Source organism: Manis javanica, chromosome 10 (genome assembly GCF_040802235.1).
Source record: "Manis javanica isolate MJ-LG chromosome 10, MJ_LKY, whole genome shotgun sequence".
In the NCBI taxonomy this organism is placed as follows: domain Eukaryota; kingdom Metazoa; phylum Chordata; class Mammalia; order Pholidota; family Manidae; genus Manis; species Manis javanica.
Window position 1 is genome coordinate 110,109,173 of NC_133165.1, and position 283,189 is coordinate 110,392,361.

Sequence of the window (283,189 nt, forward strand, 5' to 3'; positions counted from 1 at the left end):
CAAGCACTCTTGGGCCTCAGCCAAAGAACACAATGGAGTCTTCCCCTGTTGATTACATTGCAAATCAACAGTAACAATAACAGCACAGAAAAAGTAACAGTTCCATACTGGATATGGAAGAGGTTTGTGCTGGGTGGTCTAATCTCCCTGTCCTGTTACGGTGAATAAAAGGGCAGAAAATTCTTTTCCAGGCCTACATGTTATAGGCAATCTCAGGAAAATAGTATCACTTAACACCTACCTTCAGATGGAGGAAAGGTACAAGGACTTAGGCTTTAGTCCTCCAATAACTTTCTTAAGCGCTACCTACCTTTAAAAAGCTGAGTGCAAAAGGATCCGAGGAAACTCGGCACCCAAAAGCTGTTACAAAGCACTGCAGAGAACAGAGTATCAAGAGGATGAGTTCTTAATGAACCCTTAATATTCTTTATTCAAGATAATTTGGCCAAAAGGGCTTAGTGGCAAACATTTTAATTCTAGCTCTACAGATACTGAGTTTAAAAAGAAAATTTACCCATTGAGTATACTGTTTATAATTAAAGGTGGTTTTTAGTTTTTACACTGCAGGTGAATGTATACTTCACTGATAATAAAGTAAATTTCCAGAGAGCATTTATGTTCACTCTGTTCACAGCAGCTGTCTGGTTGCAAAATTAATTTCACAGATGGTCCCTGGTTATTTGGGGAAGAAAAATGGGCAGCTTCCACCCAGATGCTGAGATGCTACATTTAACCATTGCAATAAACACGTGGAGTTTTTAATTTGAAAGATACACTAAATAAACTCAGACTCAGCAATTCCTAACCTGACACTAAAATGGTTATTTTTCAGTAACTGGGAAGGAGGAAGGCAGAGCTTAAGGGAGACAAAACCAATTGGGATTAACTGTCAAACTCACTTAAGTACTCAGCCAAAAAAACAATGGCGAAGCACTGTCTTAAGAACTCATCAGGCCCGAGAAACCCGTTCCAGCCTGAGAAACACTGAAGAAGCACTATGGAAAATGTGTTGGGAACTCCCTTCTTGGCTTCCTAACCCAGTAATGAGAGATTTATAAGCACAGATGCCATCTCTGCAGAATTCAACCCCTCTACCCTTCCCCCACCCCCCAACTCAGGACAAAAATTGGGCTCCCACCAAAGGGCCTAATACCTTACTTTTTCTTTGAAGATGAAAAATAGCTCAAATATCCTCAACATGCAACAAGTTGGGGAAAAAATTCTTCCAGTCGGCTATATATATATTTTTACAAAATCTTGTTATTACAGACTGGATCATTTTGGCGGGCAGAAGAAACCTGGCAGTGAATTCTAACTAATCTGCATAAAAGACAAATCACAATGGTTGGGGACAAAAGTAAAAAAGGAAAAGAAAGAAATGGGGAAGAAAAAAAATGGAAAGACAGCGTTCCTTTAAATGTAGTTAAGTCTGCACAAGTCACTACCACTTGAGTGGTTTCATTTACGAGAAGGGGGAGGGGGAGGCGGAGGGGGTGGGTACTGGTAGGCAGTCTGCCCCATATAGCCTATCATATTGGTAGCTCCCGGAGGCTGTGCAAACTGTTGTGACATCAGTGGCTGTGGCTGCTGCCCAGATCGGCCTATCCCACTAAACTGCTGGCTAGAGCTCTGTGAACTTCTCCCAGTTGAGGTGGTGCTACTAGCCCCATAAGTGCCAGCGCCATATTCTTGGGCTGTATAGCCACTGGTGCCATAAGCAGCTGCCCCATAGGTGCCTTGACCATAGGTGTATTGGCCTGCTTGTGCTCCAAAGGCAGAATTTGGACTTCCATAGCCACTGCCGTTAGCATAACTGGCTCGATCGGTTTCACCACGATCCCGATAGCTTGCAGAGTCTCTCCGGCCACCATCCTTAACTCCTCGAAGCCTCCGATCACACTCATCCTGATACATTAGATTGGGGTTGTTGGCTGAAGAAGTGGTCCGGTAACGAGAACGACCTCCTGATGGGAGGATACGAGGAATTTTTAATGCCAGATTAACATAATACAAACAATAACCATGCACAAAAATTCTACTGGGTACAAAAATATTCAACATTCTTTCTTGATCTTTTAAGCCAGCCTCCAAATCATTACTTTAAAAATACACCCAGAATTTGGTTCTTTAACAGGACTTACTCAAAAGAATTGTAAACATTAAAGGATATTCAACTTTTTCACCCTTTTAGGTCCCTTTATTTGAGGAACACACTTAAAAATATAAGAACAATGGTAAAGAAGTTTAGGCAACTTACCATACATACATAGGCTGAAAAAAAAGGGGGATGCAAGCAGCTAATAAATAGGTAAGTCCACACCACCGTGAGGGGATCCTCTCCTAGTGCACAGTGGTTCTCATGTGTTGGCTTTGTAGACCTAACTACATCAAAATTATCTCACAAGCTTTAGGTAAAGTTGTTCAGATTCTTAGCTCAATTCCAAACACACCTTTATTTTAAAAATTTTGGTTTTTTAGAAACCTCTCAAGGTAATTCTGATGTAGAGCTTCAACATGCAGTAAGTCGGAGAAAAAAATAATACCAAAGTGGTAGTCAGGAAACCCAGATCCTAGTATATTTTGCAACTACCCAATTTTAAAATCTAATTACTAATGTTTCTATTACCATAAAATGGTGTTAAAATTACTAATCTCTCCATATAAAGAACAGAAAACATACTGCACTAAGGTCTTTGAAGGTATTAGAAGCAACCAAATTTAGCTTAATGGTGAATATGAACCATGTACTTCAAAATACAAAGGTCAGTTTTGTATCTATAGAAAAACTGTGCTGCAAAAGCAGGATACATGACAAGTCCCCAAACATCGCACTGTCTTACTTAGAAGAGATTACACAAAACTATTAAAAACTGTACTTGTTATTAAGCAACAAGCCTTCAAAGGAATTAGAAAAACAAGGCACAAAGAACACAAAAAGATACCTTGGCAGTACCTGGAAAACTCCAGGACTTACCCTTACCCCCTCCTCCGCCGCCTCCTCTGTGGTCCACCAGCTGCATCAGTTTTGGGTTGATAGCCTGATTAGCCTCTTCTAGCACTTTGATCAACTCTCTGGCCTGCTTTAGGTTCCCTGGTGTGAAGAAGGTGTAGGCAGTGCCCTTGTTGGTGCTACGGGCTGTTCGGCCAATACGGTGCACATAATCCTCTGAGCTGTTTGGATAGTCATAGTTGATCACAAACTTGACATCTTCCACATCTTCCAAGCCAACGATGAGTCAGTGTGTAGGTTGGGGTGGCAGGGAGAAGGTAAAGGACATGCCAACAGCAGGTGGGAAGCACGAATGCAGACGACAGCAAGAGGAAAGAAGATTAAGTTAGTAAACACCCTGAAAAGGAACAAAAAGAGACTCATCCCAACAGAGTAAAAGAGGATTAATGATTCTTGGCACATGCACAGAAGTGGCATCTTTACCAACTGTAAATTCCTAGGGGAATCCCCCTTCAACCATCCAAACTCCTGCTCTTCTGTATTTTCACCAATAAGCTGACAGGAATTGTACCAAATTAAAGTTCCATCCTTTCCAAAGCTGGACTGTAGAATAAAGTGGTACCACTATTAAGTAACAAGGCCAAACCACTTCTACTCTGTTGGGAGAAGCCTGGCAAAATCTACCAGTAATGTAACAAACTTACCTTTAAACCAGTCACAGAGCAAAATGAAAAAAGAAACTTCATATACTTTATTACTACATTAAAAAAAATGTTTAGATCATAAAAAAATTTTTGCTCTTATATTTTATAAAAAACTGATCACAGCCAAAGGACACACCTATTTTCCTTTGCAGAAATATTCAAACGATCTTCCCCCATTCCATCACCACAAGAGCACATTACACTAAAATTTCACTGTGCTACCAAGCCCAGCTCTGCCAAATGAAGTTTTTTTTCTTCTCAACTCAAGGTTATTTCAACTCAGTACTTGCTTCAATTATCAAAGATTGTCTACATAACCTGGGAAATTAAATAGCCAAAGAGTGTGGGAAAAACCATGAAACCTTGAGACACAAGTTTAATGTTCTGTCCACTGCTGGGAATTGGGCTGCATAACCTCCTAATGTTTATAAAGTATGTAAATGTTAGTGTAATGCTTTCAGCTAAATGTATATTTTTACCTACTTAAACAAACAAATTTAATATAACAAAGAATCCTAATGTTTTGTGGAAAAAAATCTGCATTTTACAAAGAATATTCAGAAAATATCCTAGATAAAACACAGATTTTTGTGATATAAATAATTAAAAAACATTCTCTGTTTGTTACCAGACCGATGCACACTCCCTCCTCCTTTGGGAAACCGCTGCAGCCGATCCCGTCTCTTTGCCTTTTATTTTTGGCGGCCTCCTTTCGAAAACTCCGCCTTCTGACACGGGACCACTGGAGCGCGGGGAGCATGCATCAAGGGTCCGTGGCAGTGAGAAGTCCCCACACACGCTCGCTCTGTGAACTGGCTTAGATGCTTCTCTGTAGCCCCATTTGGTTGCCAAGCGCCGGAGAACCTGGGTTCGGGTAAAAATTTCAGGTCCTCCAACGCCTCCCCCAAGGATAATTGGGGTGATTGTAGAAAAAAATAATTAATAAAAAAAAATGTAAGTTACATCCAAAGGGTCAGACTGCATCTATTGCCCAGACTGGATTAATTTCAGGGGGGAAGGGGAGATGATAAAAAAAAAAAAAAATTCAGCTGTTGTTAAAGGGCCTGCAAAGAAAGGGGCATTATGTCTGTTTCTTATTACAATAAAGGCTCCTCAGTCGTTACTGACCCCTAAAGTCCTGAAATCACACCAGAAAGACGAGAAGGCAGTTATCACAGGGGGCAGCGTGAGTCTCCGGCTAGGGTCGTTGATGAAAAGAAAGGAAAAACAAAAATTTATAGGGCCAGGAGGGATGAGAGGTGAGGGAATGGGAAATGACACTGCATAACCACATCTTCAGAGCTAAGATAATGCTCCTTAATCAGTCCCAGTGTGTATAACCATGGGCAGCAGAGCACACTGATTACTCTATAGGTTGCACAGACATGTGCTTTCCTAGCAGAAAGAACTGGGGATTGGAGTCAACCATTCAGATACAAATACTTAGGCAGGGGGATTATTTCTGGAGGGGTTCAATAGTGGGCAGACACAGTGCAAGTTCTTCATACTATAAAGGTGCCCTGTATGTGCACAAAGAGCTGGCTGCGTGCATGTAAGAGCAAGTGCAGAATTTGGTTTTCTCTAGGCAAGCCTGCTCTGGTGTTATTTGTGCACTGCCACAATATTATCTTGTTGCCTTTAGAGAAGATGCTGTAGCAGGGTAAGAAATCAAAAAAGTTAATGTTTTGGCCAGCTGCCTAGGGTAAGAGCCTTTTTTCTGACAAGCCTATGACATGGCCTGAATCTCCAAATCACTAATTGGAAGGGACTGAGACCAGCCAATATGCTCATCTAGAGCTGCTTCGGGCCAATGTAGATTTGCGTTGGCCATGTACTGAGTGAGCTGCAGCTGATATCAAAGCTTCTGTTAAAAAACAAAACAAAATAAATTCAATACTTTTATAGTTTAACAGCGTGTAAACAAAAAAAACAAAAACAAAAAAAAATTAAAAATATTCCAGTGGGAAGGGAATAGTGGTTTCCTTAGGAGGACTAATATAATATTATGGGAATCAAAGAACTTACCTGAAGGGAACATTTAAGAGGCCATCGCTCGACAGGAAGTGAAAAAAGGCCTGGTGACTCAGCTGAAAAGCGCACCCCTGTCTGTGAGGTAGAAGCCTTCACTTTCCAGGATCTTGTAGGACCTTGGTCAGCATTCTGCCATTTTGGTGGGTTTTCCCCCTCCTTTTGATTTTTATAAGGCAGCAAACAAAGGGGCCCAAAACAAGCACTGATGTTGAGTAACAAGAAACAGACTCAAGTTCCTTCCCTCTCCCCTCACTTGGGTAAGTGGGGGTGGGATGAAGAGTCTAAGTTATTCTAATGGTAGCCAATTGATTTGGTTTAGAAATGCAGGGGAGATGGGACAAATATTTTTAAATGTCTAGGCAAGATGCACAAAGAAGCTACCAGCACATAGCAAGCCTGTTTAAAAACCATCGTCACTGAAAGCTTTTATGTAAACTGCTTTCAGGGCTCAGCCTCTTCTCCCCAACAGGCCCAAGTTCTAACCGCACAGATCCAGACATGACCTCAGAGGGCAGAGACAATTTTCAGTCATGGCTGCAGGTCACCACCTCTGAAGGAGGGAATGATGAGTGCAATGTATAAAGACTTCATTACTTTTGTACTTCAGCTTGAATTTTTGTTCTCTCTGTTAGGTATTACAAGGGAGTATGGTATTTCTTGCCTTATTGGGCAAGAAATTAAGTACCTGTCAGTAATTTAAAGATTATCTTTGTATTAGAAATAATCTCATCTTTTTTTTAATACACAAGTTTTGAGTTACACCTGTTTTAGCTCAGAATAATGGGATCAAGAACCACAAAATATTTCTATGTATCTTAAATCCTAATGGGTCAAAAACTCCAAAAGAACATCAGTTTCAACTTAAGTTCTTAAACTGGAAGACAGCACACTGATAATATGAGTGGGAGGAAGGGACAACTGAGGTCCCATGACAATTTTACTTCAGTGAATAAAATTGGGCAATGAGGATCTAACTGCTGAACAGTATCGTATTTATAGCCTTACTAAATCCCATAGTATGTTAGCACTGATGGAACTGGACACCTGCACCTATCTAGCACAGACAGACTGGTAAAAGGAAAACAACACCCAACGAAATCAGCTTCTAACAGCTAGGCTCAACCAGGCTCATTCTATTTAGTCAGAAAAATAGAATAAACCCAGGATGAAGTTGAGCTGTTCAACTGAATGTCTCCTCTCCCTCTAACTCTTTGAAGAGTCATGCCTAGGCCTTGCTGCAGACCAAAGCCTGTTTGTTAGGAGCAGGAAGAGACTTTGAAAATAAAAAACAAAATACCAAGGTTAAAAAAAAAAGTGGGGGGAAAAAATCACGCTTGGCATTTTTCTTTTAAATATTTATCTAAACACATGTTTATACAACTCTAATTTGAAATGACAAATCTTTAAACCAAAAGATACATATACCATTGACAGAGACACCTATCTATACAAACCTAGCCCTCGGGAGGCTACATCTGTGGCAATGAGGATGGGAGCCTTTCCAGAACGGAACTCTGCAAAACAAGGATGGTGCCATAAAAGGCAAGTTACACAATCAAGCCTGAGCCTAAGTGACAGGTCTTCAAAAATGACCAAATAAACATTCCTAGTTATCTGGCCTTTCACCCTACCACACTAAAATTTCAAGTAATGGTGCAGAATATGCCAAGCTCTTTTAAATCTAAGGGAAATAGTAATTCTTTTGAAAACCTTTATTACACTCACCTTTAGCTGGGGAGTTAATTAGCAAAGTTACCTCTAATAATGAAGTACCATTAATAAGGAGTGGCAATTCGTAACAAAATTAACATGAGCTAGAATTTTTCCCCCTTAAATTATGACACCAAAGTTATCTCCCAAATGAAACAAAACCAAAGTGTGGGGTGGGACAAGTTTAAAAGATGAAACTTCACAGGAGAAACTATATTTTGCCCCTGTGAAATAATAGAAAAATATATATATTGGTATCTGCCCACAGTTTCTGGCACTGAGCATCTAAACCCTTAGAAGTAGGAAGGGCTGGAAGATTCTTTTATTCAATACTTAGTCTTTGACCCTGTTTCCTGACAGGAATACTCTGGGACTTCCTGGGTACAGGAGTGTCTTTGTATTGATGAGACACCTCTTAGTGGGATCCAGGACAAGCTCCTGGATAACAAAGCCATGATCAGAAGCTTGGAAGTTTCATCCTCATCTCATCCCCCATCCTCAGAGGGGTGAGGGGCTGGATGAGATAAAGACTGAGCACATGTGACAAAACCTCCATGAAAATACTGCAGGCTAAGGGTTTGAGAGCTCATGGGCTGGTAAATCTACCTATAAATACAAGACCTTACTAAATAAAGGAAGGGTGGTAAAAATTATGACAAAGCGTAATGGGCCAGTAACTGACCTTAAAGGGAAAAATGCCCATAATGCAACTAGAGCAGAGTGACGTAAACTCTGGTCTCTGGATCCAATCTGACACAATGCCTATTTTTCAAATAAAGTTTTACTGGAACAGAGCCAGGCCATTGTTTTACATACTGTCTATGGCCATTTTTGTGCTACAACATCAGAGTTGAACAGTTGTGACACAAACCACCATATGGTCTAAAAAGCAGGAAGTATTTACTACCTGTTCCTTTATAGAAAGTCTGAAATGGAGTATGGACAATGCTTAGTTTTGAACTCACCATTAAGTACCCAATCTCTTTCTGGTTGACTCTTGTCTCCATGGATACACATAGCTGGCCAACTGTCAGAAAAATGTGACCAACATTTTAGAAATCTTTAAAAAAGAAGGAAACTAAGCTTTAAAAATAAATGCTCTCATATGGAATTGTGAAGGTTTGTTAGGCTACATTAACTGATGACTGTGCCCAAGTAAATATAAAGTGTACCATAGGCATTACTGAAATATGTAGCATTCACCATACAAATTCAGAAATTCCTCCTGAACTATGTAAAACACGCTAATACCTCAATGCTGCACTCACCCATCTCTGCGCATCCTTCGAGTGAGGTCATCACAGCGTCTTTTTGTCTCTACAAATATTATTGTCTTATTTTCCTTTTCAGCCATTATTTCCTCCATCAGTTGGATCAACCTGAAAACAAGACCAATGGCAGTCATTCAGACTTTCCTATACTTTATGTGATGTATCATGTCTGCAATATCAACCCCAAAGCTATAGTACTTTCTTTTCATATTACTTTCTATACAACCAGTAATTATCAGAGCTGGGATTCAAATCTAAAGACCCACAATCCTTGCCTTTAACCACAATGCTCTGATGAATGATACAAAGGATGGACTGTTGGAAAGCTACCAATGTTTTTAATGTTTTCAGGCCTCAAAAAATACTGGTTTTTCTTAACACTAACTCTGGAGGATTATCAGAAAGGTTTACTAGTATTATCAAATGGGAATCTCTCATACTTGTGGTCTTTTTCACTTTCCATGCAGACATCCACAATCTGGAGGATGTTGTGGTTGGCACTCAACTCCAGATTGCCTACGTTGATCTGGGTGTAATCACGAAGGAAATCCTCTGCTAGCTGCCTTACTTCTTTTGGCCAGGTTGCACTCCACATCAAGGTCTGTCTATCAGGCTATTACGAAAGGAAAGGTTTTCTTTCAGGCAAAGAGACCATGACAGGCAAAGGGCATGAAGACAGCATATGATCAGTTTTACACACCCTGATTTGGTCAACAATTTTACGGATCTGGGGTTCAAAGCCCATATCAAGCATTCTGTCAGCCTCATCCAGCACAAGGTAAGTACATCGGCGCAGATTTGTCTTTCCAGATTCTAGGAAGTCTATCAGGCGTCCAGGAGTAGCTATACAGATTTCAACACCTGTAAAACAAAACCAATGATCTAGCCAACTAATAATAATTTATGCATTATCCAAACCTCAGCAAACCAAGCAATACCAGCTCTAGTGATTGTACTCAATGCTATAGAGCACAAGTTGAATTTTTAAAAAGTACTTGGAAAAGCATAATGCAAAGAGAATTCATATATAATCACCACATCTCCACAAAGTTCAAGTCTCAAATCATGTTGAATTTTCTAAAAATAGCATTTTAATTATACCTGAGAATTTCTAAGTTGCTGAAATAATGAATCTTTTCAGGAGAACCTATTATTTCCTTCTCAATTTCATTCACAGAAACTGGTAAGATGAGATAAATAATCCTTACGTGCTAAATTAAAAAAAAAAATTACCTCTCTCCAAGTCTCGAATCTGGGGACCTTTAGGAGCACCTCCATAAATGCAAGTACTCTTCAATCTAGAACATTTGCCATAGTCATCAGCCACCTGCTGTACTTGCTGGGCAAGCTCTCTGGTAGGAGCCAGAACTAGACACTGAAACAAACACACACTTAAGACACCTATCCCAAGTTTAAAAAAAAAAAAAAAAAAAAAGCAACCACAAAAAGGTAATCTAATTTTCTCTATTGTCTTATCTAGTACTTTCAAAGTACGCGAGGGGGTAGAGGGCTAGGAAGGGAGTCCAGGACAGCACAATGAAGCATGGCTCTATACTAGTTTAGCACGTGGCATGAAGAATTGCTTTTGACGTGATTCCTCATGGCTTATGTGTGCTTTTTAAGTGAATTTAGACATTTTATTACCTAGTTTTAACTAAACAACTCTCACAAAAAGAACAAGTGACTTTAAAATATCCCTGCAACAGAACTACAGATATTAGTAAACAGATGAACAGAAAAACTGCAGAGCTGACACTTTGATGCTTTCAAGTTTAAGCTCTTAGCCAGAAAAACTGCAGAGCTGACACTTTGATGCTTTCAAGTTTAAGCTCTTAGCCACGTTCATCAGGCAAAAATGACGACTTAATATAATCTGAGAAAAATTACCCAAAACAATACAAAATCAAGACACTTTGATTTGAAATGGGTATCACATCACTGTTAACAATGAATCTTGCTCTGTGTACTGATCCATTAGATACTAGCTAATGATAAAAACCTAACTCTACTGGCCATATTTGAAGACCACTTCTCAAATCTCACAGGAAATAGCTTAAGTGAAAGTAATCAAACTAGAAAACCATATAGCCCTGTTAGCATTTACAGAAGTATTATCTACAGAGAATACACACACCAAACCTGACTTCGATCCACAGGGCAGAGACCTCATTTCATACTACTTTTGCATCCCTCACAGCATCACTGAACGATTAAGAACTGCATTTGAATTAACTGCACAGTAAATGCCTAAACATGAAGGCAGTATGCATAGTGGTTAAGAGTAAGATTAGCTCAAATTCAAGCTTGCACTGTGTCTAAAATTTATCAGTAACATAGGGATACTCTCATTTCCAAATATGGGGTGAGGTTGAGAAGGAAATCTGAAAAGGCATTTCACATGTAAAACATAATGCCTGAAATCCAGTAACCATTAAATTGTAGTCATTAGATTTATAAACAAACTGAAACACACTTACTATTGGGCCATCTCCCCTTTCCAAGTATGGCTGGTGGTTAATATGAACAATTGCAGGCAACAAATACTGGGAAGAAAAAAGAAAGTCTTACATCAAAACTAAGCCATTATTTTAACAGCACTAAATTATCAAAATTGATAATGCATAACTAGGTAACTGAAAACAGAACTCACAACTGTTACACATGTGCAATTTAATCTGAACACAAAATGCTTCCATAGTTCAAATAGCTTTAAAAAAAAGAAAAAGGCTGAACCTATACTATCTGAATCAAGAAACTGGATTAATCAGAATAGTGACATAAATTATGTTAAAATTTTTCCTTTATTGGTACATACCGCCAATGTCTTCCCAGAGCCAGTCTGAGCAATGCCCACCATATCCCGGCCACTAAGAGCCAAAGGAAATCCCTGGCACTGAATTGGAGTTGGTTCTGTAAAGTGCTGATCCATCAATACATCCATTACATATTCTGTAAGGCAACAGATGTTACTGCTCTTAAGTAAAACTAGTGACACAGCAGAAAGAATTCTAAAAAGTTAAATTCATTGAAGGCAAATTCACCCAGTTTTACATCTCTCCAAGTGGTGGTGTTTTTTTACTGTATCTCTTGACCTACTGACTACTACACTTACCCTCAAAACTTGAAAACCACTGCCCTCAAGTATCTTAACACGGTATGAGCACAGCAGTCACTATTTGCTGCAATGCAAATTACAGTTGACCTCTGAACAATGTGGGGGTTAGGGATGCTGACCCCTGCCGCTGAAAATCCATGTAGAACTTTTTGACTTTCCAAGAACTTTACTAAGAGCCTACTGTCAACTGGGAACCTTAAAACCCGTAACATAAACAATTAATTAACACATATTTTCCATTATATATATCAAATACTATATTCACATAATAAAGCAAGCTACAGAAAGTTTTTTCAAATTGTCCCAAGTCTCCAGAAATATATTTCTAATATTTTACTGCAAAAACCCACACGTAAGTGGACCCATTCAGTTCAAACCTATGCTGTTTAAGGGTCAACTATATATGCAAACTAGAAATTAAGTTCATCTACTGTTTTCTAAAAGGTAGAGGTAAAACCCCTAGGAGATGAAAAACTCTGGGAGTGGGGTGCTTCTAAATAGGAGAATAGATAAGCATTAAAAAAACTTCCTACGCAATATAGCATTTACTTCTACCTTGAGGCTTAAAATTTTTTTTTTTTTACTTATGTAAAATAAATTACTACCTTTGTGAAAGGTTCCCACTTATCTTTTCAACAAAATCCTGAGCCTGGGTCAAATAATCTATTCCCCATGTTTACTATTTGACCAAAATTAACAGTTAAAATCCTGGATTGAAAAACACTTACGTGGGAAGTTAGCATGATGGAAAGCAAACACAGGTTTAGGACAAACATCCCCTCCTCTCACTGTAATCTCTTTCTTTCGGCGTAGTTCATCAACCTCATACTATGAGAGAAAACAAGGCAAACAAGTTATTCTAAACATGCAAAACTTTATGTTCTCATCCAACTGAGCAATCACCATCATCGAATCCACAATTACAATGGAAAATGTGTATAATTCTTATTGCACTTTCATATATACATTCCAGTTCACCCAACTTTGTGAATCAACAGAACAGGTATTAATAGTTCCCTTGATACTCAGAAACATTAATTCACCATGATCAGAACTAGGAAGAGGTAGAAAATGTGGAAATTAGGACTCAGTGCTGTTTTCATTGGTTTCTTCTGAACAAGTAAGCATTTCATGGTTAAGAGTCCAAAACAATCATAGGGAGTTTAAAAAGACAAACAGGAGTACATAATGCCAGTATCTCAAATTTATTAACTTCACAGATGAAAAGACTTCATTGCATAGTTAAAATCATAACAAACTGGTAAACATAACCAACAAATGAAAACCAAATATATTAGGTATGTATTTAAACTGGTTCCTCTTAGGACTATCAGCAGTCTTATTAAAAATCTTTTGGAAGTACCACCACACCAGAATAGAACTAACAGCAACAGCAGTATAGGAATAAACTCTGGCTAACACGTCAATTTGGTTCACTATGTATGAAAATGGTATATAAGTAATATCCCAAAATAACTTACTGGGGTCAGCCTTGCCACCTCTGGATGTTCCACATAAAAGTTCTTCTCAAACTTGGGGAGCTCACTCAAATCCCACTTCTTTTTGCGTAAACGCTCCCCAGGATTACCAAATTTCTTTGGGGGAAGGCCACCACCACCTCTTGCTCCAAATCTAGAAACATAAAATTTTTAGTTTATTAGTATTTTTAAAGCAATATACCTTAGGTGTATTTTATAAAAGCATGCAAAGGAAGAGACCCTTAGGATACCATCATCTTCCAAAGTATTTTATTACTCTTATTTGAAGGTATGGAGAAGTTTGTAAAACTTCCTTTTACTATCCAACAACAGTTACAATAGGTAATGAATTAAAATTCTTGTATTTAGAGAAATGTCATGGGGATTACAACCAGACTCTATAATCAGAAAAGACTTGAATTTTGATTCTGCCCCTTACTGTATGATTTTGAGCAAATATAACTTCTCCACACCTCATATAAAGTAGAAATACTACCACCACTTATTTCAGAAGTTGCTGTGAAGATGAGTGTCAAGTGCTTACATCAGTATCTGGCATAGTAAACACAATACAATATACCAGGTACCATTTTAAGTCGTGCTAGAGATTTATTAAAATATTGTAAAACACATCTATTCTTGTGTAATATTCAGACACATAAGTAAGTGAAAACATTAAAGCTTAAAGAGCAAGAGTGTGGGCAGGTAGAGAAACACAACTTAAAGCAAGTCAACCCACAGTTTTAAAACCCATAGTTTTAAAAGCTTCTTGGACCCTTTATTCCTCTACAACAGGATGAGCACTGCTACTGTCTGTTAATCTGCTGAGAAAATGTATTAGGATCCCTTGAAGGCTGGTCGGGCAGTCTTCACCTTTATAGTTTATGATAATGAATAGCTAATACAAAGACTTCTTATTTTACCTTTTCTTCCTCTTCATCTCTCCCTTTCTGTTCCCAGGCAAATAGTACTATGAATTTACAAAGTCAAGGAAGAGGAACATTGCTATATGACAAAATAGACCTGTAAAAAATTACCCTTTCTGAGACACAAATACTATCATACAAATCTTAACATCAAAAATTTAAGAAACCATTAATAGTTTTATTTAGGGTATTAGAAACTCAGGGACTATTTAAAAACCAATCTTTTTGCTTTATCTAACTTTCACATCAGACAAGTTCAACTGAACTACAAATGGCCAACAGTGAAACTTGTGAAGTTTTACTTTTCCTAGCAGAATCCTAACACTAAGCGGTATTCATCTCCACACTACAACTTACTGTGTGGGGAACCGTTCATTACACAAATCGCATACATCATCACCCCATTTCCTTACTCCTGAAAACACTGTACTGAATTTCCCTTTACCGCTCTAACCCACTCAAAGCATCTTGCAGATGGTTTCACTTTGACCAACAATAGTTGCACTATTTTAAAGGGCCTCAATTTCCTTAAACGTTCTTAAGCATTCTTAAATTCTTCAGCTTAAAGACCCAGCTAAACATTTCTCTAAATACCAAGGTACAAAGACTGACATCAAGAAATTTTCTTGGGACCATTGAATATTTACATTCAATAGCCACAAGTCAGCTGACTCCATTTATACTACTGCTTAAGTGGTGAAATTAGACGTCAAAACATGAAAATCATATAGACTTATATATTAAAGAAAATGGCATCTTCAGCATGCCCTCTGGCCTGAAGTGCAATAATGAACAGACCAAAGACCACAATGGACCCCTCCTCATTTGTAAATGAAAGTACAAACAATTCTGAAAGAGCAGAAAAGCCAACCAAGTCTTTATAGATGTCAGCCTTGCAAAGAAAACTGGCCAAAGGCCGATTTTTAGAGAACAATTTATAGACCTAGTTTATATAAATTTATGTGGTTTCCAGAAGGTGCCATTTCAATGCTGCTGCATTCTAAAGCTTAAACTAATGATGTAGAAAATAGAACTTGTGTTAAGTTTCTTTTGAAGGTTTTTTTCAAAGTAATCCTTATTAAAACAAAAATTTATTCCTGTCTCCCTATTGCCTGGGCTATTTATCCAAGACACACTGTCCTGCACTAAAGATTATCTGAAACATGGGGTTCTTTAAAAATACGCTGCTTTCCACCTTCTTAATTAAATGCTGACTTAAATATTCTAAAGAACCTCTTACTTTTCTTGAAAAATTTTCAGCACATTCATGCCATCTTTTAAATATGCAAATTTCCTAATCCCTGGCATACTATGCTCTATGCTGCTCATTGTTTTTGTTAAAGCCAAAGTTTAATTTGGCCCAGCAATAAATGCAGCTTTTAAGACAATACATACTAACATGCAGACATGCTAGTTTAAATGTACAAGGCACACTTTTGTACTGTACATGCACATACACTGACCTCACTCATTCCCTTTTCAAAATACTAACCCATTTGGCTTAGTAAAATTCAGTTAAGAAAAAATATAAATTCAAATTATAATAGTTCATGGTAAAGGTAGAGTTGGGGCACAGACCTTATGAAAGAGTGCCATTTTGTTTGAAATGAGTAATTGTTAAAGTTAAAAAAAAATCTCAATTTGATAGTCAATATGGTATAAACTAGGGATGAATTAACTTTCTTTCCAAATAATTTTTATTAAGGCACATATACAGTGAAGTGGAATAGCAAACCAAACACCTACAGCAAGCAGAGTACTACCAGTACCTTGGTAAGCCTACATGTGCTACTTCAGAGCCCCTACCTTAGCTACTACCACGTCGAATTTTAACATTTCCCTTGCTTTTCCGTCTTGTCATATTTGTACTTACATGTTATCCTCCCACAACAGCTTGCTTTTCAGTCAACTTCTGTTGAGTCAACCATGTAAATTCCAGTTTTCTTTAGTGCTCTATTCTATTGTATAAATACCCACAATTTATTCAGACATGTGAACTATTTCCCATGCTGTGCCACAAACAATAATGATATAAACATTTTGTACGTGGATACTGGAATTCGTGTACAAGGGTTTCTCCAGGCCTTAGCAGGCAGTATGAAGCCTAAGAGAATCACTGGGTCATTCAACTTTACTAGGAAATAAGCTTTTTCCCTAAGTGGTTGTACTGAAATTCACTTCTAAATTTAGCTATACTATGAAACAACTTGGCAAACGTTCACACTTGTAGCTCTCCAAATTTAATGCTAAGGCCAAATTATTTTCCTTCCTAACAGTATAAATCAATAATTCTTTTTATTTTGTAAAGTGATAATTGAGGTGCTGTGACTAGGTAGTTCTGGCACTTGTGGATTTGAACCACAAAAGACAAAACTGGTTGGAGAAATTATTACCAAAACACCTACTACAGAGAGAACTCAAGTACCTCAATTCCTGAGGACAATACAAATAAAGACTATCCCCATCTTTAAAACAGGCTCACAAAGGTTCACGAGCTTGCCCAAGGTCACCTATATACATTAATAAGTGGCGTCACATTACTTTTATCCAGATACACAACTTTTATTACAAAAAAGTAACAGCACAAGGAACATGCATCTCTTAAAACAATTTTCGTTTACCCATCGTTAAGATTTGAATCTCGGTATCTGGGAAGATTGCAGGTTTAATCCTGTAAGCTTCCAGCCCAGTAACCGTGGCATTACTACGTCATAAACTTTCTGGCTTTGCAGAGAAGTTAATGGTCCCGGCCAATTAGGGAGGGGGGGAAAAACCCTACAAGAACGACAAACAAAAAAAACCCTCTTTCCCCAAACACGATCATTTAGACGGCAAGTCATTCCATTGCTTTACTTTCCAAGGTGCTTTCTTCGAGTTATTTTTAATAGGTAATTTAAAATGATTTAAAGGTATTTTAAAAACGAGAGGTCGGCCTCTGAGTCTCTAGTTTCAAACCAGGTTTCCAATTCCATTAAGTTATCTCTGGCGATAGATAACATAGGGAAGCCATTTCGCGTCAAGATTTTTCTAGATTGACCTCGGAGACCTCCTCCTCTTCTCTCAACAAGAACATCCGTGTTTTACAGATGAACGCTGAGGCCTAGAGAGATCAAATGACTGGACCAAATCGGCCGGGCTCGGAAGACGCGAAGCGAGGCGAAGCCCGGGCCGGGTCTGCGGCGGTCAGGCCGCGCCTCGACGGCCGTCCGAAAGAAGGGGCTGGGTGGTCGCCAGGCCGCCGCCCGCCTGCCAGGTCACCAGGGACCCGCGGGCCCAAGCCCACCGGAGGCCCGGGACCTACATCTCTTATGTGCCGGGTCACCGCGCCTCCAGGAGTCGGAAGCGCTGCTCCCAGGCCGGCAGTTCGCTCGGTCTCCGCAGAAAACGACCTCCCCCGACCCACGCACACCCGAGGCCTTTCCTCCCCTCCTCCCCCCTTACCCTCCACGGTCACGATCCCGGTCCCGGTCCCCAAAGCCGCCTCCGCGCATGGTCCCAAACGGATAGAGATCTGGGAGCGGAGCACGGATGGCCGGGCTCGGGAGGGCCTGCGGCTCCGGTCTGGTGACGACCGATGGCGGCGGCGCCTCCGCTGTTGGGGCGGCGGCAGGCGCGGCGCTCTCTCGCTCCGACGCGCTGTCTCCCGTCGCAGACGCCACCGTCGCCGCCTCTCTCGTCGGAGACGGTAGCAAAACACAGAGAATCGGGGATATAAAAACACTGGGTAGGTTTGGCTACGCGTAAACCCGGCAGTGCCGCGGTTTAAGCGTCTCCTTCCTTCCCAGCGACTGGACAAAATGGCGGCCGGCCCTGAGACTGCTCCAGCTTAACGCTACGTACGTCGGAGGCTACGTAAACAGCGTCTTGGAATAGCCCGAGGGCCTCGCGGACTACTACGGGTATTCTTGGAAGCAGTTTACGTCCGTTGCGGCAATGGGCGCATTTTGCGGTCGGTAGAAGAAAAACAAAGTACGACGCGGGCGTAGAGTTCTCGCGCCGCCTTAACTGGAACGTGGGATGGAGGGTGGGGGGAAAGCCTCCCGGGCGACGTAACATTCTTTGCGTCGTTAGCCGGCCCACTATTGCGAAGATGCGCCGTGTGCGTAACGCATTCTGTTTGGAGAATAGGATTTTGCTGGGTTTCGACCGCGGGACGGAACTCAGGCCTGTCAGTGCAAGTTTCTCTGCAGAGACAATAACTGTCGCCCATATTGTAGTCCTCAAGCATCGGTGCCTTTAGGTGTCAGAACCTCAGGAGGAACTTCAGCGGCTCTGGCTGGCTCTCCTGGATGGCCCTGCCGGCTCTCTGGCCCTTTCGCCCTCGCACTGTCGAGACTGGCCGCGCGTCCCGGTGTCATTTCCTTTCGGTTGCCCCGTTGCGATGTCGCCGGCAGCCATGATGGATGGCGCCCTGTCCGTTCCTTCGGGAGTTGATCCGGCGACGATGGCCCAGCTGGATTAAAGCACTCTCTGCTACACTTGAGTCACATCGAAGTGCATTTTCTGAACAGAGTATTTACACTACTGAGCACAGTTGGTTAACAAAGAACCAAAATGTGGGTGGAGCTCCTTTTAAAGTAGATGCCGCTGTCCCCTGCTTGCCATTAAACGGCGCTGCCGCAGGAGGCCCGAGGCAGGAGTTTGTCGCTCTCCAGGGATTAGGTGGTCTGCAGACACAGATACTCGGTGAAGACAGAAGGACACGTTTCTAACCAGGCGAGGACGCGTTCTCTCAGTTCCCTCTAAGCTGACTTAGCTCCCTACCTGCTTCCTTTTCCCTCAAACTACATTTTAAGGCCTTACAAGCTTGGCCAGATAGCATCATGGAATTTTTGAGCTGCTAGGGCCCTTGGAGAGAAGCTCACCTAACGTCTTCTGTTTATGCAGATGTATATAAAGGGGGAGATGGAGGTCCCTGAGTGGTGTCTGTTCCGTTTCCCACGTTATTACAAAAGGACCATAAGGAAAGTCACTTCATGACAAACCGTTCTCATGTCTCTTGGGCCATACTGAACAAATGAGTTCCTGCACTCACGGAGTTTACACTCTAGTGGGGGAAATAAGACAGTAAAAGTTTATGTCAGGAAGTTGCTGACTAAAATAACAGGGAAGAGAAGGCAGGGAAAAGAGAATGTATGTACATGTGGAGGGCGGGAGTGTACTGGTGACCCAGTGTTACATAGGGTGTCCTGGAAAACCCTCCCCATCAAGTGACCTTTGAGCAGAGACCTAACTTAGAATGAAAAGTTTAGTTACCTAAAATACATTTTCATGATTTTCTTAGGGGGCACTATTTGGAGACCACTAATCTAAAGAGATGAACCCAGACCGGGTAGAGTCAGAGGTAGCTGCAGAGCCATGCTCCATACAAAGCGGATGGTTCACTGTCCTGTCAGTCGTTGCCTGGCGGAAAATTTAGGCCCAGAGTTGTTCAATCATTGACTCTAATCGAATGTGGCTTCTACATTAGAGAGACATACAAGAATGGAAGCTCCACTTACTAAGTACTTTTCAGCTTTACTGTTCTGTGCAAGTCTCTTGCTTTAAACTGTTCTATGGTCCTTTCTAAGGATCCAGCTTTAGCTCCATAGTCTGACATTCAAGACCTTCCAAATTCTGGTCCTAACCTTCCATAACTCCGTGCTTCAACAAATCTCCTCTATTCTCTATTCTTCACCCACAATTTTTTTCTTTTTTTGGCCAACTTTTGTAATTTTTGTTAATCCCTCTCTGTGCATGCAAACAGAAAAACTCAAGGTCCACTCTGCCCCCTCCCTGACTTGGAACCTTCGGGAAGTGATCTGTTCTTTCAGGTAGCATTAATCACACCTGAAGACAATCTTTTTTCTGTTCTCTTTATAGATAATGGGGGCGGCTCTTCGGTTCCTCTCCTCAACACATAGTATAGAAGCAAGCTCAGGAAGAACAGAGTTCAGACTACACAGCTCACTAGAAGTGAAATAGAGACAGAGTGACTGACAAACCTAGAGATTAATAGTGTTAATGCATCTTAAATACTCTAAATGAGAAAGGGGATTGTAATTAACATGTGACAAATGCTACACTCAGGTACACAAATGCTTGGCGCTTGTCTTTTGGAATGCAAGGGATGATAACATCCATCCTGCCCTTTGCTCAGCAATTAGACCTTTCTATTTGGGTAAAAAAAGAAAAAATTTTTGGTGACAAAAAAAATTGTTCTGATTCCCTAGCAGCCATCTATGTTAAGGGATACAAATAGCTGAAGGCTCTTTGGTTTAATATAAATGAATTTAAAAACAATGCTAAATGATGGGTATGGGAGTGTAAAATCTGAGAAGATAGATGGCCAAAGATCTTTGCATGAGGGAAGTGGGGAGGAGGCAATAAGGCAATTATTTTACCTTCAGTAAAATCAGTAATTCTCACTTGTGCTTAGTAGAGGGTGTTTGTTTAATGGAGGTGCCATTAAAAGCTATGGAGTGCTCAGTTCCACTTCAAGATGGATGCCAGTTAAGAACAGAGACTGCCAGTGGGGATGCAGCCACATGTGAAATAACTGGTTCTAGGTCCGAAGAGAAAATTCAGAGATGTTCCAGTAGGTTGTAAGGCACAGGGATGGACTTTTCTTTAGATTCCTGGTTCCCCAAATTCCCTGTTACGCCTCACCCTTACCCACCCCCAGCCCCCATGCTTACTGTTGCAAAGAAGGCTGCAGCCAATCCCAGGGTTTTCAGCAGTTGAAGTCCAGATACATCTGACATTACTGGCTCTGCCTTGCTTGCTGGGGTAGAAAGTCATCACAGGCTTGGACTAACCAAAGTAAGTGACCAAGGCCATTTTAGCAGCAGCTTTTCAGTTCTGGGGAAACCATAAAACTGACCCAAGCCAACTGCTGTGGCCAAGGACTGTCTGCCATGTTACCTGCTGGGCCCTACTCTCTGAGCTCCTCTTCTGGCTCTGGCTCAAGAGATAAAGATCAGACTTGCCAGAGCTGTACTATGACTGCTGGTGCTTGGGAGGCCCTAACAGTCTCCTGAACTGCAGCAGGCCTTGTCTTTGCTGGGGAATACAAACCTGAAGAACAGGTGATTGAGGTTCTTGATTTGCTTTTGACAAACATAAAAAGGAAAAGTCAGCCTTCATAGGCTGGAGGGGAGTGAGTAAGTATATGCTAAAATCAAGACCAAATTTCTTAGTAGCTGAGCAGGAGTTAGAGGGATGGGTTTGTGTATTTTTAATAGATTCCTCTGTGTTCCCCCCAACAGATATGGGGATTTGATCAGATATGGAGCGGAGTGAAGATATGAAGCCACAGGAAATTTGGTAATGTCCTGCTATGGAATAGAACAGAAAGGAGAACTGACAACAAAGTATATAAAATTATGTTACAGTCAGTTACACTTTAGAGATACATAGACTTAATAATGTGAAGAAAAACAGGCTGGCACCAAAAATGAGAACATAAGGACAAAGAGTGAAATCATCAGTAGGTCAGTTAAACACCAACTGCTGTCTCTAAGATAATACATAATGAGAAGGAAAGCTCTGGTATTTACATAATTTTGATTACAGAGGCAAAAATATAGTAGGATACATTGGAGGAAAACCAAATAGGATTAAGGTTATTTCCAAGTAAGGACTGTGCCAAACAAGGACACCAAGCCTAAACACACACACACACACCCTGATCTGGGGTGATTCAGACTGGTAATCAGATATGGGTAAAAATGGGGTCGAGTCAAAAGGAAGGACTTTCTGCTTTTGGATACACATGTAATTCTACGCATGTATTTTGTGAATTTATTACAGTGCTACAGGTCCCTTGTTTCTCCCCAAACTGGCTCCTGCTCAGAGTAAATTAAGTCAGTGTAAACAGATTCGTGTGGCTTTACCTCCTCTACTTATTGTAGGCCAGTTATTGGATTGGGAAATGAGGGAGTTAACACCTTTGGCAATACTTAAGAGTTGGATTGGGATTGTAGGGTTCAGGACAGGCTTATTGCTCTTGCCCAAGGAGTGAAACTGCTTAGGGAAGGGGGTAGAAGAGAGGTTGGTAAAGCAGCCATCCAAGAGCTACCCAGTGTGGAGATTGCCTTGCCAAGACATGAATGTCCAGGGTGCTTGACATGCCTTAGTAGAGAGTGTTTGTTTAATGGAGGTGCCATTAAAACGCTATGGAGTGCTCAGTTCCACTTCAAGGTGGTTGCCAGTTAAGAACAGAGACTGCCAGTGGGGAAGCAGCCACATGTGAAATAACTGGCTGATTTTCCCTATAATGGCCACATCTCAGGGACTGATAGTTAATCGTTACTATATCTGTTAGTACTACATCTGTTAATTACTATATCTATAGTAACTATATCTGTTACTATATACTGACTGGTGTCTCAATATTGGCTGAATGTATGGCAGTATGCTTTATTATTTAGGGGTACATATATATGCTATGTAAGAATAAAGAAATGCATGGTAGTATTTGACAACAAATTCAATAAAGTGAATAATTCTGTGGAGGAGGAAAGAGGTTCAATCCTAGAGAATATTCAGGAGTCTTCAACTGTATTGGTAACATTTCATTTCACACATATTAATTGCATTAAATTTTATACCTTTTGTCTTAAATACTTGATAATACATTTAAAATGTACATATGTTTATAGTTCATGATGCGTGATCAAAACCGAAAGTTTCTGTGATATGACTGCCCTTGCACTGTTCACCATGTAAGAACTTACTCACCATGTAAGAACTTGTTCGTTATGCTTCAGAAGATTGGAGACTGTTGAGAGTTAGGCTTGGGGTTAATTAATGATTGTGCGTTGAGTCCCCTATACAGAATTTTATTGTTGTTAACCATTTGATCAATAAATATGAGAGATGCCCTCTCAAAAAAAAAAAAAAGGATTCATGGTAAAAAAAAAAACGTACATATGAATGAATGAATGAGGATTAATGTAATGGGCCAGCAGAGCCCATTAATAATGCAGTTTATATCCAAGCCACCTTATTTGGATTCCATGTTCATCAAGCAGCTTCAGCTTCAGCTTCACAAGAACGTGTTCACTGAGGCAATGGGTTGTTCAGGTCAATCTTTACATCTGGTCTTATTGATACTATATTATATTCTGCAATGTCACTGGCATCCTGGTATGTTCTGCTTGGCAGCATGTGTGCTTAGTCAGACTAAGGCATCTCTCTGGAAACTAATAATGGGGCACTAGACATATTTAAGGTGAAGACTTAAAGGCCTAACTCTGAGGCATGAAACACTCACCACATGTGAGACCTCTTGGGAAAAGTCTTAACTCTCCTTCCCAGGTTGAAACCTGTCTATCTGTGACTGCCTTCAGACTTAGTCTTAAAACTATTATTTACATATTTAAATCCTGTGTTGCTACTTAACTTTCCAAGAGTTTATGTCTCAGGTCCTTGACCATACTATACGCTCTTAAAGATAAATTCTCCCTGGCCCCCAAATTGCCCAACATAGCATTCTATAAAAGACTGTTACACTGATGACCTCTAAGGAAACGCCTCCTGGTATTCAAGCTCCCTGCCTAAGTCCCCTCCCACAATGACTCTGGGTCTGGTGCATGATTTGCTTCGGCCAATGGGATGTTAGCAAGGATGAGACAAGTAGATGCTTGATAAGCACTTGCCCTCTTGGAACCCAGCTGCCATGTAAAGAAACTCAGGCTAGACTACTGAATGACGACAGCGAGACGCCCTACCCTTTCAGCCATCCCTGCCAAAGACTCCAGATAGGTGCTCAAGGCCATCTTAGACCCTCCAGCCAACCCATGAGCTGAATCCAAGTGCATGAGTGAGCTGTTTCCTTACTCTGAAAAGAATGCCTTGTCTTCTTCTAGATGTCATGTTAGAATGTGTAGGTAGAACTGCTATGGCCATCTTTTGACTATGAGGGGAGCTTTTGGAGAACAAAACCAGCACTGAGGACGGGAGAATAGAGCGAAGGAAAACCTGCTCTTCATTGTCTAAATAGATACTAGGGTTCCCCAGATCTTGGCTTCCATGTTTCTGACTGTAGCTGGTATTGAGTTCAGACTGTGTGCTGTGCATCCTAATGTTTAACCCTTGACTGTACCTGCTGTTATGGGTTTAATTGTGTCCCCCCTAAAATTCATATGTTGAAGTCCTAACCCCTAATACCTCAGAATGTGACCCCAGTTGGAAATGAGGTCATTATAAATGTAATGAGTTGAGGCATAATGGAGTAGGGTGGGCCTCCAATTCAATATGACTGGTTTTCTTATTAAAAGGAGAAATTTGGACACAAAGACACACACACAGGGAGAATGCCATATTAAGATGAAGGCAGAGATGGAGTCATTCTCCTACAAACCAAAGAGCAATAAAGATTACCAGGAAACCACCAGAAGCTAGATGAGAGGCATGGAACAGATTCTCCCTCATGGCCCTCAGAAAGAACCAAGCTTGATCTGGACTGCTAGCTTCCAGAACGGTGAGACAAGACAGTTCTGCTGTTTCAGCCATCCAGTCTGAGGCATTTTGTTAGGGCAGCCCTAGCAAATTAGTATACTAACCTTCCCAAGTAATATCCCTAATCTCTACTTAACACTTCTCCATTCCTGTTCATGATACAAACAGAATGTCAGACAACTTTGTCAACCGTCACCTGTGACGCTGTCTTTTCTTCCTCTCTTTACGTTCAATCTCACATCAAATATTCACTAGCTGCTCAAATGCCTATCCATTTCACTGCTACCACCCCAGTCCCATTATCATCTCATAGTTTAATTATTATAAGCTTACTAAATTGTCTATCTGACGCCAGTGTTATTTCCTTTATCCGTTTTGCGTGTCTCTACCAGGTTAATGCCCCAGACTCCCCACACCAACAATCTCCAGCCAGAGCTCACCTAAACTAAGGCCTGTCCTTTTCTCTTCTCTAAAGCTTTGCCATTCCTCTGCCTTCCTTTGAGGGTCTAATGAAAAGCCAATGAAGGCCACTGAAATGCTGACTTCAGCGTTGGCTAATTTCCACAGAATGACTAATCTATGGAGGAAAAAGGCATGCTTTTTCTAGTGGGTTTTCTAACTTGGTGGGGTATAAACCCAGAGCTACAAGCAGGATACTTGTCTAAGAACAATAGCAGCATGGAAATAAGCAGAGCGGGAGGAGGCAGGGAGAGCAGGTTGTAATGATGCTGTTTGAGTTCTTGGCTCCATCTGGAGCTAAAGTCAGCATTTCTTCGGGACTTTCCAGTTGCATGAGCCAATGAATTCCAGGCTTGCATCTGCTAATATGAGTTTCTATGGCTTACAACCAAAAGAATTCTCAACAAAATATCTTTTTTGAGCCCCTCTCCCCTTTTGTAACAAATAGTATTTTCAGTTTTTGAATTTTCATACAAGTTAATGCAACATAAGAGATTAAATCTTTTTGGTCTATAAAGATTGCCATAGTAAATATTATTAGTATTTTAATTTTTAAGTATTTTTATTATACATACATTTTGAAAACTAGATTTTATTTTTGTTTAACAATTAGAAAAAAGTATTCTTTTACACATTTCTAAAATTAGTATTCAGAAAATTTACATTAAATTAACTTTAATAGCTTTAAAAAGATTTTGAATTCTCTATCCCAAACTTAAAATACAAAAGTCATAGTACATTTATTTCTGAAAATTGTAAAGTTTCAAAATTGTAATGTTCCTAATTTACCTTCCTTTTTTATCTTCCCAATATCTTCCCAATAAAATGTTTGTTGTCAGAAATACATTTTTAAGAGTGATTTCAGCTTGTCAAAAAGTCAAATGATGTAAAATTTAGCTTAATTTAATGTTTCTTTTCTGTAAAAGTTTCTTTACTATAAAAGTGGATGTACATTTTGATATTTTAAGTATAAAAAGCTTTTTTGTGTGTCCATAAACATTCCTTCCTTGAACTCTTCCCTCCTTTGGAAGTGTACCCCCCTCTGTAAGTGCTCAAGGGGAGACTGCAGGAAACTGGGACATTTCTGAGCTCTTAGACTTTCCATCTGTTTAGTGGCTCTCTTGGCTAAAGTGAGGGAATCAGGTATCCCTTCCCCAACTAGTTTTTAATAGGTTTATTTACACCCACCCACCCACACACACACACATTTTTTCTGAATTGACATACAATGTATATTTATTATGAACCAGGGACCTTAAAGATAAATACAAGATTTAAATCTCTTTTGCTGACTTTTCTTTAGTAACATGTTAAAAAAACAAACTCTTCAAGATCTGAAATTTGAAACTGCTTTTCCATTTCTTCAGCTCATAATAAGCACTAAGAAGCAATTTGCACCGATTCACCACCTACTCCTTGGCATCCCCAATTCCTCCAGCAGTTATTGCGAAGGTGGCTTCATTTTCAGGCATCTCAGGACTAACAGAACACAAGAGAACAGAAGTTTATAAAAAGCTCCATTTCTATGAGTCATGTCACAGACATCGTACTCTTATCAGTCTGATACTCCCGAGACATCAGACTTGGTATACCTAAATGGGGACTATAGAATTTACCTACTAGTGTTATCAACCCTCACAAACATTTAATGAACTTCTATTCATAGGGTTCTGAATGTCAAGAAAAACTACCTCACACTTAGAAATAAGCAAAAGGAGTAACTGGTGTACTATCTTTCAGTGCATATTGAGCATATGCAAGTAGAGCGAACCGTCAGGGGCTTATCTGATTCTAAAGGGATATGCACTTTTTAATTGACGAGACTAACGTAGGGGAAAACAGAGACTTTGAGATTAACTATACATTACTTCAGTGGAAAAATAGGTTACCTAGGATATCCTTCTAGGTTATCCAATTCTATGAGGATTTTGTGCCTTTCACTGTCTTTGAGCTATTTTACAGCTCTGTAAGTTGTAGAAAACTATAAGTAATACAAATTATTTTTGTCCATAGAAGTGTAAATTATAAGAATGCAGTTGGTTATTGTCCTATGGATACTGACCCCAATTTTGATCAATTTATAATTCATTTGAAGGTTTCTTATTTGACTCTGTGTGGCAATTTGATTTTTCCTTTTATCTGGTTATAAAATCTTATTGGTTCCTGCATTAATTAATGAGTTTAATAAGATTCTTCACATTTCATACTTGTATGTTGGTCATGATTATATGGTCTTTAAATTTTAACTTTAATTTATTCTACAACTCTGTAGCAGAGGTTAATTTGTAGAAAGCTGATGGCAATGCAGATAATTCTTATCCGAGAGCAATGCACATGATTCTAGCCTATAGTAATGGAAATTAATTTCATTGTGTAGTGAAACAATTAATTCCCCTCTACTAGAAAAGACAACTTCAAATATGATTTTTTGCCTGGTAGGATATCGACCAGTTTTGCATCTATTAGCAAATTTATTTTAGCATTCCTTTGATTGACTACATAAATCTCTGTTCCTCAAATTATCCTTTGAATCAGTGATTTCCTCAATTAAGTAGCTGAATAAAATCTTTGACACATGTTCAATTTATATTTATTTGCAAAAAAGTTATGTTTTTAACTTCTTGAAAACCATACTTTAGCATGTACCAGAACCTACAGATCTTATAAAAATTAGACAGTCCTTACTATCAAGTTCAACAGATGAGCTAAGACATATTGACAAATATACAAAGTAAGCTTTGTAAAGTCCGTATGTATATTATAGAAAGCTAACATTAGAAAGGAGATAGAAAGGAAACATGCTGGCTAGGTTGATTAGGAAAGGCTTCATAGAAAATATCTGAAGAGGCCTGTGAGACAGAAGTGGGGGTACTCAAGGTAGAGTTAACAGCATGAACAGAAAAATGAAAACAGAGAAGCTTGTTTTGTGTATAAGAAAGAGGAGAAGAAAAAGAAGTTAGGGATGGATGTTGTGTTTGAGGAACCCGTGGGATATTCATGTAGAGGAGTTCTGCAAGCAGTTGTAAATGAATATTTAAAACTTGAGTGAAAGGTTAGAGTAGGAATAGAAATTTGAAAACCACTGACCATGAGAGAAAGAGCCTACTGCTACTTTATGCTTTATTACATCCAGGTTATGGTGGCTGTATAGTAATAATAGCTTCCATTAATTACTTACTAATTACTGTGTGTCTGGCACCCTTATATTATTTCATTTAAACTTTATGATAACCCTGTTGGGTGTGTATTATCATTCACATTTTACAGATGAGAAGATTGAGGTTAAGAGAGAATGTGCCCAAGGTCACATTGCTGGTAAGTGAAGATGCCAGGATTAGAGACTAAGGTATTTGACTCCAAAGCTCATGTTCTTAAACCAGTAGCCTATACTGCCTTTCAAAGTTGTTTTTTGTGTTTTGATTTTTGTTTTGTTGGAAGGGTGGAGATTAGACCATATACTTTGAGCACACTATAGGAAAGGTACTTCCCTTAGGAAATAGCAGAAGGGTCTTCCCTGAGAATAGCAAATGAATTATAAGTAAAGTAGGTCTTGCTAAACTAAACCTGGAGTTGAGTAAGGCCTGAGCAGGATTAGAAAATAACCTTTTGGCCTTGATGGAAAATACTCAGCCACATACAAAAAGACAAGATGCTGAGAAAGTGGGAAGCCAAGCCAGGGATCTACAAAATTGAACCAGGGATTTTGTTATGTTTTGCTTTGGTTTGTTTTGGTTCTAGAAACAGAATCAAAAACAATTCAGAAACTCAACCATTTGTATGCCTTTTCATTTTTTGGTAATTTTTTAAAAATCTGTTTTTCCTTTGAATTACCTAGAGTTCTTGGTTTTTTATGTCCACTGATCTCAGATATGCTAAGTGGAATGAAATAAATGGGGTTTTTATGCACTCAAACATTTTTAAAGACACTTGAGGGCCAGCTATAGTTACTTTTGGGAGCAGTAACTATAGTGACATTCAGGGAAAAGCCTGGGTTCCTTTCTGTACAAGTCACTCTGTGTACCTGGCAATTCTTTTTTTATTGAAGTATAATTGACATAAAATATCCTATTAGTTTCAGTTGTGCATCATAGTGGTTCAGTATTTTTATACAAAATGATCCCCACAAAGTTTAGTTACCATCTGTTAACCATATAAAGTGATTATAATATTATTGACTATATTCTCTATGCTGCACATTACATCCCATGACTTATTTATTTCACAATTGGAAGTTTGTACCTCTTACTCCCCTTCATCTATTTCACCAGACCCCCAAGCTTTTCCCCACTCTGGTAACCAACAGTTTGTTTCCTGTATCTATGAGTCTGTTTCTGTTTTTTTTGTGTGTGTCCATTTGTTTTGCTTATTAGATTCCACATATAAGTGAAGTCATAGGGTATTTGTCTTTCTCTTTCTGACTTACTTCACTTAGCATAATACCATCTAGGTCCATCCATGTTGTCTCAAGTGGTAAGATTTCATCCTTTTTTATGCCTAATATTCCACTGTATATACCTATATCTATACATCTATATCTATCTACATATAGATAGATAGATCTTTATTGTCCATTCAACTACTGATGGACACTTAGGTTTCCATATCTTGGCTATTGTAAATAATGCTGCAATGAACATAATGGCACATGCACCTCTTTGAACTGCTGTTTTTGTTTTCTTCAGTTTAAATACCCAGAAGTGGGATTTCCAGATCATATGATAGTTCTATTTTTAATTGTTTGAGGAATCTTCATACTGTTTTCCATATTGGCTGCACCAATTTACATTCCCACTAACAGTGTATAAGAGCTCCCTTTTCTCCACATCTTCACCAACACTGTTGTTTTTTGTCCTATTGATAAGAGCCAACCTGGAAGAATTAATATTGTCAAAATGGCCATCCTGCCTAAAGCAATCTACAGATTCAATGCAATTCCTATCAAAATACCAATAGCATTCTTCAACAAAATAGAGAAAATTGTTCTAAAATTCCTATGGAACCACAAAAGACCCCAAATAGCCAGAGCAATCCTGAGAAGGAAGAATAAAGCTGGGGGGATTATGCTCCCCAACTTCAAGCTCTACTACAAAGCCACAGTGATCAAGACAATTTGGTACTGGCACAAGAACAGACCCATAGACAAATGGAATAGAGAGCCCTGATACAAACCCAACCATATGTCATCAATTAATATATAATAAAGGAGCCATGGACATACAATGGGGAAATGACAGCCTCTTCAACAGCTGGTATTGGCAAAACTGGACAGCTACATGCAAGAGAATGAAACTGGATTATTGTTTAACCCCATACACAAAATTAACTTGAAATGGATCAAAGACCTGAATGTAAGTCATGAAACCATAAAACTCTTAGAAGACAACATAGGCAAAAATCTCCTGAATATAAGCATGAGTAACTTTTTCCTGAACGCATCTCCTCAAGCAAGGTAAACAAAAGCAAAAATGAACTCATGGGACTACATCAAACTAAAAAGTTTCTGTATGGCAAAGGACACCATCAACAGAACAAAAAGGCATCCTACAGTATGGGAGAATATATTTGTAAATGACATATCTGACAAAAATATGAATATATTTACATACAAAATATATAAAGAACTCACATGCCTCAACACCCAAAAAGCAAATAACCCGATCAAAACATGGACAGAGGATATGAAGAGACAGTTCTCCAAAGAAGAAATTCAGATGGCCAACAGGCACATGAAAAGATGCTCCACATCACTAATCATCAGGGAAATATAAATTAAAACCACAATGAGATATCACCTCACACCAGTAAGGATGGCCAGCATTGAAAAGACTAAGAACAACAAATGCTGGTAAGGATGCGGAGAAAGGGGAACCCTCCTACACTGCTGGTGGGAATGTAAGCTAGTTCAACCATTGTGGAAAGCTGTATGGAGGTTCCTCCAAAAACTAAAAATAGAAATACCATTTGACCCAGGAATTCCACTTCTAGGAACTTACCCAAAGAATACAACTTCTCAGATTCAAAAAGACATATGCACCCCTATGTTTATCACAGCACTATTTACAATAGCCAAGAAATGGAAGCAACCCAAGTGTCCATTAGTAGATGAATGGATAAAGAAGATGTGGTACATATACACAATGGAATACTATTCAGCCATAAGAAACAAACAAATCCTACCATTTGCAACAACATGGATGGAGCTGGAGGATATTATGCTCAGTGAAATAAGCCAGGCGGAGAAAGACAAATGCCAAATGATTTCCCTCATTTGTGGAGTATAAGAACAAAGCAAAACTGAAGGAACAAAACAGCAGCAGACTGAGAGACTCCAAGAAAGGACTAGTGGTTACCAAAGGGGAGGCTGGGTGGGAAGGGAGGGAGAAGGGGATGGAGGGGTATTATGTTTAGTACACATGGTGTGGGGGATCACGGGGAAACAGTGTAGCACAGAGAAGGCACACAGTAAATCTGTGGCATCTTACTACACTGATGCACAGTGACTGCATTGGGGTATGGGTGGGGACTTGATAATATGGGTAAATGTAGTAACCACATTGTTTTTTCATGTGAAACCTTCATAAGAGCATATATTAATAATACCTTAATAAAAAAATTTTTTAAAAAAAGGAGCCAGTCTGACAGGAGGGAGGTGATATTCTCATTGTGGTTTTGATTTGCATTTCCCTTATGATTAGTAACGTTGAGCAAGTTGTATCTGTTGGCCAACTATATGTTTCAGAAAAATATTCAAGTCGTCTGCCCACCTTTTAATCAAGTTGTTTGTTTTTTGTGATAGTAAGCTGTGTAAATTCTTTATATATTTTGGATATTAACCTCTTATCAGATATATGATTTGCAAATACCTTCTCAATTCAGTTTGGTGCCTTCTCATTATGTTGATGGTTTCCTTTGCTGTGCAAAACCTTTTTAGTTTGACGTGATCCCATTTGTTTTAGTTTTTGTTGCCCTTGCCTGAGGAAACTGGCCTAAAAAATATTGCTAAAACTGATGACAAATAGCTTACTGCCTATTTTTCTTTTGAGAATTTTAAGGTTTCAGGTCTTACATTCAAGTCTTCAACCCACTGTGAATTTAATTTGTATATAGTGTAAGACAGTGGTCCAGTTTCATCCTTTTGCATGTAGCTGTCCAGTTTTCCCAAAACCATTTACTGAAGAGACTGCCTTTTGCTCATTGTATATTCTTGCCTCCTTTGTCATAGATTTATTGAATATATATGTATGGGTTTATTTCTGGTCTCTCTATTCTATTCTATTGATCTGTTTTGTGCCAGTATCATACTGTTTTGATTACTATAGCTTTGTAGTATAGCTCAAAATCAAGGAGCATTATACCTCTGGCTTTGTTCTATTTTGTCAAGATTGCTCAGGCTGTTTGGGGTCTTTTGCGGTTCCACACAAATTTTAGGATTCTTTGTTCTAGTTCTGTGAAAAACTCCATTAGTATTTTGATGGGGATTGCATTGAATCTGTAGATTGCTTTGGGTAATAAGGGCATTTTAACAATGTTAATTTTTCCAATCCATGGGCACAAATGTGTTTCCATTTGTTTGTATTATCTTCAATTTCTTTCATCAATGTCCTATAGTTTTTAGTGGAATTTCTTTTGAGGGCCCTTTTCTGCTCAATTCTTGAAGAATTCTGTGTTTTCTTTTAACAAGAAATGTCTTTCTTTTACATCTGTATAAGGTAGTAGTTGAAGCCATGGGAGTAGCTATAGTAGTGTAAATAGATCATCCCTAATAAACTAAGAAATAGTGTAATGATTAAAAGTGTAGGCCCTACGTTCAGACAACATAGATTCTAACCCTAGTTCCATCTTTTATTAGTTATGTGATTTGGGGCCAGTCCATTCATTTACATTAGGAAAATATTATTAAGCATCTGCTATATACCTGTTGGAGGCACTTGAGATCTGTAAGTGAAAAAAAAAAGACAAAGATCCCTGCCCTTGTGGAACTTATATTTGGGGGGAAGGAGAGACAGACAATAAATAATGAACATAGTAAGTAAATATATTATCTGATATGTTAGAAAATGGTAAGTGTTATAGAGAAAGAAAAAATAGAGCTGGGTAAGAGAGACTGGAAGTGTGGAAACTGGGAGGAGGCTAGTTGCAATTTTAAATAGGGAAATCAAGACAGGCATTGCTGAGAAGGAAACATTTGATCAAAGACTTAAAGGAGGTATGGTTGATAGCCAGAATGAGGGCTATGTGGGGAAAGATTATTCCAGGCAGTAGAACAGTAAGTGCAAAGGCCCTAAGGTAGAAATGTGCCTGGCATGTTACAGAACATCAAGGTGCCCACTGAAGTTGAAAGCACAGTGAGCAAGGGGGAGGGCAGGAGGAACAGGATAGGTATGTTCATGTGATACTCTGTAAACCACTGTAGGGACTGGAGCTTTTATTCTGAGTTAAGATGGGGAGTCATTGGAGGGTTTTAAGAGAGGATAGTTATACTTTTAGTTTTAGGAATGATCACTCTTGCTTCTGTGTATAAAACAAACTGTAAAGGACAATGGTTACCTAACTGGGGCTTTGGTTTCCTCATGTGTAAAATAGGGATAATGATCTTCATCTCTTAGGATTGTTGTTATAAACAATGACATATATATATATAGATAGATAGATAGATATAGATATAGATAGATATAGAGAGAAAGCACTTGTTGCAAGGCCTAATACATAGTAGCCACTCAACAAGTTTTAACTATCATTATTAGCATCATCATCTTCTCTACCAAAAGTTTTCTTTAAAGGAGAATTCCTTGTGAGAAATATTTAGGCGCCAGAAAAAAGAGAGTACATGCTGCTCAGCAAACTAAGTTTTACTATTTTAAACTCTGATCTAGTTTTGCTAAGTGGAAACTCAAATTGATATAAATATGATGTAACTAACCTCTATTGTAACTTTAATTATCTTTTATTGAGTCTGCAGAGCCCTAGTATTCTCTTAGGACTGTAAGAATTGCAGTTATTTGTTCCTGCAAGTTTGGAAGACTTAATGAAATATATAAATGATTGAACAGGTAGCTGGAGTTCATTCATTTGTTAATTCAACAAATAGTTATTGAGTTCCTACTATGTGCCAAGTACCATGGTAGGTGCTGGGGACACTAGTGAACCTGACTCAGTCCCTGTTGTAAGGGAGATGTACATGCAATCAGTTGATTACAATTCAGAGTGAAAAGTATTTGGGGAAGTTCTAAGTATAGTAACCTGTCCAAAAGAGTTTAGTAAAAAGATGGACTATCTTACTATCTATTTAATTCAACAATGAATATTTGTAGCAAATTTCTAGAGGTTGCTGAAGCTCTGTAAGACACAGAATTTGTGTATTAGTCTTGTACAAGGAAAAGCAATGAAAAGCAAAATGGTCTAAATAAAAAGGACAGATGGAGGAGCTGATTATTTAATATCTATTCAATGACAATACATAATAGGTACTGTGATTCATAGTAAAAACCAGATTAAGAAGTTGATATGATTTCTTCTTGGCTGATTTCCCCTCCCTAGGGTAAAGAGTTATAAATCTTCGGCTTGTTCCCAGGGTTGGCTCATCAGTAAATCACAAACATTGCACATCTATTGTGCCCCATGCACTGGGAATACAGTGGTAAGCAAAAGAATAGTGTCCATATACTCAGGGTATTTACTGTCTGGGGGGATGACAGTTGTTACATAAATCATTTACAACGGAATGTAAGCTCCATAAGGGCAAAGCCTTGTCTTTTTGTTTGTTCATTGCTCTGTTCCCAGAACCTGGAACAGCTGATAGGTAGTAAGTTTCTCTGTAGAAATTTATTTTATTTCACTGAGTACTGTGAAAGAATATAAGGTGTAATGTGGGTACAGCCTAGGTTGTAAGGGCTAGGAAAGGTTCCTGAAGAAGGAATGTTTAAACTGAAACCTAAAATGAAAACTGAAGAAATTCAGATGCCAACAGGCACATGAAAAGATGCTCATCATCGCTAATTATCAGGGAAACGCAAATTAAAACCACAATGAGATATCACCTCACACCAGTAAGGATGGCCAGCATTGAAAGGACTAAGAACAACAAATGCTGGTAAGAATGCGGAGAAAGGGGAACCCTCCTACACTGCTGGTGGGAATGTAAGCTAGTTCAACCATTGTGGAAAGCTGTATGGAGGTTCCTCCAAAAACTAAAAATAGAAATACCATTTGACCGAGGAATTCACTCCTAGGAATTTACCTTAAGAATGCAGGATCCCGGTTTCAAAAAGACAGATGCACCCCTATGTTTATCACAACACTATTTACAATAGCCAAGAAATGGAAGCAGCCTAAGTGTCCATTAGTAGATGAATGGATGAAGAAGATGTGGTACATATACACAATGGAATATTATTCAGCCATAAGAAGAAAACAAATCCTACCATTTGCAACAACATGGATGGAGCTAGAGGGTATTATGCTCAGCGAAATAAGCCAGGCGGAGAAAGACAAGTACCAAATGATTTCACTCATCTGTGGAGCATAAGAACAAAGCAAAAACTGAAGGAACAAAACAGCAGCAGATTCACAGAACCCAAGAATGGACTAACAGTTACCAAAGGGAAAGGGACTTAGAGGGGGAGGTGGGAAGGGAGGGAGAAGGGAAATGAGGGACATTATGATTAGCAGACATAATGTAGGGGGTAGCGCACAAAGAAGGCAGCATAGCACAGAGAAGACAAGTAGTGACTCTATAGCATCTTACTACACTGATGGACAGTGACTGTAATGGGGTATGTGATGGGGACTTGATAATGGGGGAATCTAGTAACTACAATGTGGCTAATATAATTGTATATTAATGATACCAAAATAAAAAATTAATTAATTAATTTTAAAAAAAGAAAGAAAACTGGCAGAAAGGAGGAGAATATATTCCTATCATATGCTGTACTTTCTCTGCACTTCCCACACTTCAACTGGAATTGATTATTTCAATATCTAGTTTCATTGTAAGTTTTGGAAAGTCAGGGACCAAGCCTATTTGTCCAGAGAATCCGTGAATCCCTAGAACCTAGCACATAGTAGGGACATCCCAATGAACTGAATAATTTTTGAGGAGGAAATTCAAACATGTATTGTCTGCCAGTGGCATAATTACAGCCTCTCAGCAGAGGCAAATTCTATTTAATGCCATATGCACAAGGATCTGGTCAAGAATAAGAAAATACTTACCTATCATAAATCTTGGCAATTCTCAGTTCTCCTCTTCCCTTTCGCAAGCTTATTCTTGTTGTTGAAGCATGAGCCAGAATGTGTCCCCCGATGGGTTTTTTTGGGTCTGCCTGAAAACTGAATTAATAAAACACCTTTTCACGTTGCAGCATATGGATATAAACAGTAATATCTGTAATTGCATTGCAAGGAGGATGGCAGGGGACGAGGTAGGTGTGTGTTGTGAGCAAGCAGAGCTTGCTTATTAACTATGGAATGGGGTAAAGTTTGGAGCTACTATGTACCCCATTGCCATCTAGTTCAGAATTCTGAGATCCTATAAATAGTTCCTGTTTTGTTTGATTTTTTAAACAAGAGAAAATGCAAATAAAACATCATTCACTGTCTTAGGAGAACTCTTGGGGTTAAGCAGTTATTCTTCTTTGCAAAATACAATGATTAAATTTATTCATTTACTCATTTATCAGTAATATTTACTAGTGGTCTACTATGTACGAAGAAGCACTATTCTACCCTAGTTACTAAGAAATACCCAACCTTCCCTCGTAATGCCATGACTTAAATGAGAGCAGATTGAGAACCTCCTTCTTGTTCATTAACTGTTTGTTTGAAGCCTTCAATATTGTACTGGTATGAATTTGCAATGAGAAAAATCTCAGAAATATCTTTGTCTTTATCACTGCTGCCTGAAGTTTATTGTTCTAAAACAGGATACAGAAAAGATAATCTTACTTATCTTACTATATCTGATCATATGGATTCAAAAAACATTACAATTGCAAGGTAGTTACAAATATTACTGATACATTACAAATACATCTCATCTTGAGATATATAGTCACTAGGGGATTAACACTTACTTTGCAAGAAGTGAAAAAAGTTCTTAATAATCCTAATAGTGAGCCCTTCAAAAAAGCTCTAGTGCTATTATTATTCACATACTATATTGCCCCCTCAATCCTTCTTCTGTTACCTGTCACTAAGCTCCTTGAGGGCAGATGACATTGTACCTAGCTCTGTAGAAACTAGCTACACAGTGGGTGCTCAGAAATATTTTTTGAACTTAAGATATAGAAGTTACAAAAATACCAAGGAGAATATTGGACTGTAGAAAGATAGGTGCTTCCACAAAAAGTTCTATCAAGAGGAGACAAGAAAGGATCGTCAGTTAAGTAAATGGGCAGAGAGAAGTTTTAACAATTACATTACTGCTTCTGACAGATGGTCTCGCCATACTGCTTAGTAATTCTCCTACATGAGCATGGTTATCTTCACATCCTCTTTTCCAAACCTTCAGTAATCTTCCTAAGCCTCCTTTTCCATTCTTGTCCCCTCATCTTGGACGACATTGCCTGCTGCTTCACAAGGAAACGTGGGCTCTCAGGAAGAAGCTCCCTTAACTTCTCCTTCTTTCTGTCTGCCGCCTACATACTCATCTACAGTTGTAATCATTCTTCTTCCCTCTCCAAAGTTCCTTTTTTTCTTATTTCAGCAAGCCCTCTTACACCTCGGTGCCTTTGCACACGATTTTTTCTCTGAAATGAAAGCCCCTTTGCAACTGTGTTCATTTAGCTCCTACTCACCTGTCAGGTGTCATCCCTTTGTGGAAACCTACCCTGATCCCCTCAAACAGTGGAGACCTTGTCCTCTCTGTGCTCTCATACCCCTGTCTATATTCCTCTATTAAAGCACACTGCATTGTAATTTTTAATTCATGGGCCTCACTCCCCTACTATACTCTAAATCCTCATTTATCTTTGTAACTCCACAGCCTGGAAAAGTGCCTATGATATGGAAGGCACTCAATAAATACTGTTGAATGAATACAGAGGACAAGACAACTTGGGTCTCCCTGGTCTAGATCCTTTTGGACAGGTTTGCAATGTATCTTTAAAGAAGCTATAATTCAAGGAACTTTTGAAGGATGCTCTGACAGAAAGGCAAATGTAAAAGGAGATGGGTTTCCCCTAACTGGAGTAATCCTCCCCCACCCCCTTACAGATGACCTAAAGAACAGCAGGAAGCTGGAGCTTCTTGATATATAGCCATATATTTTTCTTAGCAAATTATTGTTTGCTGTTACCAATATGGTGCCCGATGCACAAAAGAAAATAGACACGGCTGCTTGTCACTGATTGTTTTAGGTGAAGAGCCTGAAGGCTAAGAATATCATCTCCAAAGAGAGATAATTTTGAATTAACTAAATGGGGAAATAAATAGAATTTGCAAAAGTACTAAGAAAACATATAGGAAAATATGGAGAGAAAATAGTCCTCATAAACTAAGAGGTTGTGGTTAATCAAAAGAGACTGCTGCATAGCATAACAGCCTTAACTCTGGGAGAATACCAACCCAATTCAAATTTTACTTGCTCCACCAAGGTGTTCAGGATTCTGTATAGAATCTTGTATAGAATTTATGGCACTTAATCTTTCTTGTAGGCCACTAATACTTTGATAGTTTAATAAAACATATAGGCCCTCCCTCAGAAAAATGCACATATGTACATATTTAGAAATTTTCATACAAGTTTAGGAGATTCATAGTTTCTGCCCCCTGTGGTGTAGATGGGTATAAATAATAACCAAGATTTACTGAATCCTTCCTATATGGCAAACGCTTTCTTAACTCATCTAATTATTTCCCTTTGCTTGGATTCCTTACTTAGTAAATAATTTTGGATTAAAATGTGGATTCCTATAATGGTCTGCATACAGGGAAAGAAAGCACTGATCAAAAGAACCTCAAATTTAGTTACATTTTTCATTATCAGTAAACTAGCCCTCTATCTTTCACTGAGTCTCATGTGCTTGATTAAAGTGACTTTGCTCCCAAGAAATGGATTGGCTCTCAGGCTGAACAAATCAAATCTCTCTCTGTAAGGCTGAGTGCCCTGAACTCTGGTAAATTCAGTAGGGTAATGGATACATCCTTGCAAAGCCTCTCAAATGACAGCATACAACCTTTCCCCATGCATATGTGCTATGTGGTATATGAGCTTTGGAGTTAGACCTGGGTTCAAATTTTGGCTTAGCCAGCCAGCCAAGTGACCTCAGGAAAATTGTTAAACTATTCTGTGTCAGTGTCTTCATTTTCAATGGGGGATAATAACAATATCTAATTGGGAGGACAGTTGTGAGAATAAAATGAAATAGGTAAACATTAGCTCAGTGACTATAATTGTCTGCTTTCCCTATCCTGACTCAAGGACCTTAGGCTAGCAACTTACCTTTATGAATCTCAGTTCCTTTAACTGTAAAATGGGAATAGAAAGACCTTATCTCTTAGGGCTGTTATGAAGATTCAAGTTCTATTTAATTTAACTTGTTGGGAGCCTACTATGTGCCAGGAACTGTGTCAGATCATTTATACACATAGGCTCTACCCTTACAGTAATCATGACATGTAAAAGTTACTCAATAAATGTAACTATTACTTAACTAAACTATTGAGTTAAAACAGTCAATTTCTGTCACATGCAGACCAAGAAACTTTTCTTAAAAGTTTCTTTGAACTTCCTGAGTATTCTAGCAGTTATAACCAAGTCTTGAGGTAAAATACAAGAAGGTGTAATAGCATTCCACATTCTTTTAGAGGGCTTTAATTTACTTCTATTTCTGACCAAGAAAAAACAGCTTCAGAAAACCACCCACATCCTCCTTTAACCTTCTCTTATTTCCCCTTCTTTTATATTTTCTTCTCCTTTCTTTCCTCCCTTTCTCAAGGGATGAGAGGACATGAGGAGGAGGAAGAGATGGGGGTGGATACTAGAGATAAAGAGGGGCCAAGGAAGATTGCTCTATTTATTCCCCCCTGGTTGAACAAGATACAGCATATTATACTGTTGAGGGTAAGACCCAGAACAGTCTGACCTCCCAACTTCAAATTAAGATGCTGGGGTCATTAAGTACAGGATTATGGTGATGGTAGGGCAGGTGATACTTTTCTGGGAGTGGGATGGGAAGGATAGCACAGTGAGGCTTAAAAGAGCATCAATTCTAAAGTCAGATACCTGGGTTAAAATCCTAGCTCTCATTTTTGAGTTGTGTGATTGAGTAAGTACTCTGAGACTGTTCCCTCCTTTACAGATAAGGAATAATAATAGTATCTACCTTAAATACCAGTTGGAGTGGGGACCTTGAGGGGCCTGGGCGAGGGCAAGTTTGAGGAACAATTGGTTTTCCTAGTACTTTTGACTTGCTAAAGGGTAAAATCAAAGAATGGAATTTTTGAGAAAGGGTTTGTTGAGGAGAGAACATGCCCAAGAATGAGAGGATGCTTTGAGATTAGGGTACAATAGGGAGAGGAGAGTACTGCCAAAGGAGAAGAGTTTGGGGGAAAGAGAAGAGATGGTTTTTAAAAAGGGGTATGTTTAAAAAATTTTGCTAAGTAATCCTCCTCTCCTGTTTCCTCCCAAAATATGCAGAAAAATCTATACTTCTAAACATTTTGAAAATGGAATTCTGTTTTTTGTGGGGAGCAGGGATGGGGAGGGATGAAGAAATATACTGATGTTGGCTTCATGGAAACAATAGGGAGGTCCAAGGAGGCTGAGTTATGTAGGGATGATATAAGATGATGTATGAAAGTGTCTGGCACTTAATAAGCAATCTGTAAATGTAACTCCTCTTAATTTTGAGGGAGAGGAAAATGAAATCCAAAAGTTTAAATGACTTGCACTAGTGACCTTGGTTTAATGTTTTCTCTCTCACTGTATTGCCTCTTACTGTATGCTAATGATGCTCAATCAGTAGGTGGCATCCATAAAGAATAAACTGGCTGCACATTTGTAAGACTGCAAATGTTCTAAAATGACATTTTGTTTTAGCAAAACAAATACATAACAAAGTAGGTGGCAACATCATGGTCCTACTGTTGCTCATCTTACTATTTGCCCTAGTAGTGAGGAGCTTTACAGGCTGATACTTTGACCTTTTATCTCCAGGCCTTCATCAGCTGGATCATTCTAGTTACAAAATCTCTATCTGTAAGCCTGGTCTAGGAGTTACTCTCTGCTGCATCATGCAACAGCTCCTCGCCACTATAATTTTGTTCCTTTTTAATACGATGTGCCATCAAGTATAATGCATGGGATATAAGCCTCAATTACTGTCAGTGTACTTGGGGACTCACACCAATTATAGTGATATTTCTCTGACAGGTCCCAGGCGAGTTGCAGCTTGGATTTCCTCCACACTGAGAAACAATGATATTTTCTTTATGGGAGGTTTTCTAATAGCACTTGAAATCCTTTAGTTTAAAACTGTCCTGGTTTTTCTCATTTAGTTGTGGCAATTTATGTGCTTTATATGAAGACATGCATTTAATTTGTATTATTATAATTTAATATAGTTTAGAATATACTAATTATAGTGAACCTTGTTTCCTTACAACTCGGCTAGGTGGAGATGTTTCAAAGCTGATTCACCCAGCAAAAATACTAGCCTTTGTTACCTTCTCTCTTTACTTGGCTCACTTCATTATAAATCTCCTCCCCTCTCTGACTCTTTCAGTTATTTCTTTTCTGTCACTTCTCTATTTCTCTTTCATTTTTTTTGGAGTCAATTCAAAATGGTTTTACTTTTTGAAACTTTCTACAAATGTAAGAAAAAAGAACCCCTATCTGACCTAATTTCCACAGATTTCCTTTGCCTTCTAACTCTAGATCGACAGTTTGGGCCTTGGTAATGTTCCCTCCCCACACCTGAAGAAAGAACATTGCTCTTTAACTTGTACTGTTTTATTTGAATGCAACCCACTTCCTCCCTCTGAGCCCATGAGTCATTTTCTCTTTTTAAAGCAAGCCTTAAAATTCCTCCATTTCTCTTCAGTTTAAAATTATTCTCTTTGTAAAGTACTTCATGTCCTGTGTATGAAAGATGCCCTATAAAACCAAGCCTTAATTGCTCAAGGACTACAGGCAATGCATAACCTACCAAGACTTTAAGATTTTGAGTTAAATAGACATCATTTATTTTATTTTTTGTTAAGACAAGGCACATATTCACTTTTGTTCACTCGTGAATTCCCAGAATCTTGATACACAAATTTTCAATAAACATTTATTGAATGGGTAAATGATTAATTTCCCCCTCCTCAATCTTTTTAACTTGTTTAATATCATTCCTGTAGTTAATATTTTTCACATTGGAATATCCTATAGTTAAGTAGAAAATACTCATAAAAGGGTACTGAAAAATGAGAGATACATCAAACTGCAGAAGATACAGCAAAATACTCTGAGGGTTAGTTTAGAAAATGCCTAAAAAGAGATATATTCATTTCAGTCAATTTACAGAACTTACACTAGCATATCTCATATCTTCTAATATATATGTCAATAACTCATTTACCCACTACTAAATGATGTATTGGCTCAGTTTTAAAGTAATAAAACTGTGTATTGCACCCCTCAGAGTAATAATTGATTTGAGCAGGAGTCTTCAATAGATGCTAAAATCAATTGGCGAAAGCTTTTTGTAGAATACAATATTTACACAAGTCTCAAAGTATTACCCCACAAATTACTTAATTACAAATAGGAAAAATATCTTTTACTATGGAAAAGCTTTGTGAATACCATCTTAATCACATGATCAAACTTAATATCACTAATAAGGAACAAAGAACCATCGTGTGCATCTTCATATGGTATCTTCATATGATGGAGAAGGCCATGACACTGCTTACATAGTTTTCCTGACAAAAGTGTTTAACATTTTAAATAATGAGGAAAAAGAAATCAACTCCAAATTGAGTGCCATTCTGAAAAACAATTAGCCTGTGCTCTTCAAAATGTCAGTGTCAAGAACGTCTAACAAAGGTTGAGAATCTGGTCTGATTATAGGAGACTAAAGAAACATGACAGCTACATGCAATGCAAGATCTTCAGTTGGTCCTGAATTGAAAACAAAATAAAAAATCCCAACAACTATAAAGAACATTATTGAGACAATTGGAGACATTTGAATACAACTGTATATTATATAACACTAGCATGCCAATGTTAAATTTCCTGGCTGATAACTATATTATGGCTATGTGAGAGAATGCTATTGTTCTTAGGAGAAATATGCTGAAGTATTAAGAGATGAAGTGTCATGATGTCTGTAAATAATTCTCAAAGGTTAAGGGGAAAAAACTTCTCAAGTGCCTCAACAAAAAATATACATGTATGTATATATGAATATGGTGTGTGTATGTATGGAGAAAGATTTTACACACATGGCACATATATATATACACACACACAAACACGAGAGAGAAAAAATGTGGGAAAATGTTTACAATTGATAAACTCAGGTGAATGATATATATATATTAATTGTACTAGTCTTGCAACTTTTCCCTGGTTAGAAATCTTTGTAAATAAAAAGTTGTTGAAAAGACTTTTAAAAGCAGTATCATGGATTTAGGGTTATTTTGATTGCTTATTCAGATACACAAATTTTTTTGATGGTGGCAACTAACTTGTCTTCAGGTTTTCTGTTTTCACTATCCTCCCTGAGCTCTCCTTGCCTTAACGTTCACTGCCATCTTTTAGGCAGAGCCATAAATAGGTATGTCATATGCACAAATACTTCAACAGATTCTGAATATGCCTAGTGTGGACTGAAATTCTGTTTCTTCAAACTTCAAACTATGAGACTTCTCTCATAGGACCTGTTATATCATGCCAGGCAGAAAAAGACAAATACCATATGATTTCACTTATTTGTGGAATATAAAAACAAAGCAAAACAGAAGGAACAAAATGGCAGGAAACTCATAGACACTGAGAAGGATAGGGGAGGGGGATAAAAGGGCACAATAATTCACAATCACAGTGTAAGTTGATCATGGGAACTGTTGAACCATTGTGATGTATATCTGAAACCAACACACAATGTATATTAATGATACTTTAAAAAATGAATATAATGTAATATATATATATAATGCATATCCTGTAGAGGCCTGGTTTTTGTTTTTAGGCTAATAGCTTATCAGTGCAACAGACACCATTCATGTATATGGAATATAAGTTTTTATTTCCCTATGATCTTTTTCTTATTGTCCTCAAATATCCTTTTAGTCCTAGACAAAAGAGGAGGCCAAAGTATCTCTGAAGATGTTAAACTATTGCTTTATTCTTAAAGACCTAAAGAAAAATAGATTCTGGTAACAAATAAGTGATACTTGTGATTATAAGGTAATATGCCCCATACAATTGAAGTGATTTATGACTTTTGTGTCCACATCGACTGATAATTTTGGAATTATTTTCTGTTCTCTAACCCTTTTGATATTAACCTTTGTCAAATCCAAAAGCAGAATATTAGGGCTTACGTCATAGTTGCTCCTGGATCAGCAGTCATTTGATTGGTCACAAAAACAGCCACATTATATTCTGCATCAAGATATAAAATTAATAAATTAAAAGAATAGCAATATAATTATAAAAAGTTCATTGTTTAGATTTCAGAACTTAGGAATACTGTGCCATAAAAATTATTTTATAAACACGATTACATTCCCACTTTTTCCATTTATAACATTAATTTAAAGTTATTGTTACTGCCATTTAGGCATCTTATTGTATTAGAATCACTATTTTTGGCTTTAAAAAAACAGCTGTATTCTTATGAAAGTAATTTTATCTTTAAAAAATGTATTGTCTCCTGACATTATTCTGAGCTGCAAAACCTACTCATCAGAAAACAGTCATAGATGCTGTTCTAAAGCGTCGTTTAGTTTTAAAAATCTACCTTCTGAGATTTTTTGGAGTCTTGATAACATCTGGGCCAATTTTTGCTGCCGTTCAGCCAATTCTCCACGACCACTGAAATCCACCCGAAAAAGTGCCATTATTGAATCAATAATCTGCACAGGATTAATGTAAAAATAAATATGCATTTGGAAATGGAAGGAAGAAGTTAATTTGAATTGGAATCAATAGAAGAAAAATAATATGCTAAGTAGCTCTGTAAGAGCAATATTTAAAAGCTTGTACCAATAGCTTGAAAACGCCAGCTTCTTCATGGAACTTTGCAGCTACATAATCAAGTAGCTCCATCTGATGTTCACCTGGTGGGAAACACAGAAATGAGAAAATGTTAAGCTAGAAGCTAGAATCATGCATGTATGTTCTTGGGAGTCAGGCAAAAGAGAGTCCTTGAAGGATTTCCTTAATTATTTATGACTGTTAAATATGAGTTTATAGTTTGCCTTAGCATACATGCCAAATGCTACATTATTCAAAAAGAATGTTACTCTCCATTTCAAAGACAAAAAATAAATAATTCGAGGGCATTTTAATATCTAAGGGCTTATGAGCCAGATGATAAAATTTGTGAAATAAATTTGGAGAAAAGTAAAATAAGTAGAAAAAGAACAGTGCCAAAATGCAATATCATGAAATAATAAATGAGTATTGCCAACCTTAAAATAGCCCAAACCTCCAACTGCATGGGGCTCTTACTAGTATATGCACGTGCATAAAGTACATTGTCCAGTACTGCATCATGGTCTACATTGAAGCGATCAGCAATGTCCCGAAGGCGATCAGGGCGGCTGGAGTATGTCAAGATTAAGGATCCAATAAATCAATGCCAAAAAGTTTAGACAACAACTACAAAAAATAGTACCTTAAATAAGCAAACTGATAGGCTAAACAATATGCCTGCAAAAGTATTCTGGAGGATGCTAATAATTCAAATCTCTACCAGATTTTATTTTTCATAAGTGCTTCAATTATAAATAACTTAGTGATAACAGTGATAGAAATTACGAGGCAATAATAAATTAAATTATCTAATCTTTACAATTACCTTGGAAGCTAGTTATTACAGCCTAAATAACACTTTACAAATGAGGTCACTGACAAACAGATTAGGCAAATGACTCAGGATTATGCAGCAAATTAGTTACAAATCAGTTATTAGAAAAACTAGAAACTAAGATTTGTGAATCTCTTTTGTTCTCAGTTCTATAAACATATATCTATTCTAGGAAGATTATATCACTGAATTATAATTCAAGTCACTTCAAAGTGAATTAATTCACTCTCTTCACACTCCTCCCTTGTTCAATATGAAATAGTTTAATATAGCATTAATCATGTGTTGCCAACAAATGACAAATCTGACTACATGAGCCAAAGGGTCAAAAAAGTAACTCCAAGGATCAGAAGGGAATTCTCAAAGTACAGTTTTTGGTTTACTTAGGGTTTAAAATCCACCTTCTAAGGAGTTGTGTTAGCTTTCTGCAATTAGCAAATTCACTAAGAGTAAAATTCAGTGTACCTGTGTTGGTATTCTAGAAGGTGCTAATAATCACTATATCTATTTAAACTATGAAGGAGTAATAAACATTTCTTTAGGTCTTTGGTGATCCCAACACTATGTCTACAGCATTCTCTAAAGTGAAGAGAGGTAAAATAAAATGCACGACTGTGGTCTCATTTCACTTTTCTTTTACAGTGTTTGTATAATACAGATCATACTGTAACTAACTGTAAAGCAAGGATCATCTTATTTATGACACTTGCAACTAGTTCATTAAATGTTGACTTGAATTGTCTTTTGGATTTTCCAGTCATCTACATCCTAATGAACTATATATTTTTTTCTTCAGAGCTTCAGTGATAGACACTAAAACCTTCAATTGCTGCTGAGTATACCCAGTAGATGTTTTTGGTGGACAAGTCAAAGAAGACAAGAAACTGGAAGAGGCAGTACAAACATTTTGCACTATGTTAGTTTTTTCACTCATTACTATATGGCCAGAAGTGTAAAAGTTGGGCTATGTTGAAGGGAAGTTCAAATCAATCTACAAATGTTTTTTTAACTGATTACCACACTAACCAATTACCAATGCAAAGCATTCTGGGAGATACAAGGAACAGTAAGTGTAAAGCAATTAAGTAGGCAAAACATAAAAGTATCAAAAGAAAAATATTAATAAAGAGTTGTAAAAATGTAAAAGACACTGAAAGAATGAGAATTTCCACTGAGGCCCTTGGATGTCCTTGTTCCCCTCAGCTGTTCACTTCCTCTTGCACATGACTTGGCACCTAACTGTTCCTCTCTACCATTTTTGATAAAACCCAAATTACCCAAACAGTGACTGCTAATCTGCAAATACCATTCCTCCCTAAGAACCATTCTTAATAAACCATTTCTGAAAGTACGTGAACTCCAGCTGAGTCCCTCTTGCTATAGCCCCATTACAACATTCCACCCTCTTTTCCCAAGTTCAAAGTCTCTGAAAGATGAGTCTTCTCATGCCCAGTATTTCCAAATAGTCTTCTGAAAAGAGTTCTCTGGTTGCTTTTCTTCTACTGGAGTATTTTAGATAGTAAATTCTATAATAGATCATTAAGGACAAGGTTTTCTATGTTGGGTAATTAGAAAAGATTAGAAAAGTCACGCCTTCAAAAGACAGCCTTAAAGTTTGCATGATTCAGAAAGATTGTAGGGATAGAGGAAGCAAATACTCAACAGGATAGAAATATACCATGCAAATTTCTCTTATGACTGACCAAATTAACATTCAAGAGTGAGAGCAAAACAAAGACATCTTCAGACATGACTGGGCTCAAAGTTTACCACCTGGATTTTCTGAAAGAATAACTTGAGTAAAATAGTGAAACAAAATACAGTGAAACAAAAATACAGAAAAGAATATCTGGCATGTAAGAAACCATAATGAACAAAGAAAAAGAGAATATAGTTAAATCCAAATAATTGCTGACATACAATGTTTTCAAACTTCAATAGCAAAGCATGTTTTAGAGGCAATAAGACTGGACTAGAACAGACTGACCGCTTTGACTCTAATAGTGGCCAGTAGTGAGTAATGAGCTAGGGGAGCCTGGAGGCATCACTGTGAATGGCCTTACAAACCTGTGCAGATTTTCCCTTTTGTTAAAAAGAATTTCCTCTGAACCTGATCCCTCTTCAAGCTACTCTATTTCTTCTTCTATCCATTGGTTAATAACACACTGCCTTGATTCTTTACTGTTTATTTGCAACAAGCTTCCATCATCTTACTCTACTGCAAATACTCTCTTGGACTCTTAATTTCAAACCTCAGTTTGCACATTGAGTCAGTCTCCCCCCTCTTCGTCTTTGTGGAACATTGATGACTACTCTTATCTTCTTGAAATTTTCCTCCTGCTCAGCTTCCACAACCGGATTTCTGCCTACTACTCTGTCTCTATGAGTTCCTCTTTTAGTCCTTCTTCTTAAACTTAGGCACCCCTGAAAGTTATGTTCTCAGTTCTCCCTTTTCTCTCTAAGTTCTCTTGCCCCTGTGGCTATTCAGTCTATATTTCTGTTCCTACTCCTTACTCAGGTTGAGTCCAACATTTCCAACTGCCTTACAGCTGGTCCTCCTGTACCTCATATCCAACACCTTAGTATGAAACATCACCTTTTCTCTGAAACATGATCTTCCCAATTCTGTCATTAGCATCATTATGCTCCCAGTATCTAGACAAAAAACCTGAGTGTTTCTCAAACCTCTCTTCCTTTGTCTACCAAATAGAGTCATCAAATCCTATCAATTTCCTCCCTAGTATTTCTTGTCCTTTTTGTTTTATTCCTACCACTTCCAACCCAGATTAAGTTCTCATTACTTGCCTTGAATATTGCAAAAGTGTCTAACACCCATCATCCAGTTTTAAAGCCCTTAATGTCAAAGACCCATGTCACCTTTCTAGCCTTGCATTCTGAAATACCTTATGCTTCAGTTAAACTGCAATTCTTTTGATACCCAACAGGTTCTGCCCTTTTCCTTCTGTGCTTTTGTTCTCTTCATACCTTTAACTTTATTTTGAACCATGACAATAATTTTCTTTTTAACTATTAAGTAAAATATTTGGAGAAGAGGATTAAAAACAAAATATAGACTGACGAGAAGTAGGCTTGAGATGGATTAATGATTGTACATTGAGCGTTGACCCCCCTATACTGAATTTTATTGTTGTTAACAACCATTTGATCAATAAATATGAGAGATGCCCTCTCAAAATAAAAAAACAAAAGAAGAAAAAAAAAACAAAAAAAAACAAAATATAATTTCCTCTTATGTATTCGCTTTGCCAATTTTACCCAAACCCATTTAGAGAAGTAAAACCTTTTAAAAGTGATTTGAGAACTCAACCAGCAACTGTTTTCTCCTTGGCTTTTCTCATTATTGCTGGTTTATGGGATAATTATAAAAATGATGCATTTTAAACAAACTCTCTTTTATAGTAGTAACATTACTATATCTTATAATATCTAATACTATTATGTTAGCAACTTGTTTAAATGAAAGGATTACAAAGTATTTTCTGTATCAATGAAGATAATCTTTCCTCCTGAGTAGCCACCTGCTCCGGGAAGTTGAGCTGTCACTAGGAAGCAATTAACAAATTAATTAATATTAATAGGAGTGAATAAATTTTGTATGAATGAATATATAAATTAACATGAGATTTATTCTGGTTGCAATTCTTCAGTCAATCTAGCAAAGAATCATAGTTCTTTTTTAAACAGCATGTTTCTAACAGTTTCTAAACAGCATGTCATATTTTTATATTACCAACGATACAATTATAAATATTCTGCCAGCATAGTGTTAATTCAACAAAGAATGTCAATATCTCTCACAATGGGAGATATTAATAAAAATTCTCCTAAAGAACAGAGGTAGAATTTTAAAAATATTTTATTCCTATAAGAAGTAATTATAAATATAACATGCTATATAACTCATTTAAATAATCTTTCAATTAATGTGTGTCAAATTTTAAACTGCATTTTCTTTATATGTAGTAGTTAATACTAAGGGATTGCTTCATAGTAGGTACACTCATTATTTATTTTTTAAAACAACTCTAAACTTGGCACTATCATTATTCTTATTTTACTGATGGGGGTAATTAGAAAGGTGAAGAAATTTGCCCAAGGTCACATGGCTGTCAATGGCAGAGTCAAGACTGAAACCAGGTATTTTGATTCCAGAATCCCCTCCTTAACCACTTGGCCATGCTCCTTTTATTTAGGTCAAAGGAATGCAGAGTAAAGTCTTTGTGTAAAAGGAGGTATTTTTGCTTATTATGTTTTAGAAAAATTTGTTTTTAAGTCATTCTTAGGGCTGATTTTACTCCATGAAAGTAAGGGATTCTAGGCCTCAGATTTTTTTTTTCTGGTTTTGTGCCTGATTTTTTTTTTATTGAAGTATCATCGACATACAATCTTATATTGGTTTCAAGTATACAACACAGTGGTTCAACAGTTACCCATATTATTAAACCCTCACCCCCATCAGTGCGGTTGTCAACATAGGAAAAATATGGAATGCTTTATGAATTTGCGTGTCATCCTTGCTCAGGGGCCATGTTAATCTTCTCTGTATCGTTCCAATTTTAGTATTATGTGCTGCCAAAGTGAGCACCTCAACAGATTTTATGACGTTCTTATAGATAAGATACACAAAAGATGGAATGGAAAAAACAGACAATGAATGCTTCTCCCACCCACACACTCATAGACCCATTTACCTCCTTCCTATATCCATTCAGGTGTTCCGAGTCCAGCACATACAACATTACCTCAAGCATCACACATTCAAAGACCAGCTCTGGTATTTGTGTAACCATTGGCAGTTTCCTTAACCTCTCTGAGCTTTAGTTTCCTTGCAAATTTGTTTCAGTTACATGAGATATATAAAGTATCAGGCACAAACTAAGTTAGTAAGTCATAGCTATTACTGTTACTGTTATTCTTGTTGTAATGTATCCTTACCACACAGAGTATGAGAAAGCTGGGTTTTTCCAGTACGAAATTCTGTGAAATAAAGAAAAAAAAAGCCCCATATAGTTAATTATTACAAATTCTCATAAAGAATAAAATATGGCCTTAGAATATGTTTTTTTGCCAACTGTCAAATCTTACACATAAAGTACCACTGTGTCATGAATGGAATGTGCAAATATGAATACTTTTTAAAGGTATTTTTTCACAGAACTGTCCTTTGGATAAAAATTAATTTAAACCGATTTTTCCTTAGGAATAGTCACTGTGAGATAATAGAAAAAATACATATATTGGTCTCTGCCCCTGGTTCCTGCCACAGAGCTCCTAAAACCCTTGTAATTTCCTAAGTGATAAGAGTACTAGGGTCATCTTTTGTTTTGATGAGGCAACACTGGGTAGGCTCCTGGAAGGGGCTGGTCACCAGATATACCAAGTCATAATTAGAAGCCTGGAATTTTCAGGCCTCCCCATCTTCTTCTCCAGAGAGGCAAGGGCTGGAAATGGAGTTAACTGACCATGTTTATGTGAGGAATCCTATATAAAATCCCAACAGTATGGGGTACAGACAGCTTCCAGGTCAGTGAAAAAATGGAGGTGCTGGGAGAGTGGCAGCTTCGTGCCCCTTCCCTCATATGATGCATATGCATCTCTTCCATCTGGATGTTCATCTGTATCAATTACCATATCCTTTACTAAGCTGGTAAATGTGTTTCCCTGAGTTCTGTGAGCCGTTCTAGCAAAATTGAACCCAAGGAGGGGGGTGTTGGAACCTCTGATCTATAGTTGGTCAGAAGCACAGTGGATAACCTTGGTTTTGACTGAAGTGGGGAACAGGGGTGGCAGTCTTATGGAACCAAGCTTTTAATCTGTGAAATTTGATACTCCCTCCAGGTAGACAGTGTCAGAATGGAGATGAATTCTTGGACACTCTCGTGGTATCTGAGAATTGCTTGTTGGTGTGGGGAAAAACCTCCACACCTTTGGTGACCAGAGGTATCAGCAGTGAGTTGTTTTGTGTCAGTAGTAAAGGAGACTCACAAGAGAGAAACACACTGAAGAGAAGAACTAGGTTTTTCCTTACATAGAAAAAACCCCTGAATTTTTTCACTTTTAGCCACATAAATGAAAGTTTAGGACCCTACCACAGGAAGGAGAGCCTGGGGTTCTTCCACTGAACTGAGATCCTCAAGGAGGAGCTCAAGTAGTCTCAGACTGATGGCAGGCCCGAGCTACAACAAAAGCAAATTCGTTCTGGAGGAAAACTTTTCCACTCACTAGTTTAGGCCCAGTGAACTCCCATGGATTAAAATCAAACAGTAAGCTCACAAATATCAATACACACACAAGAAGGAAAGCCACTAAGAGTGAGAGTCAACAAAAATAAAGAAAAGAGATTTATTTTTCCACGTCAACAGAACATCAAAAACAACAACAAAACAGATTTTGTTCCCCAAGGACTGCAAACACTAGAATTGTCATCATATATAATATGGCTATGCATGAATTGTTTTGAAGAAAAATAGAGGATATGATCAGGAAAGAAAAAAATTTACTCTTTGTGTTTATGAGATGTGCATTTCCTAGAAATACGATTGATCTCATTATTCAATTACCTCTTGAAGGAATGAGAGAAAGAAAATCTATTCTCTTCTATAGGAGTTAAGAGATAAAAAGATGAAAATGCCAATAAGACCCATCTTATGGATTGGAATATATTTTAAATGCAGCCCAGAGTGATTCTGTATTATAAGAATTGATTTCATCATAACTTACTATTGCTTATTTAATATTTGCATATATATATATATTTAATATAACAAAATATTAAGGTTCTACCTACCTCCAAAAGCCTCTGTGATTGCCATGCTTTCAATTCCACCTCCCAGCAATTTACTGGAAATAGAAAGTAAGCATTGGTAATAGGAACAGAAATAGAGATAGTAAGAAAGGAGAAAGTATTAATATCATTTATATTTTTTCTATCCATCTATTTATCTTTCTATCTATCCAATATGAACAGGAATTCCTGGCTGAACAAATGGCACTCCACTTCTTTAGCGACAGATTGTACTGTGTATGGCAAGTGGATCAACAAAACAACTTACAACCCTGCTGTTCTTACTTCTATTTGAAGTACCAATTTGAAATGGGCTACATAAGCCTTATGTCTCACTATTCTTTAGAACTGAATTGGAGATTGAGTAAATGGCCTTAGTTATTAATAATGTGGGTTTTTCATATTGTGCTGAGATTATGTTTCTAAAAGTCAACAGAATATTTAATTTTGAAAAATATATTGAGAAACATATGAAAAATAGACATTAGGAGAATCAGGTGATTGTCACCATGATTGGTTTATTGCACACAAACCAAATTCTATGAAGAACATGTCAGAATAGGAAATATTCAAAGATGTTACAGGTAATGCTAGCAGTTAGAAGAATGTCAGATTTTACAGCATACATTTTACTGGTAGCCCACTGTTTTAGTGCATTTAATATTCTTGATGTGAAAAGACCTATGATTACAACATAATCTCATCCATTCATTAAATGCAATAAATACGGTGTTAACTGTGCTAAAACCTGGAAGGAACATTTTAAACAGTTTTTGTAGTTTCTATTAGCAAGACTTTTGGTACATGGTCATAGATCAGACAAAGCGTTTAGAGAGATGGGTAATCCAAAAGAGTTACATTTACACCTCCTAAGAGAGCAATTCAAATAGAAATTGAAGCAATATTAGAAGTTATCCACAAATTTAATGAGGACTATGGACTTTAATGAGGAAAAGAAAAACTTAGATACTGATCTGCATAACTTCAGTCTAAAGGACATGGGCTGAGAAACACCACCCTGTCTGGAGGGCACCAACTTGGAGATCCTATAAGCCTGCCAACGATTAAGGAGAGCTTTGCTTGTCCCTCCTCATCTTGAGAAAACTACCCTGAAAAGCTAGAGCGCTGGAAAATCTCAGGTGAAACTTCTGGTTGATATGCAATCTTAGTCAGCTGAAAAGGTAACACACAAATTTACCTGAAAAGGGTACCCCAAATTATTTGAGATAGCAGAACTGTTCCTTTTGTGAAACTCAGGAAAACTTAGAATTAAGTATAGAAATAGTGTTTTTAAATCTAGGGAGATTTAAAAATAGAGACAGAAACCAAACTCACAGATTACTATTTTAAAAATAAATTGGGAATAATCTGTGGATATTTGGTATTTGAGAACTCTTAAAGTTTAAGAGAATTTTACCATTTTATAATAACTGATTAGCCTCTAATCGATTAAACGATATAGACCTGAAGTTTCTATGTTGATAACTAAGTTTATACACAGTATTTGAACATTTAAGATTGCTTAAAACTCATTATACTTATAAGCTTAATTTATTAGACTTACAAAAGACATTTATATAAGTGGGAAGATTTTAACAGTTTCACAAAGTTCTTAAAAGAAATACATTAAATTCACAAATATAATTTAAAATGTTTAAGGGAACTTAGTTAGCCATATTATAAAAACTCTCTTAAAATTTACGAGATTTATAAATGGGCTTGCAACTTAAGAAAAAATGTATAACATTTTAATAAATCAAGTATTAATTCTAAAAATTCTAGCTTCTGAGTAGTCCTTTTTGCACCCCAAACCCAGCATCAAGGACACCAGAAAATTTATTATGACAGTCATTTTTCTAGCCCAATGTTTCTTAAACCATGATGTGGCAGAGCAACTGGAGAATATCAAGTTGTTATTTGAATCAAGTTGTTTTGATGATCAGCCTGATTTGACTAATTTGACTTGCACTACGATTTCCCAAAGACTTGCCTAGTTATTACTAGAAAAAAAAAGTTCTGTAATTTTTTTTTAAATTTGAGGGCAATGCTAGGTTAAAGAGGTGTTTGTTTCACTGCAGGATTTTAAATGTTTTGATAGGGTAGTGTGCACTGTAAATCTCCAAGAGAAATATATAGTATAAAACACTTCCCCAACTTATTTCACTATTTGTTTATTCATTCAGTCATTCATCAAATATGTATTGAGCACCTAATTTGTGGCTAGAGATTGTTCTATACACTTGGGATAAAAAAAGTGAACAAAAGACAAAAGTCTTTCACTTTGTGGAGTTTACATTCTGATGGTAGAACAGACAATAAACATAAGTATGTGGTATGTCAGGTGTTATTAAATAGTATGGATAAAAATTAGATATGGAAAGGGAATAAGAAATGCAGAAGATAAAAGTAGGAAATGTAAATTTTCAAATAAAGCAATCAGAGAAGACCTCATTGAGAAGTGGACATTTTAGTAAAAACCTGAAAGAGATGACAGCAAGCCACGTAAATATGGGAGGAAAGTGTCTCAGGCAGAGACAATGCTAAATACAAAGGCCCTGAGGCAGGACTGTATCTGGTAGATTGTAGGAATAGCAACTAAGTCAATGTGGTTGGTGCATAGGAAACTGGGAGAACCAAAGATGAGATTAGAGATTAGAAGGATTTTGGCTTTTGCTCTGAGGGGAGTCATTAGAGGGTTCTGAGCAGAGAAGTGTCATGATTTCTAATGTATGTTTTAAAAGGATCTTTCTGGCTCTGGTATGAAGAATAAATAATAGCAAGGGCAAGTTCTGAAAGAGGGAGGTTAGTTAGAAGTTGTTATAATTATCTAGAGGGAAGAGTAATAGGTGGTTTAGAACAGTGAGGCAACAGTGGAGGAGGGGGGGAGAAATAATTTCTTATTTCCTCTTTTTCCCGGTATGCACATATGCACACACATTAAAAAATATATATAAACTTTTTATTATGGAAAATTTCAAGCATAGAAGTAGACAAAATAGTATAACAATGCACCATCGTGTATCTATCATTCAGCTTCAACAATTACCAGCTGTGAACCTATGGTCAATTTTTTTCCATATAACATCCAACCACTTCCCTCCCTTTTCATATTATTTTAAGTAGATATTAAACAATACACCATTTCATCCTAAATACTTCAGCAGTTATCTCTAAAAGATGAAGATAAATTTTATATATTTTTAATATAACTTCATTACCATTATCACCTAAAACATTAGTAATTCCTTATACCAACTATCTAGTAAGTGTTCCATTTTTCAACTGTCTCATATATGTCTCATTTTTTATAGTGTGTTTGAATCAGGATCCAAATAAAATACATATTGGGATTAGGTAATGTGTCTTAAATCTCTTTTAATCTCTGGGTCTGTCTGACTCCATCTCCTTTTTTTATCCCTTATAATTTATTTTTTGGAGAAACTGGGTGGTTTGTTCTGACTAAATACACTTAAAGGTAGAGCAGACAGGATTTGTTAATGAATTAGACTTATGGTATGAGACCAAGGATGACACAAGGTTTTAAGTCCGAAGATCAGGAGAGCAACAGATCTGAGATATGGAGACTTTGGGAGAAGCCTATTTGGAGAAACTATCAGAAGTCTGGTTTTGGATATGAGAAGTCTGAGCTGCCTAGCAGACATCCACATGTAGACATATTTGACTATGAAATCTTTTTTTCTTGGGGTATCTTGTGAGGCCAGGGTTTTGAGGAATACTTTAAGGAGATACTGCTTCTGTTTAAATTGCTCTTGGCCACTGTTCTAACTTACGAAATAGTAATTCTGCTTTAGAAAGGTAGGGAAAAATCACTTGTAGTCAACTTGCACTAGGAAGACAATGATTAGGTCTCAGGAACCATAAGATAGTAAATAAAAAGAGAAGTTAAAATTGGTGATGCTGAAGAGCAAAACAATACTAGATTATTTTTTCTAAAATATTCAATCTAACAATGAATTTTAAAAAGTAAAATGGAATTTTCTTCATCAACAGATAAGAAAAGGAAATGAAAAATTAAGCTGATTTTTAAAATGGTTTGTAGAATAAGACAGGCTGATTCAGAAACTATTTATATTTTGGGTCTGATTTATTTTAAGAAATTTAATCCTGTTTCTACAAGTAGTCTAGAATTTATTGGCTTCAGCTGCCTTTTGGAAAAAAAAAGATTACTTCAAAAGAAGTTATTTCTACTACTTATGGTAGAAATAACAACCAGATAGAGGAAAAGAAATACAGTATTCCAAAGACTGTGCTTAATGGTTATGAAAATATGAGATACACACTCAAATTCCTGGCTCCCAGTGGTGATATGAAAAACCATCTTCCTCTTCTCACTATACTCAAATGCAGTCAAGAATCCTGGTTCCTAGAGAAAGAAAAAAGGAAAAGTTCAGAAAAGATCTAAGATGATAGTTTTGATTTCAAATGTTGCCAAAAACTATATACTTGATTATCAGCATCATCATTTGATATAAGCTATAGTTCATTTGTCTTTGAAGACAGCACAAGATCAAGATCATGGGTAAGAACATAGGCTCTAGGTAGGCCACCCTACCTAGGTACAAGGAATGTCTCTAATATTTATTAGTTATGATGTGGGGTAAATTACTTAATCTTGCTGTACTTCAGCTTCCTCTTTTGGGTCAAATGGGGATAATAATAATATCTCTCTCATAGGATAGCTGTAAAAATTAAATGAGCTATATTTACGGCATAAAGCAAAATGGTATTTTACTAAACGATTCGGTTGATTTCATTCAACAGCAGTTTCCCTCAGCTCTGGAAGTTGCCAAGAGCACAGAAATTCTAGTTTTCACTATTCATAAGACAATATTTTTACATGGTAGATATACTACTTGTTTGCTTTATTAATGAGATACAGCTAGTGAAAATAGGTCTTGATGTGGTCTAATGCATTTCGTTCTTTGTTGTTTTATACTAGGACAGTGGTCCTTGTTAGGCTGGAGGAAGGAAAAACAAGGACATGCAAACAGAACAGAGATGCCATAGGGGGAGAACAGACCAGACCCCAAGGTCCGTGCCTTATATGGAAAGGGGACAGCTCTTCCCGAATTCCATCCTTCTGATGTGCCAACTAAGACCCGGATATCAGCCTCCTCCCTCTTGGAAGGAAACAAAGTTTCTAGTTGTCTATTATGTCACCTTTAGCCAATCATACCTCTCCACGCCCCCTAGGATAGCTTGCCCACTCCTCCGCCTCCTAACCCCTTAGAAGCCCCCACCTCCCTGACCGGGTGTGACTTCCCCGGCCTGTGATAGCCAGACCGCAGAACATCACCCGGGAGTGGCACTCAAATAAACTACCTGGCCCTTTGTTGCCTCTCTTCGCCTGCTTATTTCGGCTAAAATTTATCTTACAGTCCTCAATCTTCAGAGAACTTGAAAGGGGAAGAAAAAGCCCAGGCCCTGTCCTACTTTAGTGAGTCTGGGCCCATGCCTATGTGTTCTTTATTTGCCATTCCATGTAATTCTGATACTATGAAATGATCTATCTTTCTTCTTTCCTTACTTCTTCCCTTCCTCCTTCCCTCCCTCCCTCCCCTCCTTCTTTCCTTCCCTCTTCTTCCAACATCTCTAACTCTCAATCTCTGTCTTCCTCTTTAAGAATAAATAACTTCAGTTTAAAAAGGGTAAGACTCTGGGTGCTGGAGAAGGACAGGGATTCTTTTCTTTGGTAATAGGATTTAGTTTGCAAGGAAAAGAAGACTAATGCCTAGGGGCTATAAAATTGCAGTTTCCCAAACCCTAGGTATTGCTCTAGGGCTTGCTTAGACATTCTGGCAGTTGTGGGAACTTTTCTGTAGGTATACTGCCTGAGTGTACTGAGAAACTAGAGCAACTGAGCTGGGCTCAGAGCAGTTCCACTGGATTCTGTCCAAATTCAGATCCACACTGCCACTGTCATCACTATCTGTCTCAACTGCCTCTAAGGAAAGACACCAAATGGCTGTCAGACTTGCTGGGAATGAGACCCTCACATATACATGTAGAAATGAGAGGCTTGCTCTTCTGCAAAGAGGGAGACTGAGTGACTATCTTTCTGAATCTTCATATTTCCAGAGTTAGGGCCTCCAGTGGCTCCCAAAAGCTCTACACAAAAGTTTGGGTCATAGGCATATGGTATTGTTTGCAGCTTCTCAGCTGTGTGGGCCTCCCATAGTTTGTGGGCCCAGCTACAAGATATAGGTTTAGCTCAGGGCTAACTGAGCATGTTCTTGGTCATATCTATTGAACTGCATACAGGTAGACCCAACCTCTCCTAGTCTTTTTCTAACCCAATGCTGTCTTATCAATTGGCTTGTCCCAGGAGAATACACGAACTTCTTTGGTGTTGAGTGCTTTGCAATAGCCAGAGATAATATTTGAGGAGACAAAAGAAAAATAAGACAAAAACAAAAATGAAAAGAAGGGAGGCAGAGAAACAGAGAGAAAAAGAAAATAAAGGGAGAAAAAAAGAAAAGTTTTGGTAATGACACTTACTTCATAGTGTTCTAGGTTTCTTAAGCCCTGCCTCAATCTTTCAGAAATTAATTGCTGTTACTTTGAAGCTGAAGTGATAAACAGCTAACATGGGGAGTCTAATATATTGTGATTTATAGGAACTCAGAGTACACACAATAGCTTCTCATGTTCATAATGAGAAAGGCTACAGAGACCGCCAGGGCCTTTCTAAGCTAAAACTACAAAGAACTGATTTTGCTTACAATAAGTTTGTTGGCTGCTTCTTTAATCTTGTCCACTTTTGCTTCTGAAAGTCCTTTGACATTGCATAGGGCTCTTTTTGTTGTCATTTGTATCCCTTTGATGGTACAGATTCCTACTGACTTCAGTTTCTTAATGTCAGCCACGTTCTGTGAATAAAAGAATGGGCACAGCAGATTGGTCAAATGCTAGCCTGAAAGGCTCCCAGACTATGTCATGTGCTTTTGTGTCCATCTCCTTCCACCATGATGCCAATTTTATACAAGCATCCAGGTGGAACCCACCCACCATGAAGCCAAATGTTCTGGAAATATCTGAGTAGAACATACCCAGCATGCTGCCAAATGTTCTGGCTGTGCCCTGATTTCTCAAGAATGTTAGTGAGACCATGGTAATATAACAAGGAATTCAAAAGAGACGTCTGTTGGTAGAAAAGCTAGCAAATTTATCACACGTTCACCCCCTCAGTTCAGCTCTTTCCTTCTACAGAACTTCATTACCAATATGTTCTTTTAAAAATTTTAGAGATTTTTTTTTCCTCTACTCTTGAAGAACGCAAATAACCACATCACCAAAGGAACAGGATTTTCTCTTGCTCCTGTTTTGTAATTTCAGCTGAAAGGGATTAAATGCTGGGCTTCACAAGATAATGTCAGGGAAGTTTTATTATCAACCTATTGCTGTTGAAATTCATCTAGTTTAATTGCTCCAAGTCTGGATTTCTGTCAACATCACTTAGGCAAATCACCTGTCTGGCACAGGACTGAATTTTCCGTTGATGAAGATTGATGTAGATAGTTCTGAACACTCCAGTTCGATCAGTGGTTCTCCAGGGGCAATTTTGCTCTTTGGGGACACTTGCCAATGTCTGGAGAAATTTCTGACTGTCACAACTGGAGGGGTGCTACTGGGTTATAGCGAGTGGTTAAGAGCCAAGGATGCTGCTACCCACCTTACAGTACATAGGACAGCCCCCCACAACAAAGAATTGCCCAATCTCAGATGTCAAAAGGGTCAAGGCTGAGAAACCCTGAATTCCACAATTTCACATAGCTACTTACAATTCCATGTTTTTGTAACAGGTCAATGTCTTGAAACAAGGATTCCTAAAGGAAATGAAACAAAAAAACACAGAGTTTTGATTCTTCATATTCAGTAGTTTCACATCTTTTGAAGAGTTAATTCAATACCATGAGTCACTGAAAAATGCCTCAAATTCCAAGTCTCTAGACAGATTGAGTTAGGATCAATAATCTCTTTCCAAACACACTGCTGCATACTTAAAAGAAGCACCAACATTGAACGGGCTGGGAAGCCCGGTATTTTTGTCATGGCCTCTCCAAATGTTTAAGACTTTAACTCAAAGGGATGGAATAACACTTAACCTATTTTTAAACATGTTTTTTCAACCTTCTTCCCCACCAGCGATTGTACTCCTTCCTCTGCTCTTCAGTACCAGTATGCACAGAATACCAGTATGACCCAACCAGTAGCTATTAAAATACTTTCATGCCAGTTGCTAAGTAGCTAATCTTAACATTCCTTGCCAAGCAAGTTGTTACATCTTTGTAATACTGCCTCTCTCTAGAGCTGTTTTATTTCTACTGTTTCTAAAAATAGTAGCTAACAGAGAAGGAACTTCATTTTTGTGGAATGACTGAATGTCTACATATCTTACAACATTCTAGCCATACCTCTTCATCTTGGAACCCTGGTTCTTCCAGCACAACTTGATCCTCCTTCATATTGGAAGGCAAGCAGCAGAAAAAGAATCAATTCTGGGAAAACAAGAAATAGTATTTAAGTAGTCATAGATCTTACAGGACAAAAGCCTTTGCCCAGAGATGCCCTGGATTTCGTTTCAAAGTCACTGAGGACCAGGACAATTACAGAAACATTTGTTTGGAGTAACTGGCTGGCCTATCTACTTTTTGCTGGGCATGTGATATTATTTCTTTTGTAGGCGTATGTATGTGGGGGTAGATGACTTAGTTTCTTGTCTTTCCTCAAAACTGGTCACTTTTTACCTTTTGATTTCCTATTGCACAGTTTGTCATTACTGTCTGATAATATCTTTCTTGTTGTCTTAGAATGCTAGAATTGCAAAGAGTTAATTAGGCTTTCATGTTTATGTTAGCAACACACTAAAAACACTGACTTATGTCATGCTTCTTGTACCTTCCCTGGCTCCTAGAACTTAGTCTACACTCAATAAATTGATCTTATTTTTCTCATATGGGATGAATGCCTCCTGTGTGCTAATTCTGAATGGGCTCTCCTTTCCTAGAACATCAGATGTATCTTGTGTTATGGTATTTAACTAGTTTCATGACTTTTTTAAAGATGTATCATGTAAGTGGATACCCAGTATTATGATAATATTAGGGCCAATAAGCAGTTGTTTTAAGCTCTCAGGAACGTACAACGGATGACTAGAATAAAATGTGGTTCAAGTAATCTGTTTTCTTGATCTATTCCATTTCCTCACTTAACACCAAAATCAGGCACTGGGGCCCCGCGGAAGGGCAGCGAGCTACTATGGGGGAGCTGTGGTCGCTACCACGCTGCCACACAGCAAAGTATTCGCGGCAAACGAGCAGCGTACATGGAATCTTCTGGAATACCCCAGACAGCGCCTCATGTAAAAGATCGCCAAAAATTCCACGTTGATGTTCCTCATCGAAGACAGAAACAATTCTTCCCTTGATAAAACGAAGAGATGGTTCTGTGTTTTTCTGAAGTAGCCACTGGCGGACTGAACCCCGCATCTCAAGGAGGGCCCCCTGACCCCTAGGCTGCCGGCGCCTGAAGCTGCCCTCGCCACCGGGGAGCGAGGTCCCGGTCACCGCGGCCGCCCCCCTGCAGGACGCCTGGTCAGCACGGGCCGCCAGACATTTTCATGACACCTGATTCCCTCATGATGGGGCCGAGGAGGCCACTTAGGGACTTGGGTTCGCACTGCTTTTAAAAAAATGTGGGGTCACCGTTATTCCCTCCCACGGGGGGGGGCGGACGCCCAAAGGCATCATCCGTCCGGGGGCCGGCGACCACCGCCAAGCGTTACCGAAGAATGGCGCCCTTGGGTTTCCCCTCAGATTCCTCACACGCTTTCCCTTTTTGCCACAAACCCCGCTTGTACCCACTGTCTCCCCGAGGTTTCCGAAGGGAATCCCTTCTGCCCCCGCCCGGGCTTTCCGGTCCTCAGGGATTCGGACTCGCCGCCGAACGCTGAGACGGGCTGCCCGCGCGCCGCAGACCAGGGGGTTTTGCGCCAACCTGCGGAGTCCCCGCGCGCGCCCTTTGTGGGCGGGGCGAGGGGCGAGGGGCGGGCCCAGGTGGGCGGGGCGGAGCCGGGCGGGGATCGAGCCTAGGAGGTGGCGCGCTGGGCCCGCCGAGGGGCGCCCAGGTGGAGGAAATCTGCTGAGCAGAGCGGCTTTGAAGTGAAGGGATGGGGCGTCCCTTGAGCTGAGGGAGATGCCGAGGTTTGGGAGAGGACTCCAGGGTGGGGGCCCTGAGGAGACGCGTCGATGTGCGGGGTGCTGAGGGGGGCGCTGGGGGGAAGACAGGCAGCTGCCTGGGAAAGAAGGCCCCGAGGTGGGGGCTGTTCCGGGAGCGAGAGGCCGCTGGCAGGGCTCTCGGGGCGGAAGGCCCCGAGGCTGGGAGGCGCGCAGAGCGGCGGCGGCCGTCGGGGCGGTGGGTCGCAGAATGCTCCCTCGGGACCGCGGGGCGGGAGGCCGAGAGCGGCGGCCTGCCGCCCGTGCCGGGGGCGTTCCTTCCCACCGCGGTGTGTCGCCCCCGGCCGCACTGACGCGCAGCACCCCTTACTTCCCTCCCCTCGCTCTGACCCCGTTACCGTTTGCCGCTCTGTCGTCTGTGAGCGAGGCACCGAAGGCCCGTTCAGGATGGAGAGTAATTTTTCATCTTAACTTCAACTTTTAAATAGACAACACGCGGGACGTTATTTTTGGTCCAGCTCTTAGCTAGGGGTTTCAGGCCCGCCTTCGTGCCAGCAGAGCCCGCTCTGGCGGCGTCCTCCTCCCCCGAGACGGAGACTGTTGCGGAGTCGTGACACATTTGAGAGAGCATCTGTTGAGGTGGAGGCTATGATGTATCTTGGATAAATATCTGTGCGAACAGTTCTGTGGGTTCAAGACCTAGTACAGGGCGACCCTCTTTCTAAAGTGTCTGAATCATTTTCCTGGAATAAATAGCAAAAAATTCCCACAATAACAGTTGGCATTTTGTAGGACTTTTTTCCCCCCCGAGTGGATGTTTAAAGAGCCAACAAATAATTGCCATAGCTCTTCAAAATCTGTTATTTTCCAGAAACATAGCCTGTCCGTCGTGTTAAATGGAAATTAATGCTAATGTGGGGGATGAACTGGATAGTGACTATAGTAGGCTTTTGCCTTGAGGCCTCACCTGAAATAACTATAGTAACTTCTGAGCAACTAGTTAGATGGGGACAGCAATCGTATAGAAGAGCTGCAAAGAGCACAGCAAGACGATTTAGGGAAATATAACATATGTAGTTTGGTGTAGTGACAGCTGGGAGAGAGAAATGTTCATAATATTTGAAAGTTGTGTGCAGTACACTTAAGGAAACTGAAATGAGCTTGGTAATGACAAATTCATGAAGTAAGCATAAAAATATTGTTTGGATATGATATTGATAATTATATACAACTTTAAAAAATTTTTTATAAAACAAACCCCTAAAAAGTACACTTGAAGACCTTTTCACTCAAACCAGGACCAAAAAAAGACTAGTTTTTCATATACAAAAGTTCTAAATATGATGAAGCTGGCATTTCAGATCAGTGGGGAAATAGTGAATTCAATGAATGGTGTTGGAACAGGGAGGTAGCCATCTGGAAGGATAATAAAATTGGAACCACACTTCACACCTTATGCCAAAATAAATTCCAGATGGATCAAGAAATTAAATCTGAACAATAAAAGTGCTAGAAGAAAACGAGACATTTTATTATCCCAGAAAAGGAAAACTCTTTAAAGTATGACACAAAAATCAGAAGCCATAGAAGACTTATAAAAACAACTACGGTTAAATAAAGAAACCTTGCATGGAAAAATGCTGGTTTCCTATCTTAGAAATAGACCATGGCAAGCCAGAGCTTTATGTGCATCAGTAACCAATTAGTAATTGCATCAATTAGCTTTCCCATTTCTCAAACCCTTCAGCAAGTCCACAAGTTCTCTTTAAAATTTAAAACACTTTGTGTCATTTTTATGATAGTCTAAGAAAGAACAAAAAAGACAGTGGGATTACAGACCGTCAAGACCTGGAATTTTAATCCCTTACACTTTACTGCCCCTTTGTGGACAACCTAATAATCAAATAGGGGCATATGATTCTACTGTGTACAGTTGGATTTCCTCAAAATTGGTGCCTATGGATATGTATTCTTTGAAGTTTTTAAGAGTTCAAATTTGAGAAATGCTTCCGTAGAGAACTAGAGAATAAAGAGTAATCATACAAAAAAGAATTTCAATGAGTACATCTGCCCTTAAACGTATTTCATTCATTCAAAAGATGTTTTTTGAATCCCTACAATTTGTCACTGTGCTAGGTGTTCAGTACTGAGGATTCAACAACAAACAAGAAACAAACCTTAGTGGAGGATATAAATACATAGGCAATTACAGTAGTATATCACACACACACACACACACACACACACACACACACACACACACACATACATACATACTTACCAGTCATTTGGGTTTTTCTTATTTATTTAGATTTATTTTCCAAATTGGAAAAACTTTCAACTTTGGCACATAGTTGCCCAGAGAGGCATGTATGTGATAGTTTATTTACCCAACATTTATTAAACACTGCTTGATCCCAGCTGTCTGCTGGATATGGAAATAATGACAAGTCTCTGCCCTCAAGGAGCCATGAATCTAGTAGGGAAGACAGATAAATAAAAAGATAATCACACACAAGGCAAGATAAGAGGGATTATATATGCAGTTTAGAACCAAGTAGACTTCTCCCTGGGGCATCCTCACAGAAGTGGTGACCCTTAGTTTGGGGCTGGGAAGGATAAGTGAGGACTTGCCAGACTGACAGGGTGGGAAAGGCATAGGGAACACATAGGTTTATTTAGGAAGCTCCAGGAAGTTCTGCTGGAGTGAAAAGTGCAAGGGAGAAAGGTGCTTCCAGAAGCAAAGGGGAGAAGACAAAAGGGTTAATCTGACAATAGCCAACGCTTAAATAGCATTTACTGCTTTCTACAGATTAATGTTTGTCACAGAGACACCAGGAGGTAGGTACTATTATTACCCCTATTTACAGATGAGGGAACTGAGTCACCACAAGGCTAAGCAACTTGAGGCTCACAGTCTGGCTCCAGTGTCTGTGTTCTTAACTGATGCTACACCAATAGATGGCAGACCCAGTATATTCATATGCAGTTTCATTTCCCATTTATAGAAGTACAGTATAAGCACACACAGGAGTGGCAGCTAAGCCAGACTTACACTGCAATTCAGCCATTTACTAGCTGTGCGATCTTGGGAGAAACTATTTAACTTCTTTATGCCTTAGATTCCTCATCTGAAAACCAAGAATAACAACAGTACTGAGTTGTTGTGAGAATTAAATGGGTTAATGCATCTGAAATGTTTGGGGAATGGATTGGAGGGAGCAAGAAAGAGGGCAAAGAGAATAACTAGGAGGAAATTGTGAAAGTCCAAGCCACGGGTAATGGCTTCAACCAAGAAACACCTCAGTTTGAAAAGGAAAACCTGTACTTCACTCACAGGGCTATACTGAGAAAACAATAAAATAATGTGTGAAACTATGCTTAAAAGTGTGTAGTCCATAGTAAATGCCTTTAAATTTTAAGTTATGGATAATTTTTCAGATGTGCAAAAGTAAAATAATATCCCTATCACCCAGTTTCAACAATTTTCAACACATAATTAATCTTGTTTCACTTAGAGCTCTATCCACTTGTGTCTAGTATGACAAGATGCTGCCTGTTCATCTCATGACTTTCCTGCCATAGGCCTGGAACCATTTCTTCAAGAATCCCTGGATCCTGTTAGTGCAAATAGTATTTCAATACCACAGTCTGTGTCATTGCTACTGGGTCAATCTTTATTTTTACATCATTTCAATGGACAGAGTTGGGAAATAGGTGTTTTTAAAAAGTATCTTTATTAAGGTATAAATGACATACAAGAAATTTTACATATTTAAAGTGTGTATATAGTGTGAACCCTTTGGTGGAATGAAGATAGTGAGCATATCCACCACCCCAAAAAGTTCATTTGGGCCTCTTTGTAATCCCTTCCATCCTCTCCTCCCTCCCCTCTCTAGTTCATCTCCCACCCTTATTCCTCAGACAGCTGTTTGCTTTTTAAACATAAAATATATCTTCAGTTTATAGTCAATTCAAAAATCAGGATTATAGGATTTTAACTTCGTCTCTTCTAGTTTAACATCTGAATTTCCCTTCTGTCATACCGAGAATACTGGTTCTCAGTGACACTGGGAATGATGGAATTGGATATCACACAGTTACTCCTTTGTCACACATTACAGTAAATGCTTTTTATAAGTTAGTTTCCTTTGATTTTCTACTCTCCTCCCCTTATAAAGAGCAAAAAATTCTTCACCATATTTTCCCTTCTAATATTTACAAAGAGCAGAGACAGGCCTTTTTATATTGAACTTCCTGAGAGGTCTATGGTTATGAGTTCTCAGTAATTTCTGGAAGGAGTTCATGCAGGGATGATCTTGGACCCAAGCTGTGCAAAGGATTATCCTGAAAGACAGCAATGCAGTTTGCCCTGGGCCCAGAAAACCAGGAGACCTTCTTTCTGGGTGGGGGCCCTGGTAGATATAGATAAACAGGCAATATTTCCTCTGTTATAACTGCTACTAATGAGGGTGCACAATAGACTATGGGAGAATATTGGAGGGTTACATGCACCGACTTTGCTAGTGGTGTATCAGGGAAAGCTTCCTGGAGAAGGGAGCATCTATGTAAGGTCCTGAAGGAGATGCAGGAATGAGTGATGTTAGGAGTTAATAGTGAAAAGGGAGAAGGGATTTTCAGGTACAAAAGGAGCAATAGGCAAAAGGCCTAGAAATAGGAGAGAATATGGTTCCTTACAGGAATTGCAAATGAAGAGGCGATTGTGGCTTAGATAGTGAAGGGAAGGTGAGAGAGCCCTGGTTATCTGAGCTGTATGGTGCCTTGTACATGGCAGGTGCTCAATATGTCCTGGTTTCAGGAGAGGAGTGTACTTTTTACAGCAATGATGACAACAACAATAATAATAGTTGATAGGTATTACTAACTGAAATACCCTGTGCTGTGACGGTTGCACAAATTATCTCATTTAACCATCACAACACTACCCTCCTAGGCAGGTGTTCCCTTTATGCATTCAAGAAAAAAGTTCAGAAAGGTCAAGCTATACAGATACTATGCTTCATAACTTTGTTATGAAGAATGGCAAGGACTCAAAGCCCAGAATTTTCTGGGGCCAAAGCTTGAGCTTCTTCTTATTTATTTATTTATTTTAATGGAAGTATAGTTCATACACAGTATTATACTGGCTTTAAGTATACAGCATAGTGATTCAATGGTTACACACATTATTAAACCCTCATTCCAACTTGTACAATTACTATCTGTTTGAACTCCTTTATTAGCCTTCCTCCATCCACTTATCTGGGTAATATTTTCCAAGGGGGTCACCGAGAGTCACACTCAGGGTTCAAGTGAAGACGCCTATCTGTGGGAGACACTATAGGTCCCAAGAATGTACTTACTTGCTTCTTGATTCAGGCAGATAGCCATTATCTGTTTTCTTTCTTTTCCCTCGGCTGTGCCAGGCAGGCTGTTCTAATACAGACCTCCTCACTTTGCGCCCTGAGGCCCAAATGATAAAGGCCAAGCCCCTCAGCTGAGCTGCAGGTCCTTCCACACACTGGTCCCTGTACCTACGAGCCTCAGAGACTCTCTTTTGACTTGGCTTTTCTTAGATTCCACATTGATCTCCAGCAAAGTGTTAATGCATTTATTGGTTATACATCCTACCTGGTCTTCCAGACTGTGCATCCCTTGAAGACAAAGACTATGTCTTTATTCATCTCTGTATTCACAGGGCCTGGTACAGGCATGGTACAAATAGACACCTAGCAAATGCTTACTCAATCTCTCCAAGCCCTAGTGTCCTCCTAGGAGAAATGGAGGTAAAAATATCCACTTCGGGAAGGGAACTGCCAGGAGGGTTAACTGAGATATACCTAAAAAAGGACTTAACAGAATATTCAGCACATAGTAAGTACTCAATAAATGATGTCTCCTATCATTACTATTACTATGTTATACAACAGTATATATTCTGTAGTGTTATTATTAATAAACAAGTGAATGAAGGAATTAGTAAGTAAATGCATGAATGAATGAGGTGACTTAACTTCAATTGAAATCCTGACTTTGGCCCAGGGTAGGAGTAAGCTTTAAAATTCTTTGTCCCATGAACTAAGAATGACTAAATGTGTTGCAATATTATTATTTTTTTGTTGTTTCTTGCTTCTATTTTAGATTAAAACAAATACATGCAAGCTTCATCTGACAAGTTCTTCCAATTCTTGGACAAGAGTTCATCCAAGTGAGCTGGAAAGTGAGAGACATATTTCCTTTTTCTTTATTGGTTTTGACTTCTTGGTAACCTCTCTGTGGATGAACCATAAACACATATAGGTTAGAAAGCCAGTGAGATACAGAGAATGAGGAAAGGAATTCCAGGATTATACAGAGCCTAGGAATCATCCAGAGTGAGGCAGGTCAGAAGGTTGGTGAGTGAGGGGGAAATAGATAGACTATGTAAAGTGTCTGAATGTACTAGGAGGAAATTAATACAACCACAGGATAATCTGGAGATAAACTGTATATGTAGATGCACTAAGGCCAGGCAAGACATTCTGGACATATGCAATTTTACCCACACTGTGAAACCACTGCTGGACACTTTCTCCAAAATGGGTCTGCCCCAAACCTCCCAGTCCAGAGTGTTCCAATGTATTCAGTTGGCAGAAAGACAGGTATGAGTGGGGTGAAAAGAGGGTGGGGCCCATCAAGAACTCAGGGAGTTAATCAGATAAAGCCAGAGAGCCAGAAATAACTCAGAGGATTAATTAAATGAAGCCACAGGGACTGAGAGTGACTTAAAGGGCACAGATGACAAAAATTCCCCAGATAAAAATGTCAGAGTGCAGCTCATGCCTTCAGTCCTCCAATCAGATCAAGCCCCCAAGCCAAAGAATGTCAATCAAGGTCTTCTCTCCCTTGCCAAAAAACCTATAAAAAGAAGCCTCACAGTAAGCAGCCTGCCTTTGTCTATCTTGACTCTGGCCCACTCCTCCCTTGGAGGGTAATCAAATAAACCTGCCTTTATCTACTTTGACTCTAGCCTGCTCCTCTGGAGTGTATTCGAATAAAACTTCATCCTGCTTCACTACTGTGTCTCTACCTTTCAATTCTTTGTTGTGGTGGGGACAAGGACCGAGGAGAATGAACTCAACCCCCAACAGTTCCTTGCACTGCTTTGGGATCAGTGAGTTTTCATGTTATAAAAGGTCTGAGAGTTTTGAGAAGCATTTAGCCCTGATCTTCTGTGTATGTGTCAGAAAGCTTCCTGGAGAGGAGACCTCATCTGCACCGCCTCTGCGGAAGCAGCAGGAGCTGGCTTGGAAGGAGGCCAGGGCTGGGATGGAGACTTGCATTTCCTCCAGGGGAAGAAGCCTGTGCCAAGCAAGGCCTAGAGGCAGGAAAGGTTTGGCCTCTTTGTGCAGCTGCAGGGGCTCAGTATGGCGTGAGAGGCAGTTAGGAGTGGAGGTGGGGAGAGAGAAGAGATGGGAGAGGTATGCAGGGGCCACCTCATGAAGGCCCCACATCTAAAAGTTTGGGTTTTATTCCCTAGGATCCCTAGGGGATGAGGGGAAACTATAGGTTTTAAGCAAAGGAGTACCATGATGTAGTATGGATTTCTGAAAGAGACCTGTGGAGAGTCTGCACCTTGACTCAAGTGAGCCTTAATTGCCTCCTTTGAAAAAGGAGAAAAATAAAATTTAGCTCACTGGACTGTTCTGAGCCTTTAATGGGGTAACTGATGGAATATGCTTATAGGGCAAAGACCTCTTCTCTCAATTTCCCTTTTAGTATTTGTAATGGGAAGAGCAAGTCTGCTCTTCCTAACATTCTCCTAACATTCTTTGGTCACCAGTCTTAACACCTCTAGAGGTGTCTAGAGGATTGTTTTTGGACCCAGGCTATGCTCTGTCTGAACGTGAAACTCTTGGGGCTTCCTGAATCAAAGAATGTGAGAAGCTTTATGGACACACTCTCATAATGCCTAGTAATTATTGACAGGTTCTGTGCCAGCCTCTTTATATGGGTTAGATCTTATACACATAACAACCATCTGCATTTTTTTATGCCAAAGAAACAGGCCGGGAGAACTTGGGTACCTTGACCTAAAGTCACAGAGGGTGCAGGGCAAAGATTCAAAACCCCATATCTTTTTAGAATCAAAGCTCTTACTACTCTTACATACTTTTACTTACATCTGTTCCTGTGGGGAAAACTAAAAGTAACTCCTTTACCTGGTTAATTTTTACCTGGGGCTTGTCCAGAGGTATCTTCCCCACTACATGATGGATCCATGATGGGGAGAAGATAACTGGAGTTTCTCCCTATTTTTTTGGAGTGTATTTTTTAAATTCAAGAACAGTTGTATACAATATTATACTGGTTTCAAGTATACAACACAGTGGTCCAACAGTTATATACATATTAAATCCTCATTCCAATTATTATCACCATAGAAAGATGTTACAGAACCACTGACTACATTCCATGCACTTTCCATCCCATGACCAACTTATATTATGATTGAGATTTTTGTGCTGCTTTATCCCCAAGGAGTTTCTTTCTATACTTTTTTAATCTCGTCCTTTTAATTTCTATTTTTCTGTGTGTTTTGTGATGTATATATTATATTAATATATAATTACATATATGATTTCTGAATAATTAATATATTATTAGGGGCTGAGTTCTCATAGATGTTTTACTGAGAGAGATACAAGATCAAGAAAGCTTAGGGACTGTTGGTCTAGAGCTATAGCCAGGGTTTCACACAGAGGTAAATATTTGTGGGAGACTTTGCAAATCTCAAACAAATACAATATACTTCCTTCATGAAGCCTACCATCTGCCATCAGGACTTTGAAAAATTGAAATATGACCATGTGGTTCCTCTTTTTAATATCTTTCATTAGCTCCCCACAACTTAGAAAATAAGGTGCTTCATGAAGTAATCCCTTCGTGATCTTCTGGCATCTTCTCCAGGCTCAGCTCTCCTGAAAGCCTTCACACACTTCCTTGGCCTCTTGCCATGCTACTTCCTGCCTCTTTTTGCCTCCATTGCTCCACCCCCTGAGAATGCTGGCCTCTTGTCTCAGCCCCCTCCTTCTGTGTGGCAAACATCTTCATATCTTTTCTAGGCTCAGGGCAAGGGACACCACCTCTGTAAAGTTTCTGCATGGCTCTTAGGCCACTGCATTCTTTGTCCCCTTTGTCTAACAGCACCTCTAGAATTTATGGCATTTTTGGTTGACATATCTGTCTTCTCTCTACCAGACTGTCAGCCCCTTGCAAACAGGGAGTGTGTGTTAGCTACTGTTATTTACCTAGTGTCTACTGCAAGGAGCTTTTGAAACCTCTCCAAACCTGGACCTGCTGTTATATAAAATGCAGAGGAATCTCTACTTCATATGGCTATTGTGAAGGGTAAAATGAGGTCTTGTTTATAACATGTTTAACTTAATGCTTGGCACAAAGCAAAGAGTTAATAAAAGGTAGCCATTATTATTGTATTATAATGAACATTGTTATAATATTTTAAGTAAAATAATGGGCAAAAGAATAAATGCATGAATAAATGTAGTGACCCAAGTAAAAACTCCCCATCCCCCTCTTGCTTTTCACTCCGCCTAGGAAAAATATAATGGAATCTTTTTTTTCTCTTACTTTTTTTAAAATTTAAGTATCATTGATATACAATCTTTTGTTGATTTCAAGTGTACAACATAGTGGTTCAACAGTTACCCATATTTTTAAATCCTCATCCCTACTAGTGCAGTTACTATCTGTCAACACAGGGAGATATTACAGAATCTCTGGCTATATTCTCCATGCTGTCCTACCATCCCTGTAACCAACTTATATTATGATTGAGCATTTTCATGCCCTTTTATCCCCCTCAACTTCCCCACCCACCCACACCAACTCCTCCTCCATGGTAACCGCCAGTCACTTCTCGGTATCTATGAGCCTATTGCTATTTTATTCACTTCGTTTTGTTTTGTTTTGTTTTTAGATTCCATAAATAAGTGAAATCATATGGTATTTGTCTTTCTCTGCCTAGCTTATTTCACTTAGCATAATACCCTCTAGGTTCACTGATATTGATACAAATGGCAGGATTTCTTTCTTTTTTATGGCTGAACAATATTCCACTGTGTCTATGTACCACATCTTCTTTCTCCATTTATCTATTGATGGGCACTTTGGTTGCTTTCATATCTTGGCTACTGTAAATGATGTGGCAATAAACATAGGGGTGCATATATCTTTTTAAATTGGGGATTTTATTTTCTTTGGGTAAATTTCTAGAAGTAGAATTACTAGGTCATATGGTATTTCTATTTTTATTGTTTTGAGGAACCTCCATACTGCTTTCCATATTGGCTGCCCCAATGGAATGTTGCTTTCCTTATCCTGGGAATAGTTATTTCTATTTCTCAGTCTTTAGTCACAATTTCCTTTTTCTTCTGTTGTTGTTCTACCCTACCTGGTAGCAGAAATATCACAGATTCTGCAGGAACTTCCTAGTTCCAGGGAAGATAATTCACCAGAGCTTGAATGTGAGAAGGGAGAGCAGTTCAACTTCTGTCTCCCTTTACTTTCCCTCTCCTTCTTTCCCTTCCTGTGTGGGAAACAAAAAAAGGCATCAACAAAAATCAGCTCAGATATTACTGTGATTCCTTCAAAGGTTTCACTGGAGTCTGAATAGGTAGTGAAAGAGTTTACGAATCAATCAATAGCACTGGCAATAGCAAATTACTGAAGCAGAGTGCTGAACACACAGCAAGGACTGAGGATCTATTGTGTGCCAGGCACTGAGTTAGGCCCTGGGAAAACAAGGTCATCTAGGGTGAGATCCTTTCCTCAAGGACAAACTTTCAATCTAGGGAAATGGACAAGCAAATCTGTGACTAGAGTAGGCTATATTCTGTGGGATGTAAACAGGAAAGCACAGGGCACATAACGGGTACCCTGAGAAGGCAAGTCAGGGAAGACTTCCTGGGGGTGATGTCTGAGTGGGGTTTTAAGGGTCAGCTAGGGGTTAGCTAGGTTAAGATGTAGTTGAAGGATAATGAAGTCTGAGGGAATAATAATAATATTGGTAAATTAGAGTTGGCTTTTTATATTTCTAAGAATAGAAGGTGGATATCAGAAAGACTGTTAATGAGTCACAACTGATCCCACAAAATTCCACGGATCATGCAGGTGGGTCCTAAGCTAAACTGTTATTATCAAAACCTTGTGGTCTTTCTCTGGTTCAAAGGAAATTTTAAATTGGAAGGTTTAAGATGGGAAGATTTCCTAGGGTAAATTTCTCAACTCATTAAGCTCTGGTTTCTTCATCTCTAAAAGGGAGAGTATAATGCCATCTATCTATCTGTAATAGAGATGGTTAGTGACCAACCCACCATCCACTCTCTTTTTCCTTAGCAATGGAGCCAGTTTTTGTTTAATATGTCAGTACAACCAGACTAAAAACAAAAAATACATTTCCTAGCCTCCTTTGAAACTAACAATACCATGTGACTAAATATCTGGCCCTATAAAATGGTACCATTTATACGGTATTTGCAGGGAGGCTATTAAAAAGGGAGGGGGTTGACTACAAATGGGCATGAGGGATCTTTCTGAGGTGACGAAAAAATTCTAAAACTGGATTGTAGTAATTGTTGCAAAACTCTAAATTTACTACAAAATCACTGAATTGAACACTTAAATTGAGCAAATTTGTGGCAAATTATGCCTCAGAATTATTATAAAGTAATAATAATATAATTATAGAAGAGCATTTAAAATGTTTTTAAAAATAATTAATTGAAAAGGAAGAAGCCATGTAGTACGAGAGCCATGTATCATATTCTAGCGATGAGATGTAAGAAAATGTTGTTTGAGACTTCTGGGAATGTTCCTTAAAAGAGAATGTGGTTATAGACTAAAGTAAATGGGTGGAGAAAAATATACTAGGCTAACAGTAATCAAAAGAAAGCAAGACTAGCTATATTAACTTCAGACAGAGCAGACTTCAGAGTGAGGATAATTATCAAGGATAAAGAAGGGCATTGTATAATGATAAAGGGGTCAGTTCTCCAAGAAGATATAATAATTTTCAATGTGTATGTACCTAACAACAGAGTATCAAACTACATGAAGCAAATAGTGATTGAACTGCAAGGAGAATAAGTAGACAGATCCAGCAGTCAGAAAATTAGTAGACATAGTTGAACTCAACAACACCATCAATCAACTGAATATACATGACATCTATAAATTACATCACCCAAAAATAGCAGAATACACATTCTCCTCAAACTCATGTGTAACATTCATCAAGATAGCCATAAAATATACCTTAACAAACTTAAAAAAAAATAGAAATCACACACAGTCGGCTCCCAGACCAAATGGAATCAAACTAGAAGTCATTAACAGAAAGATAACTGGAAAATCCCCAAATAATTGGAGATTAAACAACATATTTCTAAATAATACATGGGCCAAAGAACAAATCTCAACAGAAATTTCGAAGTATTTTAAGCTAAATGAAAGTGAAAACACAACTTATGGATGCAGTGAAAGCAGTGCTTAGATGGAAATTTATAGCATTATATGTGTATATTAGAAAAGAAGAAAACTCTAAAATCAATCATCTAAGTTTCTACCTTAGAAATCTAGATAAAATAAAGTGCAAATTAAGTCCAAAGTAAGCAAAAGAAAAGAAATAATAAAAATTAGAACAGAAATTAATTAAATTGAAAATAGAACACCAATAGAGAAAATCAAACAAAAAGCTGATTCTTTGAAAATATTAGTAAAACTGATAAGCCTCTAGTCTAGCTAACTAAAGAAAAAAAATTGAGGACACAAATTGCTAATATCAGAAATGAAAGAGGGGACTTATTACAGATTACATGGACATTAAAAAATAAAGGAAACCCAATTAAAAAATGGGCAGAGGACATAAAGAGACAGTTCTCCAAAGAAGAAATTCAGATGGCCAACAGGCGCATGAAAAGATGCTCCACCTCACTAACCATCAGGGAAATGCAAATTAAAACCACAATGAGATACCACCTCACACCAGTAAGAATGGCCAGCATCAGAAAGACTAAGAACAAGAAATGCTGGCAAGGATGGATGTGGAGAAAGGGGAACCCTCCTACACTGCTGGTGGGAATGTAAACTAATTCAACCATTGTGGAAAGCAAAATGGAGGTTCCTCAAAAAACTAAAAATAGAAATACCCTTTGGCCCAGGAATCCCACTCCTTGGAATTTACCCAAAGAATACAACTATTCAGATTCGAAAAGACATATACACCCCTATGTTTATCGCAGCACTTTTTACAATAGCCAAGATACGGAAGCAACCTAAGTGTCCATCAGTAGATGAATGGATAAAGAAGATGTGGTACATATACACAATGGAATACTATTTAGCCATAAGCAACAACATGGATGGAGCTGGAGGATTTTATGCTCAGTGAAACAAGACAGGCAGAGAAAGACAAGTGCCGAATGATTTCCCTCATTTGTGGAGTATAACAACAAAGCAAAATTGAAGGAACAAAACAGCAGCAGACTCACAGACTCCAAGAAGGGACTAGCAGTTACCAAAGGGAAGGGGGTGGGGAGGGAGGGAGGGAGAAGGGGATTTGGGGGCATTATGATTAGCACACATTATGTAGGGGGTGCACAGGGAAGGCAGTATATATAGCACGAAGAAGACAAGTAGTGACTCTACAGCAACTTATGACACTGATGGGACAGTGACTGCAATGGGGTGTGGGGTGAGGACTTGATAATATGGGGGAATATAGTCACCACAGTGTTGCTCATGTGAAACCTTCAGAAGATTGTATATCAATGATACCTTAATGAAAAAAAAAAAAGATAAGAAAATCAGAGAATAAGTCCAGGAGGTCCAAAACTGAGTATAATAGTTCTACAGAGCTAGGAAAATGAAAGGAAGGAAATTATCAAATAAATAAAAAGAAAAATTGTCAGAATTAGAGAACTCTACTTTGAAGTCTGAGAGGTTACCCAACCCTAATGAAACATATTGAGAAAAAGATTTATACCAAAGCATGTAATTGTAAAATTCAGAATACTGAAGACAGTATCTGAAAACCTTCCATGAGGGAAAAAGGTAACATACAAAGCCATATGAATCAGAATGCCATCAGACTTTTCAATAACAAAATTAGAAGGTAGGATAAAAATTTTTTTTCAAAAGTCTGTGGTAAATTGGCTCTTAATTTAGAATTTTAGTCCCAGTAAAACATTTGCTAAATATTAATCAAGAGCAAAGCCATGCTGGACTTGTAAAAACTAAAAAATCTTCTCAATACCTTTTCTTCAAGAACTAGTAGAAGATGTGCTCCAGCAAAATGAGGAAATAAAACATGAAAGACATGTGACCTGGGAACCAGAAACTCCAAAAGAGTAAAGTTCACAAAGGAAAGTCCTAGGATGATGGTGAAAAAAGCTCAGTTCTGTGCACAAACCTAGAACACCCCAGTCCAGATTGGAGGAGAACGAGGGCTTGAGAAGGAGAACTACAAGATTTTTTAAAAAGGAAAAAATTAGGACACTATATTCTCACTTGCAGGATCTTCCACCACAACTTTTTCTTAACCCTTCAGAGTCTGCATCTGTTTGCAATGAGGAGAAAAAGAACAAGCAGCAAACTGCGTTTGTCGTGTCATGATTACGTTATCTAACAGAATATATTAATGGAATATACATAGTTTACAGGATACTATGTATGAGAATATGACAAAAAACGCCACTTGGGTTTTGATAGCTCTTAACAATCTGGAAAAAAATTATCAACAGATAATGTCTAAAATGAAAAAAAATAAAGAAATATATATGTTAGCATGTTATTTAGAATAATGGTTGTAAGTTTCAGAATTCAAAATTGTAATTTCTGTAGCGTAGACTCTTGAGAGGTAGAGCAGGCAGAAACATGGGACAAACATGATGATTGATTTTTCCTGCCTATGACGAAAATGTCAAGATTTAAAGAGTATAGCAAGACTGAGGGATTCCACCTTAAGGCTAAGATTCCATTTTAAAAACCAGGGAGTTAGGAGGGAAGATTCCTAACATATTTTATGGTTTAGCCACCAACCAACCATATCTTAAGGCAGGGCAAGCAGTTCTAAATGACCTATTTCCACTGCTTGAGGATAACCACTATCTTGGAAGTGAACAGGATCAATAAATTCCATAGAATATCTAGAGGACTGACTATGGATGGTGATATAATGCTTCTCACTGAAGAAAGACATTATGAGACCACATGTCAAGCCTACGTTCCCTTGGCCCTTTACCCAGTTCTTGAAATCCTTAGAAGACATGAATCCTAAGCCTTTCACGGCACCTCCTCTTGGAGGCTGCCCACACCCCGCTTTCTTTGAGTGTGTTCTTTGCCTTAAATAAAGCCTTCTTGCTGCTCAAATTACTGTGTTTTGTCTCCATGCTCTTCCAAGCCTCTTGGGAGATTAATAAGAGACCCTTTTTCCCAGTGGTATTTTTGTTACTTCAGTATTTCATTCAGCTTTGTAAACTTAAACACAAGTCTTCACTCTGTCCTACTTCAGGCAGGTAGGGAAGGGCTACTAAGATCCCTGATTTGGGCTTGCCTGTTCCCAGTGCCCGGGTGACCCGGACAGGACTGCAGCTGTACAGTCATGCTCTTTAGGGCCTGCCCCCAAATCTCCTTCCTCTGCCTTTGGGAAGTTCTCAGAATATAATCTCACTCCATCCAGTGCTCTGCAGCTCCCCCAAATCCTGGGGTGGTAGGGACTTAGTTCCCACGCCATGCAGATTCAAGGGGACACTGGATGCAGGTGACCCTGTCGTCAGGAGCTGGCAAGGGATTTACCCTGTGCTGAGCAGGAGTTCAATGAGCTTCCCTTCCTCCCTCTGTTCTTCCTGGTCTCTGCTGCCTGCATGGCTCCTGCCATTCACTACTACTCTCACTTGAATGAATTCTTCCTTACCTACACTCATCTGACCTGTTCATGAATTGTCAATCAGAGTCAAGAATTCTCCCGTTTGGGTTGAGTTTCAGTTAGTGCCCAGGGAGAGACCTCCCCAGGTGCAGTTAACTGGCAACATTTGGATGGCTGCCTATGGGCTACAGGACAGCAGAATCCAGATGTGACATGTGAGAACCCCTCCATTCTGTCCTCAACTCTCCCAGACTTCCTGACCAGCCAGTTCCGATGGTGAGCTGGTAGCTCTGCAAACTGGCTTGAGGAGCTTTCTGACTAGAAGGTCAGCTCATTCTTCCCCTCCCCCTTGCCTGGCAAACAAGAACTGGCTGCTTCCTACTGTGTTCCCTTTTGAAGTCCTCTCTCAGGACCTGTGTAACTTGTTGCATGTTATCTATTTACATATCTTTTTCCTCCTTCTCAGCTGTGAGCCCTTGAGGACAGTATCTTTCCATTTTTTATTTCTTTGTATCCTTAGTACCTGGCATAGGAGGTCTTCAGTCAGGGTTTACTTGGCTTTTCTGTGCCTATTTTCTATTCAGTAAAATGGGAATGATGATATCAAACAGGGTTTTGATTAGATACAAATAAAGTAGGCATGTTGTCTTCATTCTACCCCATGTCATTAACTGTACCCTGCTCTCTCAGGCTGTAAGGACACTCAGGCCTAGCTAATCGTAGCCATATTGTGTTTCTTCCTGAACATGGTATTGGTCCAGACAAAAAGTGGGGTAGATGACTCAAGCAGAGCCATCAGATACTTTTATGAGGCTTGGAGATGGTGTCTCTTTCCCTTTAGGTCATATACTGTAATAAGGTCATAGACTTGGGACTGCCTGGCAGCTTGAAAAACTAGCTAATCCTCAGAGGGAAAGGGGAGAAAAGGGGAGAGAATTAGAGAAAGCCAGCAAGAGCGCACTCCTGAAAATATCACTGAACCCTTGGGTCCAGCACGCCTGCGGCTCGCTTGTGTGTGGCCTTCCTAGTTACCTACGCCTTCTGCTTCAGCTAGTTTGAGCTGGTTTCCCGGCACTTGCCACAAAAGAGCTCTGAGTTATACAATCCATAAAGTACACTGCTTAGCACAAAGGAAGTACAAAGTCATTGGAAGGTCTTACTACTACCATTAATAATAATAAATAGTAATAAAAGTAAAATGAGAAGTAACACATAAAAGCAAGTGAACTTTTAGGTGCTGTTTTCCATGTTTAAGAATTCTTACAGTATTTATATTTCTACTTCTCCATGTCCTTGTTAGAACAAACCTTGAAAGAAACACAATCTCATTCTGATGGCTTCCTCTAGACTTCTCTTCAGGGGATTCCTTAATGAGGGGTGACGGTGGGAGGAATACATGGTCTGCCTTTTTTTTATCTCTTGCTCTTTGATCTATACTCTTTACCTCCCTGCGGGGTGATCACAAAGACAAAAACGTAAAAACACTAGAGTCAGCATGATTTTTTCACTCCTATCTTCATATGTAAAGAGAGACAAATATTTACAAATTCGTTCATTACTTCTGTCAAGAGCAACGGACTGAAGCAGAGAGCTGACCACAGCAGCTCAGCCATGGAGCCCCTGCTGTGTGCCAGGGATCGTACCAGCCCTGGGACACACGGAGAGGAATAAAATGGGGTCCCTGAACTCAAGGAACACATACTCAAATCAGGAAGACAGGTGAGGAAGTCAATTATTGAGAGGAAGCTGAGCGCTAAAGGCAAGCTGAATTCAAATTGGGGCCCTGCCACTTGCTGTGTGACATTGGGCAATTTACTGAACTTCTCTATGCCAGTGTACTCATCTCAACACAGATAGAACCTAACGTTGTACTGAAGATTAACTGAGTCGCCACAGGTCAAAGGTTAGCACAGTGTCTGAGATGCAGGAAGTGCTCAGGGGGCATCTGTTGCTGGTGGTGTTATTATAGGGGGTTTTCAGTGGCATGTGTTCAGATAAGTTTGGGATACACAATAGAAATGCTGAATCAGGTAACAGACCAACTGACTTTTGAAACGTGAGTAGGTATTTACTTGATGAAGAAGCAAGTTCCAGGTAGACAAAATAGCAGTAAGTATATGCCAAGTGCGTAAGATGCTGTCATATACTTCTCTGCTGTTCTAACATCGATTTAGAAACACCGGTATTAAAAAACTAGCATTCAGCTTGGCCTAGACCGATGATTATGCCACAGTGTGGGTCTTTTCCCAAGTCAAGGAAAAAGTTTCTTATTTTCCTGTGCTGGCAAAACTTTCTTATTTTGGGGATCTGTCTACCACAACTTTTTCTTAACCTTTTGGAGCTTGCTTCTGCTTGCAAGGGAGAGACAATGAACAAGCAGCCACCTCCATTTGTCCTTGTTACGATGGCATATTCTAACAGGAAAACTTGGATGTAATTCCATGGCTATATTTTCTATATTGTCATTTCTTGAGACGTGTAAGTGTACAAATGTCTTAGGCTCCTATTTTCCACTAGTAAAAGCATCTTTAGCTTGTTTGACAGAATCATGTGGTGAAATACAACAGAGTTCTGCGAACAGTATTTTGAACTGTTTGTGCTCTGACCCTAAACAACTTTGAAGATCAAGGCTCTGGACCCACAAGAAAGCTAAATTCTTCAGCCGCACCTGACCCTGTCCCTTTGTTGTACAGCTCCATCTACGTGTACAAACTAGGCTCATCCTCCACCTAGAGCAGGGACCCCTGCAAAACATCTGCTGGCTCGCCTTTCCGAAGGGGGTTGCCTCAGACCCCTCCAGCTCTAAATTCTGCAACTCCAAGTCCTTGTTCTGCTTTGGACCGTGTGGTTTTTATGGTATGGGGTCACATGTATTAACTCTTAACAGTCATTAATTACTGAGCACTTCCTTTGAGCCAGGCCCAGAGCTAGACATCTCCTTCCACCCACAACTACTCTGTGAGTAGTGCCCTGTTTTACAGATGAGGTATCAAGCCTCACACAGGCTAAATGATGCACCTAGTTCCCACAGAATTAGCTCTGTCTTCCATGTATTAAGAATTCTTACAGTGTTCATAACTCTAACTGGAGTTTTGTCTGTCCAACTTGAATGCCAGTGCTCCTAACAGATACTCTGTTTTAGGAAAATAAGTGCTAACTAATGCCCCAAAGGAGTTCTAGCCCACCTACAAGTAATATTCTATGTGGGCATTTGTCACTTTTTGTTGTTATGCTCACCATGACACACACACACATGTGTGCGTGCACCTTATTAAAATTTAAAATATATACAAGAGACTTTATATTTAAACCATTTACCCATTATCTAGCTTCAATAGTTATCAGCATAACATTAATCTTGACTCATCTATTATTCCCCTTGCCCCCTCTCCTCACCCCAAATAGGTTATTTTAAAGCAAATCCTAAACACCATGTTATTTCATCCATAAACACTTCATTATGTCTCTTTAAGCCAATATAATATCTAAAAAGAAACAAAGGAACACACCATTAAAAAGGATTACTTAATATAATCTAAAACCCATCAGAGTTCAAATTTTTCCAATTATCTCATAAATATTTTTTGATAGTTGGTTTGTTAAAGTCAAGATCCAATAATGTTTTAACTGATAGAAATCTTCAGTGTTTTCTAAATACTAATAGCTTTTGTTTCTTCCCTTATTTTCCTTGCTTTTTCAGGGCTGAAGAAACCAGGTTACTTGTCTTACAGAATTTCCCATTCTGGATTGGTTCACGGCATTCCTGGGGTTTGACAGAGTCCTCTAAGCTCTCTATGTCCTGTAAACCAGTAGATGTAGATGACTGCCATTTTTATAAAGGTTCTTGAAGTATAACATAGATACCAAAGAGTATACACTCTAAATGTGCAGCTCAAGGAATTTTCATGTACTGACCATACCCATGTAATCAGCACCCAGATTAAGAAACAGAACATTGAGAGCCCTCAGAGGTCCCCCTGTGCCCCTGCTCAGTCATACCCTTCCTCCCCAAGGGTAACCCTGCCCTGATGTCTAACAGTACAGGTGTGTTTTAAGGCCATCTTTTTTTTTTTTTTTTTGGTGAAAAAACTTTGAGAATTGCTTTAGTAATAGAAGGTGTGCTGAGTTTCTTGATAACACCTTATCAAACAAAAAGTGAATATATTTATTTGGCAATGAACTGCTAACACATAATTACAAAGTTTCTCCTGACATTATCGTAATTCACCTGATAATGATGTCTTCATGAAACAAAGATGTCCTTATATATTTCTGAAATATATATACTGTAGACTTAATCTTGAATATTCTACATTAATTTAATATTAACCCTAAATTCATTTGCTTTGTTAGTACCACAGCTAGGTGTGGCTATGGGACTAAGTTCTGGCCAATGGAATGAAAATGGAAGGTTTATTGTGATTATTAGGGAGTTTGCATTCTGAGCACAGGAAAGCTGAATGTGCTTAGACGGTTACAGGGCTCGGCTCCCCAGAGAAAAATCACGATGGCGTGTGCTACAACAGCCAAATGCCGAAACAGTGCCACGTCCTTAATGCCCCTTAAATACCTGAGGAAGTTGTCTTGCAGCTCCTTTAGGTAATTATCAAAATAATTCCACTCACTCCCGCGAAGCTGGTTCATCTGGTGGAATTTGTCCCTCCGCTTCTTCATGTTGTTCAGGGTCAGGCTGATGATGTCAGCGTACGTCAGGCTGGACTCGGTGGCTTTCATCGTCAAGGGAAACCCCACACTGTCAGTTGGCATTGACTGAGCATTATTAGTGGGATGCACCTAGTGCATGGGGAGGAGGGAGGATAGGACAGCAAGTTGTGGGGAGAATGACCTTGTTTCTGGATGAGATCATTGAAATCTAAGCAGGAAATGACTCTTCCTGGTCTTTGACCATGGCAAGCTTTAGAAAGCAAGAGGTTATCCTCTCCATGGGTAGGCCATTCCCATTTTATAATAAGCCCCTCTTTCCTCCTGCTGGTGGAAGGGCTAGGAAATGCTTTTTTTAGACTCTCATCTAAAATTCTTACTCTATTATCATAGTGGTGAATACATGGGGATTCCAACTTCCCTTCCCTTTCAGGCCAAAGGTCTCATTCTGTATCTCATGATTTATCTGCCGAAAATTTCTCTCTGCCTTCCCCACCCTTCCCACTCCTTCTGAATCAGGCAGAATCTCGGTCACACTTATCCTGAGTTTAGGACTTCCAACAAGATATGTCATCCTCTATGTCCCCATTTCCTTATCTGTAAAATAGGGATAATAATACCTGCCTTAGTTAATGTTAATAACAATAATGATAGCTAATATTTATTTAGTGCCAGATGTAAGTCAGCCAATCCTGGTTGCAACCCTATTGGTTTGGTATAATTATCTTTATTTTAGGAAGGAGCTGAGAAAGACATTGAGCTCAGAGGTGAAGCTGTGTACATGAGATCTTAAGCCAGCGGGTTGCTGAGCTGGGACTCAAATCCAGGGCTCTGTATTCCCAACCCAGGCTCCCCCCACTACACTACAATGTCTACAAAACAGTGAGATGATATATGGGAAAAACTTCATAAATAATAAAGTACTATGAAATATGAGTTGTCATTATTCTCTGCCTATAGACATGTAAATAAGTTTATGATAAGAAGCTTTAGGGCAGGAGTTACTGAGATCATTATGAAAGCTCCTCCTCATGTGTAGCTATATGCAGATAGGTCACATTCAAGCATTTGTTACTTGCCAGGCACTGTGCTAAGCCTTTACCTCTGTGGTGCCTTACTCTGCCTAACAGCCCCATGAGGCTGGCACTGTTATCGCATTTTATAGATAAAAAAATGAGGCTCAGAGTGAAGCTGGAACTTACCTGAGGTCACTTGCTGGTAAGCAGTTGAAGTGGTTCCTGAGTTCAGGACTGAGTTCCTGGGACTCAGGACACCAACACATGTCATACCTACTTTCTTAGGACCTGAGCTTTTTACCAAATCTTTAGGATAAATGCCAGTGGGGCCAGGAATTTGCTGATGGGTCTGGAGAAGAGGTGCGTGTTAGCAGAGTGCTAGAAGAAACACACTCCTAGACACCAAAATTTCTATTCAACACATGGTCTGGTGTCAGCAAGCATCTGGAAGGCATTAATGAATTGCAAAACATGTTAGAGTACCTAGTTAGCCCGTTCATCCTGGTGGTAAGTAGGAGGAGATTTTGCACACAGGGAAATTTGACTTGCCCAGGATTCCATACAGCCAGTTCATGAGACAGATTTGGAATTAAAATGAGCAAGATTCTGACCCTTAGGCTTATATCAATAGCTACCCTCGATGGGTACCTGCTATGTGACAGACACTATGCTAAGGGCTGGATGCCTCTTCCTGCACCCTTGCTTCTGGGAGTGGAAGCAGGGGTCTGAAGTAATGTGTGCCCTGCCTGCAGAGGAAAGGATATGGGATGGCCTTGGTTTTTTCCCTCCTGGCTACCAACACATCTTTGCCATGCTGCTGCAGCCTGGAGTAGTTGTGGAGGAAGTTCACAATCAGAGGGCTCTTCCCATAAATGTTGAAGAGGTTTGAGGTCAGCTCAGGGCTTTTGCAGGCAGGATAAGACTGCATAGGAAAGACAGGAAAAAAAGATAAAGGATACTGTCATTTTTACAGCATGTATAAAGAAATGTAAAGGTGTTCATTCATATCCTTTGCCTGGTATCTCCAGTTTTAGGATGATATCCTAAGGAAATAACCTAATTAAAAAAGATTTAGGCACTAAGATGTTTGCTGCACAGATATTTACTACAGCAAAACATTAGAATGCCCTAAATGTTCAAGTAAAAGATAACAATATCTCTACCATAAAGTATAGTATGCCACTATTAAAATACTTACCAAGAGTTGGTACCAAAAAATTGTTTCAGATGTAACAGTAGATTAAAAAAACAAAGATGCAAAATTGGGTAGATAGTATTATATATTTTATGTAAAATATATATATATATATATAATACATATGAAGTAAATCAGTAAAAGAAAGAAAAATAGATATGAGACTAGAAGTATAGTTACCAAAATATTACTGATTAATTCAGCGAATATTTACTGAGTGACTACCATGCGTATACACACTGTTCTAGGTGCTGGGGATGCAGCCAAGAATATGACAAATCCCAGCCCTCCTGGAGCTTGCATTACAGTAGGAAGAAAAACAATAAATGAACCAACCAAGCACTTTGACACTTTGGGCCAGATAACTCTTTGCTGTGGGGGGCTGTCCTGCGCATAGTAGGCTGTTAAGCAGCATCCTGGTAGATGCTAGTAGAACTCCATCCTCCCCACACTCCCTATTTGGCAATTAGAAATGTCTCCAAGGGGCCAAAACTGCCCTCAGCTGAGAATCACTCCCTACAAGATCCCACTGGGATCCCAGACACTTGGGGTTCATATATGATCTATAGATCGCTTAGTATAGTGATTCCTAAACCCCCAGTTCCAAATGGGAACAGTCTCTGTTCACTGGTCTTCAGTGAAATGAGGGAAACAAGGAAAAAATAATAAATTTTTTATTGTTAAAAATAATAAAAAAGTAATAAATCTAACATAAAGTACATATATTCACTTTAAGGACTTTCTTTTATTCTGAAATTATCTTTTTTATTTTTTTATATTAATAGGGTAATGAAATTTCTTTATGAAATGAGGATAGTAGCTAGCAATCATTTTGCTTTTATGGACTTAGTAAAAAAAAAAATTTTTTTCCAAAGTCTAGAAAATTCCAAAGTGGATTTAGGATCCACTAATCTAATTCCACGTTTATCTGAGAGTCGTTCATTTGGCTGCCCAGTCTCCATTTTCCTTTCCTTACAGCCCCTGATTCTTGTGTGTTTGGGGAGTTAACCTGCCCTCTACTGCATTCAGGCTTGAAGGGATTTTAGATTAAATGAAAGACAAAAAAAAGCCCTTCACAGGCTCTGCCAGAGGTTTTTCTCTCCCAGTTAGAGGCCAGAACACATGGAATAAGCTGGGTCAATCAAAACGCCTGTTCCTTGAATTTTGAACCTTGAGTGGTGGTAAAATATAGACTGAAAACATACGGGGATTTATCCATCTAGAGATGTCACCTTGGGGAGACGATCCAAGGGTTAAAAACTGCTGTGATTCTTCTCTTAGTCCCTGGACTAATTTTCAGACTTCCCAGCTACTCAACATTCTTCCAGTTTTTGCTCAAGTTGGCCAGGGACATATTTTGTTACTTGTAAGCAAAGAATCCCAACTGATACAGTCCTTTCAATAATATTCTCAACAGGTAATTGTCCATTTTTGCTTCCCTAACTTTGGAAACAGGGAACGCACTACCTTCTGAAACATCTACTTCCATTGTTGGTAAGCATCTGATTCTCCTTCCAGGTGAGAGGCAAGGGAAGGGCTTTGGGTACAGGAACCTGGGCATAGTTTGAGGGGGTGGCTCATAGCCACAGTGCTGGGCAAAGACAGGTAAATTTGCAAGAGGAGAGAAGTTCTAGAACATCAGATCCAGGGGGCAGGGAGAAAGCAGAGTAGGTGCTGAAATGAAGGATTGGCATCAGAGATCTGGCAAGAGGAATGACGGTTTGAGAGCCAGAGCTGGAACAACCAGCAGATGTTCTGCGGCAGAGCCAGAGGGTAAAGCTGGTTTAAAATGACATCTCGGACTCTAGGAAGTTTTTTCTTGCCCTAGATGAGAATCTGATTCTCTGTAATTCCAACCCATCTTCCTCCAGAACCACGTGTTATATAATGGTTTCCAAGAACCCTCAGATGTTCTCTTAAGTCACCTCCAACCTAAACATCTTCAGCTTTCAATTAAGTCTGGGACACGATTTTCAAACTGGTGTCTCTCTCTGGACATATGTTAGGCGGGACCATCTAAGGTGGGACCATCCTCTTGTTCTGTGCCAAATATACTTCTTTTTTAAAAGTTCTTTACCTTGACATCTAGACATCATTTTTCTCTGCTATCTCTGAAAGTAAGAACCCCCCTTTTTTTTTTTGCAAAATAAATTCATGTTCATTGTGAAAAATTCGTATGATAGAGAAATGTATGAAGTAAAAGATAAAAGTCTCCCTCATTGCCACTTGCATTTCCTAGGAACAAATTCTGTTAACATTTTTCTCTGTGTATCCTTCTAAACCTTTATATATGCACATACTGACTTTATACCAAAAATATATTTCAAAAATAAGAATGGAATCATACTATACATAATATTCTATTAATTTTTCACTTATCAGTATCTAAATACATCGCCTGTAATATTCTCTTGATTTGTTAATTTTAGACATTGTTGACTGACATTCTTTCATATTAGAAGGTATAAATCTCCTTGTTTTTAATAGCAATAGAGAACTTATATCATGGACATTTCACAATTTACTTACTTATCTACCAAAAATTAAGTTTTCTTCAACTTTTCCTAGTATAGATTAATGCTGTAACAATGGCCATGTATGAACATTTCAACAGGATAGATTATCAGCAGTAGAATTGCTAGGTCATGGGTGTATGCATTTAAAATGTCAATGGGACACTCTAAGCCCATGATAAGACATCTAAAAATGCTAGATAAATATTTTTTAAATCCTTCTAAATGAACGAAGGAGCTAACAAGTAGTAAGGGAAATCCTTTGAGGCCTAGGGAGGTAAGGGACACGAGGGTGCAGAACAACTTCAAAGGGAGGTGGAAATGACCACTCTGCTTGCTCCTACTGTTACTCCAAACATCTCTGCTGTTCCAGTGTGCTCTAAGTTTCTTTATGCTAATGTCTTTATCAAGTTACTGAGGTCTCTTTCTATTCCTAATACGGTAGGACGTTAAAAAAAAAAAAACCCATCTTAGCTGGTATCAGAATTCACCAGAGGGAGGGGACAGTCCTTACTCAGGAAAACACAGCAAAGAGCCACCTGGTGAGATGTTTAGAGTCAAAGCAGCATGACAGACACATTGCTCTGCATGGGAAATGCCCAGAAGAGGCAAATCCATAGAAACAAGGTAGATCTGAGGTTTCCAGAGGCGACGGGGAGAGAGGACCGGGCAGTGAGGACCGGAGAGGGTCTCCTGATGAGTATGGGTTTCTTTTTTTGGGGTCATAAATATGTTCTGAAATTAGATCATGGTGATGATTACACAACCTCGTGAATACACCAAAAACCAATGAATTGTACATTAAAATGCTGAATTTTATGGTATCTGAATTCTATCTAAAGAAAATCTTGGCTTTAGCACTTACTAGCTATTTGACTTTGGGTGAGATACTTACTTCTGAGGCTTAGTTTCCTTGTCTATAAAGTGGGGATAATAAATAAAACCTATTTCTCTTAGGGGTGTGTGAGGATTAAAAGAATTAATATATGTGATATGTTTAAAACAATGATACGTAGTGAGCAATCAATAATGTTAGCTATTATATGTTAGATTGAAAAAGCAAAGTGTAAAACAGTGTATACAATATTCCAATTTGTGTTAAAAAAACAAAAAGGTTTATATTCCATCAAACATTTCTAGGCTACATGGGAAAATAGTGTTTGCCTCTGGAGAGGGGGCATAGGGGACACCATGGAAAAGAGATTTACTTTTTATTATATATCGTTTAATGATGTTTGATTTTACCATGGGCAAAGATTACCTTCTCAATTATGGTATTAAAAACAAAGAATGGGCAGGTGATACCAACGCTGGGCTTCTTATAGCAGTGCAGCCACATGCTGGCTCCCCAGCAGGGAGCGCCCAGCAGGCCCCGCGAACAGCTTGCCGAGCCAGCTTGCCTTTGGCCCTTCCCTTCCCGTTGTCTCCGCCAGGCCGTCCGCTCTTACCTGCTTTCCATTCCTGTCACACTCTGCCACCATCGGCTCTAACTGCTGGGCTTCCCCTACCCACCAAGACGGATCAGAGTAGGGCTGAATTGTTCATCTCCTGTCTTCTATCTCTGGAGAGATCCTATCAGCAGTAAGGACCATAAGGCTGCCAGGCTTTATTTTCCCCATTTTATAGAAGAAACTCAGAAAAGTTAAACAACTTCCTCAAGTAACACAGTTGATAAGATGCAGCAATAAGATTTGAACCCATGTCTGTTTGTCTTTTCTACCATGCTCTGCAGCTTCTCAAAAGTTTCACTGCTAAATGCTGAGAGGAAAAAGGCAGTGGTAATAAATAAGAAGAAATGAAGATTCAAGAAATCTTCTGCAATACTTGCTGAACTTGGCCCCAAATCTATGACGTGACTTCCTTGCTAGTTGGTGTCTTAGGGGAGCGCCAAAACCTCCTGCCCTGTTCAGGGTCCAAAGGGCCTCTTCCTACCACAAAAGACTGAAGATGCCATTTATCTTCTTCCTGCAAACTACCATCCACCGAGTTTGCGGGGAAGAGTTGGAGGAGGCAAGGAGAAGAGGAGAGAACACACATTAATCCAGTGCTTCTCATGTTCTGGGGACTGTGCTGGTGGCAAAGAGCTCAGGCTTAGAGTCAGACAGATCTGCTGTGAGTCTTGGTTTTATCTGTTATTTACTTTGTGAATGTGGACAAATTAATTACTGCTCTGAGCATCACTTTCCTTACGATAACTGAAGAGTAACAGGAGTAATTGTCTCAGAGGACTGTGACAATAAAATAAAATGTACTTCATGCACAAGCTTAGTGTAGTGCCTGACAGGTAGGTTAATTATCATCACTACCTCAGGGAAACCTCATAAGGACACCATGACCTAGGAATTACATCCCTATTTTATAGAGTAGGAAACAGATTCAGTGCCCTCTTTCCATCATACCAAGGCTCCTGAGCTTCAAGCAAGTAATTTAAACCCCTACAAAAATCCAGACAAAATGCTCACTCAACTTTTGCCTACCCCAGCCAGGACTTACCCTTAGCAGAGCTCCTGACTGTGTCAGCTGAGTCTACCATCAGAAATGCACCCATTCTATATCAAACTAAAAAGTTTCTGTACGGCAAAGGACACCATCAACAGAACAAAAATGCATCCTACAGTATGGGAGAATATATTTGTAAATGACATATTTGACAAGGGGTTAACATCTAAAATATATAAAGAACTTACACACCTCAACACACAAAAAGCAAATAACCTGATCAAAAAATGGGCAGAGGATATGAAGAGACAGTTCTCCAAAGAAGAAATTCAGATGGCCAACAGGCGCATGAAAAGATGCTCCACATTACTAACCATCAGGGAAATGCAGATTAAAACCACAATGAGATATCACCTCACACCAGTAAGGATGGCCAGCATCGAAAAGACTAGGAACAACAAATGCTGGCGGGGATGGATGAGGAGAGAGGGGAACCCTCCTACACTGCTGGTGGGAATGTAAACTAGTTCAACCATTGTGGAAAGCAAAATGGAGGTTCCTCAAAAAACTAAAAATAGAAATACCCTTTGACCCAGGAATCCCACTCCTTGGAATTTACCCAAAGAATACAACTATTCAGATTCGAAAAGACATATACACCCCTATGTTTATCGCAGCACTTTTTACAATAGCCAAGATATGGAAGCAACCTAAGTGTCCATCAGTAGATGAATGGATAAAGAAGAGGTGGTACATATACACAATAGAATACTATTCAGCCATAAGAAAGAAACAAATCCTACCATTTGCAGCAGCATGGATAGAGCTGGAGGACATTATGCTCAGTGAAAAAACCCAAGTGGAGAAAGACAAGTGCCAAATGATTTCCCTCATTTGTGGAGTACAACAATAAAGCAAAACTGAAGGAACAAAATAGCAGCAGACTCAGAGACTCCAAGAAGGAACTAGTGGTTACCAAAGGGGAGGGGTGTGGGAGTGTGGGTGAGGAGGGAGAGAGAAGGGGATTGAGGGGTATTATGTTTAGTACACATGTATGGGGGATCATGGGGAAAACAGTGTAGCACAGAGAAGGCAAACAGTGAATATGTGGCATCTTACTACAGTGATGGACAGTGACTTCATTGGAGTATGGGTGGGGACTTGATAATATGGGTAAATGTAGTAACCACATTGTTTTTTCATGTGAAATCTTCATAAGAGTGTATATCAATAATACCTTAATAAAAATAAAAATAAAAATAAAAAATAAACGCACCTGTTCTTACCCTGACATCTTCAGTTTTTCTGGTCCTATCTCCCAGTCCCTTTTAAATAATCTTTGCTATTAAATTTCCAATCATATGCTCACCTGCTTAGAAAGCATAATATCATGTTCTCTGGCTTCTGATAGCCTCTTGACCTGTTGTGTAGCTTTCCTCAAAACCAGAGTCTGATAATGGTGTCCTGTCAATGCAATATTAGCAAAAAGAAATGATCTTTGGAGTTTGTCAGATGTGATGAGAAAGAGTATAGGTAAATCTCAGCTTCCTATTAGTGTGAAAATGCCTGGGAATATTCAGATCATTGGGAAATACTAGAGGAAGCAGCTCGGGTAAATTCATACAACTTCACTTACGTTTTAGCCAGATATACACCTCTTGCCACTCATTTGTCCATTTACTTATCCATCTATCTACCTAACCAATAAACATTTACTGAGCATCTACTATGTGCTGGGCCCATGGTAGGTGCTAGAAGATTATCTTCAAAGAACTCACAGCTTAGTGAGAAAAAAAGACATGCAAACAATAAATGTAACACTAACTCAAATGTCATGATTGAATTCTCTACTGGCTCTACTATGTTCACATAATTAGGAAGAAGAGGCCTTTAAAAATGCTAAGCAGAATTAGGAAGGGTACTGTGATTAAATGAGAATAAAAGATCCAATTCTTGCACAAAAAGTTTGATGAATTCTCAAGGAAAAAGACAATCAGCATTGCTAACCTTGAAATGACTCCAATGTTGAAATGTTAAGAGTCATCAGAAAAGACTGTATATCAGCTATTATAACAATGCTGTAAGAAGTAAGGGTGAATACTTTTGAAACAAATGAAAAAATAGGAAGTCTCAGGAGAAAAAAGGAGCTATGACAGGACCAAATAGAAATTTTACAACTGTAAAATACAACAGAAACAAAAAATTCACTAGATGGGATCAATAGGAGAATTGCAGTGACAGAGGAAAGAGACAGTGAACTTTGAGGACAGATCAACAGAAATTATCCAATTTGTGTGGTGTTTTCTGACATTACATATGTGGCTTTTCCATATCAGTTCTCCTAATCACTGAAACGAACTGGGTGTCCAACAATTTAATTCAATTCAATTCCATATCTATCTGGATTAGTGTCAAATTCCACAAATTTAAGGACTCAGTCTGACAAGACTGTCCCCACTTTAGGCACTAGTCTCAAATGGGGTGCCCAGGCTACCCACACTTGTTTCTGGCTGATTACAAATTTGGGGGTTTCTACAACCCAATAGATAATTCACTAGGATTACCCACAGAACTCAGGAAAGTGCTATACTTATTATTACAGACTTATTATGAAAGATACAACTCAGGAACAACCAAATGGAAGAAATAGATAGAGTAAGGATACAAAGTGGATGGGGCATGGAGCTTCCATGCCCTCTTCAGGCACAACCTCCCAGCATATATTATGCTCAGCAACCCGGAAGTTCTCCAAATCACACTGCTCGATAGTTTTTACAGTCCAAGATCTGATCCCCTATTACTCCCTAGAGATTGGCTGAAAGTTTCCACCCCCTGATCATGTTTGTTTTTTCTGGTAACCAGACCCATCCTGAAGCAATCTGGGACCCCAAAACCAGTCGCCTTATTAGCATATGTGTGGTTGAAAGATGTTCATTATGAATAACAAAAGACACTCCTATCACTCAGGAAATTCCTAGGGTTTTAGGAGCACTGTGCCAGCAACTGGGGACAAAGACCAAATCTCTATTTTTATTATACCACACAATCCGAACAATGCAGATAAAAAACTGGAAACAATGCATAGAGTCTCAGGGACCTATGGGACAATATGCACAGGTCTAACATTTGTGTTCATCAAAGTCCCAGAAAGAAAGGAGAATGTGGTACAGAAAAAAATTAATTGAAAAAATGTCTGAAAACTTCCCAAATTTGGCAAAAGACATAATCTTACAGAATCAAGAAGCTCTGCAAACCCCAAACAAGTTCAAAGAAACCCCATCCCCATAACACATCATAATCAACCAGCTGAAAGACAAAGAAATTATCTTGAGGGCAGCCAGAGAAAAATACATTACACAAATTATGCATTACTCAGGGGGAACAACAATTTAAATGACTGTGGATTTCTCATCAGACAATTGAGGCCCCACAGCTGTGAAACAACACTGTAAAGTGCTAAGAGAAGAGGTTTGTCAACCTAGAATTCTAAATCCAGAAAAAATATTCTGTCAGAGAAAAGCTGAAATAAAGACATCCTCAGATGAAATTGCCAGCAGGCCTATTTTAAATGAAATATTAAAGGACATTTTTTTTTTGGTAGAAGGAAAATGATACTGGAGGGAAACTTGAAACTTCAGGAATGAAGGAAAAGTAATAGAAATTGCAACTATCTGGTTATATATATATATAGTAATATATAGTAAATATATAATAAATCTAGTTATGCATAGTAAACATAATTGACTATTTTCCTCCTTTTACAGTCTTTAAAATACGTATGGTGATCACTTTGGAACACAGTTTGGCAGTTCCTCAAAATGTTTAACATGTGACCCAGGAATTCCACTCCTAGGTACGCATATGCCCAAGAGAAATGAAAACATATATACACATAAAAATTGCACATGAATGTTCACAGCAACATTATTTGTAATAGCTATGAAGTTGAAACATCTCAAACTGAATAAAAATAAAAAGACTGTACCTAAAACACTTGTCTTGAGGAAAATCTATAGTATTAAATGTTCATATTAGAAAAAGAAGGTCTCACTTTCATTCATTTCAAAATATTTTTTAGTTCTCCTTGGTACTTCCGTCTTTGACTCATGGATCTTCATGAATATATGAATATGTGTATTCATTCGAATATATGTATATTTGGGAACTTGCAAAGTCTCCCACAAATATTTACTTCTATTTGGAACCCTGGCTATCACTCTCAAAGAGTGATCCCCATGTTTTGCTTTGTTTTGTTTTGTTAGTAACAGCTTTATTATTTACATAGTAGCTTCTCTGAGCCTCCATTTCAAAGCATAGTTTAATTTTTTGGAATAATTATTGAAGGCAAATTCTGGTGCTTAGACCCCCACCTCTTAAGATCCAATCACCACTGATCAGATGGTCGCCAACCCCTTAAGATCCAATCACCCCTTAAGAACACACCCTACCCCTGCTCCTTAAAACGTGCTTCCTCACCCACGAGCTGCTGCTCCCTCTCTCTGGGGGCAGCCGTTTTCTCTTTCAGGTAATGAAATCTCCTGCGTGGGCCCTTGTCTCCTGAGTCGTTCTGGGGTAAGGAGGGTCACGGCGAGATACCCTTTCAATGATGACATGTGTGAAGTCATCTAAAATGATACTTATCGAACACAGTTTCCTGTTGTGTTTTCTTAGGTTCTGTACTTGTCTATTTGGCGACACTGTTGGCCAAAGGTGTTCACATCTCTGTGACTCAGAGCCCCTGCTCTAAAGCACTTCCTTTATCTAACTCACACACCAAGCTGATATTTCGCCTGGCCTACACTAACTGGGGGCCAGGGGCTAACCAGGAACAGCCCCTTTACGCCAAAGCCCACCAGAATTACTCAAACCAGCCATCTTAATCAGTTCACCTTGTCATGCGTACCGTTTCCCAAGGAAATACCAGTAAAGGCTGTGGCCTGTCCCTTTCCCTTGCTCCTCCTGCCTCCTGGCTGACGCTGCTGCTTCCTGCCACGGCCCTGCGTGGTGAGCCACACCTCATGTTCCAGCAGAACCGTGAGCAACGAACTTTTCTTTCACTGACATTGACCCCTCCACGCAGTCACTCAGCCACCTTTATATATTAACACCTAGGCATGAATCAACTCCTACCTCAAATGCTGGTCTCTCATGGGGGAGAAAAGCAGTGATCATGTCTGAGATTAATTTTCTTCCATTGTCAACAACTGCTCTTCCCCATAGATATTGGCACTGTGCTAAACTCATCATCACAAAAGGAGTTTAACCTGTGCTGCTGGGCTGAAAAGACAATTGCTTCCTCTCATAAGATATTACTTGGTGCCCAGGCCCAGGCTAGAACCACAAATGTAAACCAGGGTGGCAAATTATGTTCAAATAAACCCAAGACACTAGATTTTAGAGATAATAAATAAATCAAAATCCTACATTTCCCTTTTAGGAAGTTAACATACCTTTTGCGGTATTCTGTTTTTGTGAGTTATCCAGTGAATTCTTGCCATAAGAGATTCTCTCATTGGATGAATTTACATTAAAAGGCTCCTGGAGAGGAAAAAAAAACAGAACAAATTTAGTAAAACTAGTAGTGAGAAGAACACAAAAATTGTACATGCAGTTTTCTAGATATTTTTCACTGTTCTCAGCAGAGGAACATGCAGACTTCCCAGGCCCAGGGTGAGCACTCGGCCTTCCATCCCAGGAGCACGGTGGGGAGAAGCTGCTGGCAGAAAACACATGGGCTGGGGCCTGAGGCAGCCTGGGTTCCAGTCCCAGCCCTGTCACTCACCAGCTGGTAATCTTGGGCGAGTCACTGAACTCTCGACTGCCTTGGTTTCCGCATTGGGTTTTATGAGGTCTAAGTCCGGCAATGCACGCAGAGTGAACAAGTGGTCACTCACGGCAAGTGCTCTGTGGACACTGCTGCCACTGTTTACTCAATCCTCACCACCCCTCCTTCAGTAAACATTTCATTGAGCAACTACTAATGTGTCCGGTACTGGACGACTCTGAAACCTAGTCCCTGACCAGGGAGGAAATAGTGAATAGATAATTACACTAAGGTGTAGAAAGTATCACACATTTATTAGAGAGGTAATATAAGTTAGGATTAGGTTTGTATGTGAGTGACAGAGACTCAAAATAACAATGGCTCAAACTAGGTAGAAATTTTCCTCTAACACACTGAAGGTAGGCAGGGATTTTATGGTATTTCTGCCGTAGCAAGTCCTTAGGGATTCCAACTTCTTTCGGCTCATGATACCACCTTTTCTAAGATAGGAGCTTTGTGTTTAGGGTCCAAGATGGCAGTTAGAGCTCCAGTCATCACATTCACATTCCAGGAAGCAGAATGGAGAAAAGGACAAAGAGACAAGGGATTCATATGAACTGTTTTTTAAAGGAAGGTTTCCAGAAATTGCCATGTGGCGTATCTGCATGCATCTCATTAACTGGACCCTAGTCACATGGCTGTACATAGCTGAAGGGGAGGCAAAGAAATGTCATCTTTATTCTGGCCATGTATGTGCCCAGCCAAAAGCCAGAGGTTCTCTTTCTAGAGGAAGGAAACGACAGATCTTGGGGAATAACTAATAGTCTGCTGCAACTAGTACGAGCAGAGTATCACAGGAAGCTGGGGTGGGGAATGTTTGATTCTGTCTGGGGGAGAGCTGGAGGGCTTCCAAGGAGAGAAGACACTCTCGTTCTGTCTTTAAGGATGAGTAGGAGTTTGGCAGTGTTAACAGATGGCCCACCAGGTGGCAGACAAGCAGTCCACCAGCCTCAACAAACTCCTTTGCTTTATGTAAATATACTTGAATGGGAAGGAGAAAGCGGAAAGGACTTCCCATATACCATGCAGCTGGTTGTCCAACAGCTACTGGTTTTTAGAGTGTTGAAGTGGTTACTAGGATCTGTTGGAGCCAGGGCTCAGTGAAGCATCCACTCATTGATAACAGGCCTCAGAGAGATCCGCCGCAGAGCAGACAGCAAACACAAGGAGACCGCTTGGGTTTGAGTTATTAGACCCTCCCACTTACTGGAGAGACAGCATAGTGATGCAGAAAGAACTCAGACTGACAATGTGCTGAGGTCAGCTGTGTGGACTGAGGCAAGTTATTCATCTCTTTGAGTCTATTTCTTCTTTTGTCAAATAAAGATAATAATTACCTACCCTGCAGGGATACTGTAAGGACTAGAGGGGATATATGCAAAGACAATCTGCCCATAGCCGACTCCCCAAAGTACTTTTTCACCCATTCTCTCATGTTGAGATCAGCAAGCACCACTGGGTGTGTGAAGCAAAGTGACCACCACTGGGATCGGGGTGAACTAAGACTGCTCTGGGACCACCCCCCACCGTGGCCCAGAGGGGATGGCACCGTTCTACCACATACGGTCACCTGGCTGCACTGATTCTGCCTGCTGAGGGCTTAGCTGTGATGGGACAGACCAGCAGGGGAGCCTGACTGTGAGCCAATATGAGATTCAATGGGGATGTCCGGAAATGTCTGGGAGGGGAGAGAGCTTTGCAGCCGATATTAGCAGGTATGGGCATGAGCTGGAGGAATTTGGGTCGTTACTGTTAATGATGCTTACTGTACCCATGCTCTGGAACTTGGGAAAATTCTTGTTGAAATGAGTAGACATTCTGATAGGCCATGACTAGACAAAAATCTTTAGGACATCACCTATCCCTAGACCGAATCTATAAGAATTAATACCAATTGTGATACCCATTTTGCAGATAAGAACACAGAGTCTCAGATTTGCTCAAAGCTATATAACGAGTAGCATCACCTAGATGGAAATTTAGATCTTCTGGAAGCAAGCCTAGTGTGTTTTTCTGCTTTTGCTTATGGCTCCATGGTGGCCATGCACTACTAGTTTCCATATTTTGTCACAGATATATAAAACAGGTAGAAATTGTTCTGTAACCCAATGTAAAGTATCGTTCTTTCTTTAACGCAATCTCTGAAGTCTCGTCTTGTATATATAACTACCTATGTGACATCTACATTGTACTTCTCACAGCCATCTTAAGGTTAAAAAGTGAACACTTGTTAGCTTTCCCTTACCCCAAACTCAACATGTTCTATCTCAGTAAGTGGCACCATTCCGCTGCTTAAGCCACACATCTGGGAAGCATTCTTGAATCCTTCCTTTCTTTTTCCACCTCTCCTCCCCACTCCCAAAGCCAACCCATTAGCAACTGCTGAAAGATCTATCTCCAAAACACATTTCAGGTCTGTCTACTTCTTGCTATCTATCAATGTATCCTTTTTAGACAATTACAAAAACCTCCTAACTGTCCCACTCCATGATATTCTCCATATTCAGAAGACAGTGTGATCATTTAAAAATATTAATCAGATCACGTCATCCCCTGATTTTAATGGATTCCCTGAGCACTTGCATTATGTCCATGCTCCTTACTATAGCCCTTGCAAGTCTACAGGATCCAGCTACTTCCCCAGCCCTGACTCTTGCCCCCTTTTCCGCACATGCACTAGGCTATAGTATCACTGGCCTTCTCTCTGTTCCCTGACTATCTCAACCTCTTTTTTTATTTTTGTCTCAGGGCCTTTGCACATGCTGTGCCCCCTTTTCTTGAAGGTCCTTCCACTCAATCTTCTAATGGCTGACTCAGTCCCATCCTTTGGTTCTCAGCTCAAATGGCACTTTCTGGGGGTGTTGTCACATGTGTGCCTTCCCTTCTCCATGTACATAAGACCCATGTCCCAAGGTGAAAGACTTAAGCTGCTCTGTTGGCTTCTTTTGTGGCTGGGGTGCACATTTCCTAGGCTCTACTTCGGCTGTAACGCACCTGCCTGAGACCTCAAGATGCTAAGGTGCAGCATGAGTATGCAGGTGGCATGCAGACTCAAGTTTTTGGAGAGACCGTTGACAGGAGCTGGTTTTTCAAGGGAAGCAGACCACAACTTTGAGTATCCAGTCCCCAATAACACTGGTCAGAGCACAGCCACATACCTGCATGATGGTACATCCTCCTTGGGGGCATGGCCTCTGAAACTAACACACTAACCCTCCTGGGTAGCTGTGTGCCACTAACATCCTTTAATATATTTCCTTGTGCTTAAATTAGCTGGCATAAGTTTCCGTTGTTTGCAAATAAGTACTCTAATGATGATTCCTCATAAGGGCCTTCTTTGACTAACCTCTCAAATATTTATTAAATGAATGAGTGACCCTGTCTCTAATAGGTAGGAACCCTTATTTATAGCTGAGCCTCAGCACAGAAGCCAGATATACAGTGTGATGCATTTTTTATCCCCAACACCAGGCAAGAGAAAGGCCAGACCACAAGGCCAGACTTCAAGTAACTGAACTGTGGCCTCTCAGACAGATTGTTGCCTTTGAAAAGCATATTGTGAACACAGCCAACTACTTCCTTGAACAGATGGGGAAGTGTGTCTGCTACAAACAAGACAGAGGCTCTGTCCTCACCATGGAATTCAACTACTTTCTCCATCCTGGTTTGCCCAGTAAAACTTCAGCTGCTTTCAAGGTTGGAAAGCTTTTGATTATTTCTATTTCTAGGGCAGAAAATAGAATCTTTTAGTTGAGTTTCTGAAATAACTCTCAGAAGATTTTATTTATTTCAGTAAAAAGAAAATACATGTGTTTTACACAGTGCAACAGGCAGGGCAAAAACATTAAATGATATTTTGATCTTGGTCTCTGAGTGACAGCTGTCCCTCTGCAGTGCCTGCTTTGGCTATGCTTTTGGGGGTGGACATTCACAGAGCATCACTTATGCTAAGCACAGGGCCAAGGGTTTACAGAGATGACCTCATTCGTGCAGTTAAGAGATGTTTGCTGAGTGTCTTCCTTGCGCTAGGCCTTCCAGGAGCCAGAGATTTAACAATGGTAAAGGAAGAGGGGTCCTGTTCTCACAGGGTTTACATTCTAATTGCAGGAGACAGACACCAAACAATAGCTAAATCCCACAGGAGAAAGAGCAGATCGTGGTGAGCACTACAAAGGGAATTAAGACAGCCAATGTGATGCTACAGAGTAGCTGGGGAATCAGGAACGGACCCAGGCAATGACAGTGAAACTGGGATCTGAAAGACAAGGAGCCAGCCATTCCCTCGGGAGCTCTGAGGAAAGCATCGTCCAGACGAAGGTGACAATTACTGCAAAGGCCCAACTGGGCACAGGCCTGCAGTGTCTAAGAGGGAGAAGAAAGTCCAGCAGGCTGATGTCTGGTGGAATGTAGGAAATGGATGCGCGAAGGCTGGAAAGAGAGGTGGTGGCTAGAATCTGCAGGGCAATTCAAGTCAGGCTAAGGAGTCTGGACTTTTCTTGTAGTGCACTGGAGAAGCTGTTGGAGATTTTAGGAGAAAGCCTCATCTGGTGTATGTCTATAAAAGACCACTCTGGTCACTGCATGGAGGCCGGGCTGGGCCATCTCTAAGAAAACAAGCCTTAGAGATGTTAAGTAACTTGTCTAAGGCTGCAGAGCCTGAATCTGAACTCATGAGGCCAGGCTCCTAACCAGAGACCTTCAACCCCTTTGTGACATGGAAGTTTTCCAAGGAATAGCAGGGCTGCCAGTTCCAAGGACATCAATGTCCAGATCCTCAAGTTCCCTTACAGACTGTTTTCTAAAAATGATCATCCTCAGAATGTGCAGCTGTTGACATTTTAACATAATATTTAATATTAAAAAGTTTACAAAAGAAAGGCACACCCTTCACCCATCCCAAACATTCCTTTGCAGAATGTTGCAGGGTGGACACCCCCAACTCTGCACCAAACAAACAGGGGAGGCTGTTCTAACAATGAATCAAGCCTCATATGCTACTTGTTAAGAATGAAGCATGGCATTAGAAATGGAGATGTTGGTGTAGAGCTTGAAGATTAGTTGGGGAGCCAGCCATATTACAGTAATGGCTGAAGAATTAACTCAAATGCCCAAAAAGAGAGGGATATGAGCACAGTTAACAAGACTCCAGACCAAGGTCAAGACAGCTGACCCTGAGGACAAGGGACTCAGCTAAGATGGAAGTATGAGTATGTGTCCCCTAAAGCAGGGGGAGCAAATTTCTTCTGCAAAGATCCGGAAACAGTGTGGACTTTGCAGGCCATAAAGTCTCCATTGCAATTACTCAACTCTGCCACTGCAGCGCAAAGACAGTCAAAGACAATGGTCAACCAGTGACCAAGCCTGTATGTCAGTCAGTAAAGTGTTACTTAGAAAAACAGGCAGTAAAAGGCCTCAATTGTAGTTTGCTTGAGCTTTGATTTTTTTCCGGCTCTCCAGAAAGAACAGGCCTTTATTGGTAAGTTTGGCTTGTTTCATGCTACCGATGGGAGATGGTGACAAAGATGATGCAGTGGTGGAGGGAGCGTACCGGGGACAAGAGGAATGGCAGGTAGATAGGCTTGGTGTTGGTAGGGGGTGTGGTGTCTAGGAACCGAAAGAATGCCCGTGCAGCAGGAACCCCAGGAACCCAGGAGGGTGGAGATGGGCCTGGCCAGACATGGCAGAGCCAGGCAGGTCAGTCTACTCCGGAGGCAAGGGGAAGGAAGCCTTCTGAGGTTTGGAAGTGCTTTTTATTTGGGTTGGGAGGAGGGTGTTTCAGAGTGGGAGGAGTAGGGCAGGGCCAGCAGTTTGAAAAGATTGCAGGGGTCCCGAGGTCCTGAGGGAGAGGGAGCCTCCTGCAACTGAGGGAGCTCTGGGGGAGGGAGAGGAGAGGTAGTGCTGGGAGGGACCAAGAAGGGGGCGTCAACAGGCAGAGAGCGAACGCACCCAGCTGTCAGCCAGGCCGTGTTAGTGATGAGGATCAATGGGGAGAAAAAGACGTAAAGCACCGGGCGCTGCAGTCCCCCCTTGAAGTGGTTCCTGTCCTCTCCTCCTAGACTGCTGTGGTCACCCTTGGGCACTCCACTCTTCCAGGTGCATCTGGAGGACCACCATGTCCCTCCCCGAGGTGATAGGCAGACAGTGCAGAGATGTGGAGCCGACTGGAAGTCACTGAAGCCTGTGGGGCTGCAGGGGGTCTGGGTCTGGCTGGGCCTCCCCACTCACCTGAGGGCACTGGGCTTTCCTGCTCTGGGCAGACTTCTGGAGGAAGTGTCTCTTAGAAGTCAGGAAAGAGCACTGTCTTCCTAGGGAAGAGAAAAAGTTGCTTTTCAGTTCCTCCTTGTCCTGGGGATTACACTGAAGACCAGGAGCTCTGAGGCAGCCCCTTCCCCAGAGGCAACAGAAACAGCAGGAGGAGCGGCCTCAGACAAAAACAGAGCCCTCTGTCATTCCACATGCTGCGTGACCTTGGGCAAATTACCTAACCTCTCTGATCCTGTTAAAAGGTTTGAATACCAACTACTCTGCAGCGCTGATGGCCCAATTAAAGGAGATCATGTATGCAGACCCAGTACCCAAGGCAAGCCCTCAACCAGCCTGAAAAAAAAAAGTACTATCTTCAAAGGAAAAACAAAAGATTCAGAATCCTGCAAAATTGAAATGAATAAAAGTTGGATTAAACACTTAAAAAATCAACACTCTAGTACACACTAAAAAAGTAATCATCTAAAAAAGTAAACTCATAAGGTGTTAAATTAATATTCACTGAAATATCATAAAATTTGAAGACAATTCACAGGTTAGGCTTTTTTTTCACTTTGAAATTCCCGGGTGTCCATGACGAGTGCTGTGAAGGTGAACCTATTCAGTGGGGCAGTAAATGCACATGCTTAGAAGGAGCCTGTGAGGGTGCTTGGCCCCAGCTGAGTGGTGGCTATTATAATTTCCATCCAGCAACTGCACCCATCCTCTTCTCCGAGCGCTACCTGGTATGCTCCCCCTGTGCCCTAGACCAGGCTTCTTAAACTGGAGTGTGCTTACAGATCACTGGGCCATCTTGGTAAACTGTGCTGCTGGTCTGGTGAGGTGCTGCAGATGGTGGCTGGGTAGGCAGCAGGCTAGCAGCTTGGCCAGGGCCCCTCCATGCCAGGAGGCCCACCGAGGTGTGAGAGAGCAATGTCTCTTAGGAGATGCCTCCTTCCTTCCTAGGGCCCTTACCTCCCCTAAGGGCATCAGACTGAGGGAGGGAAAGGGTTTAACTGGCCAAAGAGACCAGTCTGACAGCAGGAGGTTAGTTAGCCTGTCTAGGGAGAATCCTGGCTCCCCAGCACTGCGGGGAAGCCTTGGGCACATGAACCTCTCCGGCACCTCAGTTCCTGCTGTACGATGGGATCTCTCAGGAGGACAGGGTGGGGATAAAACAAAACGTATTTCAAACAGTGGCTGGTACAGGGAACAAATCTGTATACATTAGTGTTATTTTTACTATTAATCAAATTATAGCTATGTGCTCAGACTCATATTCTTTGATAATATGTAGTTTTCAGCATATTTAAGAAAAAAGTAATTTCTTTTCTTCTATCTCCCACCCCAGAGGGTCCTGAAAGTTGTCAAGGGATTTGAATAGCCAAATGTTGTCTGCTCTCTGGGTCCTTTTGACCATTAAAGACAAGGCTTTGCTACATTCCTGAGGTGCCCCATAAAGAGGGGCAGACACCCCCCCTAGCTGGAGAAAATACCCAGCTAATCCAAGAGTTTGTCTCCCTACCTTCGCAGTCCTGAGTTTAAATCCTTACTCAGACACCCATGATTACCCATTATAACCCTGTCACTGCTGACATGAGGACTGCCTCTCTGTTCCCTTCAGTGCCTCTGGGTCTCCTCACATGCTGTTCCCCCTGCCTGGAGCAGTAGTTCTCCCTTTCACCTGCCTAAAATACACATCCTTCAAATCTCAGCCCCTCTGCCGCTTGCGGACCCTCCCAGGGCTGGACTGCATGCCCCTCCCCATGTCGCCTGTAATCCCCATCACAGTGCCTGACCCACCATAATATCACTGTGCTGTTAAACTGCCCGCTAGACTGCATGGCAGGGGCCATGCAGGCCTGGCACACAATGCTCTGTCCTGCCTGTGGAGGGCAATAAGAAAGTTGGCCTCCGGCAACATGCTTCTCTGAATTCTAGGTTCCTTTTCTTTGAAGAGGATTTAGTGTGGACTTCAGCTGGTTGTTGTGAGGATTAAATAAAAAGGATACAGAGCCCAGCACAGTACTTGGCACTATTAGACTCCCAATAACTAGTATCTGCTATTACAATGCAAAATTCTGCTCCCACATCTCAACAATTATATTGTGCTGACTCTACCTGCGGTTCCTAAGCATCAGCATTTCAGTCATTGTGATGGCTAGGCTGGGGGTACCTGAGAGAGAACCTGGCCTCGCCGAGGGGCCTTGAGTACTAAGGCCCTTCCCTCCTCCAGCTAGATGGGGGCCAGGTGCGGCAGGCGAAGAGAGCAGGAGGCCATAAGGGTACCTCACCCTTTGTCTGTCTTCTTCCCTGAAACATTAATTCTTCTCTCTGGAATCTCTCTGGATCCAGTGCTGAATAGTCCCAACTGTTATAGCTCTGCAGGCAAGGATATACACCTAAGAGCGAGTGAACAGTGATGATGAGAACTTCCAGAAAAGAGGAGGCAGAGGCCTCTGAGACGCCCCCTGCTGGTCCTGGGGAAGCTGGCCTCCCAGCATTAGCCCCACCCACACTGGTCTTGTGGTCTCGGGTGAGTCATTCCCTCTCCAGAAGGCTTTGGTTTCTTCATCTGGAAAATGGAGACGGTGAGGCCCATTCTGCCCTTTTGACAGCACGGGTTTGAGGCTCTGTCCGCACCACAGCCATGTGAACCCGTGATGTGCTACACAGAGGTGAAGGCATTGTGGTTACTTGTTTTCCTGCCTAGGTCCTCTGCTCTTGCTGGACTGTGAGCTCCCTGAGGGCTGAGTCTTATTCATCTTTGCACCTCCACGGCTTAGTATTAGACTTAGTACATGATAAATAGGCTCTTAGTAAATGTTGGTTCAACATTTTATCACACTGAGCTAAGTGCTGGAAATGGGTTCTCCCCAATATATGAAGGTGATACTGATGGGACTAATGCTTTTCTTTTAAGGAAACTGTTTTACAGTCTTGACTTCTTGGAATCTGAACCCTAAGACATTAGAGGGACCTCACTTTCTCCCTCAGTTCTTTGGTTTCAGAAAGAAAAGACCTAGGATTACTTGAGAAATTTTCAGCCTCTAAGGAAAACTGCTGTCTCCATTGCATGAACTAAGTGGATGGGAAGTTTATTACTATAGAAAGAGGCACAGCCTTGGACAAAAAGGGGAACAGGAAGGAGGAAAACAAAAGAGTCAGAGAATGGGAGGCAGGACTGCACTATGGTCAGAGACCTAGCTTTACAGTTGGGCAGCCTGGACTTGAATGCCTGCTCCCCATTTATTTGCTGTTGGACTTCTTTGATGCTGCGTATGTTAAGAGGACTAAATGGGGGTGCAGAAGAGTTAACATAGCAAGCCCGAAATGCTATCCTTAGAAAGTACTGCTTATAAAGTTGGCCCTTGGCTGGCATCTGGAACTTGGCTGGTAAGTGTTTCCTTACAATGATTCACAACTTTCCTTAATCACCTAGAAGAAATAGATAAAGTCCTAGAAATACGCAAACTGCTGAGACTGAACCATGAAGAAAAACAAAATTGGAATAGACTAATGATGAGTTAGGTGATTGGATCAGTGATCAAAAACATCAGACTGGGACTGTGAGTGCTGCGAGTAGATGGGGGCTACAGTTGGGCCTCTTGGGGTCACATCGGGGGTGGAAGGGTGGGATTATCTAACCAGAGTACTACTTTTGGGTTCGAGAGTGCTGGGTCCATGGACCACAGAGCACAGTTAACAACCAGGGCTGGTATTTGGCTGGTAAACAATGATACACAACTCTCCTTAACTACCTAGAAGAAACAGATGCTGAAACCTGCTCCCTGCAGATACAGCTGGGCCCCAAAAGGAGACTAGGAAGGTCTCAGAACTGTTTTTGAGGAAGCAGGAAGCAGTATTCCTTGGGGCTCTGACCACACATTTTACATTCTTTAATCTCAAGGAGAGAAGAGGACAACTGCCTCAGTGAAGGATAACATACCCAGGCTCAGGGGGAAAAGTGTTTGTGGAATTGCTTTCCCCAGGAGAAAGCAGCTACCTCTCACCTGAAATCCACAGGCTCATCGTGTTACAGATGACAGACTTAAATTCGTGTGTGTTGAACCAGGATTGTGGAAAGCAGCAGCAGAAGCTGGTGTACAAGGCTTTACTCAGAAGTGACGGTAGTCTCTGGGGAGGCAAGCAGAGCTCAGGCAATATTCTAGACATTTCCATATCCAGAAAAGAGCCCCTGACTTCAGAAAGGATGTGTGATAAAACTCTACTGGCTACCATGCTGCCTGCCTGTGTATGAGGGAAGCAATTTCTGTCTGCAGCTGCCCCATATTTCGGTGGACTCCTTACCTTACCCGGGGCCACTCCTCAAACATCACACTATGCTTGGTCAGCAACCTCCTCCCTCCCCCAGCTCCTCTGCACATAGTTTGGTTCAGCCTCTTCTGCAACCTGGCCGAAGAGTAGCCCAGAAGACGACAAGGCACATTTGCCCTACCCAACTTGCTATCTCCCAGAGAAAAGAGCAAGTACTACTTACTGATTTTTCTTCCAAGCACAGGGGGTACTATAGTTGCTTCTTAACTATGGTTGAACTCAAATTATACATTTATATCTGGCTTTATTCATGTAATATTATGACATAAGCACTTCCCCAGGTTGTTATAAACTCTGGGACTTTTTTCAACAGTGACTTCATAATATTGTGCCGAGAGGGCATATCAAGATTTGCTAAAACATCCCCAGTGGGTGGATATTGTCTTGTTTCTAAGTCTTACTATTACAAATTATGCAGAACATTTATTTTTATTAGGCCATCTCTGTGTCTGGCCCATAGTCAAAAATTTGTTTTGACTATGAATATGTTTTGACTGCATGAGTGAAAGCAGCTTTTCCTGTATATTAGATTATGGCCTCCAGAAGATGGAATTGTAATAATAGTTCCAGCAGCTATGGTATGTTGAGGGCTTATCATGTGCTGGATAATATGTCAGATACCTCACAAATACCATCTCATTTAATCCTTAGGACAGCTCAGCAGGAGAGGCATTATTATCCCCACTTTATGGATAATGAAACGGAGGCACAGAAAGCCTAAGTGACTTATTAGCTAGGATAAGTGCCTTTTTGCGTAATTGTATCACATTGTCAGTGTGCCATTTCCCTGTATCCTTCACAGCACTGGGAATTATAATTTTGAACCTATGCAATTTAGCATGCACAAAGGGGTATCAAATGACTGTTTTAATTTGTATTTTTGATTATTGTTAAAGGTTACCTTTTTTTCCCATTTGTATTTCTATCTGATCCTGCTGAAGTTCTAGTTTATGAACTTTGTCCATTGGTCTAAGAATTTGTAAGAGTTCTTTATGTTGTGTGACATACATGCTACCAGTATTTTTGCATAGTTTCTCATTTGCCTTTTAACTTTGTAGTAGTATAAGTAATTTATATAGTTAATCAGTCTTTTCCTTTATGGTAATTTCTTTAGGATCATATTTAGAAAGTCTTTCCCCATCCTAAATCATGTAAACATTCACTTATATTGTTTTTAGCAATCCTTTCAGCATATATATATACATACACACATATATACAAAGTAGATATGTGTATTCATACTTTTCATTTTAAAATTACATGCTTAAATACTACAGAAATATATAAAATAGAAAAAAAAAGTCTCTTATAACTTCATTCCCCAGAGATAACCATTCTAAGAGTTTGGTATGTATTTTTTCAGATTTTTTTCTATTCATAGGCGCACACACATATAAAAAAACATATATATATTTCATTTATACAGAGTTGTATAAATTGTGCTTTACACTTACATATCTATATACACATCTTTCCCAGTGTATAAAATCTACCTTATATTTTGTAACAGCTGCATTACAAGTCAGTGTTATGGATATATCACAACTTACTAATTACTCCCTTATAGAAAGAACAGTAAGGGCATCCTGTTGGCATCAGGAGTGAGTAGATATTCAATGTGATTTTTTCCCTGAACAGTGGAAGCTCACTTTTAAGAGAGCCTCTTCATAGTGGGACCTGGACTCATGAAACAAGAGATTGGCGTAATGTTGGGATATCCGGTCGAACAGCTTCTTCTGGACCTCCTTGTTTGGCTATCAGGAATAAAAACGGAGAAGGGTCACTAGGGTCCCTTGTTGAAACAGTGGAGGGCTGCGATTCTTAAATAAGTATTTCTCTCATGTTTAGGACTCTTATTCTCAAGATAGTTAACCTGCTATTATTTACATTTTATGGGTTTTATAATGTACACAGAAGCAGAGTGTTGAGGAAAGCACCCCCACCCTGAGCCAGGAGCCCCTGACTCTGCTCGCAGCCCTGCCATTGACCAGCCACGTGACATGGCCCAGTTCTTAGAGCTCAGGGAGCCGTGTGACCTGGTGCATTGGGGCACACCCAGGGAGTGTGGGCGAGGCACGGCGGGGCACGCATGGGTGACAGACGAGGCTCTGGTGGTGGGGCTTCAATCAGAGGGGCTTAGAGCCCGTGTTAAAGAGGTTGGGATTTGTTCCATTGAGGAGTAACTTAAGCAATGGAAAAGACCAATCGGATGTGCATTTACCTGGTACTTTTCATGAAAGATCCACCAGAAGCTATCGAGCCATATGGTTCTTAGATGAGGAGAAGAGAGGAACTTCTCTAATTCTCTATCTGAACAGAAAGACTGGAAAAGAAACAAAATTCACATTATTATTGCAATTTTTTTTAAATAGCCACAGCCTCACATTTGAGGGGACGGGGCAGACAGCACACTGAGCAGCCTGTGCAGTGACCTGGACAGGAAGGCGTGGGGCCTGAACTTGACGGTGGCCGTGGGAAAGAGGAGGAGGCATAGTAAAGATGGTACTTAAATATGAATAGCCACAGTCAGATTCATAATCATCTCCACTCAAGACCTGCCTTTCCTCCTATGTTCCACAGCTGGTCGTTGTTACTAATCACACCATCTTCTGCCAGTCCTCTTTGGAGTCAACACACTTTGGAGTCCATTAAAAAAAAAACAAACTACCTTTTAGTGAGTGTGTCTTGCCAATGGATTTCAGCCCCGGGCAAATTCACTATGGATTCAGTGTGACCAAAGAAACGACAGTAGAACGTTCTCGGGGTGAAAGGGTTATACCCAACTTTATTCCCACGGTGGCAGGTCAATCACTAAAATCCCGTTCACTCAGAGCAAGCCTGCATGCAGCAAGCCAGTCTCTGCCTCTGGGCCCCTGTCTTTCACAGTGCCACTCCAGCCTCTGTGCTGCTCTCCTGCAGCCTTGCAGCTGTGCCACCGTGTCTGGCAGAGCACTGGGCAGAGCTCTTTATATACAGTCAGTAACATATTGCCCACACCTGTGTAGTGAGCGAGCCAACCAGGGCCAGGTGAGAATCCTGGCCACAGGAACTTTCATTTTATCCACAGAGTGCTTACTGTTTGCCTTACAAGGCATTTTTACATGTTTTCTTTTAACCCCTACAGTAACGATACAAGGCATGTGTTATTATCTCCATTTCACAGATAAGGAAACTGAGGACTAAAGAGTTAGAGTCATTTGACCAAAGTAATACAGCCACCAAGTGGCAGTGCGCCTCCTTCCTTAGCAAGGAACTCTGAGAGCCCTGCTCTTCACTGTCTGTTCCACCATTCCTTGGGCTTCCTTAGAAAGGAAGTGTAGTCAGAGCAGTTAAGCACAGACTTTGGTACCTGACTGCCTGGATTCAAATCCATCTCTTAACACATATAAGCTGTGTGACCTTGAGTAATGTTATTGAACCTGTGTGTGCTCAGTTTTCTCATCTGGAAAATATAGAGATGGTGGTGTTAGTCCCTACCCTGAGGATTGCTCCAAGGATTAAATGAGGTGTGATCGTTATACAAAGCGCTTAGTGCCCAGCACTTAGGAAACACTCGTTAAGGGTGTGTCAGTTCTTTATTGTTTACTTATTCATATGCCTTCATCCTTTCTAAAGGGATTTCATTTAAGCCCTTCAACAACAGATATTTATTAAGCACCTACCAGGTACTCAGGATGGAGGAAGAGCCCCTGCCCTTGAGGTGTTCACAGGTAAACAGACATTTATAATACAGTGTGGTAGGTGCCCCGAGAGAAGGACTTGAAGGGGATAGGAGCCCACAGCGGCAGCTGATCTGTGCTTGGGGTATCAGAGAAGGTTTTAAGGGTAAGAATGACTGAAGAAGGGAGGACTGAGAGCTCCTCTGAGAGGGGGAAGGCATGTGCCAAGGCTGTGAAACAGCACCACCCAGTTGGGGAACTTGAAGGGGTTTCTGCAGTGGAAACACTGGGCGTGGGTGCTAGGAGGCCAGGCCGGAGCCAGACTATGAGGTGCCTGTGGGATGGGACCGAGGGTTGCTCTGAAACTGGATGGGGGAAGGGCACAGCCAGCACTGAAGAATTTTCAACAGGGCAGGTACACTGTGAGATTGGTGTTCTGGAAAGATCCTTGGAGGCAGTGTAGAAGATGTATTTGAGGGGACAGGGCAGACAGCACACTGAGCAGCCCGTGCAGTGATCTGGACAGGAAGGCGTGGGGCCTGAACTTGACGGTGGCCGTGAGAAAGAGGAGGAAGGCATAGTAAAGATGGTACTTGACTCTACGTGACTGCTTGGATGTGGGACTGAGGAGAAGGGAGGAGACTGGTTGATGCCCTGATAGAAGGTTGTAGTTTTCAGCGAGATAAGGAACCCAAGAGGAGAAGCAGGTCTGATGAGGCTGAGAAGTCTGGAGGGCATCAGGGCAGGAGGCAGAGAGATATGGGAGTCGGGAGCACAGCAAAGAGTTTGCAGGTAGTGACAGCTCTTCAGTTGTGATTAGCTTGCTGTGGAGAGAAGATGCCCCCCAGGGGTCTGTGCAGAGGGTCAGACAGAGCAGAGGCAGGGGTCCTGAAGAGCATGGATGGTGAGGGGGCTCGGTAGGCTGAGGCGTGCTGCCTGAGTGCAGGGAGAAAGCTGCCACAGAAACCAAGGCAGGGAAGGACTTCAGAGCGCAGGGAGTCATCTTCTGGTTCAGTTCTGTGGAGCGGTCACCTCAGATAGCAACAGAAATGCATCTTTGGAACTTGACAGTCCGAGAGGTCGTGCTGGATTGACTGGTGCCGCTTTCAGTGATGGGGGAGGGTGGGAATCCAGGTTGCAGAACAGCAGTGGGAATGTGAAGCCAGCGAGTGCGGGCAGCTCCTCAGAGGAGCTGTGGGTGAGGCTCGGCGCTGGGCTGGGGCCACATTCCTGCCCGTGGCAGCCAGGGCTTTTGTCCCCATGGGGCTCCTGGTCTTGCTTTGGCCTCCAGACTCTCCGAAGCAGAGCGAGGCAGCCGCAGAGCGGGAGGCGGAGGCGGCGGGAGAGGATGTGAGGAGGCAAGGAGAAGTCTGGGGTGGCCCCTGAGCAGGATGGAAGAGGGTCCTTCTAAAGGAGGCACATATTTGCCCTAAGTTCCTAGGAAACAGCAGCAGTTATAAGACTGAAAGCATTCCAGGAGATGTACAGTTTTTCTTAAGGCCTAAGGAAAACATTCCCCAGAGCACCTAAAAAATGGAACATTAAAAAAAAAACATAGTCGTCACTGTCCTGGGCACTACCTACACAGCAAATGGGACACACATGTGGCTGTGCTGGTGTGCCTGGCAAGGGCAAGCAAGGATGTGGGCTGGAAGGTCACACAGCAACAGCAGAACCATGAAACACGACCCATTTGTTCTCAAGGCTTTCCTCCTTTCATAATTATAAAAAAAGGAAGAAAGTGATAATCTTATCACTCAGAGAACCCTGGTAATAACTATGTAGGGCTTCATCCCCAGATTTTCCTGTGTGTGTGCTTATATAACATTGCAGTGTAGTTTTATATACTGATATTTTTCCATTTAACATCATAGCAAAGCATGTTAAAATACACTTTTTATAAGCATTCATTTTAATGGCTAAGTAATGCATGATATATATAACCAAGAAGACTGTACTATTCTATTATTGGTCATTAAATTGAGAATAACAACTACCATTATTTGATAGCTTAAGACATAAAACTAAGTAAGTACTGGGCTCAGTGGTTTTATACACATTATCTTACTTAATTTTACAATAACTCCTCAAGGAGTTATTCTATAGACCCTATTTTATAGAAGAAACTAGAACCCAGAGAGCTACTTAATCACAAAGGTGTACTGCCTTCCAGTTCCTTGGGATTATAAACAACAATATGGTGAGCAGTTTTTCACACTGTCCAAGAGGGGATTTGGTGGCCTGAGTGCCTGCCGCTGATCCACCGCTTCGCTGAGGGGGGCAGGGGGGCAGGCACCTGGCCCAGACACCAGCGCTGGTGAAAGGCAGCTGTCCACTTGCGGACCACAGCCCATGCTGGTGCCTGGCTCAGGAACGCCAGCAGACACCCCTGCCATCCTGGGCAGTGGTTGCCCTGAACACCTCGTCACGCTTAGCAAGTCTGAATGCAGGACACAGAGGAATGAGACAGATGGAGCTGGTGTAGGGACACAGCCAGAGAAAGGGTGGCAGGGAGAAGAGGGAAGGAAGGACAGAAAGGGGACTGGAGGGGATAGGGAGAAAAGGAGGCAGGGTGGGAAAGAAAAAGAGAGAGGGACAGAGAAAGAGAGAAATAGAGAGAGATGGGGGTGCATGGTTCAATGCAGCTATGAGAAGTACACGTAGAAGAGACTAAGAAGCTGGGTCCCAGGAATGGTGGGGTGACCAGTTAGGAGCTGAGGGGACAATGACCAGAGTTGCTCTGGGGACACCAGAACTAATGTATAACCAGGAAGGGGGATGAAGCTCAGCTGTAGGGCTGCCAAGACCATTTCCTGGGCTTCCACCCATCTCCACACTTCCTTACAATTACCCTCACCTCCTGAGTGACCAGTGTAGCTTCACATATGCACACAGGTTCTTCCAGGCCTTAGAATGCTCCCTTCCTCCTAAGGAACCCAGTATGCTCCGGTACACTGTTCTCCAAGTGGGTAACTCACCCCAAGGTGTACGATGGCGCATGGGAAGAAATATTCTAACTAATGCCTACTTATGAAAGGAAAGAAATTAAGTTTCCTAATATACAACAGAGCAACTGACCACAGAACATGTATATCATTCATAAAGAAATGACATCAGGAGGAAGTGAACTCAAAATTTTTTGCTAATAGGACGCATGATCAGAACAGTCTGGAGACCAGCACTCTGGTAGAAAGAATCTAGGCTTTGGAGGGAACAAGGGCTCGGGTTCTAATCTCAGCTCAGACACTTACAAACTATATGGCCCTGGGAGACTTAATTGCCCCGATGTGATCCTGGGGTAAAACGCAGGGATAGCTGTGTGTGTCTGACACATGGGTCACTGTACAGTTGGGGCACAGCTGGGCCCCCAGCTGGGCGTCACTGAGCTGAGCGCCGCTCTCTTTCCTTACCTTGCCACTGAGGGGCTTTCTCTCAGCCCGGACCACATTGCCCACCAGGTCACAGAAGTCCACCCCGTTTGGAAGCTCATTTGGCCTAAAGTTGTGAAATTGTGGGTGCTGGTACAGCTCTGCCTGCGGATTTTTATCTGGTGTTTTCTGAAGCAAAAAAAGCAGAATATGAAAATGGGGTCCATCACTTTGATAGTTTAAAACATAAGGGTATCTTCCCCCCTTTTTTTTTAGTTTAATGCCAATTTAATTTTAGTAATTATCTTCCCCTTTTTATGATGAAAACCACATAACAACCTTGTAGGACCTTGAAGAAGAAGAGAGTGCTCACGATCCCAGCCCCCCTCACCAAACACCTACTGACATTATTTTCCTGAAAAGGAAAAATACACATATACATTTGTACATGTGTATATATGTAACTTCAGTCACTTTACACTACATATATACACATACATACTTTTATGTCCTGCTTTGTCCATTTAGCGTTAGATTTTTCACATTGCTACATTGTTTTCAAATTTATCATTAAAATAGTATATCCTATTGTGAAGATGTCTATGACCTAATTAACTACTCACTGATTACTTCCAATCAATGTAACTGTCATTAATAACTTGGAGCATATACTTCTGTGCCTTTTGGGTTATTTATTATGAATTTCTTAAAATAGCAATATTTGATCAAAGGATATGACTATATGGTTCTCAATATATATCATTAAATGGATTTTTTGAATAAAAAATATAATGATTATAAAACATGTAAAAATATGGAAAGTAGAAAGAGGAACCAATTACTATCACCCAAAGGCACCCATGGGAGACATTTTGAGAGACTGAGTTACCCTCTAACTGGGCTACTGCTCTGACAAACGAAGAACTCAGTGATGAATCTCTTTGACTTGGAGTCAGATAACCTGGGGCCCCATGTCAGCTTCCCTGTTTACTGGCTGTACTGCCTTGGGCAGGACATTTACACCTGCTTGGCCCCCATCACAGGTAGTGTTACAGTTTCCTCGCAGATACAGCGTTTAGGCTTTATGCTGTGTGGGAATTTCCTAGGCTAACAGGTGAAAAGAGGACAAAAATAGCAGATTTCCATATTCTTTGGCATTTAAAGGTTTGAAAACATATGATCTGGGTAGTTTAAAAAGCAAGTTTCAGAGAATCATAACTGGGTAGCTTCGAGGTGGGGGGCAGCAGAGGAAGCGGGTCGGGAGCTGAGCAGGAAGCGGGGCTCTGCCCTTAACAAGCTGCGTGATGCTGGACAGGTCAACGGCTCCTGACTGTCAGCTTCCTGGGGTCTGCATTGCCGGACTAACTAGACCAGCTGAGACAACGGGCCTTCGCAGTCACGCAGCACAGTGGTTCCACGTGAGCCGAATCTGAACTCACTGTTTCTAAGGGGGAATACCATCTAAGTTCTAAAAATAAACAGACAAACGACCTCTGGATCACTCCTCATTCTACCCTTTCGAGGGTTTTATGAAATAATCAAGCCTTAAGATACTGTAAGATCCTATAAAAAGGGACCTCTGTGCTTTTCCTGAATAATCCAGGTACCAAGGATCCCCTCCCCAGGAATAAAATCTATGTCATGCCCAGCAGAAACCAGTTAGAGACAGACCCAGCAAGAGATCCTTACCCTTCTGGTAACAGAAGGTTTGACATTCCTGAATTCCACGTCTCTCCAAGTGTACTGTGATTTTCTTTGACTCTTGTCTGCAGAAGATGGAAAGAAGACAAATAGGATGTGAGCAGCCATGGATCTGTCCACTGTTGGGAAGTAATTATAATTGTGATTTTTCATTTAACCTGAGCCACCAGATGATACTCCCACTGTTAGTTTCACTAGATCCCACCTGTGTGCCAACTTACTGAGCTTCCCTCTTTACTCAATTAGACTGCTTGAGCCAGAGAAGCAGCCCGGAGTAGAAGACAAAGCACGGGATTTGAAATCAGGCCAGGATGAATCCAAGACCTGCCACTGACAAGCTGTGTGGTTCGGCAAGTTGCTCCCTTCCACCCAAGCCTGTTCCCACATCTATAAAATGTATTCAGTGGTGCCTACCTCACAGGCAGGGGCATTACAAAGACGTGCAGGAGGAAAGCACCTGGCACAGCGTGTCACAGAGCGGGTAGTCTCTGCAGGTACTGCCCTGCCCTCCAATGTCTAAAGCCAGATTTCAGGCTCCTTCAGAAGAGGACAAAAATATCCTCATCTGAAACTCGACCATTCCTACTTAATTGCATTTTAGATACTGAAAGAACCAAACCCCACGAAGACACCATCAAGGCTACGAGAAGGGGTTTTTGCCTTTGTCTCCCAAGCTGCCGCGACTTTTCTCTGTTAAAGCCTTCTTCTCCAACTCAAATCTCTCAATTGCCTTCAAAAACCAAAAAGAAATGGGGCATTAGGGATTAACGCAAATCTTGAGGGGGAGGAGGAGGGGGAGGGGAGAGGGAGGGTCAGGACCAGGCCATTTCTTCTGTTGGTGTGCAAAAGGCCTGGAGCAAAGTCTGTGTCAGCCCCTTGCTGCCTTCCTGTAAGTGGCAGGACCTTGGTGGCTGTCAGTGGCACTGACGTCATTCCCTTGTCACCATCAATACATTCCCCCCACCCCCGCCTGCCCTCTCTCATGCTGCCAACCCCCTCCTGGCTACACTTCTGAGAACAGGATTTGCATCAGGTTCCAATCATGGCTCCACAAGTTACAAACTATTGTTTAATCTCTCTTTAAAAGGTGGAGAGTGATACCTACCCTCCAGGGTTCTTACAAGGATCAGCTATAAAGTATTTAATGCATCTTAAAACACTAGCACAGAGGCTACCAGATAAGAGCTGCTCAATAAAGGGCAACTATTATTATTAATCATCATATCCTTGACCTTTCAAGAGATTTCTCCTGATTTAGCTCCTCCTCCCCCACCCCCACCCATTCCTGAAAAGGAAAGAAATAAAAATGAATGTCAGTGACCCAACAGGTTGTATGGATTGTCCACCATGAGCCTAGCACTGTGCTCAGATAACACTTAACAAAGAATATGATTCAGTGTTTTTCCCCTCACAGAATTTACTCTCTCTTCAGTGAGTCAGAAGTCAACATGCGTGGACTAACTGAGTCCTAAACTGCTATGTTTAAGGATTCAAACAAGTGAGATTAATATAAGCTGGAGCAGCCACAGAGGAGTGCCCAGAAGAGGTGGGATATGAGTGTGGGGGGAAATGATGGGGTATTTGTCTCCTTAGCTTGATAAACTGTGATGTGCCTCCCCAGCCGTCCCCCCGTTCTCCTGAAATGGCATGTGTGTAAATGTGTGTATGTGGGGAAAGGGGTCACATCGGTAAGTCTACCAACATTCCTGTGCCAATAAAATCCACTGAGTTAGGCATGATGAATGAATTGGGTGAATGTGTGTTCATGTAGCACAGAGCGATGTCTCTAATGCCATTGTAGTCAATAGCGTCAGGGCCTTGGAAGGATGGACAAGATTTGCACACAGAGAGAGCAGAAAGGATAGTTGAACACTGGAGGAAAAGCAAGTTTTAGGGGTAAAAGGATGAGACCAGCACTGGGTTCAGTTTGCATCTGAGATGACCTCAGGGCCTTTGAGAGGGGCTGTTCCTGGGGAAGGTGCCTCTCAGAGCTACTGAGGACCAGCACTGCTGGGGGGATTCTTCAGATCTACAGATTCATCAGAGAGGCTTATTCCTTAGGTCTTCGTTGGGTCCTGAACTGTTTACTTATTATGACTCCTGAATGGTTTTCTATTTAAAGTTTAAAAACCAGCATATAACTTACATGGCACAAAATCAAATAGTACAGTAAATGCCTCCCTCCTATCCCTCACCCAATACCCTTCACTTCCTGCAGAGCCTTCCAGCGGCATTTCGCTCAAATGGGAGCATACAAGTGCAGCACCCTTTTCAGTTGTAGTTTTTAAAAAGCTCTCAGGGGAGTCTGATGATTTCTTATCACCCCTCTAGGTAGCTGGCACTAGGAGACAGAAAACAGGGAGAAGCTAAAATTCATGAACGCATCATCCGCAGGTATTTCCTGAGCACCTACTAGAGGCCGAAGGCTATGCCACACCAAGGAAGCAGCAGCGAGCAGCGTGTGCCATCCCTGCCCCTCATGGGCTCACAGACCAGCGGAGGGAAGCCAGGGATTACGAGGTGAGAGGTGCTGCCGTGGGGCGGGCCAGGAGGGCACCTACGCTAGACTTGGGGTGGAGGCGAGGGAAGGCCTGTCCAGAGGTAATGGCCTGCGGGCAGAGAGCACAGGAGCATGGCTTTGCTGGGGTAAATGGTGAGGCTGCGGTGGTGGGTGAATAATCTCTTGAGGAAGTGAGACTGGGAAGAGCTAAGCAAGGTTCATGGCCAGAGACGGGAAGGAGACCTGCATGTAGGGCATGGAAGGAATAGAATAGGACCTGGACCGTGTGGGAAGTGGGGAGGAGGACCTGGGACTTCTAAGGGGATGGCCCACTCGCCATTCACACATATGTGTCAAGCACTTCTTCTGTACCAGGCATGGTGCTGGGTGCCATCCAGTAGGGCAGTATGGAGGCTGGAGATACCAGTCTGACTGTGGGTGCCAACTCAGAAGCAACCACACAGTCAAGGCCTGGTGTATAAAAGCCGAGGCAAAGTGCAGCCAACAGAGGTTGAGCAGGGTAGCCCGGGGATGGGATCTGGGGGCAGCAGGCAGTTGGCATCTGACAGATCTGACCAGCTGCCTGGGCAGAGAAACAGAGATGATCCTCTGAGGACCCATCCTGGTCTGACTGGCAGTGAGGGATACCTGAGGAGATAGGCCAATAGTGGGGTGGGCAGGCTTGCAAAGCTACCAGACCTTGCTTTGGGGAAGATAACATCATTCTTTTTCCTAATTTAGAAATTATGACTAAAAATCACAGAAGTGGCATATAAATACATTCTTGTTGTAAAATACTCAAACATTACAGAATAATATGGGGTAAATAAAATTTTACCCACCTCCCATCTCACCCCTTTCCAGAGCTGACCCCATTAACTGTTTGGTCCGTATCCTTCCAGACCTTTTTCCTACATGCTAAAACATACACAATGTCCCTCCTGTGAGCCAGGCACTCTTCTAAGCCCTGATGAAAGGGTTTTCATGAGCTTCGACTCACCTAATTCTTGCAACAACCCTATCAGGTAGATACATTAATGTTACCAACATTTTACAGGAAATTGGGACTCATAAAGGTTAAATAATTTACCTAATGTCACACTTTGAGGAAACAGTAGAGCAGGAATTTAAGCTGTTAGTCTTACTCTAGAGCCCCGCATCTGATGCTATACCCCTCCCACATATACGTGCACAGAGTGTCTTTTAACTTATGTGGAATCATTTCAAATAGTGTGTGGGTGCATATTTTGCTTGTATTCAAAACTCCTTTCTAATCCCTGTTCAACAGTGGGGCAGGGGAGACTGAAGCTAGTGGTCTCCTCTCTGCAGCAGTAAAAAATAGCTTAACCTGTGTGGAAGGCAATTTGACTGTATTTACCAATATTTCACATTTCACTTCTAGGGCTCTATCTTGCAGAAGTACTCACAAATGAACCCAAGATACATGTACAAAAATATTTACATGTTCATTGTGATGAAAATACCTCTGAAATATTCATCAATAGGGAATAGTTAAATTAATGATGCCATATCCACCTACAGAATACTATGCAGCCATGAAAAAATGGGGCAGGTCAACAGTACTGACTTTGAAAAATTTACAAGAGGTATTTACGTTAATAAATCATATTTTTATTTATACTAATAAAAATTAATGAATGAATCAATAAGAGAAAAGGAAAAGCCAGTTGTAAAACAGTATTTATGGTATGATTCTATTTATGTTAAAACAAGAAAACAATAGTCCTAAATGTATGTGTTGTACATTTCTAATGTGTAAGAAAAAGTTCTGGAAGGATACACACCACACAATTAGCAATGGTTACTTCTAAGGAGGGAAATACAGCTGGGGAAAAAGTGACTTTTGCTGTTTACTTATATACTTATAGAGGGTTTGAATATTTAAGAATAAGTATGCATTACCTTTTTAAAATTTAAGCTATTTAAAATTTTAAATATAAGACAAGAAGATTGACTGAAGAGCTGAACTGATTCCAAAAGTCAGCAGTGAAAAATCTGGGGTGAGGGTGAGGCTAGAAACTGAAGACAAATCACTAGGTCAGGACTTGGTGGGAAGCAAACTGTCAGGCGGAAGGAGTCAGGGGATTTAGGTGGGGTGAACTGGCAGGATGTAAAGGAGGAGGGTTAAGACTGACCAGAGAAGCTAAAGAGCTGTGATGGGAGAGGAGGAGAGCTGGGGGAGCACAGTGGACTAAAGGTCAGGCCAAGTGCAATCTGGCAGAGAAGGTCTTCCCAATCTATAGAACTGCATGCCAGCAAATGACTACTTGGGTTTTCATCTGGTCTGAGTCTCTCTCATTGTTTGGAGACACAGATGGTAACATAAGCGAGTGAAGCAGGCGAAATGTAAGATCACGTGGCAACTCATACTTTGCCTCCATGTCAGGAACACTAAATGGTGCTGATCAGTCGATCACTGACATACAAAAGAAAAGAAATCAAACAGACCTTACATTGTTCACAAAAATTAACTCAAAATGGGTCATAGAACTAAGTATAAAATGCAAAACTATACAATCCTAGAAGATAACAGAAAAAAATCCTAGATAACCTTGGCTCTGGTGATGACTTTAGATACAATACTAGAGGCACCTGAGAAGAAACAACTGATAAATTAAAAACTTCTGCTCTGCAAAGGACAATGTCAAGAGAGTAAGACAACAAGCCACAGACTGGGAGAAGATATTTGCAAAAGACATATCTGATAAAGGACTATTATCCAAAATACATGAAGAACTCTTAAAACCCAACAAGAAAACAAACAACTCCATTTAAAAGCAAGGCAAGACCTTAACAGACACCTCACTAAAGAAGATATACACATGACAGGTAAGTACATGAAAAGATGTTTAATATCACATGTCATTAGGGAACTGCAAATTAAAACAAGAATGAGATAGCACAGGACACCGATTAAAGTGGCCAAAATCCAGAATACCACAACAAATGCTGGTGGGGATGTAGAGCAACGGGAACTTCAGTTGATGGCTGGTGGCAATGCAAAATGGTACACCCATTTGGGAGATAATTTGGCAGTTTCTTACAAAACTAAACATACCAGGAATCACGCTCCTTGGTATTTACCCAAATGAACTGAAATATGTCCAAACAAAACCCTGAAAACAAATGGTTTTTTTTCTTCATAACAAATTATGAAAAAACAGAAGCTTTCTTCATAATTGCCAAAACTTGGAAGCAACCAATATGTACTTCAGTAAGTGAATGGATAAACTGTGGTACACCATATAATGGAATGTTATTCAGCACTAAAAAAGAAAAGACCATGAAAAGACATGGAGAGACCTTAAATGCATACCACTAACTGAAAGGAACCAATCTGAAAAGGCGATATACTGTATTGGTTCCAACCATATGACATTCTGGAAAAGGTAAAACTATGGAGGCAGCAGGCCACGGGCTGCGGAGAGAGAGGGTTGAACAGGAGGAACACAGGGGATTTTTTGGGCAGCGAAACTATTCTGTATGATACTATGAAGGTGGATACATGTCATTACACATTTGTCCAAACTCACAGCATGTACGGCACAATGCTAGAACCCTACTGTAAGCAATGGACACTGGGTGATAATGACGTGTCAATTTAGGTTTATCAACTGCAACAAATGTGGTGATGGGGAGGTTGTGCATGTGTGGGGATAGGGGTATATAGGAACTTTGTACTTTCAGCTCAGTTTTGCTGTGAACTTAAAACTGCTCTAAACACTAAAGTTTACTAATTGAAATATTTATCTGTGAGACCTCTATTAGCAAATGTACTGTCAAATAAATAGAGGGGTCCCCAGCCCGTCCCTCCCAGAAGCCTTGCCTCACACCTATAACTCACCAGACTGTTGACCAATGCGTTGGGGCTCAGATCTATTTCAGCAATGGTTTGGTTCACCTGGTGCATGGAGCCAATGAGGCACGCTGGGAGGTGAGTCAGCTAAGGAGACTATGGGTGTGATCACGTGCAAACGGGACCCGGCCGGCCTGGCAAGGATGGCGGCTCACTTCCTTTCTGTGCTCTCTCTCCACTTAATTATTCTCTTTGTAAATATTCATACTTCTTTTCTCTTGTTTAGAAGAGATGCTTTATAAATTATAAACAAAAATTAACCACCTCCAAGACATCTTAGAAAATATATAAATTATCCACTCTGCTACTACCTTAACAACTTCTGTTAGGACTTGGGGAGATTTCTGTATTTTTTACATACTTTTTTTTTATCATTAATATACAATTACATCAGCAACATTATGGTTACTGGACTCCCCCCATTATCAAGTCCCCACCACATACATACATACTTCCTTTTTACCAAATTATAATGTCAGTGTATGCCTATTTTACTACTCTGACTTCTCTTCATTATTATGATCATTTTCAGTAGGGCTAAATAATTTTCATCATATTTTAAGTGTCATTATATGAACCAATATATGAATTGGAGGATGCACCCTGATACTTAACTGTTCCTTGGCTATTGAATATCTGAGTAAGTTGTTTATAATTTTTTGCAGTCACGAACAGTGCTGTGATGCACACAGTCACACAGAGGGCTGTTTCCATATTTTGGATTATCCATTTAAGGGAGATTTTCAGGTGAGGGAGAACTGCACCAAAGGGTATCTCTACCTTTTTATCACTGTTGAAATCTCTATTCAGTTCAGTGGTTCCTCTTGCTACCCTCTCTATAGTTGCATTTCTTTCTGTCTTAGCTTCAATTGGTCTAAGATCTATCTTTTGCAAAAGACCCATAATCCTATCACTCGTTATTGTCTTCACATAAAACAAGGTTCACTTTTATTTCCATTACCTTCAAGTATTCTTACAAATCTGAGGACACACTTGACTGACAAAGGTGCTGAGGGATATGACAAATTCAAAGGGAGTGAAAAGGGTTAGGCTGAGGTGAGTGTGAGATTAAGAAAAAAAGAGAGGACAGACCTCAGAAAAAGGCCCAGAAAAGTGAGATCCTGAAGCAGAGAAGTGAGATTCTGATGGGATCCCTCGCACTCATCCTGAGCAGGGTTTCTGAGCGGCGTGGGAGGGATGGGATGCAGAGGGACACATGCCGGTTGGCTGGCAGCAGCATGACTTGAAAGTCAAAGCTCGTGTTAGGAGAGGGAAAGCCCGGGGCTTATTTGTATCCTGACACGGTTACTTGCAGGGCAAGCTCTAAGGTCCTCCAGAGATGGCGTTCTGGGGGTCCCTGGGATGTAGTTCAGGGCTGGAAGTGAGCAGAGGATCAGCAAAGGCAGAGTTAGAGAAGCAAGATATTGATAGAGACTGGACGATGCCAGAGGGGTGAACTCTGAGCCTGGGCAGAAGGGCTGGCAGGTGAGGAGAGGTGAGGCCAACTGGAGTTAAAAAAAGAAAAACACAGCTCACTAGTCAGAGCACAAACGGCTGGACCAGGACCTCTTGGCTACCTACGATTCTTTGGATGGTATGAAGGGACAGAAGGAAACTATGGGAAATAAATGAGCTTTCCTCTTCCTTCTCATTCTTTCAACAAATACTTCCAATATGACTCCCTTTGGGGACTCTTTCTGATGATCTTAGTCAAACAATCCTTCAAGTCTCTAATTCTTTTAGAGGATTGATAGGGCTTTGATAAACGTGTAAGGAACCAGCTAGTAACGCAGGTTACAGACTCAAGCCACAACTGTAGATGGCACCCCAGAAGGATACAAGGCGGACTGTCCTCCAGGCCCCTCTCCATGGCACTCTTCCTCGCATTCTGCGCAGCGAGCGAGACGGCCAGGGCCTCGTCCACTGGTACCATGGGCAAAGCGGTGACATTGATGACTTCCATCTTCCTGAAATGAGCCATCGTCCAGGTTCTTTTAAACTGACAAACAGTTAAGTTTCTACTTTTAAGATCCTTTCATTTCCTACTCTAATCTTGTTTTCTGTTCAGCCAGCCTCCTGGAAAATCACAAATAGCACAGAAACATCTTAGAAAACACGACTGTGCTCATCTGGTAAGCAGGCCTGGTGGCGAGGCACATGCTGTATGCAACATGGGGAATAAAGGCTTTTGTCTGAGAAGCCCATTCTTAACTGAAGATTTTGAGGCATATATACCTTTTCTGTCTGCCTGCTGATGCCTGCCCACCGCCCCACTCAGCTCCCAGTCAAAATTGTTTTAGTTTTCAAAATAAGGAGACCAGAGAGCTGACGAGGTGGGGGCTCCAGCCACCAGTCTGTGAAGTCCAGGATTCTGCTTTCATCTATTACATCACTTAAAATACTGAAATTATTTACTTCTGCATCTTTCTCCCTTAGGTAAATTACTCCCTAGGGATTATATTTATTCAATATTTGATTCCATTTTAGACTAATTCACCACACTTTTCCCAGTCCAAACAGGAAAAAGTTGTCCCAAGTCAGTTGGATTGCAGGAAAGGCTGGTTCAGGCCCAGGTCAATACTATCTCCTCCCTTCTGCTCTTAGCTTTTACCCATAGAGGCATGGGGTGAGGGGAGGGTAAGAGGGAGGCAGGCGCATTTTCAAATTTCTCACTTTCATCCCACCCACTCCCCAGAATGACTGGAAAACTACAACGTGTTTTCTGAACAGCCAAGTTTAGGGTGGCCCTGTCAAGAAGACTGTTGCTTTAGCTTAACATTATTGCTCATGAGTAATGGAAGACTTTAATATTATGCTTCTTAAAATAAATGTTTAAAATACACACTCTGTTCCCTTTTGAATTTTTCATGATACCATTTTAGCATAAGTATTCTCTGAAACCTGATAAGTACTTATTGTCACCATCTGGGGAGGAAAATAGGATGGGAAGAAAACTAACCTGGTTGAATATCTACCTGTGCCCCGCACTATTGAATGTACTGGGGCAGATAAGTGGAAGAATAAAAAAAGTCTTACCCTCATGAAGCACTTCTTCTAGCAGCCAAAATTTGTGCCCTGTTTAAAGTTAACATGTTATAACTTAAACATGTTAAACAAGTTAAAACAATGCTGACCTTGGAGTCAGACAGACCTTTGTCTACCTTAACCTTCAGTCATTCAATGGATATTTACTGAGTGCCTGACCCAAGCTAACAGTTGCTCCTAACTGGGACAGGATGGTGAGCTAAACTACTCTTGAGCCCTGTCCTAATGGAGTTTATGTCTACTAGGGGAGATGTACAATAATCAAACAATTATATAAATAGCTGTGAATTATAACTGTGACCACTGCTTTGAAGGGAGGTACACAGTGCTATGTGACAACATAATAATGAATATTTACCCATTTATTATTAATCCTCATTAAGGTGGTCAAGACTTGAAGGAAAAGCAGGAGTAAATTAGATAAAGCAGGAGAGGAAAAAATACCATCCAAGCAGAAGAAAGCAAAAGTAGAAAGGTAGGAAAAGGTTAGACCTGTGCGTGACAGTAGCCATTAGCCACATGTGACAAATGAACCCTTGGAATTTGGTTAGTGTGCCTAAAGAACTAAAATTTTAATTACTTTAAATTTTAAAATGAAGCAGTATAAATTTATTGATTATATGTTGAAATGACAATATTTGGGACATATGAGTTAAATAAAATATTATTCAAACTAATATTACTTGATTTTTTTTTAAACTTAAAAAATATGGCTACTAGAAAATTCTAAATTACATAGAAGGCACACATTACTTTTCCACTGAACACTGCTGGGTTATACCAGGCAGATTTTAGTTCTAACACATGGAGTTCTCCACTTTTCAATGAAGTTGGGTGTAGCTCGAAGAAAATTGCACTTGGAGCCAGAGACTCACGGGTCCTGCCCCTTATTGGATGACTTGATGCACCCACTAGGCACCCAGTAACTATCCCTTGAATGACTCTTGAGTTTCTTCATTTATCAAATGGAACCAATAATAAACACTGTTAGGACTGCAATAGTTCTCTGTCCCTTGGTCAATGAGACCTTGAAGTGGTCCCTGGGCCTCAGTTTCCCCTGGTGTATTAGTCGATGAGAGTCGGGGCGTGGGGAGCAGGCTCGAGGAGGCGGGCAGGGCGGGTCACGGTCGGTCTGTAGGTCCTACCTGAAGGCGTCGGAAACCGAAGAACTCAGGGCCGGTTCCGCCACAGACCCCTCAGGAGACCCTGTAAAGTTTTGGATGGGACACCCGACACTCGTTGCCCCCACACCCACCAAGAAGGGATGCCCATTGCTTTGTGGTCTGGAGGAGGGACGTCGGGGAGGGGCCCATTCTGCTGCTGTGAATCCCGGCGGTCTCCAGGCAACGCCGGGCGCAGACGCCACTTCCCCCTCCCACAACAATGAACTCTCCCCAGCAGGCGCGAACCGCCCCGCGGGCTGGGAGGCCAGACCAATTGGTTTGTGGGAGGGAGAGTGCAGTTCCTCGTCCTAGTCTATAGCATGGGGCATGGAAATGCCTCTAGAAGACAATCTCTTTGTGGAATATATTTAATATATATCGAGGCAGTCCTCAAGCATTTCTGGTGCCTCGCGTAAGCTCGCTTTGGGGACCCCGTGCACCCCCACTTCCCTCAGTGGTAGAGGCCGAGGCGGTGCTGCGCGTGCGCGTGTGGTCTGAGAGCGGAGGGGCTTCAGAGTTGTGTCTGTGCGAGTGACGCCGACACCGGTGGGCGGCCGCGGGACGTGTCCGGTGCGTTTGTGCCCAGGCTGCTGGGACGCGTCAGGTAGGGGTCCGAACCCGTCGTCGCCCCAGGGTGGGACGCCCGCGCGTTCCCCAGGGGACCCGGGGCCTCCAGTAGCTGGAGCGGCCGGAGGGCGTGGGGCAGGGGGAGGAGGCCGGGTTCTCCCCAGGCCAGCCGCCGCCCTTACTGAAGGGTGTTTCGCCTACGTAAATTGGGGTAGTTATCGCGCCCGGTCCGTGAAGGTGATTAAACGAGGGCGTGCGAGTGAACGTTTGTTCCTTACCGTTAGTGGAGTCCAGTAGCCCTGGGTGGCAGAGTACCTGTGCGGCACGTACTTGGCAGGCCCTGAACTCGGGGACTCATTTTCTCAGAATCCAATGAAAGCCAAAGGCTGCCCCTTATCTTCTTGTTTGAATAAAATAAGATAATCTCTTTTATGGCCCATTGCAAACTGTAAAGCATTGCACAGAGATGAAATAATTATTATTAGCGCAGAGGAGTAGACCTTATTTGAAGCCCAATTCCACCACCTTCCCACACCAAGCTGTGATTGGGGACAAATTACTTTTCTAAGCCGCAGTTTTCTGATATGTAGAGGGGACATACTTGATCTACTTACCAGGGTTGTTTTGAGCAACAAATGCCACAGCTTTTAATAAACATTAAAGAACTGTAACAACCTGAGAGTGGATACTATTGATATCCTTGATTACAAATAAAGAAGCCTAAGGTTCAGGGAGGATAAGTTCTGGGGTCCCAGTTGGGGGGTGAGGGAGCAAAGTGATGATGAGAACCCAAATGCTCTCCCTTCACTTTTTTTGTGTTGAGCTCCTCTCTCTCCAGGGAGTTTCATGAGAAAGAAGGCTGCCTTAGGCCAAGCTGGGATCTCTAGGTCCACACTAATGCGTCAGGTCCCTAGGGTCTCAGCCAGAGTTGTTTGTGGATTATTGGATCTGATTTAAAAGACAACTAGTCCAGACCCTTCCTTTTCCTCACCTGTAATATACTGATGACAGTTATCTGCTTAAGGCTATGAGAACTAGTGAGGCCATGAGTGAAGTGCCCCTGTTAAGAATGTGCCACAACCTCACACCAGTTAGGATGGCCACCATCCAAAAGACAAACAACAACAAATGTTGGCGAGGATGTGGAGAAAGGGATCCCTCCTACACTGCTGGTGGGAATGTAATTTAGTTCAACCATTGTGGAAAACAGTATGGAGGTTCCTCAAAAAACTCAAAATAGAAATACCATTTGACCTGGGAATTCCACTGCTACGAATTTACCCTAAGAATGCAGCAGCCCACTTTGAAAAAGACATATGCACGCCTGTGTTTATCACTGCACTATTTACAATAGCCAAGAAATGGAAGCAACCTAAGTGTCCATCAGTAGATGAATGGATAAAGAAGATGTGGTGCATATACACAATGGAATATTATTCAGCCATAAAAAGAAAACAAATCCTACCATTTGCAACAACATGGATGGAGCTAGAGGGTATTATGCTCAGTGAAATAAGCCTGGCAAAGAAAGACAAGTATCAAATCATTTCACTCATCTGTGGAGTATAAGAACAAAGAAAAAACCGAAGGAACAAAACAGCCGCAGACTCACAGAACCCAAGAATGGTCTAGTGGTTACCAAAGGGAAAGGGACTGGGGAAGATGGGTGAGAAGGGAGGGATAAGGGGGAAAAGGGGGCATTATGATTAGTACACATAATGTAGCGGGGTGGGGGTGATATGGGGAAGGCAATATAATAGAGAAGTAGTGATTCTATAGCATCTTACTATGCTGATGGACATCTTACTACGCTGATGTGACTGTAATGGGGTATGTGGTGGGGACTTGATAATAGGGGGAGTCTAGTAACCATAATGTTGCTCATGTAATTGTACATTAATAATACCAAAAAAAAAAAAAGAATGTCACAATGTATTTGGCTATTCTTAGCCATTAGTAGACATTTTGGATTATTTCTTATTTTTTACTGTTAGCAGCAGAGAACCTTTGTGTGAGCATGTCAAATTCTTGCTGGAGGATATGTTTTTAGAAGTGGGTTTGTTGGCCAAAAAGTATGCACATTAAAAACTTCACTAGGTTTTGCCTAAATGAAAAATTGTAACATCTTTTGTTTCCACCAAGAGTAAATGAAAGTGTCTTTTTCTCCACACCCTCACCAACATTGGATATTGTTCATCTTTTAAAGTTTGCCAATATGATGGGTGAAAGTGCTTCTTCTTATAATGGATCCCACAAGTTATCAATACAAAGATAATCTGATATATAATTTATATGTATGACATATAATTTTATATACCTTTAGCCAACTGATCATGGCTGTGGGCCTTGAGAAAATTGTTTTCTCATCTCTGATGTGGATAGGAAAATGCCTACCTTATGGGGTTGTTGGAAGGAATAAAAGAAATACATGAAGTGTGCCCAGCATGGGGCCCAACCCAGTGCATATGCAGGAAGTTGTATAGTTTTTGTTACTGTGCCCTTTTCTTTTTTGAGTTAAAATCTTTCTTCCTGGATATTCCCATTTCATTCTTGTCCTGCCCTCTACAGACATAAGATTAATGGTCTTCCCTCTTCTGCCCTTTTTCTTTTCTCTAGCAGAAACAATGCCAGGGCCTTCTACTGTGTTTTGGATGACGTGGTAGCACAGCTTCAAACTCCCTCAGCATCTTGGTCCCCACTGTTGTCCCGTCTACCACCAAGCTGGAAGCATTCTGGTTCGTCTTAAGTCCTAAACTGTTGTGCCCAGGCCCAAATGCTATCCCTAGGTTGTGGGTCTACTGCTATTTTTAATTACAAACACACACCCCTAAATATCTTTGTTTTTATTTATAAATCATATGTATGTATACTTATGTATTGCATATTGTAAAACCTCCAGACAAGCTTCTAAACTTTTATCATTAATTTTAGTGACATTAATTTCCCCATTGCTGAAACCATACTATGAGTTATCTTTTAATCATAGTTGACATGAAACTTTGTTTCAAATAGTCTTGACAAGTTCCCTCTTTTCTTCGCCAACTTCTTGTCAGATATGATTAATTCATTACTGTTTGTCACACACTGTAGTGAAGGAAGATTTTATACGTAGGAGTAAGAAAGTGAAGGAAGATTTTATACGTAGGAGTAAGAAAAGCGAGAGCTCTGCTACTTTCTTTTTGCTCATTTTTACTTTCATTATTGTTATTTTCAATCTGCAGTTTCTAAGAAGGAATCTTTTAAAGCTACTTGTGTGTTAAAGTTAAAATTGGGTAAAAGATGGGGAGAAATGAACCTTGACTCCTGTCTCATGCCAAATATAAAAATTAATTCCAAATGAGGCATAGTCCTAAATGTGAAAGCTAAAACAACAAAATTTCCAGAAGTTAGTATATGAAAATATCATGACCTTGGAGTAGGCAAAAATTTCTTAAAATAGGATACAAAAACACTAATCATTAAAAAGAAATGGATCCATTAAAACTAAGAAACTTCCTTAATTGAAAAGAAACCAATAAGAAAGCAAAAGGGCAAGCCCAAGATTGGAAGAAGGTATTTCAGTATTCCTTATATATACAAATGACATATAAAGAATCCTTAGAGATCAACAAGAAAGTGATAGACAACCCAACAGAAAAATGGCAGAAGGCTTATACAAGCATGTCATAAAAAAGGATATCCAAATGTCCAATGAGTATATGAAAAGGTACCCAATTTAATTAGCCACTGGGGAAAAGCTATTTAAACACACAATGTAACACCACTATATACTTATTAGAATAGATAAAATAAAAATATAGGAAATTCCAAATGTTCACAAGGATCTCTTGTATGCTGTTGGTAGCAGTTCAAATTGGTACAACCACTTTGGAAAGCCATTTGGCAGTGGCTTCTAAAGCTGAATATATGAATGTATGACACAATTCCACCCCTAGGTATAGAACCAGAGAAGTTTACTTAAGTATACAGGAATACATGTCCAAGCATGTTCTTAGCAGCACTATTTTTAATACACAAAAAAACTTTTAATAGATAAAAACTGAAATGGTCCAAACCTCTACTTCATGCAGTAGAATATTTCATTGCAATGTAAATAACTACAACCAAATACAACAACATAGATAAATCTCACAAACATGATATTGAGTAAAGAGAGCCAGACACAAAAGGGAACATACTGTACAAATCTACGGATATAACGCTGTTGAATGAGGCTTGTGGAATGACGAAATGTTCCTCATCTGGAGGGCAGCTACACAGGAGTGTATGTGTGTGTGTGTGTAGTAAAAACTCTTGCAGTCATACACTCATGATTTGTGTACTTTTCTGTATTTATGTTATATTGAAATACAAAAAGACTTAATTTCTTCCTCTTCCTCCACAGCCAAAATGGGCAGTATCAGTAAATCTACCTAACTGGGCCTGTGTGAATTGCAATAGGTTGTAGTAATGCTGAAAGCAGGTATGGCTGTCAGGGTCAGCTCTTCCCTGTTGTGGCCTCTTCCTTCCACTGGACTCCTCACCTACCAAACAGGACAGGAGACCTGACATATGGACCGAGTAAGGGACATTATTAACAATCTGAAAGCGAGCTATAAATAGTTTCATTTCTTTAAAATGGAATATATGCAGAGGCTATTGCCCACATGTGATTCTCACCAGCATACGGGAACAAGTAGGATTGCATTCCTTGCTCTAAACTATAAATCTGGTGATGCCATCTTGGGTCCAAAGTTAAGACAGGCAAGGTAGGCATTTGCATGTGGTTAACATAAACACACAGACCTGCTTCAAATACTAGCTACCACTTAGGACCTTAGTCTTTCTTTAATTGAAGTGTGGTTGATACCACTTATATTGGTTTTAAGTATACAACATAGTAATTAGATAGTTACCTACATTATTAAAGCTTCATCCCAACTAGTGTAGTTACTATTTGTCAACATAGAAAGATGTTACAAAACTATTGACTATATTCTCTAAGCTGTATTTTTGTCCTCATGATTAATTTATATTATGATTGAGATTTTGTGCTTCATCCTGTTACTAATTTATGTTAAGATTGAGACTTTATGCCTGTTGATCCCCTTCACCTCTTTTACCCACCCATTCCAACCCCTCGCCCGTGGTGACCACTAGTCACTCTCAGTGTCTGTGAGTGTGTTGCTGTTCTGTTTTTAGATTCCACATATAAGTGAAATCATACTTTTGTCTTCCTCCACCTGGCCATTTCACTAGGACCTTAGTCTTTCTAAACCTCATCTGTCATGTGGTGCTAATAAAATGAGCTAATTAAGGGTGGTTGTGACAATTATGAGTTGGTGCCTGCAAAGATTTTCACATACTGCCTTGCACATAGTGAGCACTCAACACTTGGGAGCTATTACCAGGATTGCTAATAGCCACATGAAAAGATGTATGTTTTCATGATTTGAGGACAGTGGCATAAGGTCACCGATCCAACTGTTAGTACTGCTGACTTTTTCTGACCCTAGGAGAAGGGAACATTGACCTTTCTTCCATCAGGCCAGAGATGCCTCTCTTTGGGAATACGTTCAGTCCGAAGAAGACGCCCCCTCGGAAGTCTGCTTCTCTCTCCAACCTGCATAATGTGAGTGTCAGTACTGGGCTCAGTCTCTTGTGCAGCTTGACTGGAGTGCAAGCCTGGTCTCTTAAAGAAAGTGTGGTCCTCTAGAGAGGCATCCTCCTAGGAGGGCAACCTTTTCATTCATATTAATTGCAATTGCTGAAAACAGTTTTTAACTCCTAAAATTGGGAATCATTGTCAGCTTGTTCAAGAAACTGCTAAGACAGTCAATCTCATTATGATTTCTGATCCCAAATGATGTATCCAGTTTGAGTGCATTTTATTCCCAAGACTTGGCCAGGAATCAGTTTTAGTCATGTCTAAGAATCAAGCTCATTCTCAAAGGATGATGTTTTCCCACTATTAACCACATTCAAAAGGATATGTTACAGCTCCACAGGCCGTTTCCGAGCTCCTCGAGGGCAGAGCTGGTCGCACTTATCTCTGCATACCAGTAGCAGTCCTGATGGCAAGGCCGGGTGCTCAGCGAGCTGGAGAAACATTGAAAATCACACTAAAGAACAGTTACTATAGCTAATTGGGTGTTAACATTTTATGCCTTTTTCATGACATATATATCCATAGTAAGCAAATGATGACTTAGGGGCTTATTACATTTAAAAGGGTTTTTGACTACTAAATATTTTCAGTAGACTGTCTTAAATTGTTAAGTGCCTAGTAGCTGTAAAATAATTCAGTTTAAAAATATCAGCATACATAGCTTTTTTGGAAAACTTCTGTTGTATAAAGCAGTATGTTTCTTCTCTCTCAAAGTTTAAACATTTCATTGTGCCTTATTTGATTTTCTGACTTTAATAAATGTTGTTAAATGTGCTGAGTAACAATGAGAAGAAATGAGCTGTCATATAGCTAGCAGAGGAGGCATGGAGCCCTCGGCCTTCCGCCTCCCGAAGCCAGCGTGCAGTGTCTCGCCCACAGCTGGATCGGTCAACCTGGGAGGTGGAGCTGGGCCTTGACTACGGGACTCCCACCATGAACCTGACGGGGCAAAGCCTCAAGTTTGAAAATGGCCAGTGGGTAGCAGGTGGGCTAATTTCCTGCCATTTGTCCAACAAGATAGTAGAAGGGAATCCCCCTCCTAACTACTGGTTCTACCCTCCCACCAGAGATGGGGGTTAGTGGAGGTGTGGACCAGAGGGAGGCTCAGCGCCTCTGGAGGCGGAACCAGCAGCTGGAGGAAGAGAACAATCTCCTGCGGCTCAGAGTAGACATCCTGCTGGACATGGTGAGGAAGGTGACGGGAAGGGAGGACTAGGCTTGCCTACGTCAGTTGCTTTGAATCCAGAGATACAAGTCAGACCCAGTTCCTACCCTCAAGGGCCGACAGTCTGGTGGGAAGATGGACAATAAACATAATGACAGTGCGGAGTCTATACACGGCCTGGCGCCAGCACATGAAAAAAGGAACGCGATTCTGTCTGGTCAGGGACATCAAAGCGGAAGGGATATTTGAGCTGAATGTGGAAGGGTACAGGGAGGAATGGAGGTTGGGATGGAGGCATTACGGAAAGGACAGTGTGCTCGTGACTTGGAGGCGTCCCATACCAAGCAGGCAGTCAGCAGCGCCCAGGGCGAACCTCCTGTGGGGCAAACCTGCATTGGTGTTGGTTTCCTGTGGCTGTTAAAAACAGCCACCTGCTGGACCTGGAGGTGCAGGTCAAGGTCCTTGAGAGGCAGGAGAGCATACCCCATAGTAGTTACGGGCAGGCATTCTGGAGCCGAACTGCCTGGTTCTTGCCCAGCTCCACCATGGCTGTCTGACTTTAGGCAAGTTACTTAACTGCTCTGTGTGAAGAGACTTAGTTTCTTCAGCAATGAAATAGGCACAGTAGTGAGAGATACCTCACAGTGAGTTAATAATACAAGTAAAACAGTTGGGATAGTGTATCGCTCTGGAAGTGTGGCTCGCTCTTCCCAGTGAGGGAAATGTTTTGAGAGTGGATCTCTCTCTGCCCTAACTTGAGTGTCTTCCACCTGTTACTCTACAGTCCATTGAAAGAGCCTAGTGAGGAAAGTTGCATTCTTTTTCAAGCATTTCCCCTAATTACCATTGTGTTAGCTACAGCTCACAAGCAACCTAGACCCTAATCCTCTCACCCTGGATTTGGCAGTATTGGCCTTTTTCATCCCCTGAGGCCTGCAGTCCTCAACACAGTGAGTGCCATGCAACCCTAGGGAATCAAAAATGTTGACAGTGGATTAGAATGTTCTTCATGGATTAAGGCCCTGGGTCATCAGGTGGTTACGTTCTGCCCAGGTACAAAGGGTTCCCATCGTGGAAGGCAGCTGGCAGTGCTAGAGAAATGCCAGAAGGCCTTGCAGACCTGAGACATGGCTTAGAAATGTCCTTGGTAATGGTCTGCTTTTTTCCTTTCAGCTCTCTGAGACCATTGCCGAGTCCCAGTTAATGGGGAAGGAGCTGGATGAGCTGAAGAGTGTCAGCCGGAGGAGGAAATGAAGACCCCAAAGACACGTGTTAGGGAAGGAGGGAGAAACCTACTGAGCAGAAGAGTAGGATATGGCCGGGGGTGTTTTTTTAGTTAAACTAGTGGATTAGGTCCTGCGATAGGGCCTAAAGGTACTGACCCCTTGGGTTGGCAGTAGGACAGTGACAGCCCAAACCAGGATTCCAGGCCAGGGCCTTCAGTAGGAACGGCTGCATGGCACAGGGAGGCGAGTGTGTAAATCGGGCCTCAGGGAGGCCTGCGGCAGTGAGGAGTCTTCAGGTGCTGTCCAGTTACTTCACATACAAGTGCACCTGTCCCAGGTTCTCTCTTGCTGGCCTGACACTGCTGGGAGAAGCAGCAGGAATCCATCATGTCACCCCTGGCACTGGTGGTGGAGTACAGCACCAGTTCTGAAGAAGCCTGTGTTATGGCGTCTCCGGGGAGCAGCTCTCCTGGCTGGCTGCCCCTCAGGCCACACTCTCCATCCTTTAGAGAAAGAATTCTCCTTCCTCAAATCCACAGCCTCTGGCTTCATTCCTCAGCCCCAAACATCAGCCGGTACCAGCCTTCCACAGCAACACCATATTTTTGTGCTACTTTTCCATTGACACTACTTTTTTTTAATTAAATGAGGTTATATAATCGGTCTGTGGCCAGAGTGACTGGGAAAAGCAGCATTAGTTCTTGGAGAAGTGAATGGAGTCTGGAGTCTAAGCCTCTGTTGTTCCTTCCAAAGACAGAATTTTAGGGTGCGGGGAAGTGCCACCATTGCAGGAGAAGCACTCCAGCTTCCTGGGCGTTGGCAAAGGCTGACCTGCCACAGAAACAGTCCCTCTGCCCCCATTCCCGCCCCTCCTCCTCGAGGGAGTTGGGACTAGCTCAGACCTGGCAGGGGCCGAGCACCTGGAGCTGAGGGCCGCATCCCTGCAGTGGGAATCTGTGCTGAGTTGGTGTGAGCAGAGCTGCTGTGGTTGGAGGAGGGAGCCCGCCAAAGGGACCCAGCTCCGGGAGCGGGGTGGGGACAGAGAGCCTAGGGCTTTAGACCAGGATGGCTTCTCTGGTCAGCCGTTTTTGAGTGCCTGTTACTTGCCTGGCACTGGCCTTAGGCCCTCGCTTGCCCTCCCATTTCTCCTCAGTTCAGTCCTGTGAAGCAGGGATGGTCAGCATGCCTATTTGGAGGTAAGGCACCAAACTCCAGGAGGTTCAGAAACTGGTCTAGATCATACAGGGGAAGGTGGGAACCTGTTGATTCACAGCTCAAGGTGAAAGAGAGCTGCTGGGTGCAGAGTAGCCTCAAATGGAGGCTGCTAGTGGAGGCCAGGGCCAGCTCCATGGGGGATGGACAGAAGCAGCCTCTGTCTATGTTCTGATAACAGGAAAATAAAGAAAAAATTGGAGGATACAAATACAGGGTGTAAATCTTCAGGGGCAGGTAATAGGAACAATTGAGACTTTGCTTATTGCTAGACCAGTGCAGTTGGCAACCATTTATTGAAACCCTTGATGCCAACTGCCTATTAATAATTCTTGTGACAATTCAGGTTTACCCTCATACCCTGCATTTAGATGGAAAAATGAGATTACACAGCTGGAAAGAATGGAGCCAGGACTGAATCAGGAATCATGAGGGGCAGGTTTGTCACAATGATGTGGGTCCCACTCTGCATCACCACTGCCCTGTAAGGTGGGGCCCACAGTGTTGGCTGATGGATGTGGGGTATAAGCTAAGTCAAGGGTGATCCTGTTAAATGAAAGTCTGCAAGAGAAAAGGGAGAAATCATCCATGTCTCCCAGACCCAACCCCTATTGTTGTTTTTGTCAAGTACATCCTTCAGTTCTGGCTAAAGCCTTTATTAACCAAATCTAATAACAGAGTGATCTCCTTGACATTATCTCTTGTAGTCACTACAGCAGTTTTGTGAACTTCAGTGCTGAGTGTCAGATTAGGAAGAGCTGTTAGAGAAGAGGTGAGGGAGGCGGGGCGGGGGATGGGGGTGGGGGTAGGGGAGCGAGCGCAGGGTCAGGCAGACAGGAAGCTGTTCAGCTTGAAGCCTAGCAGGGGGATCCTTTTGTGCAGTGGCACAGATCCAGGCTAAGGTGTATTTTTTATGGAAGGGATTTTTCCAAGGTTCTCAGGAGAATCTATGCCCCCCACTGATGCAAATTAAGAACTCTATTACCAGCTTTAAATTCTGACAGGACAGAAACAGAAAAGGTAGAAAACATAGACTGGAGGGATGGGCAATGAGGAGCTGAGGTCAGGGTTCTAGAACACCTCTCCATCATGGCAGAGTCACCTTTGTGCCTGGCATGGGGCGTCATCACTCACTCAGTGGCACCTCTGTCCTCTTGCCTTTCAGCTGTGACCCCCTGCCAGGCAGCAGTCTTGCATGTCTTCTCTGCTGCCACTGAGCATTTCGCCTTGAAAGCCTCAGTTCTCCTTGAAAGACTTCATATGCTATGGTTCTGAATATTCAGCACTGCATGATTCCCAACATTCCTCTCTTATCCCTTTGCAATTATATAATTATTGAAATTGCTCTTTTAGCCTTAACCGTAGGTTTTTTAAAAATGATGCATTGCTCTCGTGCATATGAACAAAATTAATGGTTAAAGTTCTAAAACGTCACATTAGCATTGTGACTTTCCACTTGGAGTCACTCATGTCTGTACTTTCCACATAAGATTGGCTTCTCTACCTTCAAGAGTGTTGGTCTTCTAGCATTTCTTAAAAGATCCCATAAAAAAAAAAAGTCCGTGGCATTGGTTTCTTAAGCTGCCTTTTGCATTTATGTAGAGCTAGCCTACTTAAAAAAAAAACTTTAAACATGCAAAAAATAAAAAGCATAATTCATAAAATGAACATACACATATAAATAAGACCTAGGTCAAGAAACAGAAGTTTACCAGAAGCCACTTTTCTGCCCCAACTCAAATATTACCCCCTCTTAAAGGGAATCACCATCCTCACCAAAAATTGGTTTTGCCTGTTTTTGATGATGGAAACATACAGTAGGCACACTTTTGTGACATGAAACCCTTTTATAGTCAGAGCTGCCCTGTCCAATGATGAAAAGGACTGAAGACCATCAGCAAGTGCAAAGGTCCTCCCTACCAGAATATATAGTCTCACTGGTGTGTGTCACGTATCGGGTAAAGATGTGGATTGCCCAGTCCTGAGATGATTCAGTTTCGTGGTCAATTGGCTAAAGATGTATATCAAATTACCTTTATATAAATGACTTGTAGGAATTACAAAATACTTTCACTCATCATATAGGCAAAAGTTTTAAATATGGATAAAACTAATGCTGGGGAGGGTGTGGTGAAAAGGACACTTCCACTTGCTGTTGTTAAAGTACATGATATGGTTTTAAGGGCAATTAGCTAATACCTAGCAAAATTTTAAATGTTCCTACTTTTTGGCTAGCAAACCCACTTCTGGAAGTCTATTCTACAGAAATACTTGCAGTAACCTGGTACTGTGCCTCAGTATCCTCATGTCTGAAATGGGGATAATAGTACCTGCCTCGGTGGGTTGCGCCTGGCAGTAGAGTACTTAAGTATTGTTAACCTTGCCTTTGTTTTAATACATTGGGACTGTTTACTCGGCGTTTTCCCCAAAGACCAATGAACCTCCAAATTTCCGGCGTCTACCAAATAACACCCCTCACGGCAATGAAACTGGATTAGTGTTTATCTAAGTGTGATCCCTGGGGGCTTGTTAAAATGTAGGTTTCTGGGCCCACCCTAAACCCACCGTAAGGAATTAGGGAAGAACCCCCACTCGGCGCTTTCCCAGAGCGCTGTCCGCTAAAGCCGCCGCCGCCGCCGCCGGACTCAGCCGGAGGCCCGTGAAGACCGCCGGCCAGACGGTGGCGCGCTGCCGCAGCCCGCCGGCCTCCAATTCCCAGAAGGGCAGCTCTGTCCTCTGGGGGCGCCGCATTCTCCTCTCTTCCGCTTCCGGCGCCTCCCTGCAGCCATGGCCGCCCCCGCCGCCGGCCCTGGTGCGCCGCTGTCCCCGGACGAATTGCTTCCGAAAGGCGATGCCGAGAAGACGGAGGAGGAGCTGGAAGAGGAAGACGACGAGGAGGTACTGGGGCCGCGCAGTGCGGGGCGCAGAGCGAGCATACGGGCGGGGAGCGCCCGCGCGGGGGTGTGGGTTCCGCGTGCCTCGGGATCGGGGCTGAGGCGCGTCGCGGAGCCCGGAGAGGTCGGCGAGGAGACGTCTTCTCCCGGAGGCGGGGCTCGGGGCTCCGCCGGGCCCGGGGTGCCCTCGCTCCCGGGGTCTCGGCGTGTCCTGGCAGCAGGGGCTGGGTTGTCGCCGCTTCGGCCAAGACCCGCGCCTCCTCCACCACAGCTCGATGAGACCCTGTCGGAGAGACTATGGGGTCTGACGGAGATGTTCCCGGAGAAGGTCCGCTCCGCGGCTGGAGCCACGTTTGACCTCTCCCTCTTTGTGGCTCAGAAAATGTACAGGTAAGGAGCGAGGGGAAAGACATCGGGGTGTGCCTTGGACGACTTACGTGCTGTGAGTGAACACGGGCTTTAGAAGCTGCAGACTGGTTGGAGTCCAACCTGCCACAGAGCTCACAGTGACCTTGGACTAGTGTAATCTTTTTCTGGTCTCATTTTCTCTTCTGTAAAGAAGGGCAGGGTCTTTATGAGGATCATTTCAGATTAGATGTGTAAGTAGCTTTGTAAGAACTCAAAAGAATGTTAAGACTGCAGTCTCTAGATATACAGCCACCAGAACTGCTGCTCCTCTGGTAGGAGTGTGTTGCAAGGGTTGGATAAACACTTGTCAAAAACATTGGAGTGTATGTGAGAGATCTGTTTTTATCTTGCTGCCATGTTCACACTCCCTCTACAGGTTTTCCAGGGCAGCCTTATGGATTGGGACTACTTCCTTCATGATTCTGGTTCTTCCTGTTGTCTTTGAGACTGAGAAGTTGCAAATGGAGCAACAGCAGCAACTGCAGCAACGGCAGGTAAGCCCAAACCCTGCGCTTTTTGCCAGTGGTGGAGAGCACATGGGTAGACCTGCAGTTAATGTATGGGTAGAGACTGGGATTTGTTTTACGCTTTTATGTACTTGACTGTGCTATCAGCTGTTTTTGTCTGCCCTAACGGGTATGTTGAAAATGAAATACCTAGACTTGTACAATGCCTTATACCTCCTTTTCTTTTCCAGATACTTCTAGGTCCCAACACAGGGCTGTCAGCAGGAATACCAGGGGGTCTACCTTCACTTCCTGGAAAGATATAGTTACTTCTATAATTGACCCATCTTGGTCGGAGAAGTTTGAAAATTTGATAGTGTTTGAACTGCTGATTATTTGAATTTTTTTTTCTTTTAACTTTGGCACGTTGATCTAAGATCAGTCTTGTCCCATGGAAACTCCCAACTTGCACATGTGTCCTCCATACTATCCTGATTTGTTTCTTCTTTCCTCAGTAATAACCAGAGTATAGTGATGCAGTTATTCTAGCTCTGGCCATCCCACCCGTTTCACTAAATTACCCCTGACAGCAGGATCTCACTATCCCACTGTGGGGTAGGAACTGATGCCATTGGGAAAGATGTACCCCTGACCATTAATGACTGTTTTGTTTTTAAGAACGGAGATGTTGGGGAGGGACATGCACACAATATGAAATACAAAATGCATCACAGCTGTAGCATAAAGCAGCCACTGTGAACTCTGTGTATGTTGAAAAGGTGGGTGGGCAGGCAGCAGCTTCAACCACAGGATGGAAACTGTGGAGGACAGAGCAGGAGCTCATTTCCTCTGCACATTTTGGCTATTAGATTTGTGTGTATGTCTAAAAAGTCACTGCTTTTTATATTTAAATATTAACAATGATTCCAACTGAAAGTGTCATCCATATGCTTCTTTTACACACTTTTAAACGAGATTGCCCCTCACATTTCCTCATTAAGCCAATACTATCGTTTACCACTGACCCTGTAGGCACAAGTTAAATTTCCAAAAGTTAAAAAACTCATTTTTAGTCAAGAATCTCTTAATAGTCATCGTTGCCCTGAATTTAGTCAATTGATTTCAGATTTGCCAACAAAGGACTGGGTCTATGTTATTTATCCTAACTCGTGACATTAATACAGTTAGAAAGGATTTGTAGGGAATGACTGATTTCTAGTTCTAGGAAGGCTAAGGTTGCAAACAGACCTTTAGTTTGTTCTTTTAAAAATAATTGTTGAGCTACCAATGATGAATCCAGCTGTAGCCCCATCTTTGGACTCTGCCATTTGTCCATTTAACACAATTTTATTAGTATTGTGCTAATAAGCCTTTTATGTGGGTTTTTTACTGGAACAATACTACACAGTTTAGGAGGGAGTACTATTTCCATTTTACAGAGGAAAGTCACAGAAAGCTCTGTAATCTGTACCAAGATGCATAGACTATGGCAGATCTGAATTCAAACCTAGCAGGCCCTCTTCTACACCATCTTCCACTTGTTGATCAGGGGAAAAACACTAGTCACTTGTTAGGGCTAGTAAAGAAAACTTGTGCTTAGATTAGGGGTAGGATTCTTCAAATTGTCAATCCTAGTTTCTGTAAATTAAATCGAAAAATACTTAAGGCTGCTTTTGAACCAAATCCCAATCAGCTATCATTGTTTGGATATTTGAGGTGAGAGGTTTGACCAAAGCAGAGTCTACATCTAAAGATGACTTACGATGGTAGTGAATTCCTTCTAAAGCAGCATTATACTAAACTTTTTTCCTCTTATGTACATAATTACAAAATTCAGACACATTTGAGATTTATGTATGGAGTTCTCCATTTTTAATATTTGGTTAAACAAAATACATCTTTTGTAAACAAACCCAGCACAAGGCCAACCGAAAAAAGGAATTAAAAGCAAGAAAAACAAAGCCTAGGGTTGCCCCCTATTGGGCATCAGGGTTAGGCCTGCCCCCTTCTAAAAGAAATGGGGCTTTTTGCCCTTGGACATCAGCATGGGTCCCTGTTCCTAAGCACCAGAATTGGATATGAACAGAGAAACCAGCCCTGAAATGTTTTAAGTGTCTTTGCATATCCCATTGGCTCATGGACTCAAGTGCATGGAACTCCTCTGAAGTGCCATTTGCACAGGCCCAAGCAGATTGGTGGAGAAGAGTTTCCTCCTCTTCCCAGGAAATGGCTTACTATCACTGACCGTGCCAATGGACCCAAGGTCCTACTTGTGACAATCAGCAAGGCTGGCTGTAACTTCTGGCTGGTGATGGTTGGAATGTCGTTGTGCAGGGGTAAAGAGCTCCCTGTGGTGCCAAGCAGGTCTGGTGTAGAAAAGGATGCAGAAGAGACCGCGGCTAGTTGCTGAGGGGATATAATGCAGTAGCCACTTGGTGGCCTTGGTTACTCAGCATAAAAAACGGCCTTGTTGGATTGAAGATAACATGTGCAGAAAAAGTGCTGGTGTAAACATGCACTCCAGTCACAGTGGGGAGAAAGCCTCAGCTTTGTCCTGCTAAGCTTACTCAGGCTTGACATGTAAGCCCCAGCCTGACTGTGCTGCTGGGAGAGAAGTCTGGCCAGTGGGGCAGCTCTCTGACCTGCCAAGACCACTGCTCTGTAAGGGCAGACAGGCCATCCCTTCCTGCCCACCTGCCCTGAGGCAACCACAGCCACTTGGGTGACACAGTGTGGTGTACTTCCCCTCTTGTTTTCCCGAGTTCCAGGGGGAAAGGGGTCTACAGCTATGTAAAGAGGTAGGGGGGTGGGCCAATTCTCAGCCGATTGTGAAGGAAACTTTGAAAGAGGACAAACTCAGATCCTGTAACATAATGCACATAACCACCCAACTTGAGGCTGCTGTTTGTTACTGCAGTGACTCCGAGTCTAGGACTTCTACCGATTCTAGCTGCAATTACTCTCTGAGCAGCTTTTCCTCACAATGCTCCTCACCCAACTTTGTCTCAAACTAATGGAATTTGATGTCAAAGGCCAACTTATTTTTTCCTGATTTTCCCAGAGTGGGTCAACTGGGAAACTGCCCTTTTGCCCATCTTGTGCCCCAAAGCCTCCTAAATCAATAGAGTGAAATGGCAGGGACAACGCTGGAGTGAGGCAGATGGGCCATCCATGCCTGCCCCCATCTGGCTTGGGCCACGTCCTTAGACAGTAGTATCTAGCTATTGAGCTCACCATGTCACACTAGAAATTTGCAGGACTCAACCACCCAGCATGGAATATTAGAGAACTTTTTCATTATAAAACTCCCAAGGGTGGCCATCAGTCACCCTTAAATGTGAGGGTAATGGGGGTGGCATTAAGGTTTGGAGAGAGCATGTTGTACTGCTGCTGGGGTTTTGGAGATGGTTTCCTGAGAGGCCCCTTATGCTCTGGGTCCTACAAGCCAGTCACACGGACTTTCTGCACTTACTGCCTTCAGACCCACTGGTCACCAGGAAAGGGCTAGTGGAGGCAGCATCTCCAGCCGAGTACAGCAGCAGTGAACTCCAGAGCCTCTGTCAAGTCCTCACAGAAAGGGAAAAGCAGCTGAGACCCACCTTTCTTTCTCCTCTCATATAAAACAAGGGTCTTCGGTTGCTTGCCTTAAGCACATAGAGCTCCTATCTTCCATTCCCAGGAGCAGGTAACGCTTGCTGGTTCTTACAACCATCCACACATCTGTCCTATTGCACTGTCAAATCTGAGGGGAAAAACCCAATGAGATGTTTGGGGAAGTGGCAAGGACAGACCCACTGTATAGGCCACAGCACATCACGGAGGATTTAGGCAAGGGAAGGTTAGGTAGAACTGCATTACACATCAACCCTCCAACTCTGATGGGCCTCCACCTCTTCTGGTACCACCAGCAGGAGTTCACAGTTCTTTCCTCGCAAATGATGTTTTAGAAATTTCCTATGGGAGAAATGAAATGCTGGTAAAATTACAAATTCCAGGCTTGGGGCCACACTTCACCATTATTATTAACTTCACCTCCTTTAAGCTGTTGGCAGTCCTAAAAGCAGGAGGATCTGTTCTTGGAGGGTTCTACATTTGGTTACCCCTCTATCTGTCCAGTTTGATTTCTAATCTGATTTTTTGTTTATCCTCATGTATTAATGCCAGCGGTAGCTAGTTCTGTGAGGAACGTAGCGAGCCCAAGGCACTCCAAAGGACTTTGAACTGTAAAAGTCTCTTCTTTGGTCCCTGGGAAATTAAGCCCTCTCTGGGTTGAGTGTTTTATTCCATTCTCTGAACTGGCAGCTATACTGTCACAACTGCCTAAGTGTAGAGAATGTTACAATGCCAGTTCCCCCAGATCAGAAGGCCAGCATCCCAGGTGCTGGAATTTCTCTACCAGAGGGACTTAAAAGTCCTCAGGGGCCAACAAAAGCTTCAGGTCTTTCAAGTCTGAGACCCTATGATTCTAAGTGAAGCAAGAAGATCCATGGAGACAGGAATTTCATTTCCTTTGTCAAATAACATAAGATGGGCTCGATTTTCCCTACACACCAGGGGAAGGAGCCCAGCAATGATAGCCAGCTACAACAGGTACCTGAGCTCGCTCTCGCCTCCAATCCACTCGGGCACCTTCAGTTTGGAGTCGAGGTTGTAGTAGGCACCTCCCACCTCTCGAACACAGATCCAGTGCTGCCTTTTGAGAGGCAACTTCAATGGACCCCAGCACAGGCTAGAGGGCAGATTCATGATGAAGCCCATGACATTAGTGAGAGCAATGGCACTGACGTCCCTGTAGGGGAGAAGTGGCGTCAGGCTCTGAAGCAGCCAACTTCCCAGACCCGCCTGTAACACTACACCTGGCCGCCAGGTTCAGTTTACCTGCGCTTGTCCCACCAAACAGCTTCATAGCCTTTGGTTTGAAGTGCTGCCATAATGACATTCACGTCGTAGTTCCCATTTCCCAGCATGCTCTTCTTGTGGGGGGTCACCATGGTGTTTGGAGACAACCTACAAATGTGAAAGGAGGACAGCTTGGACCCACGGCCTAACCTCTCCTGGCCCGCACTTCCAGGGATGAAGAGCACTTGACACCACTGTCCTAGGGAGCATGCCCTGCCCCCACCCCAAGTGGTGTGCAGCCAGTTTTTACTTAAGTATTTTGTAGTGTGGGGATCCTGCTGCCTGAGGGATTACCTTTTGTTATGCAAAACAACACTTCAGAAGTGGTGGGGCCTGTCTGTCATTTAGAAAATCTAAATAGACACAAGGTTCCACGAAGACATCTCCTTTATGAAATCCTCGACCTATCTTTCCATTTCTGCATTCTTCTTGCTAATCTTCCTGTCTTAATAAAAGCCTTTTTAAACATTGGAAAGTAGTATTTAATACGTTCATTTGCATGGATAGCATGCGTTGTTACTTTTTTACAATTTAAATGCTTTCTATTTAAGGCTTGCACACTTGGTAATCATTAATCATGAAATACTCAAAAGGCCAACGGAGGCCCAGGTAGGTAACAAATCTGTGAACTGGGGCCAAATATAGGCAATATCTGATGGGACAACAAAAAGCAGTAAGGCTTATATTAAACTGGAATGCATGATCCACCCAGAGCATTCCAAATACATGCATGTGTATAAAATACCTGATTTAGAAAGTATTAAACACACATAAATCAACTGAAAAAAATGTTTGTGTCAAATAAAAATGCAATGGCAGTCTGGTTTGCCCCCCAGCTTTAAACCACTTCTCGCCCAGCCTCTTTAGCCACTCCTTCACCTCAAGGTGAGGTCAGTTCTGAAAGGCATTTCCAGTCCTATTATTTTGCTCTCAAAGGCTCATCAGCCAGGACCCGAGGACAGGCTATCTTGAAGGAAGTGGCAGCAGCAGGTGAAGGGGAGGAAGGGAAATGTGGTGAGCTCTTCAGGAATTAAAGCGGAGAGCAGGTGTCCAGGAGGTTGCTAAATGCTGCCTCCTGAAGAGAATCAACTTTAGGTCAACTCTAAAAACTTAAATCTCATAGAAAGTTTTTTTTTAAGGTTCTCAATACATAGCAACCATATTGATACTTTTCAAACATAAAACATACTCCTGCCAATGCTTAAAGCCTCCCTTACCTCCCACAGCACTTAAATACAATCTACTTTGGCCTACAAGGCCCTTGGAATCCGGCTGACCTCATCTGTACCTCTGAGCCACCCAGACCTTTTCTCTGCTACTTTGTGGGTAAAATTTTAATATTCCAGAATCTCTCGCCTGGCTTTTAGAGTATATCCATATGAACTGGCAGGTGTTCTAAGGGGTGGAAAGTAGCTAATCTCCGTATCAATGGATAATTACCTGGGCTATGGAGGGCTTATCTGAACCTGAGAGCTGGGGGGAGGTTCCGCTTGCTTCTGCAGGAGCAGGAGTTTAGAAAAGGCCCCAGACCACAGTTTGTAAGCTATACATGGGTTTTAAACTTTATTTCTCCCTTTGACTGATTTCTGTTTCAACTTGGTATTTCGCCCCGGGATTTCCTCTCCCCAGAGTTACATACTTGAACACACACAGCTTTCTCACTTGAGCGCCTTTGTGCTGTTTCTGCTTTGTGGAATTGCTCTTCCCCTAGATTTTCACTTGGTTTGCTCATTATTTGGGTCTCCAAATGTTACTGCCTTAGAGACCTTTTCTGACCACCCAACCTTAGTTTTTCCATCGCCTCCTCTTACATCCACCTGCTTTAATTATAGCTTTTGTTACTACTGGACACGTGTGCTCACTTGTCTGTTTTTCCACACTACAATGACAGCAGGAGCCTTCTCTATTCTGTTAATGCTACATCACCAAGATCTGAAGAGTCCCTGGCACATGACAGGTGCTCAAGGAATGTTTGCTGAAATGTTCTAAGTGTTTTTTTGTTACCCTATCTCTTTTCCTGTAATATTAATAGTGGATCCTGAAAAAAGAGCTTGCATTCTTGTCTCCAGGGCTAGCAAAGAAGGGGATCCAAGGACACTAAACTCCACTCTGCAACCAAACTGTATTTTACCTGTAGCAATAACCATTTATTGAAAACTGTGTCATGCCTGATAACAGATGCTTTCTTATGTATCTCATTTAATCCTCACAATAAATCTCAGAGGCTCTGAATCAGTTCCATTTTATAGGCTTAAAAAAAAACAAAGTTTGGTGATTTAAAATGACTTGCCCAGGATCACTTCACTTACCTGACAAGTGACAGAACAAGGATTCAAACTTGGGTTCATGCTTGCTGCTTATGGCAAGGACACAAGAATCAGAGTGGGTGGTGGTAGTGTACTGATTAAGAGAAAAGGCTGAGTCCCTGGGGCCTGGGCCTAAAATGTAGCTTAACAGGACAAAGCTTTTCAGTGGGTTCTAGTACTGAATGAGAAAGCACAGGGAAGAAACTTGCTCAAGATAAATGGATCTCCTTTCCCTTCAACAATTTTTCAATAGCTTCTCATTACTTTCAGTAAAGTTTCTAGCCAGTAGATGCATGAGTCTTCCCACCTCTTGCACCACCTCACTCCTTACCAGGCAAAAACCTTAGGGGATCACAGAAGGCATTTAATGCATGGCTGAATGAATCAAGTAAACAGGTTTCTTGCAGAAATTCTTGGAATCCCTAATGCTGACATTCACCTTGAGTCTGAGGAGACGGTACAATGGGCTTCGATTCCCAAACATACTCAACCACACATTTTTTTCTTGAGACGTACCCTACAGGACTTGTGTTCCAAGGGTCTCTCCCTCCCTGTCCCACATCTCCTGATTCAAATCCTCCCCTGCCTATTCCCACTCTCTCCTAACGGCACACCTGGGCTTCTGAGACAGATTCCTAAACTGATCTTCTTGCTTCCCAACTCTCCTTCCACACTCACCAAGGTATCATTTCACTCTCTTGCAAAGAAACTGCCAGTGCAGTGCAGTCAACTGCCTGGTTGGCCAACTCTCACCCTCCGAGCCCTGCTCGGCCGGCTGCTTCCTTCTCATTCGGCTTAGTGCACTTCCAGCACCACGACCTCGCAAACTCTATTCTTTCATCCTGTTTCCTGTTCCAGGCCAAATCCTAGTGCTTCTTCAAACTCAAGCTCACATTCTACCTTTTCCATGAACTCTCTCCTGGCCCCTGTGCAGCAGAAAAAGGCAGGCAATCAGGAGGACTGCACGCTGTATGAGTTTACATCCAAGCAACATCAATACTAAATCATGACACTTAATCTCCGTGCCCATTAGCTTATCAGTGAAAATGGGAATGATTCCTATCTTATAGGAACATTGAAGAATTCAGTTATTTTATACAAACAGTAAATTCCAAAGCAAAGGGAATGGTTCTTCTACTCTGCATTCCTCACAGCTAGGCACTGGGCAACTGAATAAACTGAATAAATGTGTTGGCCAAACTGATCAATATAGGAAATGCTGAAAATGGCTATTTGAACAAGTGGGGTCCAACCAGTGCGCCCATATTACTAGTACTTGTTAGTGCCTGCAATATATTAACTACTTTTATAAGCTTTATCACTTACACCTTCTAACAATCTTGAGATTAACCCGATAATGTAAATAAGGAAGCTGAGGTGCAGAGGTTAGTTACAGTGACTTGCACAGTCATATCCAGCTGGTGAGTGGTAGAGCTAGGACTTAGCCTCTACATTAAGGCTGCACTGAACAGTCTCGCGTATATTTCAACACACCAGTCCCAGTGATTTCCAGGGAGTCCTGTTCTGTTCCAATGGATTTTCTTCAGACTCTTTGGCAAACTCCTGTTCAGGACTACCTTAATGATTTTGATAGAAATTCTGGACTATAAAGCAAGCCTCTCGCTTTCAGTCGTCACAATCAGAGATTAGAGCCATGAGATTTGAAGCGATTTGCAAGTGAGGAGATGAGCTCTAGTCCAGGTCTCATATAGGTCTGTACCCTCAGCTGAGGCCCTGGTCCTCTCTCGTGGTTACCACGTGTCTGGCTACAGTGACGATTTCAGATTTTAATGACAAGGAGATGTACAGCCATTTGTCAAGATTCCTTTTCTCCCTTAATTATTATTTCCCTTTTATCAGGTATGAAGAGATGTGACATTAACAAACATGGCTCAGAACTTTCTTATGTGTCTTTATATTATTAAATTCATAAAGCACAGATCACAGGGCCAGGCACATAGACGTCGTACTCTATAGGTGTTGGCTGGGACAAGGACGATCATTTGGTGATGACTGCCTGGCCACTGGACAAGATAATTAAATCTCCAGGAAGTTAACACTCTCAATACCTTTTCTCAACTTACAACCCCCATACCTTTAAATATGGCTCCTTCTATTGGCTCAGGGACCTTTTAGTGGGGAGGGGGAAGGGCTTCCCCTCAGTCCTAGAGTGGTGATTGTTCACCAGCACCTATAATCTCTTTGCCCTTCCATCTTGCATTAGGTTTTTCCCTGGTACCAAGCTGGTTTTTGTCTTAGATTTTAATAGCCATTTTATTTGGGAAAGTAACTCATACCTAGCTTTAAGAACATTTGATCACTGAAAAACCGAGATGAGCCTAGTGAAAATGTTTGAGGCCTGAGGATGTTCATAACTACGTAGCCAAGCTGCTACTATGGATTTTACCTGTAAGTCCTTTTTCAAAGCATACATATATAAAATGTATGAGATCAAATATCCACATCTATATACATGCACACTGTTGATACCTGCCCAGTTTCTGATCTTTCCTCCAATTCCATATGTTGAAAACATTTTCTTTTCAAGTCAATGACCTCTTTTTGCTATCACCATGGATGTTACCACTGTCCTCAAATCTTGGACCAAGCCTTTCACACCAGACTCCTCTTTTCCCATCCAGTGTTGCTACCAAGTCACTTGCTTAGTTGTAAGTTCCTATTCATTTCTATTCCAAACATGAGTCATCTTATATCCACAGCTGTACTGAAACTCCACCCTGCCTTTGTATTTCTTTTTTTTTTTTAAAGGCTAAAATTCAACTACTAGGATGAATCTCCTCTCAACAGATGGCATTCAATCAAAATTTTCCTCCCATTTCTACCACTGATTAGCCACATCTTCAGAACAGCAGAAAACTTTGAGAATTTTGAATTATCTCTTTAATTCTGCCAACATTACTGTTCTTTCTGTTACAATTCAAAGAAATCATTTTTCTCATTTAGATTGCTCTGAATTCCATGGTTCTAACGTCACTTAAATCTGTTCCCAAGGCCTGGTCAATGTATAGCTCTGAGATACACTTCTCAGTGACTGAGTCCTGTCCAACCTGTTTTCTTTACAGTGCCTGGCACACTGCAGGCAGCTAGTAAATGTTTGTTTAAAAAATTCCATCTCTCCCTTGCCTTTTTTTCTGTCCCTTTGCCTTTTCTCAATTCCTTTCACAGTTCTTGTTTCTATTTATCCACACAGAACCTTTCCATACAAATACTCTATAGAGAATTCCACCTCTGGAGTGGGGACAAGTATATTTTGTGTACTGGTTTGCTATTACTTCAAAGTGTCTTTACATTGTGCTGATAGGGAACTGAGGAGTGCAGTACAACGTGCTGAAGCTTTAAAATAGAACTCTGGTTTCATGTGAGTGTTTAGCAAGTATTTAGCATTCTTTCATTCAGAGAAAACACAGCTGAGTGAGTCCTGCTATTATCCACAAACAGCTTATAATCATAGTACACATCTTCAGACCCAAGTCGAGGTTACTAGCAGGGTGAATGGCTACTGATGATACAATTGCTCTGATGTGCCTTTCTACAGGAAGCAGCAGAGCAGTTTAGGGGGGCAGGTCCTGGAGTCACAGAGCTAGTGTCCAAATCCTCCCATTAATACATTAATAGCTCGGTGGACTCTATGTCATTATTTCCTCATCTGGAAAAATGGGATGTAACAGAATCTACCTTATTAAGATTGATGTGAGAAGTGAGTTAATACAAGGAAAGCACTCAGAACAGTGCTTTGCACAGAGTGAGTGTTTATGTGTTAGTGACTGTCATCAGGTCAGAGCAGAGGTCAAATTTACAGAAGTGAAAAAAAACTTAGTAGACACACAGAATCTTCATTCTTCCATTAACTAGTGAGTGGAATTGGTCAAACTGCTTAAACGGAATCGTTGTTTCTTAAGACTACTACTGCTAAGATTGTCACAAGATTGTGACATATTATAAAGTACTAAGCACATTTACGTACTCACTGTGAATCCATTCTTTTCCCTATTCTTAGATTAGGAATTACTGCTCAAATATCCAATTAGGCATAGAAGAAATTACAAATGGCTGGCCAAAAGGAAACAGTCTAATGCACTGGTCTCCTTCCTGCTCCTTTCAGTTACAGGGCTTGGTGATCTGAGACAAATTACCTCATCTCCCAAAGTCCCATTTCCTGAAGAGAATTACTTCTACTTGCCAGAAAATGACCATGATGCACATGACACATTTGCCCTGGTAAGACATTACTATGGTTATTACCAGCATTGGAAAATAATTGCCCTCATTATAATTTTGTCAGCACACTAGGATTAACATTCTTTTAAGAGAGGGCCTACGGTTCTTTCAGGGTAAACAGTCCATTCCTATGTTTCACATATCACCCCAAACAGGTAATTTCCAGCTGTAATTTAGGGACATTAACTTCACCTCCCAGTAAAGGGAGTCAGTAAAGGGTCTTTTCCCAACTAGTAATATGCACTGTTTGAAGAACTGGTGAATTTTTCTCTGCACTGAGAACCAAGCAGGACTAACCCTTTCTAGCTGGGAAAATGAGACAAATCCTTGCCAAAGTTCCTATAGACTGCAGACATACTGCTGTGTCCATCCAGACACTACAGAACTAAATCTCAAACCCTCTGAAAAACAATTTTGGAAGATCAAAGTAGAAAGATAAATGCTGAACTTTTATCAACCTGTCACACAGCATCTCACAAAGTGGATAAGAAAGGCCATCTGGAATGAAGTAGAAAGAGTCAGCTTCAAAAACGTAGCTTTGCTACTTAGAAGCTATTTGGACAAATTACCTGACCTTTCTGCCTATTTTCTCTATCAGTAATATGGAGACAGTAGAACTGACTGTTGTGAAGGTTACACAAAACAATGTATTAGTACCAAGGCCAGCACAGGGCCTCATAGAAAAGCTGCAGTACCTTTCTTGGGGAACATAGGTGGGTGCCATTATCTGAGTGTGTACTTGTCCCCCTTCAATACTAAACTTCTTGTGGGCAGGTCCTGACAGGCACAGCACAGTGGTCAACAAACAGCACAGACACAAACCTGAATTCATGGCTCCATCTTTTATGTTACTCAACTTCTCTGAACCCTATCTTTATCCATAAAATGGAAATGACATATGTATTTACGGCACTGTTGTAGGGATCACTTGAGATGATACAATCAAGGCTCTTCTTAGCACTGTGCCTGGCCCATATAAGTGATCAATAAATGGTAGTGGTTATCTTTCCCAATCTTGTTTCCTTTATGCCTGCTAACAGCATCCAGCCAACAGTACCTGTTGGTTTGAAGGTTTATGTAGCTGAGACAATGCCCCGCCCACAGAAATTCAGAAATAGCAAAAGTAGAAAGATGCCAAGGAGAGGGGGTACCCTACCTCTGGAAAATCTCTTGCAATGTTTCTCGCGTGAAGGCATTGCTGTCTTGGAAGACGTTATTGAGGGCATGAAGAGCACAAAGCTCCCTGCGCTGTTTCTCATGGTAGATTTGTGCCGGTGCTGCCTGGGGCAGCTCCAATGATTCAGATTTGGCCTTGTCTCCTTTCCATGGCACGCAACTCATGTTTTTCGTTTTAGGTTCCAGAGAGGGCTAAAAACACCCCACCCTTCCTCCTGAGGAAGAATGTGAGCTTCTCAGTCTTTTCAGGATTCCTGAGATTCACCTTATTTTTTCGTGTCCATGAATTTATGCTTTGTCACAGGGAGAAAAGGTTGGAATCAAAAGGAAAAAAGAATCCACCTCTTCTTTCTTCTCAAAAGAAAGATAACTTTTGGATTAGTGTACTTCGCCTCCAGTATCAAAGTGCAGAATTTTTTAAAATTATATATAATCTAAGACCTTGTTGCCTTCTCCCACGCTTTCCTCCAAAAATCCCACGATTGTCTTCCTCTATTTTCCTCTCCGCAAATGCCCACCAGGCCTCAAGGCAGGGTGACCGAACGGAATCGGTCACATCGCTCCTTTTCTTCCATTTCCTTTGAACCACAACGGCACTGATTCAAGAGACAAGGCCTAGGCGGTGGATAAAACGCAGAATTCGAGCAGCTAGCGAGGGCCGGCCAGCGTGGGGTCGCGGGCCGCGCTGGGGCCCGGGGGGCGGCTCTCCATCCCCTCCAGCGAGGTGGGGCTCCGCAGGGCGCGGGCCGAGGCGTCGTGGCTACCTTGGAAAGCGCGAACTCTCACCCTGTGGCCGCGCCCCTGCGGAGAAGACAACTCCGGTCAGGTCCGGCGGTCGGGCGGGCCGCCGCGGAGGGCCACACTGGCCGGGGAAGGGGCGCAGCGGCGCCGGCAGGAACCCGGGGAGGGTCCTGGGCCGCGACGGGAAGGCCTGCCCGGAGTGGGGTCGGATAACTGTCTCGCTCTCGGGGTCCGCGGCCCACCCGGCTCACCGCCCCCACCCCAACCTCCCCGCCCGTCACGTGAGGGCAAGCCGAAGCGCCCTCCCGCCGCTCCTCCGGCCCCGGCCCCGCCCGGCCCAGACGCCGAGCGCCGGCAGCCCCTCACCGCAGCAGGCCCCCACCTGGAGCTGCGGGCCGACACCTGGGCCGCGCGCGGGCGGGCGGGCTGGCAGGTAAGCGCGCGCACCTGAGCCCAACGTCAGCGGCCCTCGCCGGCGCGTGCTCCGGAAACGCCCTCCAGCGGTCCCGCTCCCGCCCTGCGCCGGCGTCACGTCTGACGTCAGCGGCTCTGGCTTTGACGACGCTGGCGCTGCCGCGCGTCGGTTGGAACGGTTGGTGCAGTGTCGAGCGGCTTAGGGCGTGCGAGGTCCAGCGGGCCGCCTGGTGTAGGGTGGCGGAGCCCGGCGGCAGTGGCTGCTGCGGCTGGCAGAGCTGGTGCCCGCCTCTTCTGCTTTGCTCCTCCCCTGGCCGAGCCGGGCGGGGCGACCGGCGGGAGTCCCGCCTCGACGGCCACCTTTTCCCGGGTGTCGGCCGGTTCCGGGGCGGCGACCCGCCTGCGGCTGCACTTCGCGAACCTCCCTACCCCTCCCTTCTCTCTGCGCTGGGCTTCTCCAGCTGAGTGCTTTCGAGATCCTGAATTAAATATACTCCTGTGTTGACCGTTTTGTTTGTCTAGCGCACTGTTCACCGGGTGATTTCAAAGCACCTTACTGATGCGGTTGGGCGCAAATTCTCTTGGTTAGTAGGCCCGACCGCCCCTTACTTTCCTGAGCACTCTGAGGATAGGCGCCTCTCCTGGGGTACTTTGGAGAGACCTATTTCAGTTTCTGGGTGTCGGATTTCGGTCCTCTCCCTCGGACTCCACCCTGGTCTCACTGTGCCTGCCACAGAACTTTGCTCTCTGGGTTTTCTGTAAGCTCTTTGTGTTTGTCAGGAAAGTAAACTCAGTCCTGCGTGGGTTTTTTTTCCCTTATTTACCCGTAGGGCATGTGGAAGGCACCAGCAAATACTCATTATCCACCTTAGCTGCCTTTGGGTTTTTGTTAATTGGAAAAATAATAGAAGAGATCACCTAATTCAGTCATTTCTTTTAACTGCTTCAACAAGCAACACCATTACACTCAACGTAGTTACCATTTAACACATGCCTGAGTGCCTACCACATGGTTGTGAGCCCTTGCCCTAATCCAGACAGCTTTTGAAATATCTTAAGTTTTTGTAATTTATTAGCCTCCTAAGGGTTACAATTACGTTTGCAAAAGACTAGTTAATGGAGGCCTGCAAGCACTGTTCAAAGTGCTTTAGGTATATTAACTAATTTGCTAACTATCCTGTGAGGTAGGTACTGAAGCTCAACTAACTTGTTTTTGAAGTCACATAACTAGTAAGTATAGACCCAGGATTTGAACCTAGGATCTAACCTGTCTTCAGAAAGAGTGTAAAGATGAGTAGGGAATTCTCTAAAATAGGATTTTAGACTTCTCTGTTAAATTCAGGAAGTCCCTACTCTAAGGATATTTTCTCTGAGCAAAGCCCTATGGTGAGAAGGGCATGTTTTCCACTCTACCGTCAGGGGCATACTCTGTACTTGAACTCTTTCTTGGAAGAGCCAGTTGCTAAAATGCTAAATATAAATTATTCTAGAATACAATGTCTTGATACTTGGCTTTTCAGCCAACGAAGATCTGAAAATTTTAACCACCTCATAGGATAGTGGTGAACAATTTAGCTAGGATAAAAGAACAAAATGCATTTGAAGAACTATTATAAAGACTTTTGGAGTTGGATGAGCTCTTGTCCCAGTGTTCCACGTGTTTATACACAAAAGACTTGATGGTAGTTTACAGGAACAGGACGTTGCCTCTTTCAGATAGATCTCTGAAAGTAAAGGCCAGTCTGAACCCTGCCTCTTGTTCACTAAATCCTGGCCTCCAAACCCTACATCTTGGGTGTGTTACCTTCTCAAATGGCTGCTCGATCTTGCTTGCTGCTTGGGACGAATGGCCAAGACCAGCAATATTACTACTCTCAGTTTCATCAAACTTTTCAGACTTTCGAAACAGGAAAAGACACTAAAATTTGTGCTGATGGTATTTTCGATTGAGTTTTCCAAAGCTGATGACACTGTGGAAGACTCTCCATAGGAAACTACCTTAACAGACCCTAGATCTTGGCTTCACAGCTCACAAGCACTGTGGTGCTTTTGGCTTCTGTTTAGATGGTTGACCTTTTTGGGTCCTGTATTTGCTCTCTCTTCAGAGCCAGTGAATGGAGAATTCACCTTAAGGTCAGCGTTTAATTAATTACTTCACTGACTGGTATAATATTCCAGGCATCGATCCTACTATTAAAATTGCCTGGAGGTTGCCAGGTCTGACCACGATCCTCAGGGACCGCTCGGAGTTAAAGAGGGAGCCGGCTTGTGCAGTTTACTATCTGGGTGGGCGGTGGCAGTAGGCGCGGGTCCTATCCGGTGACTAGATTGGGCCTTGCCCCTGTCCATCATCAGAAGGCTACGCGCCTACTGTTTTGCTGTGTGATTTGCAAACTGAGTACAGCCCCTGGAAACCGGGGGAGTGAGAGGCGGTGAGGGAATGTGCGTGTATTTCCCTGCTATTGGACAGCTGCTATGTCAGTCATAGTGTGCGCTGCTCCCGTTGGCAGAAAGGCTCCAGGCAGCTAGCGTAGACATAGTGCTGCCCCCTCCCGAGCTGTGATCAAGACTCGTGACGTCTGAGACATTTATTGTTGGGGTTTGGGCCTCATTATTCATTAGGTACTTGAAAGGGCTGCAGCGACTGGTGGCTGAGAGGCTGGCGGATTGTTTCTTAGCTAGAGACGTTTCACCCTCTAGGCGGCTGGAGGAGTTTCGCATAAATTAACTGATAAGGGGCGGGGCGGTGCCCGGCATAGATTAGGCAAATGAGCCAAGGAGGGAGGGGAGGTCGGCTACGAATTAGCTTAAGTTATTAAAGATGGCGGCGGAGCCGAGTCGCTCCCCGATGGACCCCCCGGTCCCGGCCTCTATGTTCGCCCCCGAGCCCAGCTCTCCGGGGGCGGCCAGGGCTGCGGCGGCTGCCGCCCGGCTCCACGGCGGCTTCGACTCGGACTGCAGCGAGGACGGCGAGGCGCTCAACGGCGAGCCAGAGCTGGACCTGACCAGCAAGGTAGGCCCTGGCGCCAACACTGGCGGGACCCCGCACTGAGGGGGGACCGGGCGGCGGGCCGAGTCGTCTCTGGGGCGACAGCGACGGCTGGGGCGGGAAGGGCTCACCTGCCTGCCGGTGCGAGACGCGCGGGGGGTTCCCGGACAAGGGGCAGCCCCGCGGCACCCCGCACCTCCGTCCTTCCCCGCCGCGCGAACCCGGCCTGCCGCCGTCGGGCTCCCGCCGAGATCGCAACCCCCCGCCTCCGCCACGTGGAACGGGAGCGCCCGACGCCAGCAGCGCCCCGCGCGGTACCACCTCCCCGAGACCGAGGGTGGTCCTCTCCCTGGCCTGTCCACTGCCGCCGAGGGTCATAGGTGGTTTGGGCAGCCGGAATGGAGGTGCTGGAGGATCAGGTGGTTCCAGGGGAGCGGGAAGGCGCTGCGTCTCTTTCCTGGTGTCGGGAAAGGAAACAAAGTAGTCGCTCAGTTGAGAAAAGGATGTGTGAGAAATGTCTACTTTATGAATACAACCAAAACAAAATTGAAAGATGGGCATGACCCATAATCACGCCATGCTGGTTGTGGAACCTCGTCTTGTATGAATGGAATAATAAAGGACGTTTTAAATCGTGTCTTTTGAGCTTTTGAGAAGGTAGGCAGGAATTAAGGGCTCACCTGCTTGGCATTCATTGTGAGTGATAAAAAGATGGGACTGGTGTTTTGAAGATACTTAACATTGCAAAAGGCAAGAATGCCAACCTAGCAGTCAGACAGGCCAGGTTCCCTTTCCCGCCCTGCCACTTAAAAAGGCTCTGTGACCTTGGGAAAGTTTCTTAACCTCTCAGTTCTCCAGCTACTTATTGTTTAAGTACAGATGCGTTGTGAAAATGAGAAACGTATATGACATGTTTAAAAAAAAAAAAAAGAACGAAATAACAGGTCCAAGGTGGAATCAACTACTTGCCCCCAGGATAGTTGCCCCCAGGATAGCAAACCAAGACTTCCGGCAGTTTCAGCCATTCCAAAGTGAAATTTTAAACCACTCTAGAATATCCTGGTCAGCCCTAGTGAGGTAATCAAAGACCCTCAGCCTTTCTGTAAGGAAAGTAAAGGTATTGTCTAAATAATTCTTTCTTTTGCTAATAACCTCCTTGTCTCGCCCCATTTCTGCCTATAAAGCCCTTCATTTGTACAGCTCCTCCGAGCTCTTTTCCACTTGCCAGATGGGATACTACCCAGTTCATAAATTGTAGAATAAAGCCAACTAGATCCTTAAATTTACTTGGTGAATTTTTTTAACAGACACCTAGTATAAAGCCTGATACATGCCACTCAATAAATCAAGTGAACTGAATAACTGATAATTCCCTGTCCAGATGAAATAACAGCAGATGGGAGATAGAACACCAGTACTACTACAACCTGTTGTTGGGTAGTTACGATAGGGATGTTTATGACTTTTGTGACTTTTCAAAGACTTTGGTGGCAAAATTGCCTGAAACTTGACCTAACCTGGAGAGAACTTTCCCCTGAAACCTGAGCAACCAGTTTCCAGCTGTGCTCTCTCCCTTTGGTCTCATCTGTGTGCTTAGCACTCTAGCTTATTACAGTGGTCCTCTCTTGTGCCTTTAATGCCATAAATGAGAATGGCCAAGCTTGGAAGGAGAAATGTTTGAGGCAGTGTGACATGATGCAAAAGACCCAGGCTGTAGTACCCAGGTTACAAGTACAAGGTCTAATGAGTCAACTTGGGAAGTTGTAAAAAAAAAAAATGCTCTCCTCTCAAAGGCATATAAGCTGGGTATTAGTACATGGTCAAGGTGCTGAGGAAACCTGAAAACACAATGGGAAATTGCAAGGCAGAGTTGCAGAGGGAGTAGTACCTTCATTTCCTGACCAACTTATTTAATGTTCCGGAATAGAGAAGTGTTACTTAATCACATAGCTGGAGAAGTCCTCCTATTTTAAAGTGGACAAGCTATGTATCTGTAAATATTGGTGATATTGAAAAACTGACATTGCAGGAGAAGAAGGAATGGGTTGAATAGATTGATTCTTGAAGAAAAGATTAGAAGTTATATATGAGTTTATACATTTGCTACAATTAAATGTGGGGACCTGAGGCTCTGAGAGCTTCCAAAAGGAGAAACAATTAGTGAACCGTAGTGGATAGTTTCATGCAAGAAGGTTTTTCTGGGAATGACTGGGTGAAGAAAACTGTAATTTCCATTTACAGAGCAATGAACTAGATGTTTTACATTTCATCGCATTTGGTCCTTACAGTGGCCTTAGGATGCAGGTAGTAATATTTCCATTTTGTAGATTAAAAAACTAAGACTCAGGTTAAGCTCTTTGTCCAAGGTCACACATGAGTGGTGAGAGAATGGGATTTGGCATGCCTGTTGGTATATGGCCTCCCCAAATAAGTGGTTGGTATTTTAATGTTTTGGCAGAAATTTGCAATGTGATGGTATCAATACCCACTCTAGTGGTGATGGTGTTTGTTTGCAGCAGTTTTTACTGCGGATTCCTAAATGATCAAGAATTCTCTTGTTATTATGGAAAAAATTGGCCTTGGTGAAGGGCATGACAGGGTATGAGATCTCTGTGAGTTGTAAGCTGCAGGTGGAAAACTTTGACATGTAGGTGTGAAGCACTGCTCATCAGTTTCTGTCCACAAGGCCAGCTTCTCAGTCATTGTGGGGCTTGCCCCTCCTGTTAAGGGAGGGAAGCAGGCTGCTCACACCCTCTTTTCTGTGGGATGTGGTCCCCACATACTCGTTTTAGTACATCATGTAATTCAACTCATGTAAGGCCTTAGGTTCCAAGGCTATTTAAGGAGAGGCAGAGAGCGCATGAGAGGGCCGTGTAACTATTTTACATTAGGGTGCTGTGGGGTTCAGTCAGGGTCTTTGGTCAGGCTGTTGATCTGCTTGGGCAGTGGTGCTCTTCTAGTAAGTGTGGTCCTAAGGTGTTGGTTTCTCTTCTAGCTGGTTCTAGTGAGCCCTACATCAGAGCAGTATGACAGCCTACTTCGGCAGATGTGGGAGAGGATGGACGAGGGATGCGGAGAGACCATATATGTCATTGGGCAGGGATCAGGTGAGCATAGTTTTCCTTTCACTTTATTTTTTAAAAATCATTAGAGCACATTTTCCCTCTTCTGTCGAATTTTCCTATTCATGTGTCCCAGGTGCAGTGATTCTTTAGTGTCTGCAGAACAGTTTCAGAGGACATGAAAGTATAAAGCGATGATGTTAATTCCCACCTTGACTTTTAAGGGTTCACATTCCAAGTGATTTTACAGATGTATCTTTTCTCCCTCCGGTATCTCCACATGCATAAAGGGAAATGAAGCACAAAGCAAGAGGCTGCTTGAGTGAAATAATAAAGCAAATCACAGGTCCACAATTAAGCTTTCCCTGGGCAGTCTAGGTTCTCCCCTCCAAGCCCGGTTTATAGATGCCATCAGGACTTACTGCCTGCTTAGCGGAGAACCTCTGTGACTCTTCTTGATGTCAGCAAGAAAAGGACATCCAGAATTCCTCTCTTCAGCAGGGCTGCCTTGCCCCAGACACTGACCATTTGGTGTGCGTAGCTGTGATAACAGAGGTCTTCTCTTCTCCCTGTGAGATCTTGTCAAAGATGTAGGCTTGTTACCATCTGGCTGGGATTTGTTGTCCTCTAGCCCGCTAACTCCACTGGAATGGGGCCCACTGTTTTAGAGGAACACAGCCCCCATGACAGAATCTCAGATTATTTCTTGGGCTCTTTCCCCCTGGTTGTTCCCAGTTTATGCTCTCAATACAAGGCCTGCCTGCCTTCATCTTCTTTAGACATTATCTTTGCCAAAATGGCAGCTGGGATCGTTAATAATTATGGATTTAGCCCGCATCAGAACTTCTCTCTGTCATAGTAGCAGGAAGTCCTAAATGCCTTGATGCATCATTAAAGGAACAGTTTTCTTTGCTGAATGTAGTCTTTGTTAAGGCAGGTAATAATTCTTTTGTAGTCTGAGTTTAAGGTGGAGGATATCTCAAAATCATTTTTTATTTGATAGATGTCTACTAAGTATCCTCTAAGGGCTTGATACTGTTGCAAAGTACTTGTGGATACTTAAAGCCTAGTCTCTGTCCCAAGGAAGATGGCATAGACACAAATAACCTCAGAAAACTGTATTGGAAATGCTGCAAGAGTGACACAAGGAAGAAGGATTTGATCTCCAAACATTTCTGTGCCTTCCTTCGAAACTTCTCACATCTATCCTTTCCTTTTCATCTTTGCTGCCTCACCCCCACCCCCTCCGGCTTTGGGTCTTATCGCCTTGAAGAGGGCATGGTCTGAGAGATAGGCAAGCCAAGAGGTTGCCTGTCAGGAAAGGGAGGAAATTGGTTGGCATTGTCAGGTTCTACAGAGACAGCAAGGAGGGTTAGGTTCAGAAAAAGCCATTTCATTTGGTGACTAGGGGGTCGTTGGTAGCTGTCTGAAAGCTTTGTGTGTCAGGTGCACGGCTGGTCTGCTGTGGTGGGATGAACCATTCAAAGAGCACTTCATGCTTGTAGAATTAAAGAAACCACATCTAGATCAATTGTGACAAATTTGGGGACTGTTCTTTGAAGAACCAGCTTCTTAAGACTCCCCTGCCCCCTTTATTCTTTGATGTGTACTCTTAGTGAATTTCACTACACCTTGGCAACTGGCAACTAACAAACCCTCCTATGGCAAAGCATAAGATGATGTCAAACATTCATTAACCCGTCTACACACCCAAGCATTATTTTTGCATCGGATGCTATTAGATTCTTAGTGACTCCTTCCTGCTGGAATTCTTGAGGAGTAGAACAAGATCATCGCAGGGTAAACAAGTAGAACATCAAACAGGGTACTGAACCAGATGCGAGGCCCCCAGGGGTCAGCTTCATCACTGACTTCCTGTGTCTGCCTGGTTCTCCATCTCTGTTTACCACTATCTTCGTCTGTAAAATAGGGAAGATGCTATCTTTCTCCACCCTATCTCAGAGAAATTATGTATGGATAAATTAGACATTAAAAAATTCTAAGCAGAGCAGAGGAATGTGCTCTTGAAGTATACATTCTTAATTTAAGCTTGATCTTAAAGGGAGGCGGTTTGGCCTGGTAGTTCAAGGTCTGAAGCTTGGCAGATCTGAGTTTGCCTTCTGGCTCTTCTCCTTGTCTTAAAATGGGAATAATGATAGAATCTATCCCAAGATGTCATGGTGAAGATACATGCTTGACATACAGTAAGCATCATATAAATATTAACTAGTAACAGTAGTTGCAGTAGTAATTCTTTAAGAGTTCCAGGTTATAGATGTTTTTCCATGAGATTTCTTTCAGAATGAACCTTATTCGTTCCGCAAATATTAAGTCATTACTTTCTAAGAGCCAGGTACTATTTTAAAAGTTAAGGGAACATAAGAGGAGTGTTAAGGGGGGTCAGGAAAGTCTTCTAAAGAGGAGGGATGCCCCTCGACTTGAAACTAAAGGATAAATAGGAGTTTTCCAGATAAACGAAGGCAGTGGTGAGTGAGCGGAGAAAACCATATGCCAAAGGCACAGAGATATTGGAAGTTGTAGAGTACAGTTGACCCTTGAACACCATGGGGGTTAGGGGTGCCAGTGCTGTGCAGTTGAAAATATGTGTGTAACTTTTGACTCCCCAAAAACATAACTACTAATCTCCTACTATTGACTGGAAGCTTTAATGATAGCATAAATAGTCAATTAATACATATTTTGTATGTTACATGTATTACATACTATTTTCTTATAATAAACTAGAGAAAAGAATATGCTTTTTAAAAAAAATTTTCAAAATTTGCCAATATATTTATTGGAAACAAATCCATGGGTAAGCAGACTCACACAGTTCAAACCCATGTTGTACAGGAGTCAACTGTATTTGGTGGACCAAAAGTGATTCAGTAAAATGGGAGTGTGGAATTATGAGGTTGGGAGTGTCAGGAGGTTAGGTGGGACAGGTAGGCAGGAACCAGATCTTGGGGGTCTTTGAAGGTCATACCAAAGCATTTATACTTTCATTCTAAATGTTGGGGAGCCTTTGTGGTGCGTTGAGCAGGAGAGTGCATATAAAATAGGTAAGTTGGGGCAGGATGGAAATCTGATGGGCTCAGGCATGGCTGAATATGTGGCCTTTAGTAGTTGGACCTCTGTGGCTTTTCTTCTTGGCCTTTATCTCTTCAGAATAAGAAATGCAGTGCATGCTGAAGGAGGATAATGTGATTTCTGGGTTCCCTGGGTGAACAAAGTGACATTGGTGATTGCCCCCTGGTGTGGAAAAGAACTGAAAGCATTGCTTTTCATTGTATCAGAAGCAGGGAAGGTTGGATAGGATTTTGGGTTCTGGCAAGTGTGGCAGGCCTTCTCTTAGGAGCACTTCCAGCAAGCCCTCCTCTAACCCAATTTTCTGAGCCCAGTTGGCCGTGCCTTTAGAAATTCCTCACCCCAACTGCTCCCTCTTTTGTTCACTGGTTTTGCATTTTACAAACATCTGGGGACTTGATACAGGAAAGCCACCCCTCCTAGGGCATTCGTAGAATGTTTGAGGTCCCTGCCCTAAAGATGTGATACATATAGTGGGGGAAAGACATGCATCCAAACCGAACACTATTCCATGTGGTACTGTGCCTGGTAAATGCTGGAAGGGAGCAGAATGGCCATGATTTTGACAGGTAGAGATGCACTGATGGGCTTTCTAAGATAGGAAGTGCATAAGCAAAGGTGTTGGAGCTGGAAAAGTGCAGGGAACATGGCAGGGATGATGATGAGGCCACTTGCGCTGGGACAGAAGTGGGGGAGGCCTTTAAAAGTTGGAACTGAGTGCTGCTGGGCCCGGGGAGCCACTCCAAGGCTTTGACTCAGAAGTAACAACATCAGACTATACTTTGATGAGGCATGTGTGTACAGGATTGATGTATTAAGACCAGTTAGGGGTCTGTTACAGTGATTGAGTTAGACTAAGGTCCTGAATCTGCCTGGTGGCGTTGGATTGTCAAAAAGGGAGTAAGGGGACAAGGAAAGAGGGTAAGGTGTATACAGCTGGAATCAGCAGGACTGTGATGACTGTTAAGCATTGGTGACAAATAGGGAAATCAAGAGGAGGAGCTAGTCCAGCATTAAGAAGAAAGCTTGCTAGAGGAAAAACTCCAGGTTTGGAATCAGAAAGCCCACGCTCACATGGCCCCTCTGCTCCCTACTTGCTCTGAGACTTATCTGGGTTTTGTGTACCCCACTGTTCAATGGGACCGGTAAGGCTCACTGCATAGGATTGCAGTGAGGACTTTAATGCTTATTGTGTTGGTTTTTGTGCTGTTGTTTAGGAAGAGGGTGGGCGGTTGAGATCAGACATTGGGCTTCTAGGAGTTGTCATCCAGGCAATTAGAAATTAATTCTGGAGCTCTAGGAAGAGCCCAGCACTGGAAATGAATGTTTTTGATATTCAAGTTGACAGTTGAGGCCATAGCATGAGATGGCCAAGGGGACTGTTCAGAGGATAGAGAAGAGGGCCTCTGCCTGACTTTGGGAAAAGACTAGCGATTAGGGAACACAGCAGGAAGAGGCCGCAGAGGAGAGGAGGAGCTAGAGGGCGGGTGGGGAGAGGACAGGCATAGGCAGGGGGCCCGGGAGGGGAGTGCCGCAGGAAGCAAAGGGAGCAGCCAGTCACCTGCTGGGGGGGATGTGGGAAGGGTGCTGGGTGAGTGGTCAGTCGGCTGCCGATGACCTGAGAGCTAGTCTCTTCTGGAGCCATCAGATTCGGAGAGCAGGTGGTGAGGCAGTACAGCCCACAAATCCACTGCTCTTTTGAAATGGTTTGTTGGTAAGAGGAGGAGCAGAGGTGGTGGTGGTAGGAAAGGGGGGGTAGATTTCCTTTTCGCAGTTTAGGAATGACTTGAGCTTGTTTGTACGGGAAGTGGGTGGGTGGGAGAAGGTGAGAGAAGGTGCCCTTTGGGAGGCCTAAGAGAGAAGGCGTTGGGCATGTACTCTGCTGGGGATTAGCCAAGGGAAGGAGCAGGTGCTCCCAGACCAAGAGGCTGTAGGGAAAAAGAAAGGAGCTACTGTGGGAATTAAGTAGACACCTGTGGAAAGCCCCTGAGGGACTGTGCACAGTAGGGTCTCAGTAAGTGATTGGTTGACTGGTCTGTCCTTCTGTTTGACTCCCTTGCTCATCCCGAGCTCAGATTCATTTTTCTAGGTACTTGCTGGATATTTCACCTGAGCCACCTTGGTTAAAAATCTGGCCCTAAAATCATTCTTCAGTTCCCTCCCCATTTTCCTTTGCCTCCTGCCTCATTATATCTTGCCTGGATTATTAGAATTATTTCCTCACTGGGCTCTCTTTCTGGTCTCTGGCTTGCCAGTGCACACTTTCTACTGCTGCCCAAGAGGTCTTTCTAACCCATAGCGATCTGACCATGCTGCTCCTCCGCCTAAACCCCTAAGGCTTCCCACTGCCTGGTATATAATGTTGTCTTGCTGCTGTCTGTCATCTGTCTGCTTAACTGCTTCCACCTCACGTGGTCTCGCACTACTTGACAGCCTGTTCCCTGCACCAAGCTGCTTCCTGGTCCCTGAATGTGCTGTGATCTGCCATCTCCATGCTTTCTTGCTCTGCCTAGGATGTCTTTCCTCCTTTCTCTGCAGGCCCACTTTTCACAGTTGAAGACCCAACTTGGAGTCAGCACCCTGCAACACTAACCTTAGTGTCCCTCAGGCAGTGCTGGTTGTTCACCCTTTATATTCTCTTTGTACAGCCCTCAAGTAAAGCACTCAAGCTGTATGGCAATTGATTAATTTCCTGTCTCTCCCGCTGGGCTGTGAGCTCACTGAGGACACCTGTATTACCAGTACCCAGCATGAGGCTTGGCATAAAACCTGGGCGAGTCTCAGTGATTACTGTTCAGCGAATTAATGTATGTCCTGCTTAATAGGAAATGTGGCACTATTATTTATTAGCTCTGTGTGTGTCCCAAGTTTTTGAAGAGTATCAGGTAGAGAGAGCCTTGCTCTACAATGCCTGGAGTGGAGACTTTGTTAGAGGTGGTTGACTGGCTGGCTTGTGGGTTGGGTAGGCTGATGTCTGGGCTCTTGTCACCAGATGGGACTGAGTACGGGCTCAGTGAAGCTGACATGGAGGCCTCCTACGCCACAGTGAAGAGCATGGCAGAACAAGTAGAGGCCGATGTCATCCTCCTGCGGGAGCGTCAAGAAGCTGGGGGCCGAGTGCGTGATTACCTGGTCCGGAAACGAGTGGGAGACAATGACTTCCTGGAGGTCAGGTGAGGAGGCCTCAGAATAGTGCAGGGGTCCCCTGCAGCATGCTCTTGGGGTCTAGGGCTTCACAGAGAATGATGATTGAGTCTTTGACACGTGGCATATCAGCTTCACCTCTTGTCTTTCTGAGGCATGGAGAGAGTGACCAGAGGCATGAGAGCTCCATTCTCTATTTATGCGTTCCCCCATCCCTAAGTATGGACGACTGGCCTTTGCGTGGGCTGTTTTCTTTCCTAGTTGCCTGTGAGGCTAGAAAGCAGGGTAATGGAGGAGAGCATTTTGTGCCTCTCTTGGCTTTGGGGCTCCTGTCTGGCAGCTTTGAGGAAGCCAGTAGAAGTTAAGGGAGAAAGCTATTGTGGTGGGACTCCACTGGCTTTTGAATAACTCTTTCTGTCTAGGAACGTTTCCAAGGTGCTCATCCATGATAGGAGGAGCTGTGAGCAGGAGAGGCTCAGGGGAGAGCCTGCCTTACAGATCCAGTTATTGGGGTTCACTTCACTTACTCCCTAACTCTCACCTGGATGTATGGTTCATGTACACACAGGGTAGCAGTAGTGGGAAACGTGGATGCTGGCAAAAGCACACTTCTGGGGGTCCTGACACACGGGGAGCTGGACAATGGCCGAGGCTTTGCCCGCCAGAAACTCTTCCGCCACAAACATGAGATTGAATCTGGTCGCACCAGCAGTGTGGGCAACGACATTCTGGGCTTCGACAGTGAAGGCAATGTGGTGAACAAACCAGACAGCCATGGTGGCAGCCTGGAGTGGACCAAGATTTGTGAGAAATCCACTAAGGTGATTACCTTCATCGACTTGGCTGGCCATGAAAAATACCTGAAAACCACTGTCTTTGGCATGACAGGCCATTTGCCTGACTTCTGCATGCTCATGGTAAGTGTGAGGGGCTCCTGAGGAGGGGGCTTCAGCGGGGTTGTTTGGGGTGGGGCTATGTGCAAGTGTTGGCACGCAGTTGTCCTGAAACACAGGCCTCTTGGTTTGGGGCTTTGACATTGATAAGGATGGCAAGTTTTGCAGGAGTGCCCAGTCCTCTGAGCTCTTGGTCCTAAGTCAGGCCAGGAAGGGATCCCCTAAGGAAACGCCAGGGTGCCACTTCAGACCTCTCTTGTTTTTTGTGGAGGCATACAGGAGGGTTTCTCCTGCGGCTTGCTTAGTACCTTCAGAATTATTTTCTTTGGGGTGGCTACTTTGAGGAGGTGACACCAGGCAGCACCCTCAGAGAAGGGGAGACCTGGGGAAGAAATGGAAGAGAGGACAGACAGCAATCAAGAGGGACCTTCCAAAGCCTGGGAGGAGGACTAGCGAGTCCACAGGTATTTGTTGAGAGGCTTCTGCATGCCTGAAGCTGCAGCAGTGAACATGGCCGTCCTAGAGCTTAGAGTTTAAAGGGTGAACTTGTAAGCAGCTCATCGTGTAGATGAACTGAAAAGGCAAGAGAGCAGAGGCTTGTGGTAGGGTCCTGTTGCTAAGCTTACATTTGGGTCCCATTGATCTTCCTCCTAGGACAGAGTGGGAGTCCATGAGCCCCGTAGCCTTGCAGATGATGTGACGGCTTTCTCAGAGAGCGCGCAAGCAAGCCAGTTTTCCTCTGGCAGATCCTTCCCCAAGCCCTTCCCCATTCTCCAGTTCCTCAGCTGTCTGTATTAATAAGTATAGTAAACACAGGCATCTGTTCAGAGCAAACTTGATCAAGTTGCCCCACAAACACAGGTTCTCAGACAAATTCTCCCCAAACTGGAGAGCAGAGAGAGGCAGCATATGTACAAACACTCTTGTCGGCTCTCTGCCTGAGGTCCTCAGGATCCCCATTTCTTTGAGCATTTCAGGCAGCAATACCGACCATGACCAGGCTAAGGAAGGCTGCTCTACAAGAAGAGGTCCCAGTGGAAGAGCCTTCGGGCATACTGGGGGGACTGTGGTTGCCATTAAGAAAGACATTGTATTGTATACTTGAAACTAATATAAGATTGTATATCAGCTATACGTCAATAAGAAAAGAAAGCTATAGAGACCAGTTTAAAATGTGTTTTTCTGCGCTGCAGTGAGCAAGGCCTGTTAATGGGAATACCTTCACCCCTGGTGAAATGTATATATTATCTAACTCTTATGCCATGCTTCAAATATAAAAAAACTTCTCTAGAAAACAAATATTTCATTATTTTCATGGGGGTGGGGGGAAATCTTTAAAGTTATATATAGACAACATAGCAATAGAGCATTTTCTTATTCCAGTTGGGAAGAACAAAAGCAAAGCACATCTGGGTTGGATAGGAAAGGTGGCTGCAGGGAGTGGGGGGATCGGGCAGATGGCCGTGGAGTTGTCTTGGTGTCGACAGACGGGAACATGCGTGCAACATCTGTGCCCGTTGGGTTGGGGGCTCACCTGTGAACTGTGGTGCGCCAATGAGAGCATCGCTTAAAAACACTCTGGAATGTATGAAGCACTATATAAATACGTCATGGCAATTTTTATTTTAATTTTGTTTTAGTAAGTAATGCTTTCATATGGTGCAAAAAAATAAAATAAAATGGGCTTATAGTAAAGTCTGCCTTCCTCCTCGGTCCAGTTTCCTCCCAGAAGCAACAGTATGTCCAGTTTCTTATGTAAGTTCCAGAGATATTTTGTAATCATACGAGTGTATATATTCTCTTCCTCCAATGTCAGGCATGCAGAAAAGTTGAAAGAATAATATGAATAAAAAAAAATTACACACGCAGATTCAGTCATCATTAACATTTTGCCATTTGTATCTGTATCTGTGATGCACACATAATGTGTATAGTTTTTTGGGGTTTTTGGCTGAATCATTTGCAGGTAGCTCATGGGCATTGTGACTCTTCATCCGCAAATGCTTTAGCGCACAAGTCCTAAAAGTAAGAACTGTCTCCTGCTGTTGTTGCAATCGAAGTGAGCAAGAGTTCCCTAGTATCACCCAATATCTGGCCTATAAGTATTTACATGATCTCATATGTTCTCCAAATGTCTTAAAGCTGCTGTCAAACAATGATCCAATCAGTTCTCTTTCTGTGGTACTCTTTTGTCCCCTTAAAAACATACAGAGATGATCCCACAGTAGTAAATAAGAGTTTTCTCTTTTGTATAGTCATTTGTTACATTTTCTTGGCATACTTGTGCTCTAATTTATTTAACCAGCCTTTATAGTGATGTTCAAAACATTTATGTTAGGAGAAGGAATATTAATAGTCACAACAGGTGCCATCGCTTGAACACCTAATTCATGCTAGTTGTGTGCTGAGCCTTTGACACGTTGTGACATTTAAACCTCAAATGATCCTCTAAAGTAGATACAATTTCCACCATCCCCACCCATTTTTTTTTTTCATCCCCACCCATTTTATAGGTGGCGAAACTGGGAGCCTAGGGTGTTAAACTGAATCTACTTTGATGACTGGACAGTTTTCCCAGACTTACCTGGTTTTGACTTTTTTTAATGTTTCCGAGTCTCCTCAGATTTAGATAGCCCACATTGTAGAATCAGAGGTGAAAGTGATCTGTACCCAGGCCTACCTTTTATCTATAGCCATTTTTGTTCTCGAACCAAGGCTTCTTCCCCTGTATCCTGTTCTGATGGAAGCCTCAGAGATGGGAGTTCTCTCTTACTCCAGCCTTCTCGGAGCCCCTGTGCCCCCTAACTCTCTTGCCTTGACAGATTTTTCTGTGTTGGGGCAGGTGGGCAGCAATGCTGGCATCGTGGGGATGACCAAGGAGCACCTGGGATTGGCATTGGCACTCAATGTGCCTGTTTTTGTGGTGGTCACCAAGATTGACATGTGTCCTGCCAACATCCTGCAAGGTGAGTGAAGCCTGTGGTTGATGTCAGTCTGTGGGGCTGTCCCATCCAGTGGCTTCTTGGTCTGTGGCCAGGGCTTCAGCCCAGAGTCCTGGGCTTCCTTGTCTTATGCACAGAACTTGGCCTGAATTTCCATCAACCTATAATCTTCTGCTTCCTCCCCTATTTAGCTCTTAGTCTGAGCACAGCCTAGAATTATCCCCTGCTCTTTGTTCCTTCTGGTTCCAAATGCAGGATCCTTAATCTGGCACCTCTTTCTGGTGGGCCCAGGCAGAAGAGGTTGGGTTTTACCATCTAAACTATATATAGAGAACATTTGGGTGTTCAGGTTCTAATTATCTTTTACCACCGAAGGCTTCAAAACAGGTTTGCAGGACTAGGCCTTCATTCATTTCTCCCTCATTGCTACAGATAGTAGAAAAGAAGTGGAGAGGAGGCGTCCTTTTGGAAGGCTTCATAATGACTTCTGTAGTGGTCTGAATGTCCTAGAGATACTTCTGTCAGATAAATTTTTATCCAGGAAGCAGAGCATTTGGGGAAGAACATCATCCTTCTCATGGATCCCAAAGTTATTTGCTTACAGGATGCAGGTCTTCTGGAGAAATCTGATGGGTCTCTGATTTGTAACCTTAGCAGACAGGCCCCATCTGTGTGCTCTTTCTACTCTAGCAAGCACGTGCCCACCCAAAATTTGAATTCGCTGTTTGCTTCTCTAGGCATTGTGGCATTTAACACTAGTCCATCTGTCTCCTGCTTGCATCGGTAATGCAAGAGGGACACAGAGTGACCCTGTCTCGCCCTGGCCATAGAGAAAGCTGCGCCCCCTCGTTCTGTTCTGTTTCATCCTTTTAGAAACCCTGAAGCTGTTACAGCGCCTGTTGAAGTCACCAGGCTGCCGGAAGATCCCTGTGTTGGTGCAGAGCAAGGATGATGTGATTGTTACAGCGTCTAACTTCAGTTCTGAGAGGTAATGGGGAAGGGGGTGCTCACTTCTGTGCAGGCACAGATGTTGGATGAAATAGAAGCATCTGGTGTCAGCTGGCAGGAATACAGGAATTTGAGAGAAATAAACCTGCAGTCTCCCAGGCTGGCACAGGGGCTGTATCAGGTGACTGAGATTCTGAAGTGCTGGCGTCGCTCAGGTTGGAACCCCGAGCTGAGACTTCGGTGTCTTTATTTGTGAGATGGGAATATTATCCTCCCTGTGGGGGGCTCTTAAGCGTTGGAAATGATGTATATGGAACACTTAAGCACTGTGCTTTGCTGCTGTGTGATACACAGCCATTTTTATAACTTATTAATTTATTTATACTGTTGTTTCTCAAAAGCTCTCTAATCACACATCAGTGTTGGCGTTTACTTATTCATGTACCCTTCGATTCCATAAATATTTATTGGATGTTCTGTGCTGGGCTCTTCCTTTAGGCATTGAGGATTTGGAGTTGACTCAGGCACAGCGCTTGTCCTCAAGGTGGCCAGCTTCTTGATCAGAGATACTCTCTTGATAATAGTGAATTTCGTTAGCTTTACTACTTCTCCCAGAGTCTTGGGGCTATTGCGGGGCCTTCTGCCCCCTGGCTTGGTCTGTAGTACAGACCCAGCGCAGCCTGGCACTGTGGCCTGTGGCTGATGCCGTCTTCAGTACCATCAGTCGGCCAGCAGAGGGCGTATGTTTCACCCAGCCCCATTTCAGTTCACTTTGTTGAGCGCCTGTTGGGTGTAGGTGCTGTTCTAGGAGCTACGGAGAATATATAATTCCTGACCTTGAGGAGTTTGATTAGCCCTGAATAGGAGATGTGGAAGCCATTGACATATCTCTGATGGAAAATCACACGTGTAACAGAGACACCAGAAGTTCTCTGTGAGTTCAGAGGAGTGAGTGCCCATTGGGAAGGTTTCCTAGAAGCAGCAGCATTCTAGGAAAGTTAAGAGGGAAGGTCAACCAACATTCTAGTTGGTTAAGAGGGAATGAATTCAGGTAGGAGGATCAGAGTGAACAAATATGTGGAGCAAAAGGTACTAAGCTTTTAGCAGAAGGGAAAGTTCACTGGTCTGGCTGGAATACAGGAATTCGAGAGAAATAAACCTGCAGAGATGTTGGGAGGAAGGATGCCGGCCGTCTCCTCTGTGGTGGAAGGGCGATCAGGGATTCTAAGCAAGCGTACGTGCGCCCTAGGAAGAGGAGGCAGGCACGAGAGCCTGCTGGAGGTAGGGCGGTCGAGGACAGAGAGGAGGGGACAGATTTCAGAGAGAAAACTGAGAAAGAGAAGGCCTTGGAGCAGGTCTAGCCATGAGTTGGTAGCTGGGCGGGGGCTAGAGCCCTGGGAGTGGGTGACGGGGCAGTGGGGCCCTTAGCAGCCGGTGTTCCAGGACCCCTGCTGTCCCCACCCTGTCAGGTGGGAGCTGGCCACCTGAGCTCTTCTCTGGCTTTCTCTTCACCCTCCACTTAGGATGTGCCCGATATTCCAGATCTCCAACGTTACAGGTGAGAACCTAGACCTGCTGAAGATGTTCCTCAACCTCCTCTCCCCCCGCACCAGCTACCGGGAGGAAGAGCCTGCTGAGTTTCAGATCGACGACACCTACTCAGTCCCTGTGAGTGGTTTCTGGGGAAGCGAGGAGGGTGGGAGGCTGGGTGGGCACTTCTCACAGGGTTGCTGTGGGAGGTACATGGTGGGGAAGGCCTGAGTGGAGATGGACTTACTGGGCCAGAGTCTTCTCTGCAGGGTGTGGGGACAGTGGTGTCCGGGACAACACTGAGGGGCCTAATCAAGCTGAATGACATGCTGCTGCTGGGCCCAGATCCCTTGGGTAACTTCCTGTCCATTGCTGTCAAATCAATTCATCGGAAGCGCATGCCTGTCAAGGAGGTGCGGGGGGGCCAGACGGCCTCCTTCGCTCTCAAGAAAGTAAGTGTCAGCAATCCCACACCTTCCCTCAGGCTGTTAGGCTCGGCTCTGCGCCGTCTCCAGTCTTCCTCGCTGCTCTGCAGGGCAGGGATTGCTGGTCTCACTTTTACAGATGAGGAGTTGAGGCTTAGAGACCCTGAGTGACCTGCCTGGGAGCGCACAGCTAGTAAGTGCCAGAGCCAGGACTTGAACCCAGGCCTGCCTGCCTCCTGCGCTCTGCTCCTCCCTCCAGTGCCTAAGCAGGGTGCCCCAAGCTCATTGGTGAGGTCAGAAAGGCACCTTTCTGCTGTACAGAGGGTCCTCCATTGGGGTGAATGCTAGCTCTGGGGTCACCTACTTTCCCCGCCAGCCAAATGAACCAGCAAAGCGGGACTTTCTTTATTCCCTCCAGTAGTCATGTTGTGCTTACCCCGCTCTGTCCACCTGAGCGCTTGTGTATCCTTTGCACACTCACCACCACTTCTTACCTGCCCTCCAAGGCAGCTGAAATGCCATGTCCTGCATGAAGCCTTCCCTGACCCCCACTAGCAGTGCTTAGGCATCCACATAGCACCAAAGTTGGCCTTGTATTATGCACTCTAGAAGGCCTGTGGTCTAGTGCAGTGAGAGGACAATGTCGAGTTGGGATGGTCCCCATTCCCAGAAGGACTCCTGGCCCTCCAGGACCAGGGGTTGGAACCAAAAGGCATTATTGCCCATTGAGGTCTTGGATTCCCTCTTTCTTTCAGATCAAGCGCTCATCCATCCGGAAGGGCATGGTGATGGTTTCCCCACGCTTGAATCCCCAAGCATCCTGGGAGTTTGAGGCTGAGATCCTCGTCCTCCACCACCCCACCACGATTAGCCCACGCTACCAGGCCATGGGTAGGTGCTGGCAGCCCAGGAGACACCCCCCGCCCCCCACTCTAACTGCCTTACCAAAGTGCTCCAGCTACCCAAACCCTGACGTTTCACTTGCAGCCAGGAGTCAGGTTTCTGTCTTGTTCAGTGATGCCATCCCTCCATTCCACCCATGAGTTGCAGTGTTTTCAGTCCTGCAAACATTAACCCAATGCTGGCTCTGTACTGGGTTCTGGAAATCCAGACCTGCCTCCAAGGCCCTCATTCATTCCTTCAGAAAATGTCTGCTGAACGTTGCTGTGTGTCAGGGGCGTCACCAAGGCTTTGAGGACAAAGGCAAGATGGGCAAGGACCCTGCCATCAAGAAGCCATTAGTCCAGAGGAGGCTCACATGCAAATAGGACGCCCTACACTGGGGATCTAGGGCAGTGGGTCCAGGGACAGGTCAGGTCTAACTGAAGGAAAAGGTGGGAGAGTGTGAGCCAGGGTCAGATCCGAGAGCGGGCCTCCCTCCCTCTGCGGCCCTGAGGTCTAGCCTGCTGCAGCACAAGCCTGCTCCGTGCTTCCCCTCACTGACTTCCTCTCTCTGAGGCCACCGGGCAGCTCCAGCCTGTCCTGACCTCTCGGCTCCCATGGCAGTTCACTGTGGGAGCATCAGGCAGACGGCCACCATTCTGAGCATGGACAAGGACTGTCTGCGCACTGGGGACAAGGCCACTGTGCACTTCCGCTTCATCAAGACCCCCGAGTACCTGCACATAGACCAGCGGCTGGTGTTCCGGGAAGGCCGCACCAAGGCTGTGGGCACCATCACCAAGGTATGGCCAGGTAGACCTCCTCGCCTGGCCCCAAAAGCACCAGGGGCCGTTGCCGTTCTAAACCACGAGACCACAGGAGAAGCCCTGCAGACTCTCCCTAACTGCCATAGGCCTTGGCAGAGCTGGGACAGTGCCAAGGTGCAGCCTCCTGCCATCTTCTCAGCTCCCCCCAATAGGTGTCCGTGGGCCCCCCAGCTCCCCAGGCTTTGGTGGTGACTACAAGAGAGACAGTGGGTTTGAGGCGTGACCATCCTTAGGAAACTGGGGGGATGGAGTCCAGGCCTAGCCAGGGGGCCTCCAGTGCTGGGCACAGGCTCCAGTGACCTGACTGGAGCAGCATCTTGCAGCAGTGGACCCAACTGGAGTGACCGTTCAACAAATGGGGGACGTGTCTCGAGCTATTTGTCCTGGAGCCCACCTTGTGCCCTCTGCAAACTCTGCCCATGGCCTTGATAGAGTGGTCTGACCCGTTCCATCAGCCTGTCTGAGATCTTGGAGTCAGCCACCAGCTGGCCTTCCCTCTAGAGCAGCCTTCCGCAAGGCCATCCGTGGAGCCCCTAGGACTGCAGTGCAGGCGGGTGGGGGTCATGTCCTCAAAGATACCCTCACCTCTGGGATCGGCTGGGAGTTTGGTGGAGGCTGCCAGTGCGCTGCAGTGCCCTGGAGATGCAGCCCAGCCTCCAGAATGAACTTAGGCCCCAAGGGGAGGCTCCAGGTCTGACCTTCCTGGGTTAGAGAGCCATACTCCAAACGTTGCCAGTTGCTGAGACATCGACTGGTCTCTTTGGGAGGCCTGAAGTTAAAAATTGCCCCAGACTCTTTGTTACAGGGCAGCAGGAGATATAGTTGATGCCCTGAGGAGTTTCAGCCAGCTTAGCAATGAAGAGAGCCTCAAGTTCAGTTCACCAGGCTCCAAGCAGGCTGGACCCTGGCCTGGGAGCTGGGCTGAGTGAGACAGGGCCAAGGTTCGCAGATTGTCTGAGGAAGACCAGGGCAGGGAATAGGACGGAGCCTGGCTAGGCTGGGCTGAGGCAGGTGAGACGTCAGACCAGGCCGTGGCAGCCTTGGGCCACTGAGTGGGGATCAGGACACCTCTTCACCCCACTGCCCCTGTCATGGCCCTACCGCCATCTGCCTCTGCCAGGACCAGCCAGGCCAGGAAGAGGAAAGTTCTTGGGAGGGTGGCCGACGGCTGAGCAGAAGCCACTGCCCACAGCTCTAGCCTCACCCTTACCCCCTTGGCTCCTGCAGCTCCTCCAGACCACCAACAACTCCCCAATGAACTCCAAGCCCCAGCAGATTAAAATGCAGTCAACGAAAAAGGGCCCCCTGACGAAGCGAGAAGAGGGGGGCCCCTCTGGCGGGCCGGCAGTAGGGGCACCCCCCCCAGGAGATGAAGCTTGCTCTCTAGGGGCTGCACAGCCGGCGGCATCGAGCAGTCTCCAGCTGCAGGTGAGTGTGCTTCTGGGCTGGGCCTGGGCCTCTGGCCACCTCCAGGGAGCGGGGCCGGAGCGGGTTACTCCGGGCTGTGGAGGCAATGGGAGAGCCTTAGTCAGCCGGTACTGGCGGCCAAGTCATAGGAGGTGTTTCCCACAACTCTTGGGTGCTTCCCACAACTCTTGGCGCGTACGTACTATGTAAACGTGAGCTGTTTGTTTCATAGGGCAGTGTTCTCAGACTTCTGAGGTCTGGCCGACACAATATAATCAGGCCTGATCAGCATTTGAGGGATAGGCGGCCTTGGGTCTGGTGTCAGCGCGGCTCCTGCTCAGCGTGTCCTGCTGGCTCTGTGTCCCTGTGCTCTTGGTGGCCCCTCACATGGCTCCTTCCAGGCTCCATCGGGAGAAGGACGCTTCCGCCTGGACTTGTCCTGCTCTCTTTCCCGAGTTGAGCCTTTGGTCTGGCCCTGCCCCTGCCTTTCTCCTTCCACCATTAGTGGTGGCAGATGTTCGTTCCTGCTCCCTCCAGCGTGACCCATCCCCCTGTGAGGGAGGCTCTGTCTGACAGAGGGAGGTGTCATGCTCAGGTCACACAGACTATTGCTCAGCTAGGCTAGGACCACACAGCCTGCCCGCCCATCTCCCGCTGCCTCCCTCTCTCTGCTGTCCTCTGCTCCTGATGGACCACTGCTTCTCAAGAGCCTTCTTTCTCCTTTCAGCCCAAGCCCAGCAGCGGGGGCCGGCGGAGGGGGGGCCAGCGTCACAAGGTGAAGTCCCAGGGGGCCTGCGTGACTCCTGCCAGCGGCTGCTGAATCTCTCAGCCTACCCCCACCACCCCGCCACAGCTCCACAGGATGGGCCAGACAGCTCTGACCACCACCCGCCCTTCCCAGGCCGCCTTCGGAGCCTCATCACTTCCCCACCCCCATTTTCCAGGGGGGTTGTAATTTATAAGCTGAGAAGGTGGCCAGACTTCTGGAGGACTGACCATCTCCCACCCTCCTCCTCCCTGCCTTCTTCCTCACTCAACTTTTTTTGTACATCTGGGCCCTTAGTTTTTATTCTTTTTATTACATGTCTCTCTCTCTCGTGTGTGTGGGTGTGCTGGTGCAGGGGGGCGGCCGGTCAGGGCCCTGGCTGTCTCTCTTCTCCTCTGTGACTGGCCACCCGCCCCCAGGAGCAGGCTGCTGGGCCACCCGCCTGTGCATCTCTGGGGGAACCCCTGGGGGCCATCAGGAGCTGAAGAGCACCCTCCTTCCCTGTGCATGGAGCCGGACTGGGGCTGAGGGCTTCTTGGTGTAGGTGTCTGCTGCTGCCCGAGCAGTGAGCCCTCCTTTTGGGAATTCGGGGTTTAGCAGGGTGGAAAGTGGTAGCTTCCCCTTTTCTTCTCTCCATTTTTTCCCACAAACCCCAAGATAGGCACTGCCGAAGGCTCCTAAGTCATGACCTGTACATGTGTGGAGAGGAGAGGCATTTGGATTGTAGAATTTCCCCCAACCCTAACTCTGACCCTTGCCACTGACCCAGAGACAACTGGTGGGTTTTCTCCCCCCTTTGAGACAATCCTGTGTTTGCCTGGCTGGCTGGGGACGACCCCCGCTCTGCTGGTTCTGAGCTGGAGGCTTTTGTCTGGCTGCCCCTTGCTTGGACTTTGGCTCTGAATCTTGTTGGGCCTTGGGGCACTGACGACCTAGACTGGGGTCGGCCTGCTCAGGGTCATGCTCACTAGCACCTCTTGTTGGTGGGGATAGGAGGTGTTCCTCTGAGCCATGCCAGGACTGGACCCCCTCTTTCCCCACTGCATTTTGCCACGTCGCCTCACCATGGCTGCTACAGGAGCATAAGCGTAAAGGATCTGATCCCCAGGTTTGGAAGTCCTGACTGGGGTGTGGGTGGGGGTCAGGGGCAATGAAAACACTCTTCCAGACACAGCACAGCATCCAGTCCCCTGGAGAATCTGCCCGGGGTAGGGGTGGGTTGCCCAGGCCAGAGATGGCAGTGTTGGCCCCAACCCAGCCTGGTCTGAGCTGTGGACCGAAGCCCTCAGTTTAGGGCAGAGATGCATTCTTTCCCTAGCTGGGCAGACACCCAGCTGGCTGGGTCCTTCCTCAGCCTTGCCTCCTTCCCCACCCTTAATCCTTCTCCCTTTCTCCTGCTCTGAACTGTTGATCCTGTCCCTCTCTCCCAACTATTTCTAGTTACCAGTGACCTGTGGCCATGGACCGACCAGACCAGGACACAAAATAAAACTTGTTCTAAGTTGACAGTGTCATGTTCCCTGCCCAGCCCGTGCAGGTGGAGGGGCTGCCTTGGGGGCCCCTTGCTCTGCCTGCCCTAGAGCCCCTGGCTGTGGAGCAGGGCAGGCCCAGGAGGTGCCCAGCTTCTCTCAGGCCAGCATGGCTTCAAAACACAGGTTCCTCCACCAGCTGGGACACAGAACACGTTGCCAGCCTCCTGTGAACCTCAGTTTCCCCCTTTACAGAAAGAGGCAGATAAATGCCTGCAGCCAGGGTTGTAAGGCTTCAGTGAAAAGGTATGTGTGGCCCTAGTGTGCCCAGCACATGGGAGGTGCCCTGTGAACGGGTACCGTGCTGCCTCCCACCCACACAGGCTTCCAAGTCCATAGCAGAGGCCAAGAGCTGGGGACAGGCTCAGAGGCAGAGCTGTGGCATTGCCGCATCTCTGCTGTGTGGCCGGGGCTCTGCCAGCCGTCTCCCTGGCTGTACTTTGCTGCAGCTCCCGTCTTGGGGGGAGGTGATGTTGGTTCTTCCCTTTCTGGTAAGGAAACTGGCGGTCAGAAGAGCAGTGCCCCACCGCCCCCATCAGGGGTGTGTGTGTGTGTGCGCGCTTGCCCCAGGCCTCACCCCCAGGCACTGCTCCACGTGGCCTTTGTCTACTGGCTGTTTCCTGCTTGCTTTGTGACTCTGGTTCTGCTTACAGGGGCTGCTGCCACTGGTGCCTTCGTAATAGGAGGGCTCCGACGCTGAGTGCCCACACCCCCTGCTCTGTCCCCATGGCAGGTACTGTGGAATGTGTGTGCCCACAGGACTCGGACAAGGCAGGACCTTTCTGTGCGAACTCTTTTGCCCCTATGAGCATAACCACTTTATTTACATTTGGAATTTGTGGCCACCACCATGGCCTCTGCCCTCACTCAGGTCATTGTGGCTCTCTGGTCACTAGGCTAGCACCTGCTAGCATAGGGCTGACTGAATACAGCGTTTTACTCTTGTTAACAGGAACTACAAAGATCCCCTTTAGGTCTCAGCCCTACCAACCATTCATTTGGAACAAAACACCAGCCCTTTCGTAGATGATAAAGAATAAAGTTGTTAACCCGATCATCTTGAATGGCAAATCCTGACCCTTCTATGCATTCAGCTAGCACGAGTGGTGTTTCATTCAGTCGGGATCGCTGTTGTGGCTTATTGGCCTCTGGCACAGAATAAGGCAACGACTATGCCGGGGAAGTATACGTTTGATTGGGGCTATGGGACTTAACCCTGGAGAAGGTGGTGTGGGTCGTGCCGGGAGGGGCTGGTAGGACTTGAAGTAGTGCACGTGGGCAGGGGGTACGTGCCTGGCCCAGAGGTCAGGAGCAGCACCGAGCCCAGATAGTGTGTGATAAGTTGCAGGGACTGTACTGGAGCCACCTGGGGATTTCTCCCTTGTTGAGAAGTGCTGGATGCAGAGCAGGTGTTGAATAAAATAGGGGCCAGTAGAGCAGCAGTCCTGGGCGGTGAGCTGAGGTCCAGCTCTTTCCCAGTACATAGAGTAGGGAGGGTTGAGTTACGGGCCCAAAGCCTCAGAGCTCAATTGTGCTCCACCCAGCACCCTCCTGTGGTGGTTTGCCCCAGACCCATCCCTACTGACCTGTTCCTGCCTTTATTTTCTCAGCTGTGATAGGGATCAGCCATCCATCAGGACAAGAGACTGTGCTTGAAAGTCTGGTGGAGGAACTATCCCTGGCCCTTTGAGCAACTCATTGGAGGCACTGAATCTGGAGACATACTTGCAGGGAAGGGCCAGGGCCTGCTCCACTGAGCTGGCAGATCCTGGCTCTTTTGGGACTCACCTTGTCCCGTCCCAGTACAGGTAGAAGGGGCAAATGTCTAATTCCCACAGAGAAGGACTGTCACACAGAATGGGGATGTGGTTAGTAGGGAAGTGGGTAACTTTTTCTACCTTCTCAAATGACAGAGATGCAGGAAGAACCTGCTTCGTATTGGGGTACCAATGTCAGCTAATCAACCCACCTCACTTCTTTCTCCTGCCAGCCAAACCCTGGCCCAGAATCACTAGAATAGGGTCTGCCTCAGGCCCCGCCTCTCGTGATTGCTGGGTTTTAGCTGAAAGGCCCAGGGTTTCTAATTAGAAGTGTTTGGAGCATTGTTTTGGACAAGAATTCATTTGGAACAGATTCCTCATGCAGTGGCCAGATAAAAGCCATAACTCCATTAATCCTGGGCATAATTTATTTTTTGCATAGGCATAAATTAGAATTGAGATTAAAAAATTAAGAACGAATAGTGCAGCATTTGTGACAGGAGAACTGAAAACAAAACCTGGTGGCCTGGGGGCAGGGGCTGTGCAGCGGCCAGTGCTAGAGGACCAGGCGGCCCATGGCCTCACCTTCACTACAGCTCCTGCCCCTGGGGGCCCATCTGGGGCCCAGCCCTGTTCCTCAAGGCACCTGCCCGTCCTGCAACCCCTCCCAACCCATCCCTGTAGGCCAGAACTGACCATAAGGCTGGAACCAGTGACAGCCAGGTTACAAGGAACCAAAATCACACAGTGCCCCACAGAACGGGGCCAGGAATCAAGCCCGTAGCTTTTCAGTTAAAATCAGACCTTGAGAAATATATACATAATACAACAGCGCCTGCTGGATCCAAAAGCCCCTGCCTCAGACCCCTTCCCTACCCAGCCGTACACCGACTGTGCCTCCCGCCATAGAAAATGAGCCAGAAAGGAAATAGATCTGAGCAAGAGCTGAGAGTCCAAAGGGGTGGCTGAGGATTAGAGCCCCTTACATTGGGATGGAGGGTAGGGCGGGGCCCACAGTGCAAAGCTCCTCCCACCATAACACCCTGAACGGCACCATCCTCAACCAGAGCACCTCAAGGGCCTAGGGGTCCCCTGCTCCCCATATTTCTGACCAAAGATGGCTTATGGCCTCCAAGGATGGGTCTGGGCTCCCTGCTCCGTGGGGGAATGTGGCACAGGCAGGCCCTAGCAGGAATGGGGAGCAGAGTGGGCCTCCCAGCAGCAGGAGAGAAAATACTATCCCCCGGCAGAGGGGCACAGGGCTGGCCGCTAGGCACCTCAGAGCAACACAGACAGGAGCCAGACCCTCAAGGGCGTAAGAAGCCTCATGGCCGACTTCAACCCAGGACAAATACAGTGCATGAAGGCCAGATTCCCCTAGATTGGTGGCACTAGCCTTCTGGGAAAACCCAGCTGCCCTCTACCAGGAGCCTCCTGCCTAGCCTCAGTCCCAACCTGCATCGAGAACACCCTCTTCCCAGAGGACTGCACTTCCTTGTCTGGGGAGGAGGCAACTCACCTGCCCCAGGCCCTAGTCCATCCCACCTGCAGCTTTGGCACAGCTCCTTGGGTGCTAGCCTCTCCACCATAGGTCAGTGGCCATCAGGTCTCAACCACCTTTGCTGGAAGATGTTCACTTGTCACCTCCCTCCCTGCTTCTCAATCCCCCATGATATGCTACATATATACACCCTCCCAGGAAGGAGCAGTAGATGCCCAGTGCCTGGCACGAAAAGACGAAAATGAAAGGAGATGCTGGTGCCAGCTGCCCACTCAAGCCGTCCACAAAAAAGCCCTGCATGTTCTTTCTCATCTCGATTGGGCAGGGTTCTTGCTCCTGTAAGCCAGTGTGTTGATCAAGCATGTGGGGGACGTGGCAGAGGTGCTGTGCTCCAACTCCCAGAGAAGGGGGCATGTGCTGAAAGGAGTTGGCCTCCTGGCTGGCAGCAGTGCAGAGAAGGCCTAGTGGGCAGGCTCCCCGTGCACCCGGAAGCGGTAGATGCAGGTGTACTCGGGGTGGCCCCAGTTAGTCAGGATCCTTAGCTCCACCACCTGGTATGTAGCCATTTTAGGGTCCTGGGTAGAGAAGGAAGGGATTAAGAGTGCCAGAGCTCTCAGATCTCAGGGGAGGAATGTGTCCACAGGCCAGGTGCCCCCCTCCCCTAGGCCTCTGCAGAGAACTGGACTTCAAAGCTCCTGTCTTCAGACCCTGAAGCAGAGTTTATAGCTGATGGGCCAAGGAGCCCCGGGACTTCAGAGGGTCCTACAGGGGCCACTGACCCACTGCCACATAAATAAGGCCTCACAGCCAAGCACCAGCACGATTCTTCCCAACCTGACCTCATAAGAGCTCTTTTATCATTATAGCCAATGGTCAAAACTACCTTCACGGAGGGTTTGATAAATGCAGTGGACGAGAATTCCTTTACTATGAATTAAGAAGAATTTCTTCTGTTATTTCTCAAGTTCCCATCAGGCCTGTTTTCCATGCTCACAAAGCCACAATTGTTGAGCCAGCTTTTGGAGCAAAGCTCCCCTGGTTCGATGCCACCAACACAGTGCTCCCCAGCTCTCCCTCTCTCCCTCTGCCCTTCTCCACAGCCTCATCCTGGTCCACTACCCTCTCCTAAAGGCTCAGTCTGCACACATCCCCGAGGAGTCCCAACCACTGCCATGGCTCATTACGGCCCCAGAGCTGACAGTTCCGCCTGTCTCCTCACAGGCACCCACAGCTCTACTGGACTGTCCCACGGGTGCCTCAGACTTGGTGACCAAACACACGCCCACCTCTGTGTTAGCCCTCCTGGGCACCTGGGAGCCGTCCTCACTTCCACCTTCCCTGCTGTCCAACCCGATGCTCAGGGGCACCCCCAGCTGGGTAGCCCACGGCCTCTCCATCCTCACCCCCAGGCTACTCTCTGGCCTGCTTCCCTGCAAGCACTTCCCGCCTAGCCCTGCCTCCGGGCTTGACCGCTTAGATTCACAGCTTACATGCAGTCCCAGATTTGACTGCAACCCACGTTACATTGTCACTTGCCAGCCTGAAACACTGCAATGGCCACCCCTCCCACGCCAGTCCTGAGGGCTGAAACTTCTTAGGCTTTGTAGGCAGGCCTGCCTCTCTCCGGCCTTTCTTCCCGCCACTGTCCTCCACCTCACACCCCCAATCGCACTCAGTTTCTCACACTGGTTGTATTCTGATCCCTCACCCCTGGCGTGGCTCTCAGGAGTTCATCTGGGCTGTTTGTTAGAACACAGTCTCCTGGGTCCCGTCAACCCTAAGGAATCAGTCCCCCAGAGTGGAGGCTGAGACTGCATTTCTAAGAGGCTATGAGACCGGTGCCCACTCCCTCTGGCCCAGCCAGGCTGTACTGCCTGAGGCCCACCTGGGCCACACTCAGACACCTGACTTCCAGGCAGCCTTCCCAAGCCTTCATACCCAGGGGGCCTCACGCTGGTGTCTGCTTGGTGCCTCTCCCACACCACCTAGACAGCTGTCTGCCCCATACCTTGAGCTGTAGGAAGGCAGGGGCTGCAGTTTCTAGCTCTGAACCCCCAGTGCCAGGTACCGGGTAAGTGCTCAGAAAATGTCAGCTGAATGGATGGGAAGGGAGTATGTCACCTCTGCTAGCGTAAGTGAATCCTGTACCTGAAAATAAAAGGTCTGAATAGGCTCCCCATCCTGGTCATAGGTGAACTGGCCAAGAAGCATCCCCTCCTGCTGCAGGTCTTCATCGAGCCCCTGCAAAGAGAAGGAGGGTGGAAGGAAGACCTGCTCCCGGACTCACACCTGGCCCGGGGGGAGAACAGCCTTCCTCCCCGTTCCCGCACTGGCCCCTTCCACCCTGGCGGCCGGGCCCCAGCCTGTGTCACTGCAGGGGACCTGAGCACGGGACACGGGTGCTGTGGCGTTTGGGATGAGTCACCTTCCTCTACAGCCTAGGATAACGGACTGAAGTGCCATTTCCCACTTGCGCACCATCTCTCCCAAATCTTCCCCCCTGCCCCCAGCCAAAAAATGATCCCCACTTCATCCTCAGTAGTGATTCACAGAGTTCTACAGCCCCTCCAAACCCACCCAGGTATGATACTCACAAAGACAGCAAAGTCCTTGGGGGCGCTGGAAATGGTGCTGTTGGGCGACAAGGACTTTGGCACATGCTCTAAGGTGACAGCTGTGGGGCGGATGCGGGCAGAAAGGCGGACAACAGCAAAGCCCTGGGGCCCCTGGAAGGCCCAGCAGTTGCCTGGGTGAACGTCTGGCTGGAGAAGAAAAGTCAGCGCAGGGTTGATTTAAGACAGCTCACCCTGAGTGCAGCTCTCCCCAGCTGACACTGGACAGTCACCCAGCCAGTAGATGACTCCGCAGGCTCAGGGCCCATGCTCATGGCCTTTACTGGGTGCCTACCTGGAGAATGACTCGGGGTGACTGGGAGTGGTACCAAAGGGGGATGCCAAAGAGGCTGAGGAGGGCCGTCTTGGTCTCGTAGGTCTCGGAACATCGGGTACTGATAACACTGGCCCCTGGGATGGGAAAGAAAAACAGTGTGGGCACCAGAGGCCGCCAGCAGGAGAGGGAGACCCAGACAAACAGCACACTTGCCAGCCAAGGGAGCCCAAGGAGGGACTGCTATGGCCGGTGTCCTGAGGATGGAGGGCAGGTGCCCCAGGCCCAACCTGGACATCTAAGCCAGCACGGAGCTGCTGTAAACATCAGCCTCTCCCCGCAGGGATGGGGCTCTAATCATCCTGACTTCAGGCTGCTGCTGCTTCCCTGGCCTTCGTTGTGAGTTCTAGGTTGGGAGACTGCTGCTGCTTTCCAGCCCTGCTTGCCTAGCCCCGCAGCCTCCCTGGCATATGCCGGGAGGGTGGGGGGGGGCCAGCCGGGGTGGGAGACGAGTACACAGCCCAGGGAGGAGGACGGCACACACACCTCCGGACTCCAGAGCATAGTCCACCATCCCGACGCGGTCCTCACTGTAGCGCTTCAGGGCCTGCTTTACAATGCGGTGCACCTGCTAAAAGAGAGGCACCCAGAGCAGCTGTGACAGGAAGCAGGGCGGTCCACCCCCATCCCCAATGCCAGGGACCAGGGACCCATGAACTGATCTGTCTTTTGTGTGCACCATGCTGGTGTCCAGACAGACACACATGCCACTTCCCAGGTGTACCCCACCCTCCCACACAAGCCCCAAAGCAAACATCACCTCCCCCATGTCATTTAGGTCATGGAACATTACAGGGAGCTGGCAGTGTGGGACTGTGCAGGTCTGTGGCTCCCCAGGAGGAGAGCAGTGGGTGGGGGAAAGCACGGTCCTCACCTCCTCTGTCACCCCAATCACACCTTCCTTCTGCAGTGTCAGCTCCAGGCTGGCTGCAGCCTCCCTCGCTGACTTGCCCTGCATCTCTGCCACGTGGGCGAGGATCTTGCCCTCCAGCTCCTGCAGCTGGGCTTGCATCTCCTCTCTCTGAAGGAGTCCGCTGCGGGTTCCCCCACCTCGGAGAAGGAACTGACTGGCCCAGGTGGGGAACTGAGACTCCACCTAGGGACAGAAAAAAAGCCTCACTCAGGGCTCACAGGGTCTGCCAGAGCTGTGATGGCGGGCCCGGCCAGGGTGGGGTGGCGCCTGGCTTCGGTGGGGGGGATAGGGAAGGAAGGCGGGCCTGCAAGCGGAGGGCCAGCACGTGCCTGCTCAGGCTGCCCAGAGGGAAGGGCTATGAACAACCTTCCATGTCATTAATAAAACAGGTAGAACCCCCCTCAAAGAAAGCTAACATCTGTGCCAAGTCCAGAGCAGGGACCTGTGGGACTAACAGGCCGCAGGGGCAACAGGCTCCTTGCCATGCAGATTCCCAGAACAGATGGTGTCAGTGTTCAGCAGGGGACCTGGATGGTTCCAACTCACGTCGTCCCTCACGGCCTGAACCTGCTGCGGCAGCAGGCCCACTTGGTCTGCCACGGAGCTCTGCTTCAGGCTCAGGGCTGCCAGCTCCTGCCGCAGGCCTGCCAGCTGCCCCTCCAGCCGCCCCAGCTCCTTCATGGAGTTCTCCCGGAAGGACTCCTGGGTCATCCTACGCCCAGAGAGAGAAGAGTAAGCCTTGGATCTCTGCTGAGGGGTAAGGCCATGCTGAGGAAAACAAGATGATCCCCTGTCGGCTCCTGATACAGGCATGGGCCCATTTCCCACAGGGGACACAGGGCCTGTGAACCAGCTTGCCTGCCCCAAGGACCTGATGCCTACCCTGTTCCCTTCCCAAGCCTATGTTCATATTCACTCGCCTCAGCCTCTCTCATCCACCACAGGCGCCTGGGGCGTGGGGAGGCAGCCTGCACGAGGCTGTACAGAAAAGATGGTGTGTCTGTGAATAAACCCACAAATCCCAGTTCTCTGGCAGTGCCCACCCCCCACCTCCAGCTTCCACTGTATTTCAAGGACAGACTCTAAGCAGGTGGTCCTGGGCTAGGTTTCAGCCCAACTCTACTCAGAACACAGTCAGAACTCTGCTCCTAGACTGCTTCCTAGTCGTGCCAGGGGCTGGGGAGGTCGGGGGAAAGAACAGGCCTAGTCCAAATGGCAGCGCCCCTTACCTTTGCCACTCGGACTTCAGCTGGTGGAGTTGAGCCTCAGACTCCTGTAATCAGGGGGAAGAGACAAACACAAGAATGTCCGGCTCAGAGCAGTCAGTCTCCCAGGCAGGATCTGTCCCTCTCGGCTTGTTGGGTTACGTCGGGGTCTCCCAATTACTCCAGCAAACATCAAATTGGCCTCTTGGTCGCGGTCCTTCAAGAGTCCCACCCTGTACCCGACACACTTAGGCATTCATACATTCACTCATTCATTCAGCATGTTCCACCCAGCACGACAGGCCCCTTCAAACTAGCACTTCCTGTCCTCGGGGACGCTCCCAGTGGAGCCCTGCAAAGCACTCCCGCCCAGGTGGGTGCAGTTCCAGCAGAAGTCCCTGGACCGTACCCCAGCCCTATTCTGTGCCTAGGCAGGCCCGTCAGCAGGGAAGGTGGCTCTTGGCCCAAGAACAGATGATGAACTGGATGAGGACCCACTGCAGTCCCCAAGTGCCCCCGAGCCCACGGACCTGGGAAGCCAGGACAATCTTCTTGAACAGGTCTTCTGCGTCTTGTTGATGTTCTGCCCTCAGGGTGACCAGTTCTTCCTGTCCAGCATAGGAGAGAGATGAGGATTTTACTGCTCAGAGGGCCCCTTGCAATCAGTCAGTCAGATATAATTGGAATTCGAACCAGGCTTGTTTGACGGCCAAGTTCAGCTCCCGGCTTTTCTGCTACAGTGCTTCTCAGAAACAGGCAAGACTCCCCTTGATCTTTACTGCACACCTACGTGGTGTCGGGCATTGTGCCAGGCCCTCTACAATCTCATGTTCTCGCTGCCAGGACTGGGGCACGAGGGCAAACGGGAGAATTTCCATTTTAAAGAGGAGGAAACTAAGGCCCAGAGAAGGTGAGTGACTGCCAAGCGGCAGAGCTGCCTGACACCAAGTGACACACTGCCATCCCCCTCATGTCAGGGTGGTCAGCGCCTCGGCCCCTCTACCCCACATGCCTGCTGTGTCGCCCACACAACACTCAGCTCCCATCCGGACACCCCAGCTCCGCTCCCCCACCTGGATCCGAGCAGCGGTGTCCTTGCGGAAGTCCTCCCTCAGAGCGGCCTCACGCCGGCTCACCAGTCCCTCCAGGAGTGCCAGGGTGTCCTCGTGGCTCAGGCTGCCGCCACCTCTCTCACCAGCGGCCCCTTGCCGTAGCTCCAAGCGTTCCAGCCGCATGGCCTCCTTCTGCCAGGTGGAGGAAAATTCAGCAGCAAGAGCTTCCAGGCGCCGCTCCACAGCGTGGACTCGGGACAGAATGCGCTGCTCAGCCTGGCAGGGTGGGGAGGGGAAAGCCACAGAGATGAGGGACCCATGACCACAGTGCTTTGTGAAAAGAAAAGGGCAGACACGCCCAGTGTGATACGCTGGCTCTGAGGCTCTCAGCACCGTCTCCGCCGAGCAGGCAGGTAGGACAGCAGCAGGGAGCAGGATGCGGTGGCTGTGGTGACCGTGAAGGCCGGGGTGCCACGATAAAGGGGATGATGGGCGGGACTGTCCCGGAGGACGTGTGCCAGTGGATGGTGTGAGAGGGGCAGAGCACCCCCACAGAGGGTCCGAATGGAGGGACAGTCAGAGAAGAGCCTGGAAGGAGCCACAGGACACTGCACAGGGCCAGGTGACTGCTGGGCCGAGTGTGTCCCTCCTTCCCTCTCCTACACGCGCCTGCGGGGGGAGGCTCAGCTGCTAACTCAACAGCTCCGGCTCCTTCCAGAGATAACCGCGGCTAAAAGGCTAGTAATTTGAAAAGGCTTTCTTTTTCTTCTTTCATTGGATGCCCCACAGAGAAGACAGAACAAAGTCATTTGGGCTGGAGGGTGGCATGGGGTAGCATGCCATGAATTTTGAGAACGTTGTTGGCTTAACAACCAAAATCTTTGCCAAGAGAAATTATGAAACACTGTCAACTGTCAAAGGGCAGGGCCTACTGAGTGCAGAGGTTGCTTCTGATTTTTAAAAATTCCATTTTAAAAATAGGCAGCATACTTGCTTGACTCAAAAAGCAAAAAGTCATGCTCCTAACCTGTGCTCCCCTTCACCCAGCGCCCTCAACCCCGCCCCAAAACCAGGCAACTATTTTATTAGTGTCTTTATGGAAAAATAAAGATACATTCATTCTTTACTTCCCCCTTACAGAAAAGATGGTCCTAAAAACTGTATTTAGCATCTTCAGTGATTAAAAAAGGGCAAAAATAGTAATATCAGAATATGTCATTATTTTAGAAAACAATAAGGTCATGGTCAGTAAAGTAATATCCCCCAAAATAATTGGTTAAAATGATACCAAATTAAGTTCAAATAACCTAGTTAGGGGATAAAGAGCTCTAAGTTCGCATCGCTGACCCCAGTACTTGCAGCACACACATTCTGGTTATTTGTGCAAGCCCAGGCTAGCCTGCTGATCGATGCAAGCAGATCTAGACCAGCCAACTACAGACTGGCAAGGGGCCCACATGGTGAGGGGGCCCCACTGAGATCAGCACGTCCTTGCTTAAACCAGAAAAACCACCCCGAGGACCCACACTCATGAGCTAATCAAATGCTTACAGTTTTAAAGCACCGATTTTAGGGGTGATTTATTTGTGTTAATAGGTAACTGACCAGGGTGTTACTGTACATGTAGGAGGTGCTTAGTAAGTATTTGTGAAATTATATTAAAAAGGAACAAAGTAGACAAGATGATTTATCCAATTCCTTTTCCTTCTGTTTTCTATGCTTAAGGTGGCAATTAGCTTTGGGACACTTTTGAGTCATAGTGAAGCACAAGTAACCTGGCTCCCAACAATACCTGCACCCCAAACAGTAGAGAAAGGGGTGTCCCAGGAGACAAGGCAGGGTACCAGCGAGGACAGCACCTCTTCTCAGCTTCATATGTAAAGTGCAAAGACAGGGCAATCCACCCCAACACAGGCTGAGAGAGGGCCTGGAGCCCAGGGTACTCACCTGGAGATGTGGGGACGAGTCTCTGGACTCCCACACTTCACGCTGTCTGCTGCCCCCTGTCGCTGCCCACCAGGAAACCATAGCAGGGTGGAAGGTCTGCAGCCCATAAGGGTAGAAAAACCAAGCGCCTGTACAGAGTGGAGAGGGTGGTTACCTGGGCCAGTCGCCATAAGCAAGAAGAACACAGTGGGGAAGATGGCACCCTAACCAACACCAGTTACCAGCCGGGCTCAGAGTTGCTGCCAGAGGCTATATGACGGATGGAAGGTCCCGTGATTCTGAGGCAGCAACCTCCACCTGACAGTATGTATACTCCCACTTCCCCGAGGAATCCTCATCTTTCTGTAGAAGTTGGAGAAAATGGCTCTAATAAGCTAGGGATGACCCAGGGGTAGAACCCAGAGGCCCTGATGGTGATTCACAGCCTAGACGTACATCAGAATCACAGAGGGAGCTTTTAAAACACCCAGCGTCTGGCCCTGCTCTCCAGAGAGTGAATTCACTGGGCTGGGAAAGCTCTACATAAGTAAATTTTAAAAGCTCCCCAGGTGACTATAATGGGCTGCCATGGCAGAGAGTCCTGAAACAGAGTATACCCACTGAGAGAAGCTGCTTGCAGCCCCAGGGCACAGCACAAGGCTGCAGGACATGGTCGGAGTGAGGGCGTCTGAAAAAGCCGTGCTGGCTGAGGGGTCTCCATCCTGGTGAGACACCCGACTTGCCACTTAGCTGTCGGCAGTGAGAAGCACGTGACCTCTGGGCTTTAGGTCAGACCCTCTGGGCACACTGTCACTTCCTACACCTGCAGCAGGTCACTCCACTCCTCAGCCCTTCAGACACTCCACAAGCATCTCCTTACCAGGCCGTCCTCACAGCTCCGCCCAGCCAAGGTGATGGTGAAACTCAAACTGAGCATGTGGAACTTTTTTCCTCAACAAAATGCTAGGATTATAAGGATCATTCTTATTTTAAGGGCAACGCCCAGTTTCCACTGGATATGAACAAGCTGTTCTTGTAACAGGAAATGAGAAGGAAATCAACTCTTGGGAAAATGTTTTACATTAGTATTAACGAAATACGAGTAAATGATAAACCTATAAAACAAAACCCTCCCAAAAAATAAAGGATGGTCTTTAATTATAAATTACCACAATCATTAAAATTGAACCTGGGAGCCATGGAGGCAACTCACATGGAACCGTCAAAAGTTGAACACAACAAATATATCAACAATGATTGCTGTTGTGTGAAAGGTGTGAAGTCCAATTATGGAGATTGGAAGCATGTAAAGGACCTTTTTTTACTTACTTCTCTTTACTACTTTATCTTTGTTGTTTTGATCTTGAAGATAGCTGAAGACTGAACCTGACTTTGTAACAGTAATTCACTCACCCAGACTACATCCTGACTTGGAAATGGAAGGCAAATGACTGCTAGTGCCGCTGTGTCAGCGTCCCACTCCACCCCAGTACTTCTGCAGCAGAGCATATTCTGGCCCAGGTGGCTCCAAGGAAGCTCTAGACAAACCAGGAGGTCCAGAGCAGCTACCCAACCAAGGACAGACCAGTGGATGGGGCATCTCCCCTCCCACCCACTGGACACCCCAAGAACGTCACAGCATCAGTCAGTAGAGGACCCAGGAGAGCCAGAGAGCAGTGGCCTAGGGCTCAGGTCTCGCCGGGCCCCACCCGTTCTGGGTCCCTCCCTTTCTCATAGGCCACCACCATCCCTGTTTTTCACGCTTCTGCGCAGCTTCCACCCACACTCGGCCCCGCCCTCTGGCTCACCAGTCCCCTAGTGGCGAGGCACGCTCACCCCACGCCTCCCCTGCAAGCGGGCGAGCTCACCGTAGGTCAGGCCCGTCAGGAGCAGCAGCAGCAGGAGGAACCACAGGAACGTCCGCAGGGACGAAAAGCGCCTGGCATACGGGAGGGAGACGGAGCGGTGGTGTCAGGAGGGGCTAGGGTCTCCCCACCCCCCAGGGGCTTTCCTGAGTGCTGAACCCAGGTTGAGGGGGGGGATGCCCTTAAGTGTCTCATGTTGCCACTCAAAGCTCTTTACCTGCAGGTTTTGGAATGGGGAGAATTCTAACTCTGTGAATTTTGTTTGTATTATTAAAAAGAAATGGTGGGGCCTTTGAAAAACCTAAAATTTTCACATATAGAGGTCCTCCAAACAAGCAAATACAGAAAAAATACAGAACTCCTAAAATAAACTATTTTGAAAAGGAACCTTTCCTTGGTGACACAAATCTGTCCTGCCCCTTCTTCTCAGCACAGCTGGCCACCCACCCCAGCCAGGATTACAGCCAGGGGGTCCCTCACTGCCTGGCTCAGTCTCCTTTCCTCTGCCAAGCGGCCAGTTCCCAACTCTGCTGGGCCAGAGAATTGGGGGACAAACCCACAGCAGCCCCAGGCTGCGCCCCTTCCTAGCTTCTGAACATGCAGCAGAAATCACCAGGGGTCTAGATCGCCACAGGGCTGAGAGGGAAGCTGAACTTTCTGGAAATGCCACTTGTTGGCTAGAGCCAAGGGCCTGGCCAGCAGGAGTAAGCAGGCCTGTCTGAGACTCAGAAGTGGCTGGATGGGCTGGCATTTGGCAGGAAGTGTCCAAGAGTCAAGAACCTATGTTGCAGAATACTCCTCAATTCAGGGAGTAACACCTGACTCGGTCCCACCCCGTCAGCAGAGAGGGGCTGGGGGAGCCCACTCCACACTCACTAGTAAAAGCTGCAGGTAAACTGGGAAAAACCTGCAGAGAAATGACCAGGCTGGAGGCTTTATGGGTCCCTTCTGTCCCTGGGTTTTCTGAGGCACTCTCATCCGGTGGGAGTCTCACTCACCTGGTTAAAACGAAGACATCAAGGAGGGAGGCGGCTGTTGTCAGGCGGTACCAGGTGGTGCCAACCCACCAGTACAGGAGTCCAAAGAGCCGGCCTAGGAGAGGGACCATTAGACCTAAGTGTCACCTGGCGCTGGCGACCTGTGGGTTGTGGTTTCACAGCACCACTCCCCCCGGGGTCCTCTGCACCCCCCCCACCCCCTGCCCCCACTGACTTGCCAGGGCACCTCTGTCCTGGCCTCCAGCTACTCATTCCTCTAATCCCACCTGCCCACCCTACCATAGCCCTCTGTTCTGCCCTATACCTGCTCCTGCCCTTCCAAGCAAGGGTGTTGTTCCCATGGCTCTTGGCTCCTAGAGATTATTCTAGAACAAGCTTTCCTTGCTAGTCATGCGGTGTCTCTGTATGGGCTGGATGCTTAACTGCATAGAGAGGGCTGAGAAGTGACTCCCATGGCAAATGAGAATAACCATGCACAGAATAGCCAGCACCCACCTGGAGAGGTGACCACCATCCACAAGAAAGAGCCTGCCCGAGAAAAAGCGTTGCTTAACCGTGAACCTGGACTCCTCTGGTCTGTCTCTGAGTATCCTGCAGGAACAGGCAAGAAACCAGCTCAGTCTGTCTGCACTTCTAAGAGCCCTGGGGTATGGAGACTGCCTGCGACCTATTATCTTCTCAGCCCTTCAGACTGTGAGCTGAGACCGTGCACCACTCCCTCGCACTCCCAGAGCATCACACGGGCATAGCACCTAGGAGGCCAGGAAATGTCTGCTGAAGGAAGAACACGGTAGATTCTGTCATTTTATTTCCCTTAAGCTTCTCGTCTGCCTCCCTCTCCGCCCCAGCAACCTCTCAAACCACCATCCAGAACTAGACTAAGGGATGGAGCACCTCCCATGTGTGTAGCCCCACATTAAAATGTTTGCTGGATAAATATGAGAGATGCCCTGTCAAAAAAAAAAAAATGTTTGCTGGAAATGAGTCGAACAAGGTGGAGTTGACCACAGGCTGCCTACAGACTGGTGGCAGCGGGGTCACAGCCAGTGTGTTGAGGGCCATCCCAGGTCTGGATTCGGGATATCATGGTGGCATGAGGGGACACTCAGCCAGTGTGCAGAGGCACCCACTGGACACTGCACTCTGTCAAGCTGTCGGGGCAACTTCCCCTCACCTCCCCAGCAGCCCAAACCTGGGCAGCTCCCGAGACTGGCAAGGGAGGGCATTGCCTACCCACATAGTCATCCTCGGAAGAGTAGCCAGAGGAAGACCCGAGGAAGTCCTCAGAGATCTTGCTCTCCGGGAGCCCGTTGATCTTGCCACTCTCTCTGCCACCTGTGCCTCTCGACCTCCTCACCCGAAAGTCCTCACCTGGGGAGGGAAGAAGCGGGGTCTCCTGGGGCAGAGATGCTCCCAGGAGGGGATTCCCGAGGGTCTCATGGGGACACCCTGAGGAGCATCTTCGTGCACAGGGGGTGTCGGCCCTTCCTCGCCAAGCTCTCTAGGTCCACGGGAGGGTGAGCGGGTTGGCCACTCTGTCTCCTGGGTTTGGAGCTGCTGTGTGGCTACTGTCGCGTCTAAAGGGGCCTGGGAGTTCAGACACTCGGCTGCTCTTCCAAGGGTTTCAGAGCCCCTCCTCTGGCCCAGCAGTGGTTAGGACCCCAGGGGCCTGGACGGAGGGTGCGGGGCAGATTTTCAACCTTAAGTTTCTTAAGGAAGCAAAGCCCCAGGAGAAAGGTTTGGGACACTCACTCCAGTAGGGGTCACTTTGCAGCTGGTCGTCGAGGATGGCGCTCCTGGCGAGGGAGGCGGCCCGGGGGCTGCCAAAGTAGGACTCCCTGACCACTGACTCGCTGTAGTAGGAGGTGTGCGTGTCGGCAGAGGGGCCCAACTGAGGCACTGGGGAGAGGCGCTTCGTGTTGCTGGATTTCCTCTTCAAGGTCCTGTGGGGGGTTGGCCAGGAAGGGAGAAGCCGGCACAGGCAGGTGAGCCCAGCCAGGAAGCTGAAAGCCGCTGCTCTGCCACCTAGCTGAGGAGGGCGGCCCTGCTGCCAGGCAACTAACAGTTCCCACCTATAGGCTGCGGGGCGCAGGCTCACTCTGCTCGCATTAGCTCTAAACCTCACAGGCAGCTAGGGGAGAAGAGCAGGCTAGTGACGGAGCCGGGATTCAAATCTAGCTAACTTTGAAGCCAAATATTTTTCTCATGCTTCTTAACCAATTAGTAATTTCCACAACCCACTGGAAACGCAGACAAACCCGACCTGGTCACCTAGAGCAAGCCAAGGCCTCGGGGGCTGTTATCTGGGCCTGGTGTGTGCAAGGGAGGGGGCAGGATGAGGGCCCCCCCCCGCTTGAGCTTGTTCCTCTTCTCAGCTTCTTCGCTGGCCCTGCGGAGGCCCTACAGAGGGTGCAACGCCTAGGTATGGGTCTGGGGAGGATGGCTGGTCGGGCATGCCCGTCCATAGCAAAAAGGGCTCCTGTGAGCCCAGCTGGCAGTTTCGGGGCAGCTGGCCTGGCTTATTCTTGAAGTTGCCTCTCCCCACTTCCTGTTCTCAGAACATGGGGGCAGCAGCCTGGCTTATGACAGGGGAAGAAGAAACAGGAAACAGGGCAGGGTCCCGGATCCTCAAAGGTGTGAATGTCCCCCTGACCGGATATGGGCATCTGATCTCTGCCCACAGATATGGCAACAGGAAGGGGCTGCACCGTGAACTGCTCGAGCCCTCTGCTCTGAGATTCCCCTACCTGAGAGGGCTGTCTTTGAACAGGGTGCCCTGGCTGCCCGTCACCGAGCTCCCACCACTGCTGCTGTCGTCGTCAGCCTGGGAGTAGCGGGTGAGGCGCTGGCTTCGGCGAGACATGATGAGGCGGGATGGGGGCCCTTCCCCTCAAGAGCCTTGGGAGAGAAGCGCCACGTGAGGCATGGGGTGCTCTCAGCCCCCGCCTGAGGGAAGGAGCAGCTCCACTGCCCAGTGACCTGACACCCTGTGGGCAAGACTGGGCAATCAGAGGCACCTCCCACCCACCCTGAATCCATGCCCTGCTCAGCCTTGCTTAGTACCTCTTGCATGGTGCCTCCGACAGGTTTTTCTGATTTTCAGTTCACCTCACACTGAGCTCCACCAGAACCAGAACGAGGCCTCTGTAGCCTTTGACTGGGAGCTGAGCACGTGGGTCACGATAGGCAACACTGAACGAATGCCTTTGATCTCTGCTGCCCTGCAGACCCTGCAGTGCAGCCATCCCTAGAGCTGTATCTGCTCTTATTCTAGCTCTTTCCCTCAGATGGAACCTGCTGTCCTTTCCCCATAGCTCTACTCATTGATTCAGGGCTCCAAACTCTGACTCCAGAAAACCTTCCCCTGGTGAACCCCACCTACATCCTGATGGTGTTTGTATGCTGTGTCCCCTCAATTATTGGGCTGCAATATCAGCACATCCTGATATGATTTCAATGGTGATGATAAAATACTTCATTCAGTGCCTCCTAAGTGCCTGGTTCCTTACATACTCACTTCTGATCCTTAAGAGCACCATTACTCCCATCATACAAGGGAGGAACCTGGAACACTGAGATAATCAGTGACTTGCTCATGGCCACACAGCCTGTAAGTGACAGAGGCACGGTTTGACCTCAGAACTGACAGGTGGCAGGGCCTGGGTCTTTCCACTCTACCATAAAGTTCTCAAGTAGTTTCAGGAATGAGTTGTGTGTCCCCAGCTAAAGTTTTTTATAGCCTCAAATATGCTCAGAACAATCTGTAGACAGTTGTTACCAACTCATATCTGTTAACAAACAAACAGAACAGGGAGGTGGAACAGCAGTACTGGATTAGTCAGTCCCTGCTGGACCCATGTGAGGCCGGAAATCAAGGCTCTGGAATCAATAAAAAGGACTCAAAGGAGGCCAATGTAGAAAGACCTAGAAAAAGGTGGTGTAGACTCTAACACATCCCAACTCAGACTGTGAAAACCAGAAAGTCTGGTTAGTCCAGTTGGCTCATTCTAGAAAGTCCTCTTCTGAAAAGCAGCCTCATGTCTTGGTCTTATTGGTATCCTCCCAGGTAGGATGCCCACCTGGCATGCCTCCCTGGTTTTAGCTAGTGATGGTAAAGACACCAACTGGTAGTAGCCAAGCAGGAAGCTGGCCTGAGTCCTTGTCTATATTCCAGTCCTTATAAGGTAATGCCACCCCCACAACTGCCCTCCCACCTGAAAGCACCAGAGGCCCACACAGGCGCCTCTTGGGAACCCTGGGCCCTGCTGAAGTGGATGAAGCCTTGCCCTAGGGCAGAAAGAAGCACCGTGTTTATACAGTACTCAAGCAGCTGCTGGCAAGAATATAAATACTCAGATGGAGGTGAAGGTGTGTGTGTGTGGTGGTGTGGAGTGGGGGGCCTGAAAACTGTCAACAGTCAGCGCTGGCTTCTGTCCTCTCAGAGGTGCCACACAGTCTTTTCTGGAGCATTCACCACATGAAAAAGGTCAAGGCCCCATCCTCCAAAGCAAGAGGTAAGCCGCCAGGAGCTCAAATCTTTTACACATCAGAATACCTCCCCCCGACACACACACACTATCAGTTAAGAAACCCCCAAATAAAACCTCCCTCCCTACTTTTGAGCTGAACTCAGTCCTTTCCCAACTCTACTCTTCCCAGCCCCTTCATCACAAATTTACACGGCAGTTCCACCCGGCCTTACACTCAACCTCAGGCTACATTCCCTCCTGGGACCTGACGCTCCAGGTGCCAACTGCCTTCCGCCTTAACTTTACCTACAGGCTGAACCTGCCGGTTTGTTTGTTTTTTTTAACAACCACGCACACTCCCTGCCTCTCTGCTCAGTCACACTCCACCCCCTATTTGTTTCGTTTCTTTCTTTTTCTTTTTTAGAACTGAACAAAATGGGTCTTCCTCCTGTTCCCAGAGTTCTGACAGGCGGTGGCAGAGGCAGAGAACTGCCTGTCCCTGGAAACTGCCTGGCTGGCACGAAAACACAGGCACTGCCCTGGGCCGCTTTGGGGTAGCCCGGGATCGCTCCCCCCTCCGGGGAAGGTTCTGCGGGGGAAGTCCCGCCCGGAGAGGTCCGCCCTCCGGGCTGACCAGTGAGGTGGCCACCCGAGCGCGGGGGCCTGGCGGCGGCGATGAGTCACGGCGGCCGGCCTGGCACCGCGCTGGCCCTTCCCGACCGGCCCAGGGGCGTGCGCCGGGCGGGGCTGGAGCCTGGCCCGGCTTGGCCCGGAGAGGAAGCACCAGGCCTGGGCAGCTCAGCTCTGGTCCGAGCGGCCCATGACCCCAGGATCAGGCCGGGCCAGGAGCCCGCGGGGAGGGGCACGAGGTAGGCGCGCTACCTTCGCGCCCCGCGCGTCCGCCCGCCGGAGGCCCACGTTTGTCTGTTACCTGCTGCTGCCGCTGTTCGGTGCGGCGCTGGGGGCTTCGGAGGACCGCCGCGCCCCCCTCCCGCGTCTGACTCCCGCGAGCGACACTCTGCGCGAGGCCGGGGAGCGGCGGCGCAGGACAAGAGCCGGCGCGGCGGACAATGAGGCCCGAGCAGAACGCTGCTGCGCGAGTGGGGCCGGGCGGCGCGCGCGTGGCCGAGTGTGTTATGTGTGCGCCTGCCAGTCAACGCTGACAGGCCGCAGCCCATTGGCCAGACTCCGCTCGCGTCACCGCCCACTGCCACCACCTATTGGGCGATTTGAACACAAAGGCCCCGGCTCTCCCCGCCCGCTGCGTGGGGCCCGGGGACCGGCGCACCCAGCCAGGAGTCCGCTCGTGGGAGGCGCGGACGCAGGGCGACGCCTGGCAGCGGGGACTTGGCCGGCATGGCTCCAAACATCTGAGCCTGCTCTGAGCACTGCTTCGGGGCGTCACTCCACCCACGGCCTCCGAGAAGGTCCTAGAAAGTGGGGAACAGGGGAAGTATTAGACCCCCGCCTAAAGCCCAGCTGGACGGGTAGCACCGTAGTTCTAGCCCTTAGTGGAGTTTCCACGAACCATTATTGAAGGCTTGCTAAATGCCCAGCACATGCCTAATTGTCCTCTTAGCCAGGCATTTCAACACCCATTGTACAAAAGGAAACAGGTTCGTAGGGGTTTTAAGTGATTTGCTTAAAGTTACACAGCTAGAAAGAGGTAAAATTGAGTTTAGAAGAGTCTCACCACATCCAAGCCCATGATCGTTCCGTTTTAGGGTTGGGATGCCAGCTTGTGGCTGGGAGGCTCTGCTGCTCCTCAGTCTGCCCCCGGAACCCCCGAGTTTCATGGCAGAAGCTTTTCCTAGTTTTAAGGAGGGAGCTAGCCACAGTTGATGCTGAGAAGGCAGGGCTGGCTATCTATTCCTCTGCCTTAACATTGAGCGTGGAATGAGCGCTTGACAGGGAATGAATAAAATGCCACCTGACTGCAGGGGTCCTGTGCCCTGGCTTACCACTGGCCAGCTTACAGATGCCACAAATGCACAGCCTGGGAGGAGTCACTTCCTGTGCAAGCGTTTCTAAGAGAAGATGAAACTATGTGGTTATTTCACTTTTAAAGTGCTAATAGGAAGAGACAGGAAATGACAAAATCAGACAGCACAGGAAGGTGCTGGAGGGAGGGGACTGAGGCCGTGCACAGCCCTTGTGTTGACTCTTGCCAAAAATGAACCTCCTCCCTGGGCCTGCACTGCCCCACCTGGAAAAGAGGAACCTCACCTGCACTCTTGAAGACAAGGGTGCTGGCCAGCATTGCTTCTGGGGTTAGACTGTGAGCAATCTGAGGACAAGGGCTGGCTCTCCAGGACCCAGCACAGGGCGTGGCCAGTGTCTGCTTAATGTGGACAAGTAAAATAAGAACTCAAATTAGATTTAGGGTTAGTGTCCAGGTAAGGGAGGGGCCCCCTCTCCATACCTTCTCACCAGGTGCTTAACTCCCCTGGGCAATTCCAGTGGCCTCTCCATACCCTATCACCTGTGTTGCAGAGCCTGCCTGCCTCCTCCCTGAGGAGGTGCTGGTTTGTGCAGGCCGAGATGGTGTGCCTTCCGCTGGTCTGCAGGCTGGCTGGAGGCAGGCCCCTCTTAAACTGCAGTGCCTCTGTAGGCTGGTAGTAGGCAGTTAACGGGCCCCAAAGATATTAGGTCCTCTGAAAATTACTGCAGGAGGGAAGTCTTGGCAGATGCGATTAAATGAAGGATTTTGAGATGGGGAAATCATCCTGGATTATCTTGGTGGGCCCTAAATGTAATCACAAGTGTGCTTGTAAGAGAGGCAGAGGAGAAGAGGAGAGAGCAATGTGACCATGCAGGCAGAGACTGGAGTGGTGTGGCCGTAAGACACAGAAGGCTGGCAGCCACCGGAAGCTGGAAGATGCAAGGAACGGTCCCTGGGAGCCTCCAGAGGGTGCTCTGCCCTGCGGACACCTTGCTTTCAATTCAGTGATTTTGATTTTGGACTTTTGGCCTTTTGAACTGTGAGAGAATAAATTTCTGCTGCTTTAAGTCACCAAATGTGTGGTACTTTGTTACAGCAGGCACAGGAAAGTAATAAGGGCCCCTAGGAAATTCTTGTCCTTATTCAAGGCTTCTGTGATTGTGCCAAGCCCCTCTCTCCCTCCTACTGTCCTCACTGACACCACCCGTGAGACCTGTGAGTTCACATGTGGATCTGTCTCCCCGTCTCTCTTGCTGCTCGCCACATTGCCATCTGGTCACCTAGCCACTCTCTGTCCTTCTAACCTCTTCTCTTTCCATACAGCCACCATTCATTCAGCTAGTCTTCCCCCAGCTCCTGTCTTCTCTTTCTTTCTCTCCTGCATCGGCAGTGGTAGGGCAGGAGGTGGACGGCTTTGCCCCAGCGGGAACAGCGTCTTGGTGGTGGCCGTGCAGCCGCTGGAGTGGGGCTGCCTGGGAGCTTGCTTCGTTGCCAGGCACTTTTGCCTTGGTGGCCCTCTCCTTCAAAAAAATTTTTAATTATATTTTATATCCACACTGGTAGAAAGAGGACCATAATCTAGGCTTGATTCTTTAGTAAATGTTCATTATTGTTACACTTAATTTTTCTCTCAATTTTAAAAGGAACTAAAATGAAAACATTTCTGTGGGCCCCGGGTGCCACGCCTGCTCTGCTCAGTGGAGAAGTTGGCCCTGTGCTGGAGATGCAGCTCCGCGAGGGAAACCAAAATCGGGACCACAGCCAGCCTTCCTCTGGCATCTGGAGCAGCCGTAGGAAGTCCCGAGCCTGGGCAGGCCGTGGTCAGTCTGCAGCCCTGGTTCTCGGCCAGCTGCACCTCTTGCTTGTTCTGTGATCCTAGACAAGCTACTTCACCTCTCTGAGCCACTTCCCTCATTTGTAAAATGTGAATAATCACTGTCCTGTCTATCACACTTTGTGACCTTGGACAAATAAATGAGGCTCTCTGCCCTGTTTCTTGGTGTATGTGGTCAAGTAAGGAGAGGAACTGCTCCAATACTGAGGGTTTCTGCCTCCTGTGGTCTTTGGGAGGAGAGGGGAGATGGTTGGGCTGCTTGCCTATCCTAGACTCAATAGTCGAGTCGGGTAGCTTCTCTGTGCTTCCAGACCAAAGCTTCCCCATCACACCCTGCGTGGTGGTGGAATGAGCTATATACCCGTCTGCCTCCCCCATGACTCTGACACTCGTGCCAGGGACGGCTCTGCAGTATGTGCTCAGCCGAATGCATGAATGAGGGCAAAGCCTCCAGCTGCCTCCCTTCAGCCAAGGCAGCCTCCACCTCCTCCTCTTTGCAGTCAGCATAGGCAGGCATCGGTCAGCAGCCAGGGTGTCTGGCGTCAGTCATTTACCCCTCACAGGAGGTTGTGGGTGGGGAGCTATGACTTTACTGTTGGGCTTCCTGGCTGCAGGAACACGTTTGGCAGCTTTCAGGGGTGGTAACCTCAGAGGATCTTTGTGTCTCCCCACCCCCCAGGGGCTGTTTCTTTGCCTCCTTGTGGATCTGTGGCTCCCTATTCCACCCCACCCAGTCTGGCAGCAGAGTTCCATACTTACAGGATCTTTTATCCCAAGTGCTCAGAGCTCCATCACCAGGGACAAGCGCTGTTAAGCCTGTTTTACGGAAGGGGAACCCCAATCTAAGATGGGAAAGGCTGCTAAGATCCAGGTTACTAAACAGGCCAGCGGGAAAATGGGTCCCTGGCTGAGATGGACATTCCCAGCCAGGCTCTTATAAGCCTTAGTCATCTCTGCCCCTCATGCCTATTACAGTGTCTGGCTCCTAATAAATGCTCAATAAATATACATCAACTAACTGCCTGACTGGGGTTCCCAGTCTTCAAACACCTTGCTCCCTAGCATGACCTCAGAAGCCAGCCACCCCAAAGGCCCTGTGGGCCCCACTTACCCTGCCCAGAGTTCAGCCCTCCTCACCCTCACCCCAGGGCCCCTTCCACCCCTGCACCTTTGCTCAGGCTGGGCCCTGGCCTGGAATGTCTTTTCCCTGTTTTTCCACCTGATGAAATTCTACTCATTTTTCAAGGATTGACTCAAATATCACTTCTCCCACAAAGGTTTGCTTCCACGGCTCCCGCACCATGTCCCCATGCTCTGTGCATCTGCCTGTCTGTGCACTACTCACACTGTGTTCCGGAACAGAAGCAGCAGTCACCCACAGTATGCAGGGCTATCGTGAGGATTAGACGGGCTTTTCCCTGTCCCGCTCGCGCAGCATCTGGCTGCATGGAGGAATGGCCTGCCTGGGCTGTCTGGTCAGCAGGAAGGTCAGGGGCAGTGCTGGGGCTCTGGGGCCACTCCGTCAGAACTCATGGGCTGGCAGGGAGGGACCTGCTCAATATGCATGGGAGGTTGTCCCTGCTGGAAATGCAGCCTCTTCACACACCCACCAGCTGCATCCCTCTCATGGGGACATGGCTGGGCCAGTGGTCTGAAGTGCAGGCCTGACTCAGCCACTCCCGGCGGACAATTTGGGTAAGATATATATATATTTGGGGGTAAAACCCTACTTCAGTATTCACTTTCATTCCCCATGGGCAGCTAGAAACTCTTCCTTAATAAAAAAAATCCCAGACACACTTTGAAGTCCTAGAGTAAACCAGCAACAGATGGAAATGAGCCCCCTGAGGGGGCGCTGTAGAGCCAGCATCCTTGGGAAAGCTGCACGCCCGGCAGGGTCAGGAGGAGCCTGCCTAAAAATAAATGACAAAAAATGGGTTAGTTATTAGTGTGTCTACTTCCCAGGGGCTTAGCACAGTGCCTGGCACAGGGTTAAGTGCTCAGTGTTACCTACTTATTTACATGCATTTCTTTCTTTCCCAATACCTACTGCATGCCTGCTCTGACAGTAAGACATGCCGTGCTGGAAAAGGCCTTTTGAGTGAGCAGATGACCACACAGTGGGGTCCCAGGAGGGACACAGGGTCCCCCAGGGCCAGGGCCTCAGTATGACTCTTGTGGGTTCTTCCCTCCATAAAATTATTAATTCAATTTTACAACTGTGTTACTATGAAGACAAACATCATCCAGGCTGGATTATATCCACTTTTTTGCCTTCTGATTGAAAAAATAATTTAAAAACGTCTGTGGGTCCTAACAGTGTTATGGGCTCTGGCTGTGCCTGGTGAGTGTACAGGTCTGGCTGCGACTCTCCTCACTCAGATTCGGGGAGTCAGGAAAGCTGCTGGAGACAGTGACCTGAAGGGCACGAAGAGTAGCCAAGAGACAAAGGGCACAAGAAAGTGCTGAGCAGAGAGGAGAGTAAGGGCGCCCTCAGATGGCGGGACATTGCCAGAACTACCAGGCACACTGGGTGGGGACAGCCTATCAGCTCCGTCCCACCAGCTGGCACCTCGAAGGGCTCCCAGTCCGTGCATCTGGGCATCATATCCAGTGTGGCCTGCAGACACCAGCCCAGGGTCTCCAGTGCTCAGATACCCACGTGCCATGGCTTGGGCTGTAGGGCATGGTGGTCAGGAGCAGGGGGGTCAAAAACATTGACTTCTGGATGCTGAAGTTGTCATGAAGGCAGGACCATCGAGGAATGGCCTAGGGCTGCTGCTTCACCACACTGGTCCAAGAGGACGCACCTCAAGCAGCTGGGGCATGTGCGTGCATGTGTGTACGACGGACAGCGGACTTGGGCTCCCGCTTGCAGTGCCGCAACCTCAGGCAAGCCTCAGCATGCTCATCTGCCACAGCGTGGGTTGAACGAGCCACCTCCAGGGCCTCGCCTCAGCGCTGCCCTCTGGCAATGGCTAGAACCTGTCCAGCTCCCAAGATGTGCCAGGAGGGTCACCTGACCTCACACCCGGTCCAGTGCCGGCACACAGGGCAGCTCGGTCGGGTGTGTGGGCTGAGCTGATGGATGTCTGTTCTCACCATCCCTCCTTCCTTCCCCAGGCTGGCTGCTCCGGCAGAGGGTCTTGCAGGTCATCATCTCTTTCTCCTTTTTGTCTGCCATGCTCCGGACGCTCCTGTTTCCTCCCTCACCTCCCATCCTCCCCCTACTTGTCTTCGGTCCCTCCACCCCCTCTGTACTTGCTGTAAGCTTTGCCCTTGGGGCCGAGGTGGCTGTGCTTATTTGTAATTCAGGCAATTCTCAGTCTTCTTCTTTCCAGCCTCTCCCTGGGCACCCACCCCACCCCCACCCCCACCCTCCCTCCCTAGACACAAACAATTCCCCTTGGGACCCCTCAGTGCGGTGCCACACCCTCCTCCCTGCCACAGTCCCTCTGCTCCCTTGAAGCCTCGCATGCTGTCCCCCAACGAGCCCAGTTCCAGAATTTTTGGATCCAGATTCTGGATTTTTGCAGCTTCCTAGCTGCCCCCTCCTGTCCTCTTCCTACAAGCCTCCACAGAACTTCCAAAGAATCTTCGTCAAGCACAAAGTCTTCTCCAGGACATTGTCACCTGCCTCCAGCTCACGTCCTATGTGTGGCTCCATGGTCACTCCTGTGATCACCCCTAGAAGTGCCCCCATGACATGCCCTCTACCTGACCCCCTGCCTCATGGCCTCCCCTCCCTACCTTACATGTCCCTTATAGAAAAGAACATAGCAGGCATGAGACAAGGCCTGCTTGCAAGGTTGGACCTTGGTTGGAAACTTTGATTTGGGTAAGGTTCCCACCATTTCCTAGTAAGAGTGGCTCCCTGGGCCTGAACTGGTTGTTTGGACAATGCAGTTTATGCTGAACACCTGCTTTCCTCCTGGGAGTCCGGATTTCAGTGCACACTAATCAGAGGGTGCTTAGGTGATCAGCCCCAGGAAAAACCTTGGGCCCTGAGTCTCAGAACGGCATCCCTGGTAGACAACACCTCTAGCGTGGTGTTACAACTTGTTGCTGAAGACTTTAAGCACACTCTGTGCCTCCCCGGGAGGGGCTTCCTGGGAGCTCACACCCGGTTTCCTCCAGACTTCGCCCAGGGCGCCTCTCCCCTTTGCTGGCTGTGCTCTGTAAGCTTTTGCCATAACAAGCACAGCCATGAGTACAACTCTACGCCAGGCCAAGTCTTCCTAGTGAATCACAGACCTTGGGAGTGATCTGGGGGACCCCCAGCACACTAACGCTTCCTCACATACTCTGTGGATGTTCTTGCCTGTGCTGCTGCTGCTGCTGCGGGAACTGCCTCCCCTCTGTCTGGTGGCGGTCTTCACCTGCAAGCAGGACACAGGCCACCTCCTCTGTGCCTCCCTCCTGAGGTCCATTTGTGACCCTCACATTGTGGGCAGTGCTTGACAGGACCGACTCCACAAGCCTGTGCTTCCCAAGGGCAAGGGGGCCCACCTGTTTGTGAAGCACGGCGAGACTGAGGGTCAGGCTGACGACAGCTGGCAGGGCATCTATTTAGTTCATGTCCTAGTAACACTTGGCTGGGCAGGGACTGGAGCCGCCCCTCCTATCATGCTCTGGAGCAGATGGCAAAGACTCAGAGCTAGGCCGCAGCGGGCAAGAACTCAAGAGAGCTTTGCCTGTTAGAAATGACTCACACTTCAGTCCTTGGGACTCGGGCCCACCCGGGGACAATCACTGCTGTCCCAACCATCAGAAGGGAGGCCGGGTCACCAAGGGCCATGAGCTCTGGATAGGGCCACCCTGGCCTCAGCCCCGATAGCTCCTGTGCAGGAGGGAACTAGAAGGGGACTGTTGCTTTCAGCCCACCCAGCCATGGCCTCAAACGGGGTCAGAGTGCGGGTTGGGGTGTCCCCGATGTAACTCAGTAACCCAGGAAGGAATGGTGAGTGCTTGTGTGGTAGGCAGCAGCGAGTTCCGGAACCCTAGAAGCTGCCTCTTACTGGCCGTCGGAACTTATCAAGCCACTTCCTTTCTCTGGGGACAAAAATGATTTATAGGATCACCGTGAGGTTAAATGAAATGAGCTTTATTACAAATGAAGTTTTCAAATAATGTGAGATATTATAATTGAGTTAGTGACTCTGTGCTACACACTGTAGGATAAAGAAGGGGTGGGACCAAGTATCCCCTGGCTGTTCCCCAGGTCTAAAACTCAGTGTCTGGGTCTGTTCACTTGCTCTTGTGTATTTTTCATTTCAGTATATTCTGCACCTCTAACTGGTTCATTTTTATAATTTCTATTCCTTTTCTGACGTCCTCATCAAGTTTATCCTCTTCTCTCTTCAAGCTGATGAGTAACTTCATGACTATTACTTTGAACTCTGTATTGGTTAGACTGCTTATCTTTGTTTTGTTTAGTTCTCTTTTTGGCTTGTCGCCCTGAGCACATTCCTCTGTCCCATTTTGTGTGACTCTGTGTTTGTTTCTATGTATTAGGTACCTGAGCTACCTCGCCAGTGACCTAATTATGCAGTAGGCGTCAGGTAGTGGTGCTCAGTACTGCGGCACCCCAGAGCCAGGACTCCCAGGGGCCCCCGTGTGGGCTCCTAGTGCGGCCGCGCCGGCTTGTTGCGGGGGCGCAGGCAGGGTGGGGGCGGCTGAGGGCTGCGTGCGGGCCGGGCTCTGTCTACTGCAGCGGCCTGGATGCGGAGCTCGCTCCCCCAAAGCCAGGGGTCGCTCTGGCGGACTGCCGGTCCTGGCTGGGGCTGGTCGCCGGGTGTGGCGGCCGGACTCGCTCTGAAGGAGTCCCTGCGGGGCTACGGGCAGGGGACCACTGGGCGCAGGGGCGCAGGCGCGGTAGCTGGAGCGTGAAAGCCAGCTGGGCCGAGGGAAGGAAGGAAAACGGCTCCCCATCCCCCTGCGCCCCAGCTCCTGCGGACCCAGCCCCCGCGTCCCTCCGGCACACAACCCAAAGTTATCAATCAATCTCCTTCCTGCGAGTCTCAGGCGCTTTTCAAGCTGCTGCTTCTGCGCGGTCTCCCGGCCCGGGCACAGCACGCCCGGGCGCTCCCACGGCCGGGACTCGGCCTCCCGCCCCGCTGATGTCCCAGCCAGCGTTACGGGGGCTGGTTTACGGGGCAGTCCCCCAGGGCCGGGCGCTGGGCTTTTCCCCTCTCCCATCCACGCGCTGGGGCGCCTACTGCCCGCAGCTCTGCCCCATTACCCTCTCCAGGAGGCCCTCTCGGCGTCCTTGGCTGTGGTCCTCTTCAGAACGACTGGTATTCCAGGTAGTTCCCGCCTGGGACCGCAAGGGGAGGAAGTCCTCGGTGCACAAGGACCCCACTTCGCCATCTTCCCAGAATCCCCAGCTGGGCTGGGTCTGTAGCTCCTGGACCCTTGCTGTGGTGGTTCCCGGATGTCCGCGGAGCACGGAGCGCCGCAGCGGACAAAACAGGACAAAAACAGCCCGGGTGGCTCCGTTTAGGGACAGAGGTGACTTTCTGTTGTAGAAAAGAACATCCTAAAGTAAAACTCCAGAGAAGAGTTATTAGAGTGGAGGAGGAAGAAGAAGGAGAAAAACAGTACCTTTAGATTGTGTTTGAAATAATCAGCAATTCAAGATAGACTATTATACAGTAAAAAAGCTGGCCTTGAACCTTCGGTAACCACAAAACTAAAGCCTACAATAAATACAAACACACATAAATAAATAAGTTTTAAAAAGTGAGAGGAATCCAATTACAACACTAATGAAAACCATCAAGAGAAGAATGTAAGAAAGGAAGAAAGGAACAGAGAAGATATATAAAAGACAGCCAAGAACAGTTAATAAAATGGCAATAACTACCCATCTATCAATCACCTTAAATGTAAATGGACTGAATGCACCAATCAAAAGATACCGAGTGGCAGAATGGATAAGGAAACAAGACCCATTGAAATGCTGTCTACAGGAGACTCATTTAAGACCCAAAGAAGTACACAGACTAAAAGTGAAGGGATAGAAAAAGATAGTCCATGCAACTAATAGAAAAAAGCAGGAGTAGCAGTACTTATATCAGACAAAACTGATTTCATCCCAAAACAGAGAGTAACAAGAGACAAACACATTACATAGTGATAAAAGGGTCAGTCCAACAAGAGGATATAACCTTTATAAATATCCATGCACCCAACATAGAAGCACCTAAATATGTAAAACAAATACTAGTAGAATTAAAGGAGGAAACAGATTATAACATATTCATGTTAGATTTGAACACACTACTCACATCAATAGACAGATCGACCAGATAGAAAATAAATAAAGAAAAAGAGGCACTGAACAATACTTTAGACCAAATGGACTTAACAGATAGCTAAGAACACTCCATCCAAAAGATTCAGGATACATATTTTTCTCACATACATGGAACATTCTCCAGAATAGATCACATACTAGGCCACAAGAAGAGCCTCAATAAATTCAAAAAGGTTGTAATTGTATCAAGCAGCTTCTCAGACCACAATGGCATGAAACTAGAAATAAATTAGACAAAGAAAACAAAGAGACTTATAAACACATGGAGGCTAAACAACATGCTTTTAAATAATCAACGGCCCAATGAACAAATTAAAACAGAAATCAGGCAATATGAGACAAATGAAAACAAAAAAACAACAGCCCAAAATCTGCAGGACACGGCAAAGGCAGTTATAAGAGGAAAGTACGTAGCAATACAGGCTACCTCAAGAAACAAGAACAATCCCAAATACACTGTCTAAAATCACAAAATTAAAGAAACTAGAAAAAGAAGAACAAATGAAACCCAAAGTCAGTAGAAGGAGGGATGTAATAAAGATCAGAGCAGAAATAAATAAAATACAGAAGAATAAAACAATAGAAAAAAATCAATGAAACCAGGAGCTGGTTCTTTAAGGAAATAAACAGAATAGATAAACCCCTAGGCAGACTTATCAAGAAAAAAAAATAGAGCGTACACACATAAACAGAATCAGAAACAAAGAAGGAATAATCACAGTGGATACTGCAGAAATACAAAGAATTATTAGAGAATATTATGAAAAATATATGCCAATAAATTAGATAACTTAGAAGAAATGGACAATTTCCTAGAAAAATACAACCTTCCATGACTGAACCAGGAAGAAACAGAAAATCTGAAAAACAGACCAATTATGAGCAATAAAATCAAATTTGTAATAAAAAAAACTCCCCAAAAACAAAATTTATGGTTCAGATGGCTTGACAGACAAATTCTACCAAACATTTAAAGAAGAGCTAATTCCCATCCTTCTTGAAGCATTCCAAAAAACAGAAGAGGGAGTACTTCCAAACTTATCCTATGAGACCAGCATCACTCTAATACCAAAACCAAAGACATCAAAAAAAAAGAAAAGAAAATTAAAGACCAACGTCCCTGATGAACATAGATGTGAAAATTCTCAACAAAATATTAGCAAACCGAATCCAAAAATACAGCAAAAAGATTATCCATCATGACTAAGTGGGATTTATCCCAAGGATGCAAGGATGGTACATTCGTAAATCCATCAATATCATACACACAATAACAAAAAAAAGGATAAAAACCACACGATCATCTCAATAGATGCTGAAAAAGCATTTGACAAAATTCAACCTCCATTCATGATAAAACTCTCAACAAATGGGTATAGAGGGTACACACCTCGATATAATAAAGGCCATGTACGACAAACCCACAGCCAACATCATACTCAATGGCGAAAAGCTGAAAGTTTTTCCTCTAAGATCAGGAACAAGACAAGGAGGCTCACCCTCACCACTTTTATTCAAACATAGTACTGGAGGTCTGAGCCACAGCAATCAGAAACACAAAGAGATAAAAGGCATCCAAGTTGGTAAGGAAGAAGTTAAACTCTCACTATTTGCAGAGGACATGATATTATACATAGAAAACCCTGAAGAATCCACCAAAAAGCTATTAGAACTACTAGCTGAATTGAGCAAAGTTACAGGATGCAAAATTAGTATACAGAAATCTGTTGCATTCCTATACACTAACAACGAACGAGCAGAAAGAGAAATCAGGAAAACAATTCCATTTACAATTCCATCAAAAAGAATAAAAAACCTAGGAATAAATCTAACCAAGGAGGTGAAAGACCTATACTCTGAAAACTACAAGACACTCATGAGAGAAATTAAAGATACCAATAAATGGAAATCTATCCTGTGCTCATGGATAGGAAGAATTAATATTGTCAAAATGGCTATCCTGCCCAAAGCAATCTACAGATTCAATGCAATCCCTATCAAAATACCAACAGCATCCTTCAATGAACTAGAACAAATAGTTCTAAAATTCATATGGAACTACAAAAGACCCCAAATAGCAAAAGCAATCCTGAGAAAGAAGAACAAAGCTGGGGGGATTACACTCCCTGACTTCAAGCTCTACTACAAAGCTACAGTAATCAATTTGGTACTGGCACAAGAACAGACCCATAGATCAATGGAACATAATAGAAAGCCTAGATATAAGCCCACACATCTGTGATCAATTAATATATGATAAAGGAGCCATGAATATACAATGGGGAAAAGACAGCCTCTTCAACAACTGGTGTTGGCAAAACTGGACAGCTACCTGCAAGAGAATGAAACTGGATTATTGTCTAACTCCAGACACAAACGCAAACTCTAAATAGATCAAAGACCTGAATATAAGTCATGAAACCATAAAACTCATAGAAGAAAACATACGCAAAAATCTCTTGAATATAAACATGAGCAACTTTTTCCTGAACACATCTCCTTGGGCAAGAGAAACAAAAACTGAACAAGTGGGACTACATCAAACTAAAAAGCTTCTGTACAGCAAAGGACACCATCAGTAGAACAAAAAGGCATCCTACAGTATGGGAAAATATATTTGTAAATGACTCATCTGATAAGGGGTTAAATCCAAAATATATAAAGAACTCATATGCCTCAACACCCAAAAAACAAATAACCCAGTCAAAAAATGAGCAGAGGATCTGAACAGATACTTCTCAAGAGAAGAAATACTGATGGCCAACAGGCACACAAAAAGATGCTCCACATCACTAATCATCAGGGAAATGCAAATTAAAACCACAATGAGATATCACCTCACACCAGTTAGAATGGCCACTATCCAAAAGACAAGAAATAAATGCTGGTGACAGTGTGGAGAAATAGGAACCCTCCTTCACTGCTGGTGGAACTGCAAATCGGTGCAACCAATGTGGAAAGCATTATGGAGGTTCCTCAAAAAAAGTAAAAATAGCAATACCATTTGACCCAGTAATTCCACTCATAGGAATTTACCTGAAGAAAACAAGATCTCTGATTCAAAAAGACATATGCACCCCTATGTTTATTGCCGCACTGTTTGCAATAGTCAGGATATGGAAGCAATCTAAGTGCCCATCAATAGATGAATGGATAAAGATGTGGTACATATACACAATGTAATATTATTCAGCCATAAAAATAAAAGAAATTCTGCCATTTGCAACAACATGGATGTATCTAGAGAGTATTATGCTCAGTGAAATTAGCCAGGTGGAGAAAGACAAAGGCCATAGATTTCACTTATTTGTGAAGTATAAACACAAAGCAAAACAGAAGGAACAAAACAGCAGTAGACTCATAGACACTGAGAAGTGACTAGTGGTTACCAAGGGGGAGGGGAGTGGGCAGGGGTGGAGGGAGAGGGGAAGGGGGACTGTTGAACCACTGTGATGCACATTTGATAAAATAAAAAGTTATTTTAAAAAACAAGGAATCAACTGTGATGAATGCCCTTGTACTGTTCACCATGTAAGAACTTATTCACTATGTAAGAATTCGTTGACCATGTAAGAACTTGTTCGTTATGCTTCAGAAGATTGGAGACCTTTGAGAATTAGGCTTGAGATGGATTAATGATTGTGCATTGAGCATTGACCCCCGTATACAGAATTTTATTGTTGTTAACAACCATTTGATCAATAAATATGAGAGATGCCCTCTCAAAAAAACAAAAAAAAGGAATCAAGAACTTTCAAAATAAAATAAATGGAAGAGTTATTAGAGTTTTATTTGAGCCCGGGTTTCGGACAGCTGCCGGGGAAACAGTCCTTCTGTAGAAAAGCGCTGTACCAGGAGAACCTTACCGCAAGGTGATAGATGCTTTCTAACCAAGGATATAGGTCATGATGTTCATAGTTACATTTTACAGATTGTACATACATAATAGAAATTGATGGTACAGGGTATTTTTTTGATAATTATCTAGGCACAAGGTAAATTGCATGAAAATGTTCAGATATAAAACAGATGTACAGTGCTTGCCCTACAGACCGTGGTCAGGTCTGTGTTGCAGATGACCCAAGCGTGAAGGCCAGGCAGTTTGAAGAAGTGCATATTCTCAGCCTTTCTTCTTGACACTGTTCACCTCCAGACACTCACTGAGACACACACAGACGCCCCAACACAGACACGCACAAGAGACACACACACCTTAGAGACCCAGACACACTCAGACGCACAGAGACACATCAAGACACACACACACAAAACATGCACATGTGCTCCCTCGAGAGCCCTGCTGGCCTGGCCTCACCCCTGGCTATGGTCCGGGTATAGCAGGGCAATGTCATTGTCTAGCTTTTGGAACCTCTCCTAATGGGGCTGGTCCAAGTTCCAGGGGTGGGAGACAAGGCGGGAGGAGGGGAAGGCGTCAGTGAGGCCTTTGCCCTGGGGAAGTTCGGGTGGCCCGAGGGGAGAAGGGACTCCCTAGGACATGGAGGCAAGAGAGAGGGACTCTCGCAGCCAGTCATCCTGGAAATGCTCAGGCCATGGAAGGCCCTGTGAGGCTGTAGGGGGGAGGCCAGTGGGTTCTCAGCGATGGGGAGGCTGCGCCCATAGGCCCACCCGCTGAGCACCGGAGGACGGCTTGGAGGCGGCAGGCCTCGTTGCCAGCTAGGCTGACAGCTGCTTGGAGCTGGGAGCTCTTTGAGCCCCACTGGCCTGGACTGGATGAGGAGGTCTGCCTGGACAAGCAGTCTGCTAAGTGTTCCTTGAGATCTGCGGAGGGACTCAGGCCCTGCTTCCCCAGTCGTCCCTGTAACTAGAGCTGTTCCATACTATCTGTTCCACATACTGGGGTTCCCTGGGCAAAGTTGTCTGAACAAAGGATTCTGCTTCTGCTCCTCCCCCCACCCCACCCCACCCCAGATAAGGACAGCTGGCTTGGCCAGCTACCCAGCATACACATCTCACCCTCAGGGAAGTCCAGGGCAGCCACGGTAATGAAGTTGAGCAGGCAGGAATCCTTTGGACCCGGGTGCAGCTGTCCACGTTCGCTTCCCCCCGAGAGGGCAGCCGGGAAAGGGGGCACAGCTTGGCTCAGCAGTGCCAGGCAGCCCACGCCCACCCCAGTGATGTGGAAATGGCCATCCAGGGAGGGACAGCAGTGGCTGATAGGCTCAGCATGAAAAGGTGGGGGGGACTGTTGGCAGACCTGGCCCTGGTCCCACCTGTGCCCCAACTTGAGGCTTGGGGAAGGAGCTTGGTGCCCTCACGATTCCTTTCTGGGCCTCTACATTCTCCCAGGAAAGGACGTGGACATCGGTTAATTCGGCTAAACAGGCTCTGGGCTTCCCAGGGAGCAGGACCCACGTGGCCTGTCAGTAAGGGGCTCATCTTCTGATGGGCGGGGAGAGGCCGTGCCTGGCCGGCCCTGCCTTGCTTGCCGCCTGCATGACCTTCCGTCCCACCTGAACCTCTGCCTGGAGCTCTCCCTGGGATGGCAGTGGGGCGACTTCTCCCTTCTGCCCAGTGTGGCCTTTGGCTCTTCTCACGCGGCCCTCCCTCCAATCCCCTCCCCTGCTTGTTTCCGCCATAGGTCACCCACACCCCACGTTTCACTTATCTGTGGTTGTTTACTGTTGGTCCGTCTCCCCCTGAAAGTAAGCTCTCTGAACGCGGGCATTTTAACCTGTTTTGGTCATGTCATACCCCAGTGCCTAGCATAGAGCCAGGGACCTAGTGGGTGCCCGATAAATACTGGTTGAATGAATGAGTAACAACCATCCTTGGTAGACATCGTCTCCATTTTACAAATGAGAAAACAGGCTCAGACATGTGATTTGTCCCAATTTCTAACAAAACCAGGGCTTTCTGATGCCAAAGCATGTCTCTCTTTCCCTTTGACCAGTGACTGTCCTAGAGGTCTGAGGAGAGGCGCAGGGACCATGGCGGGCAATGAAGGGGATGCCCAGTGGACACCCCTTTCCCGTGGCCTTCACCAGAGCTGATGAGGGGTTTGCTCTAACTCAGCTGGCCTTCCTGCCTTGCTGCTGGACCATCTCCAGGGGCTGTGCAGGGCCAGTGCATGAGGCTGCATCTCATTGACTGAGTGGATGGAGTCCAGAGGGCCACAACTGGGGTCCACTCTGGACACAGGATGCCCAGGGAAGAGGACTGGAAGGCAGTGGCTGTGGGGGGACAATGTGGGGGCAGGGAAGGCCTTGGGGGTAGTTCAGGCTGAGGAGGGCTCTCAATTCCCCTGCTCCCAGGCTGGGAGCCCCAGTGAGGTGGGCCCACTCACCTATGGACATGAAAAAGGTTTGGCAGTTTTCTGTTAGTAGTGACACCCCAAGTCTCCTTGACATCATCACCCTTCAGCCCGGGGCTGGGGGCCCCCTGCACAAATTGAAGATTCTGCTCCAGAAGAGAGGGAAAGGAAAGAAACCTGTATTTATTTAGTGCCTGCTAGCCAGGCGCTAGACACTTTGTTAACACCTATTAGCTTAACTTAAATCCCTGAAACATGAGATGTAGGCTGATCATCACCTAAAGGAAGCTAGGATAGGAGAAACTAAGTGGCTTGCCGGAGGTGAGCATCTAGTGAATGGTGAGGCCAGAGGGTCTGACTCAAAGCCATGCCCTTTCTACCCTCAGTGGCCCCAGGCACTGAGCCAAGCTCCTGGGGGAAAATTTGTCCCTGGCAAGTTGGGGTGGGGAAACGGAAATCCAGGGTCAGGCTGAGCTTGAGGAAACCTGCCCACCCATTAGGATCCGGGCATAATAAAGGACCCTTATTGGTTTATTTTTATTAAGGTATCATTGATATATGATCTTATGCTCAGGTTTCACATGAACAACATTGTGATCACTATATTCCCCACTATTATCAAGTCCCCCCCACATACCCCATTACAGTCACTGTCCATCAGTGTAGTAAGATGTTATAGAGTCACTACTTGTCTTCTCTGTGCTATACGGCCTTCCCCGTGCGCCCCCTACATTATGTGTGCTCATCATAATACCCCTTAACCCCTTATCCCTCCCTTCCCACCCACCCTCCCCAACTCCTTTCCCTTTGGTAACCTCTAGTCCATCCTACGGTTGAGTCTGCTGTTGTTTTGTTCCTTCAGTTTTTGCTTTATTGTTATACTCCACAGATGAATGAAATCATTTGGAAAGGACCCTTATTTTATAAAAAGCTTCCCAATCAGATTCCATGAATTCAAACCCTTCCCTGGAGGGTAAAGTGAGAGTCAGAACTGAAATGACCTCCCAGAGGAGGCGCCCCAGCTTGGAGGGAGGTGCTGAGGTGCTGAGGCTTGGGGGACCATGTGGGGGCCCTTGTAAGAACCCCTGGAAGAAGTGGCAGCAGAGTGTGTGCGGGGTGTGGAGGGCCGTGGTCTGCCAGGTCCAGCTGTCCCCCCAGGCCGGGTCCTGAGCCCTGGCACCTCCGCCCTACGGCAGCCCTCAAGGTAGAGACTGCTGAGCAGCAGGCCTACAAGAGGGAACGTGGGGTTACAGGAGAGCGGGAAGGGGGGCTCTTGGGCCTGGCTGGGCCATGACTCAGTGAGGGTGGCAACCTGCCCTCCCTGGTAGCTTGTTGCCTCACTACCCACAGAAGCAGGGCACATAGGACGTGCTCAATAAATGAAGAGCAGAAAGAAGTTAGGACCGTCTGACTCAGAGTCGCCACACCTTTCTCACTTGGGCCTAATGAACCTGAAGAGGTGGCCTGTGGCCCACTGGGTGTCAAAGGTCAGAACCCAGCCCGCCCTCCCAGCGCCCTGGTGTGGACCCTGGCCGGCTGTCACTGGTCAGCCTTGTTATGCCCACATGTGGCCACAAGAGGTCGCCCCGAACCGCCAGCCACAGTGGAACCAGCCTTCCAGAGGGCTCCTTGCCTAAGAGAAGCCCCTCACCTTGGAGACAGGGACATAGGACAGGGAGCGAGCCGGGTTGGAGGACTACCATCTGGAGAGTTGGCTGAAAGGTGCACCACGAAAGGGTCCCTTGGGTAAAGAGGAGGTGGGCCCAGAGATGGGAGGACCAGCCTGGGGACACACAGCTGGCTGGTGGCAGAGCTGAGAGGGCCCTACCCAGGTCCCCACCTCTTGGGTTTGAAGAAGGCCTGCTATTGTTAGGGTGCATTATGGTTAGCTAAGGCTGGGTTCCCCCAGACATCCAGGCTGCAAGGTGGAGATGGGATCCGGGAGGGGAGGGTTGGATGGGAGTGTGGGGCAGGGCATGCCAGCCATACCCAAGGCCATGATGGAGGAGGGCCCAGCGGGTCATGCTGGAATCAGCTCATCCTGGTAGATGTGGAAGTGCTGCCAGGTGGGGTAGGTGCCCCAGAGGTCTGGTTTGGCAGCCCTGCCGACTTGGCTTGGTCTCCCTGGCCCTGGATGCCCAGGTAGGTGGACCCTGCTGGGAGGCAGGTGAGGCTGGGGGGGGCGGGCGGGAACCAGCTGGTGGGGGGTAAGCTGAGGGGCAGCATTGCCCCTCTGGTACTGCTGGGTGAGGGGGATGGGAGCAGGGAGCTGGGACAGGAGGCCCTGTTCTCCTGTGCCTGCAGGGCAGCTCACAGCCCAGCTCCATCCTTGACTAGCAGAGCAGGTTACCGGCTCTGGGCTGTCTCCCCTTAGCCCTCTGGGCTGAGAAAAGGCCTTGGTTCCTGGCTCTATGGCATGGCCATCCTGCCAGCAGCCCTCCGTGGCTCCCTGCTGCTGGTTGGATGACTTGTGTGCGCCCCACCCAGCCCCGGCTCCAGCTCTGCCCCTTCCCACCCACTGCTCTTCCAACTGTGATGCCCTGACCCCTCCTCCCCTCCCTGGGCCTCTGGAAATCCCTTCCAGTCCCGGTTCATGGAGCCCTCCTGAGCAGTCTGGGTGTCAAGGCCTTTCCCTGGCACCCCAGCCCCAGATCAGCATTCACACTCACTGGGCTGGAGCCGAGGGCATGATAGGTAGGGAACGCTGCTTCATGGCAGGGACTGGCCGCTCCACTCCAGGGCCCATCTGCACATGCAGCGTTCCATGAGGGGGACAGAAGAGAGAGGAGAGGAGGGAGTCTGGGAGAGAGGAACCAGCCGCATCCTGGAGTTCCTGAGCCCCTGAGCTGTGCAGGCCCCACCAGGAGGCGGAGAAGGCTCGGTCTCCAGCCAGGGGGCACAGCATCACGCAGGAGTCCAGGCTGCTGGACTCTTACCATCGGGCACTGGTTGGCAAGAAGTTCTCTTTGGGGTGACACACAAAAGCTTGTCCCTCTCCCTCGGCGTTATAAGGGGGTGGGCAGAGAGCTGGCCCATTTGGCTTTGCCCACCTGGAGTGCTGCAGCCCCCGGCCTTAGTTGGGTGGCCTCCTCCACAGAATCCTTGCCACTGTTGAAGTCCTGCAGCTCCCAAAGCCCCCAGGCTTCTGTCCAGGTGCCTCGAGGGGCTCCCGAGCTGCAGGTCACCATGGGCGGGGTGGGGGGGGGTGCCCTGTGACACGTCTGTGTAAGGAGGCCCACGAAGAGGGAGAAACCAAGGGCCACCTCTCCAGAGCCATCTCCCCTTGTCTCCGACCCCGCACTCTGCACACACCTGCTGGGCTGAGGTCCTTGGTTTTGAGACGGCAGCTTCCGTCTTCAGGGCTTGCACGCTCTCCGAGCTCTGCTTCAGTCATTTCCCCTCATGTTGAAGTCCAGGTCTAGTCCAGTTCACTTCGAGGTCCAGTTCAATGTCCTTCCTCCAGTCTCTGTGTCCTGCCGGGCGCTCCCCCGCCCCGATGGCACTTTGCACAGAGAGCTGTCCCCACTGGCTCCCGTGTGTACCGAACTGCAAGCTTGTCAAGGGTGACAAACATGTCACCCTGTCCTGCATCCCCAGTCCCAGCAGAACCCACAAAGAATGTGCCAAATGATTTGACAAATGAACCAATGGATGACAAGGACATTTACTCAATAAACACTTATTGAGCACTAAGTGTGTACGCAGCCCTGTGCTAAGTCCCATGGGTGGATACATAATGCAAGGCCCCTGGGCTCCTGTAAGTGTTCCAGACTCTAAGTGTTCAAGGGGGAGGCTCTGCCCAGCAGGGCGATCAGGGGAGGTTTCAGAGGTGGCATTGCAGGGGCTCCTGCTCAGAACACGCATCCCCTGAGCATCCACTGGCTGACTAGTGGCTCTGCATGCACAGTGGTCTACAGGAAGCCCATTCAGACTGGGTCCCTGAGGGTAGGGACCACAGTGGGACACCTCACCAGAGTTCATTTAATAGTTGCTGAGTGATGTCCTGGAAAGGTCACCAGGACAGCAGGTTAGGCTGAAAGCAGCCTTCACAGGTCCAGGGACTGAGCTGATGTCACTTGCCAATGACTGTCCTCTGGCAGAGGCTTTAACAACAGTAGCTCACCCATGACCCCTTCCAACTGCTGCTCCATACTCAATCCTCCCAATGGCCTCTGGGTAATGGAGCAACGACTTTGTCCCATTTTATATGTGAGGAGAATGGGGCTCAGGAGATAAGGGACTCACTCAAGGTCAGACTGGCAAGTGGTGGGGCCAGGGTCAGAACTCAGGTCTGGCTGCAAAGCTGACATGCCCCTCCTGCTTTGCTGCTCTTTAGCAGCGCTCTCCCACCCTCAAGAGTGCCTCCAGCTGCTCCTGGGTTTTCACCTGAGGAGCCAGGTCAAAGGGGAATAACAAACAGACCGGAGGGGCCTGGAAATTTAGCAGAGGGCATCACAAGTCAAGGGACAAGGCTCAGCTCCTGACCCACTTGTTGCTGATGTGCCTGCCTTACGGGCCCTGTTGCTCTAAGCTTCCTGGAGGCTTTTCCACTCATCCTTCACCCACTCCCCATCCATCCATAGTCATCCATCACCTATCCATCGCCCATTCATCCATCCATCCATCCATCCATCCATCCATCCATCATCCATCCATCCATCCATCCATCCATCCATCCATCATCCATCCATCCATCCATCCATCCATCCATCCATCCATCCATCCGTCATCCATCCATCCATCCATCGCCCATCTGTCATCCATCTATTACCCATCCAATTATCACCCATCCATCCATCCATCCATCCATCCATCCATCCGTCATTCACTCATTTACTTGTCATGATGAATCTTCAATACATAATCAGGCCCTGAACTACAGGGATAAGACCCAGTGCCTGACATTAAGTCAGTAAGATGTAGCAGGTGTAGATACCATAACAGAAGATATGGCACGATGGAGACACCAAGCAACTGTCTAGAAGGGGCCCAGGGGGTGCACTGGGAAGGCATCCAGGGGGAGCTGCTGTCACTCTCTTCACGTCTCTGAAGCTATTGGTGTGCAGGGGAGAAACCTAGCCCAAGGCCAGTCCTCATTGCTGGCACATCACACGTTCTCTATGAAGCCATTTCGCCACCGTTGGGGTGTAGGATCCCCATAGAACCTGCCCGGCCTACTTCACTGGGCCATTTTGAGGCTGCAAGTACAGACACAGCTTGGAGAGTTGCCTGGACTCCACAAAGTCCTCACAAGCACTTGCACTGAGATTCTTTCCTGGCTCCAGATGGAAGGATGGGTCTAGTCCCAGCAGTTTGGGGCCCTGGTGAACTGAATGTGTGAGTGCATGTGTGTGTGCCTGTGCGCACCTGTGTGGGTGTGGTCACGCTGCCATTCATGCTCTGGCCCTGCAGGGCCGATGCCCATAGAAGCCTGCAGGCCGGAGGATGGGGGACGGCTCTCCAGACTGGCCCTGACCCACACCCTTGATGAGCCCTTCCAAATCTAAAGAACTTTCATGTTCACGGCCACCATCTCCCTAGTGCCCTATAGTAACCTGGGGAAGGGGGCAGGGCAGAAGCTGTGAACCTTATTTTTTAGCCAAGAGACAGATCTGAGGAGCAAACTGGCTTGTCCCAGCTGGCAGGCAGACCACTGGAGAGGGTTAAGAGCCAGAACTCTGGTGTCACAGGCCTGTGGTGGATCCTGGTTCTGCCACTTAATTGCTGTGTGACTTAACTTAACCTCTCTGTGCCTCATGCCTCATCTGAGAAAAGGGGGCTACTGACAGCTTCTCCTCATGGCGTGGCTGTGATGATTATATGGGGTAGAGATCAGAACATGTCCAGTGTGGTGCCTGGCACGCTGGGGACACCAATGGTTTGGGCCTATTAATACTAATTCAGATCTTGCGCCTCTCAGGCTTGCTCTCATTCCAGCCCCTCCCCCTGCCCTTCAGGGATTGAAGACAGCAGCTGGCAGAGGGAGGTGGTTGCTTTAAATATGAGATGAGGAGAACAAAAGGAAAATAGAACAGGGTGGTGGCTTGGGGCTAAACTTTTAACAGTCCCCTCCCCAGTGTGGGGGCGGGCTCTGAAGGCCAGAACCGGATGCTGCCTGCCCCCTCTTCGGAAGGAGCTAGAAGCCCTGCTTCTCAGCTCAGGCCCTCTGGCTGGGGGAGGTGGGAGGCACTGGTCTGGGGTGGGAACCCACAGCCCAAGGAGACAGCCCTCCCGTTCGCCAGAGGGCCAGGAAGTAGGTGAAGCGGGATGGGCGCTTCTCGGCGTCACTTCCAAGACAACACTAAACACGCACCAGAACACTTCTCTGCAGGCCCCCAGAGAGCTTCAAAGGCGGCCCGCGTGGCAGCGCGCCCTCTGCCTCCGCGCCGCGGCCCGCCGAGTCCTCGCCCTTTGCCTTCTCCCACTGACCGCCTCCGTGCCCGAGGGGGCACCGACGTTACTGTCTCTCCCGTCTGGCCCACACTCACTGCTCTCCCCGGCAGAGGGACTGGGCCCTGCAGGTCGGGGTCTGTGACTCGGCCTCCACACAAGGCTGCAGATTTCCCCATTGACTCCAGCTGGGCCCAGCAGAGGGGACCAAGGGGTTAGTGGTTGACACACAGATGGCAGTGGGGCGACCAGGGCAGGGCGGCGGCTGCCCGCAGTCAGCCCTCTGCTCAGTGAAGGCCTCAGGCCGCTGTGGTCCAGCAGAGGGCGAGGTGGAGGCCTGAGGACAACTGGACGGAGCACCCAGGAGCTGTGCGCCCTGAGGCACCGAGGGCCCTGCGGACACCAGCTCTGTGCGGGGTGGATGGCAGCAGCAGGCCTGTGAGCACAGCCTGTGCCCCGATGAGCAAGGACCGCAAGGGCTGGCGGGTCCGGGGTCAGTTGGCCAGAGAGGCTTCCCAGCTGGGCCCTGGGCAAGAGCTCTACTTCTCCCAGCCTCGGTTTCTTCATTCGTAAATGGGGACAATGACTACCACGCAGGAGGTCTGCTGAGGACACAGGACATCGGTGTCATAAAGGAGGGAGCCCAGTATCTGCCCCATAAGGGACACCAATAGACGGAAACTGCCTCCTTCTCAGCCCCAGCTAAGCCTGCACCTTCAGCCACTCTCTTCTTCCATGAACCCCATGCCCAAGTACCCCACTTCCCTGAACTTCTCACCAGCTTCCTGGTACCACTGTTTTCTGCACATACTGTTGCTCCCTCAGCCATGGAGTCTTCTGCCTGCAACCACCCCATCTCACCGCTCCCCTGGAAAACGCCAAGGCCTAGTTCAAGGCTGCCTCCCCGTGAGACCTCCAGGGCAGGGAGAGGTGCTCCCTTCTCTGAACCCCATCTTCCCCTGAACCCCACCCTCCCTCTCCTAGCAGACTACTGCAAGGTGCCTGCTTTTCCATCCCTGGGTCTCTGCCTCTGCAGACTGCCAAGGATGATGAGTCCCTCACCACCACATCCCTCTCCTTTGCAGCCCATGTCCACAAATGCTTGGTGAGTCACTGGCCATGAGCAGCGAGGGCCCTGTGAGGAGGGTCAGGGTGACAATGGCTGGCACCAGCCTCCGGGAGTGGAGGGAAATAAAACCACTGAGGACAAGAGGAGAAATCCCTGGGAAACACAGCTGCTAAGGTCCCCGGCCACCTCACCTGGCCCAACAGGGACCACACCACTCTCTGGGAGCAGGAGCGGGGAGGCGAGTGGCGAGGGAGTCTGCGGCAGTGGGCAGAAGCAGCCCGACTGTACTGCATGCCTGCCAGGGCCGCACCTTACAAGCCCAGTCTCTCCATTTCCACCCTGTCCTGAGCGAACTGGGTGTCGGCATCCCATCTGCAGGGGGGAGAGGAGGAGCAGGCCCGAGGGGCACAGTAAGGACAGTGAACACAGCCGGCCCAAGACTCAACGACCTCAGAAGGCTGGTGCTTTTTATCCCCATTCTGCAGACAAAGCTACTCAGGCACAGCAAAATTAGAAGAGCAGGGCTGGGTCTGGGCCAGACTGGTGGACCTCAGAGCCCGCACTCCCAACTTCCTCCCACACTGTCTCGGTTGTGGGCTGCACAGCCTCGTGTTTTGGCACCTGTATGCAGCACAGCAGAGGAGGGAGCAGACACTACGCGGGCAGTTCATGAGCCGTCGCTATTCCAGGTCTCAATGCCCCCTCCTTTCACTCCCATCTGGGAGCTCACCGCTCTCTCCGGCAGCCCCAGGGTGGCACAGGGCTTGGGCCAGCGCAGGCTCCAGATCCAGGAGCTGCCCTTCTCTGCCTGTCCCCACACATCCCAGAAGGCCAGGACCACTGCCCGGTTAGAGCCAGATGGACAGCCCTGCGCTTTCCCACCTGCGCTGCTGCACTCAGCTCGGCCCCAGCACTGCCACCACTCAGCAAGTGCCTGCCTAGCCATGGGGGAGCCTGCTGCATGGGTCTCTCTGCCCAGCTGCGCTGCTCTTCAGGCCGCAGTTGCCTGATGCAATTCCGTCCAGCAGATCTGTTGACAGATCTCATTACAAGGGGATGCTCAGCCTCAGAAGGTGTGACTGGGCTGGGGGCCAAGGCCCCCATGGGGGTGGGGAAGGTAGGTCGGGGGAAAGCACAGGCTGCCCAGCTCTGTCCTGACCCAGCACTTCCAGGTTGGAGACTCAGAACCAGGGACGAGGCCCCTGAGCTGAAAGGGCTTCACGGTGCCACAGTTTGGTCCCCTTGCCCTCAAGTCTCCTCTGCCCCTGTGCATTTAGTCCCACCGTCCCTTGGCCTGGAGGATCACCCCACACTGCCCCAACCCCAGGTGAAATCCCATTCTCCCTTGAAGAGTTGGCTTTCAGGCCTCACCCACCAGAGGCCCCCCCTACTCCCTACGCTGGGCGTGAGGTCCTTCCTCCCAGAATGCCCTGTCCCATCTTTTATCACGTCACTTTTCACATCCAGTTGAAAGAATTGGGTTCAAGTATTCCTCTGCAATAGACTATGAGCTCACTGAAGGGAGGGTCTGTGTCTTTTCTATCTTTGTATCCCCATTCCTGGGACCTGGCACTCAAGAGATGTTGAATAAATATCTTTGAACTGAACTACATTATTTGAGACTGCAAACATCTTTACAGTAGCTCAGTCTTGCCACTAAGGCTGCCTCCATCGGTGTCCATGTGGCCCCGCCCACCTGCACTCACCCCTACCCAGGACAGAATGGTGAGGGGCAGAGCCAGGCCAGGAGGGCTTGGGCCTAGGCACAGGGTTCCCAGTGGCCTCGATGGTTCACCTCTCTAGGCTCCTGGGCCCCACCAGGGCCTGAGGATACTGAGCACATCTTCCCTTAACCTCAAGAAGCTGTAGATCAAGGTCAGTTTTTGGTCATTTTAATTGTAAAAACCAAGACATTTATATAAATAAGACCGCTGTGTAAAATAGGATTCACCCTTCTACTAAAACTCTTCTCCCCACACTCAAAAAGAATATAGAAAACCCAGCAGAGATAAGAAGTACAAATTAGCATGCGGTCCCTGATGATAAATAACTGGCAGGCCAGGTTTCCCTGCTGAACAGGCCTCATGGTGAGTGCGCTCCTGGCCCAGGCGTCTCACCGGAGGCTCAGTGACGCTTCAACCAACTGCTCAGCAGCAGCAGTTCCCACACCCTCAGCCACTGGGTGCCAACTGCAGGGGTGGAGGCAGTGTGAAGGGTTCAGGGGGCCTAGCGGCCAGGGAGGGAGGATGGGGCGGGGGGAGGGAGGCTGCTTGGTTCTCATGCCAAAGCAGGGGCTGCGGAGCTGTGGGTCCAGCAAGGCGCAGTGGTTTTTTGGGCTGGGGAAGGGGCTTCTGGAGGGGGGTCGCCACTTCTCCAGAAGGCAGGGGGAGAAGCTGCGAGTGTCCCTTGAGAGGTGAGGCTCCTTCTTGGGGCCATCCTCAATGGCTGGCAAAGATGAGGACAGTGGACACCTGCCAGAGGTGCTGGGGGTGGGAGGGCCGGGGCTCCGGGAATGCAAGGGGACAGCAGCCCGGGAGGGGTGGGGCTGGGGGTTCTCCATCTCCCACCCTACTCCTACCCTGTCACATCTCTCCACCCCTCTCCCGCATGAGACTGCTGCCTGCTGCCCCCTGAGAACTCTGGGACTCAGAGGGCACTGGCTGGGAGCTGGGAGAGAGATGTCAACAGATGCACACGCTTGGCGTGGCTCAGGAAGGGTTCACAAGGACAAAAGAAAAGACCCCAGGCTCTCCTTTCACAAAGCAGGACGTGCCAGGGCTGCTCCCATCCCAGATGAATGGCGGAAGAGGCCCTGCAGGGCACAGGAGCACAGGCGGGGGACGGTGTCAGGAGCACTTCCAGACACACACAGCCAGGGTGCCCCCGAAGTACAGGTACAGGAGGTTCTTCACCTCATGAGTGATCTCAAACCCAAAGCCTTCACCGATCACCACATGCCAGGAGGAGCCGAACTTCTTGTCCATCGTCTCTTTGATCATCTTGGCGGCACTCTGGAACAAAGAGATGCTCACCAGAGAGGAAGTCTGTGGGGAGGGTGCGCGAGGCGACCCCCTCTCTGGGAAGGAGTCTTGGCAAGAGAAAAGCCTGTTGTCCTATTACTGTTTCCTCCGGCTCATGGAACCTTCAGAAAGGGTCTCTACACAGGCCACCTCCTGCCAGGGGCTATTACAAGGGACAGAAAGGCAGACATTACCTCACCAGTTAGGACACCGGGGAAGGCGGACGAGCAGGCACTGGGTCTGGACACAGAGCCCCGGGTTGTGTTCTGGCTCTGCCTCTTAGCATTAGTGTCTGGGGGCCGCTCTCAGGGCTAAAAGAGGTAATTTACCTGAGAGTGCTCCGCAGGCGGTACAGGGTTATGCTGTCACTATGAGGCATCAGGTTTATCTTCAGGGAACAGAAAAACTTCTCCCTAACGGGTTTGGGGGTTTCTCAAAAAGCTGGACTGCTTCCCTCAGCTGTGGCAACAGCCCCCACTCTTTCCTATACTTGCTCTTTCAAGACGGAGTCTAGGGAAGGGCCGAGGACCCAGCCTTTGAGGGGTTAGCCCACCACGCTCAGGAACCTGCTGTGCCCCACCACACACTGGGCTCTCGCCCGCCTCAGCTCAGCCCATACATCCTCACAATGCCCAGTGGAGGATGTAGCACCCACACCCCTTAAGACTAGGAAACTGGGGCTCAGAGATGAGAGATGGCTTGTCCAAGGTTAAAGAGCTAGACGCGCTGGAGACAGGGTTTGAACTTGGGCCAGACTGGTAAATGATATCCCTGCCCATATCCCCCGCATCTAGAACAGTGCCTGGCACAGAGATGGAGTTTCACGTCTTTTGGAATGGATGAATGGATACATGAATGGATGCCTGGGCGGGCCTGTTCTCCCCTGGGATGGAGCCAAGGGGAAAGGTTCCCCATTCAGCAGCCCACCTGGGCAGGGGCATCCCAGAGACCCCTTGGGCTTTTCTTCCTCTAGGGCTGGGGGTGACCATCAGGTCTGTGCCCAGAGACAGCACCAGCCTCTTCCCTCACTGGCCTTCCCCAGCCTGTGACTAGTTCCAAGGAAAGGCCTCCCTGGAGCTGGCTGTGGGGACCGGGCTCTCAGCTCCCCCATGGGGGTCACCAGAGGCAGTACCTCGTTGTTGTTGGAGAACTTCTCACAGGCCGTGACACACAGCTCCATGGTCTCCACCCGCATCTCCTCAGGCATGTCTGAGTGCTAGAGACAGGGCGGGGGGCAAACAGAGAGAGGCTCAGCCAGCACCCTAGCCTTTGGGGCTCGCCTCTGCCCCGAGCTTAAGGCACAGACATCGGGGGCTGTCCCGGCCCAGCCCTAGGCGGCCCTCAGAATGGTGACCCATCTCCTGGCTCAGGATGTGCCGTTGGGGCAAAGGGGCTGGAACCGAGACACATGGGCCTAACTCGCAGGTGCCTCCGCAAGCGCAGGGAGCTTCATCAGTGCCGCATTCCAGCTGATGGGCATTGGGAAGAGGGTGGCCCAGGCAGGAGGGAACGCTGGCAATGGAAGTGGTTTACGAGCAGCCTCAAAGCACAGCTGGGTCTCACTCCAAGAGCCTGAAGAGTGGCTCTTGGTATTTTTTCCGGCCTCTCTGGCTGCTCTTTCGCAAGTCACTTTGCGGGACTCCCCTCCTCCTTCCAATTGCTGGAGGTCCTGGGCTTTGTCTCTACCCCTCCTCCTCTCCAGCTCTCTACTTGCTAGGGGATCCCCTACTGTTCTGTGGATTTAAACATCTACTATATGAGGCCAGTGCCCCACTGTCACCCCAGCTAGAACCTCTTTTTTGGGCTCCAGACATCTGCCTCCAATTGTCTGCTGAACAGCCTCACTCAGATGTCTGGAAGATAAATAACTCTTGATTTCCCCACAAGCTTATTCTTTCTTCATCTTCCCTCTCTTGGTAACTGACACCATTTTCGCTCCCATATTTAGGAAAAAAACCAACACTCAGAATCACCTTTGACTCTCTTTCCCTCACACCCAACAGCCAACGCACCAGTGACTTCTAGGGCCTCGACCTTCAAGATGGGTCCTGAACCTGACCATGCCCCCCTCCACTCTGTGACCCGGACTCAGCCACCCCCTCTCGGGGCCTCTGCAACAGCATCCTCACTGGCCTCCTCACTTCCCCGCTGGGAAATCCATTCTCCTTACAATACCTGCTTGGTGATCTTTGAAAATCCTAAAACAGATCACCTTATTCCTCTGCTTAAAACCTTCCACTGTCATCTGACTCAGGATAGAACCTGATTCCTCACCACAGCCGGGCAAGGGAGGTCTGGCCCTGCTCTCCCTGTGGCCCTCAGGTCTTGACAGCCCTCTCAGCCCTCTGTTCCAACTTCTTTCTTTTCCTCCAACATGCTGGTCTTATTCCTGCCTTAGGCTTTTGGGGCTTGCCACTTCCCGTGCTCAGAATGTTCTTTCCCAGACCTTTGCAAGGCTTGCTCCCTAACTTTACTCGGGTCTCTGACCAGAGCAACCTTTCCAGGAGCTGACCTCTACACTCTAGCCCCTTACACCGCATTTAAGACCTGAAGCTATGTTCCCTAAACCTGTCTTTCATGTGGGCCAGGCCTTCGTTCGTCTTGTTCACTAGTGTATCCACAGTGCCCAGAACAGTGCCGGATACACAGTAGGTGGCCTACATAGATACTTGTTGAATGAGTGAATGAATGAATGAATTACTGTAGACCCCCAGATCTCTAAATCTGAGCTAGCAGAGTCCTTCTTAACTTCTCCCCACTGTTGTCCTGCAGGGAGCAGCCATCCCACCTCTCCCCACAGCTGTGTGGGCCCTGCCAGCTTACCCTGACCAGAGGGAAGGTCTGCAGTCGTTTATAATCAGCCTCATCCTTCTTCCCTTCTGTTTCTCCCATGGTCCTTCCACTGTGACCACTGCAGGAGAGAGTGGGGCTTTCTGGGGCTGCTGGGACCAGCAATTAAGACACACCCAGGAGATTTAGGAAGCAGGCCCTGCCAACTTGGTGGGAACAGAAGATGTCTTTCCCCAAGGGGTGCTGTGGAAAACAGGAAAAACCAGGAGAAAAGAGTTGGCTTTAAAATCATATATCACAAATTAGAAATGTCTCACTAACAATTTGACACCTCCCCGTCTTTACTCCTCCGCATCCTCTTCCAAGTGGCCAGCAAGTCTGCAGACGGGAGGATGAGTCACCACGAGATGCTGGGACGCGGTGGTTAAGAACATGCTGGTAGGAAGCCGCATGCCCACACTGTCATTATCAAGACAAATACTGACTGCGGGCCAGGCCGAAGACAGGCCTTGAGCTGGCAATGGACGAATAAATGCAGCTTCTCTGCGTGCCTGCTATGTAAATGGTCTGTATTTAGAGAAGACGTGGTTAGGAAGTTAAATGCCAGGTCACGCTCAGTAATGCCAGGCTTATGGGCAAACAAGTGCTTTCTTCTGAAGTCCCCGATCTGTGGAAGGAATGGGAACAGTGGTGCCATGCCCTCCTGGGCACACAGACACCCCAGGTCTTCCTGCCCACTCCCTTTCGGCCACACTGCCTGGGCTCACTGGCTCAGGCGTTGTGAGGCCTGGGCTTTAGTGCTAGTTCTATGGCTCACCACCTCTGTGGCTGTGGGCCTCAGATTCCTCCTCAGTACCACAAGGGGTAATCACATCTCTCACTGGGCTGTTAGAAGAACCAAATGAGACCAGGTATGTAAAGCAGCTGACACAGCGCCAGGCACACGGCACTCAGTACTGTCATTCCTGCCCTGAGGCTCCAGGGACATCAGATGAGAGATACGTACAGGTATCACCGGACAGTTAGAAAGCCTCACACATATGTATGGATTGTTTTTCTTTCCAAATCTAGTTATCTAATAACAGATGGGACTTTCCCTGAAGAGATGATCCTGAAGCCTAAATTGCTGGAAATCCTGGTGTTTCTCTTTATCCTACAATTCAATTTATCCTATAATTCACAGGACTTTTTATCTCAGAAGTACTAATACAAATTAATGCAAACTAGCATGTTGTTAAACCCTTTTTAATAATCAATATTGGACAAATACAGCCAAATAATGTTATTGCAGCTTCTGTCACATTTCTAAATAAATTTACACTCATGGCACAGCCACCAAACTCTGAAGATGCCTGCATAGTAACTAACAGGCAGGTAATGCCAGGTGGTGTTTATCAGGTATCCTGGGTGTGAGCCACTGTTCTAGGGCTCCGTGTGCACTTAGTGCATTGCTGCAACAGCCCCATGAGTTAGATCTTGCTCAAACGGAGGCCTGGGGTCACTCAGCTCACAGGCAGCAGAGCTGGAGTTTGAGTCCAGACTCAGTCTCCGGCATGAACACTCCTAACACCTCCTCCGAAGGTCTCTTTGCCACACAGACACACAGTAGGCACCTATGAAACTCAGCTCCGGTGTCTGATGCTAGTTCAACTCGGAGATCCCGACTTGAACTCTTGATCCTCCCATTTGGTGACTACTATTCTACTGCTAACCTGACCCTTGTTTAGCCAAGGATTGAGCTTTCTGTATACTTTTTCTGGTCCGTGCTCTCGATGTATCCCACTCTCTGATGCTTCCGAAACCCTCAGCACCACTCAATGTGGTGGGCTCCCTTGAACAAGGCTGAAAGCCTGGCACCAACTCCACCATCCCACGACACTGGTATTTTCTGACTTCCTAGTGGACAGACAGCTCCTCTTATCTCATCAATTCTGAGCCTTTACAACACTCAGATATCAGCAGCTTTTGTTTGTCTCCACATATGGGCTGGCAAGTTCCCAGGCACAATCTCATTGTACTTCTGCTCATGTTTCTTATTTCACAAAATCCAGTGAATCATTCTGTCTTTGCTCATTGATGTGAGGCCCTTCTCCAATTCCATCGTGCCCTCCTACCTTCAGTAAAGCCACATGATTGCCTCCTCCTCCACACTATCAAGGTGCGCAGCGGTGGTGGCTGCACCGATGATCAATGGATAAGGGCTTTCAGGTGTGTTTACCTCCCAATATTTTCAAGTGGGAACAACTTAAAATGCCAAAGCAGCTGCTTAGGCATCTTGCACCTAACTATTTCAATTCTATTTGATTCATCCTCAAGGCTAAATAGTGCCAGCAAGGAGTGGCCTGGAAGGGAATTCAGAGGCAACTGTGCACATGCCTGCCCTGGGGGAGGCCAGGGTCTGGGACAGCTGCTGGGATTCCGCTTCAGCCTAGGGAATCCTGATGAAACAGGGCTTCAGAAGTATGACCAGAGGCCATTCTCCAGCAAAAAGTGGGAAAGGCCACTGGGGCAGTTTTGTGTGTGTGTCGGGGGGGCGCATCACCTTGTAGAGTAGAGAAGGTGCAGGACCGTGTGGAGGGGTACTGGGCTCGACCACCAGATCTGTAACTGAAGTGAATCCTGCTCTCTTCCTTGGAGCCTTGGGCAAATAATTTAACCTGGGCCTTGGTTTCCTCGTCTGTGAAATGGGATAACCCCTCTATGCTCAGACAGCTGTTGCAAGCACCAGTTACATGTATGTGAGATTCTGGAATTGTAAAGCTCTGTGCACTGTGGTCACCACACTGCTCTTACTACCACACTATTATTAGCCAGAACTTGGTCAACATGATTCAACCACGTTTACTAAGGACCACAAATATAAACAGCTTTTCCTCACCATTACATGTGCTTCTGGGGACCCAAGAGGGGTGATGAGACAGAATAAACAGGAATAGTTAGAGATGATGTATTTCCAAATACAGAAAGGTAGGAGAATTTTTTATGATGCTGTATCATAGTACAGCCACAGTCATTTAGTCATGATTAAAAAACCCTGCCGACAGAATGTTACCAAAAATAGAACTAGAAGTTTTAATAACCTTATCAATCCTCCATGCAAGAGAGCATGTGCCTGACAGCTCCAGGCCAGAAAGAAGTCTCATCAGGCCTGAAAGAGAGCTCTTTAATAATGTAAGTGTGTTCACGGCCAGGGTACCTGAATCTGCTGGGTATCAAAGCTCCAACTGTTCCGAGCGCGTCCTGACGTGCAAAGCCAGGTGCAGCCTTGCTCTCTCCTCTGCCCCGACCCCCCTCACCCAAGCGCCCCTCTACAGGCTCCGCACAGCCGGGCCTATGTCTGATACGCGGCCTCTCTGAGGCAACAGGGGGCACAGATGAAGCTCTTTCCCTTACCGCCTTGTCAAAGCTAGGGCCCCCTGTCTCCCTGTCTCTGCTCTTTTGTGACGCTGACCTCAGTCACCATTTATTATTTTCCTTCTGAAGCATTTAGGAAGAATCCTTAGGAGGGTGAGTGGATGTGGGAGAGATGGAGAACAATGAATGGATTCTGGGAAATAGGCCAAAAGTGTCCGCCAGCCCCTGGGGGCTCCTCCAGCCACTCAGCGATGGAACACGCTCGGCTGTGGACCATGCTTGCCACCTTTGACTGCTGCCAAGCACCCGAGAGATGGGGAGACACACTCAGAGATGGGTGGTGGTTGTGAGGGCAGTCTCCACAGGCGAGTCTGAACTCACATCTTTGACAAGTGTTTACCTCTCAATCCTCAGTTTTCTCATCTGGAAATTGGGGCAAAAAATAGATGCAACCTCACAGCAAATGGCGGCTCTTGTTCCTGGAGCAATAGGAATGGGAACAGCAACATTCTTCCTCATATACATCCAAACGTTCAGCCAAACAGCCCAATATTGACTGAGTTCCCACTCTGTGTAAAGCACCATGTTAGTACTGGAAGACGGAAAAGTCAAAGGAAAACATAGTTGGGGTCAGGCTGGGACAGGGGTGGGTGTGGTTATTCTGGGTTTTCACTGGCTCATTTCACCCCATAACCACCTGTGGAGGCAGCATCCACTCCCAGATCCAATAAGACACCTGGGGCTCAGAGAGGTTTTGGGCTGGCCCACAGGTACACAGCGAGCAACGACAAAGCCAGCATCCGAACGCACCTCTATTCTTCTAATTCTACCTTCTGTGCTCTCTCCCCTTCAGAAGCAAGTAGGAGACAAGACGGAAACACAAATAACTTCCATTGTCAGCATCCACCGGTTCAGCCGCCCGTCCAGGCACACCTCCCACTTCCAGCCACATCAGGGATACACACTCGAGCAGCTTGGTCACCCTCCTGTCTTTCCCTCATATGTTTATGCTCTGCCTTCCCAGAAACAGCAAAGCCGGCAAAGTGAGGGGCACGGAGCCTACGGGTTTGCGGGCACTCGCCCCGGGCACCAGTGGTGAGGTCAGGGGACAACATGGAAGATCCAGATTTCACAGAGCAGTTTGAAAAGGGGACAGTAAACACAGGGTTGCCGTTTTTACATTTTGCTAAGAGCATTAGAAAGCATATCACATGCTATCAGAGAAAGTTTTAATAGTAAGGGGGAGACAATTGCAGAAAAAAGGACAGTCCTCAAGAAAAGATAGTTACCTGTCATACATGTACGCAAAGCACACAAAGGAGTTTTGTTTTGTTTTTTTAACATTGTCCTTAATATTGCTCATTTTACTGAGATCCAGTGAAAACTTTTGATGTGCCTTAAGCCAGGGGTAGGCCGGGAAAGAAAGAGGGAGGGAGAGAAAGAAATCAAGAGTAAGAATGAGATCAAGACATTTTCTTTATGTATAACACGATATAATAAATAACACTGACTCACATGGATACACCCTCACTGACATATCCAAATCTGGATGAAATCCCAAACATTTTGTCAAGATACAAAGTAAAACAAAAAGTCATAACCATTGCAGCTATTAGCTCTACACGAGAACAGATGCTTACTACAGACAGTGGGTTACGCGGTCTCCCTCCCACCCCACCACCGTTCCCACTCGAGAGAACAGATCTGAACGTGAGGGACTAAAAATGCCATTATTACAGAAATAAGGTAGACTTAGGACTGAGTTCTTTGTTTTTTAAAATCATTCACTACTGCTAATTACTGGTGCCATGTCACAACCAGTCACGACCTAGCAGGCGTGGTGAATTCAGACAATCACCTGGGGCGGAAGAATCTCATCTGTTACTATCCTGTGCCTCAGAGCACCACGGCCAGTGTCAGCACGTGGCTGGAGCCCAACAAACATCTAAATTGTGATTAAATCATCTTTCATTTGCCCTCTGGGAAGGGAGAGGGCATATCAAATCCATTCAACAATATTTATTGAGCACTGACCTTGAACAAGTCAACAGGATGGGTGTTCTACATCCAGGATCTCACTGACTCCTCCCCTCGCCCCAGTACCTCTATCAGACAGGCACTATTATCTCTGCTTTCCTGATGACCATGCAGGCTGAGAAAAGTGACTTTCTACCCAGCTAATAAATGGCGCTAAGATTCAATATGGTATATATGACTTCAAGATTATGTTTTTTCAACTACTCAACTCTAAGCAAGAGACAGTCTCTGCTTTCAAGGAGCTTACATTATGATGTGGGCGACCAATACACATATGCAAGAAACTAACTATGGTTCATGGCACAAGGCAGTATGTACCACAAGACATGCCCAAGGAGAGGAGACTTCTAGAGGGGCAGGGGAGAGGACAGCAAGAATAGCTTGGTGGCAGAGGCAGCATTTGAGTCAGGCCTTAAAAGGTGAGTGGGCATCCTGACAAGGGGACAAAGTGAGGGAGACCTTTGTGGCCAAGGGATGAACAAACACAGCAACATCAAAGCAGAAAGCTCAAGATGTTTTCTGGGAAAGTCCCAGGAGAAAAGGCTAGGTGGGCTTGGGCTGTGGAAGTGTAGAATGGCCCGAAAACCAAGGCTTAAAAGGGTGGATGCTTTAAGTGGGGAATGAGAAGCCTTTGGAGGTCCCTTGGGGATGGGTGACATGTTTGTGTTTTTAGGCACAACCTGTTTTGGTGGGCTGGGTTAACAGGAGAGCCTGTTAGGAAGCTACAGCGATGGCCCACGTGATGGGCATTGAAGACTTGAACCAGGATGGTGGCTTCAGGAATGGAGAGGATGTGAGATCTGGCAGAGCCAGAATCAAAGCACACGGACATGTGCCTGAGTGGGCATGGCAGAGTGATGGATGGTGCTCGAGGAGGATGGTGATGCCATTGAGAGAGAGGAAGTCAGGTAGAATGGATGGACAGATTGAGTTTAAGTTGCTGCTGAGATATGCACGTGGACATGTCTCATCAGTAGGTAACACTGAATTACCGATTGTCAGGGAGAGAAGGGAAACCGTAACATCAATATATCAAACTCTACCCTCATCCCCACTCCCACTCCAAAGTATCCCTAAACATAGAAGCCCAGGAGGAAGAGCAGAGCTGGAGAGCTGGATTTGAGGATCAAATGGAGAAATGACAGGTGACACTAAAAGCACTGGTGACACCAACTCTCAGAGATGGAAAATGTGGGCAAGTAAGAGTCAAAGTAAGTAAAGTAACAAATATGGAATCTACGCTAGACTGGACTCTATGCTTCAGCTCACAATATCCTCAGAATTTCCCAAGAGACGCCCTGTAGTATCCCGACTTTATATATACTCAGACTGGAGATCGGGGTGGTTAGGTAACTTGTTGGGTTCCTACACTGGGAGTCCAAATTAGGTTTGCCAAGTTCTTTTCACTACATCCGACACCTCCCATGGGGAGCACCTCCTCGGGGAAGCCTACAGTTGTATCAGAGAATCATATCCTTGAATGTCAGAGTCGAAGATGCCTTAGAGATCATTCAACCCAACTTCTCGTTGATGGAGAACAGGTCTGAAGAGGGAAATGAGCAGTTTGGAGTATCAGCGCGTCACCCACTGTCCAAGGCAGGCGGTCTGGGTCGAGTCGGCTGCGACCATCGGCCCAGCCGCCAGAGGGGAATTACTTCTCAAAAGCTGAGGGGGGTCGGGTCGGGAAGAATGAGGGAGCGCGAAGAGGGACTAGGCCTCGGGGAGGTGGAAGGAGCAGCTTGCGGAGTCGCGACGGCGAATCTGTCACGACCGAGTCCGCAGGTCTCAGAAGATGTGGATGGGGGTTGGGAGGACCTGGGAACAGCAGGCGGGAGACTGAGGTGGGGCCTCCGCGGTGGGCGAGGCCCTGCCCGCCCCACGTTGCCTCCCGGCCCCGCTTCGGGCCGGCCCTCCCCGCCCGGCTGCCCGCCGCGCCCCGGGGCCTCACCTGCTCCCGCGGGGGCCGGAGCCAGGGCCGCAGCTAGCACACCCCAGCCAGGGTTGTCAAGGAGGGAAACAAGAGTGTCCTAGCAACAGCAAGGAAGTCCTGCCGCTTCACCGGACGTTGACGAGCATTTCACTTCTTATTGGTGAATAAAAATGTCAATCAATGTTGAAGGGCCCTACGAAGCAGGGGGTTTGAGGATGAAGGGGGCGTGGCCTAGAGGATTCGGAGGCGGAGCTTAGCTTATAGTCGTCTTAAGTGGGCCTGAGGAGCTGGGGACATTCACAAGCTCTCAATTTAAACAAACTTTGAAGAGCAGTATTGCCTTGGGAGTTTCTTTCAGTCATTTAAAATAACAAATGCAATTTTTTGGTGTCGTGACACTGAGATGGTACTTTATTAGGAAGCCTAATGATAACTAGCATCTATGTAGGGCTTTCCAATGAGTATATAACCTGATTCTCACCACAATTCTTTTAATACTAATCATAACCCCATCTGAACAAAGGTTCAAAGAGCTTAAGTAACTTCTTAAAAGAAAGGTAAAACTCATTTGATCAATAAATAGGAGAGATGCCCTCACAAAAAAAAAAAAAAAAAGTACACACTTCCAATTGTAAAATAAATAAGTAACCGGGATGTAATGTATAGCATAAGGAATATAGTCAAAATATTGTAACAACTTGGTATGGTGATAGCTGGTACCTAGAATTATCATGTATATAAATGTTGAATCACTGTGTTGTACACCTGAAACTAATGTAATACTGTGTGTCAACTACCCTTCAATAAAAAATTATTATCTAAAAAAAAAAAAAAAAGAAGGAACTCAGGTGTTCCTTTCCCTGCAGCACAGCCTCGCTGAGACGCCCAGTCCTAGTCCACTACAGACATGGTATCACCTACCTTAAAGACACAGTTGCCTCTTCTTCCCTACAGGAGGCAAATTAATCTGCACCTGTGAGTAAAGCTAGCGAGTAGGGAAGGGAGACCTGCAGATGCAATTATTTGATTGGTGGATTATAAGGTCAGAGAGGTACTCCATAATTTAAACACCTACTTTATCATGATGGAGGCTTCCGGTGAAACCCCACTTCACATCCACTGGCATCTACTGGGAACTCAGCCCTCACCACATGCTGGTGATTCAGAGAGGTTCCAGGTTCTTTGGTTCCAGAGGAGGCACAGTCCAGGGGGGAAAGCCATATCAACAAATAGGTAAATAATAATTCATTCTACATGTGCTCTGGTAGAGGTGTGGGCAAGGTGCTGTTTCTCTCCAAGCAGGGTGTTCCCTGTGTTCTCTTGGGTGAGAATGGGGGAACGTAGCTGTTGGAGGGTGTTGAGTAGGGCAGAAACATGGTCAGATTTGGGTTATGGAACAATTACTTGGGTGGTGACTATGGGGGACTGGACTTGGAGTGGGTATGAGGAAGCAGATCGGTGGGTTTCGTTTTGAGACTTGGCAGCTTGAGGCTCTGGCCGATTCCCAGCTTGCTTCCCTGGTACATTCTGAGTGTCCATGGAATGTCTGACTCAGCCTCCAGATTTCCCCAGTCCTCTTTGCCATGTTTCTTCAGGAGGGAAGGTGGCCTTTGAGAGGGATGAAGCTCTCGCCTCTGCCTTGAATCCAGACTTCTCCCCAAAGGGGTCCACCTTTGCTGTCTTCTCTTTCTCACCTCCCATTCACTCTTCAGCCCACTACAATCTGGCTTCCACTCCCACAACACCACTGAAATTCCCTCTTCCATGGTTACCAGTGACCCCCTGAAGAGTGGGATCCAACAGACCTAAGGTCCATCCCTTCCACTGGTGTTAAGCTGTCAAGCAGCACCCATCCTCATGTAATTCTCTACCCGGAGGTAGTGCCTGCAGAACTCTTTACAATGGAGATTCCCGGGCCCCATGGCATCAGAACGGTGAGGGGCAAGAATCTTTTTCACAAGCACTCCTGGTCCACACTCATGTACTTTAGAATTACTGCTTTATCCTAGCACTGGAGCATCTCATTCCCTGGGGTCTCCTCAAACTTCTCCCTTTCTGGTTCCTTCTTTCTTTGCTCTCTATGCCCACCTTGACCTTCTTTTCTTCTCACCAATGGTCTAAAATTTCTTCCTATCTAGGTCACTTTCTCATCAGCAAGAGTTTCCCTTGGTTACACTTCCTAGGAATTGAAGGAATTAAAGGTTGGGTATGTACTTTGGAAAAGCCCCTCTGGTGATTCCAAACACTGTCCCAGGGGTTGTGCCACGCCACACATGCTCTGCTGCCAAGTGCTGTCTTAGGCACTGTCCTTTGGGGATCTCATCCACTCCCGTGGTTCCATTGTCAATGTTCTAGATTCTGGTGGATCCCGTTTTATCTCTCCAGATTAGGCCTCTCACTGGAGCTCCACCCCGAAATATTCCACTGTCCGCTCCCCATCTCCACTAAAATGTCCCACTAACCCTTCAAACTCAATGTGTCCCAAACTGAATTGACCATCTCTCTTCAAAACCTGCTCTCTCTGCATTCCCCATCTCAGCAAATGGCACCGACCCCCTCCCAGTCGCCTCCATCAGAAAACAGGACGTCTTGTCTTTCATACTCCCCTACCATCGCCTACCTCAAGTCCGTCACAAGCCTGCCAATTCTGACTCCTAACTTACGTCCTGATCACAGCCCCTCCGGGCCATCTTCACGGCCCTCTCCACGTGCCCAGACCGCGATCCCGTCTGTATCACTGCAACGACCTCCTGACACGACTGCCTGACTGCAGCCTTGCTCTTCTCTCATCCATTGTCTGCACCACAGTTGGCGTGATGTTCCTAAAACCCAGATGTCACCACTGCATTCCTCCTCTCTTCAACAGCATCCCTCTTCACAGTTTCCTGTCACCTACCAGGAGACATCCAGAGGCCATGACCTGGCATTTTGAGCCCCCAAACATGGTGTGGCCCATGGGCTCCTCCATCTCTTCCTTGCTGCCCCTTCCCTTGCGCTTCCTGTCCCAGCCACACCAACTCTTGTGGTCTCTCCACACACTCCACGCTGTTTCTCACCTCCGTGTCTTTGCCCATGTACCCTCACTGCCCACATTCTACTTCTGCCCTTCCTTCCCTTGGCTGCATGAGCCCATACACCTTTGGTCTAAGCTTGTACGCACTGGGATTCCATCACCTGCAGCCCAAGAGTTCTTTGTGCTCCCGTCTCATCTGGTGCATGTTCCTGGCACTGCTCTTCTCCACTGTTTTGTACTTGAGTTTAATTTTTCCACTTCCCCTGTGAGGTCCTCGAGCACAAGGACATATTCCTGTTCATCTCTACATCCCTGTGTTCCACACCAGGTCTGGCAGAGAGTAAGTTTTTAGTAAATGTTTCATGAATGAATGTATGAGTGAATGAATGAGGTGGATAGGATCCTACCCTACTTCTTTAGACTCAGCTCTTGACAGTCTACAAGATTCAGCCTGCATTCCAGCTACACCCTTTTATGTACTGTTTCTGCTGTTTAAAATGGCTAATGGTCAGTTAGCAATTGGTTCAGCTGCATGTTGCAGAGATTGGGAAAACAGTGATTTAAAACAAGATAAATTTATTATTTTACAGTTCTGGAGTCTGACTGTAGTCACTGGGCTAAAATCAAGGTGTCCCCAGGGTTGTGGTCCTTCCTGAGGCTCTAGACTGTTTCCTTCCCTTTTCCAGTGTCTAGGGATCCAGAGACTTCCTGTCCCTCTGACACTGACTCTTCAGCCTCCCTCTTTTACATCTAAGAATCCTTGCGATTCTATCGGGTCCATCCAGATAAACCAGGTTAATCTCCTTGTCTCATGATCATCTGATTAGCAACCTTAATTCCATCGGCAACCTTATTTCCCTTTGGCATGTGATGCAACATTCCCAGGTTCTGGGGACCAGGATGTAGACATCTTTGGGGGGGCCATTATTCTACTTACTATTGTCAGTTTGGGGACTTTTTCATGCAAAATTGAGAAGAATGTCTGTTCTGTGGCTACTCTCTTAGGTCAACTTCATTTTTTTCAAATTTTCTTTATTCATACTGAAGTTTTTGTCTGCTAGCCTTCTAAGTTATTGAGAGAGGTGTGTTAAAATGTCCCACTGCAACTGAGGATGTTAGTTTTTCCTTTTGGTTCAATTTTTACTTTATATTTTATGAAGCTGGGTTCACACATGCATTTAAATTTGTGATTTTTATATCTTCCTGAGATACTGACTCTATCATCATGAAATGTCCCTTTCATCTCTAGCAGTGCTTCTCATCTTTAAGTCTACTTTTGACTAAGTATTGCTACGCCAACTTTCTTTGATTTAGTGTTTGCATGATACATACTTTTAATTTCAACCTTTCTGTATAATTATTTTAAAATCTGCTTGACAGTACTAATATTTTATTGGAATCTTTACCTTTTAATATATTTAATTACTGACTCATCAAATTTAGTTTTAAATCAATCGACTTACTATCCGATTTTTAATATCTCACTCTTACTACATTTCTTTTTCTTTACTTTCTTGACCTTCTTTTGAATTGTTTTTATTACTCTATTTGTTGTCCTGTAGTAACTTGTTAGTTATGTGTTCTTTACAATCCTTTTAGTGACTACCCTAGAAAAATATAATATTGATCCTAGGCTTATTGAAGTCTAGTGTAAAATTAATAAATTTACTACTTCCAGGACAATGCAAGGACATTAGAACATTTTAGTTGCATTTACCTCTTCCTACCATTTATTCTGTTGCTGTCAGGAATTTTAAACCTCATGAGACATAATTGTTATTATTTTTTAAGTCAACAGTAACTTTGATCCACATATTCACTCTTTCCGATGTTCTTCACTGGAATTTCCAAGTTTCCTTTCAAGGTTGTTTTTCCTCCCCATGAAGAATTTCCTTTAGCCTATCTTTTAGAGAAGTTCTGTTGGTAACAAAAACCGTTGGTGATGAATACTGTGCTCTCTTTGTCTGAAATCATCTTTATTTCATGCTCATTTTTGAACAGTTCTCAATGAAGACAGAATACTAGGATGACAGTTATTTCCTTTCAGCACTTTGAAGATGTCATTTTTTAATCTTCCTTTTTCCATACTTTCTATTGATAAGTCAGCTGTCATTCTGATCATTGCTCCTTGGAAGGTAATGGATCTTTTACCCCCCTGGGACTTTTAATCATTTTTTTCTCTTTGTTTTTGATTTTGCAGCTATTTCACTACCAAAATCCTAGTTGTGGTTTTCTCTGCATTTGGCATACTTGGAGTTCCCTGAAATTCTTGAATCTGTGGCTGAATGTTTTTCAACAGTTTTTGGAAAATGCTGACATTATCTATGCAAATATTATTTCTGCCCTATTTACTCTCTCCACTTCTGGGACTTCTTACAGGTTAGGCCTTTCCACTATGTCCCATATTAATCATACGCTTTTTTCCCCTTGTGCTTTCTCTTCTTTTCCCTCAATATTTATTCTGGAGAATTTTTTTGAGATCTTTAATGAGTTCACAATTCCTTCTTCAGCTGTATCTGACCTGCTGGCTAGACTTGTTTATTGAGTTGGTAAGTTCAGCTAATGTATTTTTGAGTTCTAGAATTTTCATTTAATTATTTTTTATAGTTTTTAGTTCTCTGTAGAAATTCTGTTTGTCATCTAAATTCTTAAATACATTAACCATAGTTGTTTTCAAGTCTATATCTTATAACCCCACAACATGGATCTCCTATACAGATCTTTTTAAAGTTAGACTTTTAATTCTTAGATAATTATAGATTCACATTCAGTTCTAAGAAATAATACAGAAAGGTCCTATATGTCCTTTGTCTAGTTACCTCTGGTGGTAGCATCCTAACAACCTGCACAACTTTAGTACAATATCATAACCAGATATTAACTTTGACACAATTTATTCGGGTTTCCCCAGTTTTACTTGTGTGTATGTGTGTGTCTAGTTCCATACAATTCTATCATATGTGTATATCTATTGGCTTAAATAAATTTCCCTCTTGATTTTCAGTCATTCAGTTTTGTCTGCAGATATGCCTGATAATTTCTTATGGATGCCAAACCTTGTGTAACAAAAGTATCATGTAAGTTTGGATGATGTTATCATGTTCCTCCAGAGACAATTACTTTTGCTTTTGACAAAATGTTGGTGAAGGAGCAGATATCTTAATTCAATCAATTAATGAGAGGATTGGAAGCTGGAATTCAGTCTTTGGAGAGCTAGAACATTTCCAGTTTACCCTACTCCACGAGTATTCTGTTGGAGTACTTCCTGGTACTGCTCCCTTTGGGATTCCACTGAAAGTCTGGGTCATTTACCTCGAGCCCCTTATCCTGAACTCCAGATTTTAGCTGGAATCTCTATTTCTATTTTTTCATGCATTTTATTGAACGTATCAACCAGCTGCTTAGCTATTGCTCTCTGCTCAACTGAGACATTTGTCATAGGTAGACAGGGACCTCAAGAGAAAACTGTAGTCCCAGAGTCAGGCTCACCTTTCTGAACTTCTCTAGGGGGTCTTTGTTGCCTAACTGTCCCCTGTCTTGATGCCCCTCTGATGCCCTCCGTGGACATTTTAAATGTGGTGTCTGTTTTTTATGGGTTTTCTTGGTGGGAGAGTTGGTCTTCAGCAGAAATCTCCTACATCAGCCTCAGCCTTTGTTTCTTTTTTAAATGTATTTCTTTGTTTTTTAATTGAAGTATAGTTGATATACTATCTTATATTAGTTTCTCAGCATTTGTTTCTCAAACCAGCATTTTGACATCCCCGAGGGGGCTAAGGGAAATCTGACTACATAGTGCAGCATTTCTTTGCTTGTTCTGGAGTCGAGCTGGATTAAGATCCCAGTGGTGCCACTTCCCAGCCATGTGACTTTGGACAAGTGACTTCATTTTTCTGCGCCCGATTTCTCATAGTCCTTCTTTCCAGGATTAAATAAGCTGATATATGTCAAGTGATCTGTGCAATGAATGTCTGGCACACAGTATTCGCTCACTATATATCAGTTATTAGTATTCAGCAAATATATATTATGCCCCGCTCTGTGCCAGGTTCTGGATATTATACAGTGTTGAAAAAGACAAATATGGTCCCTTCTGTCATGGAGCTGACACTGGGTGAGCCACAGATAAAAGTAAGTAAACGAGCTCATTATCAAAGAGAGGTACATGCTAGGAAAGGAGTTAGGATGGTAGAGCAGGTGCCCCTGACAGGCTTGGGTCCAGGACAGTTCTGGGGTATGGAGAGGACATGGTGGGTAGGCAGCTACTCAAGACTGGAGGGTCAGCAAAACCTTTGAGGGTGGAAAGCTGTAACTGTTTTGAGGAGAGAGGATCTGATTTTTAGCTATTTTGGTGAGCAAACGCTCACACAAGGCAAGTATTCTAAGATCTCGGCGTGGGGAGAAACACCCCTTGGAGATCTCCAGCCATGAATTTAAAGTGATAATCAACACACATCAGAGTCCTGCGCTTTTCTGCATCAGCATTCAGCTGTACAGGTGCTGGCATGAAGCAGGTGGCTGGTGAGATTTAACCAGGTCTGGACATTGCCAGCTGAATAGGACAGAGGGAAAGAAGGTGTTTGTAAGTAAATCAGTGCAAAAGAGGATAAACAAAGCATATCTGCCTGAAGCTTAATTTTGCTCAGCGGTAAGTAATTAAAAATAGGATTTTAAAACAAATGTGGATTCACTCTGGAGTAGAATGAAGACAGCACGTGGATTTTTCAGGTAACTCAGTACACTTAAATATGGTCTTCCTGTCTGAAGTGCTGCTTCCAGCTATACTCCCTGGTCTCACTGGGTGAATTCACTTCTGTTGGAAGTTTGGGAAGCTCTGGAAATATATCTGGGAAGGCTTGTCCTGATGGTGTGACACCCAAGCCCCTGACTAGTTCCCTGACATTTCATAGGGGCTGTCTGAAGACAAAGCCCAACTAAGAGCAGTGACAAAAGTGATGGAGCAGGAGGGTGGAGGCTCTGCCCTCAGGTGGTATGGACAGAGAGGGCAGGGGTCTAGATCAAGGAGGGGAGGAGACGGGGGGTCCGGAATGGGGCTAGCAGACCCTGATGCTGAGAGTCCAGCCTAGAGGCCAAATAAGTCAGACGCATCCAGGTAGACCCTGGGGAGGGAAGGGTTGGAATACAGTAGGGCCCCTCCCTTTCCCCCACACCCCCACCTCCCCACAACCCTAAATGAGGCAACACTTTGGGGGTCCAGGCAAGTGAGTCGGGCAGATTGGGTCTCAGGGAACAGGTCAGGGACCTGGTTCCCAGAACTGGGGCACGAGGTGGGGATGCGGAGTTAGGAATGAGGCCAAAGCTCAGTTACCGGAACTGGGACACTTTCCATGTGGGACTTGTGTTCTTTATGTCCTTCCCGCATAAACCCTGGGCAATGGGCGGGTCCACATCTGGGACGTGGCAGGACCTGGCAGGTTTGGGAGTGGGCACAGGTGGGGTTGGTGAGGCTTTGGGGCACCGTGGCTGCACCTAGTCCATCTTTGCCTGCTTCCCTGACCTAGGCAGCCGCCTCCCTTCCTGCCCGGCACCCCCAAGGGTAGCACCACCCTTACAAGAAGAACCTCAGAGTAAACATCGTTTATTTTGAACATTCAAATTTACAAAAACAGAAAAGTAACAAAAACTATGACATATATCACACGCGCACACACACACACATACGCACATGTTGCATCTCACGTCACTTTATGTACAAAATTGGGCAAGGAGAAGGAAGGGGGTTTGCCAGTAGGGTGCACTAATTTCACAGTGTCCGAGAGCCTGAACATGCTCACTCACTCGTCAGCCTGGGCCCATGTGAGCCCCTTCCCCACCCAGCAGGGTCAGGGGGAGCGGGGAGGGGGGGTTGGGTGGCAGGCAGCTCAGACAAAGTGGGTAATGAGAATGACCTCTCTGGGAGGGAGCGAGGGTGCTGGGAAATGTAGGAGAGGAGGGACCCAGTTCTGAGGGGAGAGGCCACTGCATCTTGGAGAGCACTGGACACAGAGTCTGAGAGCTGGGTACAGGTCGCCCGGCTGGGTGGCCCTATGGGCTGACCACCCTCCATGGCCCCGGTATCCTCATCTGTAAATCGAGGGCTTCAGCGCCCCCCAAGAGCCCTTCCTGCCCAAATCTGTGGTTCTAGGTCATCACAGTTGTGGCAGAGTGATCTGTGCCCTTGGGATGCTGACTGGAGCACAGCATGCCACAGAGGTGGGAGGACCTGGCAGGTAAGAGCTGCGACGCACCTGGAGCAGGGTTTGGCCCAAAGCAGGAGTCTGAGAAACGTCAGTGTCCCTCCCTTGTCCCTCCTGGGGCTCCCTCTCCCCTCTCTGGGAACTCCAGCCGGTTAGAGGGGCTGAGGCGGTGAGCACAGGTAAAGGGACGCGGTCCCTGAGGGGCTGAGGCCCCTCCCGCTCCCTCACCCAAGGGGACCCTGGCCCTGGGGCTGGCCTGTCCTATGCCTCTGCTTCCCCACCTCAAACCCCATGAAGGTGGTGAATGGGGTCAGGCGCATCCCTTCAAGCCCAAATCCTCCAGGAGCAAAGATGCTCAAATCGCACTCCACAGAGAGTGAGGGGCAGGCTCAGGATATAACGTGTTGATTTGAACTCTGGGCTCTGTCACTTGCTGGCTGACAGACATTGGGCAGTTTACTTAACCTCTCTGTGCTGGTTTCCTCACTTTTATAATGGGACTAAGGATTATCCTAGCTTATAACTTTGTTGTGAGGATAAACGAGATGACTGATGCTCATAAGATGCCCAGCACAGTGCCTGACACTTAAAAAGGATGAAACACACACAGGCTCCAGCATATTATCAGCAGGAGCAGCTCCCCTTCTGCTCTCACTGGCTGTGCCCGGGAGCAGCCGAGGAAGGTCAAAGCTGGAGTCCAAATGGCAGGTATTCAGCAAACATACAAGGAAGATCAATGGATGGAGGAGGGGTGGGGACTTGGGGGTTTCATCTTCCTGGAATGGAAATGGCCCAGACTCCGAGCCTACACCCCAACATCTCTAGTTTGTGCCTGTTTCCTCTGGAGGGCTGTCCAGGGTGACTCAGCACAGGAACCAGGCTGGGAGGTCAGAGGTCTCATCATTACCATGACAAAGCATAAAGGACTTGGAGTGGTGCCTGGGTGGGCTCCAGTGATCAGACAGGTTCTGTCACCTCCCTCCTGAGACACTTTCTTTTCCTCAAGGCCTCCATAAAACCTGCTTCCTTCAAAACAATAGCAGAAACCCAATTAAGCCCAGTGTCCCCGAAATCTAAGTTCCGAATTCTGCCGTCACCCCAGCAACAGCCTATGTCATTATGAGACGCTTTGACCCAGCACTTGGGCTGATGTCATTGGCTGTTACCAGGGCAACCTTGATCTCAGCAGGTTCGGGCTGAAACACGCCATCACTCCTTCTAGGGAGAGTTGAGCCTGAGGTGCTGAATGGTCTATTTGTGCTCTCGAAATGGAGACAGAGATCTGGGAGCCAGAGGCAAGTCTTGGAGACACCCCACGGCATGGGGCCCACAGACTGCAGCTCTGCGCCATGTGCAGGGTGAAGGGGCCACAGTGGGTGGGGAGAGGGAGTAAAAAGGGAGGCAAAAGGCACCAGTACCCACTCGAGTCAGGTAGCCTCAGCTGCCTGGACACCTTGTAGGTGACTGGCGGGGGGATGGGGGATGCCCGCATTCTTAGTTCTCCATCCCTGCCAGAGGGACTGGGGCTCACACTTCTCCCCCAACCCCAGGGGGTCAGGGGATGCCAAGATGTTTGCATGTTTCATAAAGGAAGATGTTCCGGTGGTCATGCTGGAAAGCACTGTGACCTCTCAAATATCCATCCTCTTAGGTATAGGTTGGACTTAAGACCTTCATGACCAGACAGTAGGGTGGGTGGGGTGGTGGGGAAGTGGGAGGAAGCTGGGGAAGAGCACTAAAGAGGAAGTCGGAAGCCCCGGGTTCTAGTCCAGACTCTGACTCATTATGCCATGTGACCCTGTGCAAGTCACTTGCCCTCTCTGAGCTCTTCCCCATCTGTGTAAGCAAGGGGTCGGACTGGGTGGCTTTTCTAGGCTCTGACATTCTTGCACTCTCTTGGGGAAGCTGGTGAGGACTCAAGAGTAGTGACCAGGAAGCTACCAGCCCTTTGAGACACCTTCAGACAGGCAAGGGTACCAGGATGAAGGGATCTAGAAGAGCTGATTTTTATAATCTGTGCATAAGGTTGATCTGCCTTGACCCTTGCCCTTGCCCTTGCCCCTTGCCCTCGCCCTTCACCTATGCCAAGACAGATCCCAACTGCTGTCCAGTCCCAGGACCCATGCCCCTTGGTCAACTGGCCGGTTCTCAGGCTTGCCCCACCCTATCCACTGGGGATCACAGACCATCTTAAGTTAGATCTGGAGAGCTCTCAGAAATGACCAAAACAAGAGCTTCCCCTCATAAATGGGGAAGGCCAGCCCAGAGAGGGCAGGGACTTACCGAAGGCCACAGAGCAGCTTAGAAGCAGGGCTGGCCAGGACCCGAGGGCTCCTCCTCCTCACCCAGTGCTCTGTACACTGCTCCACACTTCTCCCTGCCCTCTCAGTCTCTCCCTTCCTCAGAGGCTGCAGGGCCATGCACAGGGGATAGGTAATGTGCCTACCCTGGGCATGAAGGAGGAGAGGTGACCATGCCAGTGGGCACAGCTGTGGGTGGGCACAAGAGGTGACACAGCCCTTTAGCCTCCCAGGGTCTTGATTCCTAACCCTCTAAGCTGGAGCCGGGAAGGGACTGTCCTGGGAACTGAGGTGGGGTTGGGCCAGGCATGGAGCCAACATTCAAACCATTGTACACAAAGAAATGAGGAAAGAGGAGGGACAGAGAGGGTGTGGGCTGGGGGGGACAGCGTGGCGGCTGGGAGAGGCCCCAACAGGTTCCCACTGCCCTCCCCGGCAGCTGGTGGAAAGATGGAGGAGGGAGTCTGTGCCACCTCCATCTGTTACCCCCTCCCCAGCCCAGGGGCTGGCTCTACAGCCTGCTGCGGCCCGGAATGGGCAGGGGCCAGGCCTGCTACACGGCAGTGGGGCACAGGCACCACCCCTGCCACTGAGACAGTGGGCCTTTCCCCAAACACAGAACTCCGTGGGAGATGCCATTGAGATTAGTAGAATCAGACATGGTTGGTGGGACAGGGCGGGGTTGGGAAGAGAGACGGCTCCAACGTAATGCCAGCAGGGTGGTCAAAGCTGTGGGTACTGCTACCTACCCGCCACCAGACCCTGGACTCACCCCAGGCTTGACCTGTTACTTGAGCTCCTTGTCCCCTTCCAAGTGCGGTCAGAGGACAATGTTCTGGAGGTGCGGGTATAGGTGGGGGGGGTTAGCCAGGAGTGGGGCAGGAAGGAGGCCAGCATGTGGGTCGGCTGAGGAGGGAATGTGGAGCCCCTCCCGATAAGGTCCCCAGGGTGGCAGGCAAGGGAGGGGCCCTGGAGGAGAGGCTCCTCACGCCTTGGTCTTCCCCTTACAGACATCAAAGGTAGCCTTTGTCGCACCCCCAAAGGCCTCCACCAGCTTGTCTTCCCAGGGAAGGACGTTGCCCAGCAGCGGCCCAGTGCAGTTGGCAATGCTCAGGACCTGGGCAGGTGTCAGAGCGTGGTCCCACAGGTTAAACTGGGCAATGTCGCCCACGAAGGCTTGGGTGGCATCGAACCGGCCACCCAGGGTATCCTGGGCCGAGAGCAGCAGAGAAAAGAGAGAGACAAGGAGTGAGGGAGCAGAACGGACAGGCAGGTAGATCCGGTCAGGCTGTCCCCCACGCCTGCTGGAGCCCCACCCCTGTGCAGGCCTCTGCTCTCACTGGCTCTCAGTTCACTCATCTGGAATGGCTGGATTGGACTGAGCGATCGCTGCTGCGCTTTCAGGGGCCCTCTGTCCACCCCTCCTCCTCAGGTGCTTGGGTGGGGGCAGTATTCACTTGGGCCGTGGGCCCTGTACACCTGTGCCTTACCTGCTCCTGGCCCAGGATGAGGATCCCATGAGGCTTGATGGGGTGCCAGGCGGCCAGGTTTTCGCCGGAGCCCCGCAGCGTCCCATCCTGGTAGGCAGACCACAGGCCGTCCCTTGTGGTCCAAGCGATGCAGATGTGGTGCCAGGCATGGTCCTTTAGGCTCAGAGGTAGCTGGGCCACCTGGACACAGGGTCCCCAACCCCAGGTCAGAGCACCTCGAAGCCCACAGCTGGGACAGTGAGGTGGGGGACAGAGAGACCCACGTCCTTCCCTCCAGGAGCGGATCAAGGCTTGGTCCTGCCCTTCCTCCCAGCCCAGTGCCTTTCTGACCACCCTCTCCTCTTTCCCTACAGCCAGACCAGGCAGTTTCATTCAGATCACAGGACCATTCAGGGCTTGTTTACAGTAGCTTCCAAGTAGTTTATTCACTCTCTAACAGGCCTTTAAGGTCACGTGGGGTAGGAGCTGTTTCTCACAGTCCCTGAAGACCTCACATAGTGCCCGGCATACGACTGAGTTCAAGAAGTACTGGCAGTGGCGGAACAAGCCTAGGGCTCAGTGGCGAGGCCCTGGCTCTGGTTCTGCCAACTGTCCATGGGGCACTGGGGAGGCTGCTTTTTCCTCCCTGGGCTCCAGTTTCTTCATCTGTAAAGTGAGGAGGTCAGGCAAGGGATGGCAAGTACACAGCCACTTCTGCTTTCTCCATCCAAGGCAGACATGGCTAATCAATCACGAGCCTGGACTCAGCCTCAGAATCTTTCTCCTCACACTGCTCTGGGAAGCCACTGCTGATTGATTAGAGTTAGCCTGTGAGATGAAAGGTACTTGCTGTCTGTGGATTTGGGACTCTCAAAGGGCTCTTTCATCTCCTAAATTTTCTGAGATCACAATTTAATGCAACATTCTCTGAAGCCTACTTGGCGCCAGGCCTTGTTTAGGACACTGGGGATACACACCTAGTCTTGCCTTAAATTAGCTGAGTCTGCACAGGAGAGGAAGATTTTAAGGACAATATTACAAGACAAAATAACATGGGCCGTTTGGGAGGTACAGAGGCTGTGAAGGCCCAGAGAAAGAGGGGCTGTGGGGACAGTGGACGTGGTACCTAAATACATCTGGAAGGACAGTGGACTCTGACCATTTCATTGAAAGTCAAACTGAGCGGGGACACAGGAGGTGTCAAGGCTCAGTGACTGGAATGAAAGGGGACCTGAGCGTACCCTGTGAGGATGACCCTCAAAAGGACTCCTGCGGTAACTCGGTATATGGCTGCTCTTTGCCCTGTCCAGGGTGCTGAAGCCTTTCCACGCAGAACTGAGTGCTGACCACGGGCAAGGCCAAAGATGGCCGCCAGGGGATGAATGAGCGGGACAGGTAACAGGATCTAGATGTAGTCCGGCTACCCAGGACTTCGTAGGACCTTTTGTGCTACAGGAGAAACTCACTGCTTCCGGGACCTATCTCCTTTCTCCTCCTCTAGGACACCCATGAAAGACACCTCCTGCTGAGCTGGGTTTTGATGAGTGTCAACACTCCTAGCAGTTTTATGGGTCTGTGGGCTGGTCACAAATGGGTGCAAAATGTGGTGTCTGCATTTCCAGGGGGGGTCTCAAAAGACCTTCTTCCTGCAAGTCCCAAAGCAATATGGAAGGCAGGGGAGGACATCTGGCGAGGAATGAGGGTGGTAAGATGCTCCTCTTCCTCCCTGCTCAGTCGCCCGGTCCCAGCACATCACTCCCCTGAGGTCCTTGTCCCGCCCTGTAGCTAGGCCCAGCTTGGCACACAACAGGAGGCCAGGGCATGGGGAAGATGGCCCAAGGGCAGAACAGTGGAGCAGTTAAGAGATGGCTTCTGGAGCCCAAGGCCCTGAGTCATATCATCACCCTTCACCAGCTTCTGAGCCTCAGCGTCTCCGTTTGCAAAATGGTGATAATAAGGGTGCCTACCTCCCAGTGCTATTGGGATGGCCAAGAATAGTAATATGAGTAAAATGCACATTAACACAGGTTTTGGAATAATAAAGATGGGTCACATTTACTGAGGCTTATGAAATGCTATTTGCTTAAAGCACTTTACATGTGTTTAAGGTGCTTATTTCTCACCACAACCCTACAAGGTAGAGACTATTATCATTCCTGCTTTACAGATGAAGGAACTGAGGCACGGGGAGGGTAAGTGACCATCTATGGTTCTGCAGTGGGTAAGTGGCAGAATTAGGATTCAGATCCAGCATTCAGGCCCACAGCCTGACATAGTGCCATTCCATTCTCCACTGGGCGGGGTGGGGCAAAGGGGCGGGCTGCAGGGGAGAAGGTGGGGAGTCCACCAGCACTTCTCCCCAGCTAGATCCTTGGACCTTACTCGCCTTCCTCTTTGTCCGGGAGAATGAGCAGGGCCCTTCCAGCCCCACTCCTACAGCTGGGTCACTGGGGAAGTCACTTAATCTCTTCGAACCCCACATGCCTACTCTGTAAATGGGGACACCACCACTTACAGCCTCTCTTGGGCACAGCCCCTCTTCAGCCCCAGGTCTGGCTGGTCTTTGTATTCCCAGAAGCCAGCTTGGCACACAGCAGGCATTTCATGTGTGCTGAGTACGCTGAGCAGGAGAACAGAGAGGGTGCACGTGTCTGGGGCCCAGCACAGCGCTGGGGCTCCTGAAAGGGCAACCGTGGCCCTGTCCCCACGTCCTTCCCACTCTGCCCGGCCCTGCCTACCTTGTCATTGATCAGCAGCTCCATGGGGTCGTGGCCTGCCTCCAGTAGCACCATCTCATTGGCCTGCCCAGGCACAGAGTAGGAGAAGGGGGTGCCCTGGCCAGTGCTGCCCGACCGGGACCGCAGCCACAAGCAGACAGTGAAGGCGTAGAGCTCGGGCAGCGCCTTCCGTACGCGGGCATACATGTAGTTGTTGCGGATGGGGATGCTGATCTTGAAGGCATCTGGGGGGCTGTAGGCCGAGGACCCTGTGGCGGTGGGTAAGGCAGACACAGTGGGAGTCAGCGGACACTGACGAGGCGGGCGGGTAGCACATGCGCCAGAATGAGGGCAGAACAGCCGATATGTGCCGGGTGCCTTCTCGGCTTCCTCGCTCTGCGCTGGTGAGGGGCGTGGTCAAAGCGCAAGGGCTCTGGACCTGAGAGGCCTCTGCCGACTCCCAGCATGTGACCTTCAACAAGTTCGACTTGACCTCCCTGGGCCTCAGTTTCCTCCGTAAAATGGGGTGATATTATTTCCTCCCCACTAGGGTTGTGTGAGGGTTGAGATGAGCTATGTAAATGCCAGGGCCATGTAAAATGCTCAACAAATGTTAGCTATCACTATTACCATTTTTTAGAGTTCTTTGTCTATCAACAAGCACTCTACAGTGCTTTCCACATGGCAGGTGTGTTTGTTCTAAGTGCTTTTACATACATTATCTCATTCATCCTTATAACAACCCTATGAGGCAGACACTTATAATCCTTGTTTTACAAATGGGGAAACCTTGGCACAGAGAGATTAAGTATTTTTCTCAAGGCTACACAGCTAGTAAGCGGCAGAGCTAGGATTTGAGTAAGCCAATCTTGGGATTCCTCAACAACAAGGTGTCTTTTAGCTCAGAGTTTTGGGGATTCTATGTCTTGAATATCAGAGGGCTTTCTGCAGGGGATAGACTGGGGAGTCAACACCTCCAAGGGGAGGGGATAACACCCTGCCACTCCCCTTCAGGGTAGGAGTTCCCCTTCCCCAGCTGGATGCTGAGGGCTGGGGGAAATGGGCTGGGGCTGGGAACGGTGCATATAGGGTTCCCAGGGCTGGCCTGGGCTCTGAGCGAAGGTTGATGTGATGCATCCTGGTAAGAGGAAGGGCTCAGTGACTGTCTCTTTAAACCCATTTCATAGATGAGGAGGTTGAGTTCTGAGAAGGGACACAACTTGCCCACAGGCACACAGATATCCAGCCTAGTGTCCTCCCTCCTCTCTGTCCGGCAGCCTCTTGGGGGCCATTTCCTGCAGTCCCTTCAGATCCTTATCACAGTGTAAAGGGACCGGTGGTAGGACTGAGTAGGGATGAGTTTCTCTTTCTTGTCCTTGTGCTCCAGACAGGATGTGATGTTGGCCCTGGAACCCACCAGGCCATGCCTCCCATTAGCTGTGCCCCTGCTACGGCTTCTCTACTCCAAAATCTACCTCTGCTTTCAAGGATTAGCTTGAGGTCTACCTCCTCCAGGAAGCCTCCTGGATTTCTTTTCCTTGGAACTCCTGTTTCTGCACCTAAGCTAGTCCAAGCTAACTGCTCATGGTTTCCCCTGGTATCTCCAACTTGTTTATAAACCTCTTCAGAGTGGTCCTCATAGGTTTCACAGATAAAGGTCCCTGAGAGCTCATGAGCCTTAAATCCCTGCTTTTCAGATCAGGAAAATGAGGCCTGGGGAAAGGAAGTGAACTTCCAAAGTCATGAAGCAAGATAGCTGTGGAACCAGGATCCAGGTCTCCTGATACTCATACCTGGATCCTGTCCATTATGTCATGTGTCTCTGACCCCTGGCAGTGCCAGGCTGAGGTGTAAAACAAATGACAATATTCTGATTCCTTGAAGGTGCCTGTGGGGTGAATAAATGCATAGAATTTGGAGTCAGAACTGGTTTGAGGTAGAGATCCACTCCTTACTGGTTGTATGACCTTGGGAAAGTCATTTGACTTCTCCGAGCCTCAGTCTCCTCATCTATGAGGAAGATAACAGTACCAACCCCGTACAGTTTGTGAAGATTAAACCAGCTGATGTTTCAAGAACTTAGCCCAGTCCAAGAACATATGGCGAGAAGATGTTATTAATAATAACAATAATGATATCCCCTAATGATTCTCTCCCTCATGTGTTTCGCAACCTCCTCCTGACCATCCATCTAACTTCAGCTTCTGGAGAGCATGAAAATGTTTTTCAAGCAAACCTGCCTCCCTGAGGACCCGTCTGAGGACCAAGGTCTGGCCCGCTGTGCCCTCTTGAGGATCTGGGACCCACCATGCTCCAGTTCAGCTATGCGGTCCTGCAAGGCGTCCAGCTCCTTCTCCACCTCCTGCCGCTGCTGGTAGCTGCTGTGACTGAGGGCCACACGCTCCTTCTCCAGTGCCAGCACCTTGGCCAGCAGCTGCCCCTCCAGCTCGTCCATCTTGGAATGCAGGGTGGTGGGCACCGCAGGAGCAGGGGCCGGGGCAGCTGAGAAGTTCACACGGGCTGGGAGCTCCTGCTGCTCACAGGGAAGAGGAAGGGGCCTGTGAGGTCACTTGGTGGGAGGAAGGAAGGAGACTCAGGGCCCAGAAAAGCCCACCACCCAGGCCAAGTGACCCTAGGTGAGCCTCAGGTTCCCATATGCAAAATGGGGATCGCAATACCAGTTCCAGGCAACGAACGTGTACTGGGAGTCTGGCAGGTTCTGTCCAGGGCTGGTGTGTAATGTTTTGGCTGGTACTCTTAGTGTTCCCATTTCACAGCTGGAGAAACTGAGGCAGAAAGCCTTTTGAGTTTTCTACAGTGAGGGGCTGGGCAGAGCTGACACCTCTGGAGCTCTCCAGCAAAGCATCCTCCTCCCTGAGAGAGAGAGAGACCTGCCAGAAAGGAACAGGACTTCGAGTGCTATTTACACAGACGCTGTGGTGAGGAGAAACCAGGAAAAACGCGCAGGCTGAGGGGGGCGGGCGCCCAAGCTGTTCTTTTGTGAGAGCCACCAGCCCCACTGCCAAAAGGAAGGCCCCGGGGGAGGTGGGCTCACCGGATTGCGTGGGCCCCTCCCCAGCCCAGGTCTGAATCAGAAGAACAAGACACCCCCATTCCCCATCTGCTGCAGGCACAGGCTGGGCTGTGTGGGCTCCCGGCCTGAGGCCAAGTGGGCCCCTAGCCCGAGCTGGTAGGGAGAAAATGATGCCAGCACCCACACTCAGGTCCTGATGAGGCAGGAAATGGGGCTAAGAACCCATGGCCCATGGTGCTGTGCGTGCAGGGCGGGGTTTGGTATAAGTGTGTGGGGGCTGGAGTCACAGCCCGGGTTCTTGGCCCAGCTTGGTGCTAATGTGCTGGGCTCATTAGCACTCACTGAGGAGGATGCTAACAGCGGCAGCTGTCATTGTCACGCACTGAGTGCCAGGTCCTGCGCCCAGGAAGCACTGCACAAACATTTCACGACCCTTCTCAACAACCTGGGGAAGTAAGAAGGCCCACTATACACATGAGGGGACTGAGGCTTAGGTGAAGGCACCTGCCTGAGGTCACACAGCTGCGAGTCACAGAGCCAGGACCCCAGCCCAAGCCCTGTTGATTCCAGAACCTGTCCCGTTCTTTGGTCCTACCCTGACAGTGTGGGTCTCAGTTTGCTGCTCTGCCAAGTGGGCACACTGCTGGCTGTACTGCTGGCCTCGAAGGCCATCAGAAGAGGTTCTAGTGGCCAAGCAAAGGCTAGAGGGGCTGGCAGGCAGGCTCTCAGACCAAGGCGTGGGGCAGCTCACAGAGGGACCCGGATAGGAGGCCTCTGAGGTGGGAAGGCTGCAGGGGAGACCCAACCACCTCAATCCCTGGTGGGGCAGCTCCTTTCCTGTGGTGGGTAGAGAGAGGGAAGTCCTTTGGTGGACTTCAGGGTCAGGGTCCCATCCTCTGTGCCCATGCATGCACACACACAGGCAGTGCAGGGCCCCGCTCCAGGGGCAGCGGGGGAGAATGGAAAGAGAACAGGCTTGGCGGTTGTGGTGGGGGTTGGGTCCCCCCACATCCCCCCTTCTGAACATCCCCCAAGTCCTATGTGAATCTGCTGGGGCTCATAGCCTGGCTCCACGAGCCCAGTGACCTCATAGAAAGCTGTTGTGCCTCAGTTTCCCCATCAGCAAAGAGGGTACAATAATGTCTCATAGCCCTGTAGTGAAAATTAAATGAGTCACAGATAGAATGCCTTAGAGTTGGCACCCGAAGTGCTATGTAAGTGTCAGTTATTAGTAACGCTACTCAAATAGCTCTTGAAGGGGCCCACCTTTCTCCACCCCCAGCCATACATCTTTTTGTTGAATCATTATCTTGAGAAAACAAGCAAGTCACAGAAGAATAGTTAGATACCATTTACAGCAAGTGGCGAAGAATCAAAATTGGCTCGTGTATTTGTAAAAGCAAGAAGAAATGCGAGGGGAGAGAAACACAAAGCAGGACAGTGGTGGCCCTCTCCTGGGGGTGCGTGGCTGGGGCTGGAGTGGGGAGGCTCTGAGGGGCATCAGCTCGTTGCAGATGTTCTGGTTTTGAGCCTGAGTGGGGGCCTGGGTGGTATTCTTTATCCCCCTGTGTCTGTCTGAGATACTTCACAAAGATTTTCTTTAAAAAACAGGAAAAATCCAAAAGCAGAGTCTCTGGGGGTAGAATCTGACCCCTAATCTTAACTGCAGCCTGCCTCTTTGCCACCCCCACCCCACCAACGCAGTCCAGGCCACCATTACCTGGGCCCCTACTCTGGCCCTTCTCCACAGCAGCCAGGACAGACACCTGACCGCAAATTCAACCGCGCTACTTATAACCTTCACTAACCCCGTCCTCCCACAGACGAGTCCCTGCCCCTCGGATCCCTCCTCCACGGCTACACTTCATTCCCTCTGGAAGCCCCCATTTGCCCCCGACTCCCTGTTACCCTAGGGCCTCTGCATGTGCTGTTCCTTCTGCCAAGATCACTCCTCCTGCCCACCCCACCTCCTCTGGCCGACGTCTGCTCCCCTTCCAGGTGGAAGCATTCCTGATGCCTGAGCTAAGATGCTCCGAGAGAGGGAGAGGGCTTCCCTGGGGGCGCGCACAGCACCCATTCACTGTTCACTCACCCACGCACCCAGCCGTCCACACGTGCTGTGTGTGGCACCGTGATGTCCCAGGTACAGGCGTGAGACACATTATTTCCAGGCTCCCCACTCTTTAGATTTTTGACCCCGGGGAAGCTGCTCAGCTCCTCTGACCCTCAGTTTCCTCAACTGTAAAATGGGGATAATAGTATCCACTTTGGAATCTAATGACAAAATGGTAGAATATATGTAAAATCTGGCAGATAGCAAGTGGCTGATCAGTGATCATAACTGATCCTGTTATTTGCTATTGCAGAGAGGCAGGAGAGCATGGTGGGTAGTAACAGCTCCAGCCCTGGAGCCAGGTCATGTAGGTGGGCATCCCAGCCGAGTGAGCTGGGCCAGGTTCTTACCCTCTCTGAGCCTGTTTCCTCACCTGCGAGACAGGGATAGTAAGAGTCTCCTGTTTGTTGTGAGACTAAATCAAATTGTAAGGCCCTTAAAACAGGCTGGCACAGAGGGCACACAGCCCTGCTGCCTCTTACTAAGTGTCAGGCTGCAGAGGAGATTGAGGCCCGTGCCCGCCCCCTGCGTCGCTCTCAGCTGGTGGCGAGGCAGGCGGAGACAGCATGAGTCCTGGCAAGGAGCCATGGGCTCTGAGGCGGCAGAGGGTGGGGCGAGTCAGGGAGGGCCTCTCAGGGGGTCTTTTCTGCTCCCCGCCTTCCTCTCCAGAAGCCGGTCCAGCAGGCTGTTCTGTCTCCATCTAACCCTGATGTGAAGGAGCAGGAAAGGAGCAGCCAGGGCCAGATCCACCTTCTGTCTTGGCCCCCCAGTGCCCATGTGCAGCTGTAATGAAGACCAATGGACCTCCGTGCAGCAGAGGGGAGGGTGAGGAGGAAGGGAGAAGGGTGTGTTCCATCCGCCCTCCTGGGCCCTGGAGCCCAGTGTAAGTGACAGGACATCCCCCGCCCCAGGCCCCCTCACCTCTCCAAGTACTCCCCGCCAAGTTGCTCTGTTGAGGAGACCACAGAATTCCCTCTCACACCCTGCCTACCCACACACCTTCTGGGCCCTGACCAAAAATCCGCAACAAAGATGACCCCACCCTCAGCCCATTTTAATAGAAAAATTTGGCTCAGCTTCTGCTGTGCTGTGTGGCCTTGGAAGAGTTAATAAGTCTCTCTGAGCCTCAGCTTCCCCTGGAGTCAAATGAGGGGTGTGTGGGGACACATAACTGCCTATTCTTTGGGTTGGTGGCCTTAATCCCCTCAGGGACATGCGCCTGGGGAAGTCCCTTCACATTCTCACTCGGCAAGCAGTGCCAACCCCTGACCTCATTCCACTTTCCACAGGCAAGGACTTCTCAAAATGGCCAATAAACATAAGAAAAGGTGCTTAAGATCATTAGTCATCAGAGAAATACAAATTTAAACCACAATGGGTCCACCACATGCCTGCAAGAATGGGGAGTTTATTTTTAAATGACCGTCTGGGGTTGGCCAGCTTCACACACAGGTGGGCATGTGAACACCTACTGCCACTTTGGAAGAACGGGTCGGCAATACCTCCTAACACTAAATATACCCTCTCCCAGGACCCAGGCCTCCCACTCTGAGGGATACATCTGGGAGAAATGAGGGCCCGTAGCATACAAAAGATAGCACAGGAATACTCATAGCAGCTGCATTTGTAATAACCCCATACCAGAAACAACCCAAATGGCCCACTTTTGCGGAACGGGTAAATACGTGAAGGCACATACACACATGAAAACACTACACAGCACTGAAAAATAAACCGCCAACACATGCACAGTGATCGACTGTCAGACTGTTGAACAGAAACACCAGACAGAAAGGGGAACAGCTATCTGAATCCATTTGAATGAAATTCAGACACAGACAAAACTGATCTATGGTGACAGAAGCCAGCATACTTGTACCTCTGGGGAACTACTTTGGGAAACCAGTGAACTTTGGCAGGGTCACAGAGGAGCCTTCTGGGGCACTGGGAATGTTCTCATTCTTGATCTGGGTGGTGGTTTCATGGGTGTTTCCGTACATACATTTTCACTGAGCTGTACACTTAAGATTTGTGTCTTTTATAAAATATGCGAGCTCTTATGTATATTGAGCGTAAGATACACTTAAAAAAAAAGGCCCCACAGGTCCTTCCCTGTTACCCAGGCAGCTCCTGCAAGGCTTGGAACAGGTAAAAATGTCCCCTCTCTGGGGGGAAGGCCTGCCAATGCATAAGAGGCCTCAAGGGCACAGGATGATGGGGTCTCCTGGGTGTCCTGTCCCTCTTCCCTTTTGACAGACGGGGAAACCGAGGATCAGAGAGAAGGAATGTTCTGAGGTTGCAGTGAGCAGATGGCTGAGCTGGGGATTAACAAGGATTCTCACTAGAGCAAAGGGGCTACTCTGGTGGAAGCAGGGGTTAGGAGCTTCCCACTGTGGGGATGGGGGACCAGCCACAGGGAGTGGAGCCATCAGGTTCCACAGGTGGCTGAGGGCACTGAGGTTTCACATCCTCAAAAACGTCAGTGGCCAAAAGCTCTCTCACCACATTTTGCGGGCCCCCAAAGAGGCAGTCAGGGGAATCAGAAGGTTCCAGAATGGGCAGCAATGTAAGAGACAAGTAAAAGCAACCAAGAAACTTTAGAAAAGGCACCAATAGATGCTCTAAGCCACTGTATTTATCTGCAGAAGTCTCTGAGAAACTGAAGAGCAGGGGCTACACCCCAGCGACACACAATTCCTGATCAGGAAGCATCAGCTCAAGAACTCAAATATTTAGAGCTCAAAGGGCGTGGACCAAATCTAGCCCCTCCTTCCAACCATTTTTGCCGATAAGGAAACTGAGGCCCAGAGAGGGAAGTGATTAACCTAAAGTTACAAGCAAGAAGAAGTCAATTTTATGTCACCCAGCCTTCCTGTTTCAGAGTATTTAGAGATGAAAGGTCTTTAGGGAGCATCTGGCCCACTGTATCATTTTATAGAGGGGAACCAACACTGGGGCAGTGTGCCAGGGGGCTGTGGTTTGCCTGGCTGGTTCCTCCAGACGCTGTGCCTCTATTTCCTTATCTGCAGGATGGAATGGGTACAGCCTACGTCATAGGGCCAAGGATTGAAAAAGCTAATACATGTGTAGTAAGTGCCTAACGACACTTATTATTTATTGTTATCAGCAAAGCTTCCGCGTGAGCCTCGGGATTGTCTTGCCAGCCACCAGGACAAGCCCCTGAGGACTGTCCCTCCTCACCTTCTCTCTGGGTGAGACACATCCAGCAGGGGGCACTGTTCTCACATGCCTTTCTCACTCTCCTGAAGGTAGGTGACAGCCATGCCTCCAGAGGGATATAGAGTTGATGAAGAATAAGGACTGGAGCCAGATGCTCCACTGCTGTGTGACTGGGGCCAGTTTCTTAACCTCTCTGACCCTTGGTTTCTTCATCTGTTAAAGGAGGATAGAACAGTACTATACCTTCCTCAAAACAGTTTTATGAGGATTAAATCAGATTGACGCACAGTGCCCAGCACATGGTAAGTGCTCGTTAGATGTGAGCTACAGCCGTGACTAAGTCCAGGTTCTCTGTGGCCATCATCAGGGTGTTACTTACCATGGCTCCCACACCAAGATGGGAGGAGATGACCAGCTTGCCAGGAGGGGTTAAGGATGTGGTTTATGTTAAAGAATTGCTCTTAAATCAATCTTGAAGTTTCATTTTATACATGTAATCAATTAATGCAAAAATGGAACAGTGGAACATGCATACATGGCTAGTTGCCACATAAATAGTCCAACCTTTTTGGAAAGTGGTTCTTGGCCACAGTCATAAAAAGTCAATATCCTCTGACCCAGAAATACTACTCCTGGGAATTTAGCCTAAAGAAATAATTCAACAAACTTAAAAACCAACCAAACAAACAACTAGCTGCATGAAACAGATCCTGCAATGAGCATCTAGAAGAAAAATAATTAGAAACAAACTATATCTCTAGCAACAGGCAATGGTCAAGGGCCTGACCCCAGGATACTATGGCCATCAGCGATGCTGGCAACTCTGGAGCAATGTCTACATTTGGAGAAAGGACCAAAAGGGGGCTTCAAAAATGGATAAAATGGTGGGATTAAGTGAGATTTTTCCCCCAAAATGCCTTTTTGCTTTTTTTCAATTAACAGCAATTACAATAAAAACAAAAATGAAAATACTGGAAAGAAAACTTCCAGAAAAGAATTTCTCCTAACCCTCAAATGTGCTCCCCGTTTGAGGTGTGGGGGAAGGGCTGGGCCAGAGTGAACTTTCCTCTCCTTTGGTGGTTGACTGGCAGGGTGAGGGAGAGGGTGATGCAGACATGTGCCAGGTGGAGAGGGGCAGGGATGTGCTGAGGATTATAGGAGCACAGATACGGGTAGGAAGGGGACAGAGTGTGATCAGGGAGGCCTCTGGGAGGAGGTGTCCTCAAAGCAGACTGTCCAGTGATAAGTATGGATATGCTAGGGGTAATCTAGGCAGAGGCAAGAAGGAACTGGAAGATGGGCCAGATCCGAAAAGGCACCACAGGGGGACCCCAGGATGAGCTTAAGAAGATCCCTGGGGCTGCCTGGAGGAGGATGAGTGTGGGGGCAGTTATGCTTGGGGATAGGAGACCAGCGAGGAGGCTGCTGCAAACATCCACAGATCGATGAGGTCAACTGGAAAAGCGGGGAAAAGTAGCCACTCATGGCTTCTCAGAGCACACGTGAGAAGCAGGTTGGCAGAGGACCTGAGTTCACATTTGAACACACTGAAGTTGGGAGGCTGGTGGACGATCCAGAGGGAAGTGCTCAGGGAGCCACTGGATCTACGGTCTGGAGCTTTGGGAGAGAAACTTGGGCTGGAGGCAAAGCTGGTTTGGGGCACCATAGGAATGGGTATTGGACCCCTCAGGGTGTGGCTGAGTTCACCCAGATAAAGTGATCGGAGAGCTAAAAGGGGCACAGATGTTAAAGCAGGACTCTGAAAGGGGACAGAGAAACAGGGAGGGGGGAGGGGCAGGTGAGAGGTGTCTAGAAGCCAAGGGCATGGAGATACGTGGCATCCTTTTGAGGATATTGGAAGAGAAGAGAAGGGGAGAAACTTGACAGTGGCCGAAGAGTGAATGGGGTCCACTGAGACCAGTAGTTAGACCCCATATCTGCTGGCTCCGGGCCCCAGCCCCTCCCAAAGACTCCAAAAAGACTGGCTCTGGCTGCTACCAGACAAACCCTGCCTTTCTCTTTCCATGTCAACTGCACTCAGAAGGCAGGAGGGGTGTGTGTAGGGAAGCCAGGGCTCCCCCAGCCTGGGAGGCTGACCTGGTGCCAAATCCTGCCACCAGGATCCCCCAACCTCATCAGGCTAACTGGAGGGGAGCCCATCATGCCAAGTGGAGAGGTGCTGGGGGCACAGGCCCAGGGCAAGCCCCGCCCTGCCGGCCCTTGGTGTGGGAGGAGCATGAGTACCATGTGTGTGCAGGGGCAGGCAGGGGCTAGGGTAGGCAAGAGCATGTTTATTGAAAACCAATTTTTTTTATGTTAATAAAATCTATTTCCTAAAAGGAAGGTTTGTTTCCATTTTTATTTTTGGCTATTTAAAAAATAAGCAATATTATAGTTTAATGATAAAAATAGCAATCACTCAGATTGATTGAATGTATCTTTGCCAGACACTGTTTTTGAGTCCTTCACAAAGATGAACTCCCTCAATCACCCTAACACCCCAACAAGCTAGGTCCTTTTATTATTCCCATTTTACAGGTAAGGAAACTGAGACTTCCCTTTACTGCTAATTTCCAGCATCTCCCAAATATTTATGTTCTTGGCTCATCCTAGAAATCCTCCTGTGAAAAGGGGTGCTGGCCGGGTAGAGGCTCCTGCCTCTGAAACGCAGCTGGGAGGTCCCTGAGCCCTGGGTTTCTCACCCGTAAGGTGAGAGGGTTGGCTGTGATAGCTGCCTGGCTGCACTCCAATACCCTGCAGGGCGGGTGCTGACACCAGCACAGACACGTTGGAGGGTCACTGGGCCATGGGCATGGCCAGCCTTCCCCGTGAGCATCGCTCATGCTGCCTGGCTAGAGATATAACTGAAAAAGCCAAGGGAGGGGGAAGTCCCTACCTCTCCCCCTTCTAGCCTCTCCCCGCTCTGCCTTTGCCATCTGCACTCAGTTTCGGGGGAGGTAATGAAAGGGCCACCTGGAGTTTTGGCATTTTTTTCCCCCTCTCCTACAGATCCACTTTGTTGCTAACCCCCTTCCCTACAATCTGGAAATTGCGGTTGGCTGAGGGTGGCCAGTGTCTCCTGAATGCCTGTCCTGCCTCGTCTGTCCTGCTCCCCCTCCAGAGGACCAGAGAGGTTCTCACAGGGAGGTGGGGATTTGGACACTTCAAAAGAGAACTGACTGGTCCGGGATCACATGACAGCTAGGAGCTGACTTCCCCTGTCTGACCCCTTTAGTCTGATCCCGAACCTGAGCCAGGGAAGTCTGAGAAAGGTGAGTGGAAGCGGAGGAACCCGGGTGGCGTCTATTCCCCACTCAGCCCCCACCCCAGAGCTGCGGTGTCTGGGCCGGCAGCACTCTGAGCTCCTGCTGTAGCGTCTGTGGTCCCAGCTCGGGTGGGAGACGGAGGTGGGCACCCGGGTTTGGCTTATGGGACACTGTGATCTCCGCTCTGCGGCAGGAGAGGAGGGCCCTGAGTCCCGTGGACAGCACGTCCTATCTCGTGAACATGGGGAGTGAGTGTAGGGCTGGTGCTGTTTTGGGGTGTCTGGAAGAAGGAAATTAAACGGACATTTAATGAGGTCCTGATACGGGCCAAGCATTTTTCGCATACCTACATTTTAATCAATCCTCACAAGTGGACGCTGTCATACCCACTTTATAGACGCGGGAACCGAGGCTTACAGAGGTGTCCAGAGGAAAAGGGTGGCCCCTGCGCCTCAGTTACAGTGTCTGATTTTAGCCTGCGCGCGCTAGCGCTACCAGGATCCCCCCTTCTCTCCCGCCAGGAAGGGCCGATCACCCCTTTATGCAGTTACACAGACGGGAGCCCCAGGGCTCGGAGAACCGCGGGGGCCTCTCCGGGGCCCCGCAACCCGGCGGCCGACCCGGGACTCCGTCGAGCGGCCTCTCCAACGCCCCGTTTGTCCCCGACGGCGCTCGGCCGGCGCGGGGCTCACCTCGATGCGGTCGATGCGGTCCCGGAGGGTGCGCACCGCGTCCTCCAGCTCCAGGATGAGCGCGGGCGAGTCCCCAGGCCCGTCGGCCATGGCGTCGCGGCGGGGCCCGGCGTCCTGGAGGCCGCGCGGCAGGCCGCTCTCGCAGCGGCCCAGCTTGCCGGTGAGCTCGCGGATGGTGTCCTGGTCGGCGCGGATGCGCGCCTCCTGCTGCAGCGCCGTCTGGCGCAGCTGCTCGGCCGTGCTCTGCAGCAGCAGCAGCTCGTCGCGCTCGCTGGGCGCCGCGTCCCCCTGCTCGGCCCCCGACGGGCAGGCGGCCGCCAGCGGCGTGCACAGGAAGCGGCTGAAGAGTGGCACCGGCGGCAGCGGGTGCGCGCTGGCCGCCGGCGCCCCAGGCAGCGCGGGGGGCCCGGCCGAGCTGCCCGCGCGGTGCAGGGCGCTTAGGCTGCGCTGCGGGCCCGGGGACGCGGCGGCGCCCGAGGCGGCCGAGGCGTTGTCGGCGCCGCCGGGCAGCGCCCGCGCCGGGCTGGCCGCCAGGGGCACGCTGGCGATGATGCAGATGACGGCACCGAGGAACGCCAGCATGCCCGCGGCCAGCAGCACGGCCAGGAACTTCAGCGTGAGGCGGGCGGCGGGGCGCCCGAGGCCCCCGGCAGGCGAGGCGGCGGGGTCGGGGCGCGGGGCCCGGGCGCGCGGGGCCGAGCGGGGCCAGGGAGCGGGCGGGAGGAGCCGAGCCGCAGCCGGAGGTGTTGCCGCGGCCGCTGCTGCCGCCGCTCTGAGCCCGAGAGGCGTGAGGAGGAGAAGGCGGCGGGCGGCGGGCGGCGGAGGGAGGGGGGCGGGCGCGGCGGCCCCGCCCCGCCGGCTCCCCCGGGCCGGCCCTGGCCCAGCCCCGCACCCGTTCCGTGCCGGGCGCGGAGGTGGGGGCACCGCCCGGGATGCTGCGAAGGGCGCGGGGCGGCGCCAAGAGCTTGGTCCCGCTGCTGTCTCGGCGCAGAGGGCGGCGACCTGGTGGCCGCGTGGCGGGACACCTAGGCGGCCCCCCTCCGCCTTTCCTGTGCTCTGGCCCTCTTCCGGAGCCGTAAAGCCGGCAACTACCTGGCGGGGGGCAGCCTCTATGTTCAGGGAGCTACAAGCTCGGTTGCAATTAAGCCTCGCCGTGGACACGCTCGAAATCCAAGCGAGGAAACTGAGGCCCACTGAGGTCGGGTCACTGTTCCAAGATCGAGCTAGTTATATGCGTTGGAGCGCCATTCAAGCTCGGGCACATCTGAGTGGTCCTGGGGCCGGCGTGAAGAGAGGAAGAAAAGAGGCAGGTGTTGGGCGCGGGAGATTTTGACCGCTTTAGACTATGGCCACCTCACTGTTACTTCCTGCCCCCAACCTCCTGAAGGAGCAGAGTTGACTCCCCTTTACCCCCATTAAAAAAAAAAATCTTCCTGTGATCTCAAAAGGTAGCAGAGTGCCCTCCTCTGAATCCTTGGGGGCACAGAACATCAAGGATCCCAGAAAAGACCCTTCTCCCAGTGCAGCGCACAACAGGGTGGCAATGCCCTGATGGGCATATGGACCAGGCACCGGAAGGAAGAGCAGGCATGGGAGTGGGCTGTGGTGTGGGGGTGGTGGAGGAGCCTTTTTCTTTCTCCTGTCAAAAATGTCTATATATATTTTGTTGCATATTAACTTTGCAATTAAAAACTTTAAAAAAAATCTACCATCCTTCACAATCCAGGCCCAGGTCCAATTTTCCACAAAGCATGCCCTGACCAGTGTGGTTTGCCAGGTCTGGAAGGGTGCTCAGAAGGCTGTGGATGTTCATGCTGCAGCCTGGGTTAGAGGAGAGGGGCTTCGGCTCATGGAAGTCACTGGCTAAGGTCACACACAGGCCTGTCTCCCTTCTAAGCCTGCGTTCTTGAGGTGAAGAGAAGGCTCAAACTGGAGCTCTGGCCCACCATGGCTACGATGTGGTCTCTGCCAAGGGCTGCTGGTGGGAAGAGACCAGAACAACAGCCCTGTAGTCCCTGGGCACATGCTCCACAATCCCACCCCATCCCCAGCCCCAGATTGATGGCTGCCCTGCTCACCCATCTCTGGGAGTCAAGGATTACCTGCTGTAAAGGAGGGAGAACAAATGCAAGCTCTGTACGTGATGAACTCCCAGAGCAGTGTATGTGTGGATGTGTTAGTATTCGTTGGAGCAGAGACCTGGAAAACCAACCAGCCAGCTCAGCTTGGAGGAAGCATCTCCCCGTCAGAGAGGTGGGCCAGGCCCCCTGAAGGCAAAGGCAGGCAGTAGGGGGCCCACGAAGTCCTGAAGGTACTGGAGCCCCAGGGACTCCTGGAGCACCTGCATGTGTTCTGTGAAGACAGAAACACACACACACGACATCCCGAGGAAAATCTGTCATAGAAAATCTAGGGAAGGACAGAGGATGCTGGGGGAGTCCTCTTGGGCTGCTGCCAAGAGTAGCAGGGCCACTGTGGCTTGGGTACCAAATGGTGCCCCCTTGATGTGAGCTGTCCCATGAGAGTTGTAAACAATTGGATAACTGGTCCACGGCTGGAGTTTAATCTTGTTTTAACTAATCTAGAATGACTCTTTAAACCTGTGATGTGAACATGTCAGTCTCCTGCTCATAGATCCATCAGCGGCTCCTCATTCCTTATGGAATAAAGCCCAAGCTCTTTAAGAGGCAGTATTGCCTACTGGTCAAGGGCATGGATTCAGGAGCCAGAGGCCCTGTTCAATCCCTGCCTCTACTTGTTACCAGTTGTGTGACCTAAATTACAAGGAAAGTAAACTCTCCAGCCTTGACATTCTCTTTGTGCCTCAGTTTCCCAGTCTGTAAAATGGGGGATAATAGTACATGGAAAGTCCCAATAATGTTGGGTCTTATTCTGTTGGCTTCTCTGGGTCTGTAAGACCTGGTAATCCAGACACTGCTCACTCTTTCAGCCTCACCTCCTACCCCTCATTGCCTGGAGCAATGTCAAACTGTGCCTAACTCCCCGACACACCAGAATACTGCCTCTCTCTGCCTTTGTTCATGCTGTCCTCTGCCTGGGATGCCCCCCCATCCTTCGTTCTTGATTTGTCTCTATCTCCAGCATCCAGAATGGGGTCCCACACAGGCTAGATTCTTGGTTAATGTTCATGGAACTAATTTCCGCACAGGCAGCACTGGCGGCTGCTAGAGGCTGACAGCAGTCCTGAAACCCACCTCTGTAGGGTTCTGGGAGAGACCCCCCCCTTTAATCCTAACAGAATTCCTCAAGAGATGGACAGAGAAGGATTCTCAGGGGAATTCTATAAGACTGCAACAGTCTCCACACTTTCCTTCTAAAGTGTCATATCTCTGAAGCTTTTTATTTCTTCACTTTCATTCCATTCTCAAGTTAAGGGAATTCAGCCTGAAAGGGACAAATATAGTCATTCATTCAAAATATGTTTTGAGATCGACCTTGTGCCAGGCATTATGCCAGGCACTGTGGAGAACTGAAAACAAGATAAACTCACAGTTTATATTCTATTGGGGAGTTTATATTTTCTTCACTGTAAACAAATGAGTAACTAAATAAGCAAGTTAATTTATAATAGTAATGCAAAATACAAAGAATATTTAAAAAGTAATATAATAGAAAGTTATAGGAGGTGTGTGTGTGAGAAGGGAGTTGGGAGAAAAGGTCGTCAGAAAAGCCCGTAATTGAGTTGAGATCTGAATGACTTGAGAAACCATCCATGAAGAAATCTGGGGAAAGACTGAGTGTTCTAGGTGGAGGGAGAGCTAGTGCAAAAGCCCTGAGGTAGAAGTAAGCTTGGTGTGTTCCAGCAACAGAGAGAAGGCCAGTGGGTTGGAGCCGAGGGAACTCTGGGAGAGCGAGGAAGCTGAAGAGGAAGCAGGGCGACCTTATGTAGGGCTTTACAGGCTGCAGGAAGGGAATGGGCTTGATTCTAACGCATTTGAAGGCTTTAAGCAGGTGAAGTGACATCACATGGTTTGTGTTTGTAGAAGATTTTTCTGGTAGTTGTGCGGAGACTGGGTTGTGTAGCTATAGGAGAGGAAGCAGAGAGACAAACTAGGGGCCATGCAGCCATCCAGGTGAGAGGAATGGGGGCTTGGAGGTTGTGATAATGGAGAGAGTTGGGTGGATTGATTTTAGAGGTAGAACTTGTGAGTTGGGTCTTCCAGGAAGCAGACACTGAGAAAGAGTTAGATGTGCAAGTGGCTGATTGGAGGCTATGGCTTGTGAAAGATAAAAGGGGAGGAGAAAGAGAGGCAGGGAGGGCTGCAGACCTTAATGCAGACCTCACAAAGTCTTGGCCAAGCTCTGGGGCCAAGACTGCCCACTGGGGAAGTTTGGTATTGGGCAGAAATGCCCAGGCCCTGGTCCCTTTTTCATGCTTGGTCATTAGTTGGGAGCTGCCCCAGAAGAGGGTGGTTTCAGCCCAAAAGGTGGGGTGATAGCCACACAAAACCCTGCACATGGATGTTTACAGCAGCTTTATTCATAATTGCTAAAACTTTGGACTCCCAAGCAGCCAAGAGGTCCTTCAGTAGGGGAATGGATAAACTGGAATATCCATATAATATAGAATATTATTTAGTGCTAAAAAGAAATGAGCTATCAATCCTTGAAAAGACTTGGAGGAACCTTAAATGCTTATTACTAATTGAGAAAAGCCAATCTGAAAAGCCTGCCTTCTGTATGAGTCCAAACATATGACATCTGGCAAAGGCAAAACTATGGAGGCAGTAAAAAAATCAGTGGTTGTCAGGGATTCTGGGGAAGGGGAGGATGAACAGGTGGAGCACAGAGGGCTTTTAGGGCCTTTTTATAGTATCACTTCTCTGTGATACTATAATGGTGGCTGCATGTCATTATACGTTTACCCAAACCCACAGAATGTACAACACCACGAGTGAACCCCAGTGTAAACTATAGATTCTGGGTGATAATGATGTGTCAATGTAGGGTCACTGATGATAACAAATGTACCCCTGTGGTCTGGGATTTTGATAGTGGGGGTGGCTATGCATGTGTTGGGAAGGAGGAATATGGGAAAGTGTGCTTTCTGCTCAATGCAGTGAGCCTAACATTGCTCTTAAAAACTAACAAAAACTGGGATGGATCCCGAAGTCACTGCAGCTGGAGGATGTCGGCTGACTGCACCGTGTGCAACGGAGTGACAAGTTCATTCTAGAAGAGAGAACTCAGCAGTACCCCACCATGGCTGCCATTGTACACCCCCTGCAATTCAAAGACCCACTTCTCCAAGGACCCCCTGGGCCTCTCTTCCTGAGGGCACATTTAGGAGTGGGGGTTAGTAGGACGAACTACCAAAGCCCGGGTCATTCACTTAGTCTCAGGACCCCTAGAGAGGCATTCACTGTCTCCCTCCTCCACTACCCCTTCTGAATTCCCCTCTGTTATTACCTCCCCCGAAAGGCAGGAAGACTATTCTTCCCTTCCCCTAGCCTAGTGAAATCCACACACAACATATCTGCTCAATAAGTGTTTATTGAACTGAGATAGATTTTTTAAAGTCGGGGATAGATTTTTTAAAGTCGGGGGTCGGAGGGAGGAAGTAGAATTGGGCAGGGAAATCCTTCAGACTCTAATAAATTAGTCACTCTAAAGGCATGGGAGAATGGCTGCTAGTTAGGAACTAGTAGTTTCTGCCACAAGCACATGCATGAAAGTCAGACCTTGAACTTGGGACTTAGAATGACCGACTCATCCCAGTTCAGCACTGCAAGTCCTGTGTCCCAGGAAACCTCTCAGTCCTGGGCAGATAGGGCCAGATGGTCACCCGAACTGTCTCTGAATCACAGTGTCAGTTTCGGTACGTAACAGATGTCCAATGGCACACACGTCTTCCCGCCTTCCTCAGCCCCCAGGTTTCCCTCCACTGCAGCATCTCCCACAGCATCTTTCCTGCGAGACCGTGAGCGCCTTTGGTTAGGGACCAGCTCGTCATCTTCGTCTCTGCGTCTCCAGCCAGCATTTGTGAATGCTCAGGCTTCTAGAGAATGGGGACAACTCCTTTGGGGTGTGCTTTCTTTCTCCAGGGGGTGGGGAAGGGGGTGCTAGGGATAGAGAGTTACTCGTGTCCATCCTGGGCATCTCCATGCCGAGGGTCCAGTCTCCACCCAGGGATGGACTGTCCCAGGACCAGAGCCACCTCAGTGTCCTCATCTAGGAGTGGGCCCAACGTACCTACCTCACAGAATTGTAATGAGAGTTGGATGAGACCAGGCGAGTCATAAGATAGCCCAGGGACTCATGGGGCAGGGGCCATTTCTTACCATGCTGTTTGGTATTCCCAGCACAAAGCACAGTGCCTGGCACTTAGCAGATGCCCAAGATGTGCTACCCACTTCCTTATTTATTCCCAGCGTGTCTTAGGTGTTCAGTAGATGTTAATTTCCTTTTTCCTTTTTTACCTTTTATTCTCCAGGTGCTTCCAGTGCCTTCTTCCTTAGTTGCTCTGCCCTTTTCTGGTTCCCTTCCCATTTCCTTTCTGAGTTGGGGAATCATTCAATGGCTAAAGCTTCCATATGTGTTCAGTCACCACCTCCCAGCCTGGGGCCTCCCAAGGGGAAGCAGGGCTCAGGTAGGGCCCAGAAATGTCTGCATATTAACAGTGGGTGCTGGGATTAGAAGCGCGACACAGGAGAGGCCGAAGCCAGGGAAGAGGGAGCTTCCCTCTCTGGGGAAACCCAGAATTTCCATCCAGCTCTTCTGCTTCCCTGGAAGCAACAAAAGGAGCCAGCCCACCTCTCAGGCTTCAGCAGGAAGCGAGGACATCTGTTCCCAGCTCGGGAGGGGCTAAGAACCGAGGAAGAAACGGGTGTCCTCCATGCAGGGGGTCCTGGGAATTGGCTGGAACATGTGTGCCTGAGGCCAGGCCCAGCCAAGCACCGCCAGAAGGAGTGGCTGCCCAGTTAGGCTACATCCTTCTTCTGCCGCCCTAAGGGCTGGGGCCAGCACGCCTCCTGCCTCGCGGCCATCCCAAGCCCCCAGTGGCAGTCTGTCCCTCCTCTCCATGCTTTTTACTCTGCCAGATTCTCACCTGTGGCAACCCTGGAGCTCCATATTATAATCATTCCTATTTCATGATAAGAAAATTGAAACTCAGGTTCAGTAATTTGCCGGATGGTCAGTGGGTGTACACGTGGGATTCGACCTCGGAAGTTTTCAGACTCCACTGTGCACGTCCTTGCTCTCTCAGAGTCGCTCAGACCCTCCCCAGGAGGAAGCAGCCCAGCACACCAAGTACGTTTCCCTCACAAGCCCAAGAACTTCTTGATGTCAGGCACCGCGCCTGCCTCATATCTGGGTCACTGGCACCCAGTGTGTATTCAGGGTGTATTTGCTTCATGCATGGTGGAACCTAAGGGCTGGTGGTCATTTCTGCAGCTCCTCTAGAAAGGACAGCTTTCTGCTGACCCCCAGGATTCTGCAGACCCTGCACTCAGAGGCAGGGCTCCAGGGACTTGCCTTTCTTAGTCTGTGGGGTGGTTGTGGGCAGGCCTGCGCTGCCTATAGATATCATGAAAGGCTGAGAAAGACAAAAGAGCCCCTTGTGAGGGAGGATCAGAGACAAAGGGGCACTGAGGAGTCACAACAGAGTTTTGTGCTGAGGCTAGAGGTGAGGCGGGTAGTGCCTGGGACCTCACCTGGATGACTGTTCATGTATGTCCAGAAAGGAACCGAGAGTGCCTGGCAGCTACTCCTCAAATGCCATCTGTTTCCTGATTTAGCTCAGGGAACCCAAGGTGATGCCCAGGAGAGGTGGGGGGCAGGCAGGCTGCGGAGATTCTCCCAGAGGCTGGGAGGAGAGTCACTGCCAAGGAGGGTGGAGGGGGCAGTCCTGCTGGCTGGGCCCCTCTCCGCCTGCTAGGCCTGCCAGCCCTCTTCTCCACCCACTTGGGATGGGGTCTGGGCTTGATCTCTCCTCACGGAAGGTTGCCTGCCACCAGCATTATCTGCAGCCACCCAAACTGTAGCCACGCACAACTTATTTTTCAGGTACAGAACTGAAAAGCAGGGAGGGAAAGGGAGTTTCCCAAGACTACACAGGAAGGAGGCAGCACTTGGTGATAACAATAAACGTTAACACAGAGATGGTTCTTACTGTCTCTAAACGCTTTATACGTACCCACTTAAAACCTCACCCAACCCCAGTGGAATAGGTGTGCTACTCTCACCATCCCCACGTGACAGAGAGTGATGCTGAAGCACAGAGAGGTTAAGCAACTTGCTTCAGGTCACTGAGCTGCCAGACTGAGGAGCTAGGATTCAACCCAGACATTCAAGTCTATGATGACTAGGAAATACTGCGTCTCTGGATGGATCACAGTAGCCGGCCTGAGCTCAGTGGACTGGGGCAGGGTTGGAGGGCAGGGCAGGAACAGCAGAAGGGAGTGAAGGGGTGGCTGGACCAGTGAGCAGGCACAGAATGAGCTGCGCTCGGCAGGCTGCAGGCAGAAGGCATTTCACCCTCTCCCCGTGGCCGTTCTTGTTACCCTGTCCCGTTGACCCGATCTTTCCTACCTCTGGATGATTTCTCAGTCATAGCTCACAGCTTTCCCAGTCATTCTAGGGTTTTACCTTATTTTTTAGGTACTAAAATAGTCTAGTCTAATAACAAAGCTTTAAGCTCTAATCAACAAAGCTTTAAGCTCTAATCAAAGCTTCCCTTCTCCTTCTCCCCCAGCTCAACTCTGCCTTAAACTCAAGCACCTGTACAACAAGGAAGGAGGCCCGGGGGGCTTCTCCTCTAAGACCCCGACTTAGTTTGCCCTCCTCTTGCCCCTCCCCTCTTGGGTGCCTCTGGTTTATCCAGGGTTGGAGGTCAGGGCAGGGAGAAAGGAAAGTGAGATGGCAAAGTATTGGCTGACCCAGGAGTTCTCAGGAGAACCAAGGTTCTCAGGTGGGTGGGGGCCTGGAAGTGGGCGTCTCCTCACTAGGGGCACTTTGGTGAATTCTTCCGAGACCCACACCCCCCACTAGGAAATCTCCCACCTGTAATCCCCCTGCCCTCTGCCCCTGGGGCAAAGCGTCCCTGGGCTGGTGGGTGCTTATAATCCCCCTTCAGCATCTGTCTTCCAAAGGTCCACCAACATGAGTTCGTCTGATAGGATTGCGTGTCCTTTTCCTGACCAACCCCCCAGCCCCCCCACTATCCTCATCGGGCAGGATCCTAATTCAAAGTGACCTCAAACCAGCTGTACTCTGCGAGGTTCCCTCTGGGGGCCCAGGAAACACTTGCATCCTGGCCTCCAAATGCTGGGGTTCCAGGCTGTTCCCAAAGCAGCTCAGTCGGTCCCCTCCTCGTGGAAGCAGAACTCCAGTCAGCCTCTCACCTTTGTCCCTAGTCACCTCAAATCCCAGTGGACACATGCCATGCTCTCAGGTTCTCTGAAGCCCCCTCACTTGGCTTGAGGTTGGGGAACCATGCCAACTGTCTGTAAAGAGAGCCCCCTCCCCACCTCCCACCTCCCACATGGCTACTTCGCCACACAGCCTTGGAGCGCTGGAGACCAGGAGCATTCCTTGTCCAGCCCCTTTGCAAGTATACACTTTGAAAAGGGAGTTCTTGGTATCCACTGTCCTCGGCTTTGGGGGTCTGGACTGGAGCGGGCAGCAGGGTTGAGGAGGCAGAGAGGGATTGGGGTGGTATTTCCACTCAGGGGTCAGTTAGTCACAGATGCTGGTGTGAGGCCAGAAAGGGGTGAGTCACAGACAAGGCTCAGGTTTCAAGCCCCCACCAGGGGAAGGTGTGAGTCAGACAGACTCCAGAGCCAGTTTGCCGTCCAGAGATGGCTTTGAACGTGGAGTTTGAGGGCCTCACATGGAGTTGGAGCACAGCGGTTGAAAGCATGGACTTTGAAGTTGGGCCACTTGGATTTCAATCCTAGTTCCACTACTTACTAATGGTGCCACCTGGAGCCAGTGACTCAATCCCTCTGTCCAGCATCCTTGGCTGCGCCATCGGAGGATTAATGCCTGCTCGAAACTCACGTGCGCAGCTCAGAGCCTGGGTCGGAGAGCCCCCAGCTGAGCTCCCTGCCAACTAATGAGGAGGTGAGAATTACCCTCACCCCCCATTTTATAGGTGGGGAAACTGAAGCACAGCAGAGCTAAGCAATATGCCCAGGGTCCCAAACAGGCAGGCAGTCCGGTTCCAGGGACTGTGTCCTTACCTACCATATTGTACAGGGAGGATGTCGGCCTGGTGGGCATGTCTGACCGCATGGGTTCAAACCCCACCTCTCCACTGGGCAAGTTACTTCACCTTTCTGGACCTTAGTTCCCTCATCTATACACCATGGGTACTATACTCCCTGGGTTGTGAGGTTTTAATGAGTTAATCCTTGTAAAGTCCACCCTAATCTCTTAGAGTGATTCTGAGTTGCAAAGGATAATTAGCCAAAGCTCTCTTCTCCATTTCACAGAAGAGGATACAGAGGCCCAGAGAGGGTGACTGACCAGCCCGAGTTCACACAGCTGGTAGAGCCTGGACTTGTCCACTGTTTTTCTTTTGTCTTCAAGCTGTTACACGAGAGAAAGACCTCAAGGATTGGTGAGCAGATGGCTGGAATACCTGGACTAGAGGTCAGAGGAGCGGTCAAGTCTGGCTATGCAGGTCTGGAAGATGTCTCTCCTTACCCATGCAGTGTTTAAGCAAACCCTTTCACACCCATCCTCCCAAGCAACCCTGCCAAGCAGGAAGTCCCGGCCTCCTTTACTGCTGAGGAGCATGGAGACTTGGGAGAGGGGAAGTGACCTGGCTACTGGAGGCTACTGGCTACGAGGGTCTCTTCATGGTACCTGAGTTGTGAAAGGCTGGCTGGAGGATGAGTTCCTGGGGAGGGAGTCAGGGACGATGAGGGCAGCAAGCCTCAGCTAGGATGCTACTGCCTGGAAACTAAGTGATGAGCACCCGCAAGAATCGCCCAGGGAGCCAGTGAGATGCCGATCATTTTAATGAGTCCCCATGGGGGACAGAGTCTACGTGTGCCTTTTCCAAAGTGTGTCTCATTTCCTTGTTCATAGATGGGAGTATCCGGGCCTTAACAGAGAGCCCCTAGGGACCTCCGAATCCATCCCAAAAGACGGTGTTATTCATGCTGGGATTTCAGACCATGAGGCAAGGTGGGCATGAGAAGGTTGGCAGGGCGCTTGTCTTTATGTCGCGGCACTGAGAACCCCTGCCGCCTGCTTGTCCCATTTCCATCAGCCCATCCTGGCTCTGCATGGATGCTTCCAGACCCAATGCCTGCGGTTGTCCTTTAAACGGAGGCTCATGTCTTTGTCACACTCTGAGCTCATCCTTTGGTCTTTTGCTCTAATGAAGGTCACATCCCATTAAGGGGGAACTGTTCGCATGAGCTTCAACTCAGATTGGCTCTGCACCTCCTGTGTGTCTGCTGTCTGTTAGCGTTTCACATCCATCCTTGAATCTCATTGTTCTGAAGAGATTGCAAGAGTTTGGGGAGCAGGGAGCAGGGTGCAGGAGAATGAGACATCTAGGTTACTGCCAAACACGAGGCTTTGTTTGCTATTGTTTTGCTATTGATTTTTAACTTAATTACATGTGATCTGTGATACCAGTTTCCTGAAATTTATTGGGACTTGCTTAATGTCCTGTTGATACCTACATGATAATTTTTTGAGCTCTTTAGTGCGTGCTTGAATATAACATGTCGGGTGCAAGATTCTACATATGTAGTTTGTTTGGTATTATTTGTCTCTCTGGCTTGCTTCTATGTCTGTCTTGTAATTTTGGACTGTGAGCTCATGTTAACAAGGATTTTATCTGTGAGTATCCCATGTGGCCTTTATGGTGGTAATGTCCTTCCAGAGAGGCTTGCATTTGCCACTGCCACGTGGTCAGTGGGTGCAACCCATCCCACATTTCCTTTTCATATTAACTTCCAGACTTGGGAGTTCTAGGACCTGTAGGTAATGCAGATTCAAGCCTTAAATTTGTGTTAGGGAAGAGCTAGACTTATAATTTCTCAAGAGAGACTTAATTTTTATTTTTCCAACACAGCAAAAACGAGACAATGTCTTTGACTTCTTTTTGCATAAAGGCAATTTTTTTCCTGTTTGCTTTTGCATTAAGGATGTGGGTCCAGCTTTTTTCAGGTGTCTTGGTTCCAAATCTCTTTTGGCAAGGGCCCAAGTCCTTGTCTTCATGATGACAATACTATGCAGATGTTAAATCCAAGCTCCTTGGTTATCACAATCAACACAGGTCAGCCCCTTCCCACCAGCAGACACACCCTTGCAGAGCCGCCAGGGATCCGCAGCTTGCCTGTCACTCCGATTTTGGCTTCGTCTTTGTTTTGGACGCTGGGGATTTCTTTCCTATCTTTGAAGCTCAGTTGGGTATTTAAAAGAATGTTCGCCATATTTTACCTAGTATCGGTAAGTATTGTGTAGCAAGCAGGCTCTTCCACCATGTCCGAGACCTGGGTTCCACTCGTTCTGCCTCTGAGGGACCTTGGGGAGCCCCTGGCCCCACCCCCACCTCACCTGATTGGTTCATCCTTCCCAGCCACCTGCTTCACAACCACGTGTCCGGATGCCAGACACGCGACTGGGAGGCTCCCGGCGGCGCAGGGGAAGGAGATTCCAGTGGCCTCTGGAGCTAAGCACCGAAGTGCCTAGTGGTCCTTCCAGGATGTCTGGTGACCAGGCACCTCAGAGCTGACGTGCACCTGGGACAAAGGCAGTTCAGCGAACAGGATAGATTTCTCCAGCAGTGCCTGAATGCACAGGAAGTTGCTCTGAGCCCCAAATCCACGGTGAAAAGCCCTCCGGACCCTCTCCCTGACTCACACCCACGGTGTCCCACACCGCACTCACTTTCAAGTTCCCCAGCCTACAAACGGCACCAACACAACATTTTGCCTACACTGGACGCCCAGGGGTTTTTCAGAGGGTCCCTCTTGCAACACCGCAAGCCAGTCACAAAATCTTCAATATTCCAGATCTCTCCACTCTGGCCACACTACCTGTTGAACCCACTGCCTCAGCCCAGGTCCAAGCCCCTTATCATTTAACAGGGTTATTTTAAGGTAGTGGCCAGTGCCCCTCCTGTGCTCAGAGCACGAGTGAGTCCGAGAGGGCAGGGCCCCCCCCTGTGTACCAGGCGTCCTTGCATTTGGCCTCTCCAGCCAGAGGCCTTTTTGAATGGTGAACTTTCAGAAGCCAGCACCCTGAACAAAGAGGGTACAGAATGGGCTCGCAGGCCTGTGATCTGGCTGGAGGAGGGCTCGGCATTTGATGCAGCCACTCTGAGGCCCCTCTTCACTTCATGCACTGACAGGGACAGAAAAAACACTACACATTGCTTCTGAAAAACAACTAATTTTGCACATTGGTCACTTCATCCCATCCCAACCTCTACTCCTTCCCTTGCTGCGATCCTGAGCACCACCCCACGGCTGACCTGCCCCCCTGGAGCGGCCCAGGAATAGGGTAAGGGGCAGGGGCTAGGTCAGCATTGCACGGGGACTCATCTCGGATGGGGTGTTAGGCTCTCTGAGCCGAGCTGTCCTGACAGCTCTCACAAGCCCTCCCATCCACCTTAATAAGCTGCCATGGTCACACTTACACCTGTAATTAAGACACAGTCGTAGCTGCTTAGTAGTGGCATGACTTGTGATAAGATAGTGATCATAATGTCTGAGCACACCTGACTCACAAGGGCAGCCCCATATTCTCGGACTGAGAGAGCACGGCGCTGGGGAACAAGGAGTGCGGCCAGAGGAACGCCCTTGTCATAGCCGTGCACATTGGGCAAACGAACTGAGTGACTGCTTCAGCTCTGACCTTCCTGGCATGGCACTGACTCACCCCTCGAGCCCTCACTGGGCACTGAGGAGGGGTGGCAGGGGTGGGAGAGGTGGCTGGTAAAGTGCTCCCTGGTGCTTGGCATGTAGTAGGGTGCTGACAACTCACGGTTGCTGGGTTTTTAGTAGGTATTGAGGACTTTTGAAGAACAGAACATGGAGCCAGGTGGGGTGACGTGGCGGAGGCAAGGTAAGGGTGATACGGCAGGTGCCACCGAGGAGCACCTTCCCACCTACTCGTGCCCTCCTTTCCACCCGTCTGGCTTCCATGGCCCATGTCTAGGATGTTTGGACAGGGACTCGCCTGCATTTGTCTGCTGGCCCAGGGCCAACTGGATGAATTGCACTGGGACCCCAGGCCTGCTGCTCATCAGCTCCCAAGCCTCACTGACCCACTGTCATCAAGGGAGGAGGACCAAGCTTGGTGACAATCAGAGAAAAGATGAATGAAGGGCTTGCCCTGTGTCAAGTGCTGAGCTAGGAACTATGGGTAGAGTGGGGATGTCCCATCCTCAGGGACGGGGAGGGACAAGTCCACAGGCCTGTGCTCGGGGGAGTACTGAGGGGAGTGGGAGCCTCCCGCACTCCAGGTCTGCCAGGCTGAGGACTTGGGATGGTCTTGAGGCAGCCGGCTCCCTACAGGCCTGAGGCAGGGGCTGCCAGACCCAGTGGCTGGAGTGAGACAGGGGTGGTACAGGCAGGAACAGAGCCTGGCAGACCTGGGTGCCTTGCGAAGGAGTGTTCAGGATTGGTGGGGGATGCAGGGTGGGCCGATGCTCGAGAAGTGAGACACGGGGGATTTCATAAGGAGGTGGGGTAGTGAGCAAGGTGATTCAAGGGTGACACCTGTTTGAGGCCTGGTACATGGGTGGCCGTGGACATACTGACACACAGCTCACAGGCAGAGCCATGGGCCCTTAAGGAAGGTGTGGAGTTGGTCTGGGGCTGCTGCTTTGAACCCTGCGGAGCACCCTAAGTTGGGAGAGGGCTCCTCACGTCTGCTTGTCTAACAGAGAAGGCACACAGTGCCCAGAAAACAAATGTGTCTCTGAACCGTAAGGCAGGTCCTTGTTATCAACATTGTGTCCAATTGGGATGCACTGGAAAAGTGCCCAGGGCCCCCACCCTGGGCGGCTCTCTCCCAGGCTCTGTGCAGACAAGCTTGTTAGGGTTCCAGCCCCACCATCCCTGCTCCTGGGGGCAGGATCTGGGGAGCGGGCAGTGGCACGTGCCTGCCCAGAGGTGCTCTCCAGGTTCCAGGAAGTGGCAAGGACCTGCTTCCCGTGTAGGGGGTTCTGATCTCAGCTTTGCTCACTTACAGGGTGTGAGGCGGAGGGAGTGTGGGAGGTGGGGAGCGTGGGCCTGGCCAGCGTGCTGGCCTGCCACAGCTGGGGGGCAGGGAGCCCTCTCCACACGAGTAGCAGGAGAAGCAGGCCTGATGCTTTTGAAAGACCAGTCACAGCCAGAAGAAGTGAGACAGACACACACTCATCCCCACCGCTAGACCTTAGCTCCGGAATGTGACAATTTATTTGGGGGGTGAAAGCAGCTTTTCACCCCCACTTCCTGGCATTGATACAATATTGAAGAGCAGCAGAACAAAACGAACAAGACAAGAGTAACCGGCACAAACCCCCCTCCCCCAGCCCAGAAACAACCAAACCCAGAACAGAACCAAACCCACACCCAGATAAGCCGCCATCTCCACCTGCAACCTCTGCGAGAGCAGCTAGGGGCCTGGGAGACCCGCCCCACGCAGGGGCGGCGCCTCTGCTTCCGGTCTCCTGCCAACCCTACCAGCCTCCTGTCTTTAAGCACTGGAGGCAAAACGTTTAGCCAGCTGGGAGCTGGACGGTTGAACCACGGACAAAGGCAACGACACTTCATTTTTAAAATGAGAAAGAGAAAAAGGAGACAGCGTCCCTCCCCAAATATAGAGCTATATACGTATATTTTATATATATAGAATTCATTCGTGCACAATTCATTAAATGAACTTCTCAAAAATTAAAAAAAAATTATAAGATACATTTCTTTAGGCCTTTGTGTTTTTAAATTAAAACCAACAGAAAGACGTCTCCATCTCCACTCCACCCTACAGCAGGAGTAAGCCCAGACCTCGTTCCTTGTACCGTGGCCTCTTGTAGGGGGGTCCCTTATTAGACCACCGGTCCCCCCTTTGCCTAGCCAAAGGGCACCCACTCACTGTTGGAGTGGGGTGCTCACTCCTTTAAGGCAGGGCAGGACCCCACAGGCCTGGAAGATGGGGTCCTCAGTCCCCACCCAGCCTGTCCCCCTATTGATGGGCTCAGGCTGGGGAGACCCTCTCCTGGAGTTTTAGCCCCTATTTGTAGGTTTTCTGGATCTGAGAGGAGATGCAGATAAAGAAAAAACAAAACCTTTAAAACACTTTCCTTACCTTTTAAAAGTGATTCCTTAAACCATACAAGCCCCCAAGAAGATGCCTTGGGCTAGTGCACGGGAGCCCGAAAGTGGGACTGACTGGGCAGGGCTCCGCTGTCCGGCTGGGCCAGGGCCAAGTGCAAAAAACCCCCCAAAACAAAGAAAAAACAAGAAAACTCGAAGAAGTGGGGAAGGCGGTGAGTCTACACGGGTCCCCAGAGGCTGAAAAGGCTGCTGGCAGCCCAGCTCCCGAGCTAAGTTTCCTCCTCTGGGCTGACCCCTCGCTCAGGGCCGCCTGGCTTGGGGGTGGCCCACAGGCTTTCCGTGGTGCCAGGGCCTGGGTCCCACCTTTGAAAGGGGCTTTTCCCAAAATGCCAGCAAGGCTGGGCGCTTCACCCCAGCGAAGCAGCTTTGCCCCTCGGAGCCCATCTCCTCGTCTGTTGAAAGGGGTGACGCCTCCTGCTCTGCCCCACCTCACACTGAGGTGGGGACTAGGTCACCTCCTCCCAGAACAGAGCAAGCATGGAGCTCATTTTGACCCTCGCCCCTTTGCAAGGCGTGAATGAAAGGGGGCTGTGGGAGGCTGGAGGCCCCAGTGCCTGCGGCCCCAGCCAGACACTCCTCAGCAGCTGCCTGGACACCAGCAGAGCTTTACGAAGAGGCCTGGCCGCCCAATGCACCCATTTCACAGAAAGGCAAAATGAGGGTCAGGAAGGGGAATGAGGCAGGGATAGGTCCCAACTTCCCATCTCAAACCAGACACCAGATCTCACTGCTCCCTATGACACATGGGTAGGGAAGGGGTGGCACTGAAGGGGAGATCACTGGTGCCCTAACCATTATTAGACATGGAGAGCAAGGCTTTGCAGAGTATTACACATATAAAAATAAAGCAAACCAGACTGCACTTCTGCGTGGTGATGAGGCAAATGGAGAAGCAGCAGGGGGAAGGGCCCGTGAGAGGCTGACCGTGGAAGCGAGTTGTGTGGGGGCTCGTGGGCCCCTGCTCAGAGCCACCCTGGGAGAGAGGCAAAGGAGGGTTCTGCCTGCTCTTGACCCTGAGCCCACTCAGGCCCCAGCACCGCAGGGCTCTGCATGCGCCGAGGTGGGGCTGCATGGCTGAGGACCAGGGGCAGCAGCCTGCCCACGGCAGAGAGAGGCAGGCATTCCCTCCTCCCCGTGGTGACACCCCACCACCCCTTAGGGGTGCCACCTAAGACTCTCCCGGAGCTCACAGCTCCTGTCTTCCTGAGGCCTGCATGCCTTCCCTGTCTAGCCAAGGAAGCTCAGGGGTATCACGGTCTCTGGGGGAATGGGGACGGAGATGCCCCCATGGGGTGGCGGTGACAGGAACCAAATGGTCCAACAAGCCGGCAAAGGAACGGAAGAGAGCAACAAAACCACCTGTACCTACTCCCCAGCCTTCTGGACAAAGTTACCAATGACGGGTCTCAGCAACGACCCCCACCTCCCCACGCCCCAGCTCCGTTTGCCTGGCCCCTGCAGCTTCTGGCTAGTTCCTTTGGGAAAAGCTGTCATCTTCCCCTTTGAGCAAGGACAGGTGTGGAGTCTGGGCCCAGGACAGGAGGGAGGGCAGTCGGCATGACCCCGGGCACCCGCCAGCCGGGCTGAGGACTCCATCTCCTGTCCTAACATTGCCACCTCACCTGTGCAATCACTGCGTTACTAGTTTTTCTTTAAATATCTCTTTCTCCCCCCCACCCCACCCCATAGGAATCCCACAGTATTTTTTTCTATTTCTTTTTTCTTTTTTTTCCTTTTTTTTTTTTTTGCAAAACTAATTCTTTCAGTTTCCTGTCATAAAATCACCTCTGAAAACACAACTTCTTTACAAAAAAAGTCACGAATGACACAGACTCTCAGGAAAACACATTTCTATGGTCTCTGGAAACACCTGTAATTGGCACCCAGGTGGTCACTCACCTGGGGTGTGGAGTCAGGGGGGAAATCACCTCTAAGGAGAGGAGAAATACCAGCCCTTATTTGGGGGGAAGCCAATTGGCACTTGGACGGCCACAGAGCCAACACAAAGGGCAGGGTGGGGAGGGGTCCAGGAGTGCCAGCCCGCAAGCCCTGCAAGGGCCCTCGTTCTACAGCCTGGAGCAGGGAGGGAGGGGCAGGGGCCACGCCACAGCCCTGGGCAGGGAGGCTCAGAAGCAGGAGTCCTCCCACACTTAAGACAAAGACACTATTACCAATCAGGATTCCCTCTGCCGCCTCCTACCTTTCGTCATGCTGCTTCTGCGCTGAGACAACTACCGCTGCCCACACCTGGGAAAAGTGACCTCGAGCCACAGAGACACGCCATTCACGCCAAAGTAGGCCCAACAGAGTCCAGGGCTGACCAGTGGGGCTGCCTCCCCCACGCACCAGGCCCCTGGGCCTGCCACCCTCACTCTCCTGAAGAACACAGGCCCCTCTTTGGTGCCCTGCTTTGGCCTGCCTACCTGCCCAGTGCCTGGACTAAAACTGGGGCTTTGGTCTCTGCCACTGGCATGGATACCTTGGCTCCCTTGGCAACACAGAGAGAGAGAAGCTGCCCAGGGTGGCACAGGCCTCCTGCTGCGCCAAGCGGGCTGGGCTGTGAGGACACCTCTGCAGTCAGCAGGAGGGAGGGGGTGGGAGAAGCTGAGGACCCTCAGGAAGGCTTCCAGGCTGCCTCCTTGCCTCCAGACTCCCGGGAGGAAGGGGATACTTGGGCCAGGGATCTCCCCTCTCTACCTCAGTCCCCGCCGCACCATGTCCTGCAGTGAAGACCTGACTAGTCGGGCTGACTGCCCACAGGAGAAGGGCATGGGGTGTGCAGTGCATGCCCCCTGCACCCCTGGAATGGAAGGGTTGGCCTGTGGCCTCCACAGTACACTCCTCAGACTTAGGTCTCAGGCCCAGCTGATGGCAGGGGAAGGTCCATGCCTTCCACCATGCTACCCCCCAGAAGTGCACACATGGATACATGTACAAACTGCCCGAGGGGCCACAGCTGCACATGCACAGCCCCAAGTTTCCACAGCAGGCGCTTGTAGCACCTTTGGTCCAAACAGGAAGGGCCTCTAGATGCTGGGAGGCTGTGGCAGAGTGAGGAGCTCCTGCCACTCCACCCACCTTCAAGACAGGGCTTGGGAAAGAGATGGGATGGTGCCTAAGGGACCTGCTTGGGTCTCTTCTGAAAGTAGCAGGGAGACCCATGCCTCTAGCCCTGCTCCCGCCTACCTCGCTGTTGTGGAGGGAGGGGCCGAGGGCGGCCTCGACCTCTGTCCAGGCCTTGCCCTCCTGCCCTCCTGCCCAGCCATCTGGAGGAAGGGAAAGGACAGTGCCCCCACTGGGAGGGGTCTCCTAAGGGGCCCCACAGCTGCTGGGGTAGCACCGAGAAGTCAGATGCTGTGCGTGAGAGCTGGAAGCAAGCTGGGGAAAGACCGTGTGGGATGTGGAGGGGGCAGCTGAACCCCAGGTTCTGGGGCTCCCCAGGAGCCTCCCAGCAGTCCCTACTGTGCATAGGCAGGGAGGAAGCTGGGACACAAGAGAGTATTTCCCAGTGCGCTTGCCCTACCCCCTGCCAACCCGTTCCGGGACTGCCCCTCCCACTGGGCTTCAGGGGGCTCCAGCTGCCCAGCCCCATCCCGGGGTCGACACCGAGCCATTTGAAAAAAGCAAAGCACAGGCAGAGGTGTCTGAGGGTGGGGGTGGGGGTGGGAGCAAGAGTATGACTTTGGGCAGGAGGGCCCCCCCAAAGCCCCCCTCCTTGGTGGAGCCCCCTCACTTGCTCACCCCACTGCTGCCACCAGCCCCTGCAGCACCTGCTACCCCAGCAGCCACCTTCTCGAAATCCTCAGGGTTGCAGAATTCCTTGATAGTGACTGTCAGGAGGTTGCTGGTGACATCGGTGACCACCACATTGGAGCAGGGTGACATCTCAGGGCGCCAGTCCCCAGCCTCAGGCTCGGAGGAGGCACTGGCAGGCTCAGGGGCTGTGGGA

General features: G+C 46.4%; 11 protein-coding genes, 1 long non-coding RNA gene and 1 other non-coding gene across 25 annotated transcripts in view; 3 read left to right on the forward strand and 10 right to left on the reverse strand.

The window, feature by feature from the left end:
• Positions 1 to 1,220: 1,220 nt before the first annotated feature.
• Positions 1,221 to 18,017, reverse strand: DDX17 (DEAD-box helicase 17). Of its 2 annotated transcripts, none has more exons than XM_017664050.3 (13): positions 17,627 to 18,017; positions 13,263 to 13,413; positions 12,510 to 12,609; positions 11,482 to 11,615; positions 11,144 to 11,209; positions 9,900 to 10,041; positions 9,367 to 9,527; positions 9,107 to 9,279; positions 8,664 to 8,774; positions 8,361 to 8,422; positions 7,140 to 7,199; positions 2,975 to 3,217; positions 1,221 to 1,964 (listed from the first exon to the last, which is right to left on the reverse strand). In XM_017664050.3, the coding sequence occupies exons 1-13, from the start codon at positions 17,674 to 17,676 to the stop codon at positions 1,459 to 1,461; spliced, it is 1,959 nt and encodes a 652-aa protein (XP_017519539.1). In that variant the 5' UTR covers positions 17,677 to 18,017; the 3' UTR covers positions 1,221 to 1,458. The 2 variants fall into 2 exon arrangements, with proteins under 2 accessions (XP_017519539.1, XP_017519540.1); XM_017664051.3 differs by having other exon boundaries at positions 2,981 to 3,217; positions 17,627 to 18,016.
• A 7,733-nt stretch (positions 18,018 to 25,750) lies between these two features.
• Positions 25,751 to 62,953, reverse strand: DMC1 (DNA meiotic recombinase 1). Of its 4 annotated transcripts, XM_017664035.3 has the most exons (14): positions 62,809 to 62,953; positions 61,360 to 61,443; positions 60,727 to 60,771; positions 59,668 to 59,814; positions 57,226 to 57,308; positions 52,928 to 52,980; positions 51,076 to 51,117; positions 49,610 to 49,682; positions 45,762 to 45,853; positions 45,294 to 45,367; positions 45,049 to 45,163; positions 44,630 to 44,690; positions 36,302 to 36,418; positions 25,751 to 26,566 (listed from the first exon to the last, which is right to left on the reverse strand). In XM_017664035.3, exons 2-14 carry the CDS (start codon positions 61,408 to 61,410, stop codon positions 26,497 to 26,499), a joined length of 1,023 nt encoding a protein of 340 aa, XP_017519524.3. In that variant the 5' UTR covers positions 61,411 to 61,443; positions 62,809 to 62,953; the 3' UTR covers positions 25,751 to 26,496. The 4 variants fall into 4 exon arrangements, with proteins under 4 accessions (XP_017519524.3, XP_017519528.3, XP_017519529.3 ...); XM_017664039.3 differs by lacking the exons at positions 61,360 to 61,443; positions 62,809 to 62,953 and adding an exon at positions 61,051 to 61,124; XM_017664040.3 differs by lacking the exons at positions 25,751 to 26,566; positions 36,302 to 36,418 and adding an exon at positions 42,235 to 43,199.
• LOC118970382 (U6 spliceosomal RNA) lies at positions 50,618 to 50,725 on the reverse strand. Its single transcript, XR_005058301.1, has one exon. It is a non-coding gene; the product is annotated as a U6 spliceosomal RNA (small nuclear RNA).
• Positions 62,954 to 66,840: 3,887 nt separating the features above from the next.
• FAM227A (family with sequence similarity 227 member A) lies at positions 66,841 to 124,361 on the reverse strand. Its single transcript, XM_073213887.1, has 17 exons — positions 124,220 to 124,361; positions 122,369 to 122,451; positions 116,664 to 116,733; positions 115,992 to 116,068; positions 114,345 to 114,491; positions 109,497 to 109,598; positions 108,925 to 109,029; positions 106,951 to 107,074; positions 105,232 to 105,339; positions 102,920 to 102,999; positions 96,321 to 96,408; positions 92,240 to 92,334; positions 85,488 to 85,645; positions 83,616 to 83,768; positions 80,353 to 80,493; positions 73,574 to 73,708; positions 66,841 to 69,393 (listed from the first exon to the last, which is right to left on the reverse strand). The coding sequence occupies exons 1-17, from the start codon at positions 124,359 to 124,361 to the stop codon at positions 69,321 to 69,323; spliced, it is 1,881 nt and encodes a 626-aa protein (XP_073069988.1). The 3' UTR covers positions 66,841 to 69,320.
• A 2,677-nt stretch (positions 124,362 to 127,038) lies between these two features.
• CBY1 (chibby 1, beta catenin antagonist) lies at positions 127,039 to 135,854 on the forward strand. 5 transcript variants are annotated; one of them, XM_017664068.3, is made up of 6 exons: positions 127,039 to 127,192; positions 129,772 to 129,890; positions 132,682 to 132,766; positions 133,682 to 133,787; positions 133,870 to 133,988; positions 135,141 to 135,854. In XM_017664068.3, exons 3-6 carry the CDS (start codon positions 132,689 to 132,691, stop codon positions 135,219 to 135,221), a joined length of 384 nt encoding a protein of 127 aa, XP_017519557.1. In that variant the 5' UTR covers positions 127,039 to 127,192; positions 129,772 to 129,890; positions 132,682 to 132,688; the 3' UTR covers positions 135,222 to 135,854. The 5 variants fall into 5 exon arrangements, with proteins under 5 accessions (XP_017519557.1, XP_017519559.1, XP_017519562.1 ...); XM_017664070.3 differs by having other exon boundaries at positions 127,045 to 127,192; positions 129,775 to 129,890; XM_017664073.3 differs by lacking the exon at positions 129,772 to 129,890 and having other exon boundaries at positions 127,053 to 127,192.
• A 3,287-nt stretch (positions 135,855 to 139,141) lies between these two features.
• On the forward strand, positions 139,142 to 141,089 carry TOMM22 (translocase of outer mitochondrial membrane 22). Its single transcript, XM_017664067.2, has 4 exons — positions 139,142 to 139,303; positions 139,571 to 139,689; positions 140,084 to 140,201; positions 140,405 to 141,089. Exons 1-4 carry the CDS (start codon positions 139,193 to 139,195, stop codon positions 140,477 to 140,479), a joined length of 423 nt encoding a protein of 140 aa, XP_017519556.1. The 5' UTR covers positions 139,142 to 139,192; the 3' UTR covers positions 140,480 to 141,089.
• A 906-nt stretch (positions 141,090 to 141,995) lies between these two features.
• On the reverse strand, positions 141,996 to 154,235 carry JOSD1 (Josephin domain containing 1). Of its 3 annotated transcripts, none has more exons than XM_017664065.3 (5): positions 153,962 to 154,235; positions 152,754 to 153,574; positions 145,032 to 145,160; positions 144,748 to 144,942; positions 141,996 to 144,107 (listed from the first exon to the last, which is right to left on the reverse strand). In XM_017664065.3, exons 2-5 carry the CDS (start codon positions 152,936 to 152,938, stop codon positions 144,008 to 144,010), a joined length of 609 nt encoding a protein of 202 aa, XP_017519554.1. In that variant the 5' UTR covers positions 152,939 to 153,574; positions 153,962 to 154,235; the 3' UTR covers positions 141,996 to 144,007. The 3 variants fall into 3 exon arrangements, with proteins under 3 accessions (XP_017519554.1, XP_017519553.1, XP_017519555.1); XM_017664064.3 differs by having other exon boundaries at positions 153,897 to 154,235; XM_017664066.3 differs by having other exon boundaries at positions 153,881 to 154,235.
• A 2,290-nt stretch (positions 154,236 to 156,525) lies between these two features.
• On the forward strand, positions 156,526 to 179,413 carry GTPBP1 (GTP binding protein 1). 2 transcript variants are annotated; one of them, XR_005058180.2, is made up of 13 exons: positions 156,526 to 156,941; positions 159,913 to 160,024; positions 166,059 to 166,239; positions 166,779 to 167,127; positions 169,946 to 170,069; positions 170,919 to 171,033; positions 172,517 to 172,661; positions 172,793 to 172,975; positions 173,704 to 173,839; positions 174,455 to 174,633; positions 175,885 to 176,085; positions 176,792 to 179,092; positions 179,312 to 179,413. XR_005058180.2 is itself a non-coding variant. In XM_017664056.3 (12 exons), exons 1-12 carry the CDS (start codon positions 156,750 to 156,752, stop codon positions 176,882 to 176,884), a joined length of 2,010 nt encoding a protein of 669 aa, XP_017519545.2. In that variant the 5' UTR covers positions 156,526 to 156,749; the 3' UTR covers positions 176,885 to 179,413. The 2 variants fall into 2 exon arrangements, 1 of the variants encoding a protein (XP_017519545.2); XM_017664056.3 differs by having other exon boundaries at positions 176,792 to 179,413.
• A 1,120-nt stretch (positions 179,414 to 180,533) lies between these two features.
• SUN2 (Sad1 and UNC84 domain containing 2) lies at positions 180,534 to 198,830 on the reverse strand. Of its 2 annotated transcripts, none has more exons than XM_037006949.2 (18): positions 197,926 to 198,830; positions 195,273 to 195,423; positions 194,278 to 194,468; positions 193,759 to 193,896; positions 193,021 to 193,116; positions 192,526 to 192,619; positions 191,531 to 191,601; positions 189,684 to 189,811; positions 187,758 to 188,012; positions 187,215 to 187,292; positions 186,709 to 186,752; positions 186,026 to 186,191; positions 185,441 to 185,662; positions 185,053 to 185,134; positions 184,528 to 184,643; positions 184,215 to 184,382; positions 183,769 to 183,861; positions 180,534 to 182,195 (listed from the first exon to the last, which is right to left on the reverse strand). In XM_037006949.2, the coding sequence occupies exons 2-18, from the start codon at positions 195,386 to 195,388 to the stop codon at positions 182,082 to 182,084; spliced, it is 2,172 nt and encodes a 723-aa protein (XP_036862844.2). In that variant the 5' UTR covers positions 195,389 to 195,423; positions 197,926 to 198,830; the 3' UTR covers positions 180,534 to 182,081. The 2 variants fall into 2 exon arrangements, with proteins under 2 accessions (XP_036862844.2, XP_036862842.2); XM_037006947.2 differs by having other exon boundaries at positions 185,053 to 185,137; positions 197,926 to 198,661.
• A 7,028-nt stretch (positions 198,831 to 205,858) lies between these two features.
• LOC140843647 (uncharacterized) lies at positions 205,859 to 207,375 on the reverse strand. Its single transcript, XR_012121606.1, has 2 exons — positions 207,012 to 207,375; positions 205,859 to 206,666 (listed from the first exon to the last, which is right to left on the reverse strand). It is a non-coding gene; the product is annotated as an uncharacterized lncRNA (long non-coding RNA).
• Positions 207,376 to 223,694: 16,319 nt separating this feature from the next.
• DNAL4 (dynein axonemal light chain 4) lies at positions 223,695 to 235,083 on the reverse strand. Its single transcript, XM_017664074.3, has 4 exons — positions 234,968 to 235,083; positions 227,662 to 227,871; positions 225,971 to 226,054; positions 223,695 to 224,829 (listed from the first exon to the last, which is right to left on the reverse strand). The coding sequence occupies exons 2-4, from the start codon at positions 227,728 to 227,730 to the stop codon at positions 224,665 to 224,667; spliced, it is 318 nt and encodes a 105-aa protein (XP_017519563.1). The 5' UTR covers positions 227,731 to 227,871; positions 234,968 to 235,083; the 3' UTR covers positions 223,695 to 224,664.
• An 8,459-nt stretch (positions 235,084 to 243,542) lies between these two features.
• Positions 243,543 to 263,694, reverse strand: NPTXR (neuronal pentraxin receptor). The gene is made up of 5 exons (XM_037006152.2): positions 262,928 to 263,694; positions 252,950 to 253,175; positions 250,664 to 250,911; positions 247,947 to 248,126; positions 243,543 to 247,666 (listed from the first exon to the last, which is right to left on the reverse strand). The coding sequence occupies exons 1-5, from the start codon at positions 263,507 to 263,509 to the stop codon at positions 247,442 to 247,444; spliced, it is 1,461 nt and encodes a 486-aa protein (XP_036862047.2). The 5' UTR covers positions 263,510 to 263,694; the 3' UTR covers positions 243,543 to 247,441.
• A 14,605-nt stretch (positions 263,695 to 278,299) lies between these two features.
• The window catches only part of CBX6 (chromobox 6), a 10,711-nt gene continuing 5,821 nt past the window's right edge, over positions 278,300 to 283,189 (reverse strand). The window contains exon 5 of the mRNA XM_017664062.3: positions 278,300 to 283,189. This exon is cut by the window's right edge and continues 782 nt beyond it. Within this exon, the coding sequence (XP_017519551.2) occupies positions 282,970 to 283,189 (220 nt within the window). The 3' untranslated portion in view covers positions 278,300 to 282,969.

Coding starts and splice junctions, on each gene's coding strand:
- DDX17 (XM_017664050.3), bottom strand. CDS start 17,676: ATGCGCGGAGGCGGCTTTGGGGACCGGGACCGGGATCGTGACCGTGGA. Junction 11,616..12,509: donor CCATCATGCTAACTTCCCAC/GTAAGTGTTTTT, acceptor GTTGCCTTACAG/AATATGTAATGGATGTATTG. Junction 10,042..11,143: donor AAAGGGGAGATGGCCCAATA/GTAAGTGTGTTT, acceptor TGTTTGTTTCAG/TGTCTAGTTCTGGCTCCTAC.
- DMC1 (XM_017664035.3), bottom strand. CDS start 61,410: ATGAAGGAGGATCAAGTTGTGCTGGAAGAACCAGGGTTCCAAGATGAA. Junction 45,368..45,761: donor TTATGCACGTGCATATACTA/GTAAGAGCCCCA, acceptor GTTTCCCACCAG/GTGAACATCAGATGGAGCTA. Junction 44,691..45,048: donor ACTCCAAAAAATCTCAGAAG/GTAGATTTTTAA, acceptor ATCTTGATGCAG/AATATAATGTGGCTGTTTTT.
- FAM227A (XM_073213887.1), bottom strand. CDS start 124,361: ATGGCTCATTTCAGGAAGATGGAAGTCATCAATGTCACCGCTTTGCCC. Junction 116,734..122,368: donor ACGCATTGGTCAACAGTCTG/GTGAGTTATAGG, acceptor TGGTTTTTGAAG/GCAATTGAGAGATTTGAGTT. Junction 85,646..92,239: donor ATATTATGCTTTCTAAGCAG/GTGAGCATATGA, acceptor TTTCCTATGCAG/TCTTATCCTGCCTGCAAAAG.
- CBY1 (XM_017664068.3), top strand. CDS start 132,689: ATGCCTCTCTTTGGGAATACGTTCAGTCCGAAGAAGACGCCCCCTCGG. Junction 132,767..133,681: donor CTCTCTCCAACCTGCATAAT/GTGAGTGTCAGT, acceptor TCTCGCCCACAG/CTGGATCGGTCAACCTGGGA. Junction 133,788..133,869: donor AAATGGCCAGTGGGTAGCAG/GTGGGCTAATTT, acceptor CCCTCCCACCAG/AGATGGGGGTTAGTGGAGGT.
- TOMM22 (XM_017664067.2), top strand. CDS start 139,193: ATGGCCGCCCCCGCCGCCGGCCCTGGTGCGCCGCTGTCCCCGGACGAA. Junction 139,690..140,083: donor GTGGCTCAGAAAATGTACAG/GTAAGGAGCGAG, acceptor CTCCCTCTACAG/GTTTTCCAGGGCAGCCTTAT. Junction 140,202..140,404: donor AGCAACTGCAGCAACGGCAG/GTAAGCCCAAAC, acceptor TTTCTTTTCCAG/ATACTTCTAGGTCCCAACAC.
- JOSD1 (XM_017664065.3), bottom strand. CDS start 152,938: ATGAGTTGCGTGCCATGGAAAGGAGACAAGGCCAAATCTGAATCATTG. Junction 145,161..152,753: donor TTGCAAGAGATTTTCCAGAG/GTAGGGTACCCC, acceptor TCACATTTGTAG/GTTGTCTCCAAACACCATGG. Junction 144,943..145,031: donor GTTTGGTGGGACAAGCGCAG/GTAAACTGAACC, acceptor TCTCCCCTACAG/GGACGTCAGTGCCATTGCTC.
- GTPBP1 (XM_017664056.3), top strand. CDS start 156,750: ATGGCGGCGGAGCCGAGTCGCTCCCCGATGGACCCCCCGGTCCCGGCC. Junction 160,025..166,058: donor TGTCATTGGGCAGGGATCAG/GTGAGCATAGTT, acceptor TCTTGTCACCAG/ATGGGACTGAGTACGGGCTC. Junction 174,634..175,884: donor CTGTGGGCACCATCACCAAG/GTATGGCCAGGT, acceptor TGGCTCCTGCAG/CTCCTCCAGACCACCAACAA.
- SUN2 (XM_037006947.2), bottom strand. CDS start 195,388: ATGTCTCGCCGAAGCCAGCGCCTCACCCGCTACTCCCAGGCTGACGAC. Junction 193,897..194,277: donor GCAAAGTGACCCCTACTGGA/GTGAGTGTCCCA, acceptor TTCCCTCCCCAG/GTGAGGACTTTCGGGTGAGG. Junction 183,862..184,214: donor CCAAGGACTTTGCTGTCTTT/GTGAGTATCATA, acceptor TTCTCTTTGCAG/GGGCTCGATGAAGACCTGCA.
- DNAL4 (XM_017664074.3), bottom strand. CDS start 227,730: ATGGGAGAAACAGAAGGGAAGAAGGATGAGGCTGATTATAAACGACTG. Junction 226,055..227,661: donor AGACCTTCCCTCTGGTCAGG/GTAAGCTGGCAG, acceptor CCCTGTCTCTAG/CACTCAGACATGCCTGAGGA. Junction 224,830..225,970: donor AGTTCTCCAACAACAACGAG/GTACTGCCTCTG, acceptor TCTTTGTTCCAG/AGTGCCGCCAAGATGATCAA.
- NPTXR (XM_037006152.2), bottom strand. CDS start 263,509: ATGCTGGCGTTCCTCGGTGCCGTCATCTGCATCATCGCCAGCGTGCCC. Junction 250,912..252,949: donor CATAGCTGAACTGGAGCATG/GTGGGTCCCAGA, acceptor CCACCGCCACAG/GGTCCTCGGCCTACAGCCCC. Junction 248,127..250,663: donor AGCTGCTGATCAATGACAAG/GTAGGCAGGGCC, acceptor CCCTGTGTCCAG/GTGGCCCAGCTACCTCTGAG.